The sequence below is a fragment of the Nansenia antarctica genome (genome assembly GCF_963989245.1).
Source record: "Nansenia antarctica genome assembly, chromosome: 5".
NCBI lineage: Eukaryota > Metazoa > Chordata > Actinopteri > Argentiniformes > Microstomatidae > Nansenia > Nansenia antarctica.
In genome coordinates, this window is record NC_137690.1 from 53238379 (window position 1) to 53485672 (window position 247294).

Consider the following 247294-nt stretch of genomic DNA (forward strand, 5'->3'; position numbering starts at 1 on the left):
AAAAAGTAGACAGGACAAGCATTTAGCTTAAGGGCATAACATAGGGGGTTAAAAGAGCATACATTAATCATAGGCGGTTAAAATGAGGGTACATATAAGCAGAGGGTTAAAAGAGCATACATTAATCATAGGCAGTTAAAAGGAGGGTACATATTCGGTAAGCAGACTAAAATCAAGCAACATATACGCACAATAAGCAGACTAAAAACAAGCACACAGACTGTACAGGTTAGGCGGTACACAGACAGGCGGTACACATGACATACAGGTATAGGACAGGACATTTCAATGTTGGCAGGTGTGTGTGTTGATCATCCACTGTTTTAGGTGCTTTCTAAATGATTTAAAGGTGCCTAATTCTTTAAGGTGCCCTGGAATCAGATTCCATTCACGTGCCCCTCTAACTGACCAGGCAGACTGACTAAAGGCACTCCTCCTAAATGGGATGGTGCAGTCCCCTCTGGTGACACCCCTTGTGGTGCGTGCTGTACTTCCTGGTCGTGAGATGAAGGTGTTAAGTGGTGGTGGGGTTAAATTGTGGATAGTTTTATAGACAAGGCAGAGGTTTGTGTAGGTTTTCAGATTGTCCCAGCTTAGAATGTTGTGTTTCTTCAGTATTGTGCAGTGGTGAAAGTGTCTTGGCTTCTTGTCTAGTGTTTTGATTGTTTGTTTGTATAGTGACTCGAGTGCTTTGCAGGTCTCAGCTTTGCAGTGCTTCACTGCTGTTAACCAGGACATGGTTAACAGCAGTACCTCAACTCACCAACGGAGGGAGTGAGGGAGACATGTGTCCTGTTCTCCAGCCCTCTAAATCATTGCCATTGTTTATAACAAATATCACCAAGATCACAAAAAACACTGCCATTGTAAGTCAAACTTTAGCAAACCTTTATTATCTGCCATCCAAACTAAGGGATCATTACGTGGTCCTGGTGTACTGGTGTATGTCTTGTCTCTTGTTTACACTTAATTCTTTAATATGACTAAAGATTGTGGCGTCTGACCTACATTAGTGGACAATCTCTTTCCTGTCTCATTATCCGCCCATTTATGTTCCTCTATGTGTGATACTGTTGTCCTGTAACCCTACATGACCTTCTCATGTTGTAGCGGCACTGCCGGTCAGTTGACGAGGACATGGCCACTAGCTTCCCTAAGCCATGACATAATTCAATTGATGCCCAGCAGAGAATAGGGCTCATTGACTGCGTATTTCCTGCTACTCTAATTCGAAATAGATTTCCAATTTGGAATTCACAAGAAAGTGACAGGAAGTTCGGTGATATCTTCCTTTTATCATAGTTTATGTTGTTCAGGCTTTGGTTCAAAACAGTCACTTTGGTGTCGTTAAATGACTCCCACAGAGTGTCGTTAGATTGATCTTATTGGCTGGTAAACAAATCTATGTAAATTCCTCTGTGGTTAAAAGCCAGCGATTCCATCAACACTTGGCACCAGCCACTGTCCTGGGCCCGAGAATATAATGCTTCCATTTGTTTTGGGCCACAACGATATCATGCTCTCTTGTTTCAAATCAAGAATAGCCTATATTTTTGCTACTCTGCAATACAGCTCTTACATTTACACCATTTAGCAGACGCTTTTATCCAAAGCGACTTACAATTAGAGAATACAGGGACTCCCTGGAGAAATGTAGGGCTAAGTGCCTTACTCAAGGGCACACTAGTGGGGGTGTTTCCAGGTTGGATTTGAACTCATGGCCTTCTGATCACCAGGCCCACTCACTATCTACTAGGCCACCACTACCCCTACACCCACTGTGATGGTAAACAATGGTAACGTGAGTTATCCTATTATGCTCTCTGTCTCATTCCCAATAGCATATACAGGTTATAACAGTTGTAATAACTGTTGTGATTAGAGACCTTAAGACAGTCTTACAGTACCAAACAACACCTCTGTATTCACTCCTAGCACGGCTACTGTCATACTAGTGACTATGCGTTTGTTTCTGTGGTGACATATAGGTCATATAACAGTTGTAACGACAAGCTATGAGAGACCTTCAGAGAATCCTACCAAACAACCTACCTACCAAGATACCAAGATAAAACAGATTTTCTCCCTGTCTGCTTGGTGGTGGGCCCCAGAGGGAAACAATGCTGTGTGAAGTAGCAGGATCTCAGCTGCTGCTATAGGTGGGTGTCTTGTTCGCTAGATCAACATTCCTCTCGTGGTTCAAGGATGTCACCCATGTTTGTGTCCCACAGCTCTCCTCCAAGGCGGCCCTTGTTTCCCCTGTGGTCTCTCTCGACCCTCCAGCCGTAGGAACAAAGCCAAGAGTCTTCTGGACACAAAGGGGCCACAGGCAGTGCGGTCGAACCCACTCTTTGCATTCCTGCTCTCTATCGCTGTCAGGTCTGTGGGCGCCGCTCGGAGACCTGCCATTGGGGCGAACAGATGAGCCACTGTGGACATGACATAATGGGCAAACATGTCCCTCAGAGTGCTACTGGTGCTCCATTAATAGTGTGGCCAAGACTGTTTAAAAACGGTGGTACTGTTTAGACACCATCTACGCCACATACTATAGTAAGGAGGCACATGTGTACGCAAAGGAATTTGTCCACCCATGATGAGCATAACTCTATGGGATAGCGTAACCGTGTCAAATTCTGAGACGCTTCCATACAGTTCATGTGGAGCGGTTCCTCCTCCAAATCAATTGGTCTGGTCAATATGAATTGAACAGTGTCAGTGTGAATGGACTGCTGTTGTTGCAAGCCAACTGTCTGTTCTTCTGATGGAGTGTTGATCCGTCCGTGCTGACTTTTTTTTTCTCCAACTGTGAACAGTTAGCATTGATTGTCTTTGCCACACGTCCAGTTGTTACTCTCTCATGACATTATATACCTTGTGTACTTTACATCTGATTAATTTTGTTTCAATATCATATCAAAGGAAACTGAGTTTTCTTCTTCCAATAGTTCCAGCATCACCAGTTGAGATTTGTGACACAGTCTGGTGGTCGGCAATTCTCAAGTCGCCCAAATTAGCAAAACGCTTCTTAGAAAAATATATGAATGTTTTTTTGCATATTATGAAAGTTGAAGTGTTGAAGAGCCCACTCGATAACAAACAAGAGTTTTAGGATTACTAAATATTTATAATTTGTAAATTGGATTCACAGTCTCGTCTGCCCTGGGCTACTGGTTAAGTGAAACATGGCTTGTAAACAAACATTTTAGGACATTTTCAAAAGCAAGGACTGTGTGATCATGTAATTATGTGTAGTTATGTGTTTTTAGCATGTTCATGTTGTATCAGCATGTTGTGATGTGCTAAACATGCAGTTAGATGTTTGTAGCGATGTTCCCTTTTAGCGCAAGCCTACTAGCAGCTGTTTTGCGTGAGTTTTGATTCAGAGCACGTTTCTCCGCTATTTGATTTGAGGAGTACCAACATTCAAATAATCATATCTTCAGAGCTGCCAAGTCTCACGCAATCGCCGTGAGACTCACGCATTTCAACCAGTTCTCACGCTCTCACGCCGCATCTCTATTTCTCACGGCGAGAAATAACAATTGTTTTACGGGACTTTTATTTTTGAAATTCCTTGAAAGAAAGCTACCGGACATGAGTTTCGTGGCATCTTTCTGCACGCGCGTTAACTTGAGTCTGCAGTCGAAGCGGCAGGCGAGCGCTGATGGAAGAACCTGTGTTCACGCGAGCTGCAAGAACGTAGCAAGCAGTGTTGCCAGATTGGGCTACTTTTGGTCACACTGGACGGGTGGATTCGGCAGCTTTTAGACCGGTTGGGCTGGACATTGTCAATTCCGTCTGGCAACCGTGGTAGCAAAATATGTGCATACATTACAACATCGTATCTGGTAGCCTACTGGACTGGGTTGCACCAATATGGCGTAAGTCATTACTAAATGCAGGCATTTAGTAGTTACTAAACCCCTAGTTGTTACTAGCTAGTTTCAAACTAGTTGTTTACTAATTTCGGTTGCACCACGCCAATCTTAGCTAGTAAATACTCAGTTTTGGTAACAGTTTTTTGTTTCTCTACTGTAACTGTAACCAGGGAGTAGCTAAAGGACTGTAGAATTTTAGGAAGGGCTGGTTATCTAACTAACTCTGAGCTAAATCGGCAGTGTAGGAGGATAGAGGCAGGGGGCGCCAGCAACCCTTTAGACTAGCATATCACAGTTATATATATATAATATATTATAATACAAGCTATAACTCAGTTAATCACACGATAAGACAATACTTAAACCCAATACTAGATTTGCTGTTAAACTAAACAATACAGACAACTAAACACACAGCAATGTATCAAATATAAACAAACACATTTATTTACAACTTATATATACATCCCAATATACTCCCTCCCCGCCGGCCACACACACACTCACTCACTCACTCACACACAGTACCTGGCCTGAAAAGGCTTAGAGTCCCGGACTGAAAATGAGCGCGTTGAGGCCTGGTCGGAGCCCGCATGCGACTCGAGGAAGGCAGCAGACAAGGGGGGGGAGTGACGTTGCAATTCGAAGGGAAAGGGGCTTCTTCGTAGCAAACGACGAGGTGTGAATGGTTCAGGTCCGGTGGTCCACGGTCAGCTCCGGTGGTGTTAGCGGTCGGTCGCAATCCACCTCGGAGGCGACGGCTTTGTTTGGCTTTGGTCTCGCTATGCGCCAACGTTAGCAGCCGGCGGCTAGCAAGGCTGGCTAACGGTGACACAGCTAAACTGGGCTAGCGCTGTTAACTCACTAAAACTCCGAACTCTTCTTCACGTCGTCTGTCAGCTTGAAGGCCTCGAAGATCCTCTTGAAGAAGATGAAGTTGGGGTCGAAGATCTCTGGTTCCTCTGTGATGTACTCTATCTCCACCTCGGGCTCCTTCTCCTTCTCCTTCTCACTCTCGTCACTCTAACGCACACACCACTTCCGTCGCTATAGACACCAACCGGACATACATCAAGTCACGTACGCCAATCAAAACCACGCCCACTAATCTGGCGCTTGCACAATACTGAACAAATCTAAGACAGAACTTATACAATTACAATAACAATACATACACCTTCATGAAAACGTACATGAATAGTATGGAAAATAATTAAGGAAATAACAGGGGCAAAATAGGGCTGATTTGGGGAAACTAACTGGCTCTAAATTGTGGGCCTTCATAACAGCCGCCCCATGAAACCCTCGGTTTCATTTAACTATGGAAGGCACACTGGCTAGGCTGCTCTAGCAGCGTGAGGTATGAGGTGATAGTGTCCTTTGTAATTTGAGGGAGCTCAATCAGGCGTGCCACAGGTCGGGTGTAAGTGCGACCACCAACGTCCACGATGGCCGTCCGCACCCTTCCATCCGGACCCGGCAGGACCTTGGTCACTCTGCCTGTCTGCCAGGCGGCGCGTGGAAGGGACTGGTCGATCACCAGTACCACGGCACCTTCGGACAAGTTGTCTCTCTCCCTCGTCCACTTCTGCCTGACTTGCAGGGTCGGCAGGTAGTGCAGTATGAACTGCCTCCAAAACTGGTCCGCGAGCACCTGGCTGTGCCTCCACCATCTTCTTCCGGTGAGCTCTGCAGGGTCGTAGACTACCTGAGGCAGTGCAGAGTCTCGCCGCCCCATCAGCAAGAAGTTGGGCGTAATGGGATCCAGATCTGCTACATCACTGGAGGTATAGCCTAGGGGCCGGGAGTTCAAGATGCCCTCAATCTCTGCTAGTACAGTCTCGAGCACCTCATCGGTAGGCACCTTCTGTCCGAGAATGGTACGTAGGACGTTCTTTACTGAGCGAATCTCCCGCTCCCAGGCTCCCCCGAAGTGTGGAGCATTTGGGGGGTTGAACTCAAACTTCACTTGCTGGGAGGCGAGTCTGTCACGGGCCTCCTCAGTCATCGCAGCGTAGCTCGCCCTCAGCTCGGCCTCACCACCGACGAAGTTGGTGCCTCTGTCCGACCGGAGGGTCTTAGGGGTCCCTCGCCTGGAGGTGAACCTCTTGAAGGACATGAGGAAGCTGTCGCTTGTGAGCTGGTGCAGAACTTCAAGGTGCATTGCTCTCGTCGTCAGGCACGTGTAGATGATGCCCCACCGCTTTTCGGAGGCTCGCCGGTTTCGGACTAGGAGTGGCCCGAAACAGTCGACCCCAGTAGAGTGGAACGGAGCCTGTCTCAGTCGCAGCCGGTCCTCGGGCAGATCGGACATCATGGGCTGCGGCGGCGTGGCTCGCCACCTCTGGCAGTCCGAGCAGGACCTTTGATATCTCCGTACCGCCTCCCGTCCATGGAGTATCCAGAATCTCCGTCGTACCTCCGCGAAGACACGCTCTCCACCCGCGTGCTGCACTTTGTCATCATGGTGCTTGATGACCAATCTGGTGACCTGATGCTTAGTGGGAAGCACGATGGGATGCTTTGTGTCTAGGTCTAGATCTTGAGCGCGGCGCAGTCTGCCACCCACGCGAATGAGAACACCGTCGAGCTCTGGAGCTAAGCCGCGGAGTCTACTGTCCGAGGGGATCGGCTTCCCTTTCTCGAGACACTCCAGCTCTCGGGAGAAGGCATCCTGTTGGGCACTCTGCAGCACCAGGAGCTCCGCCGCGGTGTAATCTTCGGCGCTGAGCGTAGTATCTAGGGGTAGACCGGCCTTGGAGCAGAACATCCTCTTCTGCAGCTCTTCGAGCGTCTCACACTCCTCTCCCGGAGTAGTCTCAGGGTCTACGACCTGGGTGGCTCCGCAGAACAACGTCTTACGCAGCTCTTTGTCCTCTCTGTCTTCTGCTAACGCCGGCGTGGCTGGCCACTCTGACTCCCGCTCCTGTAGGAAGTCTGGTCCCGTGTGATACAGGTGGGGCTCAGCCAGATCCTGGAGAGTTGCCCCTCTCGTGATGACGTCAGCAGGGTTCCTCTTGGTGTCTACATAACGCCAGCAGTTCACCTCAGTCAACTCCAGAATCTCTGCGACTCGGGTGCCCACGAACACCTTATACCGACATGAGCTGGACTTCAACCACTGGAGGACGGTAGTTGAGTCTGACCACATGGTGACGCTCATCAGAGTTAGCTGGAGCTCGTCGAGCAGGAACCTTCCCAGTTGCGCGCCGTTCAGGGCAGCACACAGCTCCAGTCTTGGGATGGACTGTTGCTTTTTCGGCGCCACTCGGGAACGTGCCAGGACAAACGAGACGTGGACTTCACCTCCAAGCTCTGCCGCTCTGACGTATGCCACGGACCCGTACGCCATCTCCGAGGCGTCGCAGAATACATGTAGCGTGATGACACTCCTCTCTAGGTCCGTGGAGGGAGGGAAGTAGCTCCGCTGCAGCTTGATGTGCTGGAGAGTGGGAAGTTCCTGCTCCCAGGCCTTCCACTTCTCTTCTAGGTGACGAGGCAGAGGATCGTCCCATCCTCGTTCTTGGGCCCACAGCTCCCGGACAAGCACCTTGGCCATCGTCGTGAAGGGAGCGATATATCCCAGTGGGTCGTACTGGCTCGCTAGAGTGCTGTATATCGTTCTCATCGTGACGCGTTGGGGCTTGGCAGGCTTATTGCGATAGCGTAGAGTGTCGGTCTGGAACTGCCAGATAAGTCCGAGCGTCATCTCCTGAGCATCATCTGGTGAGTGAGAGACCCAAGCCTCGCTGCTGGTCGAGGTGGCCTCCTCCGGGAGGTCTCTGATGACTTGCGGGTCGTTGCTGGCCCACTGGCAGATCTCAAATCCACCCTCCTGGAGATGAGCACGCAGGTCCTGGACTAGCTGGCGGGCTTCCGTGGCTGTCTTCGAACTGTGGAGGCAGTTGTCCACGTAAAAGCTCTTATGGACGGCGTCAAACACTCCAGGAGGTGCCGTCTCCTGCGCGGCGTGAGTCTGTAGCGCATAGGTGGCGCAACAGGGGCTGCAGGTTGTCCCGAAGGGTAGCACCTCCCACTGGTAGATAGAGGGGTCGGGGTCGCTCGGGTCCTCTCTCCAGAGAAACCTCATGAGTGGCTTGTCTTCCTCCAACATCCTGACCTGGTGAAACATTCGCTTAATGTCACCACTGACTGCGATCGGCTGCTGACGGAATCGCACCAGAACTCCCAAGAGGGCTGGGGTCAAGGTTGGACCAGGGAGAAGATAGTGGTTGAGGTTGAGCTTCCCCACCTGGTAGCTACAGTTGAAGACCACTCGGTTCTTCCCGTTGTGGTGAACATTGTGGTGCGGGAGGTACCAAGACTCGGCACTCTGGTTCGCCTCGGCTGGCTCAAGCTTCTTCACCAGACCGGACTCCGTCAGTTTCTTCATCTCCGTTCTGTAAGAAGCAGCAAGGACCTCGTCCTTCCTCATACGCTTCTCAGTGCTGGTCAGACACTGTAGGACGGTTCGAGGGGATACTCGAAACTCTGGCATGGGTTCTCTTCGGAGTAGTGGTGTGACGTATCTCTTCACGCCCTGGACTTCGATACGCACTGTCTTTGCTTTAAGGAGGTCTATGGCGTAGACGTCCTCCTTTGACCGTACGTAGAGCTTCTCATTCTTGTAGGGCGCAACGTCTAGCGTCCACAGCTTCTGGACGTTGTCTAGTAGCGCCGCATTCATGGAGTCCACACTGGTGTGAAGGCAGTTGATGGTCTGCACTTCTTCGGTTCGGACATGGAGGGATGACGTAGCTCTCCCGTCTCTATCTCTCCACTCGGTAGCGCCTTGGAGGGCCCACCCAAGCGCAGTCTTAACAGCCATCGGGCAGCCTCGTGGTCCTCTCAGCGGAGGACGGAGCGACACGATCAGTGCAGCGTTGTCCGAGCCGATGAGAAGGGTTGGCTCCGCTCCTTCTATCGGATGTAGGTCTACTCGCCGTAGGTGGGAATATCTTGCGCGTAATCTCTCCAGGGGGTAGTCGTAGCGGGAGAGCGCTAGCTGGTCTGCGGTGAAGACATTCTGAAGCCGATATCTGTCCGACGGCCGCCCCGCCGGGGAGATAGAGAAGTTGATTCTCGCCCCGGTGACCTCTTTAAGGTCGCGACGTATCGTGCGCAGAGTCAGCTTCTCCTCAGTCCCTTGGAGCCCCAACTGGCGCACTGCCTCCTGGAGAAGGATGGTCCGTTCCGACCCGTCGTCTAGAACGGCGTACGTGTCGTACACAGCGTTGTTGTGGTGAAGTCGGACCTTCACCACCTTCAGTAGGACCTTGGAGCCGCTGCTCTGGGTTGGGTCTAGATAGTAGACAGGTGTTTCCTCTTCCGGTGCGCTACCGGACCTAGGGCTTCTGGTGCCCTCCGTGGACCTGGCGAGGGAGACCTCGTGTAGGATGTTGAGGTGGACCTCCTCACAGCGGTTGCACTTTCTCCTCAAGGTGCAGTTCTTAGCCAGATGGTCGCGCCCACAGTTCCAGCACCTCTTGTTCTCCTCGAGCCACCTCTGCTTGGCCTCGGTACTCAGGTTGTTGAAGTCACTGCACTCATTGAACCAGTGCTCGCTGGTGCAGTACGGACATGGCGGTGGACCTCTCCGTCCCTTTTGAGGGGGTTGAGAGGAATCCTTTCCCTCAGGTCGGGCTTTCCTCTCTCTCCGAGGCTCCTCCTCCGTGTGCAGCACTCCTACTGGGCGTCCTCTGTTCGAGCTCGGCCTGTCCCAGCGGTCTCCCTTCTCCCTCTCCTTCTTCGGCTCAGCGTAACCCATGGCGTCTACGTTGGTGTCATGCACTTCCTCCAGTAGGAACTCCGCGAAGGCAGCCATGCTCAGACCCAACTTCCCGGGGTTACGAACGCGCTGCTGTCGCCGGAACCTCTCCTGCCGGAAGCGTGGGATCTTGCGGAGCAGCCGCTCTACGTTGGAGGTGCTGTTGATCTCGCTGGCGCCAGCTGGGCCCTGCGTCTTCAGCATTCCAACCAAGGTGTGCACGCGGAGCGCGAAGTCATCCAGCGCCCGTTCATCCTTGATGGGGGCCTGCTGTTCGAGGGCTTGCAGTTCAGCAAGGGCGTGGTTCCAGGGACGACCGTAGCGGGCATCCAAGTCGGCGAGCGCTCTGGTGTAAGGTGTCGGTGCGGAGGCATGGGCCAGAACCATGTTGTGGGCTCTGGGGTTCCTCACATGCTGAAGGAGAATCGCATATTTGTAGGACTCTGAGCAGGAGTCGTCCAAGAGCGTGTCTAGGCAGATGCGTAGTTCCACATACTGGCTCCTGTCCTCGTCCTTGAAGAAGGGGAACTTGGGTCCCTCCACCTGGGGAAACATCCTGTAGTGGATGATCGGGGCTGGAGTGACTGTCTGGGTGTCCGGCCTGCATGCCTTTTGGTTCACTGGAGGACCTAGGGGTGTGCTACGCTCTTGGGGAATGGCTCCCCTCCCGGGCAGCGACGCTGGCTCCCTCTGGGCCGCGTAGCGGTCGGGTCCCTGGTCCTCTTCCTTCAAGGTGGTCAGCTGGGCCTGTAGTTGGACAGTCATGGCGGGGGTCATGGAGCCATCGGCGGGGGGTTCAGGAGATGGCACTCGAGAGGGCCGTGCGGATGATGCTCTGGAGCTACGGGCCGACGGAGCTCTGCTGATGCACACGTCGCGCATGGTCTGCATCACTTCCTCCATCTTCTCCGCGTGCAGTTGCTCTCTCTCCATCTGGAGGCGGTCGCGCTCCATCTGGAGGCGTTCACGTTCTAGCGCCTCCTGGCGCTGCCTCTCCGCCGCGCGTTCCGCCCCCTCCATCTGGAGGCGCTCGCGCTCGAACTGGATGCGTTCCCTCTCTAACGCCTCCTGGCGCTGTCTCTCCGCCGCACGTTCCGCTCCTTCCATCTGGAGGCGTTCACGTTCTAGCGCCTCCTGGCGCTGCCTCTCCGCCGCGCGTTCCGCCCCCTCCATCTGGAGGCGCTCGCGCTCGAACTGGAGGCGTTCCCGCTCTAACGCCATCTCGGCCTGTTGGCGCATACATTCTGACAGCGCGGCACTACTCCCTCTGGAGTGCATGCTATCCGCCCCAGAGGCAGAACTGCCCACGGAAACCCTGGACCGGGAGGAAGCCACTGAACGGCAGGAGCTAGGTCTCGAGCGCGCCGTACTGGGAGGCAGATCGTTAAGGCTGAGGCCCTCCCTCTTCCGCCCGCAGGCGCTGTCAGACCGGGCCTCTCCTTCCTGCTCTTCCGTTTCTACGGCAAAACCCTGCTGTTCTGCCATCTCATCCTCAGGCTGGTGCTCTTTGATGGCTGTCTCGGTGCTAGCCACCCGCGCGCCGGCGGACACCTCGGCCTCTCCGACCACTGTATCCCGTGGAGTGCGCTCCTCACTACCACTCAGTGAGCTTTCGAGCTCAAGCTCATACTCTTGTAACCTCTGAGGCAACCGCGGGACTCTCTGTGGTCGTGGCTCTGGCTCAGGGGGCGGAGAAGGGGGGGTAACTGTCTTGTCTGGTTGGCTGCGCTCAGCCATGCTATCACTACACAACCTATCCGGCTCGAAGGACCAATTGTAACCAGGGAGTAGCTAAAGGACTGTAGAATTTTAGGAAGGGCTGGTTATCTAACTAACTCTGAGCTAAATCGGCAGTGTAGGAGGATAGAGGCAGGGGGCGCCAGCAACCCTTTAGACTAGCATATCACAGTTATATATATATAATATATTATAATACAAGCTATAACTCAGTTAATCACACGATAAGACAATACTTAAACCCAATACTAGATTTGCTGTTAAACTAAACAATACAGACAACTAAACACACAGCAATGTATCAAATATAAACAAACACATTTATTTACAACTTATATATACATCCCAATATACTCCCTCCCCGCCGGCCACACACACACTCACTCACTCACTCACACACAGTACCTGGCCTGAAAAGGCTTAGAGTCCCGGACTGAAAATGAGCGCGTTGAGGCCTGGTCGGAGCCCGCATGCGACTCGAGGAAGGCAGCAGACAAGGGGGGGGAGTGACGTTGCAATTCGAAGGGAAAGGGGCTTCTTCGTAGCAAACGACGAGGTGTGAATGGTTCAGGTCCGGTGGTCCACGGTCAGCTCCGGTGGTGTTAGCGGTCGGTCGCAATCCACCTCGGAGGCGACGGCTTTGTTTGGCTTTGGTCTCGCTATGCGCCAACGTTAGCAGCCGGCGGCTAGCAAGGCTGGCTAACGGTGACACAGCTAAACTGGGCTAGCGCTGTTAACTCACTAAAACTCCGAACTCTTCTTCACGTCGTCTGTCAGCTTGAAGGCCTCGAAGATCCTCTTGAAGAAGATGAAGTTGGGGTCGAAGATCTCTGGTTCCTCTGTGATGTACTCTATCTCCACCTCGGGCTCCTTCTCCTTCTCCTTCTCACTCTCGTCACTCTAACGCACACACCACTTCCGTCGCTATAGACACCAACCGGACATACATCAAGTCACGTACGCCAATCAAAACCACGCCCACTAATCTGGCGCTTGCACAATACTGAACAAATCTAAGACAGAACTTATACAATTACAATAACAATACATACACCTTCATGAAAACGTACATGAATAGTATGGAAAATAATTAAGGAAATAACAGGGGCAAAATAGGGCTGATTTGGGGAAACTAACTGGCTCTAAATTGTGGGCCTTCATAACAGTAACATAACCAGGTACATTATTAATAATAATAATTATTAATAGTTACAATTTACAATACAAATACAACAATTGGGGGTCCCTCAAAAAAAATGTGGCCGCGCTGTGCACGCACAAAATCACCCACCAAGCCCTCATTCTGACCCAGGAAAAACCCTGGTATGTACTGTATAACATGATAACCATCTATGAGCAATGCACTGTATATAAGATGATGACCACGGGTCTTTCTGCTGCTGACCAAGGGGCTGAGTCCTGTTGATGGGGCCAATTTTTATTTTAGAGTCTGTAGGCTACTGTATTTGTTTATTAAGATTTCATAAATATGATATATTGTCTGAATTTTTTTATTGTTTTATAAAATGTTAATTATTTTCATTTCTTGTGCTGGTTTATTATGAACAACATGTAAAATTGCAGGAAACTAGCACAAATAATTGGGTGGGAGAGAGGGGCCGACAAAACGTGCACAGTTTTGGGTCGCTCCACCGCCCAAAAATCTCACTCCAAACTTTTGGTGAAACTTGGCAGCACTGATATCTTCTTCAGATTTCAATGTATGACACATCATTTGAAAGCTTACAATGCACTTTCATAATCTGGAAAAAACTGTTTTGTTTTGTTGTTGTTTCCGTCACTATCCTACCATTCTATTTAGGCTAAACTTCTGATGTTTTAAAGCAACCCTGGAACCCTGTCAAATTTTTAATCTTTGCTTTTCTGTTGGCTGCAGAGTTTGTGGGAAAACTGAGTCTGTCAATTAGCTCAGTGGATTCAAAGTTTTACCTTTGGCCTATCTCTGATGGTTCTCATGATGGTTTCCATTATTAATCATTTAGCTTTGATAACTGCATTCAATATTGGTATTCACACCATCCCCCATCACGTCAAAATGTTTGTACTGTAAAGTTGTCTCGCTGAAAGTTAACTTTGTGACATCGCTTTCTTTGTTCACTATAAATAAGCACCAAAAACAAAAGGCATCTGTTCCTAAATATGAATATGCTAATGCATGGGTGTTTTCTAACACAACTCGCTCTGCCACAGGATCAGGCATTTGTCTCATGCGCTCGAAAAAAACGTTCTAAGAAACACAAGAAACACAGTACATATATTGAGTGTTTTTGTCATAACTGGTAAATACATTGAAGTTTCTAATGAATAATGAGTAAATCAGTAGTAGTAGCATTTGGTGTTTGTTAAAAAAAAAAGGAAATTACACTGTACTGTATTGCAGGGGAACACTCTTTCCATGTACAGTACTACAGCTGACCTGTAACTTTGATCCTGTTTTAATTATTTCACTCAAAACTAGGTTATGTATTTGTTTCCACATGCCTCAACCTGTGTTTGCATTACGTGTTTCCTTTTCCACAGTCACCTCCATACACAGTCACCTCCATATGGTAAACAGGGGAATGTATCTCTGTCCTGCTATTTGAATACAATCAATTAAAGCGATATATGGGGTCCATTTGGACAATGCCCTCTTAGTGTCAGAGACTGTTTTGCATGAGGGCCCCAAGTTCAGCCTCATAGATAACCCTTGTTGTCCCTCTGGCCGGGTGAGGCAGATGGGGAGGGAGGGAACAATGGCTGGGCCATGTCGAGGGCGGCCGTGACTGACTCCACAGGCTCTGAAGGTTCAAAGAATGCCTGGAGTCAGGCCACCATGGACGCCGCTGGTCATGGTCTGGTGCCGCCTTCCCGCACCTGACCCACGCCCCGCGACCCGCCTCATCTCCCATGATGCCCTGGGGCACAGGGAGACAACACCTTCAAAGACTGCCCCTCCACGTCAGCAGGGTTAAGAAGTATCCCAGAAGCAAGGCAGGGTGTTAACATAAAAAGAGTTTGGATTGTGTGGAAGAGAACTTGGTCCCTGTGTGTGATAGAGATATACAGAGTGGTTGACCCCACCCAAGCTAACCAACCTACACCCAGCATGGCCACAGCAAGTACCTCAGGACAAAGTGCCTTTGGGCTGGGGAGGAAAAAGAAGAGCCCAGGCCTCATGGACCAGATTGGCAAATTCTTTGGCGGAGACAAAAAGAAAAGGACCAAGGTGAGTGACCAGGGTTTCAGATGTTTCATCCCATACTTTAGTTTTAGTGTATGACTAATGGATATATGTAAGGATTCTGCAAATGCGTACAGGTATATGATGTAGGTATATTTTTATGTTGTTTGATGTGTCTGAGGTCATACAAGAGATTAATTGAAATTTAGAGGTAGCTTTTACTGCAGATACCGAATACGTAGATGCAATATTCAATTAAACTCAACTCAGTATCAACATCTTTTCCAACTGCACTCCTGGAATTCCCATTTCAAGCCTCTCTAAAATTCCACTCTATCATTGGTTGTAATATTATTATATGCTGCTAGGTTTGAATCAGGAATGACCTCAAACTGACTCCAAAACTGCTTTGCTCTGTAGCTGAGCTGTATGTAGGATGTTAGCTGTCACTTGTTAGAATAATCTGTGTCTAATATACAGCCACTGCATAGAAACAGTTCATGATATGTTTTAATTCATGTGATCAGCGTTGGTTTACTTTACAATAATACTTGCAAACATCATTTCAAACATCATTTCAAACATCATTTCAAATGGGTTGTTTCTGTGTGAAGCAAACAAACGTCCTGTGCTCTCTGTGTCACAAGGTTTCATGTTGTCCCTTCCTGCTCAGCTAGTCAGTCAAGCTAGTCAAACATCTCCAAATAATTCAGAGATTCTTTCTCGAAGCCTGCTTTTTCAAACAAACCAGGGAATAGGTAGATAAGAATGTCACAGGGTAGCCAGTTTTATCCTTAGTGTTATGTATGTGTGCATCTAAAGCACATTCAGTTGTATCTCATATGATGTATTAATGATAGGTATGACCTTGTAACTCAGATCCACAGTATGGCAAACAGCTACATTTCCCCAAAGGACCACAGAAAAACTAAGAAAGTATCCCATCTTATTAACTCAGCTGTTGTTAGTTGTGACAGACACTGTCAGATATGACAATGGAATACTTTTAGTTGTGGGATCTCAATTTGTTGTGGGCTGGCTCAACTGTGATTTACATACAGTACACCCACAGTAGTGGGTGGAGACCAGAATTAGACAACTTTTTCATTCAATATTGTTTGCCAATATTTTAGGAGTGGACATAAGGATGCCTCGGCAGGATTGCAGGATTGATCTTTACATATCTCATATCTAAATCACAATAAAATGTGATATGGTTCTTTATTATTTCAGTTTATTGGATATATTTATTGGATATCACTTTACATGCTAACCCTCTTGAAACAAGGTAACTCCACGAAGGCATAACAGGTCTTCATAAACCCTTCATAAGACCTACATACAGTAGATACTTCATAAACCATGAATAAGCAATTTCATCCCCTATAAAGGATAGCTGTGTACAAAAGAAGAGATTTGGTGAGGCTGCATTCTCATTTTATGCACCCAAATTGTGGAATGCACTGCCAGTTTACATTAGGGATGGAACCTCAGCAAATATGTTCAAGTCAAGACTAAAAATCCATCTTTTTAATATTGCCTTTAAATGACTAAATAATTAAATTATGATTATATAATGATAGGAGCACTTTGAGCTGCAACATTTTCAGGAAAAGTGCTATACAAATAAATGTTATTAACTAATAGTGGCTTTATAAAGGATTTATAAGGGGCAAATATTTTAAAAGTTACATTTTGTTGAAAAGGACAGTATTTTGATTTGTAATGGAGCAGATTGACATCATGAAAAAGCCTGAATCTCACTGATCCTGAACATCCAAGGTCACTAACCTCGGCGTGTGTTTGACCTCTGTTTATCCCCCTAGGGGTCATTCCGGGGTCACCTGGCCACCTCACCCCAGAAGGCCCAGCACTCCTCTCGCCGTCGTACCGATGAAAATGCTGTAGTGCATTTCTTCAGGAGCTTTGTGAGTATCTGAGATGGCCACCTCACTACCCCTTGTTTCACGTAGTGTAGGGAAACCAGCGGCTAAACCAGCGGCTATATGTATTACAGTGCAAAACCTGTTTTATTGCTAAATGCATTGGAGATGTGACAGTGTCATATTGAATTCATTATTTACTCTGTACAAGCTTTTAAGGTTTTTGTTGTTGCAAATGTGACTATGATCTAGTTTAATTATCTGTGGTATTTGTCTTACCTGAAGCTTTGAGCTGTGAGAGAGTGTATTACCTTAAGTAACATCAGTAGGCTTTTACAAATAAGATTATTATTAAAATTGTAACTTGGATTGAATATACAAGGTTATAACTCAGCAACCTCCATTCACCTGTTAACATTGGGTCTCAAAAAATACAAAAAGCTCATTTTAAAAATCGGATTCTCTGAAGTCTCTGATTTCCAATTTCAAAACATTGAGCATTTGAACTCACAAATACAGTACAGGGCAGTACCTCAATTGAGCTTCAAACGTATATAAGTTTTCTGTTCTTTTCTTTTTTAACTATAGGTTTTTATCTGGAGCAAACCAGTTGTCTTTACACTCAAATTAGTGGAATACTTAGTACAATTATATTATATATGTATAATTGGCTTTTCAAAGGGAAAGGTCCTCCACACAGAACAGATGCATTTAGCAGTCTGATGATGATGTGTTGTGTTGCATTCCTCAGGTGTCATCATCTCCACGTCCCAAGTCCAAGGTGAGTAGCTCAATCTCTGACATATTTGGTTTGTCAATACTGTGGTTGAACATGTGTAGGGTGTTTTCCTTACCCATCACCATCAGTATTTAGAGATTTCTTTCAGAGATATTGGTTATTCAGGCCTTTGACAAGTAATCTAATTCATCCTCATTTTACAGTGTAAAGAGACAATATACTGTCTTTAATCTTGGTAAATTTGACATACTTTGTCAACAAAATGGTATTGAAATATATTACATACAATGCTAATGCTTGTTAACCATAGAATACCATGTCAGTTATCATGTAACTTTCAGCCAGCTTATATAAATGGTAAATGGACTGACTTATATAGCGCCTTATTCCAAAGCTCTTTACAATGGCCTCTTATTCACCCATTCACCCATTCACACACACATTCACACACCAATAGCGGCAAGCTACCATGCAAGGCGCCGGCCTGCTCATTGGGAGCAATTTGGGGTTAAGTGTCTTGCCCAAGGACACTTCGACATGTGGCCAGCCGGGGCTTGAACCTTGTGATCATTAGACGCCGGCTCTACCTCCTGCGCCACAGCCGCCCCATTATATCATGGCACAACTACTTCAAAATCTAATGCTATCTAATTCACAGTCAATATATGACTAAAATCTCTTTCTTTATTGTTTGGGCCTGTTTTTCAGTCGTGCTTTTTAACATGCATATCCAAGCATTGCTCCAGCAGGTCTAAATGGATCTTCATGATCCTTTCTCTTTCTCTTTCATGTCCAGTGGAGGGACGTCTTGGGTTTGGTAGGTCACTAAACTCAGTCCTAAAAAAACACCACCACTGACTTCACAGCTCTGTGTGTGTAACCAGATCACAATGGCTCCCTATGAAGAAAGCCTCTAATGTCCTTTTGTAAACAATGTCTGTTATTCTCCAACTCTGACATAACCAGGTCTTCTCCCAATTCTTCTTCCTCCCTCCCCTTGTGGGACACTTCTTCACACCAGTCCCCATAGATAAATGCCCTGATTAGGTTCAGAGGTTAAGACTTTCTATTTTTGATTAAAAACATAATTTTACACCACATGTTTTAATCAGTATTCAGAGTCAAGCAGTGAAGCATTTGAAGCATTTGAAGCAGTGAAGCCGTTAAGCCATTGAAGCAGTGAAGCATTTGAAGCATTTGAAGCAGTGAAGCCGTTAAGCCATTGAAGCAGTGAAGCATTTGAAGCAGTGAAGCCGTTAAGCCATTGAAGCAGTGAAGCATTTGAAGCATTTGAAGCAGTGAAGCCGTTAAGCCATTGAAGCAGTGAAGCATTTGAAGCATTTGAAGCAGTGAAGCAGTGAAGCAGTGAAGCCGTAAAAGCCGTTGAAGCAGTGAAGCATTTGAAGGATTTGAAGCATTTGAAGCAGTGAAGCAGTGAAGCAGTTGAAGCAGTTGAAGCCGTTGAAGCAGTGAAGCAGTTGAAGCAGTTGAAGTGTGTGTGTGTGTGTGTGTGTGTGTGTGTGTGTGTGTGTGTGTGTGCGCGCGCGTGTGAGGTGCCTGTCCACATTAGACTGCTAACCATCTGCACGCCTTGCGGCCAGGAGAGGTCTAGGCTGACAACCCAACAATGGAAATGTGTGTGTTCTACGTGTTTAGAGAGGCATGCTAATGTACCATTTAGAGGAGGCCCCGAAGATGCTGGCTGGCTGACTAACCTCAAACCTGACTAGTTTTACATTTGAACTGCGCCTCCAACAAATAGCCAGGTTCTGTCTGACATACAGTAAAAGGATGTGCTGAACCGTGCTTGACTCTGATGCTCTGAAGTGTGAGTTACTATTTGTGACAATTAGCTGGTGAAGTCACCAACTAATCAAAATATTTTATTCTGAAAACACACTTGCTAGTAAAACCAAAATAGTGCAATGCAATGGATTCAGTGAATAATCCCCACTATTACCTAGTTAGTGTAGAGTAGTGGGGATTATTCTGCATTGCAATGTTTTGGCTTGATTAGCGAATGTGTCATTGATTTTCAACAACATTGAAATGTATTTACATTTTTCTGAATAAAAGTCTGAACATTTGGTCAGTTGCGGACTTGTTCCTGCTTTCACCAGCTGCTGTCACATTTTATTCACTCATGTCCAGTATAAGTCAACATCAAACATTACTTTCATTACAATGTAATCATTCACCAAATTAAAGTTGACAAATATCTAGGGATCAACTTTCTTTGTATCTCAATATGACTTCTGCTTCAATCCAGAGTGGCTCTCTGCTTCTGGATGACTTTGACACTGCTCGACTATTTCTGAACCGCAACCGGTAAAGATGCTCTCTCAGGGACCCCAACAGTTTCCTCCTTCTTCCTCTACTTCCTCTCTCTTCCTGACTCACTAATCCCACCTGTGTTGTGTTTGTGTCTTTTTCATTCACCTCTTCTCATTCGTCCACAGAGTGAGCTGTCAGTGTGCATTGACAGTGCTGCTCACAAAACGTGTTCAATGTTTTCTTCTGATTTAAATGCATGCTTTTGTATTCCATCTTTCCCACCTAAAGGTCGCTGTCATGCATCAGAAATGTGGTCATGTTTCAGCTACCTCTTTTCCTGTCTCATTCATATCATTCCTTTACAGTAACACTGAATGAAATTATAGGATTTTTTTGCTAGAAAATAACCTAACATTTCTGTTCATTATATTTATCAAACTATATTCAAGTTGATTTTTGTCAAAGTAGTTCAACAACATCTCAGTGTTCTCTCTCCCTACATCATCCTCCCACCTGAGGTCAGCATTACGGTTTCAGGTCCAGCAACTTTCCATCAGTGTTTATAATGCATCTTTTTCTAGGCCACGTCACCACGTCCTGACAGTACGAAGTCGCCCCACAGACGTCGCAGAGACCAAAGCACACTGTCCAGAATCTTCAACCTGGTAAGCTCTCCACACATTTGATACAACTAGATTTTTGGTATACGGTTACAATGTACAATTCAGTTCAGTTCAGCTCAGTTTCAGTTTACTTTATTGTTCCAGACTTGGCAGTCAGGAGTCACAATTAAAAATATACGATATACAAATATACAAATACAATACACAATTACACAGAACAATCTTCAACAATCACGAAGGACTTCAATGTATAAAAGGCATGTTTGATAAACTTGGTTTCTTATTTGTGTCCACCTCTCAATACAACAGTGATGATACCCATGCTATCATCAGGGATCAGTGAGTAAGCAGTGTTGTACTGTACCTTAATGTCATATCCATCCTGATTCATCATCCATTTATGCAAAAAGGTTGCTAATTATGATGATACCATACCAACCGTGATACAGTATGCTAACAACATGTTCATTCCACGAAAGAGTTACTAAAGTCATGAAAAAATAACATTATTTTTGCATTTTCAGTTACGTCTCAGTTGCATTGCACTGCTGTATGATTTTTATGTGAACATGTGAAACCCTACCTACCTCATCCCTCTTTCCCTGGAACGTACGCATTATCTATCTCTGAATCCCATAATATGTAATATTATTTGACAATCACAGAAGTTGAAAAGAAAATGAAAACATGATCAATTAAAAGACACTATTGTCTCATGGGGGATTCAATGCCATTGTCAACTCTAAAGAGACACTCTTTCACCCATTACATGCATTGTAATAAATATGTTTTATTTGTTTGCACTGACAGCTATAATACTGTCTAAATAGATGAAATGTCTTCCTATGGTTGTAGCATGTAATGTTTGAAACGTAAATCATCTGACGTCTTGCTTCCCTGTGTTTACAGGGAGAGACCAAGTCCCGTCCACCCCCCAAACGCTGGAGCACCATCTTCTGAGCTCTCCACACACGAGCAACCCACTGATCCAACTGAGAGGGGAAAAGGTGAAGAAGAGAAAGGAGATCTCCATTTGACAGACTCACAACAACCCTCTGCAACCTTAACACACTAATACTGTACCAGTCTCCTTTTGTTTCCAGATAGTGACACAATCTTGGCACCTAATATTTAGCCTGCTGAGATAGGGTTAAGGTTAGTAACCCAGTATATGCAGTCATTGGGAGTGAGAGCTGTTGTTCGGTACTGTTGTCTGTCGAATCTCATAATTCTAGCTTTGAGGGAAAATTGCCCTCTAGATTTGTGTTCATAGGGATTTCATATTATTTTGGAAATGCTACACATCTGTAGCATCAGGATCAATGGGCTATATTAACACCATGTTGTTCTGATGATGCTAGTGTCTGCTATCAGTGAGTTTAAGTCATGTGTCTGCATTTTTGTACATTAATTGTCTGTTCTTCAACACATGGAAATATGCTTTTCTTAAGATCCCCTCACCCCCCCCCCCCCCCCCCCCCCCTCCACCACCCCCAGACGCCAGTGCTTTGTTTGGTCTGTCAGTATCTCTGTGAAAATCTAGTCTGAGAAGGTGTAAAGTGTTAGTGGTTGTTGTTGTTGTTGTTGTTGTTGTTGTACCTGCAATGGTCAAACTTGTCTTGTGAAAAGTATGTTGTCATGAATTGCAGGGCTTTTGTATTTGAAGAAGTAAGGGAAACATACCTACAGTATACAGATTCCAATACTGTAGATAATAGCAACTACTCAGTGTTTGGTTTAGTTACTTTATATGTTTTAATTTAGGCATTTAAATCACAAATGTGTACACTATTAAGATAGCCAAGTCTATTAAATGCTTAGAATGAAAAATGCCCTTTCAAAGTGCACTGAAAAGTCCTGCACTGGTCTAGCCTCTTGTTAGAAACTTTTATGGATCTCTCAAAGCTGTTTTACAAGTACTTAACAGATTCTTCAATGACTAATCTCTATATTTGTGGTTTTAATCCCGTTCATGTATTTTTTAAATCAATAGAGGGAAGGTGAGCTTATTGAGTCCAAAAGATGGTCAGATGGTAAGTTGTTTAGAGGCCAGAGGAATCTGCAAAGGAACTTAAGGGGTGAATGAGAGCATGTCATTCTGCAAATTCTCTCTCAAACTATGTTTCCATTTTATTATGTGCTTCATTCATTGTGTCACCTCCATCATGTGCACATAAGCTTGTATGTTTACTGTTATTGTGTGTTGAGTGTAAAAGTATGATTAAAAACCTTTAAAAATCATCACATTTTCAGAGGGTGCTAAATCTAATATACACTTGGTGGTGCTAAAGGTATACATTGATACATAGAGAACCAGAGTGCTGTGTTTCTCTAGCCATGTTTTGTAATGTGTTCTGCCTAACTTGAAATAAAGATTTTAAAATGGCCAAAGTTTAACTCTGTTAACATTCCACTTTAACATATTGTTGATTAATTATTGATTATTCATTAATACTGCACATGAGGAAACCATTTAAACACTGATTACTCTGAAGTTATGAAGTGTGCAAACTTTAAATGTCAAATCCAAAACACAAAGGAAGCTCTCAGAAAGGATAACTAGTAAATTACAAATCACAGTATCAACAGTCTGATTTAAGATCAGAAGCCCTGAAAGCCCTAAATTGAGTAACACTTTGAAAAGGTAAAACTCTCTTTCAAACATCATTTTCCAAACTAGTAAATCCTGGTGTCAATGAGGTTACGAGCATGGTGACTCAAGGCATTTCAAGACCTTTTATTTACAATCATTAATCGTTTCAGAATACATATCATTCCGCCACAGAATATAGTCCCATAAACAAGATCAACGATTGCATTGTAGGTCAGCACAGATTGATTGGGAGGCGCATTGATACTGGAAATGCGGTCTGAACTGAAGGTTGTTGGGGTATTTACCACTGTTGCTAGCCAATCAGAATCCAGTATCCAAACATGCTGTTGTAGAAATATGTATACGGTATATACAATACCTGGGAGGTAATCCATCAATGTCGCTAAAGGACAATCCAGGCTTGGATTGCGCGAGATTTATCAAAATAAACCTGGATTTTCCTTTAGCAACGTTGATGGAATACCCCCCTGATCTCTTATGTTGTTATGTTATGCTGGAGGCTTTCTTGGAACAGTTTGCTCAGTATAAACGTGTGTGTGCGTGTGATCACACTTGGCTTTACAGCCCGTACAGAAATGAATTATGAGATCATACTGACTGTTTAGCTAGAGATTGTGTTCCCTTTGAGTTCTGTGAACCATTCTATTGCAGAACTGTATCAACATTTTAAAAAAGCATTCTATTGCAAAACATTCTGTTGCAGAACTGTTCCAACATCATAAGGAGCAGAGCATGCAAAAAGCACCTTCATTAACACCCTCATAGCTTCTCAATGATTACTTGTCAGTTCCTGGTGGGTGTAAACTACTGTAGTTGGTGGAATCAATTTACCAATTTGACACAAGAATGAACATGATAACGTATTGTTTTAAACAATATCTGTGCAAACAAGATTTTATTGAGATTCAATTACATTCACAACACTGCTCCTCATATAAGTGTACATACACAGGTTCATTTGAATACACACTCACTGGTGCTCACATCACAGTTCACAAAATGATTCACATTTAGCAAGTAACAAGTTTGTTCCCTCTTCTGAGATGCCCATTAAAAGACAAAATAAGAGGAGTGATTGTGGTGAACACATGGACCATAAACAGCATCATTTACAGCATCATGAGCCTAGAGTAAATTCAAGTGTGCTGGGCCCTGCATCCCACCCAGACATATTCCCTCAAATACCTGAGGCACGCTTGATTTAGCTTTCTTGGTACAATTAAACCCATAAAAATCAATAAAACCTACAATAAATCTATATAATAAACAATATATTAAAGCACCCCAACAAACACACCCAAAGTATTTCAAATACTTTTGGACCCAGGGGGGTATTCCATCAACTTTCCATTCAATTGCTCAAGGAAAAGGCTTGAGTCTCACGAGAAAAATCTAGGCTTATTTTGATAACTCTCACGAGACTTGTGAAAAATAAGCCTGGATTTTTCTTTAGTGACGTTGATGGAATACCCCCCAGGTCTGAGTCTACCAGTTTCCCTCTCTCCATGAACAGCATAATTTAACATGAACTCTTAACATGACCAGCTTCCTTTAGCATCCTGATCCTAACCATCTTTTACTCCCCCCCAAAAAGGTGCTGTTGGCCACGAATACAGACAGTTCCTCTCACTCACCTGTTAACTAAATCTCTCACTGGCCTCCTCCTTAAAGCCATGACCAACCAGCGTCCTCGGTGCAGAGTGTGTCCCCAATTCGTTCCCGCCCCCCCCAGACACATCCGACAACAACCCACTCATCCCGCCTTCCACCTCCCCATGAAAGTCCACCTGCTCCACTTTCACCTGCCCTCCCTCAGAGAGAAACCCCTCCCCCTCGTCAAACCCGTAGCTGTACCCGTCGTCCATGTTGGCGGGCGCCGCGTTGTCTCTGTTGGTGGCGGTGGAGCCGTCGTAGCTGGCGGCCAGCCTCACGCAGCGAGCCTGGTGTCTTAGGAAGCTGTCCCTCCAGATCACCTTCTTCCCGCAGTGGCCGCACTCGTAGGGCCGCAGGCCGCCGTGGGTCTTCAGGTGCTTGGTCAGGTGGTGCTTCATCTTGAAGGACTTGGCGCAGACAGGGCAAGCGAAGGGACGCAGGTTGAGGTGCTGCATCTTCACGTGGCGGTCGCGCATGCTCTTCAGGGTGTAGGCTTTGCCGCAGTGGCAGAAATGCACCTTGCCGGTGTAAGGCGCCCCGGCCAGAGAGAGGGAGGAGGACGAGGAGGGGATGGGGGGTGAGGAGGAGGTAGGGGGGAACGCCGGAGCAGGGGATGGGGATGGGGGAGAGAGGTGGCGGCTGGAGGTGGGGGTCAGAGCTCCACCACCACCACCACCACCACCACCACCACCACCACCACCACCACCACCACCACCACCACCACCACCCTGCCCCAGATTGGTGGAGTGCCAGTTCAATTCTGGGGCCCCCAGGTTAAACTCACTGTCAACAGGAGAGGCAGGCACCAGGGGCCTCTGGGAAACCTGTCCCGTGCCATCTTCAATCTCATCGTAGGTGTCCCCACCAAAGGCACCGTCCGCAAACCGACTGAAGTCCACTTCTTCCTCCTCCTCCTCTTCCTCTTCATCCTCTCCATTGTGCGGCCTAGCTCCTTGCTGAGACCAGGGACTGGCCTGCCACGGCATCCGAGTGGAAAGTGTAGGGCCTGGGCAGGAAGGGCCAGGAATCACTTCCTCTGCTTCAACAGTCATGTCTGAGCCTCTGCCAAGCTTTCTCTCCTCTTTCTTCAACAACTCCTCTGAACTCACTTTTCTGTCTGGCTGAACTCCTTGGTGTTCACTGGTATGGAAATCTCCTGAAGAAATAGAAACACAAAATGTAAAAATAATATATCAGTCAGAAAGGTAAAAGATTGTATCTAAGCCCAAAGGAGATGTGATGAATACATAGAGATGCATGAACAACATCCAAAAATGTATTATCTACCCAGGAAAATCTTCGTTCTAGTCTCACATTTTACTCTACAGAACTTACCGGAGTGTCCTATCCGCTCTGACCTGGCCCTCTTCTCCCCCTCCACCTCTCCCATTCCTTCATCTGCTTCAATCCCTCTTTCATTCCTTCTCTTCTCCTGAAGCTCTCCTTCAAAGCCCTCTCCATTCTCCCCACTACCTCTATCCCTGCCATGCAGCTTCTCTGTGGTGGGTGGCACCCCCCTTTGACGAAGTCTGGCCCTCAGTCTTGAAGCTTCGCCAGGAAACCCACCACCACCATGCCTGATCATATGACTATGGTCCTGTCCTCTCCCATCATGACCAAAGGGGCTGGCTTTGCTGTTGCTGGACATCCACACCTCTTCACAGCTGGAGTAGTCACTCTCTCCACCAGGGTTAGAGTCCAGCTGGGAGTCAGCCAGGTGCTGAGCTGGCATGGACATAGACGTAGACATGGGCGCCTGGGAGGGGGGCCGGGGTCGGCCCCATCTGGGGAACTGCTGGGGCCTTCTCCATGTGGCCAAGGGAGGCAGGGCATTCTGCTCCTGCCCGTAGGGCCTTCTCTCCTTCCCTTTGCCCTCCCTCTCCATGTACAGGCAGTCAGAGCTGCTCGGGGACTGTTGCCTGGAGGAGGTGCCGTGGTGTGTTGCTATAGCAACAGCCTCCCCAAGGTTGCCTGCTGTTGGGGGTCGGGGCCTCTTCAAGATCTCCGTGCACTTGTCCACAATGTGCCACATCTGAAGGAAGCTGGCCACTGTCACGTAGTTGACAATGTCGTCAAGCACGATGCTTAGCTGGCCTGTGTAGGCTGAGCTCAGGACGCTCTCAAAGGCCACCGGGTCCATGACAGAGGGTAGAGACACAGTTGTTACATTCTTCAGTAGCACCTTGGGAGAGAGAGTGACAGATTAGTCTCACAGTTGGACTTTTGCATTGAATCTAGAAACAATGTAGAATAGGTGTTCACATGAGGAGATAGAAAAAAACTGACTCTGCTCCCCACTCTCACAAGCAACAACACTGACTGAACAACATCAGTTGGATATCGTTCTCTTGTGCACATTTTATGACAGCAGCTGGTGAAACCGGGAACAAGTCACCAACCAATCAACATGTTCAGACTTTTATTCTGAAAATGTTTAATACATTTCAACGCTAGTCGAGCCAAAACACTGCAATGCAATGGATTAGGTGAGTAATCCCCACTACTACCTAGGAAGTAGTGTGGAGTACTCACCGAATCCGTTGCATTGTAATATTTTGCCTTGCCTACACACTAACGAGTGTGTCATTGATTTTCAACAATTGAACATTTCAAAGTTGACATTTATTTACATTTTTCAGAATTAAAAGTCTGAACGGTCTGTCGGTTGCCGACTTGTATGACACACACACACAGACACACCTGGTCATGAAAGTAGGGTGAGGATGCAGCCAGCACACAGCGGTGCGCCCTGAACACCTGCCCTTGCACTTGGATGGAGAGGTCGCAGAGCCTGCCCTCCTCCCGCTGTCGGTTCAGGCTATCCAACACTGTCGCACGTACACCAGGAAAGCATACTTGCACCACCGAACCAGCAGGGGCGCTAGCACCGCTGCCAATAATACAGCCCTGTTCCATGAAGCCTGGAATTTAAGAGAAAGAAAATGTTCACAGGTTTAGCATGACAAGCCAGTTAGCAGTTAGCTAAGCTAGCGGAAGGTAGACTTCTTTCAGGAAAAAGTACGCACGCTTTATGCAATACATTACATATTAACCAAATATATTTTGCAACCATCATAAAGCTACATTCAGCAGCACATTTCACTTACCGCACGACCAGTGGTCAGATTAGAGGTAAATAAAGGAAGTTAGCAAGCTAGCTAGCTAGGTATGAGGGTTCTCACTTCGCAGCGAGAGTCAGCATATGCTATTACCAGTTTGACATCAATTTACAAATTATCCCATTCGAGTGGAAAAAAAAACGAGAACCGTATTCAGTAACCGGACATTTCTGCGACGTTGCGTATTCGCCCTTTCCTTCTCGTTTTCAAACGTACAAAATGACTCGACAGTTCCATCACCCATGACATGTCGAGTGGTGGGGTGTGAAAAGTTGGGCGGGGGTGCAAGCTTGCCTAGCCTACACAGTCGCGTATAACTGGCTGGTATAAACATGTTACCAGTTTTTCTCCATAGTATACACACAAGAAATGGAAGTATGCACACAAGTCTGAAAACCTGAAGCTCATGTATCAACAACAAGACTCCAGACTGCTAAAACCGAAGTACAAGGATGCCATTGTTTTCACTCAAATAGACATTCTAAATCACATTTTTGCAGAACTCAAAAATCATTAAGCACACTTTGTTTACCTGGAAAACACAAAATGCCACACCATAATTACCAATTGGTCTCACTCACTTCTCACCTGTTCAAATTCAATTGGCAAAACACTTAATGATGACTTAAATGATGTGTCAGCGCATAAAAGAGGCTTCAGGCAACCTCAACTTTGACCATAAACTCAATCATGGCCTAATAATGGCCGAAGCTGGGGTCAGCGAGTCCAGCTAATTTTCAGCCTCTTCTATACTCTCTACAGTAATTAGGCTACAGTCATGTCACTTTATGGTTTCTATGGATATCTACAGTGCATAGAGAAATGTATCTAGAGTAAAGTTGTTTTGTCTTACATTTATGAAATGTGTAGCCTACTGTACTGTATAAACTTTTCAGGCAATGGAGGAGTGTGGCAACATCCATGCAGATGCCAGGGGTGGATTTGCCACTCCAACAAGCGCTTTCCCCCGCTGCTTGTTCAGGGAGAACATCGTTAGTTTATGGGCTTTTTGCAGTAATAGGCTAGGTGCACATCTCCACTACTTCCTGAAAGGCACCTGGCATGAACATATCCTGTCTCACTCTATTGGTTTAATTGATTAATCAGCTGTGCACTGTGTGTTCCAACAGTTTACCGCACAGCTGATTAATCAATTAAAGGCCTCCAAGATCCTCCAAGATCTCCAGGGACCCAACCCACCCTGGGTACGAACACTTTACCCGGCTGCCCTCGAAAAGGCGGTTCAGGACCATGGCCGCAAGGACAAACAGACTGAAGAACAGCTTCTACCCCAGGGCCGTCCAGGCCCTGAACACAGCAAAGACCTAGGTTCTGGGCCCTGGACAGTCTGGACGGATTGATGGCAGCTGCTGGACTGAAAAAATCAGGTGTAGTGCTGAGGCACAAATATGTACATTTCAAGCCTGCAAACTGCGACACTTTAAATAAATGTGCAATAACACTATGTGCAATATGACAACCCTAGTCGTCTATCTGTACAGTATAGTATAGTGGATAGTGTACATAGCCTTTATTTATGTAAACCAGCTCCTTCCCTTCTTGTGTTTTTTTTAAAGTGTTTTTTTAAAGGTTTTTTTTCTTTCCTAACACCAGGGGAGCCACCCCTCCTAAATTTCGTTGTTTGGTACCTGTACTGTAATGACAATAAAGACTATTCATTCATTCATTCATTCATTCATAAACCAATAGAGTGAGACAGGATATGTTCATGCCAGGTGCCTTTCAGGAAGTAGTGGAGATGTGCACCTAGCCTATTTCAGTCAGCTGAACATTTTACTGTATTACAGTAACACATAAGAATTAGCTTTCTTACCTTTTTGTATTTGTGCACAGATTTCATCATTATATCTCCAGAAAGGCAGTTAAGTGTAAACATTTTCTTCTTAGTTATTTTTCCATTTTATTTATCAATGCAGTACTGTGTTCGAAATGGCATACTGCATACTAGCATACTCAATGAGTACATACTGCCTACTAAATTCATAATAAGTATGCCAATACCAGTTCGCTGTTCACACTGCAGTATGCATACTGCATCCCAGAATGCATTTCGCACCGGCCGGCAGCGGGGATTTTAAATCCATTGGCTAAAAGCTGTAATTTTGGTTCTACAAATGTTAACATGCCATTTTATGAAGTTTTAATATGTTTTCAGGCGAAAAAGTAACTATATATATTCCCAAAATGTGTCCAGTTTATCAAAATGACCTGTTTATAGCCTACATCTAATCTGACGGTTTTTTCCCCACTTCTGTTCGCTAGCTAGGTTACCTAGTTACCATAGATACCCGTAGATACCGTTACTAGTTCGACAGAAATGTCGGAACATAGGCCTAATAGCTAAACAAGTTGTAAAATGATTTGGGGGCCAATATCTTTAGCTAGCTAAAGTAACTAGCTTACTATATTGTTGTCTTAGCAGTTGGTAAAAGAACAGCATTAAAATATATGAGCAATAACATATAGTGTGGCTTACTACAGCAAGCACAATAAAAAACAACTTGTTCCTTCTGAAGCTACAATAGTGTGTGTGTGTGTGTGTGTGTGTGTGTGTGTGTGTGTGTGTGTCATCTTTGTAATCATGACGATAGACATCTAAGAATGCATTTCACCATGTAAATTCCCAATATAATGAAAATACCAGCGCTCATCCGTGATCAGACTTAGCTGAGGTGCTGCAGCAGAAGAGTATCAAATATGGTGCTTTTCCATCAGCAGCCCATGTCGGCCCAGTTCGGTTCGCGTCAGGTCGGCCCAGTTCGGTTTAGATCAGTTCTGGTTTTCCATTATACACAAACCGACCCGGACTAGTAGGAGGAGTAGACGATAGTAGGCGGAGTTACGCGTCACACGCAGCCTGGCAAAAAGCTTGTACACAGCAACAAGTGATTTTTTTGGAGAGAAAGAGAAAGAGAGAGAGGAAGCTATGTACACATAATAAAGTCATGTTTTTTGAACCCTTAAAACCACTGCCTTCACTTGTCTGCTTTATGAACTGTAGTATCATCATCGGGAAACGCCGACAAGACGCGAATCTACGGCATTTGACTCATGAGTGAACGGTGAAAATGGCTGGACAGCACAGCAGCAGCAGCCGGGTGAACTCCCGGTTCATCTAGTTTACGGTTAAAAGCATAACTTCTCGGGGTGTCAGCGCGGTGGTTAAGGGCTCAAAATGACCGTAGACAGATGGTGAAGTTAGCAAAGGAGTATTGTGTTTGTACCACCTCCACAGCCGGAGTTATTCACGGACAAAGACGGTGCATAATAGCGATTTTTGTGTTGTGCTTGTTGTAAATAAAAGTTCTATGATTCATTGAAATGACATTAAACTAAGATAATACGATGGTCAGCATAATTTTTCGAATCTTTATTAATAATGACATTTTCCTAGAGTGAATGTGGTATTTCAAGATGGCGGTTAGTGAAGAAATAAATATGGACTTGGGATGACGATTTTCCATTGACCAATCAACGGTGTGCAGCGTCACACGTCACACGCAGCCTGGCAAAGAGACCCGGATATGAAATTGTAGACCCTGGGGTCGATGTGGAGCTAAAGAAGCGAGCTGACCTGGGACCGAACCGACCTGGGACGACTAATGGAAAAGGGGAACGAAGCGGGCTTACCCGGGTCAGCACCAGGTCAGCACCGTAGTGGAAAAGCCCCAATAGAGTACAAAAAAGCAGCATCCGCACACTCAAATCTACAGACAGGAATGTAAACAACAACTGTATGACGAGTTTGTATGACGCAGTTTGACAAGACTGAAGAGCAATGCATTTTGGGGATTGAGTAGCTGAATAGTGTGGTGTAATGGCATACTCAAAGATTCAGGAAAATCTAGTATACATATTAGATTTCTCGCATACTCAAATTTCACATACTATACAGTGTGAATGCACTGCATACTCAAAATCTACGTCATATCTAGTATGAGTAGTATGCTAGTATGCCATTCTGAACATAGCCTGAGAATTTTGCCAAAAGGTAACATTTGTGTAAGTTGACTGTGTATGACTGTGGGAAACTGGGTTGTGAGTTTAGCCCAACTAGAGCTCATTGGATAGACAAATGTGCATTGTATCCAATTCTGAAACAATGATTGTCAATGAAATATTTATATGATATATTCACAGTATTGTATTAGAATGGCAACAGTCTTTATACTGTATGTAGTACCATAAAACTGCAACCTATTTTGGGACCGGAAAAAAATAAACTTATACGCAATTGTATACTTGATAATTGTATATTTGAATATGTAACATGGCCTCATGAAGATATATTCATATAGTGTGTATCGTTTTGGTGGAAAGAATCCGTTTTGAGAAGAGATTTTGGAGTTTTGACAATGGTTAACTAGTTTTGAGAAAAATTGAACTATAGCTTCAGGAAATGTGTTTAAACAATTGAGGAAAAACTGTAACATATTTATCTATTTTTCTCCTAATGCCCCGAATAGTTTACTACTATGTATAATAATAAATGTTTTGTTGTTGAGAAATTAGCTCCTTTAGAAGTCAAAACACTTCTGCTAGCCAGTTATATGCTGAAGACAGATATGGCAAACGTAAATAGGGCACACCTGTGCCAGGCTACCAGGTACTGTTGGTGCCAGGCAACCTATGGTGTTTATACAGGGAGAATCCTGCCACAGGCTCCCTGGTTGTATTGGTCATGAGGACAGAGCAGGGGTTGCACCTGGTAGGAGGCAAGTGAGGTTTTATAAATGTTTTTGGCTTTACATAATAATCAGATAACAAAGGCCCACCCTGGCCTGTAGCCTACATTCCAGGATTAATCCTAGGATGATCATGATGTTTTCAAAGTGATTCAGATCTTTCTCTCTGTCTCTCTCAATAGTATAGGCGACTTGGCCATTCATAACATAACGTTTACTTAAATAAATGTAGGCCTACATGAAAGGACACATCAGCAAACCCCGGGAAATGTCATTAGATCGTCACATCACAGTGTACACTCCAGCACGCGTCCATTGCTGCCTCTCAAGCATTTACCGCAGTGTGTCCGCAGCATCCTCCGAGCGGCGCGGACAGAGGCGCCACTGCAGACACACAATCTGTCGAGTCTGCGCGTAAAGAAAGCGATCATCGGTAGGCTATATTTCGAGATTCCATTGAATTTCGTTTATATATTGGTATTTTTTTGCGTTTATGGTCCTGTGTGCTCGTTACGGAAATTATTCGGGAAGCCAGCCCGGTCGAAGCATCAACTCCGGGGTCATTAGATAGGTGAAATATTTTTTCTCACTCGGACTGTCAATGTTGATGAAAACATTCGATGACCCATCAGAGAAGGAACGGATAGGCTACCTTTTTTTCCGGAGAGAGGACACATCGGGGGAAAGGAGGGTATTCTTTCGGAGGGGGGACTCCAGGACTGTACAATGTGAGAAAATGCTAATTAATTAATAATCATTAGAAAGAGCACATTACAAGAGTACAGTTGTCCTAAACAAAACAGCATTGATAGATTAACTAGGCCTTTTCTTTTGTATTATATTGTATGTATGGTATGATATTGTATGTGTATTTTACAACTATAAATGTGCAAATGTGTATTACAGTAACGTGTCAAATAGGCATGTTAGATATGACGGTTATATAAACGCATTTAGGGTTAGGTTAAAATCCATCCTCTTGCGTGCTTGCGTGCCTTCGCTGGCCTTTGATTATGTCAATATCACAGAGAAGCAATCTGGTCTAGAGCATAAAATTGCATTTGGTATAAATTGCCAGTAGGGGATGATAGCTAAGTGTAGGCGTAATTGATATTAGGCTCTCTGGGAATTGAAGATGACATCTCTGGATATAGATTTGGAAAGACTGTGAGGCACAGAATTGCCAGATTGTTCTAGATTTACTTCATAATTAAATGCCAAAAAAGCCAGGACCATGTGGATGACATAGCTTAGCCTGAGTACAGACAGAGGCCTGCTGATTACACGCCTTTGTATTGGTCTTGTAGCAGCAATTATCAGTTCAGTGTCGCAATAGAAACGGTCGGTGACTTGAGACAAATAACTGAAGCACTTTTAGTTGTTAGATTTAAATATTATATCACAATTTGTCTCTTGGGTGCAGTCATATCTAAGGGAGGACTTTAGATATATTTGCACCCCCATGACGATAACGCATGTTCCCTGGCCTATGCATACGTTTTCACTTTTATGGTGACATTTGTATCATAAGCTCTAATTGCAATCCTATGTGAACATCTTAAACTCTTTTATTGTAAACAAATATTGAATGTACCAGTTACATGTTTCCAGTTTATAACCACTGTGCATGAACAGGACAGCTAATCAAAACAACACATAGGTATATTAAGAAAGTGAATAAACTCAGTACTCTTTGGTGTTAATAATAATCATGTAATCTGAAGAGAAGTGTTATACTGTAAAAGGCTGTCACTCCAGGAAAGTTTGTTGATATATGGTTTGATTGGACAGGACAACGCGGGGGGAGTGGTTAAAATTGCTGGAGGGGTACAATAGAAGGCGTGGTTCATGTCATTTAAGTAGTAAACACATTATCAAATGTGTGTTAACTTTTTCCCTTTCTGATGCCGTTTAGGATAAAGCAACTTCAACCCTTTCCATTTTTTACTTTGTCCAAACAACATCTTTCTGGTTAACATCCCAGTGGAATATCTCACTCTCAAGACTTCGAAGAGACTATTTGAATCCTTTTTTGATATTTTTGCATCATACCTGAGGACATGTCTGCTGTGCACCTGCTGCTCGTGTCCCTACTCTGCGCGCTCTTTGGTGAGTGGATAAGCATTAACGCGTTGAATAGTGACGAGAAGGGCCCTTGCCCAAGCTGCAATATTTGACGAGTTGGGAATGAGAACGTGTTGGGATAAGACCAACTCTGTGGGTTGACCACCTATAGTCTTGCACTTGTATTTTTTGTGTTACCAAATGAAAAACTAATCAAGGATGACACCAATGGTGAGGTGTGAATGCCAGCTTGCTCAGGTCTGTTTGTGTTATATAGCACTCCTACTGTCACTGTCATGCTAAAACATGAATACAATACAAACAAATATGAGGCAACAGGCTTCCATGGGATAAACTGTCCATAGACCATTCCTACATATGGGTATTCTGTACTGTTGAATTCAAAGGCTGAATATTTGAAGAAAGCACTGATAACATCTCTCTCTGTCTCCCTCTCTCTCCGTCTCCCCCCCCCCTCTCTAAACAGTGTCTCTGTGCTATGGGGCCTGTGCAGAAGTGGACTCAGACACGGAGGCCGTGGCAGGGAAAGGGTTTAAACTGGGCTGCATCTCCTGCAAGATGAGGAGCGAGGTTCAGGGGTTTGCCACAGTCAACTGGTATTTCAGAAACAAAGGCGAGGTTATCTTTGATCATGTGAGTAGTGAATCTGAAAAACAGCATATACTACTGGCGTGAAAAAGATAGGACCGTTGTCTTTTCCAAGATATTTAAATGTAAATTTTGATATTTGATATTTAGTTTTTATGTACATTTGATCTTTGCTGTAAAGAAAACAAAAAACATCAGGGCAAGACTAAAGTTTGCCAGAGAACACAGAGACAAACACCAGGACTTCTGGAACATGCATTGATAGACAGATGAATCCAAAGTTGAATTATTTGGCACAGTAACAGAAGACAGCATTTGAACACAAGAACCTCTGTGAAGCATGAGGGTGAAAATGTCATGGTTTGGGCTGCTTTGCTGTAGCGGGGCCTGCTCACATTCATAGAATCCACTATGAATTCTTTATTGTATCAAAGGGTGCTTGAGGAAAATGTGAGGTCATCTGTTTAAAATGTAAGCTGAAGCGGATGTGGACCATGCAACATGACAATGACCCAAAACATTCCAGTAATTCCACCAAATGGCTCAAAAGAAAGAAATTGAGAGTTCTGGAATGGCCAAGTCAAAGTCCGGATCTTAATCCTATTGAGATTCTATGTGGTGATATGAAATGGGCTGTGCATGCAAGACCTCACACAGCTGAAAGAATTCTGCATGGAGAAGTGGGAAATACTAGTAATAATAGTCGATGTCAGAGACTTGTAGCTGACAGTACTAGGAAACGTCTAGTTGAGATTATTTCAGCCAAAGGGGGCGATACCAGCTATTAAGGCATAGATAGATAGATAGATAGTTAGTTTATTAGCCACACGACCAAAGCCGGTGGAATTTGTTCTCAGTACAGCGTATTATTCTCTGCAGCACACAGATGACAAAAACAAAGTGCACAATAGACATCATCAGACAAAAAAATAGACAACAACAGACAATCATGGTATGCATGTTGGTCATGTCAGTGAGGTGGGGGCTAGAGGGAGGCGTTCAGAGTCCTGATGGCTATGGGGAAAAAGCTGTTGGTGAAGCGTTAAGTCTTTGTGGACAATGACTTGTAGCGCCTCCGTGAGGGGAGGAGCTGGAAGAGGTGATGAGCAGGATGTTAGGGATCAGAGATGATCTTTGCCCGTTTTACAGTTCTGTGGGTGAGATTCAACTGAGGGGAGTGGTTTGCCTATGATTTTGGATGCCTTTTTAACAATCCACTGTAGTTTGATCCGTGTTTGACTGTCTGTGCTGCCGTACCATACTGTAATAGAGGATGTGATGATGGACTTGATGATGGCTGAGTAAAACAGGATGAGAAGTTGTTGTTTACCCAGAACTTTTTATTAAGGAAATGGAGATGTTGTTGAGCTTTTGCAATGATGTGTTCTGTGTTGATTTTCCATTTCAGATTATTGCTGATGTATGTTCCAAGGAATTTGAAAGAGTCAGTAGAGGTGATGGGGTCGCCGTTTATTTGTATGGGAAGTTTGGGATTTGGCCTGCGTCGGAAGTCAATGATAAGTTCCTGGGTTTTGGCTGTATTAAGTATGAGGTCATTGCTTGTGCACCAAGTGATGGCTTGGGTCACCTTGTACTAGGTTTCGTCATTATTGGAAATGAGGCCTATGATGGTTGTGTCGTCCGCATACTCCATTATTTTAATAGAACTGTCTGTGGATGTGAAGTGGGTTGTGTATAGTGAGAAGAGCCAGGGGGAGAGAACACAGCCCTGTGGGGCTCCTGTGTTGAGGGCAAGAGGGTGTGATGTAAAGTTATTTACCTTCACCCATTGTGGTCTGTACCACAGAAAGCTCCGGATCCAGTGGCTGATGGCTGGGTTATATGGTGGCCCTCAGTAGGAATTGGCATCTTTGTTGATTTTGTGTTAAATTAATTATAACAAAACATTGTTTTGGTTCAATTACATCACCTTTACCTATAGATATTGTTTTAATTTCATGGGGTGTCTAATTTCTTCACATGACTATATACTGTAGTATAGAAGGAAGTAATCCTTCCTTCTTCTAGCATTGTGACTGTCAATGTGCCCCTGGTCCTAGCATTTGTTGAAGTGTTTTTCTTATAATGACTGATGTATGGATGATTCATTTTAGACAAATACTTGTTATAAGTCGCTTTGGATAAAGGCATCTGCCAAATGTCTAAAATGTAAGTGTAAAAAAATACAGTGTAAGATGGAGATCTGCACACTGTCATATAGGAACACTTCCAATGAGGCCTCATTTTATGATGCTTTTCTATTTGACAGTGTACAGTATCTAAAACTGCTCTGATTTCTATAGTAGCCCATTTAGTCCAGTACTACCCGTTTGCTCTGGCGCCCATATGAAACACACTCAGCCACTCAGCCGAACACACTCAGCCACCACAGTATAATATGGTGCTTTTTTACAAGGCTAGGGTTAGGGTTACATCCTCTAGGTAAACCTGTCTTGGTGAATACCCAGAGCCCATCCCTTAACACACACACACACACAACAGAGACAAAGATGCATCCTGTAAAACAAGATAATTCAGTCCATGATCTTACTGTGGATAGAGATCTCCATAAGAACGTGATGTTGTATTCTATTGAGAGAAAACATCAGTCCATGATCTCGGATATCTCCATAACTAGATAGCCTACAGGTAGCAATCTACTTAGTGAAACTCAAAATATTCCCACTACCACTTGCTTAAGCCTGATGTCATTGAAAAGTGCTAATATGCAAATAAAAAGTTATTATTATTATTGCTTCATCAGATATACAGCTACGAATTTGATGGGAACGCTATCATCATAGACGATCGCTTCGAGTATCGCTTGGACTGGAACGGCAGCAAGAGGAGCAACGACATCCAGGACGGATCCATCTACCTCTTCAATGTCACCTTCAACGACTCGGGCACATACCGATGCGTCTTCAGCCGTTTGCTCAGCTACGAATACTACGAATACCAGACGACTGTCAGCAAGATTGTACACCTGACAGTGGTGGCTAAAGGTGCAGTTCAAACGATTTTGGAAATCCATTTTGTCCATGATCACAACCAGTAATACGAATCAGTAAGGATGTGAAACATTTTTAAGTGCGGTTTTTGGTCGTAGAGGATGCACTTTGTGGCCATTCTGTTGAGAGGAGTAGGGCCAAATGTGTTGCTGCTCATTAAGTGCTTCGTAAGCACCCCCAGTCCCTGTGGTACTCGGTGAGTGCTTTGACTCTGACTCTCTCCCATCTCTCTCTCTCTCTCTCTCTCTCTCTCTCTCTCTCTCTCTCTCTCTCTCTCTCTCTCTCTCTCTCTCTCTCTCTCTCTCTCTCTCTCTCTCTCTCTCTCTCTCTCTCTCTCTCTCTCTCTCTCTCTCTCTCTCTCTCTCTCTCTCTCTCTCTCTCTCTCTCTCTCTCTCTCTCTCTCTCTCTCTCTCTCTCTCTCTCTCTCTCTCTCTCTCTCTCTCTCTCTCTCTCTCTCTCTCTCTCTCTCTCTCTCTCTCTCTAGCCACCAGAGGGACAGCGTCCATCGTGTCTGAAGTGATGATGTATGTGACTATCATCGGCCTACAGGTTTGGCTCTTCATAGAGATGGTTTACTGCTACAGGAAGATTGCAGCGGCAGGAGAAGAAGCCTTACGAGAGAGCGCGTGAGTCGTGACTCCCTATACTGCCTCTGTCTGTATCATCTCTCTTCAAGCGCTAACATCCTCTCCCTGTTCTATTTCTGCCTCTATGTTATCTTGCTGTCCTCCCTCTTAAACTTCTGCTCTGTATTCTTCTCTCTCTAGTCTCTTTCACTTTCTTTCTTTTTTGTAATTCCCAATCCCCTTGTGCCTACGTATTCAATGCCTCACATTCAGTTCTTGCACACACACACACACACCCTCACATTCACACACCATCTGCCGTCTTCACATTGTCCTCTCTATGTCAGCTCTTTGAAGTCAAGCTGATGATGATATGCTAACCATTACCTCTCTCTGCCCAGGAATGCGGAATATTTAGCTATAGCAGGGGAAGGGAAAGACAACTGTGCAGGCGTTCAAGTCGCAGAATAACCCAGGTATGTATTTACAGCATGAAGTCAAACCAAACAGAGGGGCAGACCAGATCTATTTATCAAGTTTCATGCAACCGACTGTAATACAATCCTGAAACAAACATGTGGGGTTTAAATGGAGGCCTTTGGCTTGAGGTGCAGTAATATGTGATTCTGTTCTCAGGGCGTGTGGTGGGTGGTCAGCCAAGGTCTACCCTACATCACCCTCCACCCCCTTGGATCGCATGAGGACATCCTGAAGATCAATCAACACTCAAGTCTTCATGACCTCCCCTGTTACAATACTAATGAATACATCATAAAACATATTACAAACGAGAGTAGCATGATACCTGCACCTCTGTATGTAAAAACCACACAAAAGCATGTACCGTATTACAGTTATCAATCTTTATGCATCAAGATGTTTTTTTGTTTGTTATTGTTATGATATCTCTCTAAGTGTATGTACATTTATATTAGAGGTACTGCAAGATGGTGGATATGAGTGAGTGGTTATCAAGGAGAGCTTTATCACGTATGAATCCATCCACTCCATCGGTTGTATGAACTATAGGTTATGCACACAAATCATGAAATGTACTGAACTTCAAATGTTATTTCTAATAGAATGTGATGAACTATGACCGACTCATGGTGTCTCGGTTTGAGACCTCATGGGATGTAAATTCAAGTGTACAAGTCTTAAAGTGTACAATGTATGTAATGACGATAAATAAAAACTGATGAAATCACTTGAAGGGACAATCACATTTTCATGACAAAAATATATATTTGTATTTATTTATTTTTCTTTCTATTTTTTTGGGAACATAATAGTTATTATAATTACTTACAGTAATTTAAGTACTCCTGTAGTTGGGTCACAACATTTGAGAAAAATAATCAACAGACAACACCTTTTCTCTGTAGAGTACATAAATCTCTCCATAATTCAGTTCCTTCAGTGGATTACCGCTAGCAGCACCACAAGCCCCAGCCAGGTAAAGCTCCATAGTCATTGTCCGAGGCAGTTGGCTCTACTGCAGCTGGTACACACAGTCAGTGTTAGGGTACTGAGGCAGGTTGAGCTGGTACTTCTTCTCCAGGGCAGGAGGCACGAAGCGTCCCCCCAGGTAGTGGTAGCGTCCACGGAAGAGAGAGGCAGACTTCTTAGGTGCAGTCAGGGAGATCAGCATGTCTGGCTGGAGACCGTCTGTGCTGCCCTGCTCTACGTCCCAACCTGGAGAACGCACACACACACACACACACACACACACACACACACACACACACACACACCAAAGACAGTATTCTTCATTAATGTGAATGTGATTTGTTCAGCAAATCGGAGAAAATGAATGTCTACCCCTTCCATTCACATAAGACGTTACAGTGATGTAGAAACACACCTGAGGGGATGTCGATACTTGCTATGGGCCTGGTGGTCTTCTTCAGAACTCCCAGAATGGAGCCAAATGGCTCCCGCACCGCACCCTTGAAGCTGAAGCCAAAGATGCCGTCTATCACCAGATTGTAAGCCTCATCAATCACCTTTGCCTAGTGGAACATCACCTGGTGTTAACATTAGCTCGACCTACACACCGTCACTCAAACATTCACGCTCACGCCTACACGCATGCGCACACACAGACACAGACAGACAGACGCACGCACACACAAACACACACACAGGCTAAAAAATGCTACAGATACACATTGCTGTGAGATAAGCAACAGAGACACTGTTGTACCTCAGGCATCTCAGTCAGGAAAGGGATCTCCATCTTCTCACACTGGGTGGTCAGGCCCTGGAAGAGTGGTTTGTTGGGCCTCTTTGGGTACAGTATGGTGGGTTCATAGCCCTGAGGAGTCATAGAGTACACAAAGCACAGTCACTATACCCAGAATCACTGAATACAGTATATATAAGTAAAGTTATTTATACCTTGGACATTGTATCGGATGTACTCTCACTCTACAATCACATTCCAACACAGCAATGCAAAGCCTATCACAAATTATTCTGTGGTCTGGGTTAAACATGGATATTTACTAAAATAACCATCAACTTCTCTACTGTATATCTTGCTATTCAGAAACAGGAAACATGTAGTGGATTACAAGACAGAGACACTCACAAAGAGTTTGAGATGTCTGGCACAGACCAGGCCGTCTCCTCCATTGTTACCCGGGCCACAGATCACAAGCAGGGAGGGTCTGGCTTTGACCAGTGAGCTTAGTGGGTACGCCTGGAACAGTGGAGAGGCAAAAAAAAGAAGACGATTTTGATCTTTGGCATTGGCAGCCAGCAGGTGCAACTACTGTCTTAATAATACATAATTATTGCAAAAAATATGACTACCGAAATTGTGTACTGTAAAAATAGAAATGTTTTTCTTTTATAAAAAAATATCATTTGTTTTTGTTACTACTGTACCTGCAAAATCTATACAAAATATATTAAAACAATAATCTGAATATCTGCTCAACAAGACCATGGGGGGTTGGTTATGATTGGCCAAGTTCTGAGCACACCACAGACCCTGCACCTATTAGCCTCTCACAGCACTTGTCAGGAAGGGTGAACGCTGGATCACCTTGGTGACTGCTGTGGCACAGCTGAGCCCAGCCAGCTCCATCAGCTGGTCCACGCTGAAGCCATACTCACTGAACAGCTCCTCGTCAATGTGCTGGGCCTCCTCCTGCCTAGACACACAGACACAGACACAGACAGACAGACAGACAGACAGACAGACAGACGAGACCGAGAGACACACACACACACACACACACACACAAAAGACGAAGAAGAAGATGAAAGAAGCTAATATAAGCCTAAAACTGTATGTCACATCTATGCTATGGTGTATGGTGTAAGCCAGATGAAGAACTAGTCCTTACCCTAGGTACTTCAACTGGGCCATGGTGGATGCTTGTTGACTGAAGCACTCCTTATTATGACTATTAGTCACACTGACTGCTGGACATGCCCCTCTCTGGGAAAGGACTGTGGTTGCCCGTGATGTCACCAGGAACCCAATCCCAAACAGAGCTCGCACACTCAACATCCAGTTAGATCGAACGCCTGAAATACATTTGAATACATTCTAATGACAGAGAGAATGTTGGAAGAACGCAAACAGTGGACCCTGAGAATGACTGCTGAGTGAACTGGTGACAGTTTACGGTCTTAAACTCGTTACAGTTATTTTGTAAACTGTAACTAACTCAAAACAGACTATAGCTGTGTGACTTAAGCTCTTCAATTAAATAACTACAGGTAGATAGCATCCTGACAGACAGAACTATGCATGATCATGCTTATGAAAACATTGCTTCAACACTAGATATGAGTATGACACTCGCCAATTAATGCAGTCCTCTAGATAAGAACTTTGTTGTGCACTAAATCCCATATATTAATAATAATTGTGTTATTGCACTTGCACGAATTCACAAGCTAAAGAACTTACAGAAGTAATGCCGAGTAGCAGCTTGCTGCTGTGTTATGTGACCTGCTTTGGATTTACTTCCTGTTTGACGCAGTGAAATATACATTTCAAAATAAAAGTCTATGCCTCCCACAATAATAGGTATGGAAAAAACTAAAACAGCAGCATTGAAAAAAAATAACACCACTACAAAGAACAAGGGCTTCAGGAAAATCTGAAATTATTTTATTGATCCATGCATTATTATTGGTTATAGAGATCACACAAATTCATTATTCTTAAAATCAAAAACATTAAAATTCACGGATCTGGTCCACCTTCTAACAGCACAAATAATGTATAAAGCAAATACCAACCTACTCCCTAGGAATATTCAAAAATTGTTTTTTGATATAGATGGGAGTTATAATTTGAGTTGGGAGTTAAATTTAAAACATATTTTTTCTTTTTTCACATGTTCGAAATAAAGCTTTCATTCATTCATTCATTCATTCATTCATGCATTGTGACATCAGGCACGTGATTCATTTCAGACTGGAAGATTACATGATTGTGTGTTGTTGTTATTTTTTCTAAAAACATCACAAAGTAAACTAAACTAAACAAACAACCGAAAACAACAATAAAAAGACAATAATGTAGTAAGAACAATATGACAATCAGACATACATTTGATATCATAGAATATTACAGCCATCTCATTCCATCATCGCATCATTTATATTTAATCCTACACTCTTAAAATGCTGTCCATTATTAAATGCAGTAATCCATAGGCAAATTATATTAAAAGCCAGAGAAGAGAAGTAATACTGAGCCCCAATATCAACAAATGTATCTACCATGTATTCAGCGCTCTGTCTGGATCTACACAGTTAGAAAATGTTCAAGTTAAGCACAAGATGTACATGTATGCCTGTGACTATAATGTAAATATTGTATCAAAGTAAAATGTTATAGCAACATTAACTTTATACAGAATACAAAAAAGGATGAATATCAAATGTATGTATAAAAATGTAGATTAAATCAAGTTCATTGATCCGTTCCAATGCCTCACATGATTGGACATTTATCCACTCTGGAACCAGTCTGCAAAAGGAGGGATGAATAGAATCAGCATGTTGTCTATTGTAAAAAATGTATTAATGAGGCAATCTATAACAACAAATATCAAACAACTAAGTTGTATCACATTAGAAAGTTGTCTGATTCACACTATTCAATGTCCTGACAATGAAGTTCAAGGGTTAAAACACAAAAGTGTTTGTGTGGCCATGATTATTTATTATTTTCGGACATGAATTACCAGGAAAAACTGGTAAAAAGAACAGGACATTTTCCTGTTAAGCATTAGTATTCATTAACTAATCAATATGAATTTTCTTAGGAATGCAGTATTGTAGTGTTGCCCACTACCGTTGTGTGTCTGTGGGACCTACCCTGCGCGGTGTGCTGCTGACCACGTATGAGTGTGGGAGGAGGCCCTCCGCGATGCCCCCACAGCGGATGGATCGGGATGGCGAGGACATAGACAGAATGCTGGACTTGTCTGAAGGCAGGCCACAGGAGCCACACATCACCGTCCGACTACGTAGGTTGTACTCACTGTCCCCACACGTGCTGTGGGCCACCTGCAAGGAGCCACAGATATAAAAAAACTTTTTAGGGCATTTCTGCTTTATTGGGATAGAGACAGTAGAGATTGACAGGAAGGATGGGTGAGAGAGGACGCAGGATAGGTCGATGGCCGAAATCGATTATGTGGCATGCGTCTCAGTGAGCTACGCCACCCAGGCTCCCCCTACCAAACAGTTATATTGCTGCTGTCCAATGGAGACACACTATTGAATACTGAGTAAATAAGAAGCCATTGATTTCTCTCACCATATCGTCATCCTCCTCGAATAGTGTGCGAGTCACCTTCCTCATCGCCATTTCCTGGATGAAAACAAAGACTTAATTAGACTCATATCATATGGACATGTTTGTCTGAGTGTGGACAAGGAATGTTTTTTTTTTTTTTTTTTAAATGATGACATCATTTGGTCATTGCCCACCTCTCCGTTGGCACTGATTAGGGTGGTCTGGAACTGGTCTCCACTGCCCCACGAGATCTGGGTCTTCCATACCAGGTCAGAGGGGGGGTTGTGGCTGCCTCCGGAAGCTGATGACCAAATCTGACCCCCACAAGAGTAGACATGCATAAGGACTGAGCAGACATCTAAACATTTCTTATCACAAATATGCCAATGTTCATTGAAATGGATGAGGCACAATGGCACAATGCCTAAGGCTTAGGACATTTCCACGCTTACCGTAACTTTCTGGCCAGCCTTCAGGGTGAATTTAGGAGGGAACTTGAAGGTAATGGGGTTACCCGAGCCCACCTGTCGCTTCAGCTGCCAATTACCCAAGTTCTGGTCCTGTAGGAATGAAAAGATGGATGGATTTAAGTCCCACAAGTGCAGATAACACACAGTCAGATGTCTAAGTCAGATTCCTGCATATACTACAGTACATCTCTCTCACCTGATCAGATTTGTTGCTGAGCCTCACATACTTCCCATCCAAGTCCACCTCTTCCACAGTGACGCGTCCACTGGCTGAGGCCTGCTGGGTGATGCGAGTGCGAGCCACAGTGCCCCCTGCCATGCTGGAGGCCTCACTGTCAGTGTCATTGAGGCGGCGCCTCTTGGTGGAGGAGTTCTGAGCGCTGCGGGACAGTGTGGCAGAGCCAGAAGAACGACTTCCTGTTGTCATCCGTGTGGGGGGAGGGCTGGGGGAGAGGCGTAGCCTGGAGGGGTGGAATTGACCCATGGGAGAGGATAGGGGGAGGGGGAGATTCACCCACAGAGAGGAGGAGGGGGGAGAGAGAGGAGGAGAGAGACAAAGAGTATTTGTGTATTATTTAATCTAGTTGCATCTGAGGTGTAAGAAGAAGTCTATGTGTCTACGTGCATCTATGTATGTCTGAGTATATGTTTTGTACAAGTATGAGTTTTGTTGAATGTAGAATATGCATGAAGACATGACAGCTTCTGTACAGTAATGTACATGTGTGTCTGTGAGTAAATGGGGGCATATTAATCGTCATAGAGAAGCATCTTAGTTTTCTAAATACCTCTCCTCCTCTCCCTCCAGCAGTTTCCTATAGGCACAGATCTCCATGTCCAGGGCCAGTTTAACGTCCAGCAGCTCCTGGTACTCATCCAGCTGTTGCTGCATGCGCTGCCTCATCTCAGCCATCTCTCTCTCCTTGTCCCCCAGCAGACGGCGCGTGGTGTCCCTCTCCCTGGACAACGCCTCCTCCAGGTCCCTCACTTTCGCCTCACGAGCAGCCAGCTAGATCAGGTGGAAGAATCTCTTAGCGGAACTGTTGTTTTTTTATTCACTATGAAGCTGTTCAATCTCTGCAGTTTGCAAAGTTCACAATTCTTTTAATTCAGTGAATTGAGTTTTATATATATACACACAAAAGAAATGTATAGCATGTTTTTATAATAATAATAATAATAAGAAGAAGAGGAATAGGAATAAGAATATATTTTATTTAATAGCGGCTTTCTCAAATTCAAGGATAATGTACTGGGAAAAAAAGAGAGATGCGGGACAATATAGAGATACAGAAGCTAAAATCGTAGATCGGCCAGCTCTCTCTCAAAGTCCTGCAGATGGCCTGCAGATAGAGTACACTATGATCGTTATCATTACCTGTTTCTGCAGCTGGCTGAGCTGGGTCGACATGGACTCCAGACGGATTCTTGTCTGCTGCAGCTCCTCATGGGCCGCACCCACCAGGTGGCTGTTCCTGTCAGCTGACTGACGAGCGTTCTCCAACTGGCAGACAGAATCAGAATCAGAATCAGAATCAGAATCAGAATCAGAATCAGAATCAGAATTAGAATTAGAATTAGAATCAGAATCAGAATTGCTTTTATTACATCCAATGTATGGGTACATAAACACACGCCGTGTGCATTGGCCTTAAGAGTAAAATTATTTTTCAGTACAGGAAGTTCAAGTAGTAGTCAGGTAGTGTTCAAATAATCAGGTAGTGGCAGACAGGAACAACATAGCATCACAAGGAACATTAGAACAGGGAAGGAATCAGAATAAGTGGTACAGTATACTACACTTTGCTATTTCTATGCAGAGGATAGAGAATTTCTATCCACAACATGTGTGTACAGCTTTCAAAATACAGTAGGGGTATTGACACATCATTAGAGCAGTTTTTCTGATCTCCATATCATATGGATGGACTACCTTGGATGTGAAGGTCTTGTCTATGTCCTCCTTATACATCTTGATCTGAAGGTCGTGCTGGGCGCGCATGTCCACAAGGGCATCGGCCAGCTTGCTCTCAAAGTCCTGCAGATGGCCGTTGTCCAACTCCACCATGCGAGACTCATGGCGATGTTTCGTCTCTCTCAGCTCCTGCAAAGGAGAGGTTTTCCATTTTCCATTTTTGGCATTTAGTATATGCCTTTATCCAAAGCGACTTATAACAAATATACATTTGACTAAGTAAGGGAATCATCTATCCACTAGTCATAGCAGGAAAAAGTAATCTATGATTGGGCCAGAGGCCATTGGCAGTCGTAATGCTAGAAGAAGGAAGAATTCTTATTAAATTAAATTCTTCTTATTCAAATTTTTTATTATTATTAACAGTAGAGAAACTGTACAGGGGGTAGAGGGGATGTAGATGATGTCTCAGGAGGGACAGTTAAGGTATAGCCTGAAGAGATGGGCGGAAGACAGTGTTTTCTAAATTACTTATGCAATATGTACTAGGCCTACCTCTGTAGTTCCTAACTTCTTTTTTTTCCTTTTTTTTTTAAAGGTTATTTTTTTCTGAGCGGGGCAGTCCCACTCTTGTATTTGTCTTTTTTGTTGGATAGAGAAGATAGACAGGAAAGTATGGAGGAGAGGGTATGTCAGCAGGGCATGGGCCGGGTTCAAACCCATGCCAACATGGGCATAATATATAATATGTATAACTGTAAACTGTAAACTGTAAATGTAAACTGTAGGCCGTGGTGCTAGACCACTGGATCACTACAAGCCACACTTCTTACTTGTTTGGGTTAGGGTTAGTATACAGTATGTCTATGTTTTCAGTGTTGTAATTAGTGTGCAGATGCTGTTGTGTCTACGTCACTCTTGAAAAACAGATTAGATTTCTTAATTTAACCAGGTTAAATTAAGTTTGAATAAATGAACTTGTCATGGAGCTCAACTGTCAGAATCATGATTATGGTAATGGTTATAACAACTGTCAGAATCATGATTATGGTAATGGTTATAACAGCATCAGAATCATGATTATGGTAATGGTTATAACGACTGTCAGAATCATGATTATGGTAATGGTTATAACAGCATCATGATTATGGTAATGGTTATAACAGCATCATGATTATGGTAATGGTTATAACATGATTATGGTAATGGTTATAACAGCATCAGAGAGACTGACCTCAGAGTAGAGGCTCTTCTGGAACTCCAGTTCCTCTTTGAGGGTCTGGATGCGGTTCTCAGCGTCCACTCTCCTCAGCATCTCATCCTGCAGCTGTTTCTTAGCATCACTCAGACTGGTCTCCAGCTGGTTGGACCAAAAAGCAAAAAGCAAACTGTCAGGATATAGCATTCACCTCTCATACATACCCCACCCAGTGAGTGGGAGTGTTTGTGTGTGTACAGTATTGGAGTGTCATGAGAAGAGAGAGAATAGGACTGCATTTGTGTTGTAATGCAAGCTGATGAATTAACACATTAACAGTCTCACAATTACAAAGTGAACATGCTTAACAGAGGAAGTGTCTGACAGTATAGTGTGGACCAGTCGTGACCAGGTGTGATGTTGTGACAGAGTTCACCTTGGAGAGCTGGGCCTTCAGCTCCCTGACTTCAGCGTCAAGGTTACGCTTCTCTCCCAAGGCAGTGGTCAGTGACGCATCCTTAGAGTTCAACAAGGCCTCCAAGTCCTTCAGCCTCAACAGTGCCCCTGCCAGGTCAGATTCCTTTTTGGTGTTTCTGAGGAGACATGGATTCAAGGGAATCATTGATAACTTATAAGCTAAGGTAACCAGTGGTGGAGGTGGAAATCAGACGAAGGGCTCATGTAAAGTATTTGCTGTGTGAAGTATTTGCCAATCTGTGGGTACTGCTACTGCAGACGATTCCACAAGTCGTGCCATGTAAACATTAACATGGTACACTGATACATTTCAAAACATTAGTACTATTTCCTGGATACTGAATTTAGTTTCACACTACACATGATGTTCCACATATTCTTTTTCCACCAGTTTTTTTTTTTCATTTACAAAAAATCTGTCTATGAGCTATTTTAGGGATAGGGACCCTGGAGGAGAAAACGGGTGTTTCCATCCCTCCTTGTGACTCATACTTATATATATATATATCCACTGTGACGTGTCTGGTCTTCACAAGCCACAACCGCTGATGTTTGATTGTGGAGCTACCATAGCAACCAGGGCCTGGCTTAGCCAAACATACTGCAGCAACCATCTCAACACTTATGGAAAAATATTGGAAGCGAGACAGTAAAGCTCTAAAAACACTGCCACGTATTATACAGCATAATGACTGTGGTGAGAAAGAACGGGAAAGAGTTAGTCACCGTCGCTGGGCCCTGGATGGATGCAGGAGGATGGGAGCTGTCCTTCTGGAAGCTGTGTGAAGTCTAACTTCAGTGAGCAATGAGGAAAATATGCTAGTGGGCAGCGGAGGAGTGGTCTGAATTAGGAGACCTTTCTACTAAGATATAAAATGTAAGCATTTGTGAGAAAAGGGTACCATTGGACACAAGTGACAAGGCAATGTGTCCTACTGAACAGTGATGTTAATAGTGTGTTAATAAGCCTTTAAGGGAAAGCATGATCTCTTTTAGATACAGAAAGCATGCTCTCTTTTAGATACAGAAAGCATGCTCTCTCTTAGATACATGCAGATACAGATTGATTTTGCTTCCACTCCACTCCAATACTAAATGATCAACGCTGTCCCAGATGTACTTAGTCTGATTAAATGGAATTTGAGGCTTAAAAAAAAAAAGAAGCTTCACAAGAACCATCATATCTTAGACAGGTGTTAGAGCATCCGATGCCCACAAAGCATGAATGGGAGAGCAACACTTCTGGATTATTTCAGATTTGAGGAAACTGTATCTTTGTGTAGTTTAAATGAGAGGACCATCATTTCTGCTATAAAACCTGAGTCGATTCTCATGTGGGCAAATGTCTGTTATGTACTGTATCTTGGAGACCTGGTGGCTGCAGAACTTCGACATCTTTAAGCTATTTAGACTGAGTCACAAAGCCTAAACTACTCCAGTGTAAACAATGTGTATGGAAAGTTTGAATTCAAATGTTTACCACGAATAACACAGATTATTATAAGTATAGAAATCCATAAACTGCAGATGCAGAGACACATACATTACAGTACAGAAAATACAGTATTTTCTGCCCACCTTTGCAAATAATGTCTGCCTGTTGTAAATGGGTGTGGCCATCCTTCTTGCTGTAATAGTTTACCAATTACTTCAGCCAATTTGGCATGTCCATGTGGACCACTCCCTGCACATTCATATTGCCCTCATACCAATACGGCTATGATTAATGTGCCACACGCACGCACGCACGCACGCACGCACGCACGCACACACACACACACACACACACACACACACACACACACACACACACACACACACACACACACACACACAATGTGTGTTGAACATGAGTATGGCCTAAGAAAGGGCACAGGATTTGCAGGAGGAGACACTGATATTGTACCTGGCCTTCAGCTCCTTGTAGTCCTCTCGCACCTTGCCCAACTCCAGCTGCAGACGGGCCCGCTCCTTGGCCACCGAGTCGAGGGTCTGACGGGCGTCGGCTAGCTCTGCCTCATAGGCTGCTTTCATGCCAGTCAGCTCCCGGCTGATCTCCGTCTCCGATTCGGTGATGCGCAGCCGAAGGCCAGCGTTCTCAGACTCCAGTGAGCGCACCTTGTCGATGTAGACGGCCAGCCGGTCGTTGAGGTTGCACAGGTCATCCTTCTCTTGCAGACGTGTGATGCGGTTGGGGGAGAGCGGCGTGCTCGCGCCACGGGGGGTGCGATTCTGGCTTGGTGTTGCCATGGCAGGTGAAGGTTATCTGTTTGGGTACAGAGAGATAAATGGACTCTGCCATCATTGTAGAACTGGCTACTCTATTTTTAGATTTTTAGTGGAAAATCGGTTTTTTGAACGAACTGTCGCTGAAACTGAAAGTTTCGTTGTCAGAGTACTTTGTGCAATGACAATAAAATGTAATCTAACCTAATCTAATGTAGGACTATACTAAATTAGTCTTAACAAACAGTTAAAGGGTAAACATAAATCTGGCCACATGTTGTATTCTTTACTATTAAAAAGGTGCTCTACTGTATGCTGTGACTGGTAGTCAAAATATCAACATCCTAAAACAAGCCAAATCTGCTTACCTTGAAAGATGATCTTGATATAAAGGAAAATCTGAGGTTGTCAGATGGTCTTTTTGACCCTGAAAGTAATTCCAAAAGTCTGTGTCTCTTGCCACCTTAGGAACACTGTCTAAGAATCTGTCTGTCGGTGCCCATATATTTAGAGAGAGAGAGAGAGAGAGAGAGAGAGAGAGAGAGAGATGGGAGGGGTGGAAAGAAGTAGCTTGGAAGTTAATGTTATACTGTAAGACACATTTCCTCTCTCCTCCTCCCACCACGCCTGTAATGGGTGTGTACTCTGTAAGAGTGCCCAGGTAATGCCCAATTGCTGTGCCTAGGCAATGCCCCAATCTTAAAACCCCTGTTGTTAGAAACAATGTTCACTTTCATTTACAACACCTCTCTATCTGAATAATTGTTCATGTCAATTACACCGCAGGAGTTAAAGAAACAATTTGAGACAAAGTAGGCTACAGTAGGTTATACAGTCACTCACTCATCCCTACTCTATGCATAGCCTCTTCTAACTCCTTCTAACATTTCATATGGTAGAGGACAAATGGGTAGCTGTTGTCGTTACTGTACAGTTGTAATTATTTAAAGACCGACAATATTCTATCCATAAAGATGATGGAATAGTGGAGACTGCAGTAGAGGGGAGCCATATGAGTCATACAGCAAGCAAGTGGAAAGACCTCGGCCTAATCCAAGAGATCACTGGGCAACCCTAGAGGATTTTGATTGCTTCATAAACTACAGTAGTCAAATGCTTCACAATAAAAAACGAATTATTTGGTAACTAATACTTTTGAATGCACTTCCTTCTTTCCATGTTTAGAGAGCTGGAGAGATTTTGTCAGTGTGCAGCTGTTTTTTCCTCTTGACAATAATATTGGTGTAGGCCTACTGTACAATATCTTCTCAAACATCCAAGATATAAGCCATATTAACCTCTCTATTTTACAGTCAATCCAATTCCAAAAAGCACATTGGAAAGATGAAGCATAGGAACTGAAGCATAGCAGTGCTTCTCTCTCTTTTCTTGTCATCCTCATCCCTTATCTGAATAATAAAGTGTATTGTGTATTGGAGGAAAGAGGGGAGTCAAGGGAAGCCTGTCAGCATGAAGGGACAAGAAGTGGACAAATCAGACACTTTAAGAATCCAGGAACAGTGTTGGTTCAGATAACACTTAGGCCTACTACATCTAGGGCCGTTGAGGGGATAGTAAATTGGATTGGTGATCAGAAAGTCATCAGTTCAAATCCCACCTGGGAACACCACCCCTAGTGTGCCCTTGAGTAAGGCATTTAGCCCTAAGGGAGACTGTCCCTGTAATTTCTAATTGTAAATCGCTTTGATAAAATGTAAATGTTTCACAGACAAGGCTTAAGCCTAGTCCTGGACTAAATCACAGGCTTAAGCTTTGTTTGTGAAACCTGCCCTTATTGTACAAGAAGGCGTCTCGCAATACTCAGGAAGTTAAGGAGCTTCAGTGCAAGCAAGAATGTAGCCTGTGGCATGCCTTCACAATCATGTGGCTCATGAATAATAATATTGTGTCCAACACATATATCATAATTATAATTCTGTGGTGCCCAATGTCAGATGATAAACTACTGAATGTAGAATGTAACTACATTGTAGCCTACAGCTCACAACACTGATCAATATGCAGTAAATTGTAGAGATGAGCAGCAGTATACTTTTGTCATATGTTTGTGTTCTCTACATTCCTACGAACATTATAAACCATCGTTGGTCTTACTGCATCAATAATCTATTCAGGTATGTCCATTCAAATTGAGTGTGACCACAAAGCGATAAAAAGAGCCATTTTGAAAATGGCCGCTAGGTGGGCAGTCGCCCCACTACTGAAGCGATACGGCAATGCTCGATAAATCAATAATATGACATAGTGATACTGGCTTTGATACGTAAGATATGTATTCCAAGTAGGCTACAATTTGAAGGCTACATTTGGTTTTCACGAGTCGCGAGGGTTGTTGTGTCAAAACACTGATTGTGCAGAGTGAAACGCTTGTGTAGTCTGTTTGACAGATGCCATTTTTGTCATGTGGTTTTTACGAAAACCCGGATTGGAGCTCCTCGGTCACCTGGGTACAGAATTTAGAGTCCATGCCGGTTAGAAGGCTGGGGGGAAAGGTGTCAGTCTGAGAATGAGAGCTAGAATGACACGAAGAGATGAGGATCAAATAAAAACGTGTTTATTGAAGCAAATAAATCCAAACGTTTCGTTTTTGTAGGAGTGTGGTAGCATTGTAGACAGTTTCGACTATTTGCTTAATAACATTCGGCATAGGCTACAAAACATTTACGTTATCAATTGCACCGGACAACATAAACGTCAAAAGCAAGACGTGTGAGTTACACTTTCAACAAATTAAGTTTCTCTAAAAGCGTAAAATAGAGTCCACTCCATATCTTATCATCCGCAACGGACACGAACGTTGTAGCGTAGCAGCCCTGCGGATGGATACAAGAGTACAGCTTGTACGAGTGAGAAGCCAGCCCAGGGAACAATAAAGAAAGCCGAGAAAAAGGGGCATGAAATAAGGCAGTCATTTACAAATTAATTTCCTATTCATAAATCCGACGGGAAGTTATGTAAGGCTTTAAAAGCTGTCCAGCTCCAGTGCTTGAATCTTTAATTATATAAAAGAACGGCGAGTGTTGTCGTAAAAAAGGTCGAGAGAGAAGACAGAGCGAAAACACCTCCCTACTGCAGCGGTCTCCATTTTAACTCCTTGCCCGGTCGGTACCTCACGTGTCCTGGACTGTCTTTCTCACATGACCCGTGTGTTTGTCCCCGTGATCAGTACTTCCATCTCCGTATTTCAGTGTCGCTGAATATCAGAATTTAAACTGTAACCTTCATGGATATGCTCGAACAGAGTTTGGACAGCTCAACGGGGTAAGATTGCGTCCTATGCTCACTGCACGCAATGGCTTCCAAGGCCTAGTCACCATTTTCCTTTGCAAGGCATTTACGCAATGAACAAATAACTTTTATTTTGCATTATATTGTATTTTGAAAACGCAACTAATAAAAGAAAACTACAATAAGTGGTTGCTTGTGGTAGCCTACTTTGCATGTTATGGTTTGCGCAATTGATTGCTTGACTTGTAGCTAATTTGCAAAACAAAACTGTTCGCTGTCAAGAGCCAGCGACCGCTGCCTTGTCAATTGTAGGTCAGCAGTGTTTCTGCTCTGTATACAATGTTTGTTTCAGATGAGTGCCTCCATACGATCATGACACTTTCTATGTTGACAAGTTCTTCAGAGACAATGTTCTCTCTTTGAATAAAATCATGTTCCAAATGTGTCTGTGATCTGATGAAGAATCACAATTATGATACTGACATCAGTGTCACTGGTTACATTTTTGCTTCAGAGCGCGCTTTCATTTGTTGCAATGTTCATGAAATACCATTCAGCCTCTGATAGTTTATTACGGTAGACGTGACCAACTTGTCAATGTTGTTGTATTTTGAAACTGGATGGAAAAGTTGCGCCCAAGTGTGGTGGCGCATGCAGCTTGTATTGTCAGATTGAAAAGTCATAATTTTTCGTCTTTTCATTTGGCGACAAACAGCATAGCTGCATCCGTTTACTATGTTCTCTCGTAGCTCAGTGCAGCTTCTTTTAAAATGTATGCCTCTTTACTGCTGCAAAACCAAACGCAAGGGCTTCTACATCAATCTCCACTTTCAGTAGATGCACTCAACTATTGTAAGATATAATGATTCAATATAAAATGTGTGTTTTGAGCTTATGAATACAATACAACTGACTGTATTCCCTCAATGCTTCAGTCACGAGAAACAGGAAACAGAAGAGGTCCAGCTACAGGAAGGTAGGTTGTGTGTGTGTGTGTGTGTGCGCGTGTGTGTGTATGTGTGTATATATACATATATATATATATGTGTGTGTGTGTGTGTGTGTATGCACGTGCACAAGGGTGGGGGTGTGTGTGTGTGTGTGTGTGTGTGTGTTTCTATATATATATACAGTGTGTGTGTGTGTGTGTGTGTGTATATGTATGTAGGTACAAGGGTAGGGGTATGCGTGCGGGGGTGGATGTGTGTTGGAGTGCTAAAGTGTGTATGTTTCTCCCAGCAGAGAGTGTGGGGACGGAGGAGCAAACTGCAGTTACCATTGCGAGCATACAGCAGGCCGCAGCGTTTGCGGATCATAATGTCCAATACCAGTTCCGCACAGAGAACAGTGGGGGACAGGTGAGCTCATCCAATGACTGCAGGGAGTGATGGGAGTTCAAAGAAGCTGTGGTTGAGTTGGTCAATCCCACCACCCAGTGACTTGAACGGGGCAGGATGTCCTTATCAAGTCCATATCCTCAGTGCAGCATAGCATGCTGGCAGGAGGCTGACAGTGGTTACATTAGTTGCAGGGTTCTCCCTAGGATTTCAGAACAGTGTGACGCTGGATTGCATCAAAACGTGACTCGTGTTTATAGGTGTCAAAATGCGCAAAAGAAATATCACTAAGACACTGAACTTTTGGGAGAAGCCATAGTTGGCAACACCACCTTTTGACATGCAAATAAGGAAAAAGAAACAAAAACATGCAGTAATACACACAGTGGCAGTGAAATGTTTCTTTTGAAAAGACCCTTGAAGGTCAGACCATTTTGAGCACACTTTGACATGCACTAATACATTAAAAACACATCTATCAATAACCAGATGAAAAACTGTGAAATGTTTCCTTTCTTTTTTTTTGCCTTTCATTTCTGCCTTTCATTTCTGCCTTCTCTTTTTCCCCAGGTGACCTATCGTGTGGTTCAGGTGACGGATGACCAGTTAGAGGCTGCAGCTGATGGAACTGGAGCAGTCAGTGTGGTCTCCGCGGCTGCATTCACTGGGGCCCAGCAAGCAGTGGCACAGGTATGTGTCAGTGAGGGAGGGAGGGAGGGAGGGAGGGAGGGAAGGAGCATGCTATGTCACTCGGCACTCACAACATTAATATTAAATGTACAGTTAATAGTTTAGAAGGTTAGATCCTTGTGACTATCACTTGGGGAAGTGCTGATGTGTGTCTTTTTCTCTGTCCACTCTGTCCTCTCTTTCTCTCTCTCTCTCTCTCTCTCTCTCTCTCTCTCTCTCTCTCTCTCTCTCTCTCTCTCTCTCTCTCTCTGTCTCTCTCAGGCTGTCATTCAGCACCCCTTCAGTAATGGGGGAAGTCCTGGGGGGGAGACTGTGGGAGGGGAGACGCGGTTCGCCTATTTCCCTGCTGGCACCGTCAGCGATGGGACAGCCACGGCCGTGTCGGTCCAGGCCGCCAGCGACCCGGCGCTCACGCAGGGTGGAGGTAAACAACCAGACATCCTAGTATGACATCTACCTACTGTGGATCTCCATTCCCTTGAAGTGTAACGGTGATGATTTAATATTATATTATATATTATTATTATAATATTACAGAATGTGATTAGACACAAGTGTATTTTTCCTCACTTACTCACAACACTATTGGACCTTTTATCTATGTCTCTAATCTCCCCTCCACTGTCTCTAATCTCCCCCTCCACTGTCTCTAATCTTCCCCTCCACTGTCTCTAATCTCCCCCTCCACTGTCTCTAATCTCCCCCTCCACTGTCTCTAATCTCCCCCTCCACTGTCTCTAATCTCCCCCTCCACTGTCTCTAATCTCCCCCTCCACTGTCTCTAATCTCCCCCTCCACTGTCTCTAATCTCCCCCTCCACTGTCTCTAATCTTCCCCTCCACTGTCTCTAATCTCCCCCTCCACTGTCTCTAATCTCCCCCTCCACTGTCTCTAATCTCCCCTCCACGGTCTCTAATCTCCCCCTCCACTGGCTCTAATCTCCCCCTCCACTGTCTCTAATCTCCCCCTCCACTGTCTCTAATCTCCCCCTCCACTGTCTCTCCCCAGGCCAATTCTACGTGATGATGACCCCCCCCGACGTGTTGCAAACCGGTACGCCTCGGACCATCGCTCCTCGCACGCACACATACACCACGTGAGTATGGGTTAATTTACTACACACACACACACACACACACACACACACACACACACACACACACACACACACACACACACGCACACTCACTCAATAGACCATACATCTTTCTCACACCAGAATGCCCCTCTATCTAAGTGGTTCAGCCCACCTCCTCTACCCCCCCCCCCCCAACTCCACATTGGAATGGATTCTCCTGGCAAGCCTTTCAGGAAAAACATCAGATTCCCCTCCTCTTTGTATTTGTTTATCCCTCCTATTTTGGCATGATTGGTTTGTGATTGTGTTTATACCATGAAAAAAAAGAAAAAAGAAAGAAACATTCAAAAGAAATTCAACAAAATCTATCCCCCTTACCTGCAATCCCCAGAGACCTTGGTGAAAACGAGATGCTGCAGCATGGCAGTTCAGACTGGTGAGAAAAAACTTTCACATCCCCTCAAACCTACCCCACTCCCACCCGTGGTAGGCAGAAGTGTGGTGATTCCTCTAGTTGAACCATTATCATTGACAGGTGTTAAGTGTCCCTGCGTGGTGATGTAGATGTGGGTTATCTTTTCGGACCAAAGGACCCCTTCTCTTTGGGACGAGCCATCTAATTAGTCCCAAAGATGAAACAACCTCTGAGCTGATGTTATCATCTTCTGTGCTTATAGACTGGGTTGAACAAATGGTGTTGGACTGAAGTGTGAGAAATGGAGGGAAATTCTTGAGGCAAAATAACCACATACTGTTTTGTAATAGATTTTTCACAAGCACTGGGATTCATTATGAATATCTTACACTGTGTGTTATTATGGTTGGATTTTTAGCTCTGGTAATGGTGACATCAAACCTCTGACCATGTTTTTTCTTTCCTACTGTCCTTACAGGAAGATGGATGGGCCAAGGGCACCCAGGGATGAGAGGAGGAGAGCACAACACAATGAAGGTAAACAATAATCTTCAGTAAATAACATGTCCAGATGTGAGAGACTGAAACCTTTATTGTGGTGTGACACATTCATTTACACTTTACTGAATGGGTATCCCAATGAGGGTAAGAATCAATAGCTTTTTCTTTTAGACTAAGCCGTCAAATTATTTTTCTATTTGCAGTTGAGCGGCGGAGAAGAGACAAGATCAACAACTGGATTGTCACTCTGTCAAAGATCATCCCTGACTGCAACATTGACAGCACTAAGACTGGAGCAGTGAGTGTTAGGTGCTATTGTTAAAGGTAGACTCCGGGATATGACGTCAATAGGAAAAGAACGGAGCGACGTCTAAAGGGCTCTGCACACAGCGTGCGATTTCTGTTGCGCATCAACGTTCCATTTTGAAGTTTGAATGGAAGTCTATGAGAACATCGCATTTACCCACACACGGCCCCGATTTTAATCGCACGGCGAACATTCGATTCCATTCATTTTGAATGGGACAAAGCACACGGCGTGCGAGTTTTGTCGCACTGCTTTGTCCCATTCAAAATGAATGGAATCGAATGTTCGCCGTGCGATTAAAATCGGGGCCGTGTGTGGGTAAATGCGATGTTCTCATAGACTTCCATTCAAACTTCAAAATGGAACGTTGATGCGCAACAGAAATCGCACGCTGTGTGCAGAGCCCTTAACAAGTGCCTACCGTTGTTCACATCTTTACTTACTCTAGATATATTTGGTATGACGTCATATCTCAAAGTCTACCTTTTTATTGTTTCATTAATGCTAAGTGCTGTTATGTAATGAAATCCAAGGTCCTCTGCCAGTAGAAGTGATGTGTGCAACCTCTCTACCCAGAGTAAAGGAGGGATCCTGTCCAAGGCCTGTGACCACATCCGGGAGCTTAGACAGAATAACCAGAGACTGTCAGACAGCTTCAAAGAGGTGGAGAGTGTCCAGGTGGACAACGAGCTGCTCAGGCAACAGGTACGTACACACACACACACACAAACCTCTTACTGCATTGTGGTAACTGATGGAAATTGGCTTTATAGCTTACTCCACTATATTTACATTAATGTGAACTCAAATGTTGTTTAACATACACTGTCCCTGTAAAATCCATTTTCTAAATGAAAATTAATAAGCAATGTTAATTAAATCCATTTTCTTATTTACTTTACCTTTACGAAAGGCTTTATCGAAATGTTTTCTTTTTTTCTTTCACATTTCATAGTTTGGTCATTCTGTAGTTACTCTTGTTTGATTTATGTGTATTTTTTCAGATTGAGGAGCTGAAAAACGACAATGCACTGCTTCGAGCACAGCTACAACAGCATGGCATAGAGGTCAATGGTGACACAACACCACAGTGATGGACTAGACACACACATACACACACACACACACACACACACACACACACACACACACACACACACACACTGGAACACTGGTAAGATACAAAAAAAGAAGACAGTGAAGAACACATGCTCACATGCATGTATCATCAGAAATGGACACACACACACACACCACACAAGGATTGGCAAGAAGAGTGATGGACTGCATACCCCTCGGACCCACACATATTACACATCCCCCTTCCCCTTTTCCAAGGCTGAAATTCATGACTCTGTAGCTGTATGAGTTTCCTGCCTCTGCTCAAAGGAAAACCGACTCTTCAAACTCTCATGCTTATCATTGTCGACTTTGAATTATGGACAGTGACATGACAATTCACATTAATACAAAATTGTCTGTTATTATAATTCTGTTTTAACCTACTGCAGTTCTCCTATGCTTTCTCCGCCATTTTGTTGTGAGTCATACTACTGTGTCTGACATTATTGAAAACATTGTTTTGTCATTTAATTTATTAGTTTACATTGAACATGTATTCAGAAATAAAAGACAGTTGCAGTAGGAGACTAGTGCAAATATAGGGCTGAATTTTTGCTGTGCCATTTTTCCTGTGACCAACAAATGTAGACAAATCAGGTACTGTCGTCCATTGTCAAACACTATTACTGAGGAAAGTACCATTCATAGAATTAGACATTTTATTTTTTATTTCTTTACATCAGAATTGGCCCATGATTTAAAATCCTGGCTGGTTTATTGGCACCAGGCCTCACTCTTCAGCCTAGTAGGTGAGAATGTAGCTCAGGTTATTAGGAAAAGAGTTATGCAGTGGTTCCCAAACTAATTTCAGAGGTCCTATCTCTTTGTACATTTACGTAAGTCTCTTGTGTGTACCTCAAGACAGTGTAGTATATAGATTAACATACATTTTCATACAGTTTCAATATAGAGTATGTGAATGATTTCTATTGGGCATTAAATCCTAATATGTATGTCTGCTTTTTGTTATAGGTCACTTGTTGAGTTCATTGGAATATGTTGTGTGACTGCGTTGCGAGGTAAAAGATGATAAATGGTTCTTGAGTAAATGATGTGTTATAAATAATACGACTTGTAATATCCCCCGTTGTTTTACGTTTGGGAACCAATGCGAAATGATAGGACAGGACAATGTAGCGCATCCTAGGTCAGAGTAGTGCTTAAAAGACAGAACAAGGTTCTGAAGGTTTTGTAACCAACATCCTTGTCTTTTCCATTGAAGCAATCACAGCATGGCATTTTAACCACTGGCATGATTTATTCAGATTGTACAATAAAATTGCAATGTTTATACCAGAGCACTGTTGTCATTATCGTGTGGTCCTGTTAGAAGGTGGAGAAGGAGTGTGGGTGGTGACTAGGTACAATATGACAGTGGGTCTGTGATTTGAGTTTTGGCAGTTTGGGATCATTTTCTCCTTCAGCCTGGTCTTCATTAGGAAACCCAGGAATCTTCAAGAGAAAATCTACTGGTTTGAGTAGATTTTTCTTTTTTTTATAACCAATGTACAATTTCTCAGTATATGTACTGTAGGGGCTCTATAAAGAAGACTTGTACACGTGCTGTACACGTGCATAAGTATAGAGGATCAGATTACAGCATGGAGAGATTATTGCTGAAGGGATGGCAAACGTTTCTTATCTGCTCTTCTGCCTCACTGAGCCTCTGTCCTGTTTACAGTTCCTAGAAGCACTTTACAGATACGCTGTGACACTGTAATTTACCCATGGTTGAGCTTCCCTCTGTACACGCTTGTTACAGTAAAGTTAACCTTACACAAGACTGATTGCATGTGACCAAATGAAGGAAATATGCTCTTACAAGCTCTGGCAAGGCGGAGGACTTGGGATATCACCCTATGCTGTGTATTCAGAGTGTGCTTTGTGTGCCACAGAACCCCCTTCCTAGAACTACATCTTAACTGTCCCTCCTAAAGACTTCTTAATCCCCATTACCCCCTGTAGAGTTTCTCTACTTAAAAAAAAACTTCAGGGTTGGCGTGTCTCTAGGTACTTTTAACTCCCTGAGGTAAGGGGACAGCAGCGAGCTCTCTGACACTTCAGAATGTGCAGTTTAGCCATGAAGCTCCCGAAGCAGTGACTGAGCATACTCCTCACTGCCCTGGAGGAGAAGTAGAAGATGATGGGATCTAGGCAGGCGTTGAGAGTACTGCAGAGCAACGCTATGTCCCTCCACTCCTCACTCTCATTACGGACAAATCCCACCACGTGGGACACATTGTAGGGCCCGAAGGAGATGGCGAACACCAGCAGGGTGCCCAGCGCCAGCCCAATGGCACGCATGCGGCGGCGGCGGCTCATGTGAGACAGACGAGACAGGATACGGATTAAATTGACGTAGCAGAAGCAGCAGATCAGGAGGGGGATGCAGAAGAAAACCACGAAGAGCTCGAGGCGCAGGGGGAGGAGGATCTTGAGCTGCTCTTGGGTGAAGTCCAGGTAGCAGGTTCTGGGGGTGGGTGTTGTGGTGCTGTTACCATCACCGTCAATACCATCACTGACACTGTCTAAATGCTGGAGGGAGGGTCCGACGTAGTTGTAGACTATACTGAAGTTGATGGAGGATGCCACCCAGCATAAGATACTAGCCACTACAGCATAGCGGGCCCTGCGGCACATGGTGTATCTGAAAGGGAAGGCGACACCCAGATAACGCTCCACACTTACCGCGGTCAAGAACAAGGTACTGATGTAGATGGTGGAGTAGAAGAGGAAACCGGTGAGAGAACACAGGATGTGAGGTAGGTTCCAGTTCATGTTGTCAGCAGCCTCCTTCATCTTGAAGGGCAGGAAGGTGAGGAAGATTAGGTCGGAGATGGTGAGGTTGAGCAAGAGGATGTCTATGGGGGCAGGTTTGCGGCGCACCTTGCGACAGAACGTGTAGAATGCCAGGATGTTGGCAGGTACCCCAATCAGGAAAGTGATGCTGTAGACGGACAGCAACAGGTGGCTGGATACCATGGCGATTACTCACAGACGCTTGGAGACTGTCATGAAACACAACTGGAGGGAGGACAGAGCACATAGGAGTCAGTGATATCACTGTAACATCACCAAACAAATGTTTTATAATGATAATAACATATTGACTCTCAGACCTCTATCTGAATGGATTGTGCAAAATACATGATAGCGTTGAATAGATATCTGAATAGTAAAGGCATCATTGAAGACGTTGATTTCAAATTTCCTAAATTTTCGAGTTCTTCAATTACTTTTTACTAACTACATTTAAATCCTCAATATTTCTGGACAACATAGTAAATCTACCAGCAGAGGAGATACAGTAAGTCTGGTGAGTGTCAAGGAGTTTCCTCAAACCACCAGACAATGTGATGAGCGTTTTACATTATGCCGTAACTGGTTTTTTCAGATTTGGAAGAAAGAAACAAAATCTGATAAATTGTCAATGCAACTAAAACTTTAAAATGATCTCTCTCGCTCCCCCACATAAAATGACAGATAAACTCACCTCCATGAATCTTGAGCATCGAGACCCAATGGTCATGTAGCCATCCCACAGGATCTTTAAGCATACTGGCAGGACAGAGAGTGGACGGATGCTGACTGTCAGATTAGAACACTCCTATATTTGCATCAGCTAGTAATCGAGAGGATGTGCTGTTGGCGGAAAGTTATTTAATTAATTTAGCTGCTGGCGCAATCTTTTTTCCCAGAGCTCTGCAAACAATCTCTGAACAACCATTGCTTGTTCAATGTGAGGTACATAGACATTGTGTTGCAATCAATCAGTGTGAGATCGGTGCAATAGGCCCTGGTGTGTTAAATACAGTAGGTAAGAGGTTATATACTGTAATTTACCATTGATGATGTATATATGAGAGGGAATGCGGCCCCCATGTGGCCCCCATCACAAGCTTGTTTAACCTGTCTCTTCATCTGCCATGATCTTCCCCCTCTTCAAAGGTGGCTCCAGCTCCGACCCCAACTGCTACAGACCAATTTCCATCTTGCCTTGCCTGGCCAATGTCCTGGAGAGGCTGGTTTATAAACAGCTGAGTCACTTCATTGACTTGAACCACATCCTGTCCGATCTGCAGTCTGGGTTCCGGCCTGGCCATGGGTGCATTACAGCCACCTTGAAAGTCCTTGATGACCTCATCACTGCTTAAGACAGTAAGCAGGTATGTATAGCTGCCTTTATTGACTGAGCCAAGGCTTTTGACTCAGTCGATCACAACATCCTCTTGCACAGGCTCTCCAGCATCGGCCTGTCCACTACTTGTTGCAACTGGTTTGCTAACTGTGTTCAGCAGGTGAAGACCGAAAACATTGTGTCAGAACCACTTACCATCTCTAAAGGGGTGCCTCAAGGCTCCATCTTGGTCCCAACCTTGTTCTCCATCTACATCAATGATGTAGCCAAGGCTGCTGGCCGTTCCCGGATACATGTGTACGCTGACAACACCATCTTATACTCAGCTGGCCCTTCTCTCCACTCTGCGGCATCCACTCTCCAACTCAGTCTCACCTCTATCGAGCAGTCTTTCCATAACCTCCATCTACTCCTTAACTCCAAAAAGACCAAATGTATTCTGTTCAACCGGGGAAACAACGTCTCTAGCCCCCCCAAGATCTCCTGAGCCGATGGCTCTGAATTGGAGTTTGTCATGTCCTATAAATACCTAGGCCTCTAGCCGGACTCTTCTCTTTCTTTCACGACTCACATTAATAACCTTCAGGCATAGTTAAGGGTGCTTGCAGTAGCAAGCAGCACTTATTACTATTGTACATACTGTATATATTTATTATTATAGTAAAATTTGGCCCGGCTACTCGTCCCACAGTTTTGGCACTAGGTAGACATGAGAGGTGTCAAAACGCGCGGCTCGTTCCAACCCGCGTTGCTATTGTCCGACGGATGGTTACAGCATACGGTTTACTCACAATGCCCCGTTTAGCGGACAAAAAATGCCATAGACAATGAATGGGGCAATATTCAAAACGCCACAGCTCGGCCTCTGGGTGACATAAAGACATGCAGATTTCGCCGGGAGGGGCAGGGTGGTGACCGAAACACACACAAACACACACACATACACACACACACACACACACACACACACACACACACACACAGAAACGACAACTCGCCCCCTGGAGGACGTAGAGACATAGGGTCTTCGCCAGGGGTCACAGGGGGGTGACCCAGACACACACACATACACACACATACATACACACACACACACACACACACAAATCCCACAACTCGGCCCCTGGGTGAGCTAGAGATACGCGGTCTTCGCCGGGGGATGCAGTGGAGTGGCCCGGGGGTGGGGGGGGCAAGCACACTTCACAATTTCCACAGGAATTGTCCCTGTCTGGTTGACTGTTGTTCATGTTAATTCCCCCCCCCCCCCCCCACCCCCTCCACACACACACACACGCACGTGCGCACGCGCACACACACACACACACACACACACACACACACACACACACATACACACACACACAACCCCCCCCCCCCCTCCCTTCACACATAGCGCTAACTGTTTTTATTTATTTAGGGTTAGGGTTAGTCTGTCTTTACCTTTCTCATGTATTGTATGTATGTTTTATTTGACTCTGTGTATTTCTCTATATGTTTGTATTTATTCTTGCCGGGGCCTTTTGGCCAAGTCATCATTGAAAAGGAGAATTCGTTCTCAATTAATGTTATCTGGTTATATAAAGGTCAAATAACAAAAAATAAAGAATCTGTGGTACCATCCACTTCACCACCCACCAGAGTAAGGCAGAGTAGATACAATGTTCCACTCTCACCATAAAGGTCCGCTATAATCCTATTTGCCTCTTCTCTACTATACAGTATATATTATAATTTTTGTGTGATTTTGTGTGTGTGGAGGTATGAATTTGGTCATCAGTGTTTTATCCAGCTATCCTTAAATGCAATTTAACATAATTACTCCATCTTCAAGAAGATTGCCATAACCAATGACACATGTCAATGTTTGTGGTCATTGAATGACAATAGACAACAATGACGTCACAGAAGGGTAATAATAGTTCTTATTAAGGACTTTATTGGCTGTAGGTTCTTATCAGCATAGAGTGATAACTGAAACTAAAAAAGCTTGAGACCGAAAAACGTCATGACAGATTATCAGGTGATTGACATGACCTAACAAAATATACAGTACTTTCAAGAGCAACACCACAATATGATATTTCTGATATTATAAGGTCTGTCCTGTGGGATTGAAAAAAAGTATGTATCATTTATACAATGTAATGGTTTATACTGTGTACCTCATATGTCACACATATATCCAATGTGTTCATATAACCCAAGTTCACTACCTCTTAGGACACATAATACAAGGCAAAAGGCTAAATCACAGTCCAGACAGCATACTTCGTTTTCTTTCAACCAGTGGTCAATATAATACTGAGCCCAATACTCATAAACATGCATTTACTTACATGCCCAAAAAATGCCCACTAAATTATACAGATATGGCTCCTTTGTAGCAGGGGCGAATGTGATCACATACTGTCGGTGCAGCCTAGCCTTAAAACCCTTATGGCAGTTACCAAACGTTTTTCTGAAATCAGAGGAGGAGGAGTAGAAGATGATGGGATCCAGACAGGCTTTAAAGATGCTGAGGAGAATGGCCTTCATGCGCCAATGTAGGTTCCCCCACGGCCCCACCAGATGAGCCCATACATGTGGGACAGGTTATAGGGCCAGAAACACAAGGTGAACAACACCAGGGTCCCCAGCGCCAGTCCGATAGTCAGTCCCCAGCGCCAGTCCGCAACACCCCTACATATTCCAGAAGTTGGCGTGGTCTACCCCAACTACGGTGGGAATAGTTAGGACGCGGCCGGGCTATGGTAGGCATCTGATTATTTTAGGCGTGGTCTGCATCGTCCTGAACCTCAGTTAAATGAACTCCAATTAAAACGGCAATGCTGGCAAATACAGACATTACATAAAAGAATGCGCACATGCTATTTACATAAGATTACACACAAACACATACTTCCACTGAATACATACATCAATTGACATATTGAAATATAAACAATTTCAGGGGGTGTGTGTCTCTAAGGACTTTTCACTCCTGGAGGGCACCAGTAGGGGACAGCAGCGAGCTCTCTGACACTTCAGAATGTGCAGTTTAGCCATGAAGCTCCCGAAGCAGTGACTGAGCATACTCCTCACTGCCCTGGAGGAGAAGTAGAAGATGATGGGATCTAGGCAGGCGTTGAGAGTACTGCAGAGCAACGCTATGTCCCTCCACTCCTCACTCTCATTACGGACAAATCCCACCACGTGGGACACATTGTAGGGCCCAAAGGAGATGGCGAACACCAGCAGGGTGCCCAGCGCCAGCCCAATGGCACGCAAGCGGCGGCGGCGGCTGATTTTAGGCACCCGAGACAGGATACGGATGAAGTTGACGTAGCAGAAACAGCAGATCAGGAGGGGGATGCAGAACAAAACCACGAAGAGCTCCAGACGCACAGGGAGGAGGATGTTGAGTTGCTCTTGGGTGAAGTCCAGGTAGCAGGTTCTGGGGGTGGCGCTGGTGCTGTTACCATCACCGTCAATACCATCACTGACACTGTCTAAATGCTCGAGGGAGGGTACGATGTAGACTATACTGAGGTTGATGGAGGATGCCACCCAGCATAAGATGCTAGCCACTACAGCGTAGCGGGTCCTGCGACACATGGCGTATCTGAAAGGGAAGGCGACACCCAGGTAACGCTCCACGCTCACTGCGGTCAAGAACAAGGTACTGTTGTAGATGGTGGAGTAGAAGAGGAAACCGGTGAGAGAACACAGGATGTGATGTAGGTTCCAGTTCATGTTGTCAACAGCCTCCTTCATCTTGAAGGGCAGGAAGGTGAGGAAGATGAGATCGGAGATGGTGAGGTTGAGCAAGAGGATGTCTATGGGGGCAGGTTTGCGGCGCACCTTGCGACAGAACGTGCAGAATGCCAGGATGTTGGCAGGTACCCCAATCAGGAAAGTGATGATGTAGACGGACAGCAACAGGTGGCTGAATACCATGGCGATTACTCACAGACGCTTGGAGACTGTCATGAAACACAACTGGAGGGAGGGCAGAGCACATAGGAGTCAGTGACATCACTGTAACATCACCAAACAAATGTTTTATAATGATAATAACATATTGATTCTCAGACCTCTATCTTGAATGGATTGTGCAAAATACACAATAGCGTCGTTGAATAGATAATTGAATGGTAAAGGCATCATTGAAGACTGTTGTTGAATTTCACATTTTTCTTTCTCTCATTCCTATGTAGAACATGGAGTTCTTCAATTACTTTTTACTAACTACATTTAAATCCTCAAAATGTCTGGACAACATAGTAAAATCTACCAGAAGAGGAGATACAGTAAGTCTGGTGAGTGTCAAGGAGTTCTTCCTCAAACCACCAGACAATGTGATGAGCGTTTTACATTATGACTCTGTTTTTGAGATTTATGAGATTGTTTGAGATTTGGAAGAGAGAAACAAAATCTGTGGTAAATTGTCAATGCAACTAAAACTTGATCTCTCTTGATCTAAAATGATCTCTCTCGCTCCCCCACATAAAATGACAGATAAACTCACCTCCATGAATCTTGAGCATCGAGACCCAATGCACATGTAGCCATCCCACAGGATCTTTAAGCATACTGGCAGGACAGAGAGTGGACGGACGCTGACTGTCAAATTAGAACACTCCTATATTTGCATCAGCTAGTAATCGAGAGGATGTGCTGTTGGCGGAAAGTTAATAAGCTGCTGTTGCAATTTTTATTCCCAGAGCTCTGCAAACAATATCTCTGAGCAACCATTGATTGTTCAATGTGAGGTACATAGACATTGTGTTTGAATAATCAGTGTGAGATCGGTGCAATAGGTCCAGGTGTGATAAATACAGTAGGTAAGAGGTTATATACTGTCATTTAATTTTGATAATCTATATATGAGAGGGCATGTAGCTAATCTGGGGTACCATCCACTTCACCACCAGTAAGGCAGGAGTAAGGCAGCGTAGATACAATGTTCCACTCTCACCATAAAGGCCCCCTATGATCCTATTTGTCTCTTCTATACTATTAGTGATAATAGTATAGTATTATCATTTCTGTGAGGTTTTGTGTGTGTGGAGGTATGAATTTGGTCATCAATGTTTTATCCAGCTATCCTTAAATGCAATTTAAGATAATTACTCCATCTTCAATCTGCCGGAACCAATGTCACATGTCACTCATGTTTGTGGTCATCGAAAGATAATAGACAACAGCAATGACGTCACAGAAGGGTAATAATAGTTCTTATTAAGGACTTTATTGGCTGTAGGTTCTTATCAGCATAGAGTGATCACTGAAAACAAGCTTGAGGCTGAAAAACTCTAAAATCATGACAGATTATCAGGTGATTGACATGACATAACAAAATATACATTTGTACAAAAGATACATATAGTTTCAAAACATATGAAGTTTACACCCTTAAAGATAAATGTAATGGAGGGAGGCTGCCTTCGAGAGAAAGAAGGAAAAGTACACAGACTTGGCAGCTGCGTGCTCGCAAGCAGGGTGGAGGGCAGTCACCTATCCTGTGGAAGTTGGGTGCAGAGGCTATACAGGAACATCTACACAGCGGCTCCTGAGGTCGCTGGGGATCACAGGATCCAAGCTGAGAAAGGCGCTCAAAGACCTGGCGAAGGAGGCTGAACAAGGGAGCTTCTGGCTCTGGCTCAGAAGAAAGGACAAGGCGTGGGGGAAAGGAGAATCCTAGGGCTGGCTGCAGGGAGTGGCAGGGAGACGTCCCTGTCACTGCTCCACCACCTTGAGATGTTCCGGGATTAAAGGAGCGAAACATCAGTGAAGGGTGGCTCCCGGCTGACGACCCTGCAGTCAGCCCACTGGCACCGTCGGAGGTGCGACAGGCAGCAATGCCCAGCAGGTATACCCACCTGTGCTTTCATCTATCTAATCTGGCTTGCCAGTGACTACTGAGACAAGAGCAGTTGGCATCCAGGAAAGACTGGTGGGCTGCCAGGGAAGTCTGGCTGGCGGCAGGAAAGACTGCACCGGGGGTGGCGGGGCTAGCTACCCTTTAAACACGTCCTTGTAGCCTTGCTACAGGGACTCCCCAAACTAACTACAAGCAGAATAAGGAAAAAACAACCCGGCGGTCCACCGAGAGGCGGGATGGAAGATGGACCAATCAGGACAGATAACACGGTAACGACTGGAACGGCAACGACTAACGATCAAAGGATCCTGAGAGAATGCAGCTGTGGGTGGTCCAAAGTAACAACCTACTTGGGCCTGCGGATCCACCAGGGGAGGACAAAATGCGGCGGCAGCTACCAGATGCAAGCTTGCACTGCGCCAGCAGGTCAGACAAGGAGGAATCAGAGCCAGGTTGAGCACCACAGTGCTACTGATCCCACCATTGCATCCGGTGAGAGAGAGCAAGAACTGCCTCCCCAGCAGGATTTGCAACCACATCTGCACGACCCACAACAGGAGCATCAGAGCAGAACGTCAGGTAGAGAATCCACCAAAGAAACCCCAGAGAAGCCAGACCGGAAACCCAAGATCAAGTGGCCAAAGGCCAGCGACAAGGATTCATGGAGAAGCTTCGACGAAAGCTTACATACCACCCTCCAGAACAGTCTAAGAGGCAGCACAACGTCCAAGCTGAACATCTTCGGCCATATCATCTATGAGGAAGGCAAGGGAAGATTTGGAGAGATGCCTCAGAGGAGGACCGTTCCTAGGCAGAGCGGGAGACGGGAGAGAGAAATCCTCCAGCTGGTAAAGGAGCGGCGACGTTTGCGGAAGGCATGGAGGAGAGCTGAGGAAGAGGAGAAGGAGGGCTTGCAGAACCTCTGGAGTCAGATCAGAACCAGACTCACCCACCTGAGGCGAGCTGAAAGGACCAGGAAACGTAGAAGCAACAAGGAAAAGGCAAGGACGAACTTCTTCCGGGACCCGTTCAAGTACGCCCGGGGTTTGCTTGAGGAGATGAAATCGGGGAAGCTGCAGACCACCGAGCAGGAGCTGGAGGAACACATCAAGGACCAGCTCAGTGACAGCCAAAAGGAGAGTCCCCTTGGTTCCCCAGGGCACGTACCGCTCCCACCCGAGCCCTCTTCTCAGTTTGACACCACTCCCCCCAGATGGTCTGAAGTTAAGCAGGTGGTGGAGCATGCGAGAGCTTCATCTGCACCCGGACCAAATGGCGTCTCCTATAGGGTATACAAGAACTGCCCAATGACCCTGAAGCTTTTGTGGAGACTAATGGGCATTGCCTGGAAAACAGAATCCATCCCTTCAGCATGGAGCAGAGCAGTCACTACCTTCATCCCGAAAGAGAAAGACTCCCATAACATCAGCCAATTCAGAGGCATAGCCTTATTGAATGTGGAGGGGAAGATTTTCTTCTCAGTGATGGCAAAGCGCATGACCAGCTACCTCTTGGCAAACAATTACATCGACACCAGCTGTCAGAAGGCAGGCGTCCCAGGATTTCCTGGCTGCGTGGAGCACTCGGCTATGATCTGGGAACAGATCCAGACAGCGAAGCGGAGCAAATCAGACCTGCACGTCGTTTGGCTGGACCTTGCAAATGCATATGGGTCTGTTCCCCACCAGCTCATCCACTTTGCCCTCAAATTCTTCCACATACCACCGTGCATCCAGAGCCTACTAGCAACCTACTTTAACAACTTCCATGTATGCTACACAACCCAGGAGTTCTCAACGTGTTGGCACCGGCTGGAGAAAGGGATAGCGATGGGTTGTTCGATCTCCCCCATCCTTTTCACGGCAGCGTTTGAGATCATCCTAATCGGCGGAAGACAGATGGTCCGAGGAGTCAGATCCCAGTCAGGTCTGCGACTCCCAGCCCTACGGAGCTATATGGATGATGTCACCACACTCCTTCAGACAGCAGCGTGCACAGCGAGACTTCTGAAGAGGTTTGAGGAGCTCCTAACATGGGCCCGGATGAGGATAAAACCAACTAAGTCCCGCAGTCTCTCAATCAGGAAAGGAGTCCGGAATGACAACATCTCTTTCTCAGTGGATGGCGAGAAGATCCCGCTGCTAGTGGACCATCCTGTGCGAAGCCTCGGAAGGCTTTACACGGCTGACCTTTCTGACAAGCACATGGCTTCTTCTGTCACTTCCCAGCTCTTGGACGGCCTGAAGAAGATCGACCAAAGCCTCCTCCCAGGGAAATTCAAGGTGTGGTGTTACCAGTTCACCTTATACCAACGTCTCATGTGGCCACTGAAGTTGTGTGACATCACTTTAACAACAGTGCTGAAGTTGGACGCAAAAGCCAACAACTACATCCGCAAGTGGCTGGGCCTTCCCCGCTGCCTCACTAATACAGCGCTGTTTGGAAGAACCACACCGAAGCTCCCACTGAAATCCATCAGCCTGGGCTATAAACAGGAGAAGGTGAGACTCGTGTTCGAGCTGAGAGACTCACCCGACCCGTTTGTCCAACACAGCAAGGCCCAGGTTCGCACAGGACGCAAGTGGGATGCCACGCAGGCAGTTGACCAGGCCATCAATCGCTTGAAACACCAGGAGATCGTCAGGGTGCTGCAGCCAGGCAGGACTGGTTTTGGATGGGGATCAGCACCCAAGATGTGGTCCAAGGCAACGAGGAAGGAAAGGAAAGATCTAGTGATCTCCGAAGTCGTAAAGATCGAAGAGGAGTGCTACAAAATCAGAGCCGTGGGCCAACAACAGCAAGGAAGGTGGACAACGTGGGAGGCTGTGATCAACAGAGCCATCACATGGAAGGATATGTGGAGGCTGCCCCAAGCAAGGCTGAGCTTCTCGATCAGGGCCACCTACGACACCCTTCCCAGTTCCCGGAACCTGCACCTCTGGTACGGCACAGAGGAGACCTGCCAACTCTGCAACGCCAACAACCCAAACTTGCGACACATCCTCTCTGGATGCAAGGCGGGACTGACGCAGGGTCGGTACAGATGGCGGCACGACCGGGTGCTGCGCAAACTAGCGGAAATTCTGGAAGCATGCAGACTGGAATCAAACAAGAGCAGCCCAGTCACATCACAGCAGCGGATCCAGTTTGTCTGGCATGGGGGAGAAAGTCAGGGCAGCAGCACGAAGCAGTGGTCCCTCCTGTCTCCTGGAGGAGAGTGGAACATGAGAGCTGACCTCGATCGACAGCTGAAGTTCCCACACGAGATCACATCAACCTCCCTTCGGCCAGATGTCGTACTCTGGTCTACCCCGATGAGGACAGTCATCATGGCGGAGCTGACCGTTCCATGGGAAGAGGGGATGGAGGCTGCCTTCGAGAGAAAGAAGGAAAAGTACACAGACTTGGCAGCTGCGTGCTCGCAAGCAGGGTGGAGGGCAGTCACCTATCCTGTGGAAGTTGGGTGCAGAGGCTATACAGGAACATCTACACAGCGGCTCCTGAGGTCGCTGGGGATCACAGGATCCAAGCTGAGAAAGGCGCTCAAAGACCTGGCGGAGGAGGCTGAACAAGGGAGCTTCTGGCTCTGGCTCAGAAGAAAGGACAAGGCGTGGGGGAAAGGAGGATCCTAGGGCTGGCTGCAGGGAGTGGCAGGGAGACGTCCCTGTCACTGCTCCACCACCTTGAGATGTTCCGGGATTAAAGGAGCGAAACATCAGTGAAGGGTGGCTCCCGGCTGACGACCCTGCAGTCAGCCCACTGGCACCGTCGGAGGTGCGACAGGCAGCAATGCCCAGCAGGTATACCCACCTGTGCTTTCATCTAAGGGTTTATATGTCTCCTATGTCACACATACATATCCAGTGTGTTCATGTAACCCAAGTTCACTACCTCTTAGGACACATCACACAATGCACAAGGCAAAATCACAGTCCAGACAGCATACTTTGGTATTTTTCAACCAGTGGTCAATATAATACTGAGCCCAATGCTCATCAGAATCACAATTAGAATCAGAATTATTTTTATTATCAAGTATATTCGCGCATACAGGAAATTTACTTGGTGTGGTTGGTGCCTAGGACATAAAGATAAAAACAATAATATAATAAAACAACAATGTAATAAAACAACAATATATATGTTTTTTTTTAAATACAATGACAAAGGGGGCAGTAGGACAATAATTATGTAGGCTGTAAATTAGAGTAATGTAAAACTAATATACGTAGATTACATTGTCAGTTGTACCCGTGTGCGTGTGCGTGTGTATCATTGAGAGGCATGTTTGTGAGGCTGAAGGTTGTGAAGCTTTTCAGGTAGCGTGAGGTTTTGGTCTTGATAGACTTTGGAAGAGGTGGTGACCGGGGGTGGGAAGGATCAGCGATGATTTTTCCTGCTCTCTTACTGGTCCTGGAGTGGAACAGGTCATAAACATGCATTTACTTACATGCCGAAAATGCCCACTATATTACACATGCTCATTTTTGGCAGACGTCCAGCTGCAAATACAGTAAGAGTGCATAGAATCATAGCATAGAATGCCTCTGAAATCAGAGGAGGAGGAGTGGAAGATGATGGGATCCAGACAGGCATTAAAGATGCTGAGGAGAATGGCCTTCATGTGCCAATGTAGGTTCCCCTACCAGATGAGCCCATATACAGTATGTGGGACATTATAGGGCCAGAAACACAACATAAACAACACCAGGGTCCCCAGCGCCAGTCCGATAGCCTGCAGGCGCCGCGGCCGGGCTATGGTAGGCATCTGAGACAGGATACGGATTAAGATGAAGTAGCAGAAGGAGCAGATCAGGAAGGGAACGCAGAAGAGGACCACAAACATCTCAAGGCGCACCGGGAGAATGACCTTGAGCTGGGCGTCGCTGAAACTGTCACTACAGTGGTAGCACCTGCGAGGTTGAAGCACTGCATGACAAAGGCAATACTGCAGTGAGCCAGGGATGCCACCCAGACCACCACAGTGGCCAACAAGGAGTAGACGGTCCTACCCGGGTCCTTGTATCTTATTGGATGAGCCACACTCAGGTATCGTTCCACACTCACACCAGACAGGAAGAGGATGCTGGTATAGATGGTGGAGTAGAAGATGAAGCCAGTGACAGGACACCAGGGTTTCCGTTAGAAAAATTTGCCGTCGGACATCGTGTCCGGGAAGAATTCGATTTACCGGACAAACGTGATATATTCCGGTCATCATATTAAAATATAATAAAAAAAAAAAAATTCAAAATCATATATTTTTTCTCTCCAAATCTAATATAGCTGTTTGTCGCGGTGATTACTGTTGTGTAGCGGCCTATATATGCCATTTAATGTCTATTTCTCATCCGATACGATTAGATGCGAGCTATATAATATATAATAATATAACATGATTTGACGCATGCGCGCTATGCCATGCGTCAAATCCAGCGCTGAACGGGTCCAGCGCTCAACGGGCGCCTCACTGGGAACTGAACAGACAGCATCGATCAATGAACGGACTCCACATTACGTTAACTGAAGTTTGTTAAATTGTTTGGGATTAATGTGAGTTTTCTATTTTCTCTTTACAGTTTTACCCTTTTTTTTTTAAAATCAATAAAACAACGTCATTTCTATAAGTCTCGCTGGTTGGGAAGGCATTTCGTTTAGCTCGGGAGTATGACAATGGGAAGAACATAACTGTTTATTGAGAAACAATTGATAGGCAGTCTGGGATACGTATATAAAGAAATACCACAATGTCTAGATGTATAACATTTTATTGAACAGTAACAGTGCAAGCATGTAGGCTACGGGGAACAGGGATTTTGGTCAGTAGGTCCTTTGTACAGAGGGCGTTTCTCTCCGACAACGCGTTCCCAGGTACCATGGAAGTCATAGGTAGTCCAGCACACTGACAGAGAGACAGACAGACAGACAGACAGACAGATAGACAGACAGACAGACAGTCAGCTTACTTCTACCCTTTTGAGTGGAATTACTCCTTTAATTAGCTGTTAGCCATCTCAAAGCCCCCTGAGCTGCTCGTCAACACTGAGAATAGACCACATTATAGAAACCAAAACACCGTTTTTTAAATCCACAGGGAATAACCGAGAGTGTAAGGAAAGGCACACCCAGCGCTGTCAGTGGTGGGGAGACTTGAAGTGGCTTTGCTTGATTTCCATCACAGATTCAAGGATTGAAACACTGATGAAAATAGGGAGTAATAGTGATGGGATTATTTTAGATTATTTTAGATTAGATTAGATTAGATTAGGTGAGATTCAACTTTATTGTCATTGCAGAGTACAAGTACCAGACAACAAAATGCAGTTTAGCATCTAACCAGAAGTGCAAATAGTGATATAAAAACAAACACTTAACTTTCGGGGAAACTGCTAAAATTAAATAAATTAAAAAAGAAAGCGACTATTAGCACCGCCGAATGACAACAAACGTATGAGTAATGAGTAAAACAATGTCACTTTTATAGTATGTTGTTTAACTTGCCGTTCGGTCGCCATGGCTCTGGTGTGTGTAGCAGCTTCAGCTAGCTGGCTGGAAACTTCTAGGGGTGCGTTCGTAAACACGCTCTGAGAGCGCCGGAGCGCACGCTGGCTTCGATGTCACAGAGCGACCGAGTCGTTCGATTGGACGAGAGGCGTTCCGCGAGTGCTGATCGGATTTCCAGAGCGTGTTTACGAACGCACCCAGCCAGCTTTAGCGAATTGTATTCAAATAGAATTATTTTCACCGGACAATATGTCCGACGACTTTTCAATTTGTCGGACTTCACCAAATGTTACCGGACAAAGACCGGTAATTGCCGGTTAACGGAAACCCAGCAGGACACAGGAAGTAACATAGGTTCCAGGTCATGTTGTCACCAGCCTCCTTCATCTTGAAGGGCAGGAAGACGAGGAAGATGAGGTCAGAGATGGTGAAGTTGAGCAAGAGGATGTCTAAGAGGGTAGGTTTGCGGCACACCTTGCGACAAAACATGCAGAATGCCAGGATGTTGCCTGGCATCCCAATCAGAAAGGTGATGATGTGTAGACAAACCGTATGAAGCTGCAGGGGTGGTTCTCTGTTACTGGGTCCGTCATGTTGGAAGGTAGTGACATTGTAGTCACTGCGGGAGAGAGAGAGCATTATGCTTTACAGATGGATCCGCTCAAAACTGCTGGGTCTATATTCTTGCATCCAAAGCTCTGTCTATACAATTGAGAGTACGTCTTCTTTTATGTATTTATTTTTAAATAATTGTTGGTGATTCCCCTCACTATCATGCCCCAACACTACAAATAATGACAACACTTAAACCAATTAGTACCATGCATATGTTATCAAATGTGTGAGAATATAATTTATTCTTTATTATTGTTTATTTATAGACTGAACACATTTTCATCTTGCACTCTTCATTTATTGAAAAACATGAATGTAATAAAAAAAACTAAATGTGTCTGACACTGAGGGCTCAAACTTCTCATCCCCTTGCCTCCCCCTTTCCTCTCCCTTTCCTCCCCCTTCCCAACACTAGATGTACAGAATGCTTATAAATCTGAGGAACTCAATCTTAGCATTCCTGTTATTACCAGAATCATTTCCAGTGACAACACTGGTCAAATTGTGCCCTCTAGTAACCAAATAAAGGCTTACATCTGAGTTGCAAGTATGACAATAGTCATAGGATATTTCTCAATATATAATTTGATTTGAATTTTTATATATATATATATATATATATATATATATAATATATATAAAACCAAGCTGACTTGGAAACGGACAGTTAAAGTTTTTCTTTTTAATAAAATAATCTAGAATTTGCATTATTAGTCATTGGAATATGATGATGTACATTTAAGGCGAAGGAAACAAAAGATCCAGTCCATAATAATAAGTGGATGAGTATTGTAATTTGGTCAATGTAGTTCTGCTCCAGACACCTCGTGAGCTTAGAATTATAAGGTTCTATCTCCGTTTAGGGTAGTTCAGAGATATTGAGCGTCAACGTTTTTACATTCCATTATGTTCTGTGAGATGGAACCTTAAAAAATGTAAACATTTTAAAAATAACACCACACCTAATGGATCAGATTATGTAAAAAAACTCAATTTTGAACAAAAATGGAGATAGAACCTTATAATTCTAACGTCACGACCTTTCAACATAGCTCTGTAGGTGGATTTGATGACAGGCTGATTATTAAAATGAGATCAAATATGATTACACACGTATGAAGCATTCCAATGTCATAATCGAAACTCTGTGGAGAAAAGGGTGAGAAAAGGTCATGATCCAGACAACTGACTGACAATCGATCAAGCGACTAATTTCAAGTGTTAGTAATGAAATTTCCCTGAAATTGAGTGAGTTTTACTCACTTCTGGCCATTGTGATAGATATGTTCCTCAACTGAAGCATCACTTTTCATACACACACTACTGTGATGAGTAGTAACTAGCAAGAAATTATGCAAGTCTATCCATACAGTTGAGTCAGCTATTGAATCTCTTGTCTTGTCATATCTTGTGAGAACTATTAACCCCTCTGAATCTAATTCCATGTACTAATGACAAGGCCACTCAGAACAGAGATAGTATACACATCAAATTGATTTATGATTTATCACTCAATTTATAGTTTATTCAGAATTGTTCTCAAACAATGAAGACATATAAACATATAAAAGCTGAAATGTATCTGAGAATCTAATGATCAATTATATCACATTTTTAGGTATAAGACACTTTGATTTGGTTATAATTCATCCATTCATTTAGATTATATATGGATCATATGTTGAGCTCATTAAATGTACCGTAGTGCTTATTTCAACCATCATTTCTTTCAAGTCACTTTGACATAGTTGACCCACAGTCTGACACATTGAGACTTGGGATTCGCATTTGTGTTCAACTTAATGTTTCAGAGTTCTTGAGAATGTTCTATATTCAACTACTTCACATACTCAGAGTCTTTCATCAGTAAAAAGACAACAGTCTTTTTAAAGACAATCATCTATCCACTAGTCATAGAAGGAAAAGTACTCTATACTCAGGCCAGGGGCCATTGGCAGTTGTCGTGCTAGAAGAAGGATACAAATAAATAAATAAACAAAATGATATATACAGTATATACAGTATATCATTTTATTTATTTGTATCCTTCTTCTAGCACAACAACTGCCAATGGCCCCTGGCCTGAGTATAGAGTACTTATATATAGACACAGGCGAAACAATACAGGGGGGTAGTAGGTGTCTCAGGAAAAACAGTATAGGGGGAAGTAGGTGTCTCTGGAAACACAGTACAGGATGTACAGTAGATGTCTCAGCAGTAGATGTCTCAGATACTCTTTGATCAGTGATCTCCAGAACATTTACCACAGGGCTTCTAGCAGACACTCACCATACTGTGCCCCTTTAGAGTCACAGAAAGATACAGAAACCTGGTGCTTAGTTACAAAAAAATACCAGATAATACATCTTAACTGTCACTCCTACAGTCCTCTTCTCTACTGTAAATGAATAAATAAAAAAAACGGAGCCTCTGTCCTGTTTACAGTTCCTATAACCGGAAAGAGGAGCACTTTACAGGTACGCTGTAACACTGTAATCTACCCATGTTTGAGCTTCCCTTTGTACACGTTATTAAAACATATACCATATCAGAGTCTTATATAGAGAATGTGATAGATTATTATTATTTATAATTGGTTTTGACTTATATTTAAAAAATCACTGTTTTTAGATATACATAATGTTACCCAGATGCCCAGTCATAGTTACAAAAAAATACCTGAATATAATAACTAATTGTATTATTCATTCGATTATAAAATAGTTACCCGTGGAAAGACCTGTGGAAAGATAGATACAGTAATAGTGGTGCAATCAAGAATACAGAGGATGAGTCAGTTGTGCTCCCTGGCTGACCTCATTATACACACACCCAACACCTCGTTTTATCTTCAGCATGTAGGCCATGTTATGTACTGATGATTGATGTTTGTTTGCAATCTTAATATCTTTCTCTGTATTTATGAGCATAGAGACCATTCTTCCTGTCGGTGAGGATAGCTGAGATGTCGTGGTTTACTTCGGAGTTCTGAGTTGTACAGTTCTCTCTCTACAGTCCACATCAGTCTTTGTTCTCCAGCAGGTTTTTGTCCTGAATTATTCCCCTTTTTCTGGTCCCATTACCAAGTCATCTATGTCTAACTTATTCCTAACTGATCTTGGTAGGGTTGGCTCCAGTCCGTCTCTCCGTCAGTGAAGGCACTCCTCTTACATTGGCTAAGGGGTCCCTCGTGATCGTGTTACCAGGGCGATGACGGCCATCACTCCTGCTGTACGTGTTCCGCCTCGCGCAGAGTCTTCCCATGAAGCCGCGGGGCGAGGTGGACGACAGCATCAGCATGACCACAGGCTCCAGGAAGACATTACAGGAGCTTGACAGCATGGCTTCGCTCCTCCATTCAACGTTTTTCTTCAGCACGAAGCCCACAACGTGAGAGATGTTGTAGGGCGCGTAGCACACCACAAACACGGCCAGCGTGGAGAGAGCCACAGCCAGGACGCGTCTTTTCCCCAGAGCGGGCAGGCAGGAGCGCCACACCAAGGTCACACACCGCAGGGTGCAGCAGGCAGTGACCACGAGGGGCAGCAGGAAGAGCAGCAGTGCCATCTCCAAGCGGAGCGGTAGAAGCACCGTAAGCTGCGCCTGTGTAAAGTTCTCGAAGCACACCGACGAGTTCTCCCAGGAGGTCGAGACAAAGTTTTCCCCACCCCGGCCCTCGGCTGCCAAACCCAGGCCCAGGTGTGCCAGCACCACGGCCCAAAGGGCGGCGCTTATGACGCAGGAGATGCGGGCGTCGCGGTACCGCTTGTAGCTGATGGGGAAGGCGATGCTGAGGTAGCGCCCGACGGTGACTGCGGTGAGGAAGAGGCAGCTGCCGTAGAGTGAGCTGAACAGGAAGAAGTTGTAGGTGGGGCAGATGGGCAGGGGCAGGGCCCAGTCCTGAAGCACCGTCTCCAGGGCCTTGACCGGCATCCAGGCCACGAGCGCCAGGTTGGCCAGACACAGGTTGAGGGCATAGACCACGTTGGGCGTGGCGCCCCTCTTGCGTGCCTTGCGGACGTAGATGAACAGGACCAACAGGTTGGAAGGGAGGCCCAGAATGAAGGTGAAGGAGTAGACAGCCAGAGAGATGCAGTCCTTGGCATCGAATGCACCATGCACCCGCATCACTTCAGTTCACTGCTGTTGCCGCTGCTGCTGCTGCTGCTAGGGGTTCAGGAGCATGCCAAGCACTGCATCAGAGGCACCACCTCAACTTCAACCAGTAAAATCCCATGAGGCTGTGACAAATGTAATGGATATTAGAAAGGGATATATCTCTCAAAGCCACACGGTTTAAAACCGATTCCTCACCAAACTGAATAACAGTAAATGCTCTCAGAACAACCATTCATGCTCCTCCAATTATCGGTCTTCTCCTTGTGTGAATGGCATCTCGGTAATGAAGGTCCCTTAGAAGGCAATGAGAACAGTAAGGCTCCAGGTAAGGACGTCACTTAGGAGCAACGCCCCCTTCTCCTTCACTTACAGGCTGGGCACTGAGAGAGAGAGAGCAGGTAAGCTTTGCCATGTCTTGTGGTGTCAGTGTGGGAGGAAGTGCTCTGTGTGTGGGTGTGTGCATGCGTGCATCTGTGTGTGTGTGCCTCTGTGTGTGCCTGTGTGTGTGTGTGTGTGTGTGTCTGTGTGTGTGGCCGTGGGGGTGGGGGGTGTGGTTATGGGCTAGTAGAGGCAGGTTGAGTTACAGCACGACAGGGGAGACAGATAACGGGAGGTGCCTATTCAAGCAGAAGACGATGGCATTAAGGAGGCACCAGGCTGCCTTAATTGCCCCCTCAATGGAGGACGACAGACAGGCAGCATCTGGGCGCTTTAGTGAAATGATTCAGAATAATTGGACTTCAGGAAAGGCATGCCCATCCAGCCTCAGCCCAGCCTCTCAAAGTGAGCTGGAGGGCCGGGCAGTAAAGCCATAAAGTGCTGCCGTTGATGGTCATTGCGTGGGAGTAGGGTAGGGCTTGAGGATCTGGTGGCTTGTTTGTGGCATAAGAGAGACTGTCGATATTGTGTTACAGTGTGGAAAAGAGTGTTTTACAGTGGGTTTGTTTGTTCATATGTGATGGTGGCTGTGAGATTGGGGGCTGATGGGTGGGTGTGAGAGTGGGTGTGAGAGTGGGTGTGAGAGTGGGTGTGTGAGTGGGTGTGAGAGTGGGTGTGTGAGTGGGTGTGTGAGTGGGTGTGAGAGTGGGTGTGAGAGTGGGTGTGTGAGTGGGTGTGATAGTGTGTGAGAGAGTGGAGGGTGATGGGGGGAGGGTTATTCTGGATATGTAGGCCTTAACTTAAATTGCATTATTGTTTTATAGCCTGTAGTTTTTTATGATGACAGTCCATGTCACTTCCCCAAACACCATCATGCATCATTTACCCTCCGCTGCATCACTTGATGTTTCCTCATTGAATTCCTCATTCTTCCATGCGTTACAATGCGCCCGACCTCTGGTTTTCGGCCTGCACCTGCCAGCCTCCCCTGGTCCAGATGCAGAAGTTACTCAGGACACACATCCCCTGAACTGGCCAACATTCTACTGTAGGGAGACATTGAAAAATGTGCTGTGCTATTCTATGAAAAAAAGAATTGGAAAAAAGCATATTATGCCTACAGATATACTCCAGATATAACACGTTCTGTAATATACTTTGCATGCTGCATAGACCATCAGTCTCTCGTTCCTCCTCTCTTAAAAATACCATCTGACTCAAACTGCCACATGTGGAGACATTACGACCGCAGTTATGGTGGTTTGTTATCAATTATGTTTCCTGTGCGCATTTAGCTCGTTTTTATCTACCCCTCATACGAGAGGTAGATAAAAACATATGTGCCTCCAAAGTTCACATCCTAGTAATCTTCCCCATGCTGTTGAATCAAAACAGCCTTTGAACAGCTGATCAAACACACATGGATGGATAGATGGAGCATGAACGACGTCATTAATGTTAATGGTCAATAAAGGTAGATAACCTTAAATATATGCATGAATCAGACATGACTCTGACTACTCATCCCACTATTATTGTTGTTTATTCTGCTAAATACTTGTGCTACCTTATGCTATTGTTTTTATTTATTTATAATGATAATATAATTATTAATAATAATAATAATAATAATAATTTGTTGCACTGTTGAGGAGCCAGTTTGCCCTAACATTTAATTTTACTGTCTACAGCTGTACATTCTGTGTTTATGACAAATAAACGTTAATTTGATTTTGATTTGATTTGAATGTGACTGCCTTCTCTGCAAGACAAACCTTCTGTGTATCTCATTAAATCTATCAAAGTTATGTAGAACCTCACACATGTCATTTGACACATTTGGGTAAAGAAAGGCCCAGGAACATTAAAGGTTTATTGAAAGGTGCAATTAGTGCAATTATTTATTTTTTGATACATGAACAGAGTTCAGTTGATTACACAATATGACTGATTTCATGCTACTGTTTGATGACATATCATGAAACATGCAGAGGAAAACACAGATGAAACATGCAGAGGAAAACACAGATGAAACATGCAGAGGAAAACACAGATGCACAAACATCCTTATCAGGAGCACGGCAACACAGAGCCTGACTGACTCTAAAACCACGGCAACACATAACACACAACACAGAGGATCACACACAGCACAACACACAACACAGAGGATCAAGACATCAACACAGACAATGAGAGGGGTAAAGGAATGTGAGGCGAGAATACAACGCCCTTATGTCTTATGTCTAGGGTCAAATAACACGTTCCATTTTCTGTTCCAATTTGTTAAAAATTACTTACAATAAACGGTAGAATTTTATATAACAGGCGTAATAACAGTAAATGCATTTCCAACAAATTTTTTTAATGTGTAACTTCCCGGTGGCAGAGTGTGAGGAGGTCTGGTGGTTTAGGCCAGCAGCTCCAGGATATGCCTCCCACTGGAGTTGGTGAGGGGGACCACGGCACCAGGGGCCTGGTCAGTGAGGGGGACGGCAGTGAGGCGGCCACGGCCCTCCAGGCTGCGCTGCTCCAGGGAGAGGGCTTCTTGCTTACGGGACAGATCCTCCATCATGCGCGACTGGTGCTGCTGCAGAGTCTGGAGGGAGTGCCTGGGGAGGGGGAGGGGTGATATTACGGGGGGGGGGGGGGGGGGAGATTATTGCCATTGACATGGGATGGTTGCAATCAGAAGATGGTTGTGTATAGCTGAGACTTTCACTGTAGTGTGAGAATAAATAGAACAATTATACAAATAGACCCAAGCAGAGACTTAAGACTGCATCATAGGGTTGAGGAAGCCGATGCGAGAGGGTAGATAAGAGTCTTGAAAGGAAGAGGTGGGCGGTTATCAGATGTACTGGGGAGGGGTAATGCTGTGTTGGGGTTCCCCTTAGATAAGTGGAATACACGCCTAAGACATGACTCACTGTGCCTGGGCCAGCTTCTGTTTCAGAGCCAGAATGGTAGCGTCTAGCTGCTTGGCTTCCTCCACAAGCCCATACTGAACCTGGAGAATCACCAATCAGCCAATCAGAGCCTGACAATCAGAGACTTCTAAGACACACACACAGACACAGAGACACAGATATGCACACGCACGTGCACACGCACACACACACACACACACACACACACACACACACACACACACACACACACACATACACAAACTCAAGCATGCACAACCACTTTGGGGAACCATACTCAAACACATTGATAAACCGTATCCATATGGGCTCGTCCAGGAATACCTCATCCCTACAGAGGTCCACCCCAGGCCTCTTGGTCCTGTGCTCCAGACGGGTGTGAACCAGTTTCAGTGGAGCCATCTTCGCCTGGAGGTCACTCTCCAGTCCATGGATGTCCTTCTCATGATCTGTGATCTCATCCTGGGTCTGATAGACAGAGGTAGCCAGAGACAGAGATAATGATCAGATGACGTCGGCTACACTTGCTATGCACTATTTACTATTATTGTCTTTACACACACCAGACACTTTATTAGGAACACCTGTACACCTTGTCATTCATGCAATTATCTAATCAGCCCATCATGTGGCAGCAGCACAATGCGTACAATCCTGCAGATACAGGCCAGCAGCATCAGGTAATGTTCACATCAACCATCAGAATGGGGAAAGAATCTCAAAGACTGGAAAAACGTAGCCTGGTCTGATGAATCTCGATTTCTGCTGAGGCACACAGATGGTAGGGTAAAAATGTGATGCCAACAGCATAAATCCATGAACCCAACCTGCCTTGTGTCAACAGTCCAAGCTGGTGGAGGTGGTGTAATGGCGAGGGGAATGTTTTCTTGGCACACTTTGGGCCCGTTAATACCAATCAATCATTGTTTGAATGCTACAGCCTATTTGAGTATTGTTGCTGACCACGTGCATGGTGCATGGAGGTTCAGCACCTGGCTGAGGAGGTTCAGCACCTGGCAATGTGGTGTGCCAACAACAACCTGGCCCTTAACACCAAGAAGACCAAGGAGCTCATTGTGGACTACAGGAAAGCTTTAAAGGACTCACGACTTTCAGCTGCCACTGCAGCGTGTCTCGGGCCTGCTCTTCGTGGTGAGTGCGTTTCCGCAGGGCGAACTCTGTAGCGATTCGCTGAGCCTCAAGTTCATTCTGCAGCTGAGGGACAGAGAGACAGACTTCACTCTCACACAGGTATAATATATATATATATATTATATAGTATATTATACTGTACACTTACCCACACATCATCAGAATATCTGTTGAGGAAATATCAGCTCAAATATATAACATATACAGCATATCAGATATTACACATAATAAAGGAATTTAGACACTGCTATGTGAAAGTAGAGACAGCGCTTTCTAGTAGCTGTCAATACTAGTGGTCGGTGCTCTTGAAGCTGGCCTTGCCTCTTCTCCCAGCCACTGTGTCACAACACAGAGCCAATGATCGATATACATGATCTATATATACACATGGTATATAGATTAGTGCACAGAGCCCATCATTACTAATGGCAAGTGAGACTAGGGTTGGCCATACAATGCTACTCCTAATTCTTCTGCCCTTCCTCCCCCTCCCCCCTTCCTCCCCTCCCTTTCCCTCCCTCCCTCCCTCCCTCCCTCCCTCGGCCAGCCCTCTCTCCTGTCACACACCTGTAATCTGGTGACACTCATGTCCTCCCGCATCTGTAGTGACACTTGCATCTCCTCCTGAGCCCGGGTCACATTGTACTGGCTAAACTGCTCCCACTGCTGGGGAGTAGTGGAACTGCAACAGCACATTTGCACAAGACAGGTACAGTATATTCAGCTCAGGTACACTAATTTGAAAGGCAAATGGTGTAATTGTATGTTTTGTAAAAAATAAACTAAAACAAAAAAAACATTATATGCTGACATAAATATGCAGATAGAGTATATGGTTAGATGATCATTTACATTATGGCAAATAGCCACTGACATGATTAAAGATTAAAGAGTCGAAACTGCTTAGTATTTCGAGTATTTCTCTGTGATGTACACCATAATTCCAGCTCACCCAATGGGTATGCGGGTGGGGTTGGGCTTCAGGGAGATCTCAGGTGACCCCTTGGTGAGTGACAGGCAGCACATGTCAATGTCCAGGGCCTCCATCTTGTTCTGAAGATCATGGGTCAGTTGTTGACGGGACTCCTGCAGAACACTAAGAAGAGAAGAGTCCTGTATAAGGGCTTTGACATATAAATGAGTAAACTTCTCCTTCTCCTCTCCCTCCCTTCCTCTTGTGCTCTCACATTCTCCCCCAACTGTATCTCACCACAGCTGCTCGAAGGCCTTGTCGATGCGTTGCTGCAGCACTCGCTGTGCCCCGTCGATCACCTTCACCTCCTTCTCCAGTTGAGCCAACACGGGGTCGCTGACCAGCTCGTTGCCGCGGCGACCCTCTCTCAGAGTCAGGCACTCGACAGTGACCTCCAGAGGCAACGCTGTGGCGGCCAAGGCCCGCTCTGTCTCCTCCTTGGACTGGCATATGCATGCATACATACATATACACACACACACACACACACGAGTCAACAAATGGAGAGACTCAATATGCGAAATGTATAAGCAGCATTTGTTCAGTGAGATAGAAAACAGAAAAAAGAAAAGATGGCAGTGAGGTTGTAGTTAAGATTGGGTTAAGAGTAGTTAAGAGTTTACTCAGTATAGTGTTTTCAATTCACCACGGTAAGAGCATTCATCTCTTTGTCCACATCCCAGGCGCAGGATTCCAAAGTGTCTTTCCAGTGGGATATGTCCCAGACCCTATCACTCAGCCTGCGACAGCTGTCACTCATATCCCAGTTGGTCTAAGAGAGGGATAGAGAGGCTGAAGTACAACAATGTGCAAACACAGCAGCAATTGTGAGATTTGTGAGATTTGTGAGCTGTAAAAGCAAAAGGCAGCAAAAGGACGTCCAATGGAACACAATCGTAAACCATAAAAATTGTAAATAAGTATCTGCACTAGCTTTGGTGATGTAAATGTACGTTTCCCATGCCAATGAAGCCCTTTAAATTGAAAATGTAAATGAGAGAGAGAGTGTGATGGGGGGGGAGAGAGAGAGAGAGAGAGAGAGAGAGAGAGAGAGAGAGAGAGAGAGAGACACACACACACACACACACACACACAGAGAGCCTAGGTTAACTTCAAAATCTATGGAGTTGACCATGGCGTTTCAATTGTTTTATCTTACTGTTCAGATAGAAAATCCAAATGATTATACATTTTTTTTGTTTTCTCTTACCTTACTGGTTGTCTCATTGCGCAGGGATCTGCCCTCCTGGCGTATGTCGTGTGAGATGTGTCTCCTGTCCTCCGCTGTATCAGACATCTGCTTGTTACTGGTGTCCCAGTCTGAGACACTGAACCTGAGGCCCGGCTTTGCACTGAGCGTAGCCATCCTTGCTGTGTCTTACGGGACTGAAGCAAACAGGAGACAAACCAACAGGTAATTGTGACAAGAGATGAGTGGATAATTCTGTTAACATGATGAGGGACAGATATGGGCTCCTTATTTGACCTTCAACTGTTGGGTGAGGTCATGCTTAGGTCATGACTCATGAGACACCAGGGGAAAATAAAGTAGTAGCGTTTTTAGCCTGTCTGACCGCAACGATCCAACTTCCTTACTCGCTAACTCTGACCTGCTTAGGCAGAACAGAACTCTATATCACCTTGGTGCTAAAAACAAACATCACATTGAAAACACTAAGCCGTGCTGACAAACAAGCTGTGAAACAGCAAGTTCACATAAATGAAACAGTGACTGTATTCAACCTTTTGGTAGTGAGTCAGGGACTGAAACAGTAATCATGTTAAACATGTTTATTTATAACCCTCTAACAGACAAAAAATAGAATTTCTGATCATCATAAGGGGTTATTATTAATAGTGATATGAGGATTATAATAAATGCCCAGAATAGGTTCATGACTAATTTAGTTAATGTAATTAATAGACTGTCGGCCATATAGTAAGTAAGTAAATGTATGCAACATTAATTTAATTAACTATGGAAAATAGTTTTGGGTTATTCACATATATTGAGTGTCCTGATTATAGACTAGTGCTGCCTTTTATTAGTGGGCTTGCTTCAGCAAGTCCAACTATTGTTCTTGCTCATTATGCCAATTTTCACACCGCTATTATTAAAAACATACCTTGGTTTTGGCGCACAAACTAAATGGCAGAACTCTCGAACGTGGTCATTCATAGCGTTCTCAGGGTTGCCACGCTTGCCTTGAAATAATTTTCCCACGGTGGTGTAGCGGTCTAAGCACTGGCCACTAGTGCATGCTGCCCACCGGGGCCGGGGTTCGTATCCCGGCTCGCCAGACCCGGATATGGCCAGGGCACACACGGGGAACGGCATATTGGGCGGCCGCTCCCGAGGGGGGTATAGGAGTAGTTCCGGACAAGGATCCGTCGCGCAACAGCGCCCCCGTCTGGTGCTGGAATAACGGTGCTGGGCTCGAGGAGCCAGTCAGCTAGTCTGCCTGGCGGCCTCCTCTGGGACTGCCGGCCGCGGGGTCGTGCGGCGGATCCCTCGCAATAGGCAGGGGATAATTGGATGCTAGGTTGGGTTCAATTGGCTACCAAATTGGGTGAAAAAAAAGGGATAAAATCTGAAAAAATAAAAATAAAAAATAATAATAATAATTTTCCATACCACCTCTTGATTTTCCAGGTACCATGTTTTGTGATGATATCTAGACCGTTAAAACTTTGCGCCCCCGCCCGTCCTACACACCCGCCCACCCCCAGAGGACACCTGACTACTTGATTTAAAAGATGTGCCGTCTAGATGTGCAGTCTAGTCTAGATGTGCAGTCTAGTCTAGATGTGCAGTCTAGTCTAGATATGCGATCAGCTCTTAAATGCTTAGAGATAGTTAGCTGTCTAATGGCGCTTTTCCATTACAGGGCCAGGCCGGGCCAGCCCGGGCTGGCCTGCTTCTTTGGCGCTTTTCCATATGTCGGCCCGGGTCGGGTCAGGTCGGGTCGGGTCGCTTCTTTAGCTACCCTTCGATACCAGGGTCTACATTTTTAGATCCGGATCTTTTTGCCAGGCTGCGTGTGACGTGTGACGCTGCACACCGTTGATTGGTCAATGGAAATCGTCATCCCATGTTCATATATTTCTTCACTAACCGCCATCTTGAAATACCACATTCGCTCTTGGAAAATGTCACTACAGTTTCTGTAATAGCTTATTAATAAAGATTCGAAAAATTATGCTGACCATCGTATTATCTTAGTTTAATGTCATTTCAATGGATCATAGAACTTTTATTTACAACAAGCAAAACACAAAAATCGCTATTATGCACCGTCTTTGCCCGTGAATAACACCGGCTGTGGAGGTGGTACAAACACAATACTCCTTTGCTAACTTCACCATCGGTCTACGGTCATTTTGAGCCCTTAACCACCGCGCTGACACCCCGAGAAGTTATGCTTTTAACCGTAAACTCGATGAACCGGGAGTTCACCCGGCCGCTGCTGCTCGCAGCACCGCTTGCTGCTATTTGAAAGTTGACAGCGGGGGCAGAGAAACGTTTTAACAGGGAATTCGCTCCGCGCTGTCGACGTTGATAGGAGTGTAGGATCTACACCATTCAAATGGTTTTGGATTCCCTGTCCTCTCCCCTATCCGGACACGTTTGAATTGTTATCCTAACCCACGGTAAACCGAAGTTATTAACCCGCAAAGGGCACCGTGTTTGTCAGTGAATAACACGGCACACAATGATACTACAGTTCATAAAGCACCGCATGATACTCGCGAGTTCATCTCGCTTTTCCCCCCGTTGATGTATTAAACAATCTAAGCAATCTAATCAGAGCAGTTGTTATTATGTCATATTATTGATGGATGTGCCATTTTTGATGGAGAGCAGTGAGCGGATGACTGGATGTCAACTTCAACTTCAATGGAATCCCAAGCTGTGCCGTCCAGCCATTTTCGCAGTTCACTCATGAGTCAAATGCCGGTAGATTCGCGTCTTGTCGGCGTTTCCCTGGTTGCGAGATCTAAACTACTAGAACTGAAATCGGCAGGTAACAGGCACGTAACATCCATATGCTGTATATATACATACATATATTTGACTACCAGCAAGACACCGGAGCACTCTATAAACACGGAGATTGGAGCCCCGCGTCAGTCAGCCTTTTCGTAGAAATACATCGCTTCCCAATCCCTGGTTGCGAGATCTAAACTACAAATCTACTAGAACTGAAAGCGGCAAGTAGGCTAACAGGCACGTAACATCCATATGCTGTATAAATAAATATATTTGACTACCAGCAAGACAGCGCTGCACTCGTATCTATCAGCCTGTCTGTATAATGATGTCGTTGAATGCCGATGCTGAGATACAATGATGCTACAGTTCATAAAGCAGACAAGTGAAGGCAGTGGTTTTAAGGGTTCAAAAAACATGACTTTATTATGTGTAGAACAACATATGTGCAGAACAAAATCCAATAGAAATGATTCAAACATGCAGACAATCAGGCAGTAGCCATCTCCTGAACATAACAATGATGCTACAGTGAGGTAAAGTAGTAGCCATCTCCTTACGATAGCCCACATAAGTTTCTTTCTCTTTTCAGCATTCCTCTTTCGAGTATCCTTCCTTCTGTCTTCGCTCTTCTGTCTTCTCTCTTTTCTCTCCAAAAAACCACGGTTAATAATATACCACATGCCGAGGGAAAGGCATAGGATAGCTGCAAGTTCCTCCATTCTGCTATTGTTGTTGCTGTGTTGTGTCTCGTGAAAATATACATCACCACCATGGCGCGCTGTTATGACGCGTAACTCCGCCTACTATCGCCTACTCCTCCTACTATTTCCGGGTCTGTTGTGTATAATGGAAAACCAGAACTGATCAAAAGCGGGCCAAAGCAGGCTGAACCGACCTGAGCCGAACCGGGCTGGGCTGCTGATGGAAAAGCGCCATAACCAGTGTTTTGATAGGTCAGTGTAGATGTATTAAACTAGAACTAATTTCCAGCCTAGAACACCACTGGGCTGAAAAACTTGGTTCCCTAAAATGTATTCATAGCTTTCAGTCACGTGGTTTCTTCCCTAGCAACCACCAACCTGACGGGCAAAAAGTATCATAGCAACATCGCTCAACATGGCTGCCTACTATTTAGACCACCTCACTCATGAAGAACTATCAAGATACACGACGGTGATAGGAGTGGAGGATTGACACCATTCAAATAGTGTTGGATTCCCTGTCTTCTACTCTATCCGGACACGTTGGAATTATTTTCCTAACCCCCGGAGAATCAAAGTTATTGACCTGCAAAGGGTGCCTCCTTGACCGGCTTTTCCCGTGAATAACACCGGTTATGGAGGTGGTACAAACATAAGACTATTATTGCTAAATTCACCATCAGTATACGGTCATTTTGAGCCCTTAACCACCGCGCTGACACCCCGAGAAGATATACTTTTAATATGAAACTCGATCAACCGGGCGTTCACCGGCTGCTGGACGAAACTCCCAACTCCCGCTGTCAGCGAGGCGAGGGAATATTTATATCCGGGAATTCGCTCCTTGCTGTGTCCACGGTGATAGGAGTGGAGGATCGACTCCATTCAAATAGTGTTGGATTCCCTGTCTTCTACTCTATCCGGACACGTTGGAATTATTTTCCTAACCCACGTGAAATCAAAGTTATTAACCCGCAAAAAGTGGGTTTTGCCCGTGGGTTTTGCCCGCAAAAAGTGCCTTTTGCCCGTCAGGTGGGCGTTTCCACTATGCTGTGACGTCACATGAAAGCTATGAATAGTTGATGGTGGTGATTCCAATTCGTCATATGTCATCTCCCTGTCATCAGAACGATCACGCCCCCTTTTGGGTGGTAGAATTGTTAGAAGTTTGACTTGCGGTCAATGCAAATTTATGGTCTTTGCTACTTTTATACTTTTTAGCTATTAGGAGCCCAAATCCGTGGCCAGTCAGGCAAACTATTTTATAGTGTCGTTGCCGATCAATGTCGTTATACATTTAAAAAATCATGAAATAGAGGTTGATGTGTGTCCTTTCAGTCTGCCTCCATCTATGTGGCTGAACGACCCGACGGCCTGAGATGTCATATAACTCTAACCTGACATATAAAAGTACCTTATTGAATCTCCAGATAATGTATTTCTATCACTTGTGTTATGAAGGCCCACAGTTTTAGAGCCAGTTTTAGTTTCCCCGAAATCAGCTATTTTGCCCTGTTATTTCCTTTCTTATTTTTCATACTATTTCTGTACGTTTTATGAAGGTGTATGTATTATTATTGTACTGTTTATGTATATGTTTGATGACGTAGTATATCCGGGGTGTGTCCGTGACCCGGATGTTAGGTTCGGTGGTGTGTATATAAGAGACGGAAGTAGTCCGCGAGTCAGTGTGTGATGAGAATCAGAACGAGAGAGAATCAGAACGAGAGAGAGTAAAGAGAAGCCAATCTAAGATGGCGGATTCAGCAACACGCACCCCGTGCAGCAGCTGAAGACGCCAGGAAAGTGATTATTGAGTGTACCACTGTAGCCCGTTTAGTTGTGTTCCCGTTGGACCGCCTTGCCAGCAGCCGGCTGTTCAACGTTGGACCAAGCGAGACGCCAACTGGACATAATCGTCGCCTCCACGAGCGGACTGCGACCGAACACTGACTCCATCGGAGCTTCGACGCGGACCACCGGACCTGGGCCCTTCACCTCGTTGTGGACCACGAAGACGGCCCTTTCCCTCCGCGTTGCTACGTCACCCCCCCCCCTTTCGTCTGCTACCTTCCTCGACGCACATGCCATCCAACCAGGCCTCAACGCGCACCACAGCCCTGGACTATAAGCCTGTTCAGGCCAGAGACTATGAGTGAGTGATTGAGTGTGTGTGTGGCCGGCGGGGAGGGAATGTATATACCTGGGGATGTATACATCAGTTCTGTAAATAAATGTGTTGTTCATATGTGATACCGTTACCGTGTGTTAGTTGTTTGTAGGCTAATGCTAATTCCATGCTAATGCTAATGCTAATTCCATGCTAATGCTAATGCTAATTCCATGCTAATGCTAATTCCATGCTAATGCTAACGATAGTAACTGCTAGTCTAACGGTTTGCTGGCGCCCCCTGCCTGTATCCTCCTACACTGCCTATTTAGCTTAGAGTTAGTTAGATAACCAGCCCCTTCCTAAATTATACAGTCCTTTTCAGCTACTCCCTGGTTACAATTGGTCCTTCGAGCCGGATAGGTAGTGTAGTGATAGCATGGCTGAGCGCAGCCAACCAGACCAGACAGTTACCCCCCCTTCTCCGCCCCCTGAGCCAGAGCCACGACCACAGAGAATCCCGCGGTTGCCTCCGAGGTTACAGGAGTATGAGCTTGAGCTCGAAAGCTCACTGAGTGGTAGCGAGGAGCGCACTCCACGGGATACAGTGGTCGGAGAGGCCGAGGTGTCCGCCGGCGCGCGGGTGGCTAGCACTGAGACAGCCCTCCAAGAGCACCAGCCTGAGGATGAGACGGCAGAACCGCAGGGTTTTGCCGTGGAAACGGAAGAACAGGAAGGAGAGGCCCGGTCCGACAGCGCCTGCGGGCGGAAGAGGGAGGGCCTCAGCCTTAACGATCTGCCTCCCAGTACGGCGCGCTCGAGACCTAGCTCCTGCCGCTCAGTGGCTTCCTACCGGTCCAGGGTTTCCGTGGGCAGTTCTGCCTCTGGGGCGGATAGCCTGCACTCCAGAGGGAGTAGTGCCGCGCTGTCCGAATATATGCGCCAACAGGCCGAGATGGCGTTAGAGCGGGAGCGCCAACAGGCCGAGATGGCGTTAGAGCGGGAACGACTCCAGTTCGAGCGTGAACGCCTCCAGCGCCAGGAGGCGCTAGAACGCGAACGCCTCCAGATGGACGGAGCGGAACGTGCGGCGGAGAGACAGCGCCAGGAGGCGCTAGAACGTGAACGCCTCCAGATGAACGGAGCGGAACGTGCGGCGGAGAGACAGCGCCAGGAGGCGTTAGAGAGGGAACGCATCCAGTACGAGCGCGAGCGCCTCCAGATGGAGGGGGCGGAACGCGCGGCGGAGAGGCAGATGGCGAGAGAGCAACTGCACGCAGAGAAGATGGAGGAAATGATGCAGACCATGCGCGACGTGTGCATCAGCAGAACTCCGTCGGCCCGTAGCTCCAGAGCATCATCCGCACGGCCCTCTCGAGTGCCATCTCCTGAACCCCCCGCCGATGGCTCCATGACCCCCGCCATGACTGTCCAACTACAGGCCCAGCTGACCACCTGGAAGGAAGAGGACCAGGGACCCGACCGCTACGCGGCCCAGAGGGAGCCAGCGTCGCTGCCCGGGAGGGGAGCCATCCCCCAAGAGCGTAGCACACCCCTAGGTCCTCCAGTGCACCAAAATGTATGCAGGCCGGACACCCAGACCGTCACTCCAGCCCCGATCATCCACTACAGGATGTTTCCCCAGGTGGAGGGACCCAAGTTCCCCTTCTTCAAGGACGAGGACAGGAGCCAGTATGTGGAGCTACGCATCTGCCTAGACACGCTCTTGGACGACTCCTGCTCGGAGTCCTACAAATATGCGATTCTCCTTCAGCATGTGAGGAACCCCAGAGCCCACAACATGGTTCTGGCCCATGCCTCAGCACCGACACCTTACACCAGAGCGCTCGCCGACTTGGATGCCCGCTACGGTCGTCCCTGGAACCACGCCCTTGCTGAACTGCAAGCCCTCGAACAGCAGGCCCCCATCAAGGATGACCGGGCGCTGGATGACTTCGCGCTCCGCGTGCACACCTTGGTTGGAATGCTGAAGACGCAGGGCCCAGCTGGCGCCAGCGAGATCAACAGCACCTCCAACGTAGAGCGGCTGCTCCGCAAGATCCCACGCTTCCGGCAGGAGAGGTTCCGGCGACAGCAGCGCGTTCGTAACCCCGGGAAGTTGGGTCTGAGCATGGCTGCCTTCGCGGAGTTCCTACTGGAGGAAGTGCATGACACCAACGTAGACGCCATGGGTTACGCTGAGCCGAAGAAGGAGAGGGAGAAGGGAGACCGCTGGGACGGGCCGAGCTCGAACAGAGGACGCCCAGTAGGAGTGCTGCACACGGAGGAGGAGCCTCGGAGAGAGAGGAAAGCCCGACCTGAGGGAAAGGATTCCTCTCAACCCCCTCCAAAGGGACGGAGAGGTCCACCGCCATGTCCGTACTGCACCAGCGAGCACTGGTTCAATGAGTGCAGTGACTTCAACAACATGAGTACCGAGGCCAAGCAGAGGTGGCTCGAGGAGAACCAGAGGTGCTGGAACTGTGGGCGCGACCATCTGGCTAAGAACTGCACCTTGAGGAGAAAGTGCAACCGCTGTGAGGAGGTCCACCTCAACATCCTACACGAGGTCTCCCTCGCCAGGTCCACGGAGGGCACCAGAAGCCCTAGGTCCGGTAGCGCACCGGAAGAGGCAACACCTGTCTACTACCTAGACCCAGCCCGGAGCAGCGGCTCCAAGGTCCTACTGAAGGTGGTGAAGGTCCGACTGCACCACAACAACGCTGTGTACGACACGTACGCCGTTCTAGACGACGGGTCGGAACGGACCATCCTTCTCCAGGGGGCAGCGCGCCAGTTGGGGCTCCAAGGGACTGCGGAGAAGCTGACTCTGCGCACGATACGTCGCGACCTTAAAGAGGTCACCGGGGCGAGAATCAACTTCTCTATCTCCCCGGCGGGGCGGCCGTCGGACAGATATCGGCTTCGGAATGTCTTCACCGCAGACCAGCTAGCGCTCTCCCGCTACGACTACCCCCTGGAGAGGTTACGCGCAAGATATTCCCATCTACGGCGAGTAGACCTACATCCGATAGAAGGAGCGGAGCCAACCCTTCTCATCGGCTCGGACAACGCTGAACTGATCGTGTCGCTCCGTCCTCCGCTGAGAGGACCACGAGGCTGCCCGATGGCTGTTAAGACTGCGCTTGGGTGGGCCCTCCAAGGCGCTACCGAGGGGAGAGATAGAGACGGGAGAGCTACGTCATCCCTCCATGTCCGAACCGAAGAAGCAAACCAACCAACCGGACCGCCTGGAGTGGAATCTATTGCTGCCAGTGCGCCTGGAACAGTTAGTACCACAAATGGTTCACCACAGGATGACCAACCAAAGAAGAAGTCTCTGTGGACAGAGCATAAGTCTCTGGATGGGAAGACCTACTACTACAACTCCCAGACTAAGGAGTCCCGGTGGTGGCGCTACCGTGCCATGGCGGCAACAGCTGTTGCCGAGGAACACCTGCAGGTGGCCATGCACCCTCACGTGGCCGAGGTCAGCATTGACGCACCCGTCAACTCCGTCGAGTACACGTCAGCCATGGAAGTCTCAGCCAGTATTGTAGACGCCTCCAAGGAGGAAAGGCCGGAGTTGGCGAAGAAAACGTACAAGTGGAACCCAAAGGAGGAGGCCAAGCAGGCCTTCAAAGAGCTTCTGAAGGAGAAGGGTGTTTCATCCAACGAGTCATGGGAGCAAGCCATGAGAATGATCATCTACGACCCACGCTACAGCGCCCTGCCCAAGCTGAGTGCGAAGAAGCAAGCATTTAAGGCCTACAAGGCTAAGAAGGAGAAGGAACAAGCCAAGCAGCTCAGGAAGAGGAACTGGGAGGCGCTGAAGAGCATTCTGGACAACATGGCCAACGTCACCTACCGCACCACCTGGTCCGAGGCCCAGCAGTACCTGCTGGACAACCCCACCTTCGCTGAGTACGAGGCGCTGCAGAACATGGACCAGGAAGACGCTCTGATCTGCTTCGAGGAGCACATCCGCGCCCTGGAGAAGGAGGAGAAGCAGAAGACTCTGCTGAGGGAGAGAGACAACTTGTCCGAAGGTGCCGTGGTACTGGTGATCGACCAGTCCCTTCCACGCGCCGCCTGGCAGACAGGCAGAGTGACCAAGGTCCTGCCGGGTCCGGATGGAAGGGTGCGGACGGCCATCGTGGACGTTGGTGGTCGCACTTACACCCGACCTGTGGCAGGCCTGATTGAGCTCCCTCAACTTACCAAGGACACTATCACCTCCTACCTCACGCTGCTAGAGCAGCCTAGCCAGTGTGCCTTCCTTAGTTAACTGAAACCGAGGGTTTCATGGGGCGGCTGTTATGAAGGCCCACAGTTTTAGAGCCAGTTTTAGTTTCCCCGAAATCAGCTATTTTGCCCTGTTATTTCCTTTCTTATTTTTCATACTATTTCTGTACGTTTTATGAAGGTGTATGTATTATTATTGTACTGTTTATGTATATGTTTGATGACGTAGTATATCCGGGGTGTGTCCGTGACCCGGATGTTAGGTTCGGTGGTGTGTATATAAGAGACGGAAGTAGTCCGCGAGTCAGTGTGTGATGAGAATCAGAACGAGAGAGAATCAGAACGAGAGAGAGTAAAGAGAAGCCAATCTAAGATGGCGGATTCAGCAACACGCACCCCGTGCAGCAGCTGAAGACGCCAGGAAAGTGATTATTGAGTGTACCACTGTAGCCCGTTTAGTTGTGTTCCCGTTGGACCGCCTTGCCAGCAGCCGGCTGTTCAACGTTGGACCAAGCGAGACGCCAACTGGACATAATCGTCGCCTCCACGAGCGGACTGCGACCGAACACTGACTCCATCGGAGCTTCGACGCGGACCACCGGACCTGGGCCCTTCACCTCGTTGTGGACCACGAAGACGGCCCTTTCCCTCCGCGTTGCTACGTCACCCCCCCCCCTTTCGTCTGCTACCTTCCTCGACGCACATGCCATCCAACCAGGCCTCAACGCGCACCACAGCCCTGGACTATAAGCCTGTTCAGGCCAGAGACTATGAGTGAGTGATTGAGTGTGTGTGTGGCCGGCGGGGAGGGAATGTATATACCTGGGGATGTATACATCAGTTCTGTAAATAAATGTGTTGTTCATATGTGATACCGTTACCGTGTGTTAGTTGTTTGTAGGCTAATGCTAATTCCATGCTAATGCTAATGCTAATTCCATGCTAATGCTAATGCTAATTCCATGCTAATGCTAATTCCATGCTAATGCTAACGATAGTAACTGCTAGTCTAACGGTTTGCTGGCGCCCCCTGCCTGTATCCTCCTACACTGCCTATTTAGCTTAGAGTTAGTTAGATAACCAGCCCCTTCCTAAATTATACAGTCCTTTTCAGCTACTCCCTGGTTACAACTTGCTTTGATTGATTGATTGAAAAATTTATTAGAAGATTTGCAGAAGTAGGTACATGAAAGTACATATTACATGCTGTAGTTAAGATACTTTATTTTTCTGTTTTGGTAGTCTGTCCAATGTGACACTTGCCCTCCTCCACCGGCCCTAGTTTTGGATCTAGCTTGCTGTTCATTATTTTGATAATAAATCGTAGCTAGCTAGCTATAACATCTTCATATATATATATATATATATATATATATATATATGCACACACACATACATATACTACCATACAGGCTAAATACTGATCACTTGGCAAATGAATCATCTATTAAGTAGCAAAGATCACACATTTGCATTGACCGCCAGTCAAACTTCTACCACTTCCTGAGTAAATCCAACGTTCCTACGCTGAGACCGTTTTACCTTGCGCCCCCCACTCGCGGATAGCGCTATTGGCCGTTACCGTTAGCAACACATTCCAAGCGCTAGCTAGCTAGCAAGCACATCAATGTTTGTTTGCAACAATGAACCATGTGCTTGCCAACCAACATTGAGAAAGCCACATTTAGAACAGCCACAGACAGTTCCAAGCCAACTACTTAAATTATTAAATGTTTTAGAAAGCCTATCAAATTTTTCAGGACAACACAAGATGTCCATGTTCATTTTCAATTTTGCTCAGTTTCCATGCCTTTTCCAGGTATGGAACAGGGCTCAATAATTTCCATGTTTTCCCTGTTTTCCAGGTAGCGTGGCAACCCTGGTTCTATTTACTTACCCAAAGTTGTAGGATTTTCGGATATTGTAATGTCATCAGCGGTGGGTCAGAAATGGTGTGCAAAAACCTCCCTCAACAACTCTTGCAGCCCGTTGCCCGGTAACACAGACGCACCCGGCACACGCAGCTACTAAATAAGTAAAATGCCATGGCAACGTTAAACAAATAGCCGTTTAAAGTGTTTCAGTAATGACAAGGGTATTACTGTAAGATGACATAAGAAAGGCATCGACTAGGCTTACTGCTGTGTAATAATGTCCATTATGACTCAATACTGCAGACACATTTTCCTTATTTGACTGGGTGAAACGTTGTAACCACCTTCTTTTTTTGGGGGGGGGGGGGGGGGGGTTGATCAAATTAAACAAGACTCTTATGAGTCTACTGTCTGGAAAGCACACTCCTTTACACAACATTATAACAGCATAATCAATGAGGGCAGAAAATCATTCCCTAAATAAATGTAATACAGAAAACACATGTTTCATACATACAGTACTTTATTAAAACATCAACAATTAAATATGACAACCAAATAAAAAGGCTCAACATAGGACCAGGATCAGATGAGTGTTAAGACAAGACAGGTCTTCCTTTACATACAATGATACTTTCTAAAAGTGTCACAACAAGTTCATAATCAGGCAAAGATTGAGCACTTAACTTTAACCAAAGCAATATTTGTCATTTGTTTCTTATGAAGTATGATATGCAGCGAACCATGGTAGAGGTGCAGGGTTTGGATAGTTTTGTTGTGTGGAATCCCTTCCATGGCAAACGGGCACTCACGAAACACAACTGCACCACTGAATTAGATATCTATCTGTAAACTTGTAAATCTGTAACACGCCAAAGCCTTTCACCAAAGGCCAGGAAAAAGACACTTTCTCATGCATACATTCTGTGAATTCCAGAGCATGAGCAGCGGTTTAAAATTAATAGTATAAATTATGAGGTCTCAGAGAGCTGGCAAAAACAATGCCATGATACTGTCGATAAAATAAGACTTTGAAAGCAAGCCTGGGGTGACCTAACATCAGTTGCACTTCACATATTGCTGTTTGTTTAAAAAAATAACTACATTAAACTGCTTGTCGCCTAAGGAGTTGAGTGGCAGTCTAAAATTTTCCCCAGTGCCCAATTAAGTAATTATTTGTGGGTTGTGCCACGTGAGTACCCGTCCACCTTACCATCGCCACATACTTTTGGTCCTGACACCTCAAAACTAACAAGCTCTGCATATTGTTGTGTTCTTGGCATGTCTCTCTCTCACACACACACACACACACACACACACACACACACACACACACACACACACACTGCCCTCAATGTTTTGAAAGTAAGATTTCTTCTTTGATTGACTTGTTTTCAGCACCATCAGGAAAGGCACGGTCTACAGACTATTGTGTCCAAGGATGAACCTTCACCCCACCCCCCACAACAAGATTTTAGATAGATAGACATTACAAAATGTTAAATATCTCACTTGGAGCAGGACATGTGTGAAAATAATAACAGTCTAGGTCACATTCACTGCCTTCAGTCTACACAACTAGGTTCTGTCAGATAAAAGGACACTGGTCACGTTTGAGATTGACTACATTGCAGTTGTCCGGAGCAGAAGAGCGGAATTCTAAGAGGCTATCTTATTTTGATGTGGTTTCTGAGATGAAGATCTGGAGCACGTGCAGACATACTGCAACGCAGTCGCTCTCAAACACGACAATAACATGAATGGAAGCTGCTCTTCAGATGGTTAGTTCAATGACGAGGGGGAAAATGGGGGCAGAGGTTCATCCCATCACTACACAACACAACACCTGGCCCAACAACAACTATCCCCCACAGCAGGTTGATGCAGCAGATACTTCGGTACAACACACGTTTCGCTTTCACATGGAATAAACAAACTACACATCAGTCTATTGCATTATTAAATTTGGATAATTATTAGTGACTATTATCATTATTATTGTTTTATATCATCATTACCATCATTATTGTTCTATTTTCTTTTCATAGAATTTGTTAGCAAAAATAAGTGGTGTGCATTACATATACTTTTTAAATATACAAATATATCTCCATTCAGAATTTAAAATGCTTCAGAATAACATGAGAAGGCAGCTCTTTAGAAGGATGAGGGCATCACCTGGGGGAGCCTGTATTACCCCCTGCACCTCTAAATAAGCTCACAATGTCGCGCCTCTTGAATGCAATACCCCTCCAACAGGGGGAGAGAGAGAGAGAGAGAGAGAGAGAGAGAGAGAGAGAGAGAGAGAGAGAGAGAGGTCAATTCCGTGGCAACATGAATGGATAGAATTCCTGTACTAAAGCTGTACAGACGTCAAATATTCACACGAGCAGGGTAGCTACACGTACGCAGGGTAGCTACACATACGCCCACAGTTGCAGATCGGATCCTACTTGTTCACTAGTTCTTCAAGTAAAATCAAATGCTGGTAATTTTTGACATCAGGAAAGTAACCATTTCTGCTTGAACTTCACACAATCCTTGGGGCTAACTAGCTGCACGGATGCCTGCAACGGTGTGGGCGCTGCCGCAAACTGTTACTTCACAATCGTACCCTCTGGGAATTAAAGCCTGCGTCCCATCGCGTCATGGTAGGAGAGTCCTCTCCATTTCTAATTCTAAATTCCGACTTAACACCAAATGAAGTTCATAATGTCCCACTAAAAAACAACCCCCCCCCCCCCCTTCAGACACATTACACATCTCAGCACCTTGGGCCTGTGTTCAACCTTAAACACATGTATATATTTAAGTGCAGTAAGTTGTCATAATTATTATAGTTTTCGCTTTGTATGAATATATATATGTATGAAATAAAATGTATTATAGCAGCTAGTGTGGTTGTGATAACACGTGGCTAGGTCATGCTACAACGCTGCCGCTGTCGCAAAGGCAGTGAGAGCGTCTCCTATACAAGGCCTGTACCACTTACACCAAGCCCCATACAGATGACCCAAATTCCCCCACTCCCCCCCCCCCCCCCCCCGAGGCACGTTGGAACGTTGGATTGGTCCAAGTGGAACATTAAGAAACTGGAAGGCCTCCTCTGGAGCCTACTGCAGGCAGGGTGTAGGGAGACAAGGAGACAATGCCCTTCAGTAAGATGCAACACAAACGGCTTGATAAAACTGAAATATGAAGGCTTACTTTAACAGTGCAAAATGAGTCTCACCAGAGCCCAACAATGGACAAGACAGCAGAGTTGACTGTCCTCACCTTCACTTGGGTCAGCCTACATATCAAGTAATTCACATTTCTATTCAAAACTCCTGTAAGTCATGAAGCTGAATCGATGAAGCCACTCTGTGCTAGCTAACCCCCATGTTTCGGACAGCATATTATTCTTACAGTATGGTTTGACGAGATAATTTGACTGTGTAACTAAATGCATTATCAGAAGCACCCAAATAAACATATTTTAGAATACTACTCTGAATTGTTCTTTCCACCCAAATCAGGCACTTGTCATGATTCATCCCATCTACTGAAGACAACTCCTACAATCAGAATGTATTCCCCAATCCAGATATTTTGTGGCGTCGATCCTTACAATCAAAGAATGTTGAGGACAGCTTACTCCTACTACATTCCATATCCTTTGTTCTAATATCCAATTATAACGTTCTCCATGAAACCTGGCCTCTGCATTGACGGCTTATTGCACTGAAGGAATTCATAACATAATTTGTCAGTTCCTTACTTAAAACCAGAAACCCCCCAATGGTCGACAGTGCTAGACAGTGCTATTGCTGAAAGTGAATGTAAAACAAAAATCAATCACATAAATAGCAGGTGAAATAAAAACATAAAGGGAAATTGAAATATAAAAAGCTGTACTACATTGAGGTCTGTATAGTAATGTAAGGAGGTCCATTATGTGGGTTGATATACTAACAGTACTCTAGTCTACATGTAGCTAACCAGTCTTGGCAGGCATCAAGTGCCAGACAATCCCTTCAAACAATGGCTGTATGTGGCTGTACTCAAGACAAATATATCTAATATATATATATATATATCTTTTTTTCAATGTTGATATTGATAAGAGAGAGCAGCAATTCAAGAATCTCAAACTGTCTGATGCTATGACTGCAGTTAAGTCACCGTTGGCTTAAAGGGAGAGTACTGTCGAGTAACTGGTAATAGAGCTGCTCGCCGTGTGAGAATGGGCAAAGCTGTGAGTTCCCTAGCACGCTCTCAACAAACAGGCATCGCCATGACAATCAGATACTTATAGGGAACATGAAAAACGCATGTCAAGACGAGCTGATGGGAACATATAAAAGGACAATTTAAATGATGAAACACCACGGGCAGGCAAGTCAGCAGGGAAGATGTGCCCTGCTCTTCAACCCTAACGTACACCTGCTATGCCCTGCTCCCTCACGCACCAACATCATTTTCAGTTCCCTGTTTCTCCTCTACACTCTGCTGTTAAAGTTAAACAAAACAAAAAAAAAAATTGAAAAGTTGAGCTGCTGTTAAAACTGTAAGGCGAGGAGAAAATGACTGGCAAGAATGAAGAGCGGTATCAAGAGACGCGTACAAATCCATGACGAATTAAAATACAGCAGAGCAAAAATGGGGGCGGGTGCTCTGAGACAATTGGCTGGTTCCATATTGCATAACGTGGCTGTAATCCCCTCTTGGTTGGTTGTTGATATCCGTAGCAACTTGGCATCTCCTTGTGTCAGCAACCAGGGCTGCTCCTGGCCCCAGGGAGCCATGAATGACTGCCCAAACAGAAGCCCACTAGGACACACAGGCTGACTGGGTGGGATGTTGTAGGGGGGCTCTCAGGCGAAGTACATGGTCCTCAGTGTGTCGTGGTGAATCTGAACAGCCTTGGCAAGCGCACTGGGGTCCCGGCCATTACTCTGCCCAGAGACATGACTGCCCTCCGCACTGAGAGTGAGAGAGAGAGAGAGAGAGAGAGAGAGAGATTGAGGGAAGAGAAAGGGATTGAAGAAAGAAAAAAAGAAAAGAAAAAAAACTTAAAAAAGGAACATTTCACAGATTGTCACCACAACACAATAAGCGGTCTTTTTGTCTAAAATAGCCAGGAAATTAAATTTAAAAACCATTAGAGCAAATAAGCAACAAAAAAAAAGGCTTTTATTGGACCATGACTTAACACAGTATGTCAGAATGATTAACTCCTACAACGTCCATAAAGCTTTGCACCGTAATTTAACAGCAAACACACAATGCCTGTGCTTTACACAGACACTAGTGTAGCAGGTAACATTGACTAAAACAGGACTGTCAACTGCGTATCGCACACGTCTCACGGACGTGGATTTCAGCAGTGCTGTTAACTCAACAGTTCTCTCCTCACCTGTCGTGTTCCTTGTCGACTAGATGGTAGCGGGCTCTGAAGGCCACCAGGTGGGCGTAGTAGGCAGGCGCCGGGATGGAGACGGAGCGGGTGCAGCGTACGTAGGTGTGGCACAGCTGGTAGGTGAGCAGCTGGAACTCGTCAGCAGTGAAGCAGTTGTCGTCCCAGAGGACGTGGTAGTGTGAAGGCCGGCTTGTACCCTGGAGGGGGGGGGGGGGGGGGGTGGAGGTTAGTTATGGAATGAAAAGAAGTAGCATCCATTCTTTTCATTTCATGAGATCAATGGGAAAAACAAACAAATCTCTTGCTGCATCCCAATGACTTATTATTTTCCCCATTATACTCCTCAAGTGTGGACTTGCGCACTTCTCTGCATGGATTCAAAAGCATACGAATGGTGCAAGAGCCCATGCTCACATCAATCAGATGTAACAGCAGCTGGTGAGAGCGGGAACAAGTCCCCTTGTTCAAAATGACCGGATATTTTTTCAGAAAAATTGAATGCCAGAATATTGCAATGCAATGGAATCGGTGAGTAATCCCTACTACTCTACACTAACTGTGTAGTAGTGGGGATTACTCACCAAATCCATTGCATTGCAATATTTTGGAATTACATTTTTCGGAATAAATGTCCGGTAACTTTTTTGGGAACATTGACATTTATTAAAAGTCTGAACATTTGGTCAATTTGCCGACTTGTTCCCGCTTGCAGTCACATATGCTTTTACATTTGTGTGTGCCAGGACACAAGGGCACACTTCAGGGTAACAGGTAAAGAACTGGGACGCAGCACATCTGGCCTTGGTCCTGAAACGCACCTGTATTCCAGCGTGACTGCAGAGGTAAAAGTCAAACTCGTAGGGGTGGGTGATGTCTGTGTCCACGGTGGTGCCAGCAGGAATGTTTCCGCTCCGCCCAACCTGACAGACAGACACCGACATACCATGAGCAGGGATGACAACTGAACACTCCATGTACAATACCTCCAGGCACTCCAGAAGACATTTTTACATTTAGAACCGGAAAAACAAGACGTAACTGAACAAACAAGAAACCCTGGCAGAAGTCAAAAGAGGGATGCTGTCAGGACTGCAGAGTCACTACCTATCTTCGGCCCATCTCTTCAGGCTACATCTTAACTGTGCCTCCTAAAGGCCTCTTCATCCCCACTACCCCCCTGTACAGTTTCTCTACTGTAAATAAATGAATAGCCCCAAAACTGACGCCTAGCTTGAACTATAGGGCTAGTTAGCTACTTGACAACCAAAACCAAACTGCTCCATAAACCATGGGCTTGCCAGCTACGAGTAAGGTTAATAGTAGCTAAATCATACACAATGAATGCGTTTGTGTGCGGGCTAGTCAGTAGTTTTGCATTAAAACACTTTTCCAACTGACACTTAAGGCTGACTCGTTCCCATAGCAACACAGCTCTTAAGTCAAGCTTAGCCAGGGGGGAAGGTGGCAAACTTTCTAACCTCAAAATAAGTCTGTCTTAATTTTTATGCAACAGGCAGTCTTAATTAGACTGGTCTAACCTGAGAATATAAAACTAGTCTAAGGTTTAGACCAGTCTTAATCTATGTTTATGCAACTGGCTCCTGGTCCTAGCAGAGATTTATTTTTCTTATGATGACTGATGGATAGATGATTCACTTACTTAGACAAATGTATTTGTTGTAAGTCGCTTTGGATAAAGGCATCTGCTAAATGCCAAAAATGTAAATGTCAATGTATCCATAGTGCCACTCACCCTCTCGTTGCGGTCGGCACAGAAGAGGCGAGTGTGGTGGCGTTTCTGCACCACGATGTAGGTAATACCTGGCTGGTAGTCCTTCTCTAGGCCGATACAGGCCTCCCGGATGGCCAACAGCTCATAGTACAGCACCTGCACACATACAGCAACAATCGGCACATCAGCAAGACAAGGAACTCAAAGTAGCCATGTACATTGGTCCTCTCTGGCTCTGTTGGTAGAGCAAGGTGCTAACAACGCTTGGGTTGTGGGTTTGATTCCTGCTGGGACCATATACTGAAAAATGTATGCACTTTAGATTAAAGTGTCAGCTAAATGGCATATATTATATTCCATATTATTATTACATTAAATTTACATGATCAATCTCACCAGAGGGTTTAACAACAAGGTGTTTTAACAAACAAACTGACCTGTCTGAACTGCCCCTCTGACACCCCGTCCCTGTAGAAGATGATTCTGGTGGGTTTGTAGCGGGTGGACTTGTAGAACTGGATCAGGAGCTCCCGCACCATGGAGGCCAGGTCCTGAATCACCTCCTGTCTGGGCCGCTGGACCCGCACCGTGGCGCAGTACCTGCTGGGGTGGGCATCCATGCTGCCCACCACCTGAAGAGAGAGGGAGGGAGGAGAAGAGAGGGGAAAGAGAGGGAAGAAAGGCAGAGTGTGAGTGAGCAGAGAAAGAGAGAATTTGAGAAAGTAATAATGACTAAATAGAGAAAGCAAAGTCCAGACGAAGAGAAGCTGAGATGTACCGCTGCAATGGATGGCTTCTTTCCATCTCCTGCTGGAGGGTGTGTGACGTCAGCCCCCAAGAAAATCACAGGCTGCTGGAACACAGACGGACTGGGGGGTGGGGAGGGGTGTAAAGTGAGAGAAAAACATCAGATACATGCCTCATACAATGATGTTTTCTTACGACCGTGACCATGTACTTCTTTCACTCTATAATACTATTTCTTCCACCACCGTCACCACCACCACTACTACTACTACTACTAGTGCTAGTACTAGTACTAGTAACTACTAATAGTTACCGTTGGTGTGGCACCAGGATGTTGTTGATGCCCCCCAGTTTGACATTGATCTTCAGGCAGAGGTTAGAGAGGGTCTGGGGGGAGGTCTTCACCACGTTCTTCACCTGAACACACTGGGTGGCCATACCAAGGAGAGTGTCTCCCACCCGCTTCACTTCAGCTGTGGGGACATCATATGGGAGTCATAAGGATCTATAGTTGCTGCTAAAATGTATGTGTGCATCCACACCCACAGTATATTCGCCAAGTAAATAAAGTAAATGTAAATAAAAACTCAAATCAATGCATTTTTAAATATGATTTGTGAATCATAATGTAAACATCCATCAATCGGATGGTATTAAACAGTACCGTAGACGGGGGTCTTTCCAGGCAGGATGACGATGATGAGCTGCAGCCCGGCGTAGGTGTTCTTCAGGTGTCTGAACATGGGCTCCACGCTGTCTGCTCCCTGGGCGTACTTACAGAAACACGGCTGGCCCTGGATGGGCATCCCAGCATCCTTGGAGATCTTACGCAGCTGGTCTGTAAAACCCCTGGAGAGACGGAGGATGAGAGAGAAAGAGGAAGGCGGCGGAGGCGGGTGAGAAAGAGGATGAGGAGCCCAGAGAGATATACACCAACAAGACGTATAGAGACAGAACATCCGCAAATTAAAGTTGACAACTGATCGGAGAGTTAAGATTCTCAGAATAGGACACAGTGGGCTGATTTTATGGACGCAGATTAAGACAAAAAAGCTTAATGAAAATTTTCCTTCGCAAGTGTGATTTAATCCGGGACTAGGCTTAAGCCTCGTCTGTGAAACCGTCCCTATGAGTGTGAGACACACAAAGCACAGCACTCACTTAAGGATCTCCTCACGACACTGCCTCTGTGTGGCAAAGCAGGCGATGGCCCACATCTTGATCTCCACGCCTGTGTGGAACTGCTTCCCCCTCATGTCCCACACGCCGTGGCTGGGCGTGGCCACAGTACGGTTCTGCAACGACAGCGCAGGAGTGATCTGCTGGGGCTGGTGGTCACACACAAACAGTACAGTACACACAAACAGTACAGTACATACAGACACATAGGGACAGTACAGTACATACAGACACATAGGGACAAACAGTACAGTACATACAGACACACACAAACAGTACAGTACATACACAGACACATAGGGACAGTACAGTACATACACAGACACATAGAAACAGAGACTCGGTTTGTATCAAGAGAAGAACAGGGTTGATATACAGACTGCTTCATACACTTTGAATTTGACTGATTTGCCATCATTAGCTAGTGGTGCTATCATTTTACACACAATGTACAAAAACACTGATGGCTTGCCGCAAAGCACCTTCCTAAAAGCTTGAGATGTTCTGAGATGCCGCTCGTCAAGGTAACTCACAAGAGGACAGACTGGAATGCACACAAGCCAGACAAACAGTCTCAAAAAACTGTCAACGGACAGGTATGCATAAGGGACATGAAGACAAACACAGACCTAGTGATAAAATACACGTTGTTGTGGCCTCCAGGCTTAGAACATTACATTCTCAAGATGGGACAGTAGGGGTGTAACGGATCACGGATAATCCGTGATCCGTACGGATCGCCCCCCACGGTACGGCACGCATGTGTACCGCGGATCAATTGCAAAATTTTAACAAGTAATAATATTACTTAATATTAGTTAATATCTCTTGTAAATCACAATGTAGAGTTGCCATGAAAAGATAGACGCGACAGTTGTTTTACTCTAAAGTAGGGATGCTCCGATTTATCGGCCACCAATTTAAATCGGCCGATTTCACTCCAAATGACTCGATCGGTGATCGGCAAAAATGGCCGATCGCAAAAAACGATCTTCTTTTTCTTTTTTTTTTCCCCTGGGGAAGACAGATAACTGAACAGAAAACATAGGAGGACGTAACAGTATGTAAACCATGAAGGCCACGTTTATGATGTCTTTTATACAGCCATATCGACTGACTTGGGCTTCAGGCCCTAACTGGGTGATAGGCCAGACTTTTACTATGCCATAAAAATGGGTCTGCGTTTGCTTGGTGCCTAATGGATCAAAACTTTTGTCTAAAAAGCAAAAAATATGTAGGCTATCCAGTCAGTAGGCCTACAGTTATGTATTTTTTTTTAAATCGGTATCGGTATCGGTTGATCTTGAGGAAAAAAATCGGTGATCGGTATCGGCCCCAAAAATCCAGATCGGAGCATCCCTACTCTAAAGCGCAATGATAGGTTGATAATGCGAAGAAAAAAAAGAATCCGTTGTTTACTCACTACACATGAAACTGGAAATCCACAACAACAAGGCTGCGTTCGTAAATTCGCTCTGGAATCTCATCAGCGTTCAAGGAACGCCTCTTGTCCAATCAAATTACTTGGTCCCTTTATGACGTCGGACCCAGTGTGCGCTCCGGCGCTCTCAAAGGGAATTTACGAACGCGGCCCAAATGCATCATGGCGAGCTCGTTACGTTGTTCGGAGGAGAAGAACTCGAAATGCCTCCCTCGTCATTTAAATCCCATGTATGGGACACTTTGGCTTCTCTGTCAATTATGACGGGAGGCACGAAAAAGGTACCTCGACAACTTCTGATAATGTAGGCATTTTTTTCATACCATGTTCAAAGGAAGGGTTCACTTTATTACTTAGTTAAAAGCAGTGGTGTAGTCTACGTGTTACACAGGACTACGCCGTATACCCACTAGGAAAGGCCAAGGATTTCCATATACCCACTTAAAAATGTGTGAGGATACGTAACAGCGTTTTGTGACAGAACTTTCACTTTCATTCATAAAATTCACCCCGTCTGTGTTACGAAGCACTTGACTTTTGGACCATTGAGACTGACTATAGCGTCATATACCATCAACTGGGGGAGATGCGACATGAAATATGTCAAAATGCAGCACTGTCATGGACAGATCAGCCGTATATAATAATGTAATGTTAGATATATAACGTTAGACAGGGAGTGCATATTTATTTTTATGGCGTTCCTAAATGAACGATATGAGGCTGGGAGGGAAAAATCACAGTATACCCACTAGAAAAAACTAGACTACACCACTGGTTAAAAGTGGCATAACACATGTTTATTCGTCTGCTTTAAAGAGCCCAGTGATTCACTGCTGCAACCAGGCGCCTCCCTCTCTCATATCATTTAAGTTGAATGTGTATTTCAGTATTTGTGCATTTCAGTATATGTATATGTAATGTTTGAGTGTAGAATATTCATTCATTCAAACCTTTATTTAAACTCGTAAGTTACTGAGGTTGCCCTCATTTACAGCAGCAACGAGTGATATGCTATATATTATATTATATATATTATAAAACTGGTAATATATATATTACCAGTTTTGACATCTTGAATGTTGTTGGTTTTTTTCACATAATAAAAATTGTGTTTTTACAGAATTCAAGAAAAAAAATCAGTTTTTATAAAAAATAAAACTGTTTTGTGTTGATCCGAAAAATGATCCGATCCGTGACTCAAAAACCGTGACACGATCCGATCCGTGAGTTAGGTGATCCGTTACACCCCTATGGGACAGTAGTACAAATCTGTGAACTCAAGGACTCCTTCCTACCTTAATTATTATGCAGCTTCTAAAGCATTCTCCCAACAACACACAGTTACAATACAACTACTGCAGATACAAACACTTGCACTCCAGCAAAGCCACACAAGCAAAGGAGGAGAGGAGAGAGAGGGAGGGAAGAGGGGTGATGGTGAGAAAAGAAGAAAGAAAGAGGATGGGTGGTGATGATAGTGGTGGAGCGTAACAAAGTGATTGAATATGAGAGAGAATGGAGAGGCTAAGTCACACACAGGCGAATAAAGCATGATTTAAGGTAGGTAGGTGGCAGGTACCATGAAGTGTTCAGAGCTCGCTCTGCCACCATATTGCAACCCGGGGGCAGGCAACACGCGGCCCGTGACCTGAGCCATCTCATCTCGCACACGGAACTGGAACTCATGGACGAACGGGTCAGCCTCGTAGTTTGCACTACGCACCTACGACAGTTGGGAAACAAGTCATTAAAATGCAACAGATGATTTTTTGGGGGCACGAAAATATATAAACTCAGATAAGTTATACATCTTCCGAGCCACCGGGGGAGCTACAGTCCTTACCAGCCTGCTGATCTCCTCCTGCCTGTCTGGGGCAGAGCGTGCGGTGGCTTTGATCATGGTGGACGTCTGGTTGTCTGTGAGTTTCTTAATACAGCGCTGGCCAACGACGATGTTGCACACCTGCACAGGTACACAGGAGAGTCATGCAGAACGCTCAGAGTAGAATGCTTAAACTGACATCTTGACCACAGTTGACACATTCTAATTCAACCCCTAGCCCCTCCTCCCTAGCCACTTCCTGCCAATCAGCGGATTGCATAGATGGAGCATTATGCCAAGACTTTCCCACAACCAATCAGAGGGCAAGATGATAATATTGCTTATACCTATCCAATCCTCTCAGATCTACACGATCCAATCTAGAGGGTAAGGGCTAGGGGTACATTTGGAATTCAGCCAGTGGTTGAGAGAGCTGAAGTATTGGGGCTCACCTCCAGGGGCAGGTAGGTGTGCTTCTGCTCCTGCCCCACCTGGAGGCAGGGGAGGTGGGGGTATTTCAGCTGCAGGCTGTACTTCTCTCTGAAGTACTGGGCCACCGTACGCTCCACCGTCTGACCGTTCTCAAGCTGCAGGGGGAACCTGGAGGTTCAGGGGAGAAACATGGAGGTTCAGGGAGAGAAACATGGAGGCGCAAGCTTGGTCCTGCTGCTTTATGTTTACTTATCTACTTATAGGAGCAATTGCCCAGAGAGACTAAGGGCCAATCCCAATTCACCCCTACCCCTTCGTTTTCACCCCTATGGCTTGATTTGCGCGTTCACGTTTAGGGGGAGGGCTGTCCCAATTCATATTTCATCGAGCCATGGCTTAATTTCGAGGGCTAACTATGACTTCGTTTCGAGCGATTCCAGGACCAGACTAGCTTCAAAGCCATAGGGGTACGCTACCCCTTGATTCCAGGATGCATTGCGAATCATCTACAGAAATCTTATGTCGCTCTATTAAATGCGGAAATGTCATTTTACTTTCTCTGTAATTACTTATTAATAAAGATTTGAAAAATTATGATAACCATCTTATTGTCTTAGTTTAATGTCATTACAATGCATTATAGACCTTTTATTTATAACAAGCATAACCCAAAAAAATCGCTTTTATGTCGGTGCTGTGTCTAACGTTACAGTAGCTGCATGACAGTCGAGCATTTCAGAGATGTACAATCATAAATCAATTATTACCTGTGGCGTTTGACAGCGGATGATGGTACACATATGTAAAGTTATCTGTCAAACGTTCGGCTGACTTGTACATGATGCACATTTTTACCTATTTCCATGTAGCAGCACCCGCAATCTAATCTGAGCAGTTGTTATTATGTAATATTATTAATGGGTTGTATCATTCATTTAAATGCATTATAGACCTTTTCTTTATAACAAGCACAACAACAAAACGTTATTATGCCGATGTACTGTGTGTCTAACATTACAGGCTGCATGACAGTCGAGCATTTCAGAGATGTACAATCATAAATCAATCCTGTGGTGTTTGATAGCGGATGATGGTACACATATGTAAAGTTATCTATCAAACGTTAGTTTAATGTCATTACAATGCATTATAGACCTTTTCTTTATAACAAGCATAACAAAAAAATCGCTGTTATGCCTGATCACTTCCATTAGACTACCGGAGCCCTCATTCACTCGTTCCTCTGCCCCGGCAACTGACCCATAGAAATGTGCGCGATTAACATTTCAGAGATGTACTCTCATGAAATAAATTGTGGTGTTTGACAGCGGATGATGGTAGACATATTTAATGTAAAGTTATCTATCTAAAGTTTTCTATCCACAGGCTGATATGTGCATGATAGGCGCGAATTCTCCCCCCCCCTTGGTGGTATAAATTGAATTGCGGCATACCAAAACAACTCGCAATCTAATCCAAGCAGTTGATATTATGTAATATTATTGATGGATGTGACATTTTTGATGGAGGGCAGTGAGCGGGAGACTCATCAAGGACATGTAGTTAATTAATGCAGTGGACAGCGGCTGTTTCTCCAGCGTTCTTGTCACTTCGGAACGTCATAAAATTAAATATGTAAGTCCTGCATTTTTCCATGTTTCCCATTGATGGTATATGACGCCGTAAATTTAACTTAAGTTCAGCCGCGAAGTTGTTGTACTGTTGTCCTAAATCAGTGCAGACTGGCAGGGTAGGAGCAGTGGAGCACAGGTTTCATACAGGTTAGAGCGCCGTTATTCTGTCATGGTCTGATAATGAAGCATTGTTCTTTTTTATTTGATGACTTGTTTGATCGATTGATAGCGTAAAAGTGAAGTTGTGAATGAGTCGCGAGCGTCAATGCTTCAATGCGTCAATGCTTTTCTACAATACTCCTGATGACGTATCAGTCTTGAAGGGTTGTCCCTCTTCCATGATTTCTCAGGTGTGTTGATAATAAACGAAAAAAGATGCTTATAGCACACGCAACAGAAATAAACACAGCTGAAGAAGGCATTGCGAGATGTGAGAATCCGCCGGCAACATAACGCGTCACCCGTACCGCGTCTATTTAAACCACTGTTGATGACGTAGCCGCCGTGAAGGGCCGTCCCAATTCATAGGGGTAGATTTCAAGGGGTATGGCTTGTGGCTCTGTTCGAAGGCCTTGGCTTCGAATCGAGTCACACTCGAAAACGAGCCATAGATGTAGAAAAGGGAATCGGGATTGGCCCTAAGCCTGGCCCTGCTTTTCAGTCCAGGGCTAGGTTTAATTATGTTCTGGAAGACCGGCCTCTTAATATTGAAACACTTTTCAGCCAGTTTCACAAACAAGGCTTAAGCCTAAACCTAGACTAAAAAGTATCTTCAATGGAGATTTCACATTGAAAGTGTGATTTAGTCCAGGACTAGTCTTAAGCCTTGTCTGTGAAACCGTCTTTCAGTCATTTTTGATAGATATTTCTGAACCTCAGTCACAGTGGAGACGCACATGTCACTCTCTGACCCCGGTAGGAACTTACGTCTGGTGGCTGGCAGGTCGGCGTGTCACGTTGCACACCCGGTACTTCCTCCTCATGGTTCCACAGTGGGTCACCTCCACCTTCAGACCTAAGCACAGGACATGGAAGACATCAATCAGATTGTGTTTGTCACGTACATTCCATACAGCCGTAATTTACAGTGAAATGCATTGGGATCTTGCTCCTCCTTCAATGAAAAAACAGTCAGCAAACATCGGACAAACAAATCAACAGTAGGAGTAATACTTTTAAAAGTGACAATAGAAGATAAGTGAAAAGAGTACTAGTGCAAATAATGTGCAATAATGTGTGATGTCAAGGGGAGGGGGGGGGATAAGAATGGAAGTAAACATTTAGTACTCTACGGGACGGTTTCACAGACAAGGCTTAAGCCTAGTCCTGGACTAAATCACACTTTCAATGTAAAATCTCCATTGAAGATGCTTTTTAGTCCAGGATTAGGCTTAAGCCTTGTCTGTGAAACCGGCCCTACTACTATTAAACTATAGTTTAGTACTCTATTCTCTACCACTAAACTATAGTTTGGTACTCTATTCTCTAGTAGTCCATTTGCTACTATTGAGTAGATATTTCTCAAGGGTTCCAATAGCCAGTTCAGTAATACTGATAGAACAGTGAACTTACTACAGTGCCACCATAACAAACCTAGAAATAGACAAAACATGATCCCTGTTAGCATTCCTGCCGTTGCCGCAGTGACACCATCGTACCTTTGATCTCTTTGGTGAACTTGACCCTGTGGGAGTCGGTGAGGGGGCGGGGCTGTTCGTCGATGTTGTGTATGTCCAGGACCTCACACATGAACTGGATTACCGGCTGGGCCTTGTAGAACGCCGTAGCTGACACTAGAAGTGAAATAAAATCAGTTAAAAAAAAGGGTGAAGTTCGATAAAAGAGCAGAATGCCAAATTGTAGTTTATGACCAATCTGTGATGGTTAAAATTCTATATATAATCACGGTTCGGAGCAACCGGAGAACGCTTTCACTTTCGCTTTTAACAACGTCATTGGCGATCAAAGACTGTTACTCTATCACTACTAGGGGTGTAACGGATCACCTAACTCACGGATCGGATCGTGTCACGGTTTTTGAGTCACGGATCGGATCATTTTTCGGATCAACACAAAACATCAAAATAAAAATAAAAAGCTTTTTCCTCGAATTCTGTAAAAACACCCCTTTTACTGTGTAAAACCCAACAACATTCAAGATGTCAAAACTGGTATATATATATATATATATATATATATATATATATATGTGTGTATATATATATGTGTGGTGGCCTGTGAAAACCCGTCGGATGTCGCTGGCGTTCGTTTGTGGCAAAGAGCAAAAATAGATGGAAATGTCCTATTTCGGCGATTTTAATATTATGTGGTATTCTAGTACTTTGAACTCCATACTACATTATGGTGAATAAACATTTTAAGAAAACAAAAGGGAAAGTACTTATTTTTATGTTTTTGTGGTGGGTAGTTTGCTAGCGAAACAACGTCACGTTGAACGTGTCTCATTCTCAGTTAAGCAACGCACGCACACATGAGCGAAAGGAGAGACGATACTTCCACCTGTGTTATTGCCAGTTTACTGATGCTCACAATAAGCATAAAGTAATACAATCTTAACTAGAAGACACACAAATGGATCTGTCCCTCGCATACCGACGAGGCGAGCAGACTAACACCGCATCACAAGCAGACAAATGAGACCGGCCGATCTGCATAGGCTCCTCCCCCGACCCGGAGGAGAAAGGGGTCGGGGGCAGCATTTCTCACCTTTCACTTTTTTTGACATGATACATTAAAATGCTCATAACTTTTTAAAATAAAGGGCTATCTCAGTCATTCACTTCTAATTTATGGAAATATAAAAAAATGAAAATGTCAAAATGCCACCATGTGAAGGGTTTTCCCAGGCCACCACACATATATAATATATATATATATATATACATACATAACATATTCTACACTCAAACATTAGGCTACATATTAAACAGAAACACACATTCAACTTAAATGATGCAGTAGGAAAGAGGGAGGAGGCACCTGGTTGCAGCAGTGAATCACTGGGCTCTTTAAAGCAGACAAATAAACATGTTTTATGCCACTTTTAACTAAATAATAAAGTGAAACCTTACTTTAAACATGGTATGAAAAAATTGGCTACATTATCAGAAGTTGTCAAGCTGCCTTTTTCGTGCCTCCCGTCAACACACCAGGGTGATGTCGCGGCAAATGTGTGGCCATGCTCGTACGACTTTCTCGTTGCATAACGCTTAAACACCGTAACTTTTTTATCGACAGAGAAGCCAAAGTGCTCCCATACATGGGATTTAAATGACGAGGGAGGCATTTCGAGTTCTTCTCTGTCGCCAACATTAGCAGCACTCGCCATGATACACTTGGGCTGCGTTCGTAAATTTGCTCTGAGAGCGCCGGAGAGCACACTGGGTCCGACGTCATAAAGGGACCAAGTAATTTGATTGGACAAGAGGCGTTCCATGAATGCTGATCAGATTCCAGAGCCATTTTTTTCATTATCAACTTATCATTGCGCTTTAGAGTAAAACAAAGCACGCAACTGTCGCGTCTATCTTTTCATGGCAACTCTACATTGTGATTTACAAGGGATATTAACTAATATTAAGTAATATTATTACTTGGTTACATTTTGCAATTGATCCGCGGTACACATGCGTGCCGAACCGTGGGGGGCGATCCGTTACACCCCTAATCACTACTAATGGTCCGTTTAATTTGCTCTGAAATGTTTACATAGTGGCGTAGCCAAGTCGACAAGGTGACGCAGTGCCTCTCACATTCTTTGGGGAGAACCCAAACTATACATACACACCCAAAAATATGTTATGGGCCGAGCTACAGATGCTACGTCATTGACTAACTGGAGACAAACTGCTCACCATCGATGTTGAGCATCATCTTCCACATGGCGGGCCTCACTGACTGGTGGAAGCCGAACCACACCTCACGGCCCCCCCCCAGGGGGTGGTCATAGCCCTCTGGGGAGGAGAAGAAGGAGCGGCCCACGGGGGTGTACCTGAGTAGAGGGAGATTACATTAGACTAGATTCAACTTTACTGTCATTGTACAAGTACTGGGACAACAAAAAGTTTAGGGAGTAAAGGGAGAAAGACTAGAATCACGTTTCCTTGAATTACTCCACTAATGATTTATGCAACACATAGGTTGGAAATATTTTGTCATGAGACTGTACCCTGGGAATCTAAAGGGTGGATGGATTGGATGCACTATACCCAGATCCTGACAGAATAGCACGGTGCACAGCGGCAGGTAAACCTTGAGGTTAGGGAGTCCGGTCAGTAACTGGAAGGTCGCTTGTTCGATGTCCTGTGTTGATGGGAGGGTGTGAGATGTGCCTACCACTGCCGTTGTGCCCTTCAGCAAAGCACATAACTACTCACCTCTCTGGGGATGTGCATATGTGTTGGTGATACGTATGTGTGCGTACGTTTCTGGGAGCGGTATGGGAAATAAAAAAAATAAAAAATAAAATGTCTGCTTCACCTGTGTAATATATATATAATAGCAATAGCTATTGATAGGAGCTCCAAACAGACACCCCTGGAGGGGAAAAAAAGTGAATCTATAAGTTATCCTAGCGCTGTCCAGTAGGGCAGTAGAGGACTCACTTCATGGAGGGTAGGTGTCGCAGGACCACATCCACAGCATGCACAGGGTTGGTGCTGACAGGCTTGTCCAGGTCCAGCGGTTCTGGGACACTGCGACCCGTCAGGACCTCATGCAGCATGTGCCAGCTGACCAGGGACACAAACTTGATGCTGACTTTGAAGGGACGGTCCTTACCCCCCTCACCTGGCAGAGTGACATCCAGATCCACCTAAGGAGAGACAGGAAGTTATAGCTTCGTGGGAAATACAGAATATCATAACTGACACTGACACACACAATACACCCATCACTGGCACACAGCACATCCCTTCTGACATATACAGTACATACTAATTCACACAAAGGGATATACCCTGGTTTAGCCCTGACTTGTAGTTGCCCAGACAGTCCCATATTCTGGAAATATGTCCAAAACACTTTGCAGACACGACAAAACAATTCTTTTTGTGATTGAATCGTGATTGAATTTTTGGGGAAAGTTCACATTACTACACTCTAATCCACTTTAGGATTGTGTTACCATGACAACAAAATGCAAAAGTGTATTACAGCTTGACAAAGTCAGAGGGATTCTGTCATAATATGAGTTGGATTGGAGTGTCTGCAAGGTCTTCTGGACATATTTCCTGAATGACCTGACCACCGGAAAAACTCCCAGATCTTAACATGACACTGGCAGCATTATCACAAAGTGTGCATGTGTGTCCTGTGCCTCTCACCCCTGCAGTGGCCACTGGTAGTGGGTTGGCCGTGTAGAGGCTCCTCTTCCCATCATAAACTGGCCTACGGTCACCAAAGATGGTCACTTTGAAGTGCTGCACCATGGAGTCCACCACCTCCCTAGGGTGCACCAGAGAGAGACACACAGCCTACATGACACAACACTCCAAAACAGATAACAGGTGAGAGAGAAAGTGAAATGGAGTATGTAGTAAGAATGATCCTATAAAAGAAGCTCGTTTCCACATTTCAGGCAGTGGTGTTGAGGGCTACCTGTTGACCCGGCGTGGGCACTTCTCTGGCTTGATGTCCACCTCATACAGGTAGACGTCCATCTTGGGGATCTCCACCTCGAAGCAGTTGGCCAGCAGCTTGATGGGCTTCCCCATGGTGCCATAGCCAGGCCGCCGAGGCACAGTGAACAGGGCCAGGGCCCCAACATCTCCTGCACACAGACGGAGGGGAGAGGAGAGGAGAGTTAGAAGGGCGTGTAATGATTGCAAGGTTGTCGGTTCGATCCCCGGCTGGCCACGTGTCGAGGTGTCCTTGGGCAAGACACTGAACCCCAAATTGCTCCCAACGAGCGGGCTGGCGCCTTGCATGGTAGCTTGCCGCCATTGGTGTGTGAATGGGTGAATGAGAAGCCATTGTAAAGTGCTTTGGAATACGCCGATATATAAGTGCAGTCCATTTACCAAGAGGCTTTTTGCACACAACAGGGCTGACCCAAAACCCTACTGTGCTGGCTTGGATATTTTCTTTGTAGCACTGTTACAGCAGTGTTTCCCCTACCATTGCCTTGGGGGGGCGGGCCACCCTCCCAACGGAACCCCCCGACCTCCCAAGAAAGAGGAATTATTACGGACGTAGACACCAAAAACATCTGACAAGCAGGCTAAAATATCCGCGTTTTTTAAACGCACCCAACCCGAATCTGGCGAGTGGCAAGCCCATAGGCTCGTTGGTAACGTTAGTCCGCCGTAGTCTCGCATAGCCAGACCTATCTCCACACTTCGCGCTGTGCCAGTGCTGGAGAATAATACAAGATTTTGCGCAAGTGTGCGCGCGAGACGCGAGAGTTTTTGCCGGCTGTGATGTCTGCAGATTGAAAGTAAGCAAGTTGAAACGTTAGCAAATATAATTGCTGAGTGTTCTGACAGAGAAAGTTGGTTAAAATTGGTCGTTATTATCGTGACTAGAAAGTGTTTGACTATAGTTCCATAGTGTAAATAGTGTCAAAGAACTAGCAAGCTAGCTAGCTCAGAGGTGATGAGATGAGCTAGTCTCCTTGCACACTTGCCAGCTAAAGAGCTAACTGGAGGCACTTTATTATTTTACTTAAAGTAGATATACTATCTTTCTTATTCTGCTAGAGTTGGGCTTCATGGTAATACCATAATGGCATATTTACAGTACATGGACAGTTGATTGAAGCATTGGAAATGTCTGTTTTTTTATAGTTGGACATACCTTATTTTTTTAGGTGAGAGTAGTAAAGTCAAAATGACATTATCTGCCCCGCGGTGGTGTAGCGGTCTACGCACTGGCCGCTAGTGCATGCTGCCCACCGGGGCCGGGGTTCGTATCCCGGCTCGCCAGATCCAGATATGGCCGAGGCACACGGGAAGCGGCATATTGGCCGGCCGCTTCCGAGGGCGGTATAGGAGTATTTCTGGACTAGGATCCGTCGCGCAACACCGCCCCCTGGGCGCCGGAATAACGGTACTGGGCTCGAGGAGCCAGTCAGCCTAGTCTGCCTGGCGGCCTCCTCTGGGACTGCCGGCCACGGGGTCGTGCGGCGGATCCTATGCAATAGGCAGGGGATAATTGGATGCTACGTTGGGTTAAATTGGCTACCAAATTGGGTGAAAAAGGGATAAAATCTGAAAAACAAATTTAAAAAAAAAAAAAGAAAAAAAAAAAAGACATTATCTGACTGCATTGCCCACAGCAATTCAATATTCAATTATAATTATGTTATAAATTGATATGGATCAATTTATGCCTCTTATTAGATTATAAATACTCTGGCTGTTTTGTTTACCTTTTGGTTGACAGCAAAAGGGAGAGAGGAGGATAGGGAGGGAGAGAAGGAGAGAGAGCAGGATGGTGTCGGCACACCAGAGAGAGAGAGAGAGAGCAAGAACCAGGTGAGAAAGTGGACAGGTAGTCAAGACCACATAAGTAAGTAACCTTGAGAACCGATGGTTCTGGAGCCTAATGGCCCATAGGGAAGGAGCCTATCTCCTGTTTCCGTAAGTGAGGCGGCTTAATGTACAAGTACTGTGTCTTATATGATAAGGTTGGCTGGACATCTCTCGCAGCCCGCCGAGATTATCACTGGTATCAATTCATATTTAAGGGGATTTCAGGCAAACTCCCCCCCTATATCACTTCCCTGTTGGACTGGAATGTTTCTTCCTATCAAACACGCTCCAGCGAGTGGTTGGTTTGTACGGTCCCTCAAATGTCTACTAAGCTGGGTAGGACAGCCTACGCTTATGATGCTGCTAATACTTGGAACTCTATTCAGAATTCTCTGAAACTGGTCACTCTCCCATCACTCAATGATTTTAAGAACTTGGTTTTTCCCCTCTGTGTCACTTCTTGTAACTGTTTTTAAATTATGTTGTACATTTCTTAGTAATGTTTTTTGTTTGTTTTATATTTTGGTTTAATTTCTATTCTGTTTATGACTTATATTGTTGGTTCTCTTTTATTCACTCGTTGCTACTGTAAATGAGGGCAACCTCAGTAACTTACGAGTTTAAATAAAGGTATGAATGAATGAAAAAACACCCCTGGACATGACGCTGGTATGAGGCAGGGTCTTACCCCCTGGGGGGGGGGGGGGGTCCATGCCACGGTCCATGCCACCCCCCCAAGGCAGCAAACCTAGGGGAAACACTGTACAGTAACCACGTGGTGAAAGCGTAACCACGCCAGCCAGTACAGTTCACAAGTGCTTTGTGTAACACACAGAATAGAGAGAGAGGTTATGGAGGAAGAGGCAGTCAGAGTGCAAATAGAGAGACAGGAAATGTCAAGATAGGAAGTGGTAGATACTGTAAGAAGGAAAGAGCAAAGTGGGAGGGGACTTGAGAAGGGGTTAGTAGGCCCCCGAAATGAGTGAGGAAAAAAAAGAGGTTAAAAGGAGAAACGTTTTTTTGTTCCATATTACAGTGAGAAGTAGGTGACGAAATAGAAAGGGGATGAGTATTATTACCCACCAATATGGCACATTGACACTGTAAAGGTTACAAACACTTTATGTGATGACATTTACCCTAGTCTGTTGCCATACCACGCCAATTTTCTACCAAAGCTCTTTCATGACCGCCTCCACAGAAACAAATCCGGCAACTCTGACACACAACCACAGCTATGAGTCAAACACTACCTACACTGACTGACACATACAGTACACACAGACAGAAATTGGCACCTCGCCAAAACAGTGGATTCTCAAAAAACATCTCCCAACACGTAACTCAAAAACTATGACACCAATTTGCTGTGTTTACAAATCAGAAAACTGGTGGTAACCACATAAAGAACTAATTCAAATGTTATGTTGCTCATAGACTTAGTCATAGAGGCCTACTCTTGAAAATATAAGAGAGACATTCTGAGACATATACATGGGTGAAGAGAAGGAAAATGTGAGGCAGCCAGAGCCGTAGCTCTCTCTGTCAGGGTGAGAGGCTGTAATGAGGTACAATCCGCCAGCTGCAGCAAGGTGCGAGCTACAGAGTGAGATTGTACTCTGATGTGTGCCCCCCCCAGTGACATTTTCTCCCATGTGTGTCGTCACCATGCCAACAGCACCCATGTGGCTGCTACTTCTCCATGGCAACGCAGACCGTACTGACAGGGAGGAGGAAAAACAGGTGTGTCCAGATTTATTTGAACTCCCATCACTGTTGTTTCGGTCTCCTGGACAGACAATTTGCCTGGACTAGGCTGATCGCTCTGCTCTGTACTGATTTCATGTGTGTGAGCAAGACTGGGCAGCTGTGGAGGTGTTGAAGAAGACAACTTGTTCCTTCTATATGTAGGCCTATAGTGGGTTGAAAGACTATCTACAGACCTCTAGTCTAGATATTAAATCACTTTGCTTGTACACACATCGTCATCCAAGATTACAGTTGTATTGAAAGTTGTATTGAGTCTAAACAGAAAAAAACAGATGCTGCTACTAATGGTGTCACTAAAGGAGAGGCAAAATGCAGCTGTGTCCTAGCTAGGCCTAGCTCCCTGCCTGCCATTCCTTAGAGGGAGGCTACGGCATAAAATGTTTTTGATTTAGCCAAAAACAGACCGTAAAAAAACAGCCATGAAACGTATGCCATTTTGTGCAGTCCCCCCCCCCCCCCAAAATACATTTCTCTAACAAAGCATAAGTAGAAGTAAATTGACTTTGTACGCCTGTCATGCTAAATTGATAGCTAATTAAGGGAGGCAAGAGTGTGCATTCAATAACTACCATATCCATGACACACACACACACACACACACACACACACACACACACACACACACCTTCTTGCGTTCTGCCTGCTCCTGTTGCCAGCCTCTCACTGGCTGGAGTTGCAGAGACACACCTGATGGTTTTGCCACCTGCCTCTGACAGGCGACAAAGAATGACGTCGACAAAAACGAGTGAGACTGGTTGTGGTTGTGGATTCACACATGGTGTTTGGTAAACCGTCCTTAGTAACAACGGCCAATCAAACATCCATTTACTGGGTAGGAGCTTGGCTGAAAGTGCGTTTATGTTTATAGACAAATCGGTAATGATAGCTGTATCTATAATATTGTTAAGACTTGGTTAGACATCATTGTGACTAGTATAATATTCCGTTGTAGTGCCTAGTTTCTATGATAAAACAGCAACACCAGCTTCAGCCGTAATATAATGGCTACAACTTAAATCTAAATAAAGCTAAAAAAAAACTTGTGAGATTGGTCAATATGTTGATACACTGAGAAGATTTGTACCTGAAGTTCCGATTTCCATTCATGAGGTCTCTGTCCGGATTCTCCCCGGCTCCCAATAGTCAAATCTCGGCGCAGGGTTATTCAGCGGTGTCGCTCCAGGGTTGGAGGCTTCCTAGCCAACGACTCAGTCCAGCCGACACCCCGGCTTCTGTCGCTGATGTGGAACCGGGCCGCTCGGGGGGGTCCGCTTAGCCGGAGCCCAGGTCCTCCCTTCCTCGGTCGCAGTTGACAACCGACACAAGTCGGACGACGTATCCCTTCCGTTCGTTTAGGGCTCGACTTGTTCCCAGCTGAAATCAGAAATATTTTCAAAGGCGATCAAGTCTCTGTAAAATGTTCGAGTCGGACGGTCGACAGCACTCGTCTGTGAAATGTCTCACTAACGTTAGCTTAGGCTAGTGAGTTAGCTATCTCAATCGTTCCACTTGGATAATTACCTGGATAATAAAACCGTTAAACGTTTGCCCTGCGGCCTTCGGACTGGTAATGTGGTATTTCTGCCGCTCTTTGGGTGTTGTTCTGCCGGCAAATCGGGGTTTCACCCGGTGATATCTTGGTTGCAACCGGTTTCAGCGTTCCTCTTGCGCCCTCTCCCTCCTCCTCCTCCAGTTAGGGAAATCCTACAGGAAATACCAACTTTAGAAAACGTCGTCACTTCCTAACATTTTGTTCATTTTGCTAAAGAATTGTATTTTGGCTTTATCCAACACAAGAAGAGGAAGAGGAAGAGGAAGAACATATGCAATAGATATGGCTCTTGTAGCTAGGAATATATAAATATGTTTAGATCATCTTGTGTACATTTGCAGGTGTCTGAACGTTTTTGGGCCATAGATTTGTCTGCCATGTGCATAGTGTGAGTGTGACCTAACATAATAGTCGGGTCATTTTTTTATACGGTGCCTTTTCCGTCCCCAGTACAAATCATGTTGTATTTTGTCTAAATTTGGACTAATACTATTATTTTTTTCATGTATAGTCAATTGTTATTTATTATGAATACAATGACATGGGTTCTAAGTTGTTGTTTTTTACATTTTAAAAGCTTTGGTTAAAGATGTAAACGGGATTTTGCCATGTCCCCAGTGTTGTTCATTCAACTTCAATCCAAAAAATAAGTATTAAAAACATATACATTTCCATATATGTTATTATTATTTAATTTTCCTGAACAATATCTATTGAAATCAAATATAGTTTTTATCTTTTTATTTTATTTTATTGTACAAAAAATTAAGGTTGTATGTTTGTCCCTGCGGTCACTGTCCACCCTGTTGAGCTGTGTTAATGTCCCTTTTTAAAAACAACAACATATTTCTCAATCACATCACTCTCATGAGGTGACATCACATCAGTGGAGGGGATTTCAAATGTGGTAAACTGTGTGATTTTCTACCTCTTTTACCATCTGATTTTGATGTTTTTATCAAGTGAGTTTAATGTGGTTGACCATAACGTGTCCACCCTGTTAGGCCTAAATATTGAGGAGATCAATCAAATTGAATAATTTCAACAAAAAAAAGTATTTCGTGCAAATTAGATTCCTCATCAAGTATTCATGGTCATGCTAGGCATTATGCTAACACAGGCAGGCTAAAGGCTAACTTTAACTCAAAATGTCCACCCTGTTAGTGTCCACCCTGTTAGTGTCCACTCTGTTAGCCCTATTCAACTAACCGAGGGTATTCTAAATAAAATTCAATTTAGGTGCCTGAGCTCTATGACTATGTTTTTCAGCAAGTTAGATATGTCCTTTATATAATATAACATTAAAATATAGGTAAATCAACAATTTATTTTTCACAAGTTATGAAGTCCAAATGGCACCCTATAAAAAACCCAGTCGCGTAACATCGTTTATCCTAGTTTCGGAATTATAAAGGTTTCCTAATAAACTCTTTGTTTGTTCGGCTGTCTCTGAATTGCAATCACTAGTGTAAAGAGATATGGTTGAAACTCTTAAGACCATGCCTACATAATATGCTTTTAAATCCATGTAAGAAAGTGCACAGACGTACACTTCATGAGAAGGTACATTTTGGATGCAATCTCGAACTTTAAAGAGGATTGTAATATGTTTTCTGTTCTGCTTCCCATTTCTCCATTCTTTCCCTGATGTGTGTACTAATGCACTTCCCCATATGGATTTTTAACATTGTATTGTTCTTCACCAGCAATCTTACACCAGTCCATTCCTTCTAAATCCATGCGGGTAGGGCACAAGTGCACAATTCAAGAGAATAGTAGATACATGGGACGCATAATCTACAGCAGTAGTACCACACTCAAGTCAATAGATGGCACTTTTGCTACATTTCAGCAGTACTGCACCCTACTAACCAGATCCTGAAGAAGAAGATAACCAGGAAGTTTAGGGACTACTGTACTTTAGAGAAAGTATGAGATAGCTAGGGCTAACTGTCAGATATGTATGACACACATGTAACCACCATTGTTTGTAAATGTTTTTGTGTTAATACTTTGTTAACATTGTTATCTGTTAATAATTTAATTTAATTTAAAACTTTACTACTACATACTTATGAATGGAGTGTCTTCCCCACCTTCTCTTGTCAAATAGAATGGACAAGGTGATCAACTGTTTCAGGAAGAAGCCTGATGCTGTGGCCAGGCTGATATGCTTCCCATGGGCAGGAGGAGGCTCCATCCATTATGCTCGCTGGGGGAACATCCTCAACAGCTCTATTGAAGGTAAACCTATCCTATCAAAATATGATTGATTCATCGCCTTTCATTATTGATTGATTGATTGATTTATTGATCCTATTCAGAATTTGTGAGCATCAGGCTTGATTATTACTTAGAAAATATCATGTAATAATAATAATAATAATAATAATAATATCTTAGATTTATATAGCGCCTCTCAAAGGAACCCAAGGACGCTGTATACATTTACAGAAAGACAGACAGACAAAACAGAGACAAAGCCCAAAAAACGAAACTAGGGGCCAAAGGCCTTGGTGTACAGTTTTGTAAAAGCACTATAGCTGTGCAGTATGGATGACTGAATTAATTATGGATGGATGATGAATTAATTAAAACGTGTTTTCTCTCCCAGTGTATGCTGTTAAACTCCCTGGTAGGGAGGCTCGAGCCAAAGAGCCGTTCTTTCAGAGCATGCAGCAGATTGTTGATGAGGTCATAAATGCATTGCTGCCAGTGCTCAAGGAGAAGCCGTTTGCCCTCTTTGGCCACAGGTATGACCAGAATATGACATCACTCGAAATCGGAGGATAGGCTCATTGTAACAAATGGAACGGAATAAGGAATGGTGTGAAACACGCGTGATACCATTTGATTTTTACCTCCACCAGACTCCTCTGATACACACTAATCAACATCATGATGTTCCCCTGCTTGACGTTGCGTGCATTTCTCTCCACTACATTTCTCTCATGACTTTTGACCTTTGCTTCACAACCATAGCTTTGGTGCCATGACCAGCTTTGCTGTAGCAGATACACTGAAGAGAGTCCACAAGATGGAGCCAGTTCACGTCTTCCTGTCTGGTGCCTCTGCACCTTATGTGAGTAATATTAACCATGGAAAAAACAATGCAGAATACACACTAGGCTATAACCTATGCATATGAAGACTCCCTTTTCCAAAGCGACTTACAACAAATACATTTGACTAAGTAAGTGAATCATCTATCCATCAGTCATAGCAAGAAAATGTATGCTTGGGCAAGTATGCTTTATCTATGCTTGGGCCAGGGGCGATTGGCAGTCATAATGCTAAAAGATTATTATGATTATTATGATTTTTTTTAAAATTAACTGTTGAGGTACACAGAAAAGGCGCTTGTTTCACTGGTCACAATGATGTCAATCCACCTTATTTTTTCCTTTAATGTCTAGTCAGAGACACGTCTTCGTGCCCCAAATAGGAGTGACCTGTCGGACGAAGAGTTCCTCCAGTGGATGATCAGGATCGGGGGCACGCCCCCTGAGTTGCTGGCCAACCCTGAGGTGCTGCAGCTCTTCCTGCCTGCCCTGAAGGCTGACCTCCACGTAGTGGAGAACTACAGGTAGGCCAGGGGAGGCTGGTGGAGGTAGGAATCGGAGGACAGGCTTATTATAATGAATGGAGTGGAATGAGGAATGGTTATATACTGTATGTGTGTTCGATGCCATTCCTAATTCCGTTTCATGCATTACAATGAGGCCATCCTCTGATTTACATTCCCATCAGCCCCCACTGAGGTTGGCTTATCTATTGCTGTGGTCAGATTGTCTACCCTTTTACTGATGTGTGCACTCATACACTACACCCCCTCCTGGACTGTTAAAGGAATGGACTGTTGTTAGGGATAATAAAATGTCATTTAGCTGATGCTTTTATCCAAAGCGACTTACATTGCAGTGGATGCATACATTTTTCAGTATGATCTTTCTCCAGTCATGCTTGCATTAAATACTTTTAAATGTGTGAGGGGTTCACTTCTGGATAAAGGGTGGAGAATCCAAAGGCAATCAGGTCATATCTGATGTAAACATGTCTGTAAATCTTTATGTTACAGTGTTACTGTCCATGTTACAGACTAATTATCTAAAGACGACATGGTGACAGCATGGCCTACTTTATTTTACAGTCCTGCTACCATTGCTGTCTAATCACTAAGTCACTGTGGAATTACATTCTAGTATTTCTAACAATGAATCCCCCACTGACATAGAAATAATGTATACGTCATAAAATAAAGCACTGCCACATTTGTTATATTATTACCCCAGATTATGTCAGATTATGTAATGTCTTGGTTCTTGTGTTCCAGGTGCACCAGGCCAGGAGGTTCTCTCCTCCACTGCCCAGTCACATGCTTTGATGGAAAACAGGACATTCCACATGACTTACAAGGTCAGCGCATTGATGTTTTTTCTTGTATAAGAGCTCTTCATTTGATGTCTTTCACATAACACCCACATGATGGATACATGTTGCATAACTATGTACAGTTAGAGTACTGCACATGTATCTTTGATAGTGGAAATGAATAGTCCCATGCAATGAGGGGTCATATGCTCCGGGATATTACATATACATATTACAGCATATTACATATTATATATTACAGCATTCAGTAAGCCTGAAATGTCTTATTTCTTCAACATCTTTTTATTGTTCCGCTCACAGCTTGGAAAGAGATATCAGATGGAGATTTCACTGTGAAAATGCTAGAGGGGGCCCATTTCTACTTGAAAGATTCAGCAAATGAGAAAATCATATTGGACTACATCACAAAGCATCTGGAGACCGCAGAAATGGACTACTTGTAATGTTATGATTCCACAGATGCTGTGAAACTTTGTATGAAGGCTTCTCGCCATGTCTGTCAACTGTATTATAATATCTTGAATAATTTTGCTGATAATTTCTAACAAAAAGAAAGAATTGTTTCTGATACAATACTGTAGGATTATGAACATGAATATGTACAGTATGTATAAGTATGTGTTTTTGAGTGTCTGACTGAAAGAGGTCGATTTAATTTACAGATTAGAGATTTTGCACATGAATGAATGAATGAATGAATGAATGGACATGATTGATTGATGATACAAGATACAGATGGTCAACAAACTATTGGTGAATAAATAACATATTTCTTTATTGTACAAGTGACATTTACAACAGTGCTATTTGTCTCTTAAAACCAAGCTTTATTTGACCTAAAAAATGTCTCTTTGACAAATGAAAAAATAACATGAAGCGATTAAAGCAACATTTCAATTGATTACATTGTATCGGATCCTATCATCCTGTCAATAAATGACTCTAATTTTAAATGCTTTATTCTCTTTACTATTATCAAAAGAAATCGACATATCTACAATATAACTTATCTATAGATAACTTAATCACATTCAGGGATGAGGTCGCAAAAATGACAAACAATCTGGTTTATATGTTAAACTTGGGCCCATATCTTATTAACTTTAATTTGGAGGGTGTGGCTGCATTTCTTATGCTAGACATGGGATGATCAAAATCATTGGGAACATTAAAGTAGGATTGATCGATTGGGTCAGGTAAACTGGGTATGAATTCACCATGAATTGTGACAGCAAGGTCACTTGCTAATCATTTGTGAACTACTTTAACTCAAAGGATGAAGTTAAGAGGAAGAAGTGGAGCCCGATTTGGAGAGTACAAAGGATTTAGGGCAGTGGAATGTTTTGCCTGGAGATTCAAGAATATGATTAAACAGCTGAACAGAAAAGAAAACATTCCCTAGTTAATGTTCTGTTCCAAGAGCAGGTGCAAGGTCTGAGGTTCTAGAACGGTGTCTTTGGCAACAGGGTCACTCAGGGGTCAGGGTCACAGGGGTCAAAGTTTATAGGATTCTACATGTGGGTTCCATCTTTTGGCGGTGGTCGTGGCGGTGGTGAATGTGGACGCTGGGGGGTGGCGGAGGCAGCGTCCGCCAGCACGAAGGAGTCTGTTGACTGGGTGCTGAGCCGCAGTGGGGCCAGGCGGCGGAGGTTGCTGGGGGTCCACGGCAGTCGCAGCTGAGCTCTCTGAGAGGGGGCAACACTGCTGCTGTCCACCTCTGCTTCAGCCAGCCATGGGGGGATCTGCAACGGTGCCATGAGGTCCACCTCCGGCATGAAGGCTGGGTTTGAAATTCCAGCTACACCAAGAGAGAGAAAGGGGAAACATTTTTAGATTAGATTGATTTGACCTATATGATCTTGGTCTGCATTATGAGTTGAATATAACTTGACTTGAATAGAACATTGTTTGTGATGTAAACCTTCTGACAAAATAAGAGAGTCATTACAAACAATGAAAGGACTGTTACCTCCTGCTCTGTAGGTGACTCTCATAGGGAATGAACCGCCTGCAGCGTCACCACCAGAGGCGCTGTCTCCTTCAGAGAACTCAAAATCTGGAGGTAGACAGAGGATCAGAGAATACAAATGTAACTAAAATCAAAGGTTTTCCTCCACAGCCGTCTCATAACAACAAGAAGAGTAGACGAAAGCTAAACAAATGTACATACCTTCATCCCCATAAGGATTGGCCATACTGGTGTCTGCTGATTTTCCATTTGGCATCTAGAATGACACAACATTTGTATTCATACAGAGTTTGCTTATTATAATATTATGCTATTATGCATATTATTTGACCAATGATTGGGATAAATGAAAATGGCTGAATATCTGACCTTTTGCACTGGATCCTTCTTTGAAGGCTTTGTTATCTTCTTGGGATGAACACCACCCATCTTTGCAGATTTGAAGGACTCCAGACGGTTCCTCATGGTCCTCTGGAAGATCTCCTGCACCTCATTCTCATCTTTGTTGACCTCAAATTCTCTTCGGCTGTACCTGTGTCTATGCTGTAATGTAAAGACAAAAGCAAGGAGGAGAGGAAAGAGAAGGTAAATGTCACCTGTAACCTGAGTATGACTTCTGATTTCTGATTGACAACATACAAATAGAGTCAGAGTAAGAGTGGAATCCAGTATCAACAACTTGAAAATTAAACTGTTTGTTATTGTCAAACAAAAAACACTAATAAAAAAAAAACTCAACCTCTGTTAAGATAATTGTTGAACATTTTGATTTGGATTTAAATGTTTTGACTAAAACAGTTTTCAGTTTGTTTTGACTGATTAGTACCTGTTTTCTGCCCCTGTAGAGATGTTGCTGCAGTAGGTGATGAGCATTGATGTCCTCTGACCTCATGTTCTTCATGTCCTGCTCATGTATGTCTAGGCACACAGAGGGCACATTGTCTCTTTTGAAAAGGAAGAAGTAAAAATAAGTCCTCATTGCCCACACAAATACAGCTGTGTAATTGTTGTTTTAACTAGTGACATGTTGAAAAGATTGTAAGAGGACCTCAAACTTCAAAAGTTAGTCCACTTTGGCCTGCCAGATCATGGATTGATCAGTTGTAAATTAGCTCTCTAGCCAACTCAGACACATTTACTTATTAATGTGTGTTGATAACATGTGTGCTGTCCCTGTCAACTAAACTGAATTGAATTACCAGTGTGTTTGCCACTTTTATCAGGTAAATTGGGGTCGTCTTGTGTAAGAATAACAACCAGTCTATAATCAATCACAACATGTTTGTGGAATTACTGAAATATTAACTAAATACTTTGGTAATCAAAAATCAACAGTATGTTCCTATGTCATGATGTGTAGTCATATTGTACTCGATAGCATGTCAAAGGATTGAGGCTAGCAGGTGTGTGTCTCGTAAATACGCAGTGTTTATGCTGTGCATCCAGCATCCGCCACAGGAACCTGTGCTCCTTGTGCTGGTATTTATAGTTGCCATGGTAGAAACAGGTTTTTGTTTACATTTCAGCTCTCCTAAGGGATGACACATAGGTTAAAGGTGTTGAAAAGTCAGACAGTGTTGCTTACAGGATTGAGGTGACAGGGACATGGTCTGGACCCATGGTATCTGACGTATCTGTCATGATGTCAGGCAACATCTCAGAGAAATCAGAACCAAACTTCTTATTGAAATCCACATTGGCAGTCTCACTCCGAACGAATGCTAATGAACCTCTCCGCTCACCCTATAGGAGAATAGAACAGAATAGAACTTGATGATAAGACCACAGATAGACTTAATTATCATAAATACAGTCAGGAATAGTTGGGAACGGTTGGTAAGTTATGGGAGTAAATGAATAGTTATGAATAAAATCCTTCAATTAATGTCATGACCTAGTTGACCTGCCACTCTTCCTTACCTCTTTCACATAGCTCATGGCATCCTTTAGGTTGAGCTGGTGGAAGATGTTGAAAATGTAGTCACGAGACTCCCTGGCTGTATTCTTCATCAACATCCAACACAACCACCTCTCCTCAAAGTGTTTCCACCTTGAAAGGATAAGATAGAAGAGAACATTTAAAAACGGAATAGAATAGAATAATGCAATTTACCTGACGTACTGAAGTACAGTGAGTGCATACATCTATAGTATAAAAGGTCACAGGGAGGCTCCATTAACAAGTAAGCCACAGAGCATAACAGAGTGAATAGTGTAACTGTAAGAGAGTTGGGAGTTTTTGGATTGGTAAGGTAAAGACAGGTGTTCATACAGTTTGAGTGTTAAGGCCCTGCCTGTTATGGCATGTTCTGATATAAATTAAATTAAATTATAGCAAAACCGTAACATGGTATGATTTCAGTGTCAACATACTTGTCTCTCATGTAGTTATGACCTATTTGTCCAGATATGTCCTCTATGGCGACAAGCATGTGGTCAAATGCCTGAATAAAGAAAGAGGAATATTGAATCATGAGAAGGTTAGGTTTATTTAGTTATTGTATTGTATTAGGGTTAGGTTTGACTATTGTAGCCTACGTTGTTTAGACAAAAGTAAATTATAGTATAAAACTAAGAAGAATTCCAGTAGTAGTTACCCTATTCTGCAGTTTTTCAGCGAGTGTAAGGTCTGTTTGTTCTGCCCTCTTCACCTTCAGCCAGGTGACCAGTGGTTTCATGGTTATTCCCTGCAACAGAGATGAAGAAAATGGAAGGAAATCTGTAACCTAAGTCTTGAGAGTTAATGATCAATGTTCACTGTTTAAAGACATAATGAACTGTTATGCATCATGAAACATATAAACATACAGTATAACAAAAAATAGATTCCTTATATGATATACTGTGTACAACATACTTGGGCATGAAATTAAAGTACACTTTGAGTAAGTACACAAAAGTACAGTCAGTGTACTTTACGTCAGTATAGAAAAACATGAATATATTTTAAGCATATTAAATACTCCTTTAATCTATCCATCAACACATTTAAGTATACTTTTTATTCACTTGGGATAGCAATGGTTGATTGAGGTTTAATAGGTTTATTACCTGCAGGATGACAGTAAAGTACACCACTATGAGCGTGGTGCTGACCATCAGATTCTTCTCCTTTATCTTACTCTCATCCAGCATGGCCACAAGGCCGTATGCCACTGCACCACGCAGGCCACCGTAGCTCATGACCACCTGATCAATGACTGACAAGGGAACCAGTCTGTACTTGTTCAGAAACCAAGTGAGGAAGAAGACTCCTGTGGTGTACAGACACAAACACACATACACAGCCACACATACACATACACAGGCACACATACACACACACACACACACACACACACACACGTGCACGCACGCACACACACGCACGCACGCACACACACACACACACACACACACGCACACGCACACGCACACGCACACACACACACACACACACACACACACAGTATCAGCACTGGCACTGTATGTGAAGCCATGTGAAGCATTATATACAGTATCCCCATTAGAGCCTCACACAGCACACTATGACCCAACCTCACCCATGAATCTGAAGACGAAGATGAAGCCGACTGTGAGGAGGATGAAGCCTGTGTTCCACACCCATATCGCAGGGTCGATGGCTGAGATGCCGAGGAAGACAAAGATGATGGTCTCTGAGCCATTGGCGAACACCTTCATGACGTATCGCACCGTAATGACGGACCGCTCGTCCATGTTCGCATTGACGTACTTCTGACAGCCCATACCAAAGAACACAATCCTATGGCACAACAGGCAAAGGGTGTGACATTTCAAACAGGCCCCAAAACATCTAAAACATCCAGTGCACAAGAAAAATATTTCTAGTTTCAAGTTTCCGGTTTATTAGATACCGACATGCTAAAACTGACATACATGGATGTGTGTGATTGGGGAGGCTGATTGAGGTAGACATCGGAGGACGGGCTCATTGTAATGCATGGAATATAATAAGGAACAAACATGTTTGACCATTCCTCGTTCCATTCCATGCATTAAAATGAGCCCGTCCTCCAATTTCTACTACCACTAGCCTCCCCTGATGGTTACATTTACAGGGCACAGTAGCAGACTATAGATAGATAGGTACTTTATTGATCCCCGGGAGGAAGTTAAGGAGATAGTGGACTTAAGTCCAATGTATTGCAACGCAAGACTCATTAATAGTATGTTTGGTCATACACATAAAGCTAGTAAAGCACTTCAAATCATTAAAAAAAGGGTTAAAAAATCATTACATTCATAAGCACTTACGACAGGATGGCAGAGAGAGAGAGCATCTCGGCAGTCAGGTAGGCCAGATAGCCCAGGACAAAGATGAAGCCAGGCTCGATGATCTGGATGTTCTTGGTGCATCTGGTCAGCAGGGAGATCAGCAGAGCAAACACGATGCCAACCAAGGAGCCTCCGAACGCCACCACGAAGAAGGAGACTACACAGAGCAGGGGAGGGGGAGAGATTGGAGCAATTGTCTTGTCATAGGGTCCACCCTAAATTGGCAGAAAAGTGTGCTTTGACGTACTTATGCCTTTGATGATCTCCACAGCGTCGATTTCTTCCCCACCCAGTGACACAAAGGCGTCAAACACATTGAACAGCACCTGAGGGAACACAGATTGCTTTAATGTCTTGCCATTTATGGATTATGTAATCTAATCCATTACACAAACACAAAGTCACAAACTATTTTTCTGTTTGTACTGCAAGTGATGGATATTGCTATACAAACAGGCACCTGAGCTAAGTCATTTAAACTGTACAGCATTCCAATGATGGATAGCTTTGGAACATTTTACCATTTAGCAGAGATTTACAATTAGAGATTACAGGGACAGTCTCCATGGAGTAATTTAGGGCTAAGTGCCTCACTCAAGGGCACACTAATCGTAGTGATCCCGGGTGGGATTTGAACTCATGACCTTCTGATCACCAGTCCAACTCAATATCCCCTAGGACACCACCACCCCCACATTGCACCATATAGGGCTTACTCTATGTAACACTTTGAAGATTGTTGAAGTAATGTTTTTACATTTTACACACAAATTCATTGATAATGTTGAAGATGACATTGAGACGTACCACTGTGACACCATCGTTCAGGAGGGACTCCCCAAACACCATGATGAACAGGACCTCGTTGACGTGGACCTGCTCAAACACAGCAATGACAGCCACAGGGTCCACAGCAGAGATCAGACTCCCAAACAACAGGTACTGTAGAAGACCAATGTCCAGGTCACCTACAGGGGATGGAAGATGACAAGATCCTAGATTTTACGCCATGAACGTGCACACACACACACACACACGCACACACACACACACACACACACACACACACACACACACACATACAAAGAAGAAGAAGAAGAAGAAGAAGAAGAACCTGTCCAACAGCCATGTTTATGAGCTCTATTGTGGTCAGTGGGCTTTGATTGATTTCCTTACTTACCCATGGCTCCGCCCTTGTGACACCCCCAGAGTGCCAATCCCAAAGAGGCAGCATTCCAGCAGGTGCCAATCACAGCGTAGGTCAGGATGGCCCCCATGTTGCTGAAGAACAGCTTGTTGGGCATGAAGTAGCCTGCATCCAAGATAACCTGTATACATAAATTGTGTGTACATTTGTAATTATGTGCGCAGATCCCATCTACTCAGTTTTCCCATGTTTCAGTTTGAACATGTTAAAGCTGTCCTGTGAAGAAGGTATGACAAAATTAAAGTTGAAATTACCAAATTAACCTGTGGCCATGCAATTAGTCTCTTGAGGATTAATAAAGTATACTCTCATATAATCTCAAATTTGACCTGGGGCAGCAGGTAAAAGAAGAAGACCGTGGGCGTCAGGCTGAAGGTCTGGACCTTGTCCGCCCCATAGATAATCCCTCCCAGGATGAAGCCAATACCAATGAGGAGAGCGCTCTCAGGGATCACACTGGTCAGGCTGTGGTTGAGCTCAAATACTGTTGGAGCCAGAGAGAGAGAGAGAGAGAAAGAGAGAGAGAGAGAGAGAGAGAGAAAGAGATGGTTTAGATCAAATAAGAGAAATGGCGACTGAAGGGGAAGAAAGGGAGTCAAAGGTCGTCAGTCTTTGATGGCCAAAGTCAGAGATGGCTGCAAATATCATGACAGCAAAAACCATGAAAGATGTACTTAGGCAGGTTATAGGATCAATGAGCCGTTGACCAGTCATTAGCATCAACACCCGGTTTCTCCTGACACCTTGCTTGACATTAACAGGAAGGTATTGAAACCCAGTGGCAAGAGAAAAGCAAAGAGATTAAAATATCTGTGAGTTTTTGCAAATCATCAACCTTTTGAACCACACTGAGAAAGTGTCATTTTTTTTGTTCCTAGGGTATGATTAACCAGTGGTGACCTATCCTGTTTTTAAAAGTTCACAGCTCTCGGTCACTCTTGCTATGTCTGGCAGGAGGCAGGGGTTCTTCTCTTCAAAGTGGTATTAAAGGCCTTTTATTGTTTCCATGCTACTATTAATGTTCCTCATTGACTGAATGTACTGTAGCCTACTATAAACATGAACAGTAATGTTCTGATGATGTGTTGTATGTCGTTGTCAGCAGTTGAAATAGGACCAGTTAAAATTTAAGTTTAAGATCTTTGGATGGGTTCACACTCTCCTTCACTTTGTTTATTTATCCTAGCTGACCTCTGCGGTGAAAAGAAAATATTGTGCAATTTTATGTGTTACTTATGATAATAATGTTTTACCTCCAACTGTCCAGATCTGGGATGAGTGGGTACAATGTTAAGTAAGCAAATAGATAAGTAATATACAGGCTGTTTTCACTCATGACATTTATAGTTAGTTCACCTCTAGGGATAGGAGACTATTCCACAATCTATAGAAAGCACCATAATATGAGCACCATTTAAGATCATCAAGATCAAGATTCATTCTTTCATAATGTTTTTATATCACACATAGCCGTTGTGGCATTTGAACATGAAAAGTGCATGAAGATGCCATAGTCACACCCTCTAACCCTCAAACCCTCAAATTGTCCAAATTCTTTAACGGTAGCTATCTATGGAATGTCTGAGGTCTAATAATATTCCATGAACTTGTGTAAAAAAGGAAAAGCAGAACAGCGTGTTGCCTTGATAACACTGACAAGAGCTACAGTTACCAGTCAGTGGCATTATATGGTGCCTATTTATGGCACAAATGCAACACAATCAACTTTAGTTCTCACAGATGAGATGGTACTGACTATTCCCTTTGATCTAACCCTAAAATTCTGGAATCTTTGTCCAACACCGCTGTACATTTTTATGAATGGAAACTTTAAAACCTCCTTTTGTTGTGTGAATGTATGAACACATTTGAATTATTTTTTTATCCTCTTCGTTCTACCTGGTTGGAGCCCACAAGAAAAGTCATTACGATGTTCATGGCCTTTGCCATTATCTGTCTACCAGAATAAACTTGAATAATACCAGCCCTGCTGTTTCTTTCCTGACATAGCAGTTCTGCGTCTGAAACCTATCTCACACCTTGACATAACTTTCAGAGGTGGACCCTGAAATACATTTTCTCAGCTCTTTTCACATCTGAACACTTCAATTGTTCAATCAACCAATAATCTGAATGACATATTGATTAGGTCCCACTGAAAGTTCTGAAAGATCAGAATGTGCTCTTTGTATACATACCCATCTTAGCCACTCCAGACACAAATATCCACAAGACGATCAGGTAAGGGGCCTCCACATGGTGCCATTTAAACGTTACAATCTGTATCCCTGAAATGCTGGACTCATGTCCCCCACCAGCCTGGCTGAGGTTCAAGCCCTGGGGTGGAGGTTCTACCACCTCTGTACCTCCCACTGCTAAAGCGCCAATGGTCAGCAATGCTGCCTCTAACAGCCAGAGGCAAGCTCTGCATGATGGCATTTCCCCCCAATAAATAGACAAATAAATACAACAATGTTTGGCCTCAACGTGTGCCCCACTATGCTCCTAAAAGTTCAAGGTATTCTTGTCCCAGCATCCCAGAGATATCAGTAGCCGATTTGTACCACACTCAGACTGTTCAGCGGGACAGAACGTTATGTTTCGGACCGTCCCTCCTCCTGTGTCTGTGGCATGCCTGGTCTCTTCTGTGGTCAGTGGTGCAGCTAGGGCAGAGGTGCGCTGAATCCCAGGCTCAGCCATTTATATGTCTTTTCTCAGGGTGGGTGGGGCGGGGGGGTGCGGAAATACCTTTTCAGAGCATTCCTGGTTATTCAGTCAGGTTTAGCACGGTTTGGTTTCGCTTCTTGAGTCCTTACTGTACCTCATCAAGGGCAAAGACTGTCATACCATATTTGCTGTGTAGACTTCACTGTGTGATTTTTAAAGAAACTGGATACAAAAACTGTAACTCTTGATATGGGGGTATTTTTAGGGCCTGTTTTGGTTCATTGTTTCACTTCACACACCAGGATTGTTTCGATTTATTTTGTAAACCCACTGATCCTTGAATATAAGTATATCACAATTTCATATTGAAATATGTAAACACAAAAACACAACATATTTTTTTTAAGTTTTGTATGCCTGGTTGTGTATTTCACCAGCATGTAGAGTCAAGTTAACTTGAAGTAAATTGAAATTATACTAAGAGACAGTCCTCCATATATTGCACAGCTTTCACTGTCTGCTTCTAAGTAATCTCTGACAGATATTCTTAATGATTGATGTATATGTCTCAATATTGGTTAAAGCTTTCCTGAGATGATCGCCTCACCTCAATTGAAAGGTAAAGTAATTATCTCCGGGTCTACAGACCCTCCTCCATTCTGGCTGCATTCTACAGTTCGTGACGTTAGAAGTATAAGGTTCTATCTCCATTTTTGGTCAAAATTGAGTTTTTTACATAGTCTGATCCATTAGGTGTTTATTAATGCCTGTGTGGTGTTATTTTTAAAATTTTGAAATGTTTTAGTTAGTAATTCATAAAATACAAAGGTTCCATCTCACAAAACATAATGGAATGTAAAAACTTTGACGCACAATATCTTTGAACTACCCTAAACGGAGATAGAACCATTCTAAGCTCACAAGTTGTACAGATCATCAGGTTCTAGTTCCCTGACTTGTCCTCTGGTTCTATAGCCTTACGTGACTTGTCCTCTGGTTCTATAGCCTTACGTGCAGTCGGGCCCTTAGTATTCTGTAATAGCCTATAATGATCCTTCTACACAAGACAGGTTCTTACTTTACAATTTAATGCACATAATCGTTCCCCTGCCCTCGGGCTGGATGTTTTGTGTGGCACAAAGCCCAGTCCTGCAGGCACAACGCACAATGGTCCCAAATAATGATGGGTGACACACAAACAGTAAGATGCCTGGTTCCTCATGCTCATAGTTCTCACATAGATGGATGAAAACAACTGTTAGCAACAAGAAGCTGGAAACACTGGGTTATGATTTTGTGTGTATTCTGTCAACTTATTGATATACAACAAAAAGCCACCTTGTAGGAAACAATGACATCATCTGTTTGTCGTGTACATGTCAACCATTGATGGGGAAGTCCATGCTGATGATGTGGTTTCAGTCTCAGCTGTTGTAACATGACATCTTAGTTAATGTGTTTCATTCATACACTTACTATTATTTGACTGGGCATTAACCCCATTGCATAAGTTATTGTAACTGAAGGAAATGAAAACATGTCATGCAGAGAAATCAACCATCGATGACTTAGTTATGTCCAGTGTGGTTCTAGTAAAACCTACACCTGTGTCTTGTTACTCTGAGACAATCCTTGCTAGGTCATTTTGAAGAATCAATAAACCAATTGTTTTATCGATTACCCGCTCACCTGTTTCTTCCTCATGCTACCTCTCTCAGGCCTACAGTACACTAAGGATGTTTGATGTCCATAATTGATTATATGTTCTTATTTATTTACACATTTTAAAAATTAAAAATTAAATATCAAAGCCTATAAAAGGCTTTCAAAGCCTACCAAAGCCTAAAATACACACCTAGTACAACATTACTCCAACATTTTACTACAGTTACTATAACACTCATCAGGTGTTATTATTATCAGGTATTATCTATACAAGACTTTAACAGGGGGCATTGCTACAGTAAACAACACAGTCTCTTAATTAAATCGTGTGATAGGGGTAGAGTATGTTGACACTGCAGACTGCGACTGACTTGAATGATACGAAGGATACGAATGACCAAATGATAAGTCAGCTATTATAATGCATAATGAGTCATGAGTTAAATGTTATTTTCACACCTATAGAAGCGAGTGTATCATTATCTACTCCCTTATATGTCAAAATGGCTAAATCAATTAGGGACGGGATGTCATGAATGAATGAATGAATGAATGAATGAATGAATGGTCTTTATTGTCATTGATATAGTACAGGTACCAAACAACGAAATTTGGGAGGGGGGGCTCCCCTGGTGCTAGGAAAAAAAAACTAAAAACAAGAAGGGAAAGAGCTGGTTTACATAAATAAAGGCTATGTACACTATCCACTATACTATACAAATAAAACACTGTGCTGTACTCTATGCTATGCTATACCTATTCTAACATTTCCTATTCTCTGAACCTTATGTACCCTAGGGTTGTCATATTGCACATAGTGTTATTGCACATACATTTAAAGTGTCGCAGTTTGCAGGTTTGAAATGTACACAGTTGTGTTTCAGTATTACACTTGATTTCAATCTAGTAGCTGCCATCAATTTGTCTAGATTGTCCAGGGCCTAGAACCTAGGTCTTTGCTGTGTTCAGGGCCTGGATGGCCCTGGGGTAGAAGCTGAGCTTCAGTCTGTTTGTCCTTGCGAACATGGTCCTGAACCGCCTGTTCGAGGGCAGCCGAGCAAAGTGTTCGTACCCAGGGTGGGATGGGTCTCTGGAGATCTTGGAGGCCTTCCTGAGGCAGCGTGTGTTGTACAGCTCTTCCAGAGAGGGGAGGGGGGCGCCGGTGATCTTCTGGGCCGATCTCACGACTCTCTGTAGCGCATTCCTCTCTGCGGCTGTGCAGCTGGAGAACCAGATGCCGATGTAGTAGGTGAGGATACTCTCCACTGCACAGCGGTAGAAGGTCACCAGCATCTCCTGTCCGATGTGGTCTTTCCTGAGGACTCTCAGGAAGAAGAGCCGCTGTTGTGCCTTCTTGATGATGGCTGCTGTGTTTATCTTCCAGGACAGGTCATCCTGTATGTGCACCCCCAGGAATCGGAGGGTTGAGACTCTCTCCACGCTCCCTCCATCGACGAGCAGGGGCTGGACCTCCGATTTTTTCCTCCTGAAGTCCACGATGATTTCCTGGGTCTTTGACTGGTTCAGCAGCAGGTTGTTGTCATGCATCAATTCCCATTATTGGCCACATTAACTAATGCCCTACTGTACAATCTTAACCAGCAGTCAGTCTTTCACTTAGCCATTCAAATGTTAAATATCCCTAGGGCCCATGTCTCTTCAAGCATGTATAAGTATAAGTGCTTTAAAACACCTGAGGAGAGAGGTCAAGTCTCAGGTGACAAGAAAATGTCCGCCATAAGGCAGTACATACAGTACATGAACCTACACTAGAATAGAGCCTATCATATTAGTTGTGTTACAGTGAGACTTATGAGAGAGGGTGATGGATGTACACAGGACAAGACACACAGTCCATTTTAGCTGTAACAGACAACACTCAGTTTAGATATTTAGAATGTGAATTGAAAACCTTTTCTACACTGAATCATACTCTCCAAAGTAGGTTGTGTTTAATTTTGTTGAACAATAACACTAAAGAAGCCTATAGAAGTCTGTCCAAACTTGTCCCTTTGTCCAAAGTTGACCCTTTGTCCAAAGTTGTCCCTGTGTCCACGGTTGACCCTGTGTCCAAGGTTGACCCTGTGTCCTGTGTTGACCCTTTTAGTGGATTTTACAGCAGAGAAAGAAAGTGTGCGGATTGGACCAAGTCTCAGCTGTTTCCCAGCCCTCTGGCTGAGCAAACCAACCAGCCATGTTGTTGTAAATTGTCCCTCATCCAGCAGATTAAATTGTCTGAGAACGCTGGCAGGGAAGAGAATGGAAGAAAGCAAACATTGTAAATCTCTGGGGAGGGAAGAAGAAAGCACTGCACCTTTGCCGTTCTAAAGAAAACACTCCATTGTCTAGAGACCGCACAACTGCAGTGCACTGAAAAAGGCTTGTTTATGAGCAGATACTAGGGTCGGAGTCATTCTGATTGAATAAATTCAAATTCTTCTAGTTATTTCTATGAATAAACCTTCTTGTTATCGATTCCATCTCAAATGCAATTCATATTCATTTAATTAGAATTTTTCTTATCAACCCAAAAGAATGGGTAAATAAAAAATATTAAGCTTAAATTTAAGCTATTCCAGCTATTCCTCAAATGGAACTGAGTAGGCTTCAGCCCGTGTCCATAGTGAGCCTGTCCGACAGTGATGGAATACTTATTTACTCAACTGTGACTCAAGGAGTTCATAAAATCATTTACAGAAAACACATTCATGTTCATTTATTCAATAAATTAAACAAATAGGGACCTAATATTTGCTCTCATCCGTTAAAGGGAGAGTGATGGAGAGGAACTCAGCTGAAGAACTCAGGTTCTAAAGACAAGAACCAACGGTCCTCCTGGGACAGGGTTTATTTTGTATGTGTCAAGGGCTTGAAAGACATAAATAGATAGATAGATAGATAGATAGATAGATAGATAGATAGATAGATAGATTTCTCTGGGTTCCACATCAATAGATCATCTCTGGGTTCCACTCATCAGTGCATGTCATCAGTGCAAATACTATGGTTACGTTTCAAGGGGTTGTTTCATCAATGTCACACATGACACACAAGCACACACGCACGCTGTGTCATCAGTGTTGTCTCAATTGTGTCTGTTGTGTAAACTTGAACCACTAATGACTACCCTTTGTCACCAAAACAGACCATGTCTAAACATAAGGTGACAGGGTTGACGCTACATTGCCCTTAGCATTAACCTTACGTGGCTTCAACTCTACGACTCACTCAAATGTAATCTGTGCCTGCCCATACACTTTTGCAAGATAAACCATTGCCAGACATCACAGTCCTCGTCAACCCAGTGTTCTGTATCTAAACACCTATCTAAACACACAAATCTCTCTTGGCTAAATCAATGGTTTCTGTACGACCCCAAACTGTCAAAACAGATCTTATCACAATTACTGTACACCAACACAAAGGCTCACAGATAGTTACAAATACAGTAAATGACAGATACAAAGGCATGACGAATAGCACTGTGAGTGACCGGGAGAATGAGGTTTGAGAGATAGAACGGAGATACTGAGATGAGATGAGATAACGTTTATTGCCATTTATGCATACACATTAAGCATACACATATAGGAATTTGATTTGGCATTACAGTAAGAGCATTTCTACAACAAACTGTAAAACCATAGCTGCCATGTGCGGCGCCATATATCTGGATATCTGTATATCTAGTAACTGGTACACTACTATCCATCTCTTTTGGTTTACACTACAGTACATTCATGTCTATATCAGTGGGGTCACAGCAGATTACTCACTGAGTTTGCAGAGCCAGCTGACCAGGATCCAGAGAGCCACTAGGTAGGGGACCGTGACATGGTGCCACTTCCAGCTGACGATGGGCAGGGTGGTGATGGGACCTCCTCCATGTTCACTGTGTTCATCTCCGCCATGGGAGTCTTCCTCGTGTTCTGTGCCTGAATCTGTTTCGTGTCCTGTGCCTGAATCTGTTTCGTGTTCTGTGCCTGAATCTGTTTCGTGTCCTGTGCCTGAATCTGTTCTGTGTTCTCTGACTGCACCTGTCCCATGATCAGTGCTTTGGGCAGTGCTCGTGTCTGTCCTATGTCCTGTGCCAGCATCTTTGTCATGCTGTGTCGTCTCAACAGAATGACTGTCTTCTTGGCTTGGTTGATCTGCCAAGCTTGGCCTACTGATGACCAGCAGCACTGATAAGAGAGACAACGTGGAGCACCACAGACCTGGCATCTTAGACACCTATTGTAACGGCTATTGAATTGTACTATGAATCGATATTGGTTTGTGTGTCTCTCTCATTCCATCTCTCCCTCTCTGTCTTCATTCAACGCCGTAGTGGAATGTCATCTTGCCAGCAGCTTTGAGTATGTTTGCCCCCTCTCTATGTTCCTTCAGGCGAGAGTACACCTTTTCACTGAAGGTGAAGACCAACCCATAATGATGCTCTCTTCCTTTGGCTCCGCCCACTCCTTAGCCAGACCGGCTAGTTGGGCCACTTCTTCATCAATGGAATGGGAGGGAGTTCAGCCCAACCCTCTGGGCACCCATTGGCCTAGGATGCATTTTGGCTGCCCATACTAACACTACCCTCTGTAGTGCATTATGCATTCACTTGTCCACACCATGATATTGACTGGCTGTTCTGTAATGTAATTGCAATGGCAGAGTCAGTATCGTTCCTGGCCAAATTAGGTCGATTCCAGCAATACTTTCATGTTCTACAATTACATTCAAATATAAATATATATTGGAAGCATTTCTCTTACTTCTATAAATCACTGAGGTCATATGAAAGACTGGGATGCCAGAACAATGCTCTCACCTTGTTCTAGATGAGGGTGAACACTGAGCTGGTTCTGTGGGCTGACAGAAGCAAGATGGCGAGGAGGAAGTACGCATTAAATTGGTGGCAAATTAATCAGGTGACGTCATTGATCCACACACGCATGCACAAATGCATGCAACGCATGCATGCATGCCCATCCACCCACACACACACACACACACACACACACACACACACACACACACACACAAACTACCATAACTACCATAACATTGTCAGTGTTGAGCCTATTGCTACCAGTGATCTATGTTTATGAGACAGAGACTACAGTAAATGAACCTTAGTTTGGACAATTATAAACCCAATATAATATTAATATATATAATATTATAAGCCCAATTGACTCGGTTAGACTTTAAAAGGCCTTCAGCTCCTATTCTCAATTAACAAGACCATAGGTCAATCACATGGCCAACATATGTGTGTATCTATTTCCTTTTCAAGATGAATTGTAATCAGACCAAATCAGAAGAACAAAACCAATGATGTAAAATACTTTCTTAACTAGAAAAGCACCAGGAAATGATGACAGGAAATCATTCCTTTCCTGATTTTCCAATTCATCTAAATGTGTATTAGCTAAGCAGACAGGTAAGTATATTCACTTTCCCTTATTAGTCTTCTGATCAGTTGTAGATAACTATAGGATGTTGTTCTGTTAGATAAGGCATTCATTTCTGAGGAGCTAGAACAGTACTTTGTGTTCTCACTGCACTAGGAGGGAAATGTGTTGGAGGGATATTGGGGCAGTCAAAAGATGATCCCCGATATAATTCTGCTCTTGTGGAAAATACTTTAGACAAATGTACTTGTAATGTAAGTCGTTTTGGATAAAGGCATCTGCTAAATGTCAAAAATGTAAATAAAAAAAGTGAAATATCCTTCACTGATTCATTTCACAACCATAGCAACATAGACCACTAAACTCCATTACTATGCACATACACAGCATGTTATTATGTAACAGCATGGTTATACTATCTATTACTAGAGTAATTACACTGTTACTACACAGGTATGGTGGCAACTTAATGTAGTGTGACCTAAACATTTCTAGTGTGTCAACACTTCAGGTAATTTTTCATTTGTTGTGTGTTAGTATTTCAGCTGATTTTCTTTTTGTTTATTGTGTGTCAACACTTCAGGTGAATTGCACCTTCAGTGCTTAACTAGTCATAACAAGTGAGAAGAGTTCTGGAATTAAGCGTTTTTGGAACACCAGCATTGACCATGTACGAGCAGCTTGCACAATAGCACTGTTTATAGTTGTGTACGCTGGCTCGGTGCCTATGAAGTGATATTGGCTGATATTTGTGACACGGTCTGGTCATTTAGGCCGCAAGTCGGCAACCAATCAAGCCAAAATACTGCAATGCAATGGATTCGGTGAGTAATCCCCACTGCTACCTAGTTAACTATAACATTAACAAACACTACATGTTAGTTAATTAGCAAGTATGTCATAGATTTTGAACAACGCTGAAATGTGTTTACATTTTTCGAAAGAAAAGTCTGAACATTAAATCGGATGCCGATTTACGGACCAATTGACCAGACCATGTCACATTTGATAGATTCTGGCCCTTTTGTCTTAGGTGGCTGAAGGGGCAAGTGCAGGTCATGAAGATGTTTCTGTGGGTCTGACATCCGACCTCCAGGATCAGTGTAAATCAGGCGAATATGTAATGTTCAAAACAATCGAGATGTGTGACGAAAGAATCATAAGAGATTGCTGAATCATGGAAACAACGCAACAAACCAAGAACCAATCGCTGACACTCCCTTTGGAAAAACCCCAGATGGAAAAAAGACACGGCTTCTATTCTCAAATGTTCAAAATCCCGTAAGAAGTTCTTTTGGCATCTTCCTCATTCCTTTCCCTACGATCATTAACTAGCTCACTATTTAAAGGTGTGTGTGTGTGTGTGTGTGTGTGTGTGTGTGTGTGTGTGTGTGTGTGTGTGTGTGTGTGTGTGTGTGCGTGTGTGTGTGTGTGGTTTTGGACAGACATAAAGAGAGGGAAATGGAGTCAAAGGTCTTGATGTTCTTGATGGCCGGAGTCATGTCTACATCATTTGAATGAATCCGCACTGTAAGGCTGTCCATGAACAATCATCAAAGTCCCAACTCACCACTGTAATACATGTAATCTTCATTTAGAAATAGCCCCTTGTGCCTATCATGCCTATATAGCCCGATCAACACAACTGGCTGCAGTTGGCGCTCTGCTTGCGCTGAGCCACGGTGGTAAACCACAGCTGGTGAAGTTTACTAACACTCAGCGGCTACCTACCGGTAAATAGTAAGGTCAGGATCAAGTATTTAAGAGAAGTAATTACAAAAGTTTAGTCCATGGCATGAGTGTTGGTGTGTTGTGGTTAAACTGGGTCTACATTCACTGCGTAAAGGTTGGTGATTATATGCCTACGAATATAGTTTGGCAAAATAGTGTTGCTTTCCAGCACCTCCTGATTTACAAATTAAGCACTGAACATCATAGATTTTGGATGAAACTATAAACTGTCATTCACCAACCAACGCTTGGATGTGTGTACACAATCACAATAATAGACATTAGTCATGTCAGAGAGTGTGTGTTTTGGTCCTTTAAAATGGGTTACTACTGCCACTTCTATACCTCAGTTTAAAGAATGTTCTGTTATGAGCAAACAAAGAAGGAAGGGGGAGGAGAAGAGTCGGGTATTGAACACCCAACACAAATAGTATGCCTTCCGTTTGCTGGTAGAGATAAGGACTGTTCAGGGTGAAGGAAAATTCCTCCTCTATCCTCCACTCATCCACTTTATAATTGTTTGTGGTGTCACAAAGTAGAAAGGAGGGCATTATATAACAACGGACATGTCATCTCAGGTTCCGCCCGTACTCCAATTATATAGAGCAGAAAGTCCCCACAGTATTTACAGATGGAGCCAGTGGCACACAGAGCAGTTCCCACCATAACCCATGAGCAACATAATTCCTCTTTGACACATCAAATTAACTTCAACTGTTTGTAAATGTGTGATGACCATGTGTGACTACGAGTGATGCAATTCAGATTGTGACTGAAGCAGAGAGACCTGTCAAGCAGGACAGCCCATAACCAGGCCTCAGATAAACAGGCTATAAGACTGCCATCCAATCAATGGAAATCAAGTATACCTATGAACAAAATGGTGGTATGTTTTTTGTTGTGACTAACAGGTCATAACAATTGAATGAATGAATGAATGGTCTTTATTGTCATTGCTATAGTACAGGTACCAAACAACGAAATTTAGGAGGGGTGGCTCCCCTGGTGTTAGGAAAGAAAGAAAAAAAAACTTTAAAAAAAACACAAGAAGGGAAGGAGCTGGTTTACATAAATAAAGGCTATGTACACTATCCACTGTACTATACTGTACAGATAGACGACTAGGGTTGTCATATTGCACATAGTGTTATTGCACATTTATTTAAAGTATCGCAGTTTGCAGGCTTGAAATGTACATATTTGTGCCTCAGCACTACACCTGATTTTTTCAGTCCAGCAGCTGCCATCAATCCGTCCAGACTGTCCAGGGCCCAGAACCTAGGTCTTTGCTGTGTTCAGGGCCTGGATGGCCCTGGGGTAGAAGCTGTTCTTCAGTCTGTTTGTCCTTGCGGCCATGGTCCTGAACCGCCTTTTCGAGGGCAGCCGGGTAAAGTGTTCGTACCCAGGGTGGGATGGGTCCCTGGAGATCTTGGAGGCCTTCCTGAGACAATTGTAATGGGATGGGATATATGCTACTCAGGTGAATTCAATTATATGTCCTCTTCCCCCCACTTTTTTATTGTGGGATGATGGGAGAACAAATAAAATGAGATAAAACATGAGATTTACTCTGGCAAGACATCAGCATGACCTCAGAGACATCATCTTCGTAATATGAGGAAAAGGCTTGCAGGACTTTTCTGGAGACATACGTTTTAAGTGTGTATAATCCCGGATATATTATCTGGCTTGCCTGGTAGCCGTAACACCCACTCACAATAAGTTCATTGTCTGAGAGTCAGGATCATCTGAATCATTCCAAGCGGTTGCTCCATCAGCCAGGGGATTTTGCACAGGTTTAGTCCAGTATTTGGACAGCTTATGAGAGCCTTATAAAGATTGCTTTTGAGTGTGTTTACCCTTTTCAAAGCTCTTTGTTAATCTGATCTGAAACCTTTCCATTACACTAAAACCCTTCCTTTACGCTAAAAACCAATGTATTTGTTTATGTTTTATTTAGAGGTCATAAACATGGAAAACAACTGAGCAGTGATTCTGACACAACAAAGATACATGGGTAGTACCTAGCCCAAAAAGGAAAAAGGAAATCCTTTTGAGGGATATTGCATGTCTGGTTGGTACGTATACAAGTAAAGAAAACAGACACAAACAGGTCTCTTTCCTATTGGACATGACCTTCCCTGCTTTACTATTCAGATTCAGATTCAGATTCAGATACAATTTAATTGTCATTGACAGAGTACCAGTACAAACACAACGAAACACAGTTTGGCATCTGACCAGATAGCGCATAGTGCAAAAACCATAAAAGTATGAACAGATGTACAGTGTAATATATACAGACAAGGGCAAAGATATGTATAGTTAAGATATGCAGTATGATATATACAATCGATACATTTGGCTAAGTAAGTGAATCAACTATCCACTAGTTCTAGCAGAAAAAGTAATATATGCTCAAGCCTGGGGCCATTGGCAGTCATTGTGCTAGAAGAAGGAATTTATGTATTTATTTAAGACACAGGAGAAACAGTACAGGGGGGTAGATGTCTCAGGAGAAACAGTACAAGGGGGATGTGGATGTCTCAGGAGAAACAGTGCAGGGGGGTAGTAGATCTCAGAAGGGACAGTTAAGGTGAGTTTTAACACACGTGTAAGCGAGTGCTTTGCCCAGAGGTCTTTTCAGGGCATGCCTGCCACTACAGGCCATTAACAACATTACTGAGGCGGCACTCTTGTGTACATGTTAAATAGTCTTGAGTTCAGGCACATATCCAGCCAATCCGACAGTCAAACCGACAGGCATTTACCGAGGTGAATATTGGATATGGTTGTACGGTTGCTACTCTTTTGAATTCCCACAAAGACAGACAATAATTTTTTATTATTTTATTATTCAACTATCCCTTTCTTCAATCATCCACTGTCATTACACAATGATATCCAATACATGGATGATGTATCAAAGAGATTTCAGCTATGAGACTGTCAGACTGACTAAATATACAATTACAAATATTACAAGCATTATTATTATATTAGCTGCCTGCAATACGTTTGTCAGCACCGATGAGAGAGACTCAAAATGGCCAGATCTTTTGAATGTGGCACCAGATGGTGCTGCAGGACAGCATATTGACGCTCTGATGTTGGAGAACATTGCAGCCATACACTCTCACTGACTCATTCTCCCACACACTCATACACACGCACACGCACACGCACCCCCCCCCCCCACACACACACACACACACACACACACACACACACACACACACACTCACACACACACGCACGCACGCACGCACGCACGCACACACACACACACACACACACACACACACACACACACACACACACACACACACACACACACACACACACTTACAGGTGGCTACACTCTGGTGTATATACCTTAGCCATATCTATTCCTCCCTTCCTTCTTACATTGCCTATTTATGATGTAGGCTACCAGCAATGCACTGTACTCCGTTTGAACTAAAAAGAGCCAGAGACATAATATGTAACCATGTATTTAAAAATAGTAAGACGTCAGCTGTCTCTCAGCTGTCCAATATCATTATGCTTCACTGCATTTATGTAATGTGTCTAGTAAGCCTAAGCCTATAGCCTAGTGTCATTTTGTTGATAAAATTATATTTTGAGAACAAACGCAAGGCAAGTGAACTGGCCAGCGAGAATGTCAAAGAATAATAAATAAATAATAATAAAAAGCCCGATAATTCTGCTTGGTTTTGATATTACACAATGGGGAACGTGTCCTCAAGGGCTTGTGTGTCAGATGTATCGGATGCGACTGCGATCAGAGATGTGAGTTTCGGGCGCTGCTCACATGACCTGCTTACCCAGGGTTCTGTGGGGGCGAAAAAGAAACTGTAAGCAGATAGGAGGATGCGTGTTGGTAAGTAAGGACTGAAATACACGAAGCTTTAGCTTTTTAACACAAACTTGTAATAGACATAACGCTCACTTGTTCTGCCAATGTCCGCACAAATGTCGTTGTTGTCGGCATTCTCGTCTGTCACAATTATGTCATAGCTACAGTGAAATGTGTACTAACTTGGGCGTATCAAAAGTTCTCTGTCGTGTGAAGTTTGACATTAGTTCGAGTTGAACCAACTCGTTTTCATTTGTAAAATGCCTGTTGTGAATATTGAACAGTGTCTTTTGGATTTTGGATGTAGCTTAGCCCAATCCGCCGTTTACTCTCCGGAAAGACGATATTGCGGCCACCCGCAGCCTTGAAAGCTGATCGTGGAGTTGTTAGTTTGTTGCCATCTAAACAGTATCGCTGTGTTATGACGTAATCTATCAGCTGTTTAGGTTCAAAGAGCCGTTTTGAGAGGTGGGCCTTAGTTATATCACTGATGGGTAGTTCCAAACAAAATAGTTTATAAGCCCATTCTGGAAATGTAACAGTTGTAGAAACCGAGACGGCAAGAGTGAATTATCCAGAAATAAGGTAAAGGAATTTGCACTGCTACAACATTGCCCATAAGTAATTACATTACACAAGGTGATTTGATTTATTAACACACTTTTTGAAGTTGAGAAGTATGACAATGTCAGTTGTTTACTAAATACATTTTGACAGTGACAGCTTTTGGTAGCAGTGGAAAAGACATTGGTCAAGCTTTATTTCATAAAAATAAAATAAAAGAAATAGAAATTACGTTGAAATATATGCCAACACAACTTGTTTCAATGGTTTGATTTGTGATACATCCTATTATTTTCATTGAATGGTTGTTATGAATAGAAACTGAAATGTGTTATTCCATACTGTTATCTCATTATCTTACAACGTTAGGTAAAGTCTGTTTGCAGCAGGAGGACTTCTGGGCTGGAGCATGTTCTTATCTTGTTTGACCTTTGACCCAGGGGCAATTCCATGGGAATATTAAAATTGTTCCATGGGAAGTTCCTTCGGTTAGGGTTAGTTATCATATTAATCAAGGCAAGGCAAGGCAAGGCAAGTTTATTTGTATAGCACAATTCATACAACAGTGGCAATTCAAAGTGCATTATTTAAAAACAGCAAGAGCAGCATAGAAAATAGAAAATACAAATTACAATGAATGCAAGTATAAGAAGTAAATAGATAAAAAATGTAAGACAATAGTTAATGGAAAAAAGACATTGATAGAAGTGTTTGTGCTTAATCATAACTGCTGCAAAACATGAACGTCTTTAGCTTAGATTTAAATATTTTAAGGGTTTGGGCCTGTTTGATTTCTTCAGGTAGTTTGTTCCAGGAGCATGCAGCAGCGTGACTGAAAGCTGCTGCACCGTTTTGTTTTTACTGTTGGAATTATTAGCTGATTAGCCTCATCTAATCACAGTATGTGTGTGAGGTGCTGGCTTTGCTTTCCCACTGTACTGATTCTGAACAATAATGAAGTCTCCATGAATCGGAGCATGAGGTGAGGATGTTGATGCAGTGCTTTTCGGTCGTTCCTGTCGAAGAACCCTTTTGGAACCCTTGTAATTCCAAGTATAGACCCATTTTGGGGTTCCAAAAGCATTCTACATGGAACCCAAATGGATTCTTTAAAGGGTTCACCCACAGGGTCAGCCGAAGAACCATTTTAGGTTCTGTGTAACTTAACCAATTTGCCAATTACATTTCAGTAATTCCGTCACCAATTTGATTTGGTCATTCTGTTACCAGTTTGAATCACTTCTTAATTCATAAACTAAATCAACTAAAAGCCCAACAAGTGTGTGTTAGGTCTATACTTCTTACTTCTTACTTTCATTATCCTTGCTCCTCATCAGCCGTTTGAAAATATATTTTTAGTAACAGAATAGCCCAGAGACTGTCTGGGCAATGATTCTTAAACTTACAGAAGCCAAACCATTTCCTAAAAATGAAATACAGGTGTTGATATTAGTGGACCAGGGTCTATACTTGAACATTAATGAGGTTTAATGTTTTTCTAAACACTTTTCAAATACTTTTTAATAGTAAATTTGGCCACTTTTTCTTTCTTTTCTCTCTCTATGGGCACTCCAGGGCTCCTTAGTTCTCAAACACGTGGCAGAAAAAAGGGGCGGAGAAAACTTAATTCACCCCAAATCACCGACATGTCGATTCACATTAGATTAGTATTATCATAGGACCTCTGAGTTGGACGAATTTTTACGGACATGGCCGATTCGCACGGGATTAAGAACGGGTCAATGACGTGACATGCATATTTTTGTGTCATGTATATTATTTCCATTTAAAAATAGATTAATCAATTCAAGTCATATATGATTTTATTCTATACAACATGGTTAGTTTGAATGTATTGTCAGTACATTCTAATAATATGGATTACTTTGTGTTTTAGCATCTCAAACCCCCAAAATGTCAGGTGGCGCAACCGTCTCAACAAAGGAACAGATTAAGAACACTGTTAAAAGTGGTATTTTAATAATAATATATTCAATATAAAATACTGTGGCATGATTTTATGTTTGAAACCTTTCAAATAAACACACATTTACAAATAACAATAGTTTTAAAGCTATTAAGATAATTGAGGAACTTTTTTTTCCCTCAAATGTCAGGGTGGCACAACCGTAAACATGGGACTTTTATTTTGAAATCAAGAGACTATTGCATCAGCCAAATGTGTCATCATCCAGAGGACCCTGTCTGACATCTGTGGCTGAGTGAAAAGATGTGTAGAGCGCTCTCAAATATTGATAAAAATAGATAGTTTCACCTCAGAGGTAGGAGGGTATATTTTCCATGTCAGGTGGTACAACCAATGTAAAAATGTTATTTTATCAAAAAAACGACTATTCTGTTTTAAAATGATTTGTATGATATTGCTAGCATAGGTCAAAGCTAATGCAGGTGTCCAAGTAGAAGTCTGTTTAACTTGAAATCAGTGGCAAAAGTCAGGTGGTGCAACCGGTATGTCAGTTGGCGCAACCACAATTAATGCCACTATATGGAATAAATACTGTTATTTAAAGCTCCAAGATGCTCTAAAATGTGTATTTGTGTCTACTTAAATATATATTAACACTTTTAAACATTTCACGATTATAATGTCTTTAATTTTAATAATTTTAGATGCCACTGTCGTTGAAGGAAAAAGCAGCCCAAAAACATTTTTTTATTTTTTATTTTTCTGTCTAATAGATATAGATAGATATACGTAGATAATAGATACATGACAAAGATTTCACTTAATAAATAAATAATAGGAAAATATAAATACTTTTACAAATAATTGGTTGCGCCACCTGACAGTTTTTGAGCAATTAAGTTAGAAATACAGTAAAAATATATATATTTAAACAAATTAACAAATGCGGCATGTTTAAGCACATTGTCACATACTCAAAAATATAAATTTTATGTATTTTGAACAAAGTAAAAAAAAAAAACACGTTTTAGAAGCCTTATTCGTCATTGACCCATCTGTATTCTTATGATAGAAAATGGTTGGAAAATGTATTTCTGACTTTCCCCAGATTTCCCCCAAACTAGCTTTCATTTCACACCCAATTTGTTCTGATGAATGTTCTGATGAATTTCACATTTTGGTCCTTGTGTCTTTTTACACTGAACTATCCACAAACAACCATACTTGTAAAGACACTAATCATGTGGGTCATTCCATGTCAAATCAACAGACAATTTCTTTTCTGAGCTGGCTTCTGTAGTTAAAAACACAAGATAAGTATTTCTGCATCATTATTTTGTAGAAATATTGCTTCATCCCTGACAAATAAGCTAATTTGTACCCAAGTTGGCCATTTTGATTTTGTGGTATTCATATGATATTCAGTAGAATTCAAACCCCAAATCTGATTTGGACCAAAGTCATACTTGATGATGATTAAGACATGATGAATCCAGCTGTGAATTAACACTGAAATGTATTTTGTTTGCACTATTTTCACCTAATAACAGGAACAGTGCCATCTAGTGGAATGAATCTGGTACTATCACACTGTATAATGCTACATTAGACACACAACTTCAATGACTAATATATTTGCACAGGGCAGCACCCAGATTACCTGTAAATACATTACATAGTATGAAGAAACAAAACTCCAGGTCACAGCTTAATATTACTTGTCTGAGTTAGGGAACTGATATTCCATACTGGCTGATAAAAACTTCTAAAGAATGTGTTTGGAGGTAACTTTTGATGGTTTTGGATTCCTCATGTCTTATGTTTTAATCATTACCAGGTAGGACTTTTATCCAAACCAGATTTGAGGTTTGAATTCTATTGATTAGGCTATTATATGAATCCTACAAAATGAAAATGGGTCATTTGGGTACATCAATTAGCTTATTTGTCAGGGAAGAAACTATATTTCTGCTAAATAATGATGAATGAATACTTATATTATCTGTTTCTAACTACAGAAACTATTTCAGAGCATTCTGAGATGGTGGGAGCCATGGCTTGTTGATTTGACATGGAATGACCCACATTTCCACATTTCCAATGTCCTGCATTTCAACTGGATGGATGGCACGGTAATATATCCTGTGATTATAGTATGTTTTTTTTTGTTTTGTTATGTGTTCATGTTTTGTGTGTGTGCTCTCATTTTCCTTCTACAGCCTCTCAGCCATGGATTACAAGGCAGTGTTTGCGGCCTTGGAGGCTGTATGTGAGGAAAACATCGTTGTTTTCTCTGGCCCTCCTGATTTGCCGTACGTAGACGCTGCCAGGCGCCTGGTGACATCCATCAGGCAGATTCAGTGCCATGGCCGTGCCGTCGAGTCTGTGGTCGCTGGCTTCACCAGAATCTTCCACCACTATGACTTTGATGCACAAACCCCTGGAAACGGGTACCGCACACTGGTTAAGGTATTACTAGCCACTAAACCTCACCACACTGGATGAGAATGTGTCACTATTATAACAAATTCTCATTCTGTGATCATCAAGAGGCAGAGAGCCAATTACTCATTCAAAAGTAATACAATGGGACCCTGATACATCATAGCAGTGCAAAAACAAGAAATGAACGGAATGTATGAATTGTATATTTTTGTTAACTCTCCCTCTCTCTGTCTCTCTGTCTCTCACCCCCCCCCCCCCCCCCCCCTGCCCTCCCACACACACACACACACACACACTCCAGGTGTTGCTATCCTGCCTTTTCCACATCATCGACAAGGCTCGCTACACCACTTCCAACTGCTACAGTGCCTTCTTCAGAGCCGAGCACAACGCCTCCGAGATGGAGGCCTACTGCAGTGCCCTGTGCCAGCTCCGTGCCCTCCTCTACCTCGCCCAGCACCTGCTCAATGACAACGACCACGGTCAGCTCTACTCCCTGCCGGAAGGAGACCTGAGCCAGAGGTTTGTCAGGGAGTACACCTCCATGCACAAGGCCTGCTTCTACGGCCGCTGCCTGGGATTTCAGGTCAGTCATGTGCAGTCGGTCTGACCACCAGGGACAAACACTCCACGCACCTCCCAGATCTGTAGTACAGAGACCTTGACAACATTTACATTTTTGGCATTTAGCAGACGCCTTTATCCAAAGCGACTTACAACAAATACATAAGTGAGTCATTTGTAAACATGATGGCTGTTATTATATTGAAGTCCTCCCCTTTCTTTTTTGTTCTCTTTTTTCCACCAGTTCTCACCAGCCCTTCGCCCATTCCTGCAGACAGTTGTCATAAGCATGGTCTCGTTTGGAGAGAGCTATGGAAAACAGCATACTGGTTTAGGTAAATCTGTCTTTTTAATATCAAGGTTCAAAACTGTGTGCCACGTCTTAATTTACTGTAAACATGCAGTCAGTGAGAAGTGTAGTAGAAGTTTTGGATTTCAAAATCTTGTTTAATATCATAAACATTTTAAATGCTGGTTTAAGATTGGCAATGCACTGAGATATATCACTTTGACAACATCATTTTTTCCCTGGGTTTTCCTTATTTCTTTATGTTGTGGCAGGCATGGCAGCATTCTCCCTCCTCACATCTGGGAAATATGTCATGGACCCAGAGCTGAGGGGTGCAGAGTTTGAGCGGATTACCCAGAACTTGGACATGCAGTTCTGGAAGTCCTTTTGGAACCTCACAGAGTCCGGGCTTATGTCGGTGAGGGGAGGAGAATGTTGCATGCAATATTTTGCAAGAAATGTTGCAACTAAGGCGTAACTTCGTTGTCAATTATCATCATGCATTCTCACCTGATCTAGTTTTATGTACGGAAATATTTGGACAGTGACACAATTTCCATAGTTTTAGCTCTGTCTGCCAACACAATGGATTTGAAATGAAACAATCGAGATGCAATTGAAGTTCAGGCTTTCAGCTTTAATTCAAGTGAACAAAAAAATACTTTTTGGAATTGTCCCCTATTTTCAGGGGCTCAAATGTCGACAAATTAACATAATCATAAACAAAATATAAATGTTTAATACTTTGTTGAAGTAAGGCAATGACTGCCTGAAGTCGGGCACCCATGGACATCACCAAATTCTGGGTTTCCTCCTTTGTGATGCTTTGCCAGGCCTTTACTGTAGCTGTCTTCAGTTGTTGTTTGTTCATGGGTCTTTCTGCCTTTAGTTTTGCCTTCAGCAAGTGAAATGCAGGCTCGATCTGGTTGAGATCAGGTGACTCGGCCATTGCAGAATATTATATACTTTTATCGATCCGGTTGAGATCAGATGTCAGATCCTTTTTTTTTTTGTCAATCTGTGCGGTGAAGCGCCGTCCAAGCAATTATGCTGAACTTGGCTGAATCTGAGCAGACAGTATATCCCTAAACACTTCAGAATTTATCCGGCTGCTTCTGTCTTCTGTCACAAGCCTATTCTAGGTTTTTCATCAGAAAAACAAGCATGTTTACTTTTTCAGGCTTCAGCAAGGCACGTAACGGTCTGGGCACGCACGGTAAAGTCTCTTGTTGTTTGCCTTATTGTTAGAAAGTTCTTATAGCTGCGCTCCTGTGGTTCCAACAGCTCTTTATAGAACATTTTCTGCTGTTCTATCAGCTCACACACCTGTGTTATAGTCACATAGTCCTCGTCTCCTCTTCCTCTTCTCCCTTTTGGTGGCATTGCTTCAAGTTTGGTATAGTTCACCGGTTGTTTGGTCCTCAGCTGTAAAAAGTTGAATGAAAAAACAATAAGACAAAATAGTCATCCAAAGTCACTCGTAGATCGGTGAGAATTACAGCGTACAGAATGTAGCTAGAACGTTAAGTTCTAAACGTTTGGTGACAGCTGTAAACAGGTAGCACGCATGATACGGTCTGAGCGGAGGTCACGTGTGATTGGAAGAGGAAGTGGAGGGAAGAGGGAAGACTTTTTTGACAGGTTATTTATTTGACAAATGACATTGTTTACAAAACATTCTGTCAATCCCGTTCATAGCATCTTCAACCACACAGACAGTGGTGCTGGACAAACACTCTCAAGGCGTTTATTATATACAGCAATTTATGACGGTTTTATGACGGTATTAACAAATTATGATTTACTATACTATTATTTATTTTTTTACGCGGTTTCAGGTATAACCGTGTAACTGCCCAACCCTTATACCTAACTGTATGTGTCTTTTCCCCCTATTCACTCTGTCACTTTTCTTGCTCTCTTTATCCATCCTTTCCTTTCTCTTCCCTCTCACAGGGCTTGGCTAGTATAGCCTCTAACCTAGTGCAGGTAAACCTCACCCTGACGCTGCCTCCTGTGCCCCTTCAACTCCCCCTGTCCGCCGACCCCTGTCTCTTAGCCACCGTGTCCCCCCCAGTGGCTCACTGGGGCCCTGGGCCTGTCCACGTGCGCCTCATATCCTACGTGCTGCGAGAGGGCCAGGTGAGTGGCATCTTATGTCATCTCTATGATTATTAGCTAGGTGATGTTAGCTAGGTGATGTAGGGTTTAAATGACAATTTTGAAATATTAGATTAGAATAGATTAGATTCAACTTTACTGACATTGCAGAGTACAAGTCCTAGACAACAAAATGCAGTATCAAAAGAGGCCCTCCCTTCCCTAAAGTGTCCAAATCTATGTTGGTACCCCAGTCTGTAATTTGAACCCTACCGTTTGTGCTGTACTGTTTATCTCTTCTTCTTTTTTTTCTTTCTTGCATGTCTATGTTTTTTCTGTCCCTGTCTCACTCCCCCTTTCACTCGTTTCTTTCCCCAGGACAGTGAGGAGTTGTTGGCCTTCTCTCGTACAGAAGCTCCTCCTATATCCCTGTCTCTAGTCCACAGACCTCAGAAGTGCCCGCTGTCCCCCTGGCTGCTCATACACTTTCATGGAGGAGGCTTCGTGGCCCAGACCTCCAAATCTCATGAGGTATGGAGGAAGGGATAGTCGTAGCCAGAATGTACTTACACAAATCTTCAATCTTCAATCCTAGTCTCACAGCAATGAGAGAGTGGAGTTTGGGGCTTAGTGTTTACCATGGATTCTATTTTCCCCTTTTCTTCACCTTTCCTTCACGCTCCTAGTACTATCTGAAGAGCTGGTCCAAGGATCTGAAAGTCCCCATCTTGTCTGTAGACTACTCTCTGGCCCCAGAAGCCCCCTTCCCCAGAGCCCTGGAAGAATGCTTCTACGCTTATTGTTGGGCACTCAAGAACTGCCATCTTCTTGGTCAGTGTTCAATCAATCAATCAATCAATCAATCAGTCAATCAATCACTCACTCAAACAAACACATTATTGGAATGCAATAAAGTGCACTTTACAATAAAAACAAAGAGGCTATTGTTAGAAGCAATAATGGAATATTGTAAATATAGACAAACGGTGTCAGTGTTACTCTATTTGGTCAACTGGCTTTTGATATTGTCAATTAATAATCTAAACTTTCATTGATGTTACATGTAAGAATCAATAAAACTGTAAATACAGAAGTATTAATAACAGACTGCTTGTTTTGTTCCACAGGTTCCACAGCAGAGCGTGTGTGTCTGGCTGGTGACAGTGCTGGAGGGAACCTGTGCATCACTGTGTCCATGAAAGCCATAACCAGTGGCGTACGTGTCCCTGACGGAATCATGGCTGCCTACCCCGCCACCCTGCTCACCACTAGCGCCTCACCCTCCCGCCTGCTCACCCTCATTGACCCTCTGCTGCCCTTGGGTGTGCTCTCCAAGTGCCTCAACGCCTATGCTGGTAAGGGGGGGAGGGAGTGTATTCAAAACATTCAAAAGAGAGTGTGACAGGACTAAGTTTGCCTCAGTAGATGGATAGATAGGTAGATAGAAACTTTATTGATCCCCAAGTGCAGGTGTTACAGCAGGTCAGACCACAAAACAACAAAATAAAGTGACAATTTAATATATATATGTCTGATATGTGTCTGAAAAAAGACATGGGAGAGTACACCTGTATTCATATAGGTTTTAAATGTCTCTCTTACATATACTTCTCCATCACCCTCTCCAGGTATCGACACTCAGACAGTACAGCCATCAGAGGACAACAACACACTAAGCACGCTAGGTAGAGACACCGCTGTGCTGATCAGTGACCTCACCCAGGGGGCGTCCAATTGGATCCAGTCCTTCCTGGACTCCAGCTGGACTTCAGGGGGCATGGGATCACTACCATCGTCATACGGGAGGTCCTCAGATAATGAGGTGTACCAGAAACCCTCCGAGTCCCCCTGTGCCCCCTCCAGCTCCTCTCCAGGCTCCAGGGACTACCCACCGGGCTTTGAGCCCCTGCGCTCTGAACGGCTGGCTGTGATCCAGACGTCATCCTCCCCCATCGTTAAGAACCCATTTGTGTCGCCTCTGCTGGCCCCAGACAACCTGCTTAGAGGCCTGCCACCTATACACTTAGTGGTGAGAGGAGGGAAGGAGGGAGGGGGGAAAGAAGAGAATGTGTAGACGGATGGGTGTGGTGGAGTTACTGTATTTAAGAAGGAGGATATAGGAGGTAATGGAAAAAGGGACACACATTCATTATTTTCTTTTTTTTCATAGTTTATCTCTCTTTTCATTGTCCACTATTCTCCTGTCTTGGATTCTCTCTTCTGCTGAAACTTCTAAAATAGTTTTAACTCTTTCTAACTCACCTGTCTGTCCCTACAGGCCTCTGCACTAGACGCCTTGTTGGATGACTCTGTCATGTTTGCCAAGAAGCTGCGGGACGTTGGCCAGCCTGTGACCCTGAAGATAGTGGAGGACCTCCCACATGGCTTCCTCAGCCTATCACAACTCTCTAAGGAGACCCAGGTGGCCTCAGATATCTGTGTGGAGCGAATCAGAGAGGTCTTCCAGCAGCAAAACCCGCCCACATTCCATTGCAAGTGACTGAAGTGGGAAAGGACCAATCATGAGGCTGGCCCATCTGGTGGAGGGGCCTACCCACTGCTTCAGGAGACCAATCACAGGGAAGACTTTGGTCACAGTGGACAACGCAATAAAATGGAGGGAAAATTAGTTGTCTCCACAATGGAGTGAAAGATAAGAGCTTGTGGAGAGAGGGTGAAGGGAAAAGTGTAAGGGAAAAAATTATAAAAGAAGACCACCATGCAGATCAAATTGTTTGAGAAGATATCTCAGATATTGTATGTGTCACTCCGGCTTTAAGAAAAAAGGCAGAGCTACAGTCCTGTCAGCACAGAATAGAGCATAATAAATCAAAACGTGGTAAAATATTTGTCTTATGCGCACATGATATAGAATCTTGACAACAAGATGAAACAAGATAAAGAGTTAACCAGCCTTTTCCATCAATATCTGAATGCAAAGATGCATTTAATTGAAGCTGCTGTTGTGCCTTGTTGAAATTAAAACTGTACTGTACAAATGATTCCATATGGATAGGTTAAAGTGTTTTGGGACCTTGTCTGTAAAATGTTCAAAGACTAAAGCTACTAATATAGGGAATACTATATATTTGGTCAATTTAAGCTACTGTTGTTTTGTATGTGTTTACAACATAACACTATAAGTGTGCACAAAGGGGGATGTTAATGTTGACTAGTAATGTGTGAATGTGAAAGTGACTCTTGGTAAAGAAAATTGATATTTAAAATATGTATAAACTATTTTAAATGTATATTTAAAAACCTGAAATATAACATTTTCAACAATAATTGAACATTGAGTTTTCATTTCATTTAATTAATTTGAAGCCATGGTTGATATTTGTGAGTTATAAGTATTTTTTTTTGAAGAGTGCATGTGCGCACTTTACCACAACAAGAAAGAGTTAAAAAGAAACACAAAAATAGTTTGTTTTTTTAAAGAGAAACCAAAAACATGAATGCTTTTAGAATGATGCTGATATTCACTCAAATGATAATCTAGAATGTTCCCAGGTGAACATGTTTTCTCTGTTCCCCACCCCCATTTAGCATATAATGCAAATGTATTCAAATTAATTTACAGAACACATACACTATTATATATATATTTTTTCTTTGCCATAGTTACAGTAGGTGGTCACACCATCCATAATAACACCATATCTGATCTCCATTCCACTTAATTATCAAGATGTCATCAATATATAGTAGCCTCACACTCTTTATTTAATTTTATGTTTTTCATTTTAAATAATCATAGTACACAGCTTGAATTTGTTTTCCTATTGCCCATATTTCTGTATTAATTATGTGTTTGCACAGGAAGCAACCTCTGGTTGAGTATCATCTCAGTCTCACCTAATTCATTATCCTGTGTTCCTAATCTGACAGTTAGTTTTGACCCTTTCTTGGAAACTGGCCATACAGTATGTATGTGCATCATTTGGGCAGCAATTGCTTCACCTAATGTCAAGAAGGTGGGATAGGCTTATGAGCTGGGCGAGGATGAAGATCAAACCCCCCAAATCACGCAGTCTGTCTATCAGGAAAGGAGTCAGAAGCGACAACACCATCTTTGTCGCAGGTGGTGAGGACATCCCATTGCTGGCAAATCAACCCGTCCGCAGCCTGGGTCGAACCTACACAGCAGAGCTTTCTGACAGGCAGATGGGGGAGACGGTGAGGAAGCAGCTCGCAGATGGCCTGGCCAGGATCAACCAGAGCCAGCTCCCCGGAAAGTACAAAGTATGGTGTTACCAGTTCATACTGTACCAAAGGGTGATGTGGCCTCTGAAGATGAGCGAAATCCCCTCCTCAGTGGTAAGCAAGATGGACGGGCTGGCAAACTCGTTCATCAGGAAGTGGCTGGGACTGCCAAGATGCCTCTCAGACGTGGGCCTCTTTGGTAGGAACACGCTTCAACTGCCACTGCGATCCATCAGCTCTGGATACAAGCAAGAGAAGGCTCGATTGGTGCTAGAGCTGAGGGAATCCACTGACCAGCTGGTGAGAGCAGCGGGCACCCAGATAAGAACTGGAAGGAAGTGGAAAGCCCAAGAGGAGGTTGATTTGGCAATCGGCCAGCTGAAGCACTGCGAGGTGGTCGGCAGAGTCCAGGAGGGTAGAGCAGGCCTTGGAAGGGGCGAGACTCCCTTGTTCTGGTCAAAGGCTTCCAAAGAAGATCGAAGAGCCATGGTGGTGGCAGAAGTGGAAAGAACTGAGCAGGAACGCCTTAACATAAAGGCAGTGTCCCAGGGCCAGCAAGGATGCTGGACGTCATGGGAAGGTCTCACAAACAGGCCCATGTCATGGTCTGACCTGTGGAAGATCCCCCAAGCTAGGCTCAGCTTCCTGATCAGAGCAACATATGACACCTTGCCTTGTCCCCGAAACCTCCACCAATGGTTTTCTGCCGAAGAGACCTGCCCCCTTTGCAACACCATCAATGCGAGCCTCCAGCACATCCTGACAGGCTGCAAGACAGCGCTGTCCCAAGGCCGCTACACATGGCGACACGACCTGGTGCTGAAAAAGCTGGCAGAGGTGGCAGAGTCATGCAGACAGGAGGCAAACAGCAGACCTTCCGCTCCAGACAGACATCCCATCCAGTTTGCAAGGGCCGGAGAGAGAGTCAAACCCTCCCGTCAGAGAGATACAGCAAGACTCCTCGCACCGGGTAGTGAGTGGACCATGAGGGTCGACCTGGGGAGACAGCTCCAGTTCCCCAGGGAGATCGTGGAAACATCGCTCCGACCAGACCTGGTCATGTGGTCAGAGGCTTGCAAGACAGTCCTTCTGGTCGAACTCACTGTCCCTTGGGAGGGTGGTTTGGAGGCAGCCAACGAGCGGAAGCGAGCCAAGTATGCAGATTTGGCGGCGGAGTGCAGGGAGGCTGGCTGGAAAGCCGTTACGTGCCCTGTGGAAGTGGGGTGTAGGGGCTTCGTAGGTTCCTCAGCTGCTTGCCTACTCCGTGACATAGGATGCACAGGAGCAAGGCATCGGAAAGTCATGAAAGAGCTGGCTGAGGAGGCGGAGAAAGGCAGCTTCTGGCTGTGGCTAAGAAGGAAGCATAAGGGTTGGGGGGCGAACAACACCTAGGGCATCAGCAGGGGGTGGCAGGGAGAGATCCCTGCCATCGCTCCGCCACCAGGAGATGTACTGGGGTTAAAGGAGCGAAACGTCAATGACTGGTGGTCCCCAGCTGATGACCCAGTTAGGCCCACATAGGTGTTCAGTGAGGTGTCACAGCAAACCTGTTCTAAAGGCACTGTTGGAGGTGCGTCAGGCAGCAATGCCCAGCAGGAGTACCATCACCTGTATCATGATTTGTGCATCATGTGGGCAGCAATTGCTTCACCTAATGTCAAGAAGGTGGGATAGACACATTGAGACAGTTGGTCTCATATTCAAAATGTGTTGTCCTCTTTCTTAACCATTTTAACAGGTCCAAAAGCAGTCATGATGCTTACAGTTTTCCTGTTACTGTTGGGGTCTAATGGTGAGTTTGTATAAACCAGTTGTGAACTTCTTTATCTTTTTTTGTTGTAGTAGCCATAGTATAGGCATCTACACATTCTTACTTATAGTGCACCCCCCCCCCCCCCTCCATAACTCTATCATCTTCATCTTCATCTTCTGTTTCTGTCAACTAACATTTCTGTCAAGTTCTTTAACCACACCTGTCTTTTTTCCCCCTCATGTTTTTCTCCTTTTGTGTCTTCTCCTCCCTTTCTCTACTTCTCTGTCTCCTCTGCACAGTAGCTCAGGGTAATGATAACATTGCTGGAGGGTATGAGTGCGAGCCTCACAGTGTTTCCTGGCAGGTGTCCCTTGACAATGGCTGTGACTACTGTTGGTGAACCCTGATCAACATTCACTGGATGGTGTGTGTGCTCACAGCTACAAAGAGTGAGTGGGAGCTACTGAATGCCTGGATTCATTATGAGTAGTACATACCATAAATACAACTCACTTAAGCTTTTGAAATAGTTCATTTGAAATACCTGTATCAATGGTTCAATTGAAATACCTGTAAATGCAATATATCTGAAAATGTGTATTGATCAGGGAATCTTACTCTCTCTCCATTCTATCCTCTCACAGTTCATAATATAATATAAGCCACGGCTTCAGCCTACACCTTTTTGGTCCTGGTGTTATAAATTGTGACTGTGTACATTTTTAAAAAATATATCTGTATTGTGAATTGCATAGGGGACCAAAAATAAACATTCTCAATCAATCAATCAATATAAAATACATATCTATGGTTTGACATGTAGAGGATCTTTGACATAACCAAAGAGGATGCAAACCCTAAAATAGATATATTGACAATGACATAACTGAACTCACTCAACTGATCCCAGAGTCTTGTACTGTTGTCTTTGCTGAACCAGTCTGACTGAGCTGGTGACCTTTCGGTAGATGGCAGCATCGGTTTAGTAGCTCAGATGTGATTTAAATCGCAGAGGAGGACCGTGAAGAAGGCGAAGAAGAAGAAGGCGACCATGTTGAATTAGCAGGAACAAACACAAAGAGGCGATTTATTTCCAGATAATTTGCGAATTAAACCTGACCGCAAAACAAATAATTGATCTCAAGTGAAGTTTAAATAAGAACATAACATCAGAAGGGAGGAAAGGTGAGTTTTGTGTGTGTGTGTTTTAGACTTTTTTTTATTGTATAAATACAGATTTCGTATGAGTCGTTATAGCTAGCATGCAAACGTTAACAGAAAATGACAGCCAGCTAGCCAGCTCTCCGTACCAGACGAGTAGTAATCCGAATGTGGCTAAGCTACTCAGGCTAACTTTGAGCTGCTAGCTAAGCACATTGACTCACGGAGAAACACACATCGCAGACTAAGCTTAGGCCTTGACTTTGCTAATGAGCAGATATGTTACTGATATTACAAAAGTTAAACTGTAGCTAGCTAAACCACCGGTATATGTCTGAATTGTCTACTATTGTTTATTTAACTATAGCCACTGGTCAGTGTGTGTTCATAGGTAGCTACGTACTTTGGTATGCTAAATGAGCTGGCTGGACAACGAGCTAAACCTCTGTCTGAAGTTGGGAAGCTTGAATGGCCTTTGTCGCACCTGATCATTCAAGAGTAACACATATTATCCCAATTATTTAAATGCTAATACAGTACTTCCACTATTTGCTGTCAGAACTGGGGGGAGGGGGGGTTAAAGTCATTTCTAATGCACGTGATGATCGCAATAGCAGTTAGCTGTAGGAGGCTCGATCTATAGGGCAGCTAACTATTAAGTTCTGTCGTTCACATTTTTGGAAATTGAACATCACACAGTAGGGAAAACACTTGAAAGAAGTAGTGTTGCACCGTGTTTTTCTGTTTTATTGAAATCAATCCCCCTGCTTTCTGTTTTCCTGCCAGGTGGCACAGCTTTGAGTTGCTGGCTGACTTGGCGGAGGAATCGAGCTGCATTCGCCCCCCACTTAACACACACACAGACAGACAGACAGACACACACACACACACACACACACACACACACACACACACACTTTGACAGAACACCTGTGGTGTCAACGAGAGAGGAGGGAGAGAGCCACACCTGGAGCAGAGGGCACAGACATTGAGGAGCGCAGGGGGAACTTAAAGCTACTTTGCTTTTGGACTGCAGTCCCCCTTGCTTATTTTTCAACATCAAGGAAACTACCCATTCACATGTGGACGGACACATACACACAGAGAGGAAAACAAATATTGAACAATAAGGACCATATGATTTTGTGGAAATATTTGTACAAAGGTTTGAGAACCTATTTCCAAGGACAAAGATATTGAGCAATTTCAAGGACTCAAAAGTAAAACAAGGAAATATTGTTGTTAAATCAAGAGAAACTGAAGTGTTGAACCAAGATTATATTGCAGATTCTATTCCCTCAGTTCAAATTGCCTTAGCTGTTCTATTGCAGGACTTAAACTCCTTGATACTTGTTCACATATAATTTTCTATATTGTGTGCAGGTATCGTATATTTATGCATATGAATGCAGATTTCTCTTCATTTGGAAGAGCTATTGTATAAAGACTATTTTTTCTTACGTCAGTCACTCTAGTTGAAGGGGACCGAACTGAACGTACGTGTGTATATGTAAATACTACAAATAAGATTTCTGTTGTAAAAGCTTTGGACTAAAAAGAATAGAGAATATTGTTTGTTAATGCTTTATTAGACTTTTCTACTTTTGAAGAGGCTTTTTAAGAAGAAGAAGAAAAAAAACCTAAGAGGAAAGAACTTTTCGTAAAAGAAGAACACAAAGGAAATAAGAAATGGCAACAGCAAGAACAGAGAATATTGGCCCTGTCGTCATGGGACTGAACAAGCAGAACGGGCAGCTTCGGGGACAGCTCAAACCGGCATCTCCCCAATCAGGACCCTTAGCCCTGGGCTCTCATTTAGGCAAGGCCCCAAGTGTACCCCTTAAAGCAGGGGGTGCCCCCCAGGAGGGAACTGGCATTAGGTATCAATCTCTCTTCCACCCATGTTTCTCTCAATGAAAAAAAAAAAAGTGTTGCTCCTCTTGTTATATGGCTTACTCTAATGAAAACTATCAAATGTTCTGTTCTCTCTCTACGCCTCCTTCCTAGGTTTGGAGATGACTGGAAAAAGAGTCTACAGCTCCCTCCCAAAGACACCAGGGTCAGAACCTCGGTAAGTTGTGGTGCAATGCAGCCAGTATCCTTCCGGAGTCTTCTACTGGCTCCCAATACTTTCTTTGTTATTATCAAGAAAGGCATTTAAATACAATCAAAAGGCATGCACCGAGTGGTGACGTTTGTCATTCACACAGTTAATTGGTAATGTAACAGCTGACATAGCTATCTCAATAACATTTCTAGAAATGTTTGAGTCAGTCATAAAAAGAAAATAGTGACAGGATTTCAGAGGGTCATAATTGAATCTGTACACTAACTTTACAAACAGGCTAGCCATGTCACACTGGAGGTTTTAAGTTGTAGGAAATGTCATTTGTCTCATCATCGGAAATCGTTTCAGGAGGAGCTTAGAAAATATTATGTATTGCCCAAAATACACTTAATTTCACCATCCTGGGGGGTATATATATATATTATTTTTTTTAGTAAGCCTGAATTTTCCTTAAGCGACTTATGTCGTATCAGATAAAAAAATAAAATAAATAAACATTACCTTTTAAAGTGGGCCTTTAAATGTGTATTCAAGCCAAGGAACTTCTGAAGTCTAAACTTTTCATTATTTTGTCTCCAGGATGTGACGTCCACCAAGGGGAATGAGTTTGAGGACTACTGTCTAAAGCGTGAGCTCCTGATGGGCATCTTTGAGATGGGCTGGGAGAAGCCTTCCCCTATACAGGTATGGAGGTCATTGATTGGTTGCATCCCTACCCACAGAGTATCTCTGCAACTCACTGATTAGTGTTCAGTTACTTACTCAAACTCATAACGTAATATAATATGCCATGTTTCCCATACATAGACGAGACTGTGACGGCCCTGGATATATTTCTATACATAATATATATATTTATTATTAATATGTGGTTCACCCACCACAGCCTCAAAATCCTGTGGAGAAACACTGTTTTGTATACCTGAGCAGTTTCTGCAGGATGTAGTTTTTATAGTGAAAATCTTGTCGAGTTAGCCATAGTGTTGTGGTCTGTGGCCATAAGGTATGTTAACCCTGAGTCCTACCTCCACCCCCCACCCCCATAGGAGGAGAGCATTCCCATAGCCCTGTCTGGACGGGATATCCTGGCCAGGGCGAAGAACGGAACAGGGAAGAGTGGGGCCTACCTCATCCCCATGCTAGAGAGAATAGACCTGAAGAAGGACCATATACAGGGTGAGAGACGGGTGTTCTACGAACCAATCAAAATGTTCAGACTTTAATTGTAAATAAATGTCAATGTTGTTGAAAATCAATGACACACTCACTAGTCAAAACAAAACATTGCAATGCAATGGATTCGGTGAGTAATCCCCACTACTCTACACTAACTAGGTACTAGTGGGGATTACTCACCAAATCCATTGCACTAGCGAGTGTGTCATTGATTCAACGCTGACATTTATTTAAATTTTTGACAATAAAAGTCTGAACATTTGGTTGCTTGCCGACTTTATCCTGCTTTCACCATTGTCTGCTGTCACATTTAGCGCAGACACTTTGTCTTTGCGTCTGCAAGTCTCTCTGTTGCACAGTCATACCACATTACCCTCTGCCTGTCTCACTCATGCTCTGTCTCCCTCTCACTCTCTGTCCAATTACCTTGTCTTGTTCTCTCCTGACTCTCTCTCTCTCTCTCTCTCTCTCACACTCTCTCACACACACACACACACACACACACACACCACCTTGTTTTGTGCTTACCCTCTGCCTGTCTCTCTCTCTAGCCATTGTGATGGTTCCCACTCGTGAACTAGCCCTGCAGGTGAGCCAGATCAGCATCCAGATCAGTAAGCACCTGGGTGGAGTCAAAGTCATGGCCACCACGGGCGGCACCAACCTGCGAGATGACATCATGCGCCTGGATGAGACAGGTAATGACCAGCACAGTCACACTCAGTCTTGTTATAGAGTTCCAGCAGTTATGATTTGTGTGCAAACAATGTGCCCTCAATAGCCACTGGTACACTATCATGCTATATCCGATAGAGCTAGTTTGTGCTTATGCTGCAGAAATGTAAAGCAGAGATACTCTAAATTATGACTTCCTCCTGTGCCGCCCGCCATGCAGATTAGCCAGTGCACTAGTATGCACTGGCTCGCTCTGATGTCGTGGACAAGCATCTATGGTGTTCATGTGCCTTCTGTTATATTCCATGCTGACGGCAGTGTCTGATTCTCTCATAGTGCATGTGGTCATTGCCACGCCTGGCAGAATCCTGGACTTGATAAAGAAGGGCGTGGCCAAAGTGGACAGAGTCCAGATGATGGTGATGGATGAGGTTAGTGTGTGAACGCATTCTGGCTGTTGACGAGCAACTGCTGGTATTAGAAAACACTCATGTAGAGGATTGGAGACGAAGATGGATCGTTATAGGCTATTGTTTTTAGCTCGCCAATCCATTTCGTTTTTTGGGTTCCCCCGACTTCAGCACAATTCCTAGATTTCCAATCCTCTACAGTGTTTCCTCCAGGAATTTTTACAATGGTGGCGGATGGCCGTGACCGCGCGCGCAGCGCGCGCGATTTTTCCGCGTGCACGCGCATGAAACGCGCACGCGCATTCAAAACAACAAATTATAATTTTTTTTTTTTTCTTTTTTATAATCACAGCCAAAACTAGAGGATGGCCAAAAAAATAATTATAATATATACAGAATATAAACTTGTGACTGACAGTCACATACACACACACAAAGATCATCAGCTATAATATAATACGAAGTAGGCCTACATGAGCACAAAAGCGGCTAACGTTACTGATTAACTGTTTACTGTAGTGCAGAGAGATGGTAGTCGTAGGCGGCGTATCAAATGACAAAGCTAAACGTTTAATGAAGGACATGAACGATTGTCAACAACACACTCAAGCAGTAAATAGAACAATTCTAAACAACTTGGGTACTGCGGACGGAACAATAGTCTCAACCTATAGTTCCGTGCGTGAATTATGTCAACCCACCACATTACAGAAGTAAAATCACAGTCAGATGGAGCATTCGGTAAACAGCTGAGTATCAGCTGAGTTAAAGAAAACAAACTCTTACCTTTGATGAGACCCACATGAGCCCTGTTTTCCCGTACTTCTCCCGTGTGTCTCTTATTGTCCAAATGTTCCCTGAATTTTAGCTGCATGTTTTTCCAGCATGTAATTCCGTTGTCAATAAAAAAATCGTCTCCCCTTCTTTTCCCCTTGACAATACTGTGTCGTTGCTAAAGTGACGGCACATAAGAATCGTTTTTTGACTTGCTAATGTCTGCTAACGTAGCACTTGAAACTGGCGCCGTTCTCTGGACTGCAGCTGCTCCCGCGTTAGCATTAGCATCCATCTTTTCTTCTCCCTTCTCACCGTCACGAGCTCAAATGACACTTGTCGGCCGATCTAACTCTTAACACTCACTTACAGGACTTCTGACACCATGTCGTGTTATTCTATTAAACATACACGTGAGTCCTTCTGTATTTCAATGTAAGTGTCTTTATTTTAACTTGCTCTGTAAGCTCTACAATACCGGTCTCTTGTTGTCTCGTCGTAACCTGCCCACCTGACCTGGGGGGTATTCCATCAACGTCGCTAAAGGAAAATCCTGGCTTATTTTTGATAACTCTCGCGAGACCTATCAGAATATGCCTGGATATTTTTAAGAACTCTCGTGAGATTTATCAGACTAAACCTGGATTTTCCCTTTAGCGATGTTGATGGAATACCCCCCTGATGTCACTACGGTGGCCTGTACACAATAACAATAATACCACAGTTCACATTTAGACCAATCAGGAGCCCTTGTGTCACGTCGTCAACTGAATGTCATTAATCTGATTTTGGATCAGCGGTTAGAGAGAGATGGGCGTGGATTTAGGTGCACTTTTAGTCGACATCCATTATAGCGCTGATCTAGGATCAGATATATTTTAATCAGCTAAAATGTTCAGAACCTTTTTTTTTTTTGAACTTTTTTTTGTTTTTTGTTTTTGTGGACTGAATCAATTCGTGGCGGAGGAAATTCATTCGTGGCGGCCCGCCACCAATAAATGCATGTAGAGGAAACACTGCTCTATGAAGTTGACATTCACTTTCTTTTCTCTACCTTTCAGGCGGATAAGCTACTGTCTCAGGACTTTGTGGTGCTCATCGAAGATATCATCAGCTTCCTGGCCAAGGGCAGGCAGATCCTGCTGTACTCTGCCACCTTCCCCATCAGTGTGCAGAAGTTCATGGTGAGCAGTGCAGCACCAGCCTGTGGCCCTGGGCCACGTAGCACCAGTGTTACACATCTCTGTATAGGTGCAGGTGGCAGTTATCCATTTACTTGTACTATGCATGCAGGGAGAGAGGGAAAGAAAGAGAGAATGAGTGAGACAGGCAGAGGCTAAGCACAAAACAAGGTGGTTTGTGTGTGTTTTAAAGTTTAGCCTTTCCTCACCCTCGAACTGCACTTTTTATTAAAAAAATAAATAAAAATCTCCTCCCTCTATCCTCCACTAGGCCAAGCACCTGCAGAAGCCGTATGAGATCAACCTGATGGAGGAGCTGACTCTGAAGGGCATCACCCAGTACTACGCATACGTCACAGAGAGGCAAAAAGTCCACTGTCTCAACACGCTCTTCTCCAGGGTAGGCCATGACACACACACACACACACACACACACACACACACACACATACACACACACACACCCACACACAGCCCAAAGTCAAGACCCATCTTGAATAGCATGCTCTTTAGACACTTTAAATGAATTTGGAGGCGTTTGCTTGTACTCGAGCAGACAATACGTTTCTGTACACGTCAGAATACATTCTGCTGCTGTCAGCAGTTAGCCTGGTATTTTGATACAAGGGCCTTTCAGACAGCGCATACGTAAATAAACAGATATTCACACTTGTGATTGTGTTTCTCTCACAGCTGCAGATCAATCAGTCCATCATCTTCTGCAACTCCACCCAGAGAGTTGAACTGTTGGCCAAGAAGATCACCCAGCTGGGTTACTCCTGCTTCTACATCCACGCCAAGATGATGCAGGTGAGGAAGCAGTTACAGCGTCTGATGCTGCGTCCCACCTCTCTTATACCACTCAATTTCTTTAATGGTCCATGAGGGGGACTCCACTAGTCCACACTTCAGGAAAAGAGTGGACAATTGTGCTGTAGCAAGAGGTTATTGGGGAGGCCTTATTTATTAATTGCCCCTTGGAATGAATGAATGAAGGTATATTGAATAGAGAGAAGACTAACCTTGAGAGAGAGTTTTGGAAATATAAAAAAGACAGCACTTGCACATTGGTGCTAATTAACTTGAGTGATGAGATGCAAAGGCAGATGTGTTGTGTTCAGTGCTGAGTGATCAGAACTCATGTATTATGGTTTCTTATTCTCACAGGAGTACAGAAACCGTGTGTTCCACGACTTCAGAAATGGACTCTGCAGAAACCTTGTTTGCACTGGTATGTGTTGAAGCTCTCCCTGATTTATATTGATTGTTTGTAATATTTGGCAGCAAAGTCAACTGCTAGCAAGATCTGATTCTTTAAAAAAAAAAGTGTTCTGTTGTGACTTGTCAAACAGATCTATTCACCAGAGGTATTGACATCCAGGCAGTTAACGTCGTGATAAACTTCGACTTCCCCAAGAACGCTGAGACATACCTGCATCGCATCGGAAGATCAGGTGTGAAAACGCGTTTTATGTTTGGGTGTTTCTTATGGATATTATGTCAAGTGCTACTGTTACGCTGATTTGCTCTCGCTCTCTCTCTCTCAGGGAGGTTTGGTCACCTGGGCCTGGCCATCAACCTGATCACCTCGGAGGACCGCTTCAACCTGAAGTCCATTGAGGACCAGCTGGTGACCGACATTAAGCCCATCCCTGGCAGCATTGACAAGAGTCTCTACGTGGCTGAGTTCCACGCCGCCGACTGCGAGGTGGAGGAGGTGGAGGAGAAGACGGGTCGCCAACAAGGGGAGCCACACAACCCCTAAAACCAGTCAGTCACTCCCTCAATTGGATCTGCCAGGCCGACCAGCCGCAGATCTCATGCTGGATCCCATTTCTCCACCATTTTCCCATTGTCTTACAACAGGTGTTCTCATTCTGCGTTGCCTGAACTACCTGTCTTGCAAATTGTGGATTTTTCTAGATTTGTCATATAGTGCCGTCACATCAGACCCGTTCCGCCGGCCATTGCCCCAAAGAATATAGACTTGAGTCACAAAGCATCTCTTTAAAGGCCCACATTAGTCATTTTGACATTTTTTAGCCGTTATATGACATCCTGGTGCTGCACGTTTCAAGTCAGAAAATTGCCATTTGAGTGAAAATATGCATATTTTAGCAGATACATTCTGTTTTCTTAACTCCTCCTAAAATGATTTCCCATGTGTTGAGACAGGACATTTCATACAGCCACAATGCTCAGAAGTGTGATGTGGCTAGCCTGTTTGTAAAGTTAGTGCCCAGAGTCAAATCTGAACCTTTTTTTGTTTTGTTTTACCATTCGATTTTTTGCGACTGAGTCAAACAACCTTTCAACTAATTGTGAGAATTGCTCTTAGCGATATCTGACTTTCCTTCTTACTACTTTAGCTATATCTTACTTTCCTTCTTACTACTTCCCCAAATAGCTCTGTAACGTCATTACTCAGTAATCCTTTTTTTTTTTTTTTTTTTTTATTACCGTATTTCTTTTTTTTACTCAAGAAAAGCCAGGAAGCATGGCTTTCGTGGGCCTTTTTAAAGCTGAATCATCAAATCATTCTCATTGCCATACTACTGCACCCTCAACTTCAAGACTCCTTAGCTGGTCATACAGTAATCTAACTAAGAAATCGCTTGAGAGAAACATCTGCATTTGAGGTTGAAACTCAAGTTTGTCTGTCCCGCTGTAACCATGGTAATGTTTTGACAGAATATTTTAGCCAGGTTACCTACTATCTTTCTCACAATTGTTGTCAGACAAAACAAACAAACAAAAACAAAAGTTGTCAGACAGGTCAGTGTGTATGGAGTCGTGCTACCTGTCGTAAGACCATTCCCATTCCCAAGTATGCACTTGTCTTGTGCACTCCCCTACATGTATTTGAATGGACTGGCAGAAGAGCCCCATGGATGCGTAGTGCAATCCTATGCTGTTGAGTCCATGCAGGGGGGGGGGTACACAAAACAAGTGCATACTATGGGAGAAGGGTTGAGAAATAGGATGCAGCATCAGTATTGTGATTTGTGTAAAGTGTGACCCGTTTTGCTAATCCCTGCTATCTTGTGTTTCTATCTAGGACAATAGGACATACTGGGCTTTTGCACAAAATTCTGCTATTGCACACAGGCTTCAGGCAACTCATTTCTCAAACACATTTATAATGATAAGAACCTTGTCACCCGGATGTCATTTTTTATTTTTTTCCCCTCTAAGAGCTGCCTGCAGATTTTGACCTTTAGAATTATTCTAACCATGTTGTTTTGCACCAAAGCTAACTTGCCCCATGCACCCTGTGAATCGATGTATATTAAGTCCTTTTTTGACTTTAGCCATATAGGCTAGTGTTTCTCGACTTGTTGGTGATGCAATGTACTACTCCATAACCATAACTACAGAGAGGCAAGGGGAAGCATGCTTTTTAGAGACAACCATGAGGCAAACAGTGATCCAAGCTGTCATGAACCTGTCTGATGAAGTCGTCCTTTGAGACGGTATTATGGCCAGCTAGTGTAGAGATAAGATGGGACTCTAGTTAATGTTATAAATGGCTCTCTGTCATCGGCCATCATGCCCACTAAGCTTACACTCATGCTCCTTTCGTCACTCAAGTGCCTTAATTACTCCCACATGCACTCTTATCCGTTCATCTCTCTCTGTCCTTCTGTCTCTTCTCTCACACAAAGGATAGACAGAATGCGAGCACAATTAAGATGAATTGTAACTTTGGTTTATTCAGATAATCCATTATGCAAGTAGAATGTTGTACATACATTTCTCCCTGTTGGGGAATCTTGGTCCTGTTTGAGGTGTACAGTAACAACAAGGCTCAAACTGACTGCCATCCAGAATGTGACAGTACTTTTAATGTGAACATCGCAATAAAAAAAAAGGGCAGCTTGACTTTAAAAAGCTACGTGACTGTTTCCCAGTCACTATTAGTAATCACACAAAAAACACCTCCAGAGCATATTGAAGCTATTCTAACATCAATACAAGCGCAGGACTAGAATTCCCCCCACGAATTAACAATCTCACACTGGCCTAGGAGCAGTTCATGTGAATACAAGTCACCAGTAGCAACCGATTACTGAGCTGGTGCTGCCATTTAGTGGGAAAAACTTATTTTCATGAATCATAGTTTTATATTTTACAGTGGTGCATGAATTGACACTCACAAGGATGTTGTGTTAATGTCACTATCTGCAGCTGTTTAAAGAGCTGGTTGAATTTACTATCTGATTGGTCATAATTGCGTTTCATTTGTAAAAGATTCACTGGGTGGTGTTAGAGATTGATGATTAATATACCACATGGCATCTCACATGGGCTCAGTCGCAGCTTTCTTTGTGCAAAACAAAATGGTTTGACATGTTTCTAAGAACATAAAGCTCTTTATTATTTTTCTCTGTGCCAGGTTCCCTCAGAAAGTATTTTATTTTTAGGTAGAGAATTCCCATTGGGGAAAACTGTGGCAATTTTGTTGGGGTGCCCTTAAAAGTTTGTTTTTGTTTTTTTCGGCCCCATATTTGAAGCTTAAGGTTTGTGAATGTATTAAATGCCAATGTATACTTTGAAGCCCAGTGGTAAATGCCAAGGTCAACATATTTTTGACTAGTAAATAATGAGGTAACAAGAAACAAAGCTTTTATTTTCCAATCCCAGAGCTCTTTCTACCTCCACGAGAGAATGCGTAAGAGATGAAAACCTTGCAAAAATGAAAAATATGGCAAATCTTTCCTTTATAATGTCTTTATACTTGGTGGGGAGGTTGTAGTTTTTGTTCCTTTTTTTTTTTCTGTACAGCTTTATTGCGTTTGTGAAAATCTGAGGGATTATTCTTATGTGGGATGGGTTGGCTCACATCAGAATTATATTTTGAAAGCTAAATTGTAGCATCTTCAAACTGGCAGCTGTGATCTTTTTTTGTCCCTTAAAGATGCTTTGTGGATGATGAAAGCAGAGAGAAATATCAGATATTTTTGCTTTAAAAAGAATAATCCTTTTGATGATGCTTGCTGCAGTAAGCAGGGAGGGGGGCATAGTGGGGCTCTGGGGAAGGGTTAAAACTTTGGGTTTGGTTGCGAGCGCTTCAACATCTTGAACTTTTCCACTCTGGTACTTAAGAACTCCAGCACAGCAGTGGAGCTGAGGCAACAGTTTTGATTAGAAAACCAACACATTGGTCAGGAATCCCAGGGCGAAGGGCACATTCGTCAGGAAGTACATGTTTGGTAAAGACAAAAAGATCTTTTGGCCATTGTTTTGCCTATTCTTTAGTACTGGAGACTAATGTAAACCTAGTGCAGTCATATACTGAGAAGCTAGGTCAATCTTTTGGCTATTGTTTTGCCTATTCTTTAGTACTGGAGAGTAATGTTAACCTAGCACAGTCATATACTGAGAAGCTAGGTCAATCTTTTTACGAGGTGGTTGTAATAAGTTTGGAAAAAATTTGTTGTAAATTAGTTTAGTTTACACAAGTCATTTAACAATGACAACGACAACATTATGTATTTGCTTCATGGTGGAGGTAGTTTATTTGATTTTTCTTTTCGTTTAGATTTTGTTTTGATTTTAAATGCTGACTTTCAGGATTTACATTGAAGCAAAACCAAAAAGTGTAATGTTATGTTATGGCATTTTGTGTGCTCTGAGTGAATGAGTGACTGTCAGTAAATGTTTTGTTTGTGTGTATGGAAGGCAGTGTGTGGTGGTGGGGGGTGTAGTGTGTGTGTGTGTGTGGGGGGGGGGTTCCTGTGTATGATTGGGGGGGGGTGGGGGGGGGGTGAGTAGTGTGTGTGTGGGGGGGGGGGGTGTCATATGTCTGTGAGTGGCTACTGTGTATGATTGGGAAGGGGTTTCATTGGCTAAGCGTGAACGTCTGTATGTAACCAAATGTTTGGTTGTTTGTCAATCTGTGGTTGTGAGGGTGACATACAATGTCTTTGTATGTCTACAAGACTCTACAATGTCTACAAGACTCCGAGGGTTGTTTTCCTTTGCCTCCTTTTCCTAGCCTCCTTTGTGACCCATACTCACCCAGAATAGAACAAGTTAGTTATACAGTCCAGACCCTTAGCACGGTGGAGTTTGCTCCTTATTCCCTTCACCTGTACAGTTCTTATAGATCAGTGGTCACAAAGGGAACTAGGAATATTGGCATTGTTAAGCGCTGAGACCAGTCTTTTGTCACTGTGGAGTCGGGTAAATGTATGTCACTGTCTAATCCTATGTGTGTCTGTGTGCATTTGACCACTGTTTGGGTCACATGTAGCGTGAGGGAGGGAGGGAGGGAGGGGTGGGTGGGTGGGTGGGGAGGATTATGTGTTGTGAACAAATTACTTTGGGGAAAGTGTTCACATTCAAATTCTCTGGTGGGGAAAGGGTAAGGGAACGAGGAGTTTGGCTATAGGCTACTCTAAAGTAGCAATCATAGTATTGGGGGTTTGGAAAAAAGTGTTTTACTGTTACAGATCTGAAAAGCAGACTGTCCCATATCCCAAGTTTGTAATGGTAATAATAATTGGCTGGTGAAGTCTCATGTGTCTCTAGTTGCACAAAGTCAGTGGAATTGGAGTTATCTTAACAATGTGCCGCTCTAATGCTGACATGTTACATGCTGAGACTATCCAATATAACCATGAGACTCTTAGAATTCTTCTAAGCTGGGGAAAAAAAATATTTGTATAATTTTTCCTGGAAACCTGGACATAATAGTGGTCCTGAAATTCTTTAATTTTCTTATCAAAAGTCACGATCAGAAACGAACTGTTAAAGCTGCATAGTTGGGAATTTAAGATAGCCCAAGGTTCCATTTGGCCATGTACACATGCCTTGGGCTATGCAGCGGTTTAAAAAAAAAAAAAGAAAAAAAAAACATTTCTGTAGGCGTCAAGGGGGGGAGGGGGGGTTAAGACATTTCAGAGTTCAGTTTAAGTGCTGTTTTCTGTAGTTAATTGTACTTGGGAAAAATTTACACCGTACACCTTGGTGGCTATTCCTTTTCTTTCTCATTTGTTTTTCATACCTGTTCAGCCCCATAAAGAGAGTGAGAAGTATAAACAGCTTTCTGACACACCTGACTGATATCGCTTTACTTTGACCAGGCAGGTTTAACCATTGAACATGTCTTACAAATCAGTCCACAGCACCATGCCAAGTAGTCAGCCACTACTCTGGAGCACGGTATGCTTGATCTCCTGGTCATAGTAACGGTCAGTTGGTAAAGTGTCAGCATTGATTTACGTTTGAAATTATAATGTATGCATTCCATGTGATTGATGTCAATTTGGCCTATCCCATAGAGACAGATGACTTCTCTATGGCTTATCCCCCAACCCCTACCCCCCCTCCCTCCCTAGACACAAGCAATACAAAAGCATACTTTAAATTATCTACTTCTGTCACTCTGTCCTAAACTGACATTGAATTAAATGCAGGGGGTTATGAAACTTAATAAAAGTGAACCGAAATTCAAAGTGTTTGGATGTTTTTCATTGTGTGTCTTATATGTTGCTGTCAAAGCCATCTTTTGAACTAAGCCTGTGTCGAACTTTTAGGCCTGAGGACATGCTACTAGTTTGACCCCAGTCTTGAAATCTGAAGGAGGCTACACAGTATATTCTTAGGTGATATAAGTTATTGTGAATTCACATTGTCATTTGTCCACAATCTATAACAGTGGGAGAAGGGCCTCATTATAATGCATGGAATGGTATCAAACGCATGTGTGTGTTCTATACTATGCCATGCATTACCAGCCGCCTCTGATGTAGAACCACATACATATATGCCATTTAGCTCACATTTTATCCAAAGTGACTTACATTGCAATGAGTGCAAACATTTTTCAGTATATATGGTCCCAGTAGGAATCGAACCACAAACTTTTTAACTGCTGTCAACTGAAGACCTCACAACACCTCAGACCCTGTTCCCATAATGCACAAGGCTAGGATATTATGAGTAGATGTATGAATGCTGAGGCAGAGGGGCCAATACTTGTACAGCTTTTGAGCTAGGTGCACTGGAATTCTAACTTTACAGGGAAATGCCGGGTGTGGAGGTGTTCCATAACCATTTGTGACTTTGACCCAAGGCCCCCATACTGTCACTGACCTTCACAACATTTTTTTTTACTTTTATCCCACTAGTCTTGCACTGAAACCAAGCACACTAACGACTCGTCTAATCGACCAATCAGTGTTCTCTGAATAGGGCTGACCCTCTCCTCAGCCCTTGACAACCGTGTCATTTTGTCCAATTAGAAAACAGCGACCCCTTTCCTCTCCTAACAAAACGAACCAACGAGCGTCTGTTGTAAAAGGAGGAAGTAGTTCTGTTCAACAGTATTTCAGTTATTGAATGATTGACATTTCTTTCAACCAATTGGCTACAAGCGAAGGTGTGGTCAGAAAAGGTCAACCACGCCCTAGAATGATAACGCCTGAGCGCCCATGCTGGTTGCTTACTCAAAGATTGACAGAGGTTTCTGCCACACATTATTCAGAGGGTGGTTCGTTTGCCCAATCAATGTGCTACGTCGAGAAAATAGGCGGGCCGTAGCTATGACTCATGACAGTTTGAGGGTTTCTTCTTCGTTGGTACTGCCGGGTGTTGCATCGTCCTCTGGAAATCACAACGTGAGTAGCACTCTTATAACACGAGGTTTAATTCAAAATAGTAGATTATATCGTAGATTATATGTTTGCAAAACTGAGGGTCGTGAAATTGGTGGTTTGACTGGTTGTAGCACTAACGGCATCCAGAACACGAGGGTAGGCTATCATTAGATGTGAAGTGAACAGTCCATACATTTAGCTAATTTTAGCCTAGCTTAGCTCATATGGAATTGCTCTGGCTCTTCCCAAAGTAACTGCCCGGCTTACACATCAAGCGGGCAGTCAGGTTATTCACACAGGCAATAAAATAACAAATCGTCTTCATAACCTGTCATTGAAAATTAATTTAATCTGCCGTCTGCGTGACGTCCGTTAGCGTGATATCAACAGCTAGTGTCTCTGGTGCCTGCCCTCCATCAACAGAACCGTACAGTCTACCTGGTACCAGCGAAGGGCGAGATGTGCGACGCTAATGAAACTAGTGAGGTGTCTCGTTAGCATACTAGCTCGGTAGCTGACGAATAGCACGTTATTGCAAAGCTGTGGACGTACAGTTCTACCTAGCGCCAATAAACAGTCAAGCAAGCGACCAAGCAATCAATGGGGATTAGCCCATTAGCACCCTAGAGAACATTGTATGTACTGTAGGTCATGCGGATGTTGCCGTTGTTGCCGGACACATTGCTGTTAACGCCATTATTCGGTTGCAAAAAGGCATGGCTTCATACCCACCCCTCTCATGTGATTTAGGCCTATCGTTTCCTTCTATGCCCTTCTCATCTCCCAGATCTACCTCTTCCAGCATCTATTCCTCTTGTTTTGGTCCTGTCTCACCACACATTAACCCCCTCTCCTGTCTCTACCCCCTCTTCTCCAGAATGGGCAGTGTTTTGGCTGCCAGCTCTCCCAACCCGCCGCCACCGGCAGCTGCTGGTGGCAGTCCTGGCGCCCCAGGGATGGCGGTACCACCAGGCTTCAGCATGCCCCAAGTAACACCAGTCCTGCCGGCTGGCGGTGCCCAGCAGGACGAGGCAGAAAGCCCTCTGCCCAACCCTGGCGCGTTTGAGGAGTGCCACCGCAAGTGTAAAGGTAAACAGAGTTCTCTGTTTGTACCTAATGAGTCACAGCACTTATTTGACTTAATGATCTTGAGGGAAGTCCTATGATGCTTGTGTATTTGGTCTGGTGATTAGAGTATGTTGATGGCAGCCATACTTTTGCAGTCTAAAGTCAGATATTTGTTACATGACATGGGGAAATTATTTTGTAATGGCAGCAGTTGTGTTGTCGCTTCTGTGTGTGTGTGTCTCCATCCTACCTGTCTCAATGTTAATCACCTCTTTCTTCTTCAGAGGTGTTCCCCATGCAGATGGAGGGTGTAAGGCTAGTTGTTAACAAGGGTCTGAGCAATCACTTCCAGGTCAGTAAAGGTCACTACATACGTCACTACTGGTAAAGGAGTGCTCCGTGTTTTGAAATCCGGAGCACCATTTAATTGTTCCTGCTAGGAAGTATATAGGAAATATATATATATAATCAATCAACACATATTTTGTATTGAGTCTATTTTTGTATGATGATTCTGCATATTCCTATACCTTCTCCAAGGAATGGATGCTAGAATTGTCAGGCAGCTTTTAAAAAACAAAAGTTATTATGTGTATGTACGTGCCCTCCCCTTTGGTCATTTTATTTGACACTGAATGAGCTGATTATCACTCAAGGGGCCGGTTTCACAGACAAGGCTTAAGCCTAGTCCTGGACTAAATCACACTTTCAATGTAAAATCGCCATTGAAGATGCTTTTTAGTCCAGGATTAGGTTTAAGCCTTGTCTGTGAAACTGGCCCAAGATGGTGTAATGGATGCTATTGTTAATGGTTGTATTATTATGGCTAATTGTGACTGTCCATCTCTAACCCCATTAGGTGAATCACACGTTAACGCTCAGTACCCTGGGGGACTCCAGCTACAGGTTTGGTTCCACCTATGTGGGCACCAAGCAGATGGGTCCAGGAGAGGTAGGATTCATGTGGCCTTAGCCTAGCCTTCAGATGTTTCGCTTGCTCAGATTAAACAAAGTCCTGGACTAAATTATAGTTTTCACTTTCTCCACTGAAGTTTACTGCTTCGTTTTGGATTAGGTTTGATCTAGGTCTGGAAAACTGTTGTGTTGTGTCTAGAATGTGGGCATTTAGTAACAGTGTTTTGTCTTTAGTCTTTTCCAGTCATAGTGGGAGACATGGACAACAGCGGCAGCCTCAACGCCCAGGTCATTCACCAAGTGTCCAACAGAGTCCGCTCCAAACTGGCCTTCCAGGTAGAACTGTTTGTTATAGGATTAGAAGTGTTGTTTAGTCTGTCCGAAATGTGGGGATGAATTGTTTTGAAGAGTTTGATGCAGAGCCACAAAACTTTCCTATCACACTGACCCCAACTACCAAAATATGCACTACTGCTTAAAACCACAACATGTTTTTGAGACAATAATGGGACCATGTACTTTCTTTGTGTGGAACATTCATTGGCTTTGCACATAATGATCAGATTTATTATCAGTTACTAAGTTTACTATTAAACTTTTCTTCTAATTGATTGATGATGCCATCAGACGCAGCAGCAGAAGTTTGTAAACTGGCAAGGAGATGCTGAGTTCCGGGGAGAGGACTTCACCGCAGCTGTAACTCTGGGCAACCCAGACGTCCTTGTAGGCTCTGGTAATCTCTCCTCCATCAACCTCTGTATTCAAGGCTGTGCAACCTTGGTGAACATTTGATAAATTATAAAGGTCTCCTGAGTAGGGTTGGGTACCGAAAACCGGTACTGGTACCTATACATCCGGTACCTACCGGACCAAATTGCACTCGGTACCTCATTTCGGTACCTCTCTCTCGCCCCCCTGACGTAGGGCGGGGCTCAGCTCCCTCCACACACACGCTCTGACCTATCTAATCTCAAACAAGCCATTCGTCTCTGCTGTAAGTGCAATTAAAGTCAAATAAAGGCCAACAATATAGCCTAGTTTTAGTAATGGACGGACGTAGACCCCAAACATCTGACAAGCAGGCTAAAATATCCAAGTTTTTTTAAACGCACCCAACCCGAATCTGGCGACAGTGGCAAGCCCATGAGCTCATTGTACTGGTAACTTTCTGTGCCAGCGCTGGAGATGAAAAAAAAAAGTGACGCAAGAGAGTTTTTGCAGGGTGAGATGTCTGCAGATGAAAGTAAGCAAGATGAAACATTATTATTTTAGTTAAAGTAGAATTTCTTATTCTGCTACAATTGGGCTTTATGGTAATGCCATAATGTATATTTACAGTACATGGGCAGTGGATTGAAGCATTGGAACAAACCCTCACTCATTGGAAATCTCCAATCTGTTTTTTATAGGTGAGAGAGTAAGGTCAAAATGACATTAACTGACTGCATTGCACACAGCAACCCAATATTAAATTAGAATGATGTTCTAAATTGATATTGCTATAAATTGATATGCCACATGCCACCCCCCCAAGGCAGTAAACCTAGGGCAACACTGCTATATATATATTATTTTTTTATTTTCTCGAAGTATCAATTTGGCACCGATATCGGATAAAACCCAAACGATACCCAACCCTACTCCTGAGCCTAGATCCTGGATTAGAAAGCACTTTCAATTAAGAATCTCAATTAAAGGTGGTCTTTACTCCAGAGTTGGCTTTGATCTGGGTCTGGATTTTTCCCACCCAAAATGACAACTTGATCTAACGCTCACCTTCTCCTCAATATGTCCCTTTTTCAGGTATTATTGTAACACACTACCTCCAGTCCATCACCCCGTCCTTGGCTTTGGGAGGGGAGCTGGTTTACCATCGCAGGCCAGGAGAGGAAGGCACAGTCATGTCTCTGGCTGGCAGGTATACAGGTGAGTTTGACTGGTTGTTATTGGAGGACTGTAACAACCTAGCAGTTAGCAACAGAGTTGGGTAGGTCGATTGGCTGAGATCAGCCCCATTTATGATAATTAAGTTGAAATCACATTTTATGGGAGTGTTCAGCATGTATGTATGCATCTCTTTCAGGCAGTAACTTCATTGCCACATTGACACTAGGAGGAGCAGGGGCACATGCTTCATACTACCATAAAGCCAATGACCAGGTATTGCCTCCATTTACTTCCTGTTTTTGAATCTGTGTGATGTGCCGGTGGTTTGTTGGTGTCTGTTCACATCATCATCATCACCCATGTTGCGCTCCAACAGCTGCAGGTCGGCGTGGAGTTTGAGGCCAGCACCCGTATGCAGGACACCAGTGTATCATTTGGCTACCAGCTAGATGTGCCTAAAGCCAATTTACTCTTCAAAGGTATAGTTCAGGCTAGCCCAGACGCTATGTTTAGAGGATTTAATTTGAAAATCTCTCGAAGGTCTATTTCCACCTTCCACTGCATTGTTCATCCATCCTGTACTTGCGCGTCTCATTCTCTCTCTCCCTCCTTCCTCCAGGTTCAGTAGATAGTAACTGGGTGGTAGGAGCCACGCTAGAGAAGAAACTACTTCCTCTGCCCCTCTCCTTGGTCCTTGGCGCCTTCCTCAACCACCGCAAGAATAAGTTCCAATGCGGCTTCGGGGTCACCATCGGGTAGACACACCGGATATAGGGAGGAGGGAAGGAAGGGAGAGAAAGCCCTTTGACTGACTTCACAGAAAGGACAGACAACGACAATGATTGGACACACCGCTCAGTCTCATCACCTTATTTGTCCCCATCTCTGATCAAGAAGTTCATCATTGTTTATCGGTATTCAAAGTGTAAGGGTCACATTGCGTAATTAATGTGTTAACAGATGAAATCACTGGAAGATTTAACGTAAATATGTAGATATAATGCAACTTAAGTACTATAGTATCAATGAATGATCAATATTTGGGTAAAATAGCTACTTTGTCAGAGAATTTGAGGACATTGTGGTGATGATATTTGACAGTGGCATAGACTTCAGAGACTGACACAGAGACAAACAGCAGACTACTGTCTAGACAAAAACATGTTTGTTAGGAAACTATCAAATTATAGTACTTTTTCTTTTGTTTTTAGGTCTGTGCCTGTCCAGTTTGTTTAGTTTTGGGGTTTTCTTTTCTATTGTTTTGTTTTTTTACTGTAAGGTCTGTCAAGGCATGAAGTGAATGAAAATGTCTGTGCTCATGTTGTTACTTTTTTGGGAAGGGGGGGTGTGTTTAGGGGCCTGGTTGGGGAAGCACTAACGGTTCACAATCTGTTTTTGTTTTCTTAATGGTACATATATATGAAACCATATATTACCTGTATATATCTATTCGGAAAAGGATAAATGCCATTTCTTATAAAATATGCAAAGTTGTGTCTCTTCTGGGTTTTTAGTGTGTGAGTGAGTGAGAAAGAGGATGTATCTGTTGTTACTGAGGTTTTGCTGCTCTGTAGTAGTTAGTTATATATATACAAAGATAATAATAATTCTTCCTTCTTCTAGCATTATGACTGCCAATGGCCCCTGGCCTGAGCATAGATTATTTCATTTTTTTTGCAATGACTGATGGATAGATGATTCACTTACTTTGGATAAAGGTGTCTGCTAAATGCCAACAATGTAAGGCAAGGCAAGTTTATTTGTATAGCACATTTCATACAACGGGCAATTCAAAGTGCTTTACATGCATTATTTAAGAGGAGCATAAGAAAATAAAAATGACAATGAATAAAAGCAAATATAAGAAGTAAATAGATAAAACATTTTAAAAGACATTGATAGAAGTGTTTTTGTTTAATCATAACTGGTGCAAAACATGGAGGTTTTTAGCTTAGATTTAAATATTTTATAGTTTGGGCCAGTTTGATTTCTTCAGGGAATTTGTTCCAGGAGCATGCAGCAGCGTGTTTTGTTTTTACTCTTGGAATTATTAGCTGATTTGTCTCAGCTGACCTTAGGGACCATGCGGGAATATAGGGTGGGAGGAGATCTGATGTGTATTTTGGTCCAAGACCATTTTGTGATTTGTATGTAATTAGGAGGATTTTGAATTCAATTCTCTGAGAGAATGGTAGCCAGTGCAGGGATCTCAGGATTGGTGTCATGTGTTCAAATTTCTTTGTTTTTGTTAGGACCCTAGCAGTGGCGTTTTGGATGAGCTGCAATTTACGAACAGCTCCTTTAGATAGGCCTGTTAGTAGACCATTACAATAATCAAGTCTCGAAACAAATGCATGGATGTAAATGTAAATATATAACTGCCAGTAAGGGAACTAGATTAGGTGCACTATCCCTATAACGAGGTGCATCAATCTCTTATCTTCACTATTTGTTGGATACTATTGTTTATACTTAAGGCATGTTTTCCTTCACTTTTATTACAAATACTCCAATCAGAGTAAAGAAAAACAGTGTTGGTTGATAATTCAATAGTTTCAAATGAAATTCAGAACATTCAGCATCATTTTAAATTTTATTTTGCAGCATGAAAGAGACAATAAATAAATATGGTTAAGACTATATTGATATAATAGACAGCACTCAGTAGCTGTAAAGAGTCCTTTACGCCTGGACAAGGTCTGTTGTATAGTTTGGACAGTGTTTTGTCAGCCCTAACCCTAAGGTTGGAAGTGAGGCCAAGTACAGGCAGTCTTATGACTGGCTCTTGCTGGAGAAGGACTCCCATAGAGCAGTCAGTTGGGCTTTCAGGTCCTGGGCGTAGGGATCCAGCTTCTTCAGCTCATCTCCATAGGGGGCCAGATTCTGCTGGAGCTCCTGGCTTTTCTGAGTCAAGTGGGTCTGGAAGCTCTGGGTCAGAGGAACCATGCTCTTCTGGAACTCCTCCAGGTTCTGGTCCATTTTCTGCTTCAGCTCCTCGCTGTAAGGACCCAGCCGGGCCTGCAGCTCCTTCACGCTCTTGTCCAGGTTTACCTTCAGCTCCTCGCTCTTCTGGAGCAGAGTGGTCCTCAGGGCCTCAGAGTCCAGGGCCTCAGCCAAGGGGGTGACTTCCCTCTTCAGATCCTCCATCTGCTGCTGGATGGCAACACTCAGCTCCTCGGCGTAGGGCTGCAGCTGGGACTGCATGGTGCTCAGGTCCTGCTCCAGGCGTGCCTTCAGCTGCTCGGCCTCCTGGGAAAGCTTCGTCAGGAGCTCCTGAGTCAGAGGAGCCACCTGATGACTGCTACGCAGGGCCAGAGTGTACTGGGTCAGAGCATCAGCGCTCTCACAGATCCTGGTGCTATGGACACACAGAGAGAGAACAAGCTCAATATAGTGAATCAATATATAAGTCAGTACACCTCTGTCAGAGTTACTTTCCTATTTGACTCCATTACATGTTGTTGATGTCGTCATTGTTGCTTGTGTTGTTTGAGACTTACTTGATTTCCTGTCCCAGATCAGACTGTCTGATCATTTGAAGGGTGTCCTCAGCGGTGAGTGTTGTCTTGGAAACATAGTCCCAAAAGGCATCTTTCACCATGTCCACCCCTGTCTTGGGCTGGTTTTGCAACATAATGCTGGCATTGCAACCTGTAGGGGAAACATTTGTAGAAATATACATTATTTTCTCCTGTTACAAACAAACATGGTTGTTCCATGCCCAACACAATATACATTGCTACACAACTGTTGTGATATAAAATGCCTCTGCACTTACCAGTGAAAACAGCGAGGGCAAGTACCACTAGGACCTTCATATCTGCGCTTCACACTGTAATAGAAACAAAGAAAGATTTTGTGGATAGTAGTACCGGTAGTAGTAGTAGTAGTTATTATTATTATTATTATTATTATTATTATTATTAGTAGTAGTAGTAGTAGTAGTAGTAGTAGTAATTATTATTATTATTATTATTATTATTATTAATTCCTTGAGCCAGCTAGTCTCTTACCTGTGTGGATGTGCTTGTCTCTTGTCTCTGTTTGGCAGTGAGGGTGTGTAGTGCAGGTGTCAGAGGTGAGAATATATAGGTTGCTAGGAGCTATATAACGACTAAAGTCCAGGAGTGACTGCCCTGCTGTATGTGTCACCCCAGCTTCCACATCACACCTTTGTGATACACACCTGGACTCGACATGGTGACAAGTTATGGGGACTTGACCCTCTGACACAGTGGGGAAGGCGACCCTCCAACACAATTTCAGAGCCATGAGCCCATTACATCACAAGACACAACCATGTCATTCTACTCAGTACTATTTACAGTCAGAGGAGGTGACATGGCTGCTTAATTTGTTGATTGGAGATAGATTGATGTTATTTACCTGTTTGTATAGAAATGAGGCTCTGGTCACTGTCTTCAAAATGTTGATTAAACATGGTGTGGATATGAACTTCATGAAACTATGTCATCACCAGGGCCCAGTATTTTAAAATGCATCAGATCTGCAATCAATTTAAAAAAAATCTTCTTTTTTTTCTTTTTTTATCTCAAAGGTAGGGGTCAAATCAACAATCCTTGACACCCACTATCTCAGATTGTTCTGAAATTGTTTCTCTAGATAAGATAAGTATTCCTGCATAATTATTTTTGTAGAGATATAGTTTAATCCCTGAGAAATAATGAACTCCTCCTTTAGAAGATGTTACGAGACAATATTGGAAATCCTTTCTCTTTGTCTGACAAGTAATATGAAGTTTGGAGTTTCTTTACTTCATACTAAGTGTAATGTAATACTTTCTGGTAATCTGGAGGTTGCCCTATCTAAAGGTATTAGTCATTAAAGTTGTGTCTTTTTATATTAATTTATTTATACTCACTGTAAAACCTTCACTGTAATACCGTAATACCCTGTCTACATTATCATGTTTTTTGCACTACGACACTATTTGCACTCTGGTTAAATGCCAAACTACATTTCTTTGTCTCAGTACTTTGTGTACTCTGTGCAATGACAATAAAGTTGAATCTAATCTACCGGTAATATAATGTCCCATTATACAGTGCAATAGTACCATATTATGTTCACTAGAAGGTGCTGTCCCTGCAGTTATGTGTGTAAAAAAAAAAGGTATTACAAAAAAAGTTTTACAGTTTTACGGTTATTACAGTTCTTTCCGATTGCTAAGTCGCAGTGTTCAAAACTGAAGTCACATTGTCAAAACTCTTCATACAGTCTGCATTACTAACATGCATCTTGGCCAAACACCTCATACATGTCTCAAAAGAAGCTTGTTCAAGCATACACTGGCAACAATGTTCACTCAGAAAGCATACACAGTCATGCATAACACTCTGACCTACAAAACACTAACAACAGGGAGCATTACATAGTTTGAATGATTTTCACAAAAATAAATATTTAATTAGAAGAATGGTTTGATTTATAGTAATCATAGACAGAATAGTTGACTGTACAACTGTAGTATTAGGCAACAAGAATGAATCAGAAAAGCCGCAATTTGCTTCTATCCTTTAGTGTATTTGTTTTTTCAGTATCTTTGCAGAAAGTAAGTTACGGTACATTTACTTCAAAGTACACTACATTTACTTGTCTTAAATAATTTATCTCTTAGGCCATTAGACTATGAAGTTATCATCTATACTGTATACGATGTGTAAATCTGCAGTTCTCTAAGGATATTCTGATCTAGGCTGCATGTTTATATGGTTTATATGGTTTATATGTTTTATATGGTTTATATGGTTTATATGGTTTATATGGTTTATATGGTTTATATGTTTATATGGTTTATATGTTTATATGGTTTATATGTTTATATGGTTTATATGGTTTATATGTTTATATGGTTTATATGGTTTATATGTTTATATGGTTTATATGGTTTATATGGTTTATATGGTTTATATGGTTTATATGGTTTATATGTTTATATGGTTTATATGGTTTATATGGTTTATATGGTTTATATGTTTATATGGTTTATATGGTTTATATGGTTTATATGGTTTATATGGTTTATATGTTTATATGGTTTATATGGTTTATATGGTTTATATGGTTTATATGGTTTATATGGTTTATATGGTTTATATGGTTTATATGGTTTATATGGTTTATATGTTTATATGGTTTATATGGTTTATATGGTTTATATGGTTTATATGGTTTATATGGTTTATATGGTTTATATGGTTTATATGGTTTATATGGTTTATATGGTTTATATGGTTTATATGGTTTATATGTTTATATGGTTTATATGGTTTATATGGTTTATATGGTTTATATGTTTATATGGTTTATATGGTTTATATGGTTTATATGGTTTATATGGTTTATATGGTTTATATGGTTTATATGGTTTATATGGTTTATATGTTTATATGGTTTATATGGTTTATATGTTTATATGGTTTATATGGTTTATATGGTTTATATGGTTTATATGGTTTATATGGTTTATATGGTTTATATGGTTTATATGGTTTATATGGTTGCTATGGCTACCGTAGGTCTAAGCCACCTCGGTTGCCCATTAACATCCGGGGCGAGGATATCGAGGTGGTGAAGACCTACAAGTACCTGGGGGTGCATCTGGACGACAAACTGGACTGGTCCAACAACACAGAGGCACTTTATAAGAAGGGCCAGAGCAGGCTGTACTTCTTAAGAAGACTTAGGTCTTTTGAAGTGTGTGGAGAGATGCTGGCCATGTTTTACCAGTCTGTCATGGCCAGCATTCTCTTCTACGCTGCAGTCTGCTGGGGGGGAAACATAACCAAGAGGGATACCGGACGGCTGGACAAGCTCGTAAAAAAGGCGGGTTCAGTGGTGGGAAGGAGCCTGGACTCTCTGGGGACCGTGGTGGAGAGAAGGACTAGGAGTAAGCTGCTGTCCATCAGGGACAACCCCAACCACCCCCTCCATCATGTCCTCGCTGGGCAAACCAGCAGCCGCCGCAGAGGGCGGTTCATTACGATCCGCTCCCGGACGGAGCGATATAAAAAATCATTTATCCCGGCTGCACTAAGACTGTTCAATGGCAACTAAAGTAGCAGTCGGGGTCAAGGCTCCTGAATCTGTATTTATTATTTATTTTAATCACCATCATCACTTTTTTAGTATTTTAATATAAATAACTATAGCCATCCTTTTAATCCACTTTTATATCAGATCTCACTGTTTTTTTTTTAATATACTGTACATGGCTGGCCCAGTGTTGTTGTCTGTCCTTTATGTTGTGTTGTGTTGTTATGTGTGGTTTTTAGTGGAGTGGCGCGGCAAAATGAATTTCCCCACGGGGATAAATAAAGTATTTATCTATCTATCTATCTATCTATCTATCTATGTTTATATGGTTTATATGGTTGCTATGGCTACACCAATTCTTCACAATGACAAACACATTTCTTGCTTATCACTCATGTTGCAGCCCTAAACCACACAGTTAACAAAACACAAAATACAATTCTCTACATTTGGCACAATCTTCCTTGCCAAAATCTCTTGTGTTCACATGGAAAACACTACCATTCAGAATGCTAAACTCAAACCACCAATCACACAATCACACTCTTCATATGGGCAAACACCTATTGCTTTTGAATTAGCAATCATAGCTTTAGCAATAAAGGATGAGCTCTCCTGTGTTAGAGAACAATAGATGCCAACTTGCAGAGAAAGGTAGAACAGAGGCCCGTGGCCAGACAGAAACGAAAGGCAGGATGCAGCCTAATTTTCTTTTTCTTTAGAGCAGGGGTCTTCAACCTTTTCAGCCCAAGGACCCCTTGGACGAGAGACAACCAGAACAGGGACCCCCACATGTAATAACAATTTTTACATGTCACATTTTAAGGCCTATAATAACTTTATTCACCTTATTAACCTATTTTGTCACGACCAGAGGTAGGACCCAAACGCAGACACAGGTGAACAGGTAAGAGTTAAATAATAAAGGTTTATTTCTAGTAACAAGGCTGATGGGAATAGGCAGGTGGGTCGTCAGGCAGGCGGGAGGTCAGGCAGGAGGAAGGGTCGACAGACAGGTGGGGAATCAAGCAGGAAGAATGGTCGGCAGGCAGGTGGAGTAGTCGGCAGACAGGCAGGGGGTCAGACAGGAGGAGTAGTCGGCAGACAGGCAAACTCAGCACTCATTTCTTTAGCGGCGAGGGATTCTCTGTGCAGCATGCAGTGAGTCCACATCACTTTGGGGGCGACTTTTCTGACAAGCGCCATCAGTCCACTCTTTTGCCCAGTCATAGCGCGCGCACCGTCGGTACACACCGCGACACACTTTGCCCAACGTACGTCATTTTCACCGAAAAAGTCATCAATCACTTTGAAAATGTCAGCACTTGTTGTGCGTTCAGGAAGCTTCTTACAAAACAAGAACTCTTCACACATTTCGTCTTGGTCAACAAAGCGCACAAATGCCAAGAGCTGTGCGTCTTTGGAGATGTCCACTGATTCATCCAATTGAAGTGCAAATGCCTCCGCCGTTTGTAATTTCTCAATTAACTGCACCCTCACATCCGATGCCATTTCACCAATTTGCCGAGCAATTGTTGTGTCTGACAATGGGATAGTCTTCAACTTTTCTGCACATGAATGAATGAATGAATGAATGAATGAATGGACTTTATTGTCATTGCTACAGTACAGGTACCAAACAACGAAATTTAGGAGGGGTGGCTCCCCTGGTGTTAGGAAAGGGAAAAAAAAAAAACTTTAAAAAAAATCACAAGAAGGGAAGGAGCTGGTTTACATAAATAAAGGCTATGTACACAATCCACTGTACTATACTGTACAGATAGACGACTAGGGTTGTCATATTGCACAATAGTATTGTTTCACGTTATTTAAAGTGTCACAGTTTGCAGGCTTGAAATGTACATGTTTGTGCCTCAGCACTACACCTGATTTTTACGCGAAGAGCAACTTGATATGAGGCTTTCAAAGCAAGCTCACCGACTTTCGCAGATTTTCTTATCATTGTCTGTTGGCCTTGGAGAGAGTGCAGACGAGCCTGAAAGTAGTCCAGTGCTCTATCTTGTAAGTGGCCATGATTCGTCTCCAAGTGTCGTTGCAGCTTTGATGGCTTCATGCTTTCGTTTGAGAGCGTCGCCGCACAAACAACACAGACCGGCAATTCCACTCCTTCGGTTTCTTTGAAAGTAAATCCAAACTTTAGGTACACTTCTGAATATTTTCGGGACTTTTCTCTTTTGCGTTTATCTGCCCCTGGGGCAGGCGCTGCTGGGGCCGAGGTGGAAGGAGTAGGCCTAGCCGTTGGATCTCGAGCTCGAGGTCTCGTTACTGTTACAAATGTATCCATCCTGCTTCACTAATTAATAGTAGTAACTAATAATGTGAAGTTATAATATAATTATTGGACTCGGACAACTTGCGCACGTTTAACTCAACCAGTTTAATCAACACTCAGCTTCAACAGTGCCTCGGGTCATTACCCATAATGCAAATAGTAAATAGTACATTTTTATTGTAAATAGTTTTTTGTCAAAAGTAGCTTATTATTGCCTATTAATGCTTGTAGTTTACTCAATATAACTTTTGTTATATTTTTTAATTGTCACAAATTATTTTGGTGAAAATTGTAAATTATTCTGAAAAAATTTGGCGGACCCCCTGCAGTACCTCTGCGGACCCCCTAGGGGTCGCGGACCCCCGGTTGAAGACCACTGCTTTAGAGTATATGCAGAAGCCTTATTTTCTTTTTTCTATTGTTTGTTCTGTATGAAGAACATTTTACAAATCCAACTGTGTTTGCTGAGATATAGAGTATTTCAGAATAAAAAAACATGATATTCTTGTATTTGTGTGTTTTATATTTGAGTATGAAAACATAACAGTTGATATAACAGGCTACTGTATATATGTAGTAAAACACTGAAATTGCAAAAGGCCTACTAATAATCTTATCATAGTACTGTTTTCATCTGATCATAGTGTTTTCCATTGTGCACATCAGTGTTCAATTGGTTCTTACTAGTGTCTATTCATTTGATGGTGTGTGTGTGTGTCATTTGACGACAACATTTCATTTTGAGAAGACATAACATTATTTTGAATGCAGTGTTTGCTTTTGCATGAGATTTGTGGAGTTAAGGATTTTGTGTGTGAGTTTTTGGATATGTGTTGAGTTAAGAGAAAATGAGCTATGCTTTGAGAAAATGTGTTAAAGCGATAGAGAAAAACTGTAAACCTACAGTAAAAGTCCTGTTGACTAGGTTTAAACACAGGTGTCCCACATTACCCAATGTCCCAGATTACCCGAATACATCCTACTTTAGTAGTAGGCCTACGCAGTTTAGCCAAGTGTAAGTCACTGTTATGCAACAGGTGAAATTAGACATCTATCCTAAGTCTGACTAACAGTGCCACATGCAAAGAGATAACAACAGTGAAAAGGCCTATGTAGTCGGCCAAACTCCAAACTGTTTATTGATACAGCAACGTGATTTATGTCCTCGCCTGACTCCTGTCCTTGTGGCCTACAGCAGCCTACATCAGCAGTTACTATGTGTCCGTATCACTGAAGACAACAAGAGCGCTATCCACAGAGCTGATGAGACATCTCTTGTTGCTATAGGCACTTTTCCCAAGCCAAGCACCAATCTGAAAGTCTCAGTTTCATGGTATTGATAAAATGCTACTGCACCGCAGTCACACAGACCTTGAAACTTGAAACAAAACGTTTACAGCTGCAAAGCACGTGTATTTTTAATGTCAACACTATATTTCCTGACGACTTGAAGGAAGACTCAATCTGTCATGTTTTCTTTAACAACGCTCTCTGCCTCCTAATCACATAATCTTGGCCTTGGTGTGACTAGGAGGCGTCAACAATTTACACTGATGAAATACTTCACTCAGCAAAAATGGATTTGTTTATGTGATGTTGTAAAATTAGGTCAAATCTTATCTCCTGGTGACGCTCGACACATTCCATTCTATCTAGTAATGGAAAACAAAATGGAGGTAAATTGTCTAGTATGGAGTATGAAGTACCTGGGTGTGTTAATTCCTTCCTACCTCCCTCTTTTATCAAAAATGATATAACAAGATGAAAATCTCTTTCTTGGGTAGAGTGGATGATGTCATTAAAATGAATATATTGCCCAGACTTAATTATGTATTTAATTCTCCCTATTACGTTGCTTCATACCTTCTTCAACAAGGTACAGTACAAGGCTTGTTCATTCATTTACAGTTTTTTTACGGTCGCTAAGTCACAGTGTTCAATACTGAAGTCACAGAGTCACAACTCTTCATACAGTCAGCGAAGCAGAAGTCCATGTGGACCAAACTGTGACTCTTACTCTGTGATTTTTACATTGCTTTCATACAAAATGCATTCAATGACCATAACACTTCTCTCATTCAAACTCCCCCACCTGCAAAACACTATGTATTTGCAACACATTTTTAAATTGTTAACATACTGTGTTCAAAACTGTGAAGAACCAAAACAGAATGATTTGGTGCATTTTTTTTGCAGTAATCATATTCCTATTATATATGACAGAAAGCTCGCAATAAACTGCAGTGTTTGAGTGTGCAGATGCTGTTATTTTGCACTCTATTGATACTCTTCAGTTCCAGCACCTCAGCAAAGTCTGATAATGGATGAGCGGTGGTATTTACACTATTTGCAGTAATCATATTGAAATGTCTAGAAAATATTAGCAGAATATATACAATAAAATGAAATAGACTAGATGCATTGCCAGGGAAGACATTAGATGTGACCAGATGCAGACCAGAGGGTGGACCAAAACCCTCAGGAGTGAGACATTTTTGGTGTGATTGCTATTGTATTGTAGCTCTGGAATTTCAGTTTTTCTTTTTTGTTTGAACTTTGCATTTTCCACTTTATTTTCCACTTTTCATTTTACACAAGTAAATGTAGTGTAACTTACTTTCTGCAAAGATACTGAAAAAAAAAAAACACTAAAGGATAAAAGCAAATTGCAGCATTTCTGATCCATTCTTGTTGCCTAATACTTTACAGTTGTACAGTCAACTATTCTGTCTATGATTACTATAAATCAAACCATTTTTATAATGAAATATTCATTCTTGTGAAAATCATTTAAACTATGTAATGCTCCTTGTTGTTAGTGTTTTGTAAGTCAGAATGTTATGAATGACTGTGTATGCTTTATGAGTGAACATTGTTGCCAGTTGGCCAACATGCATGTTAGTAATGCAGACTGTATGAAGAGTTGTGACTCTGTGACTTCAGTATTGAACACTGCGACTTAGCGACCGTAAAAAACTGTAATTTCGAATAGTGGTACTCACTGCATACAAATCAACCGTATATACCTATACAACTGTATGTACTATGCTTATATAAGGCAGAAGGTTCAGAGCTACACCATCCACAGCTGTGTTACTGGGCAGCTCAGTAAAAAGCAATCAGACAATAGGTAATGAAGTCATCAACTGCCTGGGTAAGGATAGAAAACCAAGATGTTCTTCTGTATGGATTATATCATATTCTTTCTAGGGACCAAAAAAGGGTAAACAATTACAAACAACCTTTTAATTATTCTTAATTATTATTCAGAAATTGGATTGTCCCTTATCTCATTTTAACCTCATCTGGGGGAATTTAGCTTTGCCAAGGGCATGTAATAACTGCACCTCCAATTCATGGTTTGATAAGGGCATAAAGGAATTCCAACATCTTTTTCATGAGTGTTCAATGCTGTCTTTCACAGAATTACATAACATTTCTACCTTTGATTTCTATAAATTCCTTCAGATAAAACATCCTATCAATACTAAACATCATACTTTTGTTGAACCAAAGGCATCAGAGATTGATGTAATTCTGAGAAATACTAATGTGAAAATGAGATTGATTTCAAAGCTATACTCTAGCCTTCTTGACCTATAAAATACTAATGATCTTCGTACAAAATGGTAAGCTGACTTAGGGGAAAGAATAGATTATGATGACTGGGTACATTTGGGGATACAGTTCATTGATGCTCTTCCAATTTAAGGCATAAAACCTTACATGCGACGGTCTTACATAGAGTAGGAGATTGCATAATATGCATTCAGAAATGTCTTATTTAAGCTGTATGGGTCTTCCAGCACAACCTCTGTAACCTCTGTGCTTGCCAACAAGGGTTTCTCCTCCAAGTTCTAAGTCATGTTTTGCTAGGGGATCAAATACTTATTTCCCTCGATCAAATGCAAATCAATTTATAACTCTTATATAATGTGTTTTTCTGGATTTTTTTGTTGATATTCCACTGTTAAAATAAACCTACCATTAAAATTATAGACCAATCATTTCTTTGTAAGTGGGCAAACTTACATAATCAACAGGGGATCAAATACTTATTTCCCCCACTGTACATGTTGAATGAAACATCTGACATGTGTTTATACATACATATATCATACTTACAGTTTTTCTCAATTGCTAAAACACATTTCACAAAACTTTCCTCCATTTTCCCAAAACTCTAAACACAACACTCTTTTCTAAAGCTACATAAACAAAACCACACCTTCTCTCTTCAAAACTCAAACTTTCACACCAAAACAGCTGCTCAAAGCCTGCAAAAATGTAAACACTATATGCATCATTACAGACTACAACAAAACAACTGAAAACACAATGTTCAGTGTGTGAGAATGTTCATTTTTTTCCACAACTGCCAATGCACATTTTTAGAAACCTTACAGTATCTGTTCTGAGAATATATCACTGTAGAGTATTGGGCATTCATAGATTTGTGTGTCAACAGTATGTAAATCTACAGAAAATACAATATGTATTTTACGGTACATGTGGGAATACGGTACATGTGGAAAAACTAGGGTTAGGGTTAGGTGCTAGGGTGACTTGGTACATGCTGGCATGTCTAACCCTAACCCTAACCCTAACCATAACCCTAACCCTAATCCTAACCCTAACCTTAACCCTAGCACCCTAGCACCTAACCATAACCCTAGTTTTCCCACATGTACCGTATTCCCACATGTAACGTAACATGTACACTACTGTACTGTATCACAACTCAATGCAAACACTACAGAGGATCCATTACACACAACAATACTCACTGAAAACAATGTTCAGGGTGTGACGTTTTTTTATTTATTTATGGAACTATACCACACACACACACACACACACACACACACACACACACACACACACCACAATCATTTGCAACAAGTGTCTTCAATTTTGAGTCGTTATGTTCAATGAATGAAGCCAGGTGTGTTCATTGTGTTCAAATGTTGCTGACTGTGGCAAGCATTTTGCATCACATGAGCTTTAATTTGAGAATTTGAGCAGAGTTTTTTGCAACTTGTGTTTTAGCAAGACAAAATGTGTTTAGATTTATGAGAAAAGGAGGATTGTGTTTTGTGAATTGTGTCTTCATGTGAAATGTGTTTATGGTTTTGGCAAATGGGGGCTAGTTTTATTAAATGTGTTTAGAGAACTGGTAATTTGGTTTAGAGAATTGGCTTTTGTGTTTTAGCAATTGGGAAAAACTGTAACCTAAATATAATAATCAGTAATCATAGCAGTGGATAGAATAGTCTAATTCTATGAATATGGTCTGCTTCAGTTGAACTGGACTCATCATGCTATCACTGATAACTATTGCATAATCTGACAGCTCCTCATCACTTCTTATGTGTGCCCTTAACTAGTATCCACACATCTGGACTCCTGCCCTCTTTACCACCCTCTTTACCACCCTCTTTACCAACCAATCCAACTGGACTACCTACCCAACCACACAATCACTCAGAGACACACCCTCACTCACAGGTTTGGGTATGATATTTCAGTGCACTGCAAGGATTATCTGAATTGAAATTCCAATTTTAGTAGTGACAGCATTCTTTCTTTGTCCTTGTTTTCCAGTTGCGACCATGAAGGTTTTTGTGGTGCTTGCGATTGCTGTATTCACTAGTAAGTGTAAATCTTGAGTCTTGAAGTTAAATGAGATTACTTGGCTGTCAAAACAATGTACTATACAAATACAACACACTCTAGTTTTTGTTGTTCTAGTTTTTGTTGTTGCCCATATTAAGTTATATTGTAAATATCTCCCAGGTTGTCAGGCCAACCACGACGTCCTTGATTTCTCGGATTTATTCGATCAATCAGAAGAAGTAGGAGAATACTATCAGTATGATTTGTGGAAAGAACAAGAAAGGTGAGTCGCAAGTTAATTTCAGTGGCAACTAAGTATAATGTACAGTAAGTGTAAGTGACCAGTAGAACCAACTTACTACCTCTATCACATCAGTGTTCTGTATATAGATGCATACATGCACTAATCTATTTTATTCTATTAGTTTTACACCGATGACAAAATGGTACAGTGATCTTCAACATTCATGACACTACATTCATTATATTTGCACTCATAAAACCTCTCTCTACCTCTCTCTCTTTCTCTATATTCTTTTTCTTTATCTCTCTCCTCTCTGTCCATAGGGCAAGGTTCGCTGAGACTCCTATGGGCAAATTCATTGCCTCCCTGTCCAAGGAGGCAGAGCAGCTGAAGGCCCGCGTGGAGCAGAGTCTGGACGGCATGATGACCAAACTGCAGCCCTACGCTGACGAAGTAAGCAAGGATGTCCACAGTCAGGTGAAGGAGCTAAAGAAAGATATCAGCTCATATACAGACATGTTAGCCCCAGAGAACCTGCACCAGAATCTGAAGAAGAACCTAAAAAAATCTGTGAGTAATCTGCAGTCCCAGCTGAACACCTACACAGACGACCTGAAGCAGAAGGCAGAACAGAGTCTGAAGGAGGTCCAGAAGGGCATGGTTCCCCTGACCCAGAACTTCCAGACCCAGCTGACTGAGGTAGCTCAGGACCTCCAGAAGAATGTAGTGTCTTTTGGTGAGGGGATAGGCCAAAGCGTAGCAAACCAACTGACCTCGTTTTGGGAAGCTATTTGGGAGTGAAATGACAATTAAAATGTTTTTTGGGGCATTTAGCAGACACCTTTACCAAAGCGAGTTACAGCAAATACATTTCTCTAAGTAAGTGAATCATCTATCCATCAATCATCGAGTTGCATTTCATGTACGAAAGGCGCTATATAAATAAAGCTTTACTTACTTTACTTACTTACTTACTTACTTATCGAAAGAAAAGTTATCTGTGCTCGGGCCAGGGGCCATTGGCAGTCATAATGCTAGAAGAGGGAAGATTTTTAAAAAATATTTTTTATATCTATATCTATAAACATTAGAGAAACTGAACAGGGGGGTGGAGAGGTTTCAGGAGGGACAGTTAAGGTAATACAACACAAATAAACAAATAAGGTTCATTTCTTAATAAATGTTCATTAATAAATGAAATGTAGTTTTTTCTGTGCTCTTTTAAATCAGAAAATGTAATTCAATGTAATTAATATTGTGATACCCAGTAGAAGCTTGTTAAATGTGCTGATTCTGATCTCTGCCTTTTCCAAATAAAAAGATAATAATAATAAAATAAAAAACTTTCTGTTTACTGATTTTGTTTGCATTTCACCATCACTACCACTATATTAGTTTTTATGGGACTTTATACAGAGTAAATTATACAGAGTAGGCTGTTCATGCTAAACACGGCTTTGACGTTAGTGTAAGAAGTAACTTTCACAAAATTCATTGCATAATGGATGAACATATTGTCTTACGACAGGTGGCCTTGTTCCTGACACTCATAGGGCTTTCACACTACGTCATCACACCATTCACATTCTATATGAACCATTATTCATAGAAAATAGTGTTTATTTCATACTGTTATACTGATACTGTTGTGGATACTGTTGTGGAAGATATTATCCTCATTTCCAGTGAAGTAGCTGCCATCTTGTTGTCTTGTTGTTTTGGTTTATCCCGCCCCTTCGTCACCCAACGTTGATGACGCTGATAGTTCTGGTTACACTGGTATGAACGCGGGCTGGTTCGCCAGACAGCACCAAGGTTCGGAGGTTCAAGAACGGGAACGGGAACGGTTCCTTGGCGGTGTGAAAGCCCTGTCAGAGCCTCGACTGACTGTCAGTGCAGACAAGAGTCAAGTTATCTGACGTAAGACAATGGGATGAACAGTCTGATACTGTTTATTATACAAAATCATTTAGGAATATTTCTGAGCTAGAGTTGTTCTGCAAGGAAGAATGTGGAAAAATTCCCAAAACAAGAATTGAAAGACTCTTAGCTGGCTACAGGAAGCGTTTGCAAGCTGTTATAGTTGCCCGAGGAGGAGTTACTAGCTGACAGGGTTCCCAAACTTTTGCACAAGGCCTTTTTCCTTGTTTTATTATTTTGAAACTGTAAAAAAAAAAGTTTATCTTGCTTTAAAATGTGATGAAATGTGTCATGTCTTAACTTGTGTGTCAAGTAAAACTTAAAATGTGTCATGTCTTTACTTTGTACCTTATGTACCTTATACCTTGTACCTTGTACCTTATGTCTTAAACAACTACTTAAATACTTTGATGAAAAAACGATCAATTCATATTCAGAGGAAGTTGAATGTGCAATGTATTATTTTTTGGGGGGAAATCCTTTATTTTACAGCCCAGTAATGAACAGGTACTTACATAGAAAGCACTTGGTTATTACCTGATAATGGCATATGAATTACTCTCACATTATTTTTTTGATTCACTGAATCAAAGCTGATACAGGCCTGTAAAGGAGTTCGTGTTAGCTTTCTTTGTTTGTTTATTTTTAATTCAGTATTAGATATCACAATGATTCAGTATTAAGTAACACAATGTATACAATTACCAAGGCTTACATAACATTCCTTCGGTCAATAGAAATGTGTCCTATCAATGTTCTTTCTAGAGGTTTATGGATAACGATAAGAATGATAGGGCATGACCCATATCAGTTAGCTGAGCTCTGATGTCTGAATGTACCCTGGGTTTAACAAATCATCATTGGCAGCAACTGGTCCAATGTGTCCTTGAGTACCTTCGAGGTGAAAGTGATTCCTTGAGGATAGGTTATTGCTCTCTTGCCACACTTCTAAACCCATCTTTTTTTTTAAATTTATCTATCTATTATTGTTCTCTCCATGGAATATGGTGTCTGAGTACTGAGAAAAGTGCTATACAAAATAAATGCATTGATATACTACAATCAGCAGCCTGGCCCAAGTCTCAGCAAGCATTATATTGCTATTTTCAGATCAACCAGTAAGTTAACAGTAGGACAAGAACATTGCAATTGCAAGAGCTCTCCAGAATTACATTTAGCAAAGATCTCTTAAAGTAATTTTTTCTGAGTGGGGCATATTTCATTTTATTGGACAGATATAGTGAAGACAGACAGGAAAGTAAGGGAGAGAGGGCATGTCTGCAGGGCATAGGCCGGATTCGAACCCATTCCAACATGAGTATATGAGTGCAGAGTAGACCACGGAGCTAGACCACTGGACCACCCCAGGCCACTATTTGGCCATTTTAACTTAATATATGACTGATGAATACACATTATATATTTTATAGTAAGCTTCTTTCATCGTTATGGTTAGACATTTTCTAACATGTTTATTTCATCCTTGCATCCTTAAGTGCACTGCAACGTGGAATGAAATAATAATCCAATAATAAAAGATGACAACACACTGAACTTCGGTCACCAGTTGGCAGTCGCCTTTCATTTATTGGAACACATCATTGCAATCCTAGCTATATAAATACGCAGGCATTCCCATGCTTTCATTCTCTTGTTGGCATCACTAAGAAGGATATCTAAGGTGAGTTACTGTGTCATATATGTACATATATATATATATATATATATATATATATATATTGTACACAAACAAGTATATTCTACAGAGATCTGAAGGAATATTGATATTGATGTTGCTTGCACAGTCCTGTGTTTGTGTGTTGAATAGGAATAGTCAGGGTTTTAGGGACATTTTTAAATAATTTATTCTAATGTGTCGATTTTTCGGAGAAAGTTTGACGAGTTTGGTACCAGTACATTAATAAAGGTTAGAAACATTAATAAGTAAGAAATAATAAGGCCTGTCATGACTCCATAATGGAATACAGTGGTGAAACCTTCTCGTGCTATCCTCTATCAAATGGATGTGTGGCTTAGAATATATCATTACAACTGTCAATAAAGTCAATTAATCAATCGATATAACTCTCATGTTGACAAGCATCTTTCATTGCTCTTACAGGTGTCTTGTCTGCCAATCACCATGAATGCTGTTGCAGTGATCCTTGCTCTAGCAGTCCTCTCAGGTGAACATTCCATTCTACTCAGTTCTAGAACAACAACTAGGCTATCTTCCCCTGTCCTGCTAACTCTTATCACACAGACCAAATGTCTGACAGTGAAATACAAAAAAAAAAACAATAACAAACGTTTGTTTAAATCAACCAATTGCTCCATTCTGCCCCCTTTAGGCTGCCATGCGCGCATGGTACCTCAAGACGAGGCCGGTAGTCCGTTCTCGAAGACCTTTGACTGGTTCAATAACCATTTTTCTGACCTGAGCTCCAAGGCAGATGGTGTGGTTAAGAATGTGAAGAGCTCCCAACTCGGCAGGGAACTAGAGTGAGTTTACCGTTGTGAGCTGTATGCTTAACTATCAGAAACCTCAAATAATATTTATAATCACTGCATTTCTCACAGCGTATAATTTTGTGTATCAGTGCATTGCAAGGATTAAGACTTCAGAGAGTAAACATATCACAGAGTGTCTGGGATTCAAACAACAACAAAGCGTTTTCCCCGGCACTTTTGTAGTTGAGGGATGGGGCTGGAGAAATGTACTCATTGTAAAATTCATAAATAGAGCTTTGAATGCAAAGACTGACCATCCATGATATCAAAATGATAGTTTTAACCAAGTGTTGAAGCTATACATTGTTTGTTTACAATAATATATATATATATATATTTTTTTTTTTTTACAAACAATGCAGTAAAACAAGCTTATATGGCTATATAAAATGACTTTTAAAGCCTAAAAACGGATATACCAATCCCAGATTGCCACTTTAAGTATGTGCATTTGGACATCATATTTTGCATGAAAGGGTTTGCTAGAAGGGTGAAGACACCATCATGTTGCAGTTACGAAGTTTGAATTCTACACTTGGATGAAACAAACCTTGGTGAGGCGTTTCTCATAGCAGTGAGGTGAGACATTGCTGTTCCATGTGTCCTCTAGATAAGTGATTACCATTAAATCATGTCTCCCTTCCCCAGTTCCCTGATCACAGACATCACATCTGAGTTGACCATGTACAGCGATGACGTACAGACCAAGCTGGGCCCCTATGCCAAGAACACAGCTGAGAAGCTGGGTGTGGACATGCAGCTGCTGGCCAATAAGCTCCAGGCTCATATGGTGGACGCCTCTGACAAGGCCATAGAGTACTCCAAGGAATTCCAGACCATGGTGCAACAGAACGCAGGTGACATCAAGAACAGGGTCAACCTATACAGCCGCAAGCTGAACAAGCGCCTTAGCAAGGACTCTGATGAGATCCGCAGGTGAGTCAGACATACAGGGGGATTGGGCTGATAGAGGGTAGGTACAGTAGGAATGTTTTCCTGCTGGAGAGTAATTTCACAGCAAGGTCCTGAGGATGATTATGGAATCATTAAAAAAAAAGATTCAAAGTCTTGAAAAGATTGTGATCTGCTGAATGCCCAAAAATTTCAACAGAACTGCTATGGTCTGCTTTTGTCTAATATTGGCCAATACATGTCCCATTTAATGTATCTATTGCTCACCAGTTCTAAAACATTTAGAAATGTTTTTGTAAATATTATATCTATTGCCTCACAATATTTGAGCAGGGCAGAGTGGACGGAGGTGTATAAATTGGGACTCACATATTGTTATGCATTTTCATACATAACTGATATTATTATAAATGCTCTACACCATCCAAGATCTTCCTAAGTGCAACAGGTGCACACTTCATCCTGCTAACTCTTTGGCTGCATTTGTAAATTGGCTCTGGAAATCTGATCAGCACTCATGGAATGCCTGTTGTCCAATCAAATGACTTGGTGCCTTTATGACGTTGAACCCAGTGTGCGCTCTGGCACTCTCAGAGTGATTTTACAAACACACCCTTTCTCTCTCCATTCAGGAAAGCGACCACCTATATCAAGGAGCTGCAGACTAAAACTACAGAGACCATGGAGTCTATGAAGGACCGCCTGGACCCCTACTTTGAACAGATGCGTGAGCGTGTAGAAGAGAAGGTGGCTACCCTCAACCAGCTGTTGAAGTCCCAGGCGGAGGAGATGACGGACAAGCTCCAGTCCAAGGCTGAGGACATCCGTGAGCAGCTGGAAAAGACCACAGAGAACCTGCGCTCCTCTCTGGAGGACAAACATGAGGAACTACGCACCTGGTTCCACCCCTACGACACCATGATCCGTGAGCAGGTGGAAGCTGCCATCAAGAGTCTAGGTTTATAAGTAATCAAGTGTCTAAGTCTAAGATACCATCAGGTTTAACGAGGCTGAGGATAACAGTCCTCTCATTGCTTTACCATAACACCAACAGACCTTTTACCAAAACATTAAGTAGAGGAGAAACCATTTCATTTATCACTGTTCTTGAGTAAGGCAAAGCATATTTTACAGGACACAAATGTTTTCACACAATAGATCCACAATCAAACAAATCTACCTGTGCTAACACTCTCTCTACCTTATTGTGATCCACCTCTACATAAAGCACTTTAATAAAAGCTAACTGCTGAAGTTCACACAAATGTGTACTGAGTTCTATATATAATTGTTAATCATCTAAACGAATATCAAAGGAAAAATACTATGTTTCTTCATTATGAAAGTGTGGTGAAGGTTTGTTAAATGCAACAACAACAAAAAATCTAATCATACATGCTCTTGTCAATGGCATGTTTATTCAATGGTCAGAGTGTTTCAGAGGAAAAGTCACACTTTGAAAAACAAGTCAGTTGTTCAGTATCTACTTTCAACTTTTATTGTAAGACTACAATATCAAAAAAGGGTAGAAAAACATTCTCATTGACAATAAGACAGTGACATACCAAAAGGTTATCAGAATATCAATATTAGTATTTTCAACCACATCATTCTATTCCACATCTTTATATGGTTATTCTCATGCTTTAACATTCAAATGCATGTTCCAAGATTATACACAGCGGCCAAAGATGAATTTTCTGTTTTATTATCATTGCCTATTCTTTTGACTTGATTGGCATATCAAACCACTTCACATTCTTACAAATAGTTCTCTGTGGTCCTCTGTGGCTCAGTTGGTAGAGCACACCGCTAACAATGCTTGGGTTGTGGGTTTGATTCCCGCTGGGACCATACTGAAAATGTATGCACTCACTGCAATGTAAAGGGCTCTGCACACAGCGTGCGATTTCTGTTGCGCGTCAACATTCCATTTTGAAGTTTGAATGGAAGTCTATGAGAACATCGCATTTCAACACACACGGCCCCGATTTTAATCGCACGGCGAACATTCGATTCCATTCATTTTGAATGGGACAAAGCACACGGCGTGCGAGTTTTGTCGCACTGTCAAATTTGTGCTTTTTCCCATTCAAAATGAATGGAATCGAATGTTCGCCGTGTGATTAAAATCGGGGCCGTGTGTGTTGAAATGCGATGTTCTCATAGACTTCCATTCAAACTTCAAAATGGAATGTTGACGCGCAACAGAAATCGCACGCTGTGTGCAGAGCCCTTAAGTCGCTTTGGATAAAAGCGGCAGCTAAATGGCATATATTACAAATAAAACCTGACTTATTAACGACCATCACTGTTTTGAAACAGTGCAAACTGCTTGGACAGATCTGTAGGGCTTTTTGAAATAGTGTTAGTGTTTATGTACATTTAACTATATTGTTTCTAAAAAGGGAGAACAAATACAACTTTGCCATCAGAAGCATAATTTACGTTATGTGAGTAACTGTGAAAGGTCTTCTTTTCAAAGGCACATTTGTTTAATATACAGTATTTAAGTAAAATGTAATGGACTGCACACCGAACAGTTTACTTGGTAGCTATCAAGACAACCATGAGTGACTGAGCGCAAGCCATACAACTTTTCAGATTCAATGATGAATACCATCAAAAACAAGGATATACTGTACATTGCATTCATAATCTTGTTTAGTCTGTTTACAGTTGCTTTTACTACACTCCCCTTGCATGATGTAAGTAGTGCTCATGTAGCTCTGAGACCTCAATAAATGTTGCCAAGCAATCTGCACATTCAAAGGTGGCATCATTCTCCTGCTCTTTATGCCTCGGTATCACAACAGTCGTTGAAGCTTCGATGAAAACACCATCATCATCCGTGGATTTCCCTTTGCTTTGAGGTGGTTCTATCTGCAGAGGCAACATATCCAGAGCACAGGGTGAGGGAGGCTCAAAGTCAGGAATTGACTTGGGTGCTGTGTCTGTTTGGGGCTCTGGCGTACGTTCATGTTCAACTGTACTTTGGACAGCTGCAGTGGGTGACAAGGACTGAGGTAGATGTGAGGTGTGAGCAGAGAGGTTGCTAGATAGACTGTCTTGGGGGTCTTCCTCTGTGTCTGAAATCATAACTGGTGGCTGTAAACAAGATATGTTGGGGACAACATACAGACAGTCTGGGTGTGGATACCTATACAGGTTATTTCTCTTGGTGACAGGAAAAGTACGTTTTTGTTGAGGGGAACATGGCTCGGCTCCCTGCCTGGGTTTATTTGATGGTTTAGAGGGGCGAGAAATAGAAACTACATCAGCTATACTGGTAACTCGCTTCTTTCTCTCAATGAGATGGCAAATTTGATGGGCTTGGAGTAAATCTGTGGTTGTAAACCGGGCCTCACAGTTTCTACAGGGATAGGGAAACAAGAGTGGTTCCATTGGCTCTTTAGGCAGAGGGAGATCAAGACGGGCCTTGTGAGCCTTCAAGTGATCCTGTAAGGTGCGATTGCTAGTAAAAGAGAGGTTGCAAAGGAGACAGTAGTGTGAGCTAGCCCCTCTGTGTAAAAGACTGTGTTTTACTAACTTTATTAAGCTGGTAAAACTCTTCCCACAAGTGTCACATTTCAGGCCGTCACATGGCGTGTGAAATACACAAAGATGGGTGTTTAAGTTTTCCTCAATAACAAAGGTTTTGGGGCATAAGGGGCAAGCATAGGGTCTCTGGGCTGCATGCTCCTGCATGTGGTCCCTATAGGAGCCAAAGAAACGAAACTCCAATTTGCACTGAGTGCACGAAAAACAGCAGCCCTCTTGTCTGTGTAGTCCCTGGTGCAACCAAAGCTTGTTCCACTGGTTAAAGGCCTTTCCACACTGACCACAGGAGTATCTGTCACAAGGGGCATGATTGATCAGTAAACGAGAACGAAACTTTGAAAGTTGTTTGTCAGGAGGATGTATAGAACCACAACTCATCACAGAGGGCGAAGATGGGGGAGCATTTGCACAAACAGAGTCTGAGGGAGAGAGTGGAAGAATATCTAATCCATCACTTAAAAGCTGGGAAACACCATTGGGGCTTTGTGGTAGCATTTCTGGAGAATCCTCCTCCATAGTGTCCATCAGAGGTGGCAGAGGAAGGTCTACCTTGCATTGTGGATGCTGGTTATCATCGGATACCATTTCCTGATTATCATTGGGGTGAAGGTCATGTTGGGGCTTAGGTGTGTCATTGTGAAGAGACAAGGGTTCCTGCAAGATCTCAGACAATGATGAATTGCAAGCCCTCTTCTCTCCACTTGATTTACAACAAACTTGGCAATGAACACATAATTCTGGAACCTGGTCATACTGCTGTCCACAGATCTCACAGAGATATGGGTTGTTATTAGTATGCGTTTGCAGATGAAGAATGTATTGACACCAGTGTTGATAAAGTAGCTTACAAATCTGGCATTTAAAGTACATTGGGGTATTTATTTGTCCATCAACCCCTTGTTTCACCAAGAAACCCTCAATTTCAACCTTGTTTTCATCGTTTTCATCCCACTTCTCAGAACACACTTTGGAGACCTGATGTGTGCGCAAAGATATGAAGTTGCTAAAGGCATGACCACAATGGGCACAGAAGAAAGGCATCTCCCCAGAGTGCATATGAGAGTGGGTTTTAAGCTCCCTCAGCTGAACAAAGCCTTTCCCACAGACAGAGCATGCATATGGCTTAACAGGCCAGTGTGTTTTTTCATGCACATTGAAACTTGACAACTTGTGAAACATTTTTCCACAGACTTTGCAGGTAAAGGGCTTCTCTTCAGTGTGTGTTTGTAAGTGTATCTTCAATATGGCTCGGTTGAAGAAATCTTTGAAACAAGTAGCACATCTGAGGGATTTGTTGCCATTGAGTGAGAGTTGAGTTTCTCCTCCATTTCTCATGTTATCATTCAACCTGGACTTCTTAGTGCCTTTAATATGAGTCTTGAAATGAGCAATCAATTCATCTTTGTTTGGAAACTGACTGACACAACAAGGACACTGCATGGGTTTGGGTAGTTTGTGGATGTTTGCATGCAGGTTGAGTTTGGAGAGCAGGGCAAAACTCTTCCCACACTTTTGACACCTGTATGGCCTCTCACCAGTGTGAATACGTCTATGAACTGTGTATGCTGAGATGTGGCGAAATGATCTACCACAGAAATGGCATGATATAGGTGTCCTTCTGCGTGCACTTGGATGCTGCTGCAACCTAGCATGAGCTCTGTTGTTGTTTGTCATCATATTCAAATCTTGGGCTCCACATTCTTTCTCTTGTTCAACACTCTGATTGGACAATAAAATAAAATCAGAAAAACTTTGATCAAATCCAGTCATTGCTGTATGTGTCTGTTCAATAACTTGATTTGCATTAGCTTTTTCTTGTTCACTCTGCAAAACCTCTCCATGTTTAGACAGTATCTTTGGAGTGTCATGAGAGGTGGAGTCTTCAGTCTGTTGCTCATCATTCAGGAGACCAATGTTATCATTTAACTGATGATGGGAAACAGCCCCTTTCCCTGACAAAGAATTGCAGAGGCTTGAGTTGAATAAGAGTCCAGTGTTGTCATTAGTAGACTGAACCAGTACTTCAACTGTATCGCTGCCCTTCATTTTGCTGGGAGGTCGCTTGGATTTAACTTTTGTAACCCATCCAGTTTTATTTGTCCTGCGTTTCTTCCTCCCACCAGCTGCTTTGGTTGGTGGCTTTACAGGAGGAGGAATCAATTGGCAGGAGACTTGCTGGATTCCTTGTATTCTCCCATTATCAGCCGGTATAGTGTCTGAGGATAATGACATGATGGAAACATTTGAAGTTTGTGACAGAAAACCTTTACTGGATACATGTGCAGTCTCCCACGATGTGTTGTCCTGCTCCTGTTTTATGATATTCATATTCACTGTAGAAGGAAGTGTATTGTCTGGGATCAAGGAGCTATCCTTGAGATTAGTTTCAAGAAGTGAGACAGACTTATTACTATTGACAACATCTTCATTCTTAACTGCTTTGCCAGATCTAGTACCCATTTTTAGGGTTGTGGTAAGGTCTGCATTATTGATTTTCCGTCTCTTACTAGTTTCCTTTAATTCGTAGTTCTGCTTCTGATTTTCAAGACCTTCTCTGAGAGCGTCTGATTCTCTGAGGTTGAGGGACGTTTTCTGTCCACAAGACACCTCTTTGGCCATTCTCAGCAATGTACTTTTCTTCAATGGTCTGCCTTTTTTCTTTTTAAAGTTTGTCACAGCAGTTTGGTTATCTGCCACCATCGTCTCTTCCAAAACTGACGTTGCCTCTATCAATTCCTCTTTCACTGACTTGCATTTTCTTTTACCCTTACCCACCCTCTGATTTCTCTGTGAGAATGTGCTCAGCCAGTCAGAGCTTCCCTCAACCTCATCTGCATTCACAACCAATGTAGTCTCTGTCAGTTCTGCCTTAACTATCTTGCTTTTCCTATTCCCCTTCTTATTTCCTTGTGAGGGTACATGGAACAATTCAGAGCAATCAGTCAAACAGGCTGTGAGGTTATCATCAGAAATCATGATCTTATCTGCCATCACCTTTTCCTCCACAACTGATGTAGTCTCTGTCAGTTCCACCTTAACTGTTTCACTTCTCCTCTTCCTCTGGTTCTCACCCTTCTTATTTCCTTGTGAGGGTACATCCAGTAATTCAGAACTATTCCTCTTCTCTGGAGAAATTGTTAACAAATCTGTCACCACCATTTCTTTCACAACTGGTGTAGTCTCTGTCAGTTCTGCCTTAACTATCTTGCTTTTCCTATTCCCCTTCTTATTTCCTTGTGAGGGTACATGGAACAATTCAGAGCAATCAGTCAAACAGGCTGTGAGGTTATCATCAGAAATCATGATCTTATCTGCCATCACCTTTTCCTCCACAACTGATGTAGTCTCTGTCAGTTCCACCTTAACTGTTTCACTTCTCCTCTTCCTCTGGTTCTTACCCTTCTTATTTCCTTGTGAGGGTACATCCAGTAATTCAGAACTATTCCTCTTCTCTGGAGAAATTGTTAACAAATCTGTCACCACCATTTCTTTCACAACTGGTGTAGTCTCTGTCAGTTCTGCCTTAACTATCTTGCTTTTCCTATTCCCCTTCTTATTTCCTTGTGAGGGTACATGGAACAATTCAGAGCAATCAGTCAAACAGGCTGTGAGGTTATCATCAGAAATCATGATCTTATCTGCAATCACCTTTTCCTCCACAACTGATGTAGTCTCTGTCAGTTCCACCTTAACTGTTTCACTTCTCCTCTTCCTCTGGTTCTTACCCTTCTTATTTCCTTGTGAGGGTACATCCAGTAATTCAGAACTATTCCTCTTCTCTGGAGAAATTGTTAACAAATCTGTCACCACCATTTCTTTCACAACTGGTGTAGTCTCTGTCAGTTCCGCCTTAAAAGACTTTCTTTTTCTCTTACCCTTCTTATTTCCTTTTGAGGATGCATTCAATAATTCAGAACCATCCCTCTTCTCTGGAGAAATTGTTAACAAATCTGTCACCACTACCTCTTTCACTGATGTTCCCTCAGTCAATTCCCCCTTAACTGTTTTGCTTTCCATCTTCTTGTCCTTTACCTTCTTATTACTCTGTGAGGTTGTGTCAAGTAATTCAGTGCTATCCATACATGCTGTGCGGTTGTCTTCAGGTTTCGGCACTTCTATATTGGCATCCTTCAATACAATTGTTGATTCTTCTGGAGTTGTAATGATGCACTGCTGGTCCTGAGAGAAGATGCTGCATGGGGTGGTGACTTGCACACTGTCACTCTTGGCTACATAACCACCTTTCTTACGTTTTGGAGTCACAGCAATGCTTGTGTTTGGGGCACTAGATACTAACGTGTCATCTTTTACAGCATTGTTCATCTGCAATTGGTTGTGGTGGTTATCTGATGGATTCGATGTGTCTGTTTTCGGCATAAGGTCTTTTTCCCCTGTGACTCTCTTTTCTCCTTTCCCATTTCCTGGACTTAAGTCTGCCTCACAGAGCATCTTATGTACAAATGCTGTTAAACAAGCAATGGGCGCAATTTCATCTGTGAGATTCTCATTGTGAGCTCCTTTACCATTTGGACCTTCAAGTTTCCCCTTCTTGGGGGCCCTTTCTTTTTTATTTGGCTTTTTCTCTAAACAATCAGGAGTAACTAATTCAGTTATCTGTCCTTGGGCTGAAATTAATGGCACTGCTGGTGATATAGGACTCATGTTTTGTAAAGCAAAAGAATGATCAGTGGAATCTGATATAAGGGACATTGTGAGTTGCTCTTGTGTTGACTTCATTTTGGAGCTCCGTCTGGGCGTTCTTGAATTGGATATTGGAGGGCTTAATACTTGGTCCTGAGCCTGATCCATATGTGACAAAGTGCTTGTAATTTCAGAACTTCCATTTTCCACTCCACAAGAGAGATTCAACGTGGGCACATTTACACTCTCATTGATCTCTGTAGATTTCTTGGGATGCTGCCCCCTTTTTCTGGGTGTCTTCTTCAAAGGTTTTTTGAGTGGGACATTGTCACAGTCAGATTCCGTCTTTATAAATGACGTTGGCAGAGAAACATCTGTTGATGCACTGTAGCTGTACTGGTTAAGAGGTACTGACGTAAGAGGTGATGGGTTTTCTGACATGAAAACATTGCTGGGCTTTTGTTTTTGCTTCCTTCTTGGCCTTGCGGATGTACGTGGTTTGTGGACAGTTTTCAAGTTATCACTAGACACTGTTGTCATAGCTTCACTAGACACTGTTGTCATAGCTTCACTAGACACTGTTGTCATAGCTTCACTAGACACTGTTGTCATAGCTTCACTAGACACTGTTGTCATAGACACTGTTGTCATAGCTTCCATTTCATGTTTTGCTCCATCATTGTTCTTCACAGCACTCTGGCAGATAGTAACAGGCCTTTTAGGACTGGCCTTGACTCTTTCTGCATTAGTAACAGGCATGTTAGGACTGGCCTGGACTCTTTCTGCATTAGTAACAGGCATGTTAGGACTGGCCTGGACTCTTTCTGCATTAGTAACAGGCCTTTTAGGACTGGCCTGGACTCTTTCTGCATTAGTAACAGGCATGTTAGGACTGGCCTGGACTCTTTCTGCATTAGTAACAGGCATGTTAGGACTGGCCTGGACTCTTTCTGCATTAGTAACAGGCCTTTTAGGACTGGCCTGGACTCTTTCTGCATTAGTAACAGGCATGTTAGGACTGGCCTGGACTCTTTCTGCATTAGTAACAGGCCTTTTAGGACTGGCCTTGACTCTTTCTGCATTAGTAACAGGCCTTTTAGGACTGGCGTTGACTCTTTCTGCATTAGTAACAGGCCTTTTAGGACTGGCCTTGACTCTTTTAGCATTTTCTGAGGGTCTTTTGGAAGGGAGTTTCCTTTTACTGGCTGTCTTTTTCTTTGTTGCCTTTATGGGTGTGGTATGACTCACATCTGATTCTGTTTTAATCTCTGATGGCAACCCATCAGATTGCTGCAATATACAATAGTTAGGCTGTTCTAAGAGGTCATCTGAGGAAGGAGAGAGTGCTTCTTCTTTTCCCTTCTTTCTTCGACCTATATGTTTAAGTGGTTTGTGGTTATCAACCACTGATGTCACTGCTTCCATTTGTGTTCCAGTGCTATTAGTCATATCAGGACTTCCGTGTTCCACTCCAAGGACTTGATTTGGAGTTATCACGAGTGCTTTCTTAGCTTTCTGTGAGGGTTTTCTTCGTGCCTTTTTTGGCTTTGAAATATTTTCCATAACCATTCTCGGTGTCACATTGTCACTGTCAGATTTTATCATCGTAGCTGTTGGTAACAAGGAGGCCTCCAGTGATGCACTGAGATTTTGCACCTCCAACTGGAAATTTGAAACAGGAAGCGTAGTTTGATCAGAGAGAGGGACATTAACAGCCTCTATTTTATTTGTTTTGCGTCGAACCTCACACTTCCTTGGTTTGTGGGTAAGCGGGCTGAAGGAGGTTGGCAGAGTTGGTGCTGCAATGCTGTAAGATGCAGCATTCTGATTTATTTGGGTAATTTTATCTCCCTGAAGATTCCCATTTATACAGGACAATTCTGAAACACTGCATGTGTTCAGGATTTGTTTGCTTTTCCTTTTAGATCCAATTCCTTTGTTTTTTCCACCTGTCTTAGTTGTCTTTTGTAGGCTGTTCACTGTAGAGACAACCTCTGGGAGCATCTTGACATCTGACACATTTGGAGAATGTGTTCTTACAGAGGTAATTATGTGTTTCTTCTTCGTGGACTTCTTTAATAGATTTTCATCCTCCACAACCCCATGGCTTTCAATTTGATCGGAGACCTCTGTACTAGAAATATCAATTGGGAAGACTGGTTTACAAGATGCGTCCTCTGACTTGAAGATGGGTTCTGATGAAATTGGTAAAGCTAAATGAGGAGGTATGGCGTCTTCATTCTTTTGGGTGGGTTTGCATACTCTACTGGATCTTCTTGAGGGACTTGTTGATGAATTTGATGTTACAATTTGTTTCTCTTTCTTTTCTTTGGACTTTATGGGGGCTAATGGAAGAGCGTCTTGCTGGAATCCCTCTTCCTGCGCTATTGCTAGTAGTTTAGCCATTTGAATCTTCTTCTTTTTACCCAATGGTCGACCTCGACCAGCTTTCGGCTTCAATTTTAGAACATTTTCAATACTCTTTACTCCTGAGATCTCTGGATCCTTCATAGCCAATTCCCTGTGCTCACCAACAGCTGTTGTGCATGTAGTTGGATTATTCTTTATTTCCCTCATACTGTCACTTTCTGCTCCAAGGTTATGTTGAGTAACAGCCAAGTCAACTGGCTCTTCCTTAACAGGCCCCGATTGTGTTGATATCTTGGAGGAACGTTTTTGTTTGCTTATTTTCCTCAAATTGCTTTTTACAGCCATGATGCTAGAGTCTATCACTTTGGGTTCCATTTTAATCTCAGAGGATTGTAGCTGAGTTACATCTCGAGAAAGCAATAAATTACATTTCTCTTGGGGTGTATTTTTCCTATGTTTCTTTTGCACTCTCAATGTATTTGCTGGGCTCTCTTCAAAGGGCTGGATTGTCTCCAAGGGTAACAAGGCTTCTTGTGTCAAAGCTTGTTCTATGGGAGGACTCAGCATGTTTGTGACAGTGGTAAGACCCATCTCTGACACTACTGTCAAATGTGATTTTTCTGTTTTCCGTGTGGTGTTGGTAGAAGCTATTTTTCTTTTGGAAGGTTTGTTCAATTCCATCAAAGTATTGGCTCCCCCTACTTGAAATGTAGAGACTGTGTCTTGTGAAGTTGCAGGAGGGATGTCGAGGTGACTTGATGATGAGAAAAAAGCAGTTTCATTGAAACAGTCTTTAATTTTATCATCAATAGAATCTACGGTTGAATTACATCCAATGCTTGTGTCACTTAAAGCACATGGTGAAACTAGTTCTGGTGTCTTGTCTGTTTTATTCTCTTCTGTCACTTTGCATTTGGAGGTAAGAGTTTTCTTCCAATGAATCACCTTGGATACTTCGGTGGCCTCTGAATCAATTTCTTGTGCAATTGCTAAAAGTTTTGCCATTTTCATTATAGTTTTTTTCTTGAATGGCCGACCTTTTTTACCCTTTTGTTGCTTTTCCAATCCAGGCAAAAGCAAAGAGAGGGCCTTTTTCTCTTTCTTGGTTTCTGTTAATGGTAAAGTGTGATGGGATACATTTCCATATCTTTCCTCACTCACTGCATCACTTGGACATTGTGCATGGTGACTTGAAGAACACTGGGACAGCGATTGCTGACAGTCCAGGGTTGATGGTGTATGTGTGGCAATTTCCTCTATGAATTTAGACATACTACTCAAAGTGGGAGGAACAGAAACTGTCGTGCCGACCTCCACAGTAGCAGGGTCTCCATCAGTCTCCTTTTTCAAATCATGTCCAGAAGCTGAATAATATTTTTCCTCAACTGCTGTTGTGTTGACAGGACATAATTTGTCTAAAATACAGGGAGACTTATCCTGTGTAACTTCTCTTGCTTTGTTCTCGGTCCCAGATTCATGAAGACCTTGGCCCATGATCTTTGAACGACATTGTATGTCTGAGAAAGGGACAGGTTCTTCAGCATTATTCTCCTCAAATCCTGCCTGACTCTTAGACATAGAATCGGGCAGGATATCTTCTCTTGCTTCAGTTCGCTGTTCGTGTAAAATAACAATGAAGGACAAAGAGGTTGTTATATTGACAGTGAAAAGTCTCTATAACATTTATTGTTACTATACCTGTGTAATTCAAGAAGACTCACCTTGTGCTCAGTGATATTCTGACATGAACGGAGTAGTCCAGCTATATCTGGGACTTCTGTGGTCGTGGGGATTAAGCCCAGGCCTTGTCTCCCTTCCTCTCCCTCATCCATCTTCACATCTTCATCATAACTAATCTTCTGTACGTCAGTGGGGATTCAGTTATTCTGTCTTGCTGCTTTTTTGGTGTCCCAACTTTCCGGTATGATGTCAATGGCTTCAAAGAGAACTGGGATAATATTTTTTTTTACCTGCATTCTTCAAAACACAAACAAACAAATAATTATACAAACAAACAAAACAAGCACATTACACACCAGGGGGGTATTCCATCAACGTCGCTAAAGGAAAATACAGGCTTATTCTGATGAATCTCAAAAGAGTTATAAACCTGGATTTTCCTTTAGCGACGTTGGTGGAATACCCCCCAGATGTTCCAAACTGATCAAAAAAGCATCCAGCCCAAAACAAATGATCCATCAGCATCAGCACAATAATTTGAACTTCATTATGGCAAATATCAAATAGTTCTTTACTCACTGTGGAGCATATTCTGATCTCGTCAGTAATCTGGGAAAAGACCAGGAGTTGCTTCTTAGTAATGGCTAAAGGATAGTAAGTAAAAAACATACATCATATGACAACATATCCATAAAACAACATAAGCAATGAAAATAATCAGTGCTATACTATGTACTACGTTTGTAATAACTGCAGGAACTAGGGTTGGAAGATAAAACACTTATGCACAATATTGGACAAAAGAGTCACTATCTTCTGCCATAGACTAAAGACCCATCTATTTAGGCTACACCTGGGCTCCTCCTCCTCAGACCTCACCACCCCCCAGCATCCTATTGTATATTACCTAAACTTTAAAAAAAAAAAATCTAACTAAAAGCAAAAATACCCTAACAACTAGTTTTTCTCTAGCACTGTGACTGCAGTGCTGATGGCACTTGTTCTTATCAAAGGTTTTACTTATGATGACTGATGTATAGTCTATTCACTTACTTTAGATAAATGTACATGTAAGTGGTTTTTGATAAAAGCGTCTGCTAAAAGACTTAAATGTTAATTGCGTGTGCCCTTAGCAGCTCTGATCTATTTAAATTCAAACAGACATGAACTGCAGCAATAACCATGGTCAACAGATGGTGCCAAAATCAATAGACTTATCTCACAAGAATTATAAAAAATAAGCCTGGATGTTCCTTTAGCGACGTTGATGGAATATCCCACTGGGCAGTAACAACATGTTTGTATACAAACTGAGAGTCGGGTAGGACACTCCATTTTATAAAGCGCTTTTTGGGACCAAAACACCATTCATGAATGAAATATTTCTTTCAAAGAATCTCATTTCCTAACCACATAGTCATTACAATCATTAGGAAGCTTTTTTGTGGCTAATGTCTGAATGTAATAACATTGGAATCAGGCTGCAGGTAGAAGTGACACAATTCCGATTTTTTTTGCTCACGTGTGGCACAGATCGGATATGTAACATGTAGCCTAGGTGTAAGCAGTAAAAAAGTGTATTGAATCTGATATTCTCAGATCCGATTCAGGCCTCAATCTCATGCCGTCCTCAATCAGATACGAATCGGATATGTGTCATTTCGACTGCGGTCTAAGCAGGCAGTTCGCATATAACGCTCAATTCCGATTTGCATTGGAAATACAACAGTCTTCGCATTTTTATGACGTTTGACGTTAGTTTCACGTCACAACAGCTGTTCAAAGGTGAGACGCGACACTAGTGAAGCTGAAATGGAAGAGGACGGGTCAGGAGCGTGGACAAATGTCGAGGTGTCGTGTCTTTTAAGCCTTTGAGGCGAAGAGTCCATGCAAGCCAAAATAAATGGTTTGTACCGAAACAAAGCAGTGTTTACTGTCTGTCATTTGCGTCCGTGTCTGTTTACTTTTGTTTCCGGTAACCAACCCCTCATGTACGCATGCGGGTCGTTTCAAGTGTTAAGCAGTGTAAGCACAGGTATCGGATATGGGTCATTTGAAAAAGTAGGTGTAAGCAGGCATTTAAAGAAATCGGATATAGGCACTAAATCGGAACTAGGCATTACGACCTGCGGTGTAACTGCAGTCTTAGTGACACTGTTGTATGTGTATGTATATACTGTGCCCTCCACAACTATTGGCACCACTGGCAAAGACGACTAAAAAGGTTGATAAACATTTTTTGTTGAATTCGAAAAATCTGTCATCAAGAAAAAAAAAATAGATATTTCTAACAAAACCACAATTATTAATTGCCACAATTATTGGAAATTCTTATGAACAAAATGTAACTGAAGCATTTTTTCTAATTACTTTTCTAAGTTGATCAGAGTGTTTAGGAACTTTCAGGCAGTAATCCAAACCTTCCGGTTTCACTGGAGTATAAATACGTGGTGACAGAGAGGCCATATTCCCTTATTCATATATCAACATAGGAAAGATAAGAGAACACATAGGCTAAATCAAATGAGTGAAAAGTGTGTTGAGCTTCATAGGTCAAGGAATGGCTATAAAAAAAATATACTCACCCGAAAATGCCCATATCTACCGTTAGGACAATACTCAAAAGGTTAAAAGCAATAGGTATTGTTACAAACTTGCCTGGAAGAGGACCCAAGTTTATTTTGCCCCCTCGCACAGTGAAGAGGATGGTAAATGAGGCAAAAAAAATCACCACGGATCACTGTTAGAGAATTACAGAGAAGAGTAGCATCTTGGGGTCACCCAGTCTCCAAAACTACCATTAGGTTCCACCTCCATGCCAACAAATGACTTGGAAGGCCATGCCAGAAAAAAGCCTTTCCTGTCATTTCACCACAAACTTAAGCGCCTGGAGTATGCTAAACGCTACTGGAACTGTGACTGGAACCGTGTTCTATTGTCAGATGAACCGTGTTCTATTGTCAGATGAACCGTGTTCTATTGTCAGATGAACCGTGTTCTATTGTCAGATGAACCGTGTTCTATTGTCAGATGAAAGAACATTTTTGCTTTTTGGAAACAAATACTCAAGGTGGGTTTGCCGTAAAAAGAAGGATGGCTATACCAAAAATAACCTGATTCCCACTGTAGGTGGAGGTTCTGAGATGTTGTAAGGCTGTTTTTCCTCCAAAGGCCCTGGGAACCTTGTTAGGGTACATGGCATCATGAACTCCATGAAATACCAGGACATTTTAAATCTGAATCTGGTTGCCTCTGCCAGGAAACTAAAACTGGGTCGTCATTGGATCTCCCAGCAGGACAATGATCCAAAACATACATCAAAAATAGGGATGCTCCGATTTATCGGCCACCGATTTAAATCAGCCGATTTCACTCCAAATGACTCGATCGGTGATCGGCAAAAATGGCCGATCGCAAAAGTTATTTTATTGTGGGAAAACGTTATTTCTATGTTGCGATAACTTCTCAACAGGATTTTACAGGGTTCGTTCAAACTATCGTAATTCTTGAACTATATGTGCAATCGAAAAAAATCCAACAGTTTCTGAAAGCAGATACGTTGCACTCTCTAACCATTTAGGGTTATTACGGTAGTTCACCCCAAAAAAATATGCATTGACCTCAAAGCGTCATAGGAGCTGGAGAGTGATTTCAAGAGAAGCGGTATTTTTTTATCATACCGCCCCAAACACAAACACCAAAACAAAAGTATTTACAAAAGCCTTACCAAACAGTAGTCTATGGCAAACGAGAATGGTGAATCCAATCCATAAAGTATTTAGTGATCGTTAAACTGTTGTTTATTATATTGAGTGGGTACTTTACAACAAAAAAACAACGAGTCGGTGAGTGGTGTAGTTCTAGGCTGCGTTCGTAAATTCGCTCTGGAAATCTGACCAGCAGTCATGGAATGCCTCTTGTCCAATCAAATTACTTGGTCCCTTTATGACGTTGAGCCCAGTGTGCCCTCCGGCGCTCTCAGAGCGAATTTACGAACGCAGCCCTAGACTGTCTCGCGCCCCCCTTTACCTCGCTTCTACCCTGCTGCTACGCTGCTTCTATAACATCAGGATCAGACGCAGGGCGAGACTTTCAAAATAAACATTTTTAATGGCTTCTGTGTGCTTTAGACTTGCATAGAATCGATTTTATTTTTATTTAAAAAGTCAGACCGGAAAATGTATTATTGTCGCCAGACCCACTGCGTGGGAATACGACGCGTGCGGATGAGAGACAACATCAAAACTTGCACTTATTGCTCGTGTGACATTGGTTAATGGACGAGCATTCTAATAAAATAAATTTACAACGTTAAGCTGCGCCCAAAACCCTGATATGTTGCCATGTGAAATGATAAGACAAGAGGCCACGATACGATAATCGCCGTAGGAGGCGATTCGACTGTAGGCATGTGAAGTTATAATTTCTTCAAACTTGCAGTGGTAGCAACGGTGTGTGTGTTTTAGTAAATATAGCGTGTGTGTGTAGCTGTACGTGTGTGTGTGTGTGTGTGGCCCTCCTGTGAGAGGTGTGTGTGTACCTGTGAGAAGTGTGTGTGTGTGTGTGTGTGTGTGCCATATCTCAGTGTAGGCTATGCAGTGTAAGTAAGTGTGTGAGTTTATTCTGTTATTTATGCTATTATATCTAGTATTGTGTTGAGAAGCAATGGAAATGAATCAAGAATTGATAAAGTAGGCTAACTTACATTATCATTGTTCTATATGCAACAGAACAGATCACCCAGCATTGCTAATGAAAAGAATCAATGAATGTGAGTCTAATACCAATACTTGCTCAATAGGTCTTAAAATCTATTAAAAGTGTTCTTATAAAGGTCTTAAATGTAACTTGTTGAAACCTGCAGGAACCCGCATAATTAATTTAGGAACAGGTTGCTTACATTAATTATGCGGGTGTTACGGTCAGGGCCATCGCTACTTACACACGCATCATTGTTAGACCACTGTTAATGATAGAGCTAACCATCTACGGACAAAAAAAAAGTGTCACCTTTTTGGTCCATCGCCAGTTTGCACCCCTGCGTATGTAAACCATGAAGGCCACGTTTATGATGTCTTTTATACAGCCATATCGACTGACTTGGGTCTGTGTTTGCTTGGTGCCTAATGGATCAAGACTTTTGTCTAAAAAGCAAAATATATGTAGGCTATTATCCAGTCAGTAGGCCTACAGTTATGTATTTTAAAAAAGATCGGTATCGGTATCGGTAGATCTTGAGGAAAAGAAATCGGTGATCGGTATCGGCCCCAAAAATCCAGATCGGAGCATCCCTAATCAAAAATGGTTGACGAAACACAAAATCACGCTTCTGCCATGGCCATCTCAGTCCCGTGACCTAAACCCCATTGAAAACCTGTGGGCTGAGCTGAAGAGGAGAGTGCACAAGAGAGGACCTAGGACCCTGAATGATCTGGATTCTGTAAAGAGGAATGGTCTCAGATCCCTTGCTCTGTATTCTCCAACCTTATTACATGTTACAGGAGAAGACTCAGTGCTGTTCTATTGGCAAAGGGGCAAAGGGAAGTTGTACAAGGTATTAAATGCAGGGGTGCCAATAATTATGGCACACATGATTTTGTTAGAAATAATTATTTCTTGATGACAGATCTTTTTTTTCCCAAATAAATTTACTTAAATGAATATAAAGGTTGGATGTTTCTCATGTGCCAATAATTGCAGAGGGCACTGTGTGTGTACACACACACACACACACACACACACACAGGCTGTGTTCGGAATGGCATACTAGCATACTACTCATACTAGATATGACGTAGATTTGAGTATGCGAGTGTGTTCACACTGTATAGTATGTGAAATTTGAGCATGCAAGAAATCTAGTATGTATACTAGATGTTGCCGAATCGTTGAATATGCCATGACACCACACTAGTCCTACTCAACTTCCCCAAAATGCATTGCGCGTCTCTTCAGTCTCGTCAAACTGCGTCATACAAACTCGTCAAAACAGCTGTTGTTTACAATCCTGTCCAAGAGCCTGGAGACCGAAAACTCGCAATAAACTAAACATTTTCTACAGATTTGAGTGTGCGGATGCAGCTTTTTTGCACTCTATTTGATACTCTTCAGCCGCAGCACCTCAACTAACGGCCAAGCTCCACCTACTGCGTTGCGTCACCTCGCCATCGGCGTTGCGTCAACTTCCCGTTGTCCAAGCTTTTTGATTGATTGATTGTACTTTATTGTCCCCGAGGGGAAATTTGTCTTGGGCATGGTACTTTCATGCTTCAAGTGCAACAGTGACGATACATACAACATACAGTAGACAAAGTAAACAACAGGACAGCAACAAACATTGAGTGACATTGGCAGCAGTTTCCACCTGGACATGGCATCATTTGGTATAAATATATATTGCACATAACCCTTCAAGTGGTGTTTTCGAATATTGCACATGGCCCTTCAAGTGGTGTCTAAGATAAAGTGCAGGTGCTGGGTGATCATGTCCTAATCATCGTTTCTGCTTGAGAGAATTGATTAGTTTAATGGAGAATGGGACAAATGATAGTTTTAAGAGCTTATAGTTACATATTGGCATGCAAAGCCTTCTACCTAGGGGGAGAACTTCATATTCTGTGGAGAGCGGATGTTGGGGGTCTGCGATTATCTTGTTAGCCTTGTCCAGGACAGCTTTTTCATATAGTTTATTTAGGATCACATAGTCTCTTTCACCTACAATTTTCATAGCTGTTTTGTGAATGCTGACTAGTCTGTTTTTTTGTTGTACAGTTAAGTTGCCAAACCACACAATTATTCCATATCTGATTACACTTTCAACAATGGACTGATAGAAAATTCTCATGATCTGCTTTCTCACCCCATAAAGTCTGAGTCGCCTCAGGTGATAAAGCCTCTGCTGTAGTTTGTTACATAAGCTGTCTAAGTGTGTATTCCAGCAGAGATGGTTGTCTAACTGAATACCTAAGTACTTATAAGAGGGCACCTGGATGATTGTTTGGTCTTTAACGACCACAGGCTCATGGTCAGTTACCTGCCTTGGGTCTAACACAACCTCCTGAGTTTTGGTGGGGTTTAAGATGAGATGGTTGCTGTCGCACCATTTAGTGAATATATTAATCTCATCATGGAGCACCGAGGGGTCTGTATCTTTATCAAGGAGACTTAGAATTGCAGTGTCGTCAGCATATTTTATAATATGGTTGCTTGGGTGGTTACTTTTCCAGTCCACCTACTGCGTTGCGTCACCGTCAACGTTCTACCTGCTCCACTGTCATTTTTTGTATACGGGAATAATTTCACCCTTGACTGCAATATGTCCACAACAATAACAACATCATACAGAACATTTTCCAATCAGGGTAATATTAGCAACGCAGCAAGTGGAGCACCTTTCATTGATTACAATGCATTTGATCCCAATTCCGGACGCAACGCACATTTGACGCAACGCTCGATGGCCATGGTGGAGCTTGGCCGTAAAGGCCGATTTAAAGTTCTGTGTCGAACTTACGTGCGTAGCTTACGTTCCCTACATATCTAAAGTCTGATCACGGATGAGAGGTGGTATTTTCACTATATTGGTCATTTACATGGTGAAATGTATTCAGAAGGCCGATTTAGACTTCTGCGTAAAATCAACGCCGTAGCCTTGCGTAGTCCCGCGTGGGCCCGCCTTGCCTACGGCGTAGGTTGACGTGCACATCTCCGAAAATTTAAGAACGCGTCAGTTTCTACGCAACCGTAAGCTCTGTGATTGGTCCGCTTGGTAGCACATGATTCCGACTCTCTCGTAGATCAAAATGCGGAAGCCATGACAGAAATGTCATTGACCTTTTCTGTAATTACTCATTAATAAAGATTTGGAAAATTATGATAACCATCGTATTATCTTAGTTTAATGTCATTTCAATGCATCATAGAACTTTTATTTACAACAAGCATAACAACAAAAAGATCGCTATTATGCCGCTTTGAGTACACCGTTCCAAAGGAGCGCCCTATGGAAGCGTCAGGCACAGCCTTCCTGAGCGCGATTCACATTTACGAGATGTACAATCCTGTTTATTTAGAAATAAATGATTAGTTACAGGGAGCCCCATGGCTGTTCGTTGGGTTTAAATTATATTTATGACAGACATATTTAATGTTAAGTTATCTATAAGAACTATGATTGGTCCGCTTGGTAGCGTCACATTCCGACTCTCGTAAATGCGGAAGTCATGACAGAAATGTCATTTACTTTTTCTGTAATTACTTATTAATAAAGATTTGAAAATGTATGATAACCATCTTACTGTCATTTCAATGCATTATAGACATTTTCTTTACAACAAGCATAAAAAAGTTTTTTGATCGCTATTATGCCGCTATGAGTACACCGACCAACGCGACGCGGTCCGCGGACCAACACTAGAACTATAAACTTAGAGAGCCCTCGTGTAGACTACGTCGCCATGATTACAAAGATGCCACTTGAAATGCATGAAGTCCAAGTTTTAAAATCACCGCTGCCGGCCGGTGCCAAATGAATTCTGGAGTATGCATACTGCAGTGTAAACAGTCGGCTGGTATTAGCATACTTATTATGAATTTAGTAGGCAGTATGTACTTATTGAGTATCCTATGCAGTATGCTAGCATGCCATTTCGAACATAGCCACACACACACACACACACAGTAAACAACATTCACTATCACTATCCGTAGGGGATGGACTGGAGCAAAGGGGCAGAGGTACACAAAAAACGGATTCAAGCTATGAACACATTTAATTCTTTAAGTTAGACCTGTGGCTTATTTCGAACAAAAGCGTATGGTTCAGTGGCTCATTTGTTACAACAGAAATCACACACTACGCGTGGGTTCGATTTCCCTTGGGCCTTTCTCTTGGAATTAATTGACCATAATATGTACAAAAAGAAATACAATCACTGTAGCCTACTATAAACCGCTTTGAAAGAAACGTAAATATAACTAAATGTGCATCCCTCTCCAGTCTTGTGCACTTACCACAGTTAGGTTACGTGCAGATCCTCTCTTTCTGCAAACTTTGAAATCGAAAGCAATTGTGTGGCTGCACTATTCTTCAAATATGGGTATACCAAATGTATGGCATGTTTCTGAGAACATTTGTTGTTTTCCTTGAAAGACCCTCTGTGAAGGACCGGAAGCTGCTATTCGACCACGCGCTCACAGTACCGGGTGGCTTCCTGATGAATGGGGCGAACGTTCCTGTCGCAGCCAGATGTGATCATATCCAAAAGGTATCATCATAGCCAAAGACGCTACTCACTCACTTTGTCATAACCCATTTATCACATCCCACAACAATTTGATTATTATCTTACCGAGTTGATTTTCTTTGGTATTATGTATGCCTTAAGTTATGGCCACAACTGTGTTATGTAATTCTAGTTGCACAGAAAACGTATAGTTTTGACCAGGATAACAGATGCAATTTATTTCAAGTGTAGCATGATTTATTGTGGTCAGATAGCATCCTCCTATGGACAGATAGAGTCAGGGACTTTGTCATTTATTTAAATAAAAATGACCCCGGCAAGACATAGTTATAAAATACGGTACTTGTTTCACTCTGATAGTTCGTCGAGTTGTTACCCCCTTTGTGGGGCATCAAACTCGCCAAACTACAGTAATTTTTTCGCGTTGCTAGGATTCGGTCTTTACAACTTTTAACAATCAAATGACTGCATGGTATGTTTCGACACACTTCTGAGATTTATCCTGCCCTCCTATAGGCGACATACCCCCCAAAAAAACAGCGCTACAGGCAGGACCTTCCCATGTCGTTAGACTCTACCTTGATCACAGCTATTTAATATTAATATCTTGCCCGAAACTGTCATATGAAACAAATATTCTTGAACCAGCTTCCTAGAGGCATGGTATACCCAGTTTTGCAAGGCACATTTGACAAGTCAAAGGGGACAACCACCCGACAAAGAAGGATTTTATTACAAACTGGCTTGGGTCATTTTCATTTCGGACTCTTATCTGTCCATAGTACTGTGCTGTATAGAATATATATATATATATATATATATATATATATATATATATATATATATATATATATATATATAGACTAGATTTATTTAATTGAACACAGATCAATATTTAATATTTAATTTATTTAATTGAACACAGATCAAATTTTCAAACAAAGAGGCAGCAATAATAAAACAACATGGTTGAAACATTTTACTTTTATTACAGTAAACTAACAAATGATTCGCTCTCAAGCTGAACAAAAACATAACTTCACCCCAAATTCACATTACCTCCACTTTCAAATATGTTTGGGTGGTTTCACAGACCAGGTGTCTCTGACTGCGTCTTAACTGTTGTTTTATTTCTGAATGAACAGCATCAGACATGTATGAAGCTACAGCAACTTTGGACATTAACCATTCATCATTTTGAAAAAGTATGTAAAAGTAATGAAATCTAAGCAATCAAAAACTGGACAAGGACAGACCATACTGAAAAACTAAACTTGAACTACTGAAAGAGTATCAACGCAATACATCCTTACACTACATCTAAGCGAAGTCCTATTTCGTCAAAATAGAAACCATCTAGGTAATGCCATATTTCTTCAAAATAGAAAACGTCTAGATAAAAAATTGTGTTAGCAATGACCCACATGGTGGTTAGGTACTACCAAACCAGACACTTTAATTGAAAGCCGTGTGGCAGAGCAAGTTAAAAAGACTGATAACTACACAGATAACAAAGTAACAAGATACTGGTGTACATCTCTAGGGTGATTTCAAAGGGGTGCTGGGTGGGACTGGAGATTATAATTAACATGTAGCCCAGATAAGAATAACTGATCTTCTTGAGAACTGAAGAACACAATTATCCAATGGAAAGAGTTCTGCAAAGTTAATTTCAAGATAAAACGGCCTCAAACCAAGACAGTACTGCTTTAGTCGCTCGATTGGGAAACCAGGGGAATATTATCTTGTTACATTCAAAACTTTGGCGATTCAGGCAAATAAAATTACATGACATCTGCAATTACAAACTTGCTCAGGGGAGATAATCCAGAATGATGAAAGCAATCTAGGCTATTTAAAAAAACAAATACGTTCAACTGATTTAAACATTAGCCACTCACATAAAATGTCGTTAATAGGCAAGTAATTCATACATTCCTGATCTTTCCCCTTCATTGCAACATTTAAGACAAGATTTAAGCAACAAACAAAATGTAATGAATGAAAACACCACCATTTAAAGTGTGGGCATGGAACTGGACAGTTTCAAAATACAGTAATACATTGTAGAAAATTAAAATGGGAGGTCATCTTGGACCTATATGCAGTATATATTCAATAAATGTGTATGAATGAATGAATGAATGAATGAATGAATGAAGAATGAATGAATTTGGGAGGGGGGGCTCCCCTGGTGCTAGGAAAAAAAAAACTAAAAACAAGAAGGGAAAAGACCTGGTTTACATAAATAAAGGCTATGTAGACTAGAAAAATGCATTCAACTTCAGGGAAGGATTTCAGCAAAAAGAAAAAGTGACAAGTTCAATATAGTTCCCTCAAAGGCATTAGAACATCAAAATATAACTAAAAGACAAACAGGTTAGTTAAAAAAAGAAAAAGAGAAGATGAGAATGACCTATCAATTAAATGTTAAAAACTTGTCTGTTCATCCTAAAAGATGCTGCAGATGTTTTGTATTTGTCTGGAACAAGGTACGTTGTGTATGATGCCCTGTCTAGGTATCTTTACAGCAACCTTTTGGGTTGCGAAGCAAAGCTTCCTACCACGCCCAATGGGTGCAATCATCTCATAGCTGCATCAGCGCTGGCTGACTGATTTCTTATATTAGAGGAAAACCCTCTTCCTCATTCTTTTCTGTGTATTCTAAATCATCTTCCAACGGGGGAATCTCCCCTGTTTCTTCATCCTCCACCTGCTCCTCCTCATTTACACCCTTTCTCCCTCGTTTTTGCCTCTGGGATTGGGGTAACGCCTCATCTGGTGGACTTGCTTTTCCGTTGGCGCAGCGGGTGCGTTTGGCTGGCGGTGCACTGTCGTGTTCCATCCCTCTCTTGACTTTTTTGACTTTGAACGTACCTGGTGGGCGGCCCCTCTTCCGCGGGGAACTGTCATTGGTGGAGGGCTTGGACACTGGAGTGTTGGATGGCATGTTCTTCCTCAAGTGAGCCCCTTTATTGGACTTCGTCTTGCGTGGACGGCCTCTCCCTCGGGGTTCAGGAGGGGCGCTCATGGCTGGAGGATCAACGCGAGGATGGATGCGCGGCCTTCCTAGGGGCTTCCAGACTTTTGGTTGGCTTTTCATTTTATTTTTCTTCACTTCCTCTGCGTATGAGAGTGGGTTCTTCCTTGGCCTACCCCTCGTTGTTTGAACTTTTCTGGGTCTGCCACGTTTCCTTGACGTAGCTTTTGCTGCTGCAGGGTCAACCATTTTCCGTGGCCTACCCCGCTTGCCGTGCACCTTCAGCACTAGGGGTTTCTTGGATCCCTTCGTTCTACCTCTGCCCCATTTGAGTGGTATGGGGCTAGAATAAGACACGTCTGACTCTGACCCTGACTCCTCTTCACTTTGAGCATCAGCCTGCTGGCGTTTCTTGGACACCGATCCTTTTGGTCTCCCCCTGCTCCTCTTAGGTGGTGTAGGGCTGTCGCTTGACAAGTCTGCCCCAGACTCCTCTTCACTCCAGGAACTCTCCTGCGGGGGTTTCTTGTTGCCAGATCCTTTCGGCCTCCCTCTGCCTCTCTTAGGTTGTGTAGGACTACCATTGGACACGTCTGCCCCTGCACCTTCTGAACTGGGGGTTTCTTGTTGCAGATCCTCCTCTCTTAGGTTGTGTAGGACTACCACTGGATACGTCTGCCCCTGCCCCTGCACCTTCTGAACTGGGGGTTTCTTGTTGCCAGATCCTTTCGGCCTCCCCCTTCCCCTAATTTGAGGTGTGGAGCTACCATTAGGCACGTCTGCCCCTGATTTCTCTTCAGTAGTAACCGCAGTCACCTTCTGAACAGTTTTTTTTTTTTTGCCAGATCCTTTCGGCCTCCCCCTTCCCCTAATTTGAGGTGTGGGGCTACCATTCGGCACGTCTGCCCCTGATTCCTCTTCGCTAGTAACCACAGTCACCTTCTGAACTGGGGGTTTCTTACTGCCAGATTTTTTCGGCCTCCCCCTTCCTCTTATTTGTGGTGTGGGGCTACCATTAGACACGTCTGCCCCCACCTCCTCTTTGCTCATCACCACGGCACCCCCCTGTCCTCCTTCTGATTTTGTTGCAGTTTCTTCTTTTATGTCTAATCTGGACTCTTCACTGATAGCAGCATCACCCTGTCCTTCTGATTTTGTTGCGTCTTCATCATCTTCTTCTTCTCCTTCTTCTATGTTTTCCCTGGACTCTTCACTGGTAACGGCATCCCCCTCTCCTTCTTCTTCTATGTCTGCCCCTGACCCCTCTTCTCTTCCAGTACCTGCCTGATGAAACAGTTTTTGGGAGACTGATCCTTTTGGCCTGCCCCGACTCTTCTTCTGTGGTGTGGGGCCAACATTAGACGTGTCTGCCCATTCGCTAGCAACGGCCGTCCTTTTCTTGGCGCTTGACCCTTTCGGTCTTCCCCTTCCCCTAATTTGTGGTGCAGAGTTACCATTAGACACGTCTGCTACTGCCTGCTCTTCACTACTAACAGCAGTTACCTGCTGAACTGGGGGTTTCTTGACGCCTGATCCTTTCGGTCGACCCCGTCCCTTCTTGGGTGGTATGGGGATAGCAGAAGGCAGGTCTGCTCCCAGCTCCTCTTCACTGTTTACAGCATCCCCCTGTCTGTCTTCAGACTTTGTTGCCTCTTCTTCCATCAGTTTGATACAAGGCTCCATCAGCTCAGGCCTTCCAGCTCACGTCCCAGAAGGGCTTGGGTACTACTTAGGCCTTCACACTGTAAAACACACATAAACATTTAATTAAATAAAAAACATTTTAATGACAGATATATTGTTAAATATCATATACACTTTTGGCGTTAAGTTTTAAGTCTTAAACATTATGGAAGAAATGAAGCCTGAAATGTCAAACCTGCATATTGGTTACAAGTGGAACCTGACTATAAAGTAACTGCATCCATGAAGAAGATGACCAATTAGGCCTATATTGAAACCGTAACAACGTAAAGTAAACAAACATTTATTATGCATTCTAGATGCAAGGGGATAATGCAGTGACAGTATTAGTAACATTGCAAGTCGTTTTATTATTTTACCCTTGTTTTAGGGAAAATGGGTTCATTAGCTTAACCGAACCAATGTGAACCGAACCATATGTCAATTGGGAGGTTTAATGTTTATACAGAGCTAGTCTTTTTGTTCGAACCAGCTATTCGATTAAACATCATCGCAATCACAGACGAACTGAATGAGAGGTCAGAATGCAATAATTGACTTGCTAACAAGCTACCAGGCTAATTCTACTGATAACGTTACTAAGCAAATACGTACAGAGCACGAACATGACCCGAGATGTATTACAGCAAGCATTGTCTGCAACGAGGCTGAGCCGACAAGAGCTAATTTATGCATTTATTTAGCATTTATGTTAGGTTAAGAAGTTACCTTGCTAGCTGCTTAGCAAAGCAGGCGGGAAATAGTCATTCAACCAGCTAGCTCAATGAAAACACCACGCCACAAGGATTTAGCTACGCCTTACCGTAAACGAATCCGTAGTTGGGTAGTGGCTGTTTATTCCGTTTTGTCGATAGTGTGTATCGTTTTATCGACAAATGTTTTTTTTTAAATGTATATATATATATTTATATGCCGAGGTTTTGCTTATTTTAAATTTGTTTTGCAACAGCTTCCGGCCATTAACGGTGGGCTGGTAAGAAGCCACACTGGTTGCAAGAACGACCACAGCTCTCTGTTCCGCCTGCTTCTCCCTCCACATACAGTGCCATGCGTAAGTATTGGGACAGTGAAGCATTTTGTCTTCTTTAGGCTCTATACTCCAATAGTTTGGATTTTAAACCAAGGTAGCCTATGTGATTAAAACACAGACTGTCATCTTTTGCTTGAGGGTATTTGTTATATATTGGTTTCACCATTAGGAAACAACACTTTTGATACAAAGTAGTCCTCTTGTTTCATGGTATTGGGACAATTGGCTTGACAGGTGCTTCTGTGCTCCTGTTAGTGAGGTGTGTTCCATCACATCATTTGTGCAGACGTAAGATACTCTTAATGTCTAGTAGCCTATTGATTCTAAGCTTTGAGTTTGCCTTTGAGTCTGTTATTGGTGTCTGTCATCACGAGGACCAAAGAGGTGTCAATATAAGTCACAGAAGCTATTATGATCTGAACAAATCTGAAACATAGCCAAGACCTTAGCCTTCCAATAACAACAGTTTGGAATCATCATTAAAAAGATAGAAAGCAGTGGTGAGCTCAGCAATCCATAATGGCCTGGTATGTGAATGAAGACTTCTATAGTGATGACTAAAGAATAACAGCCATACTTAAGACAACCCAAACAACTGTCCCAGAGATCAGGAACACTCTACAGGAGGCAGACTTGGATGTAGACTACCAAGTAGAGTTCTGGAAATAAGTCTTGTGGACAGATAAACATAATACTAGAGTACCCGTAATTGCAAAAGTAAAGTGTGGAGGAAAAAAAGGAAGTACAAGATCCACAGTATAGGCTACCACCCCGGCGATATATATATCTCATGCATTTGCCTATTTACTGTGTAATAACAGGTTAACACGATGCTGTTTACAAATCAAAGCAGTCTGATTTACTTTACCTGCTCCAGATCTAGTAATGTTACCAGTGTAAAGCCAGGTAATGCGTGTGTAAATTATGTAATACATACATTGAACCTACTGTTTTATGTACATCAAACCGAATCGGTCACTCATGAATCATGTTGAAGTCCATAGTATAGTAATAGTAATTATATAGTAACGGCTGGGGAAATGGTGTAGCCAAGTTGAAAAAAGTTTCCTGTCGAGCTCTGGAAGGACTTCTCTGGATAGGGTTGTAAGTGCCCCCTTGTGGCTATTCCGGAGATGAGGTCGATGTATCTTGTTAGAGGGCTAAGCAGAGAAGCTGCACAGAACCCTATTGTTAGTTGCTGTTGACTATTATTATTATTATTATTATTATTATTATTATTATTCTCCTGCATCTGCCATTTTTGCAATGTCATGCAAATAACTTTTACATGTTAAAGCTTGAAAATTGGTCTTTATGTTAAAGGCCATGCATTGTCATCCCATCTGGCCACAATGTGGTGCAGTAAAATGTAATTGACAATGCACACATGGAAAGACCACAACCCTCACCATGTATGACAGAGAATTCAGAAATGTGGTACATATGTCTCTTCACAAGGAACACATTTGCTTCAATGATCCATAACTTCCGCCCCATAGTGGATTCTCTGCCATTTGGAATTTTGTGAGAAACACTAAAATTACATCTCTTTAACCACTGGGCCGATCTGCATGATAATTAATATACAGCATCTCTTCAAGATCTATCAACGCACAATATTTTAGCCAAGCAGCATAAGCAGTCTTGTCACTCTGAACTAATTAACTTTAATGAGGTGTCTAATTAGTGTGTATAATATTTACATGCTTTGAAATCAGACATAGTGAGTTGCATCACTACCAAACTTGGCAAACATAGTCTAACATCTCAGGACTAACATGTGTGGTCATATTATGATCTATCACATGGTGGCACTGTAACAAGGTAACAAGCACATATTTATATCTTGTGATCTGGTTGACTTATAGTCATATTTGGCACAGATGTTCCCCCAACCTCTAGAATATAGTTGTGATCATAGGGTAGTCCTATTAAACTTGTTTGGCTTATAGTGTTGTTTAAGCTAATCTAAAACATTTGACACAGAAAGACCTTTGTTCATAAATCATGTATACAAAATTTCATGTGCAGATCTGCAAAGCGACTTTGGAAGAGAAGATGTTCAAACCTGCTACAACAAAGAAAGCACAACAGAATACATCATGAGGAATTCTCTTTTTTTTTTTTTTTAAATGACAGGAAACAAAAAAAGAAACTATATTGGTCACTCGAAACACATCATGGTAATTTTGCCACGTGTTCTAATGGTGCCCTGTGAAATATGCGGCACGATACCGTGCCATAGCTTAGACCTAGGTCATGGCTGCTTGCAGCTATATTTTTTATTTATTATTTAAACATAACAAATCTTACAAACAATGTTAACATTCAACCTCTAGGCATAATCAGTGACAACTTTGATGACAAAAAAAATATTTATTCCACAACGAACAATGCAATATAATATTATTTATACAGCAGTATATAGTAGACAAAATAAATGAATCAAAAACATTTTATAACAGGGTGTCTTAAATTTTGATTTGTGTATATGGATATTTACTAATCAAGATCATAAAGTTGATCTTAAACTTTAGTGAATCTCTATCACATTAATAAATTAACAAATAATAACATCAATATTTATTGTGTAACCACTGAAAGATTTTACAGTAGCATGGCAAATTATGTCTATTATGTCGAGTATGGTCCATAGACTCTAATGGTGTATGGTCCATAGACTATCTGATGATACTCCTTAAGAAGTTTGATAAGATCACTTTTATTTTTTATACCACAAGTGTTCGCAAGAGCAACATATTTGGAAAGTACATTTTTGGTTAAACAAGATACATCGTTCATTTGCACCACTTGATTTCTTACCCGTCTCTCTATAGTTCTCTTTCCGTTTCTCCATTGAGCACTGTTTCAGCTGGGATAGAAAGACAGGGTGAAAAGATGGAAGAGGAGGCAAATGAAAGGGGATCAGGAGATTAAGGGAGAAAGCAGAGAAGGGGTATGAGGTAAGGGGAAAGTGATGGAAGTGATGAGGGGGGGGGGGGTAAAGAGAAAGAAAATATGCAAATTGTGAATGTGTGTGTGCGTGAGAGAGAGAGATGTTAACTGGTGTGAGAGAGAGGGAGAGACAGAGAAAAGGAGAGCTTGAGAGACAACCCCAGAGACTGTGTGCTGAACCCTCTGCCCCCTATCAACCCCCCCTTCCCTGTGTGCTTTGCCATGGTTACGAGACAGGGCTCCCAATGCAGCCAGTTAATGTGTTTTTCTGCAGCAGGGGCGAGCTGGGTACTAATGTGTCTCACTCTGTCTCCTCCAGCAAACGGCACAATCAATGTCACCCAACCCAGGATGCACCAGCGCAGGCAGAGAGCCATGGGAAACCAAGCTGTCAACATTAGGTAATGTGAGCAAAAGCATTTCAGAGAAAATAAATCATTTTCATGTATTTGTTCAGAATGCGTCCACACAGAGGGACTTGGTATGATATACTTTGCTTTGCAAAACGTTCTGGGGTCTTACAGGGAATTAAATGGAAACAAGATGATGATGATGATGATGATTCCAGTCAAAATGTTTATGTTAACAAGGAAACTAAACAATTTACACATTGAGGGACTTTGAATAATTACAATTTAAAATGGAAATGATATTCTATGTAATAAAGAAATGTAATTCTTCAAGATCTCCCTTTTCATGTCAGTTTTCTCAAGAGGAGATCACTTTTCATTAAGGTCAGTGTCACAGACACATGTCAATATGTTTATCTGTTGAGTAAAACCCATTGAGACAGGTATAAACATATCTTTCTCAGCATATCATGTAATTTAGATTACACTGCATGATTATAAGCATAGTAATTAAACAAAGCAACAAAAAAAAACATTTAATTAATGTGATTTTATTAAAAAGCGACAGGCTTATTCTAATCCATCCGGTTTCTACACGTTTTCATTGATTTGCAATAAGACTAATGAACACAAGATGACTATCAAAGCTTCTGAAATACATTTTATTGTTGTGTCTTCAGCAGCTCTGCGAATATCTGATAGCTCCAGATGGAATATATATTGGGGTCATGACCCTTGGCCGTCTTCTCATTGGACCATATCAGTGGTCAGGGCACAAAGCCGGCCAATAGGGACTGCCCCCTCCAGTGATATCAATGTCGTCATTGGTTGCTTATGGTGCCCGGATGATAAATCGCCTTCCAGATGTGTCTTGCACTGAGGCTAAATGGCTTTCACACAATATATATATTGGTTTTTATTTCAGTATTAAATAAATTACGTTGCTTTTGTCAATGAGGCAAAATGATCTTATGTAAACTGCAGCCGTCCAAGCACTCGTCGTGATGATGTAACTCAACTCATGTAACTCAAAAAATGCTGGTTTTCCCCACACAAATTCTGGAAGTTGATGTATGCAGCCTTGTTCCCAAGGACCTCACCTGTGACCTTTATGACATCACAGGTTAAGGGTCTCAGGGACAATGGAGCACACTTACATGGAAGTCTGATAATGGACTTTAGTGAATCTATTCCTCTTGGAGAAAATACATCACAACAAAGATAATGGAGACATAATGTGACATGTCACAGAAGAATGTATTGATTTGATGTTGGTGTGGGGGGGTGTATAAAGGCTTGTTAACAAAATTGACAACAGTAGTTAATTCGAAATCCACTTACGGCGATACCTGTTTTGTTACCATACATTTGGATTTGGGAGACTGTTGTAAGGGTGGATGTGGAAGTCTGCGGAAACTCAAAATGGTTCTTCTTCATACCACAAAGTCTGCTAGAGATGTTACCTGGAGGAGGAAAGAGAACAGGGAGAAGAAAATCATTAGGAGGGATTGATATACGCTACAAGTTCAATAGCTGCATGTTGATGTTATTTGTATATCATTTTGATAATTCAGGGTCATATCCTATAATCAGACAAACTACTGGCACTCGAAATGTCAATCTACAATTGATACATGACTTACATGAAGCAAAGATTCGGTTCTCAGACAGTCCTTTTTCATATTGCCCCCTAGTGGCTGGTATTTAGACAGACAGACTGAGAGACGCTGCTGAAAGACTGACTGTTTGAGGAGCGGTTTCAATGTCTTATTTTAACTCAAAAAACAAAACATCTTCACATGACAGAGACATCCAACCATCTGCAAGGCTCGGTTACACTATACCCTTACAACTGATAGTCAATACATATGGAAGGAATATCATTAATTGATTAGACAACAAAAGTGCAATATAACCAAACAGATGCTTCCTTGGGAAATCAAGCGAGGCTTTAAACTACTAAGATACTAATGACAGGATAGGTATGCCGCATGCAGACGTAACACCGTATACAGCCTTAACACCTAACAGATCAAACCCATCTCAATGAATAAAGATCCTCCCGATAGCATACATGGGCACAGGTACACGTATGTGCGCATGCAAACAAGAAGAACCTAACAAAGGCGCAGGAAGCATGTACGCTGTCTGTGAAATTAGACTCCTTCTCTCTTTCCTCTTTGTCCCTCTGGTTGGGGATATCTCCCCTGTCCTAGTTTTTACCGGCTCCTCCTTTCTCGCCAAAGCATGACAGCACAAGAGGAAGGAGGCTGAAAACCAAAGGGGAGAAGGGGTAAAAAAAGAAAAGAAATACATGGTTTTGATTTTAAAAACTACACCAAAAAAGGGTGAATGTGAGAGAGAAGAAATGAAAGCCGAACATGGCGGCTAGCAGAGGAGGTCAGAATCAGCTTCTCTCTTTTTCATTTGCCGGTCCGCTTAAGTAATCGTCAACTCACCATTCAGGCTATAGCTGGTGCAGAATGTGTGTTCCTTACGTGGATACACGCTCAAACACATGACTGTGTTACACATACATACAAAAAAGTGCATGCACTTATATACATACACAAGAGCGCCCACACGCAAACACACACACACACACACACACACACACACACACACACACTCTCGATGAGTTATTAATCCATTTTTCCCCTGAGAAAAAGGACATTAATTAATCCACCGGTAAAGGAAATAAAGCGTAATAAACCTTATCCTGCTCTAGTCTGCCTTTTTTCAGGGCTGGAAACGGTAAATGAAAACGCTGCTCTACGCTCTACTCCCCTTTTGCTCCCCCCTTTCTTTCTCTCTCTTTCTCTTTTTGTTTCTCCTCTTCTTCTCTCCCTCTCTCAGGCTCTGTCCCTGGCTTGGTTTGTGGCTGCCACCCTCTGCCAAGTCACATCACTAATTCTCCAGGCGATTAGCTACCGAGCCGGCGGACTGTGAGACAGGTACATACACACAGACAATCGCATTGATGCTATTATCTACTGCTGTACCTACCTACAGCCCCACTTCCCCCTCCCCCTACCTACAACGACCACCAGCGCCTCTATCTCTGACCCCCCTCCCCTCATAAATCTGTGTCACCTACATAGATCACACACGTACATACGCACACACACACACACACACACACACACACACATATGGAAGCATACAGTCCTTCTCTCGCTCTCTCTCTCTCGCCTGCTCTCTGTATCACTGTCCCCGCCTCCTCTGCTCTGTCTCTCACCCCCTTTCCCCTCATCTCCATCTATTCCATTTTCCTCCCCCCCTTCCCCTCTCTCTCTCTCCCCCTCTCCCTCCCTCCTACTCTCACCCCTTGTTTTTTTCCAATCATGGAGTGACGTCTCGTCTCGCCCATCTTGCAGTCTGTGTGCTTGTGCGCGTGTCTGTACGTGACTGTGTATGTGTGTCTATCTGTATGTGTGTGGTGCAAGCGTGTGTTAGTGACAGAGAGTGTGTGTATATGCGTGTGTTTGTGTGCTTGTACACTGCTGTGCTCGTGCATCTGGGAGAGAGAGTGATGTGTGTGCACATGATTGTGTGTGTGTGTGTGTGTGTGCACATGATTGTGTGTGTGTGTGTGAGATATGGAGGGAGGGGGGCAGGGAGGCAGCGGAGGGAGAGAGCAGACAGACACAGAGGCTGTGGGTTTCACACGGCATGAGGATCAAAGCCACAACAAGCCCAAAGGTGATTACCCTCAGTCATTCTGAACACCATGCCCCTCATATTAAAAGCTATCTTCACAACACATCTCTACGTAAATCCCTAGTACTCTATCTACACATCTGTAGTATCAAAATCAGTTTTTTTAGCACCAAACTTTGCATTTGAAATGTCAAATCGATACTGTACACCTGTCATCTCTTAATACAGTACACTATAGCTAGGTTAATTTCTGTTCTGCAGAAACATGTTAACTCAACTGGAACACATAATTAATACTGGGAATGAGCAATAGCAATGCTGATACATTTACAGAAAATATTTACTAACAGGTATTTTTACATAATGATCTGAGATACACTAACACTAACTGCAATAAATACCCAATTTAAAGTAAGCACAGGTTATATGTTAATATCGGACAATCATGATGAAGCGAGTGATGTAAGACAATGGGTAACCATATCACGACCGAAAAAGAAAATCATCAAGGCAATTGGTCGTTGGCACAAAGGAATGCTAGGATGGAAATCAAATAAAACACATAAAACAGCAAACAATTAAAAACTAAAATGTGGGTGGCAAAGCACGGCTACCCAGCACTCCTCCTGTGGAGGAGAGAGGGCGAGGGAGTCTTTCTTTGTGTGCGTGAAGAAAAGAGCAGCGCCAGCCTCAGATTGCTGATATATGCTCTTTTTCCCCTCCTTACTGGAGCGCTGCAACGCAATGCGGATACTGACTGTCTGAGCCACTAGCTAGACACACAGGGGGACTGGGGGGGGGGGGGGGCGTAAGGAGAGAGGAGGGGGGAGGTAGTGGGGGAGCTCACACACAACGCCTGCTTTAGGACATATTGATACTAATGGCTGTGCATATTGTCACACTCTTTGACCGCACAGGACAAAACAGCATATTTTTTTGTGCAGATTAGTATGGGAGACTTTGTTGTAGTGTATATTAACAATGCGCGTCCATTTCAAAACAAAAGAGATGGCCGTAATAGTATAGCAACAATAAAACATTTTTGAAAAAAGGACATGCACTGTGAAGGCTGTGACCAGACCTGATGATAATGGTGTTTTAGGTTAATGTTCCATCTCAGATGAGCAGCATGCTCATATCAACCATTTAGATAAATGCCCTACACTGTACCTCCTCAGACTGCACCAAATACTACCAAATAAAACATCACAAAACATGTAGGTTGCACCGTCCGCTTGCAATACCGATAGCTATCTAACATTTTCCTATCACTGTAAAAGTGCCATTTGATTTTACATTCAGGGCTTCCTTCATGCGACAGCTTTGACATGAACGGCATCTTCAAATTGGATTGCCATTGTACCTGTGTCATTCCAAGTCTGTCCAAATCCAATTAACATTGCAGTTGCATTACAGTATTTGTTTATTCAGCATTGTCATCTTGTAGGCATGGAATTCAAATCTAACTTCCAAACTTTCCATAGAATGTGCAATAATTACATTTCACTTGTTTCATCCTGTGACCCTAATTCAAACACATCCCTAACTGACATGTTCCTCGCATGATGGACACAACACATCTCCATCCTTTAGCAATGCACAGAAAATAACATTTCTACAGCTTGTTTCACTATGTGGCTATATAATTTCCCTTCACCTCAGCATACAAACATTCTACAGTATAAGTCACTTAACTACAACTCTTTTAAGTTGCACAGCATATTATGTACTTCATATGCAGATCAGCTCTATGCTAAACATCTTTAGCCTATATTTAAAACATCTTCAGCTCTCTCAGAGAGGGTCGACTCTTCATACTTACCCACAGACAGACAGATGTTTTGGTGACACCGCAGGGAAAGCTAGAAGGTTGTACAGTTATCTCCAGGCTGTTTATTATGCGAAACCATACAACCAACTACCTCACACTGCAGAGCACTCACAGAGAGGGACATCACTGGAGACTCTTCAGCTTCTTCACAATTCATCTTATAGGTCATCTAACAACTCTGTCTGTCTCACTGTCTGTCTTTGTCTATCCACCTGCCTATTGCCTGATCACTGATTGTCTGTAGGCTGAAAGCTAGTGTGTGTTTCAGTATCTAATGTCCTCTGTCAATTTCCTGTTTCCTTGCCTTTTTATATCTGACTGTTCTTCCAATTCAATGTTAGTTAAAAATGGCTTTAACACATCCATTTGTTGGTGTTTTTTTATCAGGTTTACTGTAAAGGGACATATATCTCAACTGAACAGGGTATTTAAGGCATTTATAGTATGTACGTGATGTGGACTTGTGATCCAAAATGGTCTTAACCATGTATCCAATGCATTTCTGTGGGGTTGTCTCCCTCTTGTGGTGAATGATTGAACTTCAGGACTATCCCCTCCCCATCCCCCCTCACTCAGAGCTAGACCTTGTCTCACAAGCACCAGCACAAAGACAAGCACTCTCCCTACCTGCAGTTGTACAGCCATCTGTCTGACCTACTTCAACAGAAATGTGGTGAATGTGAAATCCTCACAACCCTGAGCATGAGATTCAACTACCAGGGCTGGGGCCAATTCCTTTTCAATTCTAGAGGTGAACTACATTCCAGTTAGATAATTGTTTTTCAAGGATTTTTCAATAAATAGAACAAATCCGATTTTCTAGGTATGCTTCATGTTCCACTCATATGCACAACTGTGTGTTCTGTACATTCTACTTTATATTGAAAATAAAAGCATTGGAATTTTAATTGAAAAATAATTTGCCCTAAGCAAGCACTCAACAAAATAGGTCTGGAAATCCTCAGCTCAGTCCCACAATTCTTCTCAATACCAAAAATGTGGAAGATTATAGTTACAGGGTAGCGTAACTATACGCTACGGTGACGTAGATAAACTACGCCTAGATAGTATTTCATCCTCTCAATCCCTTACATGATATATCTTACAGCATTGCCTTAGCCGTAGTTAGTGTATTAACACTACCCTAGTAGTAGTTAGTGTATTAACACTACCCTAGTGGTAGTTAGTGTATTAAGACTGCCCTAGTAGTAGTTAGTGTATTAACACTGCCCTAGTGGTAGTTAGTGTATTAACACTGCCCTAGTGGTAGTTAGTGTATTAACACTGCCCTAGTAGTAGTTAGCATATTCATCTGCAGCTTTTTCTTCTTCATTCATAAAATGGGTTCATGGGTTCCAGTTCCATGGCCATACCCGTGTGTACTACAGCTCAATAATGATGACAGCCTTTAAACCCTGCCATTACATCAATCAATCCATCTCTTTGCATCACATAGGGAGTTAATGTTAATTGACTGGCCAGACTTTTGAATACAGAGCAGCGGTAGAGATCTTACCCTTCTGTCAAAGCAGCAAATTGTCTGTTGTTAGCAGTCAATGGTGGTGTTTTGACACTCCCCCTTTGTGCCTGAAACACTCATTGATTACTTGATAGCTGCATAGCTGAGTTGCTAGGCGCCCCATTCAGCTTGGTTAATGTGCAAAAAAAACAACCTTCAGTTTGGAGCTGGATAGATTGTGTTGGCTAAACCTTGAGTAACAGGATCGGGGCTATATACAAGGTAGCTACGTTTTCTTTTGAATGGGAAATTCTTACATTGGTTGGCGATATGAGGACCAAAGCATTACTGTGTGACACATTTCTTTGTGCATAAATGTCATTCAGCATCAGGGACAGCTATCTGCTTTAGTAATTCTAACCTTCATTTGGTATTCTATACCTCTGCAACCAGGGAAAGTCCAACTAGTATGGCCCCTCAATACATATGGTTAGAATGTCATATTCTCAAAGTATGCTACTTGGTATTAGTGCAAAATAAAAAGTCTACTCAGTAAAGAGGAGACATTATGACTCAATCTTTTTCTTTTTTCTGTACTCATTTTGGATGGCATCCAAATGCAAAGCCCATTTGCCACCCCTTCCTCCCTCACTCTCCCCCATACTAAAAGCCCACCCTCTGTCCACTTTTCATTCTCTTTCTTTGGCCAGCTTCCCCGGTCTCTGAGTGCCTCTTACTTGTCCTTCATTGCCAAACATTTCTCCCCTCCAACATCTTTTCCAACTCTCTTTCTTATTTTGGACAATCTCCCTTTTCATGCCCACCAGGTTTCCCTCTCTTCATACCCTTGATTCCGCTCCTCCCCTTTCAATCTCTCTCACTGTCTCATTCGCAGTCGAATCACGCGTGAATGCGGCATGGTTGTGCCAATGCCAGCTTTCTGCCAGTCTGTTTGTGTGTGTGTGTGTGTGTGTGTGTGTGTGTGTGTGTGTGGTGTGTGTGTGTGTGTGTGTGTGTGTGTGTGTTTGTGTGCCAACGTAGGTCTGATGTGACACCCTGGCATTGGATGCCAGTCTGGTGTGTGTGGATCCCAGTGGGTTGGGGGTTGGGTACTGTGGGGCTTTGTGGATTATCATTCAACCCTCTTGAATGAGCAAAAACAAATTAGGAGGGTTGAAGAAGCAAAGAGCTTTAGGTGACCAGTGAAAAACAAAGCAAGTAATAAAGAGAGATTTCAAACATAAAACAAAAGAAGAAGTAGAAATCCCCTAATTCGCTTCACTGTATTTCAAGAAGGTGACAGTTCTATGTTTCATTCACAACAGACCAGAGCAAAAAACATATCTCAAATATTTGAAATACCTAGGTGTGCTAAAGGTGTCTTTAGCTTGTGAAGCATAATAGTGAACTAATAATGAACTAATAATAGAATAGTCCCAAAAGTGCAAACTCTGCATACAAGACAAGCTAAAACAAGCGCACGCCTGCGCACCTCAAGTGTATTTCACTCAGTTCTGATTGCAAATGAGTGGATGTACTGTAACTGACATTGGATATTCACTGTAAAGATCAAAGATAAAAAAGGACATTAACCACCCCCACCGTTGCTGACTGATTGAAAATGGAAATCCATTAAGGACACGAAGAACGAACAAAGTACTGTGCGTGTCAAAGAATGAACTTGACCTTTGTTTTCGCTGTTCTAAAGCTGACAGATTGACAGCAGGATATCAGCTGAGGGGAACGAAAGATGGGTTGATAAATTACTAGAAGCCTCAGAGACCGGAGACCAAAAAACCTCAACACTGGAGATGCCTCGAAAAAAATACATAACACAGTTTCACCCAACTGGGAACGCAAAGACATTCAATTGAGATTTCTTCTTGACTTGACTGACTGGAGAGTGAGGGCAGATTGATGACATTTGCGTCATCTGAAAATGGACATGCTGTCACTGTCTTGTCTTCACAGACATCTTTGTCGATCACTAAGATCTTCTAGACCATTGTCCCTGGATGCACACAGCTACAAATAATGGGCTCAGGTGACAGATCCACCTTTGACACACTTCAAGTCGTGTCTTAGCCTGTCTCCACCACGCTTCAAGTGACAGACAGCCTCTGTGGCAACACCCAAAGACAGCCAGAGAACAGGGTGGACGGAGGGAGTCTGCATGACAGTATTGTAGACAACAGTTTTCTCTGTGTTTTTAAGTGCATACTATTTTGTAGGAATAGTGTGTATGGGTAGCCGTCTACTAGTATAGTACATCTAGTGCTTTAAAGACCAGGATATCATGCATGCATGCATTTGGGGATATGACGGGATATCATGCATGCATGCAACTGGGGATATGACGCGACACGTGAAGTACATACTCATGCAGTATTCAAGTACTTTGTAGTATTAAGTATTATACTATAAGTACCCATTTTACATTTACATTTACATTTTTGGCATTTAGCAGACACCTTTATCCAAAGCGACTTACAACAAATACATTTGACTAAGTAAGTGAATCATCTATCCACCAGTCATAGCAGGAAAAAGTAATCTATGCTCGGGCCAGGGGCCATTGGCAGTCGTACCCGATTCCAAACACAGCCTGTTTTTCGCAATATCAACTCTCTGGGCGGCTGTGGCTCAGGAGGTAGAGCCGGTGTCTAATGATCGCAAGGTCGCCGGTTCGATCCCCGGCTTGCCATGTGTCGAGGTGTCCTTGGGCAAGACACTGAACCCCAAATTGCTCCCAATGAGCGGGCCGGCGCCTTGCATGTAGCTTTCCGCCATTGGTGTGTTAATGGGTGAATGAGAGGCTGTTGTAAAGCGCTTTGGAATATAGGTTATATAAGTGCATATCTTATCTATGTATATGTCTATTTACCATGTAACTCTCCTTTGATAACTGGAAAAGCAGATTTGGTTGTACTGTATGCCCTCCCTAGAGCCAAGGCAGGTGGGTGTATAGTGGTAAAATAGTATATGGTAATTATTTTATTTTTGTTACTTTGGGGTATGGTTATGTGAGTATGTGAGTGTGGTTATGTGACTGTTCGACATTTAGGAGGAGGCTGTTGTTCTATTCCGATCTCCAGAGTTATATACAATATTCAAGTCCCCTGTGCTCTTCAAATCTGTGTGATTCCCTGTACGCGAGAGCTTACAGTGCTCAAGCCCGCCAAGTAGACACACATTCCCTCCTCAGCCAGATGACAACTTATTCAGATAAGTGTCTGCTACTCCCAGACCATAAATTATTAGCCCTCTCAAGATGCCAGTATGAGAAGCTGTAGCCTCTCTACCGAACCCCCCTCACTCTCTCCCATACCTTATTTACAAAGGCAGCAAATAAGATGTAACCATGGGAACACACTGCCTGGCAACGCCAATGGCTTGGCAAGATGCCCAATGGTTGCTAGGGCACCGTTGTTGGTTGAGATATGCTGGTACAGTGTAGAACGTCACTCACTGTTTTGGAGACTCACAAACAAACGTATAGAACTAGTGCTGACATGATAGTGATCATAATTGGCTACAAAACTTCTTCGTAAAAAAAGACTTCACGTAATAGAAGTCAACAGTGTTCTTTATTTCACTCCCCTCATCATCCCAGAAAACAGAGATGTAAAAACTGCACAGGTGAGAATATATATATATATATAATATTTAAAATGTTTTTCAGCTACAGTCTTGTGATAAAGATAGGACATCCCAAGAAAAAGTATTTTTCGACATATTCAAACATATGGACATTTGATCTTCATTTGAACAATTCTGAGAGATGGAGGTAAACAAATAAAACCGAAAAAATATATGAAAATGTTAAATTAATTACAATTACAAAATGTAATGAATAGAAATGAGTTGGGACATTTATTACTACTTAAAATGCCTAAAATTAGAATCAAGTGCAACTCATGATGCAAATGATTCGAACATTGTTAGAGAGAATTTTGGAGGAGCCTGCCTTATTTAAACCTCAGACATTTAGTTTGTTCGATTGTTGAAGTGAGTGGTATCACGATGGAGAGATCAAAAGAGCTCTCTGAGGCCTTCAGAAAGAAGGTTGAGAGTCTGGGAAGGGATTTAAAAAGATCTCCAAACAATGATATCAGCCATTCCACTGTCCGGAAAATAATTGTGGAGAACGTTTAAAACAACTGCCAACATGGCCAGGTCAGGCCGTCCTAGCAGCCCAAGAGCGCGATGCTTAAAGTTTCCAACAACCTCATCACGGAACCTACTGGTAGCTCACAGTTGATGCCAAAGTACATGTATCTACCATTAGAAAGAGACTGCAAAAGTTAGATTCTCAAGGGAGGTGTGCAAGGA

At 43.1% G+C, this 247294-nt stretch overlaps 20 protein-coding genes and 1 pseudogene across 26 annotated transcripts; 9 read left to right on the top strand and 12 right to left on the bottom strand.

Moving 5' to 3' along the window:
- Positions 1-14494: 14494 nt before the first annotated feature.
- Positions 14495-21048, top strand: LOC308158757 (myelin basic protein-like; the record flags this gene model as incomplete). The annotated part of the gene is made up of 6 exons (XM_080532452.1): positions 14495-14614; positions 16396-16497; positions 17204-17233; positions 17988-18008; positions 20047-20130; positions 20998-21048. 6 exons carry the CDS (start codon positions 14495-14497, stop codon positions 21046-21048), a joined length of 408 nt encoding a protein of 135 aa, XP_080388578.1.
- A 3291-nt stretch (positions 21049-24339) lies between these two features.
- zbtb22a (zinc finger and BTB domain containing 22a) lies at positions 24340-27558 on the bottom strand (the record flags this gene model as incomplete). Its single annotated transcript, XM_080531728.1, has 5 exons — positions 27463-27558; positions 27056-27276; positions 25691-26537; positions 25081-25511; positions 24340-25050 (listed from the first exon to the last, which is right to left on the bottom strand). The coding sequence occupies exons 2-5, from the start codon at positions 27269-27271 to the stop codon at positions 24340-24342; spliced, it is 2205 nt and encodes a 734-aa protein (XP_080387854.1). The 5' UTR covers positions 27272-27276; positions 27463-27558.
- A 6682-nt stretch (positions 27559-34240) lies between these two features.
- scn1bb (sodium channel, voltage-gated, type I, beta b) lies at positions 34241-38901 on the top strand (the record flags this gene model as incomplete). Its single annotated transcript, XM_080532377.1, has 5 exons — positions 34241-34289; positions 34732-34898; positions 37618-37858; positions 38349-38490; positions 38832-38901. The coding sequence occupies 5 exons, from the start codon at positions 34241-34243 to the stop codon at positions 38899-38901; spliced, it is 669 nt and encodes a 222-aa protein (XP_080388503.1).
- Positions 38902-39454: 553 nt separating this feature from the next.
- Positions 39455-42415, bottom strand: naxe (NAD(P)HX epimerase). The gene is made up of 7 exons (XM_080532577.1): positions 42359-42415; positions 41787-41970; positions 41483-41591; positions 41024-41134; positions 40637-40747; positions 40295-40442; positions 39455-40125 (listed from the first exon to the last, which is right to left on the bottom strand). Exons 2-7 carry the CDS (start codon positions 41951-41953, stop codon positions 39923-39925), a joined length of 849 nt encoding a protein of 282 aa, XP_080388703.1. The 5' UTR covers positions 41954-41970; positions 42359-42415; the 3' UTR covers positions 39455-39922.
- Positions 42416-43186: 771 nt separating this feature from the next.
- On the bottom strand, positions 43187-50513 carry LOC308158132 (lamin-A-like; the record flags this gene model as incomplete). Its single annotated transcript, XM_080531729.1, has 12 exons — positions 43187-43204; positions 43780-43971; positions 44225-44278; positions 44398-44517; positions 44656-44763; positions 44870-45134; positions 45462-45682; positions 46052-46177; positions 46607-46777; positions 47823-47948; positions 48223-48379; positions 50170-50513. The coding sequence occupies 12 exons, from the start codon at positions 50511-50513 to the stop codon at positions 43187-43189; spliced, it is 1902 nt and encodes a 633-aa protein (XP_080387855.1).
- Positions 50514-53425: 2912 nt separating this feature from the next.
- On the top strand, positions 53426-59582 carry usf2 (upstream transcription factor 2, c-fos interacting). Of its 2 annotated transcripts, none has more exons than XM_080530654.1 (11): positions 53426-53771; positions 54674-54714; positions 54978-55096; positions 55646-55765; positions 56027-56189; positions 56774-56861; positions 57235-57279; positions 57737-57795; positions 57963-58057; positions 58643-58771; positions 59071-59582. In XM_080530654.1, the coding sequence occupies exons 1-11, from the start codon at positions 53734-53736 to the stop codon at positions 59158-59160; spliced, it is 987 nt and encodes a 328-aa protein (XP_080386780.1). In that variant the 5' UTR covers positions 53426-53733; the 3' UTR covers positions 59161-59582. The 2 variants fall into 2 exon arrangements, with proteins under 2 accessions (XP_080386780.1, XP_080386781.1); XM_080530655.1 differs by having other exon boundaries at positions 54981-55096.
- A 1622-nt stretch (positions 59583-61204) lies between these two features.
- LOC308158133 (free fatty acid receptor 3-like) lies at positions 61205-62170 on the bottom strand (the record flags this gene model as incomplete). The annotated part of the gene is made up of 1 exon (XM_080531730.1): positions 61205-62170. The coding sequence occupies one exon, from the start codon at positions 62168-62170 to the stop codon at positions 61205-61207; it is 966 nt and encodes a 321-aa protein (XP_080387856.1).
- Positions 62171-66272: 4102 nt separating this feature from the next.
- On the bottom strand, positions 66273-67262 carry LOC308158134 (free fatty acid receptor 3-like; the record flags this gene model as incomplete). Its single annotated transcript, XM_080531731.1, has 1 exon — positions 66273-67262. One exon carries the CDS (start codon positions 67260-67262, stop codon positions 66273-66275), a length of 990 nt encoding a protein of 329 aa, XP_080387857.1.
- A 6569-nt stretch (positions 67263-73831) lies between these two features.
- On the bottom strand, positions 73832-76332 carry LOC308158135 (free fatty acid receptor 3-like; annotated as a pseudogene). Its single transcript has 2 exons — positions 76034-76332; positions 73832-74320 (listed from the first exon to the last, which is right to left on the bottom strand). The product of its transcript is annotated as a free fatty acid receptor 3-like (transcript).
- A 3084-nt stretch (positions 76333-79416) lies between these two features.
- LOC308158136 (free fatty acid receptor 2) lies at positions 79417-80436 on the bottom strand (the record flags this gene model as incomplete). The annotated part of the gene is made up of 1 exon (XM_080531732.1): positions 79417-80436. The coding sequence occupies one exon, from the start codon at positions 80434-80436 to the stop codon at positions 79417-79419; it is 1020 nt and encodes a 339-aa protein (XP_080387858.1).
- Positions 80437-83215: 2779 nt separating this feature from the next.
- Positions 83216-87226, bottom strand: tekt2 (tektin 2 (testicular); the record flags this gene model as incomplete). Its single annotated transcript, XM_080531734.1, has 9 exons — positions 83216-83417; positions 83736-83815; positions 84060-84203; positions 84843-84950; positions 85455-85569; positions 85840-85983; positions 86098-86303; positions 86507-86632; positions 87071-87226. 9 exons carry the CDS (start codon positions 87224-87226, stop codon positions 83216-83218), a joined length of 1281 nt encoding a protein of 426 aa, XP_080387860.1.
- Positions 87227-101839: 14613 nt separating this feature from the next.
- On the bottom strand, positions 101840-124079 carry ago3b (argonaute RISC catalytic component 3b). 2 transcript variants are annotated; one of them, XM_080530772.1, is made up of 20 exons: positions 123960-124079; positions 123523-123812; positions 118795-118966; positions 118521-118641; positions 117801-118009; positions 117051-117187; positions 114834-114968; positions 114103-114190; positions 111562-111709; positions 111131-111250; positions 110867-111010; positions 107826-107959; positions 107329-107513; positions 106978-107137; positions 106696-106786; positions 106355-106549; positions 105939-106073; positions 105004-105105; positions 104183-104382; positions 101840-103749 (listed from the first exon to the last, which is right to left on the bottom strand). In XM_080530772.1, exons 2-20 carry the CDS (start codon positions 123539-123541, stop codon positions 103641-103643), a joined length of 2604 nt encoding a protein of 867 aa, XP_080386898.1. In that variant the 5' UTR covers positions 123542-123812; positions 123960-124079; the 3' UTR covers positions 101840-103640. The 2 variants fall into 2 exon arrangements, with proteins under 2 accessions (XP_080386898.1, XP_080386897.1); XM_080530771.1 differs by having other exon boundaries at positions 107826-107992.
- Positions 124080-125876: 1797 nt separating this feature from the next.
- Positions 125877-129264, top strand: olah (oleoyl-ACP hydrolase). 2 transcript variants are annotated; one of them, XM_080533083.1, is made up of 7 exons: positions 125877-125919; positions 126104-126234; positions 126605-126743; positions 126973-127072; positions 127407-127576; positions 128324-128406; positions 128683-129264. In XM_080533083.1, exons 2-7 carry the CDS (start codon positions 126105-126107, stop codon positions 128823-128825), a joined length of 765 nt encoding a protein of 254 aa, XP_080389209.1. In that variant the 5' UTR covers positions 125877-125919; position 126104; the 3' UTR covers positions 128826-129264. The 2 variants fall into 2 exon arrangements, with proteins under 2 accessions (XP_080389209.1, XP_080389210.1); XM_080533084.1 differs by lacking the exon at positions 125877-125919 and adding an exon at positions 125966-125980.
- Positions 129265-129893: 629 nt separating this feature from the next.
- Positions 129894-144410, bottom strand: LOC308158139 (sodium/hydrogen exchanger 3-like; the record flags this gene model as incomplete). Its single annotated transcript, XM_080531735.1, has 17 exons — positions 129894-130180; positions 130352-130438; positions 130553-130607; positions 130721-130894; positions 131178-131295; positions 131937-132094; positions 132272-132401; positions 132725-132795; positions 132949-133038; positions 133403-133605; positions 133894-134114; positions 134627-134804; positions 134895-134973; positions 135455-135615; positions 135828-135975; positions 136184-136338; positions 143963-144410. The coding sequence occupies 17 exons, from the start codon at positions 144408-144410 to the stop codon at positions 129894-129896; spliced, it is 2763 nt and encodes a 920-aa protein (XP_080387861.1).
- Positions 144411-151164: 6754 nt separating this feature from the next.
- On the top strand, positions 151165-162266 carry lipea (lipase, hormone-sensitive a). The gene is made up of 11 exons (XM_080532761.1): positions 151165-151202; positions 155889-156138; positions 156416-156700; positions 156923-157013; positions 157240-157385; positions 158924-159109; positions 159446-159598; positions 159754-159898; positions 160195-160422; positions 160696-161096; positions 161346-162266. The coding sequence occupies exons 2-11, from the start codon at positions 155899-155901 to the stop codon at positions 161565-161567; spliced, it is 2097 nt and encodes a 698-aa protein (XP_080388887.1). The 5' UTR covers positions 151165-151202; positions 155889-155898; the 3' UTR covers positions 161568-162266.
- A 3825-nt stretch (positions 162267-166091) lies between these two features.
- Positions 166092-177176, top strand: LOC308157158 (putative ATP-dependent RNA helicase ddx6). Of its 2 annotated transcripts, XM_080530646.1 has the most exons (14): positions 166092-166211; positions 166974-168067; positions 168195-168258; positions 168835-168939; positions 169302-169431; positions 169983-170129; positions 170443-170537; positions 172352-172474; positions 172743-172871; positions 173165-173281; positions 173639-173702; positions 173824-173925; positions 174019-174241; positions 175530-177176. In XM_080530646.1, the coding sequence occupies exons 2-13, from the start codon at positions 167877-167879 to the stop codon at positions 174234-174236; spliced, it is 1485 nt and encodes a 494-aa protein (XP_080386772.1). In that variant the 5' UTR covers positions 166092-166211; positions 166974-167876; the 3' UTR covers positions 174237-174241; positions 175530-177176. The 2 variants fall into 2 exon arrangements, 1 of the variants encoding a protein (XP_080386772.1); XR_013937434.1 differs by lacking the exon at positions 175530-177176 and having other exon boundaries at positions 173799-173925; positions 174019-174142.
- A 3898-nt stretch (positions 177177-181074) lies between these two features.
- Positions 181075-186428, top strand: tomm40l (translocase of outer mitochondrial membrane 40 homolog, like). 2 transcript variants are annotated; one of them, XM_080532621.1, is made up of 10 exons: positions 181075-181095; positions 181952-182163; positions 182427-182494; positions 183002-183094; positions 183292-183393; positions 183685-183790; positions 184861-184983; positions 185141-185217; positions 185321-185423; positions 185564-186428. In XM_080532621.1, exons 2-10 carry the CDS (start codon positions 181953-181955, stop codon positions 185701-185703), a joined length of 1023 nt encoding a protein of 340 aa, XP_080388747.1. In that variant the 5' UTR covers positions 181075-181095; position 181952; the 3' UTR covers positions 185704-186428. The 2 variants fall into 2 exon arrangements, with proteins under 2 accessions (XP_080388747.1, XP_080388748.1); XM_080532622.1 differs by lacking the exon at positions 181075-181095 and adding an exon at positions 181212-181230.
- A 1288-nt stretch (positions 186429-187716) lies between these two features.
- LOC308158140 (uncharacterized protein) lies at positions 187717-188762 on the bottom strand (the record flags this gene model as incomplete). Its single annotated transcript, XM_080531736.1, has 3 exons — positions 187717-188302; positions 188445-188595; positions 188723-188762. 3 exons carry the CDS (start codon positions 188760-188762, stop codon positions 187717-187719), a joined length of 777 nt encoding a protein of 258 aa, XP_080387862.1.
- Positions 188763-199691: 10929 nt separating this feature from the next.
- On the top strand, positions 199692-201499 carry LOC308157062 (uncharacterized protein). Its single transcript, XM_080530539.1, has 4 exons — positions 199692-199807; positions 199898-199945; positions 200090-200192; positions 200477-201499. The coding sequence occupies exons 2-4, from the start codon at positions 199906-199908 to the stop codon at positions 200952-200954; spliced, it is 621 nt and encodes a 206-aa protein (XP_080386665.1). The 5' UTR covers positions 199692-199807; positions 199898-199905; the 3' UTR covers positions 200955-201499.
- Positions 201500-203668: 2169 nt separating this feature from the next.
- Positions 203669-206771, top strand: apoea (apolipoprotein Ea). Its single transcript, XM_080533103.1, has 5 exons — positions 203669-203754; positions 204196-204259; positions 204425-204575; positions 205233-205520; positions 206129-206771. Exons 2-5 carry the CDS (start codon positions 204217-204219, stop codon positions 206460-206462), a joined length of 816 nt encoding a protein of 271 aa, XP_080389229.1. The 5' UTR covers positions 203669-203754; positions 204196-204216; the 3' UTR covers positions 206463-206771.
- A 22835-nt stretch (positions 206772-229606) lies between these two features.
- Positions 229607-231656, bottom strand: LOC308158141 (uncharacterized protein; the record flags this gene model as incomplete). Its single annotated transcript, XM_080531737.1, has 1 exon — positions 229607-231656. The coding sequence occupies one exon, from the start codon at positions 231654-231656 to the stop codon at positions 229614-229616; it is 2043 nt and encodes a 680-aa protein (XP_080387863.1). The 3' UTR covers positions 229607-229613.
- Between the last annotated feature and the right edge of the window lie 15638 nt (positions 231657-247294).

Bases quoted from the DNA above. Each gene is read 5' to 3' on its own strand.
- naxe (XM_080532577.1), bottom strand. From the start codon at position 41,953: ATGTTGAGTGTGCGAGCTCTGTTTGGGATTGGGTTCCTGGTGACATCA. The intron at 40,443-40,636 runs GTACAACAGTGT...ATGTTCCACTAG, and splicing joins TCCTGACTGAGATGCCTGAG to GCAAAGGTGATTGATGAGGC. The intron at 40,126-40,294 runs GTGTGTTTCTAC...TGCGTTCTCCAG, and splicing joins AAGTATCGACATCCCCTCAG to GTTGGGACGTAGAGCAGGGC.
- usf2 (XM_080530654.1), top strand. From the start codon at position 53,734: ATGGATATGCTCGAACAGAGTTTGGACAGCTCAACGGG. The intron at 54,715-54,977 runs GTAGGTTGTGTG...TGTTTCTCCCAG, and splicing joins AGAGGTCCAGCTACAGGAAG to CAGAGAGTGTGGGGACGGAG. The intron at 56,862-57,234 runs GTGAGTATGGGT...TGCAATCCCCAG, and splicing joins CGCACGCACACATACACCAC to AGACCTTGGTGAAAACGAGA.
- ago3b (XM_080530771.1), bottom strand. The intron at 107,514-107,825 runs GTGAGTGCTGTG...CCGTCTCTCCAG, and splicing joins TGTCGTGAGGAGATCCTTAA to GGGTTTTACAGACCAGCTGC. The intron at 106,550-106,695 runs GTACATCTCAGC...CTCTCTCTTCAG, and splicing joins AGAAGCCATCCATTGCAGCG to GTGGTGGGCAGCATGGATGC.
- olah (XM_080533083.1), top strand. From the start codon at position 126,105: ATGGACAAGGTGATCAACTGTTTCAGGAAGAAGCCTGATGCTGTGGCC. The intron at 126,744-126,972 runs GTATGACCAGAA...TCACAACCATAG, and splicing joins TTTGCCCTCTTTGGCCACAG to CTTTGGTGCCATGACCAGCT. The intron at 128,407-128,682 runs GTCAGCGCATTG...TTCCGCTCACAG, and splicing joins CATTCCACATGACTTACAAG to CTTGGAAAGAGATATCAGAT.
- lipea (XM_080532761.1), top strand. From the start codon at position 155,899: ATGGATTACAAGGCAGTGTTTGCGGCCTTGGAGGCTGTATGTGAGGAA. The intron at 157,014-157,239 runs GTAAATCTGTCT...ATGTTGTGGCAG, and splicing joins AAAACAGCATACTGGTTTAG to GCATGGCAGCATTCTCCCTC. The intron at 159,899-160,194 runs GTCAGTGTTCAA...TTTGTTCCACAG, and splicing joins CAAGAACTGCCATCTTCTTG to GTTCCACAGCAGAGCGTGTG.
- LOC308157158 (XM_080530646.1), top strand. From the start codon at position 167,877: ATGGCAACAGCAAGAACAGAGAATATTGGCCCTGTCGTCATGGGACTG. The intron at 168,940-169,301 runs GTATGGAGGTCA...CCACCCCCATAG, and splicing joins AGAAGCCTTCCCCTATACAG to GAGGAGAGCATTCCCATAGC. The intron at 170,538-172,351 runs GTTAGTGTGTGA...TCTACCTTTCAG, and splicing joins AGATGATGGTGATGGATGAG to GCGGATAAGCTACTGTCTCA.
- tomm40l (XM_080532621.1), top strand. From the start codon at position 181,953: ATGGGCAGTGTTTTGGCTGCCAGCTCTCCCAACCCGCCGCCACCGGCA. The intron at 183,095-183,291 runs GTAGGATTCATG...TTTTGTCTTTAG, and splicing joins AGCAGATGGGTCCAGGAGAG to TCTTTTCCAGTCATAGTGGG. The intron at 185,218-185,320 runs GTATTGCCTCCA...GCGCTCCAACAG, and splicing joins ACCATAAAGCCAATGACCAG to CTGCAGGTCGGCGTGGAGTT.
- LOC308157062 (XM_080530539.1), top strand. From the start codon at position 199,906: ATGAAGGTTTTTGTGGTGCTTGCGATTGCTGTATTCACTA. The intron at 199,946-200,089 runs GTAAGTGTAAAT...AATATCTCCCAG, and splicing joins TGCGATTGCTGTATTCACTA to GTTGTCAGGCCAACCACGAC. The intron at 200,193-200,476 runs GTGAGTCGCAAG...CTCTGTCCATAG, and splicing joins TTGTGGAAAGAACAAGAAAG to GGCAAGGTTCGCTGAGACTC.
- apoea (XM_080533103.1), top strand. From the start codon at position 204,217: ATGAATGCTGTTGCAGTGATCCTTGCTCTAGCAGTCCTCTCAG. The intron at 204,260-204,424 runs GTGAACATTCCA...TGCCCCCTTTAG, and splicing joins TGCTCTAGCAGTCCTCTCAG to GCTGCCATGCGCGCATGGTA. The intron at 204,576-205,232 runs GTGAGTTTACCG...TCCCTTCCCCAG, and splicing joins CAACTCGGCAGGGAACTAGA to TTCCCTGATCACAGACATCA.